This window comes from Schistocerca americana, chromosome 1 (assembly GCF_021461395.2).
Source record: "Schistocerca americana isolate TAMUIC-IGC-003095 chromosome 1, iqSchAmer2.1, whole genome shotgun sequence".
In the NCBI taxonomy this organism is placed as follows: domain Eukaryota; kingdom Metazoa; phylum Arthropoda; class Insecta; order Orthoptera; family Acrididae; genus Schistocerca; species Schistocerca americana.
This window is the reverse complement of record NC_060119.1, coordinates 421,149,055-421,392,847: the sequence shown is the minus strand read 5'-3', so window position 1 is coordinate 421,392,847 and position 243,793 is coordinate 421,149,055. Positions and strand designations below refer to the sequence as shown.

Below are 243,793 nucleotides of genomic sequence, written 5' to 3'. Positions count from 1 at the left end.
TGCGGCAACCACCACATTTGTCACACATGGTTTGATAGACAAACTTAACAGAAAAGCAGAGAATAAGTTGGCACCAACACCACAGTAGTTTGGTAACTTGTTTCCTACTAGTCCATAAATAAACACTAATGTAAACAAACTTTTAAACTTACTTCCAAAAGTTTTAACTACCTAAACATTGTATGACTGATACGAATTAATTTGACTTTGAAGTGATAACTTGTAACATTACGAGTCAAGATAGCTGTAATGGAACTTGAATAGCGTAAAGTTATCGTTAAAAACGCACGCTGTGTGATTTGTTCGGTCATAATAATAGTAACATGCTTTTGAATACCATTAAAATATAACAGCGATACCTGTTTAGTGTTATTGGAAATAATATGTAGTAAATTAATGAGTAAGATAGCCGATCCTATAAGAAGAGGTAAAATTGGGCATATTAAGGTGTTTTGCTTTATATCGACTAAGCCAATGATACGGCGTCTTTTTTTTTCGTTTACTCTTAGAAAAAAAAAAAAAAAAGTAAAGAAGTGCTAATTGTGCATTGTGAAAAATATAGGGGCGAATTTTAAATAGCTACAGTGTATAATCAGACTAAAAAATGGACATTCAGTTACGCGAAATAGCAGATAGCGAAGTGTGGTCATTAAACTGAGTACACCTACAGGGCGGTCAATTCCGGGATAAGTCTGTTCACATCTCACGAGGGACGCGGTATTGAGACCGTTTTCTTTTTATTTATTTATTTTTTTTTTTTTAATTATATCACGGAGAGCGGGCTTCAATTTATAAAAAGGAGAAAAGCTGTATCATCATTGACTGTTTGTGTCAAGCAACCAAAACTGTTCATCTAAGGGTTTCGGTAAATGAGTGGTGAATGCGAAATGAAACTGTGAACGAAGTTATGTTAAATAAAACAGAAGAGACAAGACAGTTTGGTCGTATCTGTTATTATTCCATAAACTGTAACATTTCTTCTCGTTGAATGAAGCCTTTATAGACGATCGTTATGACAATTTGCTTTGAAGGGATCTCGTTACGAGTTAAGTTTTGGGGACCTGGTCAAGAGGGGATAGTCCTTAGATCCTAACTACTGCAGCTATTCAGGAATCAGGTGCTACCGTGAGCATTGTGTGTTGTCAATGGCTTAAGGTCATCATATCTCATGCTCTAAGATTGACGCGCCTTTCCTCTTGGTATAACGGTGTCTCACGGTAACAACGACAACGCCGACGGCAAAGGACGATACGGTAGAAACTCTAGTCAAAAACTAAAATCTACACACTCAAGAAATTTACGCCTAAAAAAAAGTAAACAAAACTAGTGACTACCGGCCTTTTACGAAATACTTCCTTTTCGATCTAAACACGGTCAGAAAATTACCAAAACCTTCAATAGATAGCCTAGAGAAGAAGTATATACACTAGTCTAAAATGTAATACTAACTAAATTATCTCTTATTTCAATATTAATTACTTAACTTAGTGAGAGCTTCGTATACACATCTTTACCTAGCTCCAGAGCTAATCCTTACTACTTGTGTGAAATTTGTTGGTATTTGTACAGGATGTAAGCACTGATGTGTTATTTAACCCTCAGAGTACATTAGTTGGATGAAGGCTCTATATTATTGTGTTTTGCCTTCTTTTTTTGAACGAATGGCTCATCAGAGCGGGGAAAAAATGCTCTTCCTCACAGTCAACATAAAACATTGGTTTTCCACATGGAGTATTTTCTTGTAATAGTCAACAACAGTCTCCACATACAGAGTCAGTTGTATAGTATGATGCAAGCGTGTTCAAAGAGTATGCATTTAAAATGTCACATAGGAAGTGGTGGTGTTTGTGGTGGTGGTGCATATGGTTTAAAATCAGATTGACAAACCATCATTTTCATTTTTTGCCTACAAAACCCCAAATGAATGTTCCAAAGTCTGTTCTGTTATACTTCAGGCTTCACTGGACATGACAATCTAACTGGACTCCACATCTTTCAAAGTTAATATGTAAGCTTCATCCATTACTACATATTTGCTGTTCATGCAGGAAAACTGCAGCAGTGGGCATGATGATTTAATTTATTACTGCTTTACTATCAACTCTATTTGCAACGCATTTTGTAGACACTATCCATATACACAACTAAACGTACCTGCAAACTTATATCATTGTACGATATGATATCATGAACACTGTGACATGTCAAAATAGATTTTGTTTAGAACTGAGTGCATATTACTCAGACTGTACATATCTAGTGTTTGATAACAAGAGCACTTAGCCACTACCAACGGACCTTAAACATAGTTTCAAACCTTCCACCTTTCAGCCCTCTTACCATGAACGTAGTCGATTCAACTTAAAGTAGAGGTTTTGTTTCGCCAAATGAGTCTAGTACTTTTTAATTGTCCACTACAGTATCAGTGAGTCTTATCTCAGCCATCTAACGTCTGCAGAGTTTGTGAGCCTATGGCATTTACTGCAAATATTTCCTTTTGAGAGCATTTTCAGGTCCCAGTGTTGTTTTGTTGTCTCATCTTTCCCCAACAGTAGCTCCACTGAGGACTCTGTGTTCAATACATTCTTTGACATGCTACAAATGATGAGTAAAATATTATTATTAAATCATTTAGATTGTACCAGAACTCTTTATCATCATACTGACATTTAAAGTGTGTGTTTTGTAACAATCACTTGTACCCTATAGTTTCAGTATAAGGTATTTACATAATGAAAGATTTCTGGATTTTTTTCCCTTTCCATGAAAGCTAATCACTCACAATTCAGAAATAAATTATTTAGTTCACCATGACAGACAATTGACAATAGAATAAATACACTGATTAGTTAGGTTTAGCTAATAAAAAGAAAAACTGAATGTAACAGTTGTAAGTAATAACTTACGAGAAGTAATTGGACGAGATTTAGAAACCCAAGTTGTAGATGAGAACTCCAGTTCACAAGATATAATAAATACTGCAGCAGTTTTTCCTAGCCTCCCCAACAACAGATGAACTGAAAATGCTATGAGGAAAAAATAACACCATATGGAATTAAATTGTCTTGTCCCTGTTAGAGAAATGTTTACCTAATTTAGAAACTAGGCTGAAGTCAAGAGATGAAACTACATTCTCAATGGTACAGTAATATGCTCCCAACTATTAACAAAACTGCAGTCACTATACACAAAATAGAACTATTCAGCAAAATAAGAATGATCTGGCAATATTACTATGCAAGTAGTAAGGCTTGTAAGAACCACGTTATTCCTATAGTTGAATTCTTTTATCTTGGCGGCTCGCGCATGCCCGCCCAGACGCGGGAGAGTGCTGCGTTGCCAGTTGCACACGACGCACGCGCCAATAGAAGCAGCGCCATAGTATAGTTAGTTTGCAAGCTTACGTTTAGGGGGGAGTGCGCAGTTCATGAAGTAAAGCCACCACGGCCGCATTAACCCTTTCGCTGTTACAAAGACGTGCTCCCTGCATTCCGCGCTGTGAGCGATTTTGTCACTGCACTGCTCGCCTGTGCAGACACATGGTGTTCCCACTGCTTTGACACACCTATCATTCGATTCCACAAAAACTATTTGGCCCAAAAATTAGATTTTTACATGTCTTCTTGACTGATACCTTCCCCCCATAAATGACTTAATTTTGTTTCGATGTTCAACGCAGTTATTATGCAGCATTAAATGTAGTAAACCATTGCACGAAATTTTGAAGAGTTTGCAGAGGTAGAAGTCCATAGCGTATATTTCCGTATGGTCGATTTTAGTTGCCACAATGTTGAGAATGAAATGTGGACAAGATACCTAAATTTCATATAAAATTTACTGTGTAACAATATCTCATTTAAGTACCACATAGGTGTCGTACGTAATATTGAGAAATGTTCCGTCTTTCGCGACTGTAACAAAAGTTTTATTTACACTGAGCACGTTTGGCTTTATTTTAAAGCACTTCAATGAATCAAAAGGAAGTAGACAAAATACATTAAACAAAACTGTGGACTTACAAAAACATTAGGACTTGAATATACCGTCTATCAGTGAAGTGCTCTGAGCTATGTCAAATATAATTTTTGTGTGTGGCACACACAAACATCATTTATTCGCTAAAACACTGATCAGCCAACACAAACGTTGAATATTGTGTTACCACAGCACAAAACTACGAAAGGTGACTTGGCAATGGAGGAGACAAAATACTGTCCACTGAAGATGCTTCAAAAGAGAGAAACGCGTCTGGTCTAAATAAGTCGCTTATTACAGTTGCAGAAGAGGAATATATTTCAGTACCATAGGTGAAACTGCGACTGTGGAACAAAAACAAGAAAGAGAACATGAGTACCATTGTGTATGTGCCATACCTTTCATTGATTGAAGTGCTTTAAAATAAAGCCAAACACGTTCGGTGTAAATAAAACTTATTTCAGTCGCGAAAGACGGAATATTTCTCAATATTACATACGACACCTATAAGTATACGCTACGGACTTCTACCTCTGCAAACTCTTCAAAATTTCGTGCAATGGTTTACTACAGTTAATGCTGCATAATAACTGCAGTGAACATCGAAACAAAATTAAGTCATTTATGGGGGGAAGGTATCAGTCAAGAAGACGTGTAAAAATCAAATTTTTGGGCCAAATAGTTTTTGTGAAATCGAATGATAAGTGTGTCAAAGCAGTGGGGACACCATGTGTCTGCACAGGCGACCAGTGCAGTGATGACAAAATTGCGCACAGCGCGGAATGCGGGGAGCACGTGTCTGTAGCAGCGAAAGGGTTAATGAAGAGACAAAGCACTAAAAATTTCAAAAAATTCAAACGAATATAATTCATGAAGTAAGGCACTTCAATATTGTTTTTAAATAATTAAAATATTAAGTTCCGCACAAGGTTTGAACTCGTAACCTTTCACGTAGAAGTCCAACACCTTAACCATTACGCTAACGCAGATCGTCTACCTACAGAATACAGTGAGGAGTCTAACACGTTACGCAAAATACTGGCAAACACTTTTGGTATGACTGTGAATTACTCACACTTCGTTGAAGTACAATAGGAAATAAACAATTACCGCTCTTTAGTGCGAAAAAGCGGTTCGTGAGATTGATACAAACACCTTTCCTTCCTATCGCCTGAATTAGGAGTCTTATTGCTTGTTTGGTTTAATTAATTAATAGAATATGAAGCAATTGGTATAAAGAACGCTTTTTCCAAACTTTCTATAAAAGAAAGTCTGCTATCAAGACATTGCTTTTGTTCTATTACTTTATTTATGACTGAACGTTTCTAATAATGAAGACACTCGGCCATGCTATGCACTGCAGTCGAGATCTGGCAACGTCGTTCTCTGTTCATTGGCTGACTGTGTTTCGTGACGTCAGATGCGCAGAACGAACCTAAACTCGGCCGCCAACATAAATGACGTGCACTTTAAATTTATTCCATCTTACATTGCATACACCATCAACAGAAATTCATTTTCAGCATACAACCATGAAAAGTATTACAGCAATAATTAGATCACTGGAAATAAGTAATTAATCTGGATAAGAGAGTACTAGTTGAGTGAGCATTGACCTATTAAAATGTTACCCGACATGGTAAGTCCTGCCCCCCCCCCCCCCCCCTCCCCACACACACTGCCTGCCATGCTCCCTCTACACTAACTGAAATCAAGTAATAATTTGAGGCATCTATCTTGACCTACTGTATATTTAAATCTATCTATCTATGAAACCATACGTAAGCCAATCACCCCAAATGACAGACTCGTTTTGTTCCTTTTAAATCATTTCAAACCATATGAAGAAAGTAGCTTACAACCAAATACAACATGTTCTGAATAAATATTGTGAACATAGCATTCTATGCAGGGAAAGTCATTTATGACTTCATGAACGTAACCCTGGAAGACAGACCTAAACAATATCAAATTCAGCTTCGGTAACTACCTGCATACCTTTAGCAGATGCATAGCTAGAAGGAGAGGGCCATAATAAAAAGCAGCACTAAAAGAATAAAAAGTGTATCAGAATGGGAAGAATATTAATACAGTGTGCCCGACCGAGACTCGAACTCGGGACCGAGTTCAAGTCTCGGTCGGGCACACTGTATTAATCTGCCATAAAGTTTCATATCAGCGCACACTCCGCTGCAGAGTGAAAATCTCATTCTGGAAACGTCCCCCAGGCTGTGGCTAAGCCATGTCTCCGCAGTATCCTTTCTTTCAGGAGTGCTAGTTCTGCAAGGTTCGCAGGAGAGCTTCTGTAAAGTTTGGAAGGTAGGAGACGTGATACTGGCAGAAGTAAAGCTGTGAGTACTGGGCGTGAGTTGTGCTTCGGTAGCTCAGATGGTATAGCACTTGCCCACGAAAGGCAAAGGTCCCGAGTTAGAGTCTTGGTCGGGCTCACAGTTTTAATCTGCCAGGAAGTTTCATATTAGTGCACACTCCGCTGCAGAGTGAAAATCTCATTCTGCAATATTAATACACATTGTCCTGTGTGGTTGGGTGCTGTGCCCACTGCTGTTCTTGGCCTACATAACTTACCTTCCAACTGTTCAAAAATTTATTTTTATGACAACAAACACATTAATCGAAGTCTGGAACTAACTACCACCCCCATTGCTAAAATAAAGCAGAAATGGCATTGCAATAGTTGTTTCTAGAAATGTGAACAACTATGTTCTCAATTATGGACCCATTAATGACAGGATAATCTCCATCAAATTGAATGGCTCTTCATATAAATTCAACGTCATTCAGATCTAAGTCACTACTGCTGTAGCCTCGGGTGAGGGGATACAGGAATTCTATGACCAATTGGAACAAGTCCTTAGTAAGATCCCTAATAAATATCAAGCAATCATTCTAGGAGACTTCAATGCTAAAATTGGAAATACAACTGCAGACACAAACTGTGATTGGACCTTATGGTCTAGGTGAGAGAAATGACCGAGACAAGCACTTTCTAGATTTCTGTGAAGGTCTTGACTTGACTGTTCATAACACTATGTTCCATCACCCAAGATGACTGTACACTTGGTTATCACTTGGTAACAGATTTAGAAACTAGAGTGATGTCATCCTAGTGCAAAGCCACTGAAAGACTTTGGTCTTGTGTTGGAAGACCTTCCCAGGAGCTGACTACTGATTAAGCTCTAATCCACCAATAAGATTGGTGAAATATAACTAAGACTCTCAAACATGGAAGCCCTTTGGGAATTTGGTTAATTTTTAAGACCTAAACTCCACATCAGTCTTGATAAGGATGCTCCAGCATCACAAACATGCAAACAAGTGTAGAAGGTGGTTTCTTCATCACTTCTGCCATCAGAAAGACCACAAAGTGCAAAACATCCTTGGATACCACAGTCCACACTACAACTAATTTAACAGAGAAGGAAGCTGAAGAAAACTGGTATCCAAACCAATCAGGATCAAGACAGATATAAGAACCTGCACAGAGAAATACAATGTAATTGGGGAAAGGGCAGATCACACTTCATTAATGGGATCTGTGATGAGGTAGATATCATCATAATTATAATGATGCACATGATCTCTTCAAGAAACTCAACAGCAGCACCGGTGAATTTAATCCTCATACATTGGTGGGAGAAGATGAGAATGGCAGCCCATTTGTAGACCAGGAAGACACTGTTGAGAGGTGAAACAGTGCTGTGAAAAATTGTGTTCTGGGATTAAAAACAGTATGGACTGTCCAGCAGACGAGCAGTTTACACTGGAACCTACAATATTATGCAGTGAAACACAGAACAAACTCCAACATCTGAAAAACTATAAATCCCCTGGTCTACACAGTATATCTGATGATACGATTATAGAAATGGGGGCAGGAAGATTGTGATGTGCTTCATTCAATGAGTACAACAATATGGGAAACTGGGGAGTGGCCAGAACACTAGTCTAAGTTTCTCTTCATCCCCCAACACAAGAAAGGGTCTATCAGGAAAGTGCTCCAACTACCAAACTATTGCTCTCTTATCCCACACAAGCAAAATTTTGCTCTGCAGTCTCACATACCCACAGAACAAGGAACTCGTGAACTTATTCTCAACATGTGACAAATAACTGAGTAATTACAGGAGTTCTGTGTTGTTCTCTTAATCTACTTCCTTGATTTCAGGAAAGCCTCTGACTGTGTTGTCAGGGAAAAGGTGTGACAGGTGCTTGCAGAGCTTGGTGTCTCACCACACTTGACAGTACTTATCCGAAGTCTATACAATACAGCTGTGAAGACGTGCTGGCATGTTTAGTTTCTTCAGTGAACCAAAAAGTGTAAGACAGGGTTGTTGGGCTGCTTGTATAAAGCTGGGTCTCCACATGCAATAAAAGTGATGCCACTTGGCCACCACACCAGTGGAGTCACCAAAGTTGCATGAGGAAACACCCAAATTCCTATGGCACCACATAAGTGACACTACCTTTAGCCATGCCACAAAAGATAAAGTTGCTTTTAATAATGTGGCGCCACTCTTTCCCCAACCACCAATTACTGTCTTTCTCAGGGTTTAATTCTAATGCGCCATCAAAATGTTTTGGGTTTCATGGCAATAATTTTGCTGTATTTATTTTGCTGTACCTAAAAATTTCAAAAATGTGATTGCTTGTAACAACTGTACAGTTTACTGAACTGAACAGTGAGCGATTGTTTATAAAAGCACAAAACCAGGCGCTACAAATACAAAAGTTTGAGCATTTTTTTGGAATTGTGGATGATATTTGGGAACACACATCCAGTTGTGATTTTTTTTATTGCAAAAGCTAAAAATAAGCATTTGCAAAACCTACATCAGTTGACATGACAAAATGTTAAAATCTTATGAGTGGTGTGGCTGCAGGTCAATGTGGCACAAAAAAAGATTGATTTCTGAAAATCATGTAGCAAATGTGTAGTCATAAACAAAATAAATTACACTAAATCTTTTCTTTATACAAGTTTAGAAAAAGATTCCCGCACTTAATTTAACATATAAGTGAAAGTTAGCTGAAAATACTTTCACTGCTGTACCTTGCAAAAAAAAAATTATGCTTGCACGACTATAATGGCAATAAAATGATGTGGCCTCAGATTTCATTCCATACGCTGAGAATAAAACAACTCTGATAATATGTCTGTTTTGTTCTAAATTACACACACACACACACACACACACACACACACACACACACACACACATCAAAAAAGTTTTGCATCACCCCAGTTCCCAGAACTCTGGAAGATAGGTGTCGACTGTGGATACTGTATCACACAGTCCCTTTGACTGTTCAGAGATGTCACTAAGCCCGCCCAAAGATGTCAACAACCATGCGTGAGCAGCACCTGTTAGACAGAGGGGGTCCGACAGCCGATTGGTTCCAGTCATTCCACCAGGGAGGGGGTACACGGCACATGTCGTTTGTAGTTCAACCATACCTAGACGGTCAATAACACCATGGTTCAATCGCGTCCACATTGTTAATTTGTGCCAAGTAGGGCTCTCAACAAGGGAAGCGTACAAGCATTTCGGAGTGAAACAAAGCGATTTTGTTTGGACATGGAGGAGAAACAGAGATACAGCAACTGTCAATAACATGGCTTGCTCAGGCCGCCCAAGGGCTACTACTGCAGTGGATGCCCACTACCTATGGATTATGGCTCAGAGGAACCCTGACAGCTATGCGACCATGTTGGATAATGCTTTTCGTGCAGCCACAGGACGTCATGTTATGACTCAAACTGTGCACAATAGGCTGCATGATGCGAAATTTCACTTCCAATGTCCATGGCAAGGTCCATCTTTGCCACCATGACACCATGCAGCGCGGTACGGTACAGGTGGGCCCAACAACATACCGAATGGACTGCTCAGGATTGGCATCACGTTCTTTTCACCGATGAGTGTCGCATATGACTTCAACCAGACAATCATCAGAGACATGTTTGGAGACAACATGGTCAGGCTGAATGCCTTACACACACTTTCCAGTGACTGCAAAGTGGAGGTTCCCTGCTGTTCTGGGGTGACATTGTGTGTGGCTGACATACGTTGCTGGTGGACATGGAAGATGCCATATTTGCTGTACAATGTGTGAAGGCCATCCTCCGACCAATCATGCAACCATTCCAGCAGCAAGCATATTGACGAGGCATTCATTTTCATGGACAATAATTTGTGCCCCCCATTGTGCACATCTTGTGAATGACTTCCTTCGGGATAACGACATAGCTTCACTAGAGTGACAAGAGTGGCCAGCATGTTCTCCAGACGTGAACTCTATTGAACATGTCTGCGATAGATTGAAAAGGGCTGTTTATGGATGACATGACCCACCAACTACTCTGAGGGATGTACTCCGAATCGCCATTGAGGAGTGGGACGATGTGGACCACCAGTGCCTTGATGAACTTGTGGATAGTATGCCATGTCGAATACAAGCATGCATCAATGCAAGAGGATGTGCTACTGGGTATTAGAGGTACTAATGTGTAAAGCAATCTGGACCACCATCTCTGAAGGTCTCGCTGTATGGTGGTACAACATGCAATGTGTGGTTTTCATGAGAAAAAGAAGGGCAGAAATGATGTTTACATTGATCTCTCTTCCAATTTTCTGTACAAGTTCCAGAACTCTCAGAATGGAGGTGACGCAAAACTTTTTTGGATGTGCCCAGATCAATGACAACATGGTGTGTATTTTAACAGGAATGTAATACCTATCTACATTCAAGGTTGCTGGTAGCTAGGGATTTTTGCCATTTCAATTGATGGTACAAAATGATACATTTATGTAGTGAAAGTATACAATACTTTATTATCTGATGCATGCATCAGATCTGTGTGTGAATAAGCAGGAATCTTTGAGTTATTAGTGAAAGGTGATTTGTAGTTCCACAGCAGCTCACTTAATTATACAAATGAAGAAAATTAATGCAATAATGAGAGTATATTCTGATTCTGGTACTGCCAATACAAATGCACTTAACACCTTTTAAGTGAATTTGAGAAAGAAAGTAACAAGGTTTCTGGTGGCAGCAGAATTTCAACTTTACTGTATCTTTTAGTAAAGGAACATGAGTATCCAATCACCAACTAAATTACAGTGTCTTTTAGTGCACTTGCAGATAGCACAATTTCACAGTTAGGTATAGAAAAGCTTTAATATTTGTTTTCTCTAACTATTGTGGGGTGCAGGTGTGAAAATATTAGCTCTTAATTGAGCCTTCAAGAGCCAGCATCACACAAGGAACCTGAAATTGTACTTTTGAGAGGTTGGCATAATTATTGGAAAGATGACAGGTAACTGTTCGATGTCAAATATAAAAGTATCATTTCTAGTTTCACTCAAGTCAGGACTGTATCTTGATAAGAGCATCTGATTTTTAATAGAGTTTGAGTCACAGCTCTGCAAGCACTCAAATTTGAAATTAATTCACTTATAAATTTATTTGATTGCCATATCAGCCATCATGCCACTTACTCTGGGGTCACTGTTCCTGCACATGGGAGCCTGGTTTAACTTGAGAGCAAATTAGTAAGCAGATGATGCCTCTTTCATACCAGAAATATATCAAAAAAATATTTCAGATGACACAGAAAGTAGCAGGTGTAATAATATTTACAAGTGGAAGGGGTGCTAAATTTAAATGACTGTCCTACACTTTACCACAGGATAGAGAGGTTATGTATTTGACAGGAAATATAAAAAAAATACCTTCTATAATTAAAATTCTTCACAATAAGCAATTGATCAAACCATGTAACATACTACAATTTAACAAACATCTCAAATCATCACAGAAACACAAGAAAAATCAATATGAGCCAGTAAACAATTATTAAAAATAAATCCACAATAATAGTTTCGTATCTGAAACAACTTTTTAGTCATCAACATGACAGCTTCTCTTTCTTCCTATCCTGTTCAGACTTCTCAGATTTATTTAGCATATTCAATAATTTAATTACATTTCCCAGACAAATATTATATTTAAGTTCCATAATATACAGCCAATGTTAAGATGCAGAGTCCATAAAATGAAACTGGCCATTTCTCTCACGGCGTTGTGTTAATACCTCGCAACCATTTTCGGTAACAAGTAACGTATGCTCAAATTGTGCAGACAACATTCCATCAACAGTGACTGCAGTCCACTTATCGGGCCACATTTCATCCCTCCAACTTCCTGCAAAACAAAAAGATTTTTATAAACACATTTGTTTTTATGGTGGACTCACTGTAGTATATGAAACCACCCCCCCCCCCCCCCCCCCCCCCCGCCCCCATGAGAGAGAGAGAGAGAGAGAGAGAGGAGAGAGAGAGAGAGGAGAGAGAGAGAGAGAGAGAGAGAGAGAGAGAGAGAGAGAGGGGGGGGGGGGGTTAAGAATACAACAGTGTCTCCTCACCTTGAGAAATCATGGGCTCTATAGTGAAACAGTGGCCTGGTTTCATGACTCCTACTGCCTTGTTCTCTGCAACAAACAAAATCACAGGTCAGTTAAGTATATAGAACCTTACACGAAGCTACTTATACTACTTGACATTTGCTAAGGAACAAGATATCCATATTCTTTACTGTGCTACAAAATTTGTCAGCACTAAGTTATTTGTGGACACCATTGAAATGTACTCTTGTTAAGTAGTACTTGTAAAAGTACTACTGGAGATCATTTATTACAGAGGATTTTTAGCAGCCAGTCCGTAAGTTCCAACCTCGAGAAGCAGTCTAAGGAAGATGTAAGGGGTTTTAATGCTGTATCAATGCATACTGCGAATAATCATCTAGGAGGGTAGTTACAATGTATCATGAAGGAATACAGCCATCAAAGGATAAATCTTTGATTGTAACAGATTGAAGTGTCACCATTATTACATATGCAACTGGCGTTGCAAAAAGTGAGATATCACAGCTGTAAAAATATGTTTTCTAGTTATATGTAAATTGCTTTAAACTTTGATAGTGCTTCAGATATCCACAGTTCCTTGAGGACCATTTTGTGACTATGGCATAATGTTTAACCACATATAGAGAAGCCTGTGTGGTGGATTCCAGTAACACACATAGAACACCATACAAGATTGGAGTGGTGCCCTGAACATCTTGTCCAAGACCAATTACAGGGGAGTGTAGTCAACTTCAGACAAATCTTAGATTTGATTGATTAACAGTTCAGAACCGCATTTGGTATGTAGAAAATTAGGAGTACATTATCATGAACAAAACAAGAAATCTTCGTAACACTGCCATCATCAGGAAATAAGGATTTACTAAATTAGTGGATTGCTGGAAGGATATACTAGACTTTTACATGGTGCAGAGGGCCCAGGTTTCAATGCACCGAATGAAAATGCTTGCCTCCAACAGCCCTTTGGCACCTGCAACTGCAAGGAGGAATAAACTAAATCACACACACACACACACACACACACACACACACACACACACACACACACACCTTCTGAGGGGGGACCAAGGCTTGACTTTAATGTAGTTTGTAGTGATTCTGTGAAGATGAGGAGACTTGCACAGGATGTATCTATGTGGAGAGCTACTAGTCTCTAGACTTAACTCTGAGAAACAACCACCACCACCACCACCACCACCACCACCAGCAACAACAACAAAACAATTGATTTACATCATTACTATCAATATAGCTTTTAATTTCCTCCAATTATATATGAATTAGAAGCAAATGGCGCCATGTTCTCTACAAGATAAATATGGTACAGGCAACACTTACACCTTCTTTGTTTCAATTTAGGTCTAAAACCCTTTCTCTACTGTTGCTGAAAATAACTTTGATCATACAGAATCTCCTCCCATGGCTTATTTCAAATCTGAATTTTCCACGATCTTAGTGAAGTCCTATTGAAGCTGTAGGATCAACACCTGTATGTTTCACTTTATTAATATAGCTAAATCAATACTTTGATTCTCAAAGAATGTTAGCACAGATTTTGTTGAAACTTAGAAAAAAAGCCTTTCACAAAATCTACAGATCCCAGATAAGAGCGGCATAAATCATATACATTGCATTGTTCTACAATTCAGTGTACAGGTAACAAATGGTTCACTGCACTATATTTACTTTTAAGATCAGCAGGTTCCTTTGCTTGATTAAAATCTAATGCATTTTCTACGAGGTTGCAACTAGTTTAGATGAACTCTCGCACATTACGAAGAGAAGGCTAATAAGCTTATATTTTATTTTTGTCTCCTTTTGTGTTAAGTAGAACAATAACAGCATTGTTCCAGTTTTTGAGACTTTTGGTCTTCCACTGCATTCTTGACACAACTTTGAAAGCAGGTTTTCGATTACTTTGCCTCCAGCTTTAATCATCCTGGCATCTTTACTTTCTTCATGTCTTTGGTGATTTCATACAGCTCATATAGCATTATTTCTAGTATGTTTCGGGTAAATTTCTTTGAGTATACAAACATTTACAGAAATCTCTTAAACATTTGAAAAATTTATCTTTGTTGCTAGTTACTGTACCATCTGTAGTCTACCCAGCATACATTTCTGCTCTATTTTCTTAATAAAATATTTTCAGTCACTTGTTATAAAATTCTCATAGTGTCTTTTCACATCTTTTGAGACACTTCCATAGATTTTGACTATTTCAGCATATTATCTCATGTTACTGTTATCATTTGCTTGAGAAACTGTTTTTCTCTTTAATAGTTACCTTGTATCACTTTAGATGCCTTCTTCTGCCTTCTTCATAGTAACATCCTCTTTTAAATGATATGGTGATAATAGAGGGAAACATTCCACGTAGGAAAAATATATCTAAAAACAAAGATGATGTGACTTACCAAATGAAAGTGCTGGCAGGTCGACAGACACACAAACAAACACAAACATACACACAAAATTCAAGCTTTCGCAACAAACTGTTGCCTCATCAGGAAAGAGGGAAGGAGAGGGAAAGACGAAAGGGTGTGGGTTTTAAGGGAGAGGGTAAGGAGTCATTCCAATCCCGGGACCGGAAAGACTTACCTTAGGGGGAAAAAAGGACGGGTACACACACACACACACACACACACACACACACATACCCATCCACACATATACAGACACAAGCAGACATGTCTGCTTGTGTCTGTATATGTGTGTGTGTGTGTGTGTGTGTGTGTGTGTGTGTGTGTGTGTGTACCCGTCCTTTTTTCCCCCTAAGGTAAGTCTTTCCGGTCCCGGGATTGGAATGACTCCTTACCCTCTCCCTTAAGAGCCACATCCTTTCGTCTTTCCCTCTCCTTCCCTCTTTCCTGATGAGGCAACAGCTTGTTGCGAAAGCTTGAATTTTGTGTGTATGTTTGTGTGTCTGTCGACCTGCCAGCACTTTCATTTGGTAAGTCACATCATCTTTGTTTTTAGATATAACATCCTCTTTTGTTATTTTTGTAAGTCCTTTTGTTAAATAAGTGTCCCTTTGTCTATGTGTAGTCTTCATTTTATAAGATACTGAACTGGTTGTTTTATTTCATCCAATATATCTACCTAACCTTAAAGAATAGAGAAGCTCAGCATGAATTAAATGTCACATGGCAGGAAAAATGACAGACATTGTCCAACACCTATATAACTGTGTGTGACTCTTTATCATACAGTATCCTTCAAGAAACACTGCCAGAACAACAGGTTGAAGGTAAGTGTAAGGAAAAGCATTTTGAGGAAGCTCACAGCCATCCCAGGGAAGCTAGTCTTCACATCTTGAGAACTTCTACTAATGCTTTGTGTGTCAGCTGCAGAGTATCCCTCACCTGTGTGGAGTGCATACACTCACACCAAGCACGTTAATACTGCAGTCAATTAGACTGTCTGAATAGCTCCACCCACTGTCAGAAGGGCTGCTGGTGCAGAGAGGGTGAAGCAGGTCAATTATCTCTCTCATCCACTGCATGACAATTAAGCTGTAGCCTGTTGACTGAAATCAAGAAACAGCTTCACCACTAGGACTCAGCCACTGGAAGGAATGCCTGAGTCTAACCACATCACCAAATGGAAGAGCAAGCTGCTGCTAGATATCCCTGAAAAAGGAAGGACAACTCCAGGGAACAATCTTCCCTACCCTCTCTGGAGATCACTCAATCGTCTTACGATGGGCATCCCAAATTGCAAGACAAACATGCAAAATGGGGTATCCTTCCAGCTGATGAAGCTGTATCTCGTGAATGTAGAACAACGCAAAATCCAGGCCACTTGCTCACATACCTTCAACTGAGACGCCCTTGCACAACACAGAACTGATTGAAGCAAATAACAAGGCCATCGGAATGGCTGCATTCTGTAAATGTTCACCAGACACAGGAATGAAATGAATAATCTTCAATAAATTCTAATGATCTACCTTCTGATTTTTTTCTTTATGCTTACTATGACAATTTAAAACTACACTAAGTTATAGATGCAGAACTTACTTGCATAATGAGGAATACTGGGAGCAGTATGGAAGAGCTTATGTATTCCATGGCCACAGTAGCTGCGAACTACTGAGAAGCCATGGGCTTGGGCATGTTTCTGGATCACATTTCCTACTTCGCGATATTTCTCACCTGGCTGAACTGTCAACAAGAGAAAAGTAAGCACATATAATTCTTTTAATTCTAGCTAGCAACAGATATTGCACCATTCAAGAGACCGATTTCATTAGTATTAAAGGAAAAAAAAATCTTATAACTGTGTGTCAGGAGTGATGTACACAAGAACAGGTAAAAGAGAACAGTGTAATTGCAACAACATCCATAATCAGTAGAATACACGACTGGCAAACGGTATATTGAAAAAATGAGAATCCTATGACTCAAAACTATAATCAGGCACATGGAAAAGTTTTCTTATGACAAATGTGAATATAAATGCAATTTTCACCTCAAAACATGAAGCTGAATAATGAATACTATTTTGAAGTAAACTGTCCATCCAAACTACTTCACTAGTAAAAATGCCCAACAGTACCATGTTCTGCATATATTTACGAATATGCTAATCATTTCCCAGTTTCTGGTAATGTAAAATATCCAATAATGACCAATTTCGAAAGATTGTTGGCAATTAAGAGTACTTACGCATGAATACAACTGCCTACTAGAGTTATCTTAAGTAATTCTCTGCTGTAGCATCTATTTTGACCTGGAAAATTGCTTTTTACATGAATCATGACAGTTTAATACACGGCCATGGACCTGCCATTTGTACAAGGCATACAGTTTGGTCCTATTCCCAGCGGTGTCCAGCAACGATCTTGTTTGAGTATGCACAAGCAGCTCAGCAACAGCTAGTTAGAGCTTGTGCAGACAAATTCTTAAAGAAGGAAGTGTAAGAGGTCTTTGTGAGACATATCTGTCAGATAATTTAACTGTATTTGAATGGAAAGGAAGAAAAATCAGGATTTAATGTCCCATCAAAATTGAGGTCATTAGCGACAGTGCACAAGTGGAGACTGCTTCAAGGAGGGGTAAGAAATTGGCTGTGCCCTTTCAAATAATCTCAGATTTGCCTGTAAGGATTGATGGAAATTGTGAAAAATCTAAATCCGGTATGACAGATGCAGATTTGAACTGTTGTCCTCCCAAACACAAGTCTATTGCGCTAACCACTGCGTCACCTCACTTGGAAACTGTATTTGAAATGATGTTAGAATGAAAATAAAAAATAAAATTTCTGAAATGCAAAGGAAGCTCATCTATTTCCTTTAGTTGATCATTCTTACACATCACATCACACAAGAGAAATTATTGGCAATGTTGTTCTGTTTGATGCTCATTGACTCTGGGATTATGTCAATGTGAAACTCAACAAATGCATATAATGTAGGCTTTCACGGCCGGTATTGTCTTCACTTAAAACTTCCGGGCTGATAGGCAATGGTTGATGTATAAAACTCTCCCCTAATGTTTCATCTCCGAGGTGTGAGACATCCTCTGAGGTAAAGCGGCGAACTGCGAAGAGAACTCGAGGAAGCTCCGATTATATAGACAGTACAGAGGGCACCACTTTCCATCTCGTGGTGTCAGCTATGAGACTGTCTATGGTAATGCCAACATTCTCGATTGAAAGTAATCAATCATCACACTTGCGGTGCAATGCTGACATCCAAATTTTATCCAGTATAACACCTTCATCTTTCCTGTTAAAATTATTACAGTGTTTATCAATCTTGAAAGCCTCTCTGTATGTGTGTGCATAATAATTCAAGATTTTAGATATGACGCTCAACTCGCTGAATTTTATTTCATGATCACCTTCCTGGTAAACATGTTCCGCTGCGACCGATTTATCAGTATGACCCAGGCGGCAATTCCTCTTATGTTCAACAAGACGGGTGTTCACACTTCTCTTTGTGGTACTGATGTAAATCTGTCCACAACTACAAGGAATTTTATATACCCCCAGTGTACCTAAAGGGTGTCGTGCATCTTTTGCCGATCTTAAATATTCTTTTATTTTCGTGGTGGGTCTGAAAATAGTTTCTACCTCATACTTGCTTAAAACTTCCCCAATGCAATCTGTGACCTCACTAATGAATGGAAGAAAAACCTTGCCCTTTGGCAACTGTTGTTCATCATTGCTCAATGTATATCTTTGCTAGAATAGCCACTCTTCACGAAAGTTGACCGTAGATGTTCAACGTCATCTTTTAAATAAACAGGTTCACAAATTTTGTACGCCCTGTCTACCAAGGTTTTCATTACACCTCTTTTTAATCTAGGGTGGTGGTTTGAATCTCTCTGCAGACACAATCAGTATGTGTGGCCTTTCTATACACCTTATGGCCCAACATTCCATCCCGTCGTTTAATCACAGACACATCCAGGAAATTCAATTGCCCATTACTCTTCGTCTCCAAAGTAAATTGGATTTTCAGATTAATGCTGTTTAAATGTGTCAGGAAGGCATCCAACTCCTCTGCTCCGTGTGTCCATATTATGAATGTCTCACCGACACAGCGATACCATCTGGTTGGTCTCTTACTGGAGTTTTTTGTAATTAGAGAGAACCAAAATATCACTGATCTTTCCATGATAGTCCTCACTGTTCAATACGACAGTGGCATGACCCTTATCTGCATTTAGAACAATAATGTTTTTACCTGCATTTATGTCCCTCAGTGCCTTCCTTTGGGCCTGCGACAAATTACTGTTACATGGCTTATATGTATATAAAATCCAAGTCATTTCCATCCTAGTTTTGTCAGCAGACTGCTGTGGAAGCTGACGGATACCTGTCTCAATATTTGCTACAATATCCTCTGTGGGTACGTTTTGGGGCATCACAGCAAAATTGCCTCCTTTCTCTAGTACAGAAATTTCAACTTTTGACAAATCTTTATCAGACAGGTTAATAACAGTTTGAGAATTGTCCTCAACTGAACCTCCAGAAGGATTAGACCGACTATTTTAAGAATGACCAATCTACTGGTGAAAGCATTTTAATTCGCCTCCGATGATAAGAAGCTGCTTTGCAAAACAGAAGCATACCCACCTAGACTTTATGGATTACACAAAGGGCATAAACCTGAGGCTCCATTGAGGCCAATTGTCAGTGCTACTGGTGGACCAATACACGAGTTAGCTAGACACCTTGCCTCATTGCTGCAACCTTATGTTGGTAGGACGGATAGTCATATTAAAAATTCAGTTCATTTCATTGACAAGTTAAATGAAATGAGTGTGTGGCCAGATGATATCCTCGTCAGTTTTGATATTGTGTCATTATGTACCATGGTTCCAGTAAAAGAAGCTATCTTATGCATAGAGGATATTTTCCCTACCAATATTGTGGCATTATTCCAACACTGCCTCACCACAACCTACTTTCAATACAACAGTGACTTTTATGAACAGATTGACGGGGTGACTATGAGCATTCTTCTTAGTCCTACTGTGGATAACTTGTTTATGGAGACTTCTGAACAACAGGCATTGCAGACTGCCAGTAAGAGACCAGCCAGATTGTATCGTTATGTCAATGAGACGTTTGTAGTATGGACACACGGAGCAGAGGAGTTGGATGCCTTCCTGACACATTTAAACAGCATTAATCTGAAAATCCAATTTACTTGGATACAAAGAGTAATGGGCAATTGAGTTTCCTGGATGTGTCCGTGTTTAAATGATGGGACGGAACACTGGGCCATAAGGTGTATAAAAAGGCCACACATACTGATCGTTATCTGCATCAGGATTCAAACCACCACCCTAGACAAGAAAGAGGTGTAATGATAACCTTGGTAGACAGGGCGGACAAAATTTGTGAACCTGTTTATTTAAAAGAAGAGATTGAACATCTACTATCAACCTTCATGAAGAATGGCTATTCTAGCAAGGATATAAATCGAGCACTTCACTCTAGGCAGAAAATCAGGAGCAATGATGAACAACAGTTGCCCAGGGGCAAGGTTTTTCTTCCATTCATTAGTGAGGTCACAGATTGCATTGGGAAAGTTTTACGCAAGTATGAGGTGGAAACTATTTTCAGACCCACCACGAAAATAAAATTTTCAGACCCCACCAGGAAAATAAACGAATATTTAAGATTGGCAAAAGATGCACGACACCCTTTGGCTACACCGGGGGTATATAAAATTCCTTGTAGTTGTGGACAGGTTTATATCGATACCACAAAGAGAAGAGTGAACACCCGTCTTGTTGAACATAAGAGGAATTGCCGCCTGGGTCACACTGATAAATCGGTCGCAGCGGAACATGTTTACCAGGAAGGTGATCATGAAATAAAATTCAGTGAGATGAGCGTCATATCTAACACCTCGCATTATTATACATGCACGTACAGCGAGGCTATCAAGATTGATAAACACCGTAATAATTTTAACAGGAAAGCCGAAGGTGTTAAACTGGATAAAATTTGGATGTCAGTGTTGCACCACAAGCATGACGATTGATTACTTTCAATCGAGAATGTTGACATTAGCAGATACAGTCTCATAGCTGACACCACGTGATGGAGAGTGGCACACACTGTACTGCCTATATAATCAGCGCTTCGAGTTCTCCTTGCAGTTCGCCGCTTTACCTCTGAGGATGTCTCCCACTGTCCGAGATGCAACATCAAGGGAGACTTTTATACATCAACCATGGTCAATCAGCCCACAAGTTTTAAGTGAAGTTAACAAATGCAGTTTATATTTTCTTATTTCAATACAAAATGCCAACATACACACTCAAAATAATCAGTACAAGCATCACCTGTGACAATTTGTATGTGCTTACATCTACAACACAGACATTTAGTTCACAATTTGAACACCAAACATATTTCGCACACATTTTGCCTGTTCATATTCCTTAATGAACTGAATTAGGACTTTAATTCTCATATTTTTTCACTCTTTTCACCATCAGTTAAATTAGCAAGCAAGTAAACTTTTACTACTATAAAAATGTAATGCTGAGGTATATACAGCCACAACATATACTCTGTAAGCCAAATATGGTATGGATGGAGTATACAATGTATACAAAGATTTTATGATCATGGTCAGGATCATTTTTCAAGATAGCTGCAGCAGCAATGTATACTCAAACATTAGTAAGAAACCTCTCTGTGACATATATCCATCCTATTAGTATCTGTATTCAGAAAACCTTCACCATGATGATCTCACATTTAATAGACAAACTTAAGACAAAACTCACAAAATTCTGCAGTTCCAATGCATGACAAACAATTTTTATAGTACTACAATGTCCTGGTGAAAACCATTTCCTATGTTCATCACTTTTGTCCTTCATGTTCTGAGGGAAAAAGTCAACATGGAAATCAATGAAATGTAAGTTTGGTGAAATATAACACTTCGTAAATTCGAAACATCTTATCATGCTATTCTCCATTTCTTTAGTAAGCAGATTTTTCATTTCCAAGAATTGCATTCACACTGACTTCAAGGCATTACATGCATAATCTTCCGTCTCACTTAACAAGTTGATGAACACTGTATCTTGCAAATAAATACTCCCTCCTTAATCTTTGCACTGCTAATGTTCGTAAACTGTCTTCAGGCATGCGAAAGCTTTCACTTTCCTGTCCAGCAATTTTACAAACATCTTCATTAACCTCAATTTAATATGCATGGAGGGAGATATACATCTTCAGGGTTTCCTTGCGACCCATATGACAACCATTTTATGTGGAATGTAGACATTTCGCCAAGGCCACTCTTTACGTGTGTAATGTTTCATGTAATGACTGTCCAACTTACACAGAAAGCAGTAGTACTTCGTGTAAATTGGTTGTGTACCAGTCAATAGCTCTGCACACAATTTCCAGTATACATATTGTAGTGTAACTGAGCAAATCTTGTACCATTTCGTATGGCTCTTTCTTATTAACCAAGAACCCAACTGGAACTGAGGGATATGTATCAACATTATGGAGGAGAACTGCCTTTAAACTTGATTTCGAGGAATCAGTAAAGAGTCTATATGCCTCAGGATTGTGAACATGACACAGTGCTCCGAACAAGCCATTTATGTCACTACAGTACAAACACTCTTCGGAGGAAGAGAAACTGCTTACAAATTCTCTCCCACATGGAAGTCACTTTAACGCCCAGAACGAGAAAATTCCATCCTTGCAATCGTCCTGTCAGGTCAAAAGGTTTCTGAACCTAACTTGCTAAATTAAGGCACGATTGTACTGCACAAAGATCAATGTCCACATCTGGTTAAGAAGACAACACATTTATTAAAATGACTAAATTACTACAAACACCACCTGAAATGGTCACAAAATTAACAGTTTGGAGACAGTCCCTTGTAGATGTGATGCACTAGATAAGATCACAGTGCAAGTGAGAACAGGGGACACCAAATAAAGTCTCTACATTGTCTCAAGAGTATCCACCAGCACAGTGCTGAATTTTATCGACACGAGGTGCACAGTTAATAGTCTATCATAGGAGAGAATGCCTTGGCAAGATCCCAATGAAAGGCATGTGGTTCACACACGAGTGTGTCAGCTGTGATGGACGGAGTTCACAATTCTGAAAGTACTCACATGGGCACTAACACTTCCGGCTGGAATTTCCTATGGCACAAGACACCAATTTTACACTGGGTAGTGGAGAGGGTGTAAAACCGGTGCGGGGCGAGTGAGTCCTGGAACTTCTCAATGAGTGACTTGGTATGGAGTGCACTGCTGTGTGGCATGTTTGTTGCTGCTTGGTCATGGGACAGAAGTCAATGCTGATACCACAAGAAGACCAAGACTGAGGGCGAGGCTAGGTCAGCAGAAGCCTCGCTAGGAACTGAGCTATTATCCTGTACTAGTAGCCAGTGACTGTGGGATGCTGGTATTCCACAGCACAGCAGAATCGACATGTGGGTGGCAGAAAGTGCGTGAAGGAAGAAACTTTCTGCCTTAGCAGGTGGCCACAGTGAACTAGGAACGTAACTTCGTGTAGGCACAAAACACAAATACAACAGTAACTGCCATTACAGTGTAGCAACAATACTCTCTCTTCCAAATTTGCAAGGAAACTCACCATGTGGCAGCACAAGGCATAATTGTGAGTTCTGTTTATGATAGCTAACACTAGTTAGGCAAACACAGAGATCAAAATACACGCAGAGAAGAAAGTTTCCCTGTTGCATGTGAATTGAAACTTACTTCAATTAAATTAAAGCATATTTCTGTAACAGAGAAGAAACTGATATCCAGAAGAAACTGTAGGTAATGGAGAAAAACTAAAAACAAATCAAATCTGAAGTCAGCATAAGAAAATTGGTCATAATCACCTATTTCCATGCAGAGGACAAAAGTGGATTGTGCTGTATTTAGGATTATTTTGACAAATCTCAGTTTAGCATCTGACTTTCCAATTAATTTTATGCAATAATTCCACTTCAAACTACTTTTATCTATTTCACGGTTTTGACAATTCCCAGAGAAGGACCGCCAATTGTGTAAACCCAACTATAATGCGTCTTTCTGCCAACTTATGAATAAACACTACATCTGTTTCTGTTGGGAGAAGATGGTGGTGACAACTATCAGTCTCTGAACTAAGAACAGATCCTCTGCATGTCTTCCTGCATTTAATTATACACCTACTGCAGCATGCCTCCCAGAAGTCAACACAGCATCTCCACAGGCACCACTACCTACTGCTTTCTGAATCACATGGACAAAAAGAATGAAGCATGTTTCACAATTTTGCTGCTTATGGATGCCTGTTCAAGTCTTACAGAAGGCAATTATGGCCTCCAAAATGGAGTCACAATGCCACAAGCATAAAACATGTCCCATAATTCTGTAACAGACTGATGTCTGTGATACAACCCCAATTATGCAAACACTGTCCAATAGCAATTATTGAAAGTATGAATGCCCTGCACCTTATTCTAATCACAAAGAACAGTGCAGAGCATTCTTGGTTATTTTGTTTCATGAACACTTCTCAATATCTGCCATTTATAACTTTCCACAGTAAAACAATTTCAGATGATCAAATTTTTTATCACACCCTTCACAATGGCATTCCATTTCAGTGGCAGTACAACATCTGAGTAATTGTATAAAAGGTTTTCAACTGTTTACTAACTTCGTGTAAGACTAACCATTCTTAGGATATTTTATCACAGTGATGCACCAAATTCTAATTACCAATCCACTGAAAGTTTATTGGTAATTTTCTCTTTACACTAAACTGTCATCACTCAGGTTTTATTTGTTAAGGCTTTCACTTCATTCAAAGGTATGATGAAGTCTCCTCTGTTTTTGTAGCAACTTTCTAATATCTATTCAACCACGATGGGCATTTCATGTTCTTCACTACATTTCTCACAACGGAAACACCCCATCAACCCCCCCCCCCCCCCCCCCAATCACTCCGGATTTAGTGGTAAGTTAGCCCATTGGATAGCCCATCAAAAACTGAACACAGATAAAGCATGAAAACAGGAAGAATGTGTACTGAACTGTGGGCGGGAAAAAAAAAAAAAAAAAAGTTACAAACAGTGAATGGTCCACATTTAACATGTGCAATATCGAGCAACATTAGTACGTCGTGGTTGTGTAGTGATGGTGTTTGCTACCTGGAAGGTCCGGTTCCACATGTCACCTGGTTTAATTTTTTCTTCACAAAATTAAGAACCTTCCGTCTGGTGACTGACATGTCTGTTTACTATATTCAAGTTTGTGTATTTGTTGTGGCGTAATGTCAGTTTGCAACAGCGACATTTAACAAAGGGGGCTCCAGATGTACATAACTCCTATTTGTTCCACACAGGCCGCACGTTATGCCTCTTACATTCCATTTTGGAAGTTTTGACTCTTGAATTCCTTCTCTGTAACGTAGTTCACACCCGTTTATTTGTTGTTTCCATTTCTGTGAGAGGTCTATGTTGCATCTTGCCTGCTCTCACAATTCATCACAGAATAAGAGTCATGTGATAAAAATATATTACCGCCGCAAGTTAAATTGATGAATAGTGAAAGCAGGTGAGATGCCGTATAGACCTCTCACAGAAATGAAAACAACAAAAACAGGTGTGAACTATGAAGCTTCCTGGCAGATTAAAACTGTGTGCTGGACCAAGACTCAAACTCGGGACCTTCGCCTTTTGCGGCCAAGTGCTCTACCATATCAGCACACACTCCGCTGCAGAGTGAAAATCTCATTCTGAAAACATCCCCCAGGCTGTGGCTAAGCCATGTCTCTGCAACATCCTTTCTTCCAGGAGGGCTAGTTCTGTTAGGTTCGCAGAAGAGCTTCTGTGAGATCACTTGACCGTGAAAAGCAAAGGTCCTGAGTTTGAGTCTCGGTCCGGCACACAGTTTTAATCTTCCAGAAAGTTTCATATCAGCGCACACTCCGCTCCAGAGTGAAACTCTCATTCTGGGTGTGAACTATGCTAGAACGAAGGAATTCAAGAGTTAAATCTTCCAAAATGGAATGCAAGACACACAAAATGTAGTACCTGGGTAGAACAAATAGGAGGTAAGTACATCTTGAGGTCCCTCAAGCACAGCCTCAGGGCAACCAGCCTCAAACCAGAGCAGACAGACTTGTTATGATGGTCAATGAAATTCATGTCAATTTGTTTTCTTCAGTCGAACCTACCAACAACATTCTTACATGCAAGACTTACACTGTAAGGAGCTTATAAGTTTAATAAAAGAAAGGAGCAGTTTCTGGCATCCCAAGAATGAGAAATATCGTATCGGGGATATGTGTTGGAATCTATGGTCCGAAATAGCTACTTTATCATAAAGCACACTTTTGGAACAACTTAAAAATTTAATAATAATTCATTGAATGTTACCTTTTATTACATTATGCATGTTCTGTGGCTGTCTAGCCATTTCAGCTTCATGTCTATACTTAATGGAGCATGTCATCTGCAATACAATCAAAATCTGTATTCGAAATTTTAGGCCTAGATTATAACCTCAAGAAATTATATGTTCAAGTGAGAGAGGTAAAGTGTGTCAAATTTTGACACTTAAGCTTATTGTCTTTAAAAAAATAAAAAATCTGTGACTGATTGGCTTTAGCTGTCTACAAATTGTTATTCCTGTTTACTGATGTTTCTAACTCAGTAAGGCAGTGATTCTGTTACATGAGGTGGTTTGCAAATGTGGAGTATGTGCTTCCACTTTGCAGGGTTTTAGATGTCCAGAGCATCTTATTCTAAAATTTATGTTTCTTTCACATATGAGGGTGGTTTGAGAAAGTTCTCGTAATCACCACAAGAGGTAAGCACTAGTACAATGAGTTGTTTACATGACACTCATTGGACTGTTGCCTGCAAACACGTATTCTTGGTAGAGAGCTGTGACGGTTATGTGGCTCTGTTGTTCCTGCGTAGTGATTTGCGAAGATGGAAAAAAGTACATCACATTTTAACTGAATAATTAGAAATGGGGAAAAAAAAAAAAAAAAAAAAAAAAAAAAAAAAAAATTATCTGCAAGATGGGTGCCACAACTCTTCACACTGGATCACACACATGTGCCATCGTGATGGCAAAATTACACAAACTAAGGTATGAATTGTTGCCACACCCACCTTATTCGCCTGATATGGCTTCGCCAGATTTCCATCTCTTGCCAAAACTGAAGATTTTTCTTGGTGGGCAAAGATTCACTTCAAACGAAGAATTGATAACCGGAGTTGACAACTATTTTGCAGGCCTGGAGGTAACTGCTTTTCGAGATGGGATCAAGGCACTGGAACATCACTGGACGGAGTGCAGGAATCTACAAGGAGACTACATTGAAAAATAAAAAAAGTTTCGGTGATTTATGTACTTTTTTCTATTCTGTTCTGAGAACTTTTCAAACCACCCTTGTACATGCTGAATGTAGCTCCTTTTGCAGGTTAGCTGGCATATGCCTATTTTGCTGAATTTATTTGAATTTGTGAAGAGAATTTCTAATTTTGCTTCTCAAGGTCATCATAAATCATCTCATGTTATGTAATAGAAAATCTCTCTTTTTATCTCATTCATTAGTAAAATTTTTCTAATTATTCCAATAATTGCCATATTTTTTTCAAAACAGATGTGACTTATATACATACATTCAAGATTGATTTAATAGCAAAATCAACAGTGCAGCCATGGTGTTCATTCTGCCAAAATCTGGTGAAAACCGTTTGCACTGTGAACAAGTTGTCAGCTGATTCTTTAAAGATGACCTCGAGCAACTATTTAGGGTGCCACTGTGACCACAGCTTAAGATGTAATCTTTAGTGAGCCAGTTCTCTCATTATAAGCCAGTTTTCTACATTCAAGGTATCTTTCTGATAATAGATTTAGTATAACATCATATGAATCACTGTTTCTGCCACCTGTTCTAGTAAGGCTAGTCTCCCAGACCATTGCCGGTACACTGAAACTATAGCTGTTACTGGAGTATGATCAGGAAATTTATAAGCGACATTCTCCTATTCTTCCCTGAAATAGGTTTTCTATAAAAGCACCCAATTACAATGTTCCACCAACTCTTGATTCTTTTCTTCTATAAAATTATTTGGCATCTGAAATGTGTGTTAACATCACTAAATATGATCAAGTTCTTAACAGCAACAGATATGGTACCACTGTTGGCATCTTGCCTTCAGTACAGTGGGTTTCAACCAGCTTTCTTTTCGTAGTGCTACGTAAGTAATTTTACTGTTAATAGGTGACACTATTACTTTGGCCTTACTACGGACATTCCTGCAGTTAACTGATACAATATTAACAATCTCTCTCTCCAACACGGAGAGACAAATGTGTGTGTATATGGCACGTAATTGCTCATTGGTTTATGGGCAGGTTTCTCAAGCTTTACCTTCATTTTATTGATAGCTACAGACTGAAAAATTCGCATTTTCAAGATGCAAATTCTGCCTCAAAATGTGAACTTCCCCAATAAACCCTATTTCAATGAAATTCTTTGATAAAGTAATAATTCTCAAACAGTTTTTATTTTATGCATATAAATATTGGAAGTGTGACCAATTTTCTGTTACTGGTCTTTTACGTCAGCTGGAAAAGCCAAATTTGGAAAGACAGGGTTTACATGTGGACAAAGAAAAAAAAAATTCTGGATTTTTCCTGGGTTTCCCAGTTAAAAATACACATTTCCCGGGTTAACATACGCTTTTACCATATTAAGTGACAGTATACTTTCCCTTAGAACTGCAAAACTTATCAATCCTTTCAATGGTTAATGTTTTATACAAGGGCGCAGACATGCGCTTGAAATTGAGCGAACAGTTGAAACTAGCCAATAGTGTGGAATGAAACACTCCATTTCAAATAAATTGACTGCCACTGCAGAAAAGGTTAATAAAGGCCAAATTTCTTTAGCAAAGCGACAAAAATAACATTTTTTGGCATGACGATTTTTGCTTGACTGCCAAAAACATGGAAACAAAATCAGAAAACTGCAAACCATAACATAGTTCAGCCTTCTGTAATTATGACAATGTATTTTAATTCACTTTATAACTCCCAGGCACAGAAATCCATTTTATTTTCGTTTGAGGTGAGAGCTTTAAACAAAGAAGAAACAGCAAAATCACGAACATAAACATGGGTCACGTGGAGAAGCTTGGGTGCATAAGAAAAATTTTTCAGGGTAGCATCTGCAGTTTGCTGCTTCTTTTGATACAGCTAACAGCCCCACTTCAAGTAGCAACAAGCAGGAGAAGGTACAGCTCACATGTGAATCAACTGCGCATAGGCATGAGCCAACTGGCAACTGCTAAAACAAACCTAATGTAAATAGTTGTGATGTTGCACTCATAGGAAGCAGTTTGTTGTTATGAAGTATTGCATAGTCTTCATCCTAAAGCCTTTGACGCATTTTGCTGTCCAAAGACACTTGTGTATGCACCATGTTTTGTTGTTGTAAATGGCACATTTCTTTTGCAACTGCAATTTTTTTTTCTCTTGTTTATGTTTCACTGCTACAGTATTATTCTGCTGTAATGGGATACAGTAAAACTCTTTGTTAGAGTATCACTTCTTACCATCAAAACTACAAAAATTTAACTGAAAACTAAAACAACAAAAAAATAATAGAATATACACCCTGAAAGCCCGTGTTCAAGAACATGTATGCAAAATAAAAAGTACACAAATGCAATGATGTATCAGTGAGTTTGATTCTCTGGTGCTATGCCAACTGTGCACAGTTGTATGGTCTGTACAAGAGACATGAAGCATAATGAAGTAAGAATCAACTGTGGGACCTAACACCTTTGGGGGGGGGGGGGGGGGGGGATATGCTTACATTAGTCTTATAACTAAAGTTCAAAACTTGGTATAATGTGACCACTTTTTTAATGTCAAAGTTTTATGCAGCAGGTGGTTCGAACTGTAGTTGCATCAAAAACCACTAGAGGTCAGGCCTGGTCTTCCTCATTTATGACACTACCGACTTCAGTGAGTAATTGCACAGTAGCTGTTACCAAAGGCTTTGTGTTGTGCTTTACTTGTTTTCTGTTCTTATTTTGTATGGGATGAAGAGATTAAACTTTGTCCATTATAAAATTCGATTATGATCCTCACAATACCAGAAGGCATCAATTATCCCCATGATCATAAGTTATTTCAGCTTTCGCAGAAAAACGGAACACAGAAGTAGAGTGGCTGACCAGCAAGGAGGAGACACTGTTTCTCTGCATCGCTCCTCTCACCTTGCGCAGTCAAAATTCTAATTTGCTGACACTCATGGCTAACTGCCAGTTTATTACGTCTGCACTTCATGCTATAGCAACCGGAATCAAAACCTGTGAACATATTTTGATCATGCCAAAAATGTTCCCTTAATGTGCAAATTGAGTTATTTTCAGTTCTACTTCTACACTGAATATCTTGTCAGTTCTATCCACAGCGTTGTCAAGTATGAGTCAAATGATTATGAATGCCCAAGAAAGACTGAAATCAATATACAGCATATTTTGTAAGTATCAAGTTGGGTTGGAAAATAAAAATAATGTCGAGAAACACCTTAAATCATAGAAGCACTCTGTTTACAGGTGGGAAAATGCTGTTGCTTCTCAACAGAAACAATCATTTGTTGAAAGCTTAAATAGATCCCAAAGATGAAAAAAGATATTTTTACAAAAGCTAACATTCCAGCTGAAAAGCTTCCCCACCAAGCAAATTTTGCTTGCAATTGTTGCTACATTTTCAGGTCCCTAGTAATAAAAATTTACATTAAAATGATTGCAGATATGATATGTCAGTTCTTATTCTTCACAGAAATTTATGAAACAGCAGCAGCTTATGACGTAATTGCTAACAACAATGCTTAAAGCAAATTATGTACATAATCTTTTCCCCAAAAAGTGCTAGAATTTGTATAAGAATAGATGTCAATATTATCAACACTGGTGCTTCATTTTCACATTCATTCTAATTGTTCCCATTTATTTATTAAAAGTGGCTGTAAACTCACTACATGATAAATTAATATTTTGCAGAAAACAACCCCAATAACATTCTGTTCACATTTGTTAGACTAGATAATACTAAGATATTGTAATGTCTAAAACTCCAGTACTTTTAAGTGTCAAAAGTGTTATTTGTACTCATTTTAAACTCACCTATGTTTATTGCACGCAAAAGGCACTCTGATGTGACTTTCACCAGTTTCTTGGCCTCAGGGCTTACATTTCCCACAAGGAAAGTTTCATTGAGATCTCCATGGAAACCCCGGTGATAGACAGTGACATCAACTAAAGGACACATTGTAATAATGGTTATTTTAAGAATTTCTGAATCAATATTTCAATTTTTCATCTATGTAACTACGAATACTAGTGAGGAACTGGTAAAACATCCAGCAACAGAAAATAAGTATTATTTGTATCAGTATCATTAAAAAGCGATCACAGTAAAATCACTTTTCAGTTCATCCTCTGGACTCAATTTCCTACCCTTACCATAAAGGTTTATTTATAAATGTTTGTCTTCATCATACGTGTTATACAACTTAAACTGCTGGTTTTGGCTTAAGTGCCATCATCAAATATGTTCTAAATAAAAAATAGATAAAACAGTAATTTGATAAGGCTAAATGCAGAGAAAACCTAGGAATATATAAATAGGTAACACGGCTAGCAGCCGAATGTACCAGCCATAAGTACGATTAAAAGTATGCAGATACAAATATCATTGTTCGATCATCTGTACACATGGGAACATAAAATGTTCTGGTATTGGTCTGGGGGTGTCCTGTACTTATACAAACATAACTTAGTCAATACAGGGCACTAGGGCTGCAGTACACAAGCAATTAGTATAATAAATCCAATGGTATAAAAAAGAAAATGCATGATCTGACTGCACCTCCATGCCTCCTCTATGTGGTGAGTAGCAATCTACCCTTTTCATAATATACTTGTTATTCCATTCAGGGCTATCCAGTGTATACTGAAATACAAAATGCAAAAATAAAATCCATACTTAAAATCTGAATAAAACATGTAAAAGGTAATAACTTATTAATAGAAACCTATTATCAAGACAACATAAATAACACCACTGTATGAAAGTTAGAATAAAAATTGTAGAAAGTAATATATTGTGGAATCTATTAACAGAAAATGTTACAGGATGACAAGGCGAATGAAACACAGCTTTATGTGAAAATGATAAATGAAACAATAGTTATTTAATAAAAGTCCTGACAATAGAGTGTGTGAACTGTTTCGTTTTCCTCTGAAATTGCTAGCAGAATTAGGTGGTGCTGTTCATTTTAGTAAATTCATGAATACATCAAAATAGGCATTTAAGTTAAGCACTTGCTATTCATTGAGCAATAACCCCCATCTGTTTTCTAAGGACTCAGATCTCCATTTCCTCCAACAGATTCAATAATACTGTTGTTTCAAAGCCCTATTTAACACTTCCATATTTTCATGCATAATTCCTGCTGCATGCTTTTCCTTATGCAAATAGTAGCAAATCCACTCTTATTTTGGCCTTACATTTGTAACTTTAAGCAAGTCTTTAAATTCCTCCCAGTCCAACCAATATAAAACCTTGCACAATTTTGGCAACTGATCTTTTAGTCTCTGGATTCCAAATATTTGTTCTTGTCACTGCCAACTTGGTGGTGAACCAATCATGCCTTTTGTCTGAAATCCAATTTTAACTTTAATTTTTCCAAAAGCTTCTGCAATTAGATCAGAAAATGCACCATTTTACGACAAGCAACAAACTTTTTGTCTGGACTTAGTGTCTTCTTCCTCTCATATATCTGAGTTGTATAACATGTGTGATCGAGACTGATTTTCATAAATGAAATATCACACATGATTGTCGACTCATTTACAGACTTCATGTCTTCAATGGATAAATAAGGTTTAACTCATTTACTACAACGTTTACAGGTCACTTACATAATCTTTAACAAGTTCATTATGAGCTGGATAATGAAATAGTGCTTCCTAGTGTTAACCAAATAACTTAACTTTCATGTAACTTGTATATTATCAACCACTGTTACGTTTTAAAGGAAGCATCCTGGAGAGAGACCACTTTTATTGAAATAATAATATTGTGAAAAGGATAGTTGCTACTCATCACTCATGGACACACACACACACACACACACACACACACACACACACACACGACCAAGTCTCTAGCAGCTGAAACCAGACTGTGCGCAGCAGTGCACGACAGAAGAGGCAACTGGGTGGTGATGGTAATGAGTCTTGGCCAGTGAGGGGGAGGGGTAGCAGCTTTCTAACGGCCTCACCTTTGCCCCACTCCTAAATTCAATCATGCTGGTCTTGTTAAAGACCTTCTCTCCTCCTCCCGGTCTCTATAGTGAACACACTTTTCGCAACCAATCCTACCAATCAGACTCAACCAAAGACCAATGTTGAGCCCTGTCTGGCTCAGTTCAGTCCTCCATCCAACAATGATCAAACCCCACTGCCCGCTAAATCACCCCCTGTTAACTATCCAGAATTTCTGAACATCAAACCCTGCATTGGCATCACTTAACAAGCAAACCCACCTTACATCTGCAGAAAAAACTGCAATCTACCACCTAAAAACTGATCCTGACCTTTTAATCCTATCAGCTGACAAAGGCTACACCACTGTTGCTTTGAGCTGCAAGGATTATCTGACTGAAGGACTCCACCAGCTGTCAGATTCATCCACCTACAGACCCTGCCACAGTGACCCCATTCCAGAAATCCAGCACGATCGCTAGTCTTTCCTCAAATCCTTAGGTGCATCCCAGAACCTCTCCCTGGAGACCATCTCTCTCCTCATCCTTACCACTCCCTGCACTCCTATCTTCTTACATGCTTCCTAAAATCCACAATCACCTAAGACACCCCATTGTGGCTGGTTACTGTGCCCTCACTGAGAGAACCTCTGCTCTCATAGATCAACACCTTCAGCCTATTACCTGCAACCTATCCTCTTATATTAAAGATACGAACCATTTCCCCAACTAACTCTCCACAGTTCCTGTTCCTTTACCACATGGTTCCCTGCTCGTCACTACTGATGCCATCTCCCTTTACACTACCATCCTTAACGCCATGGCCAACTGCTATTGTTTTGCCACAATTCTGGTAGTTTTCCTCAAATTGCTTCTCACAAATAGCACGTAACATCCAGATAGAACTCCTTATTGACCGTTCGACCATACAGCAGGAACTCATGATGCACTAGCCCAGGGTAAGTGGGAAGAACCTTCATATGTAATCTAACTTCAATTATATATAAACAAAGATGATGTAAATCACCAAACTAAAGCGTTGGCATGTTGATAGACACACAAACAAACACACAAAATTCAAGCTTTCGCAACCAATCATTGCTTCATCAGGAAAGAGGGAAGGAGAGGGAAAGACGAAAGGATGTGGGTTTTAAGGGAGACGGTAAGGAGTCATTCCAATTCCGGGAGCGGAAAGACTTACCTTAGGGGGGAAAAAGGACAGGTATACACTCGCACGCGCGCCCTTCAGTATATCCTCTCTTCCCGTTACCAACCAGGCCCCAACCTCCGCTAATTTCAAGTTGCCGCCACTTATACCTCACCTGTCTTTCAACAACATCTTTGCCTCTGTACTTCCGCCTTGACTGACATCTCTGCCCAAACTCTTTGTCTTTGCAAATGTCTGCTTGTGTCTGTATATGTGCAGATGGGTGTGTGTGTGTGCGCACACACACACACACACACACACACACACACACACACATATATATATATATATATATATATATATATATATATATATATATATATATATATATATATATATATATACACAAGCAGACATTTGTAAAGACAAAGAGTTTGGGCAGAGATGTCAGTCAAGGCGGAAGTACAGAGGCAAAGATGTTGAAAGACAGGTGAGGTATAAGTGGCGGCAACTTGAAATTAGTGGAGGTTGAGACCTGGTGGGTAACGAGAAGAGAGGATATACTGAAGGGCAAGTTCCCATCTCCGGAGTTCTGACAGGTTGATGTTAGTGGGAAGTATCTATATAACCCGGACGGTGTAACACTGTGCAAAAATGTGCTGGCCGTGCACCAAGGCATGTTTAGCCACAGGGTGCCAGAGGGTAGGAAATGAAATGAAATGAGATCCATCTTTCATGAAATCCTCCCCACTCCACCAAGAGTGTCTTTCCGCCATCCACCTAACCTTCGTAACCTCTTGGTTCATCCCTATGAAATCCCCAAACCACTTTCCTACCCTCTGGCTCCTATCCTTGTAACCGCCCCCAGTGTAAAACCTGTCCCATGCACCCTCCCACCACCACCTACTCCAGTCCTGTAACCCGGAAGGTGTACACAATCAAAGGCAGAGCCACGTGTGGAAGCACCCACGTGATTTACCAACTGACCTGCCTACACTGTGAAGCTTTCTATGTGGGAATGACCAGCTACAAACTGTCCATTCGCATGAATGGACACAGGCAGACAGTGTTTGTTGGCAATGAGGATCACCCTGTGGCTAAACAGGCCTTGGTGCACGGCCAGCACATCTTGGCACAGTGTTACACTGTCCGGGTTATCTGGATACTTCCCACTAACACCAACCTGTCAGAACTCCAGAGATGGGAACTTGCCCTTCAGTATATCTTCTCTTCCCGTTACCCACAAGGCCTCAACCTCCGCTAATTTCAAGTTGCCGCCGCTTATACCTCACCTGTCATTCAACAACATCTTTGCCTCTGCACTTCCGCCTCGACTGACATCTCTGCCCAAACTCTTTGCCTCTGTATATGTCTGCTTGTGTCTTTATATGTGTGGATGGATATGTGTGTGTGTGCGCGCGCGAGTGTATACCCGTCCTTTTTTCCCCCTAAGGTAAGTCTTTCCGCTCCCGGGATTGGAATGACTCCTTACCATCTCCCTTAAAACCCACATCCCTTATACATATAAGTAAATAAACTAATATATCTAAAAACAAAGATGATGTGACTTAAGATATATTTTTCCCACGTGGAATGTTTCCCTCTATTATATAAATAAATTAATAAATATTCTATGGATCTTGCACCAAATGACATTTCCTGTTCCCAGAAATAAAGGATCTGTTGCGTGGTCGCCAATTTGACAATACAGACATCGTCATTAATGAAGTGGATGAGTGGTTCAATGAAAAATGGACAGACATCTAGAATCAAGGCAGAAGTTCAAGAAACATACGGAAAAATGCATAAATCTGGAGGGTGACTTCATAAAGAAGAATTAACAACAACAAATCAACACAAACTATCACATTTTTAAGTGTGATAATTAAAACTTTATGATACCCCTCATACAATTACAAAAGGAGTTACTTGCCACCAATACAAGTTGGTCTGAACTGTGCAAGTGGGAACCTTTGCTAGTTGCCACATGCTTCTATCTCTTTCCCTGTTCCCCCTCCAGCCTCACATACGGCTGCTATCTCCCCAATGCACCAACATAATCCTTCCCCTTATCTGCGTCTCTCCTTTCTCCTCTCCCCCTCCACCTTCCAGGCACAGCCTCTCAGAGCTGTCCATGAACCTGTTCCTGCCATTCCCACACCTCCCCTGTAACACCACAACCTACTCCAGCCAAGACTGCTGCTCATTGCAGTTGAGTATCAGCAGCCAGAGATAACAGTTGCCGTGTGTGCGCGCGCGTGTGTGTTTGGAGGGGAGGGGGGGGGGGGGGGGGAAATCTGTGATTCAGCATTTCCGCTATATGGTGAGTAACAACTATCCCTTTCATAATAATGTTACATTCTGTCCTGGATTATCCACTGTTTGATTTTATCGTTAAACATGTGTGCCTGCCAGTCTATGCTTCCTCTATGTGATGAGCAGCTGTTCTATTCCACTGTTAGAATATGAGGATTGTTTCATTAAGGTTCTATACCACAACATGCATAAATGAAACCCTTACAGTATCACTGTGTCATCTGTCTGTCCGACTGTTCAAAACCCCTTTTCTCAGGAATGGGTGAACATATCAAGTTGAAACTTACATCACACATTAACATCTACTGTTCCTTCATGATGTAAAAAAAGTGAAGCTTCTAAATCAATGCACTCAAAAGATACAGTCATTTATGTCACATATTTTGATACTAGCAAACTCACTCAACGAAACCCACTGGTTACTTCTGTTGACCTAGAGTAAAAAAATTTGCATAGAAGCAAGGTTTCAAATACAACTAAAGGAAGAAATACAAAAATAGTTAATTTGTAATTATACCACGCGAAAAAAGTTTTTTGTTATTTGTTACCAGACTGCGTCTGTTCGTCCAATCTGTTACGACCCCTTTTTCTCTGGAACTTGCAGATGTATCAAGTTGAAATTCATGTCATATACAAAGGTCTATAGTCCCTTGGTGGTGTATTAAATATTAGCTTCTAAGCTTGTGTAAACACAAAATATGGTCATTTATGTCACGTATTTTGATACTTGCAAACTTGCTCATCAAAACCTATACGGTACTTCCTGTTTTGTCTGAACCTTTTTGTTGTGGCTGTTGCAATTCAGCATCTCCACTATATGGTGAGTAGCAACTTTCCTTCTCTAATATTATTACATTCCATCCTGGATTTTCCAGAGTTTAACTTACAACTAAGACATTTTCGAAAGCCTTAGAATTTCTGGGACCGGCATCTTGCCATATTCAATATCGATAATAGGCTAAAAATTGTTGAGACTCAATTCTTGTAATGGATGAACTGTCAATACACACAAATTTGTACTGGACCTCCAAAGCTCGAGTACTATGCGCATACGGACAAATAATTTTAACACAACAACGTTTGCTACTGCCAGCTATGATCATTGTTTAATTTATCTTGTGCACATCACATTCTGGATAATCATTTCCATTTTCAAGTCCCTGGCTACCAAGAGGATAGTGTTCCTTTCCTGTGTACAGCTACTTATCAGTAATACAATCAAACATCACCTAATAAAATTGAAACAAGGATGCCAGCACAAACTATTTAAACATTAACCATTATTGTTCACTTGCACCCACAGAATGAAATGATAAATAAGTGACATCTGCCATTACTAAGTACACTATATTCCACTTTAAAGAATTTACTTCAGTGAATAATTACTCAAAATCCTGCAATAACTAACTAATAATGTAAAGTGGAATGCAAACGATGTTCTCATGGGCCAGTATATATTAAGTTTCTTGAAAACAATGTACAGGAGAGGAGCACATACACAAATCTACTTAACCCTCGAGCGGGTGCGCTTTTTTTCACAACATGAGCAAGCGTGCGATGCACTTTGTACACATGTATAGAATAGCTGGCTTTGTCGTTATGTTACCAAACTAAACATGTACGATCAAACTCACAGTTTAATATAAGGTTATTTAAACAACAAGAAAATAAACTTACATAATATGAGCTAAACCACTGTTTTATTAAACAATAATGAAATACATTTTCACTATAAAACACTGTCCTCTAAGCATTAAGCAATTCAGCTGCCAGATCCCAGCCAGCCACTTATTTGATCATTAGTTATCTTTTAGAAAACTGCCTCAATGTAGAATTATGTTGCTAGTTCATAATTGGGGTCATTTCTTTTTTTTGCACGGATCGTAAATTTTTTCTCGCCTAACTCACTTTGTATTTTATATTACTGCTGCTCACTCGGAGGTATGACAACACAATTTATAGCTGTTTTACCTAAAGCAATAATGAAGGAATAGATATGAGTTTGCAGTTGTGAAACAAGGGAAATGCGCAAAATCATTTTATTTTTGGTTGGCGCACATTATACACAGGCGTGCCCGCTCTAGGGTTAATGAGCATTATAATGTGCAAATTAACTGTTCCTTTGTGATTTTTGTACACAGATTGGGACTTTTAGGATTATTCAATAACTTTTCATCCAACGTTAGTTATATAGACATAAATAAAAATATACCATTGCAGATATCACCATCATGTAGGGGCCGTAAGTCAGGAATTCCATGACAAATAACTTCGTTGATTGATGTACAGCATGAACGAGGGAAGTTGTAGTAATTAAGTGGAGAAGGGTAACAATCCCTTTCCACGCATGCTTCATGTACCACTCGATCAATTTCATCTGTAGTAACACCAATACCAATAGCAGCTGCTGCTTCATCTAAGACCTCACGACCTAACTGGAAAAATAGCAAAAGAGATGACTGTAAAAATTGTACCACCATCTTAGGAAATATCTGCAAATAGATGGATTTTCTGCTGATTACTGTACTAGAATTTTTAAACTGAAACATCTGCGACCTGTAGCAGCTAATAATTTTCCTACACATCATATCAAATTAATGGATACAACCAGATTTCCAATCTCTTTACCTTCCATACCACAGAAATATTAAACCTACAAATAGATTTCAGAAACAAATACTGCCTAACATTTCTACACATGCAACAATATTTTGTTATGGCTGTCAACTACTTAATTTTAATCATGTCAAGCACAGTATAGTTCATGATATTTTTGTGATACTAAAAGACCAGATATTCAGTACTAGAATGCACCAATAAGGATGACCGTTTAAGCTTGTGATTATTAACCTTTTCATTCTTAATAAAAAAAAGTGTCATCTGAAATTATCCTTAACTTTGTGCAACTGGTAAAAATCACATACTGTAACAGTTTTCAATATAGCAAATTATTTTAACATGAGAATGCTTAGGCATAAAATCCCATCTTCAAACTACAGCATATGCCCTCATACATACTTTAATTTTAATACACAGTTTAAATGACTTAGCATGGAAGAATATATAGATGAAGTGTTTCCTTCAGCAGTAACTTATATTGTACGAGTAATGTGTTATGTATTACACTTACTGCTGCTGTCTGCAATAACAAAGAAGGTCAATATGGTATGCACATCAGCACTTACCTATGATAACTGGATTTTGGAAATTTCATTAAAATAATTTTAAATGCCTTAAATTGATAACTGGAAGAGTGCAAATGTATGGGGGATGGGACAGTGTGCAGAGGTAATAGGAAGCTCGACGGGAGGAAGAGTGGAGCAGGATGCTCTCAGTAACAGCAGGAAAACAACAACAACAACAACAACAACAATAATAATAATAATGACCCTTTGAGTTTATGGGTGCTCAATGGGAAGATCATCAACATCCTTATACTTGTTAAAACAAACTAATGTGGCTAAAACCTCTAAGACTGATCCACATTCGTGCACTCAAACTGAGCATACAATCACTATCTTACATGCTCTAAAAAAACAGAGAAAGAGTAAAAGTAGCTACAAATAAGATGAAAACAAAAGTGAAACAACAAAGAAGCTAAAAGAACGGCACAGGAAAATGTTACTGAAAAAAAAACCACAGTCTAATAAAATTTAGTGGACAGTGATCTGTATGCCACAAGCACCAGACGTTTGAGGGTCCTCCCGCCAGAGCAAGAATCCATGCATCAAAGGACTGTGGCCTGTGCAAACACGAGTGAGGAGAACCTCATCCAGTTGACCTGCTGGAAGAAGGTATGCCATGGCAGTGTTGTGGGCTTTATTAGATGGAGCTTATCGTCTGTCACTTCCAGCCACTCATCCACCCACTGAAGCGAGACTCTTGAGCTTAACAGCGAGGTTATAACATTCAGGGGGATGCCACACCGAAATACTTTAGGATCACATCACACCTCCTTGGCTGAGAGATTTGCCCTTTCACTCCCCGCAAGTGCCATGTGCCCTGGTACCCAGAAAAAAGGCATATTCTTCCCCAGTTGTTGCAACTGGAGAATGGCATCCTGGATATTCTGGACTACTTTATCTGCTGGGCAGACAGTTAAGCGCACTTAGAGAATCTGAATAGACAAGAAAGTTATCACTGGAAGAATTTCTCATCTGCTCCTGGGCCTGCAAGACCGCATTTAATTCTGCATCGAAGACGGCAAATGCTTGAGGCAGTCAGACATTGAGGACATGTTCCGGGAAAATGACAGAGTAACCAACTGAGGCCCCCTGTTTGGACTCATCTGTCAAGATAGTTACATAGTAGTTGTGTTCACATAAACTGTCAGAAAATATCTTATTAAAAACAGCAGCAGGACAGCAATGTCTCCTGTACTGCACCGCAACTAAAATTATCCTGGGCTTCTGCTGTAAGCAAGCTGCTAAAACCCTGGAGTTGCGGTCTTACTTCCTCAACACCGATTGACTCCAGCATTTGCCGCACACAAATCCCAAACAGCATTGTGACTTGTGGTCGGATAGAGAAAAGGCATTCCAGATGCGGACGAGCAGTGTGGTATGCAGGTGATGTCCGAGTTGCAAGGAACTTACATGCCTGACGCATCATGAGGAGCTGCCACAAGATGGTGAGTGACGGTTCACCAGTGTCAGCACAGACACTGGATATGGGACTGGTCCTATAAGCACCGAGGCCAGCCGAGCACCTCAAGGTGGACATCATCAATTATTTCCAAATAAGGCGGCCTCGTCGATCCATACATCGTGCACCCACAATCCAGCTGCAGATGTGTGAAACCCTATAAAACTGGAGCAGAAGTGCCCTGTCTGCTCCCCACAGTAGGATTTGAAGTCCAAGTTGTCTCTCTACAGTCGCATGGTAGTGGTAGAAGGCTGTAACTTGGCTGGCATTCATAGCACATTTCGCAAAACGCTCCGCCAGCATCTGAGCAATGTCTCTGGGTGTTTGCAGACATACGCTTCAGCAATGCTACTATCGCTCGTGTTATGTGATCCACCACTTCCAGGATGTTGCTGCGATGTTTAAATATAGTCAGCTGGCTAAACAGTGTCCAGTTAGCCTTGCTGACCATCCACTTTGGTGGCTTCTCTTCAGGAAATACTCCAGCCAATAGATGAACGCGATGGGAATTGGTCACTAGAAAAAGGTCATCAGTGACCTACCACTGAACAAAGTCTGTGAGGGGTGAACAGCAGAAAGAGTGGTCGATGGCTGAGAATCACCTGGTAGCAGTACAGAAATGAGATTGCGAAGTGTCGTGAGGCTCTCCAAAATCCAGAGATCGAGTCCCACAAGACGTGATGGGCATTGAAGTCTCCCAGTAGGAAAAACAATCATGAGAGGTGTTCGACATGTAGGAGAACCTCAGAGTCGATTGCATCCTACGGAGGGAGATACAGCGAGCACACAGTAATCCTCTGATGCACATGAACATCAACAGCAACTGCTTGCAGGTCAGTAGTCAAGAGGAGAGCAGAAAAGCGATGCACATTAGTGACAAACACACCAACTCCATCCCTTGGCTCTGTTCTCAGTCAGGTCATCCTTTCGGCACAGCATACAGCCCTGTAGCACAGGGACAACAGTTTCTTTAAAATGCGTTTCTTGTAAACACAGGCACGAGGTTGGCTCTGTGCTAGCAGTTTCAGTTCTTCCAAATGTGTGCTGAACCCATTAATGTTCTTCTGGAGAATGGGAACCATATATCATGGGGGCAGCACTTTCATTCTGACTTACTTCTGTGCAGGGGAGCTCACACTGGGTGGAGGCTCAGTCTTGGGGTGAGTTGACTGCCCCAGTTCAACATCAAGCTCCAAAGCCTCCAAAGAAGATTCGAGATCAGATAGAAAGATGTCAACATCAGACGACTGTACTTCCGGTCTCCATCAGTAAGTGATTCTTTGCCTTCAATTTTTTTTGTCTGAGGCAGCTTTGGAGCCACAACCCAACCTTTGAAGTGGTAGTGGCAGTGGCAGTGCTGAGCAGTGGGCAAGACTTTATGTTTGGAGGTGCAGGAAGTTCCACAATATCGGCAGCCACAGACTTTTCTGAAGTTATGAGGGGAGGGACAAGCTTAAAAGGAAATGCAGCAGCGCAAGTGCACTGACCAACACAGGTGCTTGTTCTGACACTAGCAACCTTTATTTGTGTAGTGGCATCGGCTTTCTAGACTGGCTGCTTGAGAATGGAAGAAAAGGATGCAGTGAACATGGGAGGCTACATGGACTTTGATAACTTCTTGGTTTCACTGTACGGGATGTACTTCATCATTTTATCTACTGGATCCTCCATTCTTCAAGGAAAACTCTTCAGGCTCTACTCCAAACATGGTGATCCCCAGAGCACTTTATACACTTTGGAGAAGAGGAACAACCAACTCCATAGTGGGCAGCTTTACCACATTTGTCCCAAGTGGCTTCTCCTTTACAACCAAGAGTAGTGTGCCCATAATGCTGGCATTTAAAACACTGCTTTGGGTTTGGGAAAAAGCCGTACCATTAGGAGTAGGTAACCTCTGGTAGTCTCACTTTTCAGTTCCTCACAGGAAATGTCAACAAGATCCCTGCAAGTCACAACACCTGTGCTGTAGTTCAAGGTTTTGTGTAATTCTCTCCAAGGCAGTGAGCTTTCTGAAGGTTCTTGATTGTTGGGAGCTAGACGTTTCAACTAAGAATCCCACTGCACAGGCACTTACAGAGATTTTAAGGTGCCAGCAACGCTTTCTAAGCCTTTCTGTATGTAAAATGGAGAAACTTACACGAAACTATGCTCTTTTCTTTTAACTATATGAAACACATTCTGTGAAACAGTATGCATTCTGCTACCACTGACTGAATCAAGAGGACTGGTTACTAGAGCCCTCTTATTCGACTGGTTGTCAGTACCTTCCAGCGACCCACCCTTTCCGCTGCGAGGAGGAAAAGAAAATTTCGGAGGATCCATTTCGGTCCCATGTGCAGCTAGGGAAATAAGGGTCCACTCAGACAGAGCCCCATATGCCTGAGTAAGCCTTCTACAACTGAGTTCAGGCAGGTTTCCCCGAGGTTGACCGTGAACAACTGTTCCACCCCAACAGCCATGCATTCCATCAGCACACGGAACACTTTTTAGAGAGGTTTATTCCTTCCTCGTGATCTGGGCAGTCAAGCAAAGATCCCTGTTCCCTGAGGCACACAACTTTCCACTGCCATACCACATAGTTATCAGTGAAGCATGCCCAGAACTAACAGTGACAAGACGACTGATGGCACTTAGCCCGGGGTCACCAAGCCCATTCCCAGCAAATGGATGCTGAGCCCCTGAAGGCACCAAGAAACTTAGTACTGTAAAAAAAATGACATTCACAAAACAAGCAAGCAAGCAAACAAAAACGTTTGACAGGGGAGATAAAGCAACCCAGCTGACCAATCAAATGTAAGAAAATGCCCAGAGTGAAGTCTGTAGAATGGTGATGGTGACAGTAGTCTGAGATACTACTATACAACACCTTACTGCTATGCCTGTAATGCCTGATGAGAGGCATGTCTGCTGCAAGGTCACTCAAGACTGGTTCTGACCACTAGGGATGGCAATCAAGTTACTATCATTAGAAACCTTGCCTAGTTCAACTCTGTCACTGCCAATATGGCTGCTGCCATCATGCATGCACCCGAGCCTCACAGTGTCAACATATTGCCATGCACCCCCTGATAATAATTATTACTAAAGTACTCCAGTACAAATCTGCCTGCCAACATTCCTTTGGTCTTAAAGCAATAACTAACCCTGAAAAATGACCCTGACAATCATTAACATAATGGCCAAAATATCTTAGTGTGCAATTTTAAGACAGTAACTGTTTCAGGAAAAGTTTTGTGAAAAAAGTAATAATACATTCAAATTTCATTTTAGCAACTGACATACCTAATCCTTTTCTTTGATATTGATCACAAATGTTGAACTCAAGTGCAGTTTATATATCTTCTCAACCTAGGTAGTGCGGTAAAGCAATCACAAAGCTAAATAGCATCCTAGTGTGGGGGCCAGCAAATTATTTCTCATTACAGGGTGCAAATGTGTTTCATCCTTGCCGGAGACACTTGCACTTAAGTAAACCCCTTTTCAACTGACATTCAACCCTCATGCCTATGTTTGCTATGAAATGCTCTCCTTCCATTTAAAGAGCTGCAGCAAGTTGGTGGTAACTGTTGTCCTTGCCTTTTTATTCTGTAGTAACAAATGGTACACCTACATGCCCTGGTACTCACTTTGCCATGCTCAAATTATTCAGTTTATCATTAACCTACGTTTCATCTTTAGCAATTCTACCATCACTCCCGCACATTTTGTCTGTAATTTTCACTCAACACTGCTGTTATGTCATCTGTTGACAGATCCTGCTGATATTTCCGAGGAGTGTACAAAAAGGATAGAATATTAGCACCAAAATAAAGATTGTTACAATACAACTGTGCTTTCTAATGCATTATATTCTCATGGTCTTTCATAGAAGACCTGTTCTTACACATGAAAAAAATGTACATGGCCACAGAGAGTATCCTTACCAAAGAAGTACTACAGGACACAATTAAAAAAAAGAGGTATAACAAATATTTCTCAGTTGTAGCAAGGAGACAGTAATGTTGTTGCTGTTGCTACTTTTGCTATTGCTGCTACTGCCTTCAGTCCAAAGACTGGTTTGATGCAGCTCTCCATGCTACTCTATACTGTGCAAGCTTCTTCATCTCCCAGTACCTACTGCAACCTACATCCTTTTGAATCTGCTTAGTGTATTCATCTCTTTGTCTCCCTCTACGATTTTTTCCCTCCACGCTGCCCTCCAACACTAAATTGGTGATCCCTTGATGCCTCAGAACATGTCCTACCAACCGATTCCTCCTTCTAGTCAAGTTGTGCCACAAACTACTCTTCTCCCCAATTCTGTTCAATACCTCCTCATTAGTTATGTGATCTACCCATCTAATCTTCACTTCCATACATGGCTACTCTCCATATAAATACTCTCAGAAACGACTTCCTGACACAAATCTATACTCAATGTTAACAAATTTCTCTTCTTCAGAAACGCTTTCCTTGCCATTGCCAGTCTACATTTTATATCCTCTCTACTTCGACCATCATCAGTTATTTTGCTGCCCAAATAGCAAAACTCCTTTACTACTTCAAGTGTCTCATTCCCTAATCTAATTAACTTGACTACATTCCATTATCCTCATTTTGCTTTTGTTGATGTTCATCTTATATCCTCCTTTCAAGACACTGTCCATTCCGTTCAACTGCTGTTCCAAGTCCTTTGCTGTCTCTGACAGAATTACAATGTCATCAGCGAACCTCGAAGTTTTTATTTCTTCTCCGTGGATTTTAATACCTACTCTGAATTTTTCTTTTGTTTCCTTTCCTGCTTGCTCAATATACAGATTCATCTGGGATAGCCTACAACCCTGTCTAACTCCATTCCCAACCATTGTTTCCCTTTTCTGCCCCTCGACCCTTATAACTGCCATCTGGTTTCTGTACAAATTGTAGATAGCCTTTCGCTCCCTGTATTTTACCCCAGCCACCTTAAGGATTTGAAAGAGAATATTCCAGTCAACATTGTCAAATGCTATCTCTAAGTCTACAAATGCTAGAAACGTAGGTTTGCCTTTCCTTAATCTATTTTCTAAGATAAGTCGTAGGGTCAGTATTGCCTCACGTGTTCCAACATTTCTACAGAATCCAAACTGATCTTCCCTGAGGTCGCTTCTACCAGTTTTTCCATTCGTCTGTAAAGAATTCATGTTAGTATTTTGCAGCCGAGACTTATTAAACTGATAGTTCGGTAATTCTCACATCTGTCAACACCTGCTTTCTTTGGGATTGGAATAATTATATTCTTCTTTAAGACTGAGGGTATTTTGCCTGTCTTATACATTTTGCTCACCACATGGTAGAGTTTTGTCAGGACTAGCTCTCCCAAGGCTATCAGTAGTTCTAATGGAATGCTGTCCACTCCCGGAGCCTTGTATCGACTTAGGTCTTTCAGTGCTCTGTCAAACTCTTCACGCAGTATCATATCTCCCATTTCATCTTCATCTACATCCTCTTCCATTTCCATAATATTGTCCTCAAGTACATCGCCCTTGTATAGACCCTCTATATACTCCTTCCACCTTTCTGCTTTCCCTTCTTTGCTTAGAACTGGGTTTCCATCCGAGTTCTTGATATTCAAGCAAGTGGTTCTCTTTTCTCCAAAGGTCTCTCTAATTTTCCTGTAGGCAGTATCTATCTTACTGCTAGTGAGATAAGCATCTACATCCTTACTTTTGTCCTCTAGCCATCCCTGCTTAGCCATTTTGCACTTCCTGTCGATCTCATTTTTGAGATGTTTGTATTCCTTTTTGCCTACTTCATTTACTACATTTTTATATTTTCTCCTTTCATCAATTAAATTCAATATTTCTTCTGTCACCCAAGGATTTCTACTAGGCCTCGTCTTTTTACTTACTTGATCCTCTGCTGCCTTCACTACTTCATCCCTCAAAGCTACCCATTCTTCTTCTACAGTATTTCTTTCCTCGATTCTTGTCAATTGTTCCCTTATGCTCTCCCTGAAACACTGTAGAACCTCTGGTTTAGTCAGTTTATCCAGGTCCCATCTCCTTAAATTCCCAACTTTTTGCAGTTTCTTTAGTTTTAATCTGCAGTTCATAACCAATAGATTGTGGTCAGAGTCCACATCTGCCCCTGGAAATGTCTTACAATTTAAAACCTGGTTCCTAAATCTCTGTCTTACCATTATATAATCTATTTGAAACCTGTCAGTATCTCCAGGCTTCTTCCGTGTATACAACCTTCTTTTATGAGTCTTGAACCAAGTGTTAGCTATGATTAAGTTATGCTCTGTGCAAAATTCTACCAGGCGGCTTCCTCGTTCATTTCTTACCCCCAATCCATATTCACCTACTACGTTTCCTTCTCTTCGTTTTCCTATTATCGAATTCAAGTCACCCATGGCTATTAAATTTTCATCTCCCTTCACTATCTGAATAATTTCTTTTATCTCATCATCATACATTTCTTCAATTTCTTAATCATCTGCAGAGCTAGTTGGCATATGTACTACTGTAGTAGGTCTGGGCTTCATGTCTATCTTGGCCACAATAAGGTGTTCACTGCACTGTTTGTAGTAGCTTACCCGCACTCCTATTTTTTTATTCATTATTAAACCTACTCCCGTATTACCTCTATTTGATTTTGTATTTACAACCCTGTATTCAACCTGACCAAAAGTCAGGTTCCTCTCGCCACTAAACTTCACTAATTCCCACTATATCTAACTTTAACCTATCCATTTCCCTTTTTAAATTTTCTAATCTACCTGCCCTATTAAAGGATCTGACATTCCACGCTCCGTTCCATAGAACGCCAGTTTTCTTTCTCCTGATAACGACGTCCTCTTGAGTAGTCCCCGCCTGGAGATCCGAATGGGGGACTATTTTACCTCCGGAATATTTTACCCAACAGGACGCCATCATCATTTAACCTTACAGTAAAGCTGCATGCCCTCGGGAAAAATTACGGCTGTAGTTTCCCCTTGCTTTCAGCCGTTCGCAGTACCAGCACAGCATGGCCGTTTTGGTTAGTATTACAAGGCCAGATCAGTCAATCATCCAGACTGTTGCTCCTGCAACTACTGAAAAGGCTGCTGCCCCTCTTCAGGAACCACACGTTTGTCTGGCCTCTCAACAGAAACCCCTCTGTTGTGGTTGCACCTATGGCACGGCTATCTGTATCGCTGAGGCATGCAAGCCTCCCCACCAACAGCAAGGTGTATGGTTCATGCGGAGGAGGGGGGGGGGGGGGGGGGGCATTTTTCCATTATCAAACTGATAATTTCTTGAGGTCTTAGGATGTGATTTATGAACTGGCCTCCTCTTACAATCAAACTGTGCCACAAATTTCTTTTCTCCCTAATCCAATTCACATTTAACTGTGGTCCTCCTATAACTGGCTACATAAGTCAGCTCAAAGATCAGTGAAAGGCAATGGCATACCACCTCCAACAGGACAGTACCTAGCAAAGCACAGTGGTGTTCAAAACTATCTTCTGATGGATCACAGCTTTACTTTACCACCTCATTAGTTATTTGGCCTACATATCTAATCTTCGGTATTCTTCTGTAGTGGCACAAAATATACCTTTTGTCTGAATTTTTTATCATCCATGTTTGACTTCCATACAAGACTGAACCACACACAAATATCTCCAGATAAAACTAACTAAAATTCAGGTTTCTTTTTGATGGGAACAACTCTGCCTCTCACTCTTTCCTTTAACTACTGCTTTCCTTTCAAATCCTCTGAATCTTAACTGCAGGCTGGTTTCTGTACAGTTTGTGTACCACGGAGACCCACACCAATTTTGTGATTTTAACATCGAAGTTTTCACACAAGCACATGCACACAAAACCACTTTATATAATGTACACAATATAGTTCACTGAGGGCAGGCTACACTTGCATGCCTCAATACTGGTCTGGCAGTTACGTATTTTTACATGCAGCTTATGGTGTAAAGCAGGTGTATTTACATGCCTCTTGTTTGGACTTAGTGATTTGAGACAGTAATAACACGCATAAATAATTAAATGAATACATGGTTCGGAAAGAAAGAGGGGGGGGGGGGGGGGGGGAGGGAGATAGAAAATGATCCATGACCCATGTGCACTCCAACAACACAATAAATGTGTGTCTTTCAGTGTTTCATTCCTTCACACTAAATCAGTCTGATGAAGTTCCCAGGTGGTCACACGTGGCAAAAGCTAGAACATTTTATTTCACTTTTGACTTGAGCATAGCTGCTCCAAATTCTGACTATCGCTGTTTAGCAATGTAATTTTACGATTTAGCAACATTTCATTCTGATTGAGGCACCCCCAGTAGGTGTCGCGTAGGTCAGTGTATCTATCATCAATGTGCAACCGGTTTGAAATTCACAAATGTTTTATTTTGTTAAACTCAGGAGTACAAATGTTCCAGAGCATATGCATCACAACTTAGATGATTCACAAGCTGAAAGTTCATTAGAAGAAATAAAAAACTTGCTCTAAATGTTATATTTCTTCTCTGTTCTATAATTTTCTATAATTTGTGTAACTGCTAGCTATTACAAACAGTGGAAAATCCAGGATGGAATAATGACAATATTGTGGAAAGGATAGTTGCTAGTCATCATAGCCTTGGCAGCCAGAGACTGTGGCCGTGTGTGTGTGTGTGTGTGTGTGTGTGTGTGTGTGTGTGTGTGTGTGGGGGGGGTCAAAAGCTTTATCTGACTGCCTTTTCATTGTGCCTGTCTGCGAATCACCATCTCCACTATATGGTGAGTAGCAATTATCCTTTTCATAATATTGTCATTGCTACCTGTTATAAGTACAGAGCTATTCAAAAAGAAGGAACAGATGTCAAACATTTATTGCTTCCAAACTGCAAAAGATAGTAACACAATCCCAACATTCCTGGAAAGAGAATGTGATCACCAGTGTTACATGGCAAGTATCAAAACGGTGGCTCCATTTCCTGCTATACATGAAGCAACTGGTCTCTCATTATCGAATTCATAGCTTCAACAACGCGATGTCGCATACTTTGAAGACTGTCAGGCATAGGAGGGGATAAAAACACGTCTTTTACGTAACCCCACAGATATAAGTCATTGTGAGGTCTGGAGAACTGGGAGGCCACCAGCGAGGAAGTTCACCTTCTGCTCCTCTTCTTTCAATCGAACATACTGCAATGTTGTCACACAGGTAACATCGGGCGTGCTTAGAGAAATTAAGTGGGGCACCATCTTGCATGAGGATGAAGTCCTCTGAATCATCTTCCAAGTTGAGGAAATAACTAGTTTTGAAGCATGTCTACAAAGAATAGTCCGGTCACGGTCTTCTCCAAGACGAAGGAAGCATCAGCGCTAATTCAGCCGTGATTGTAACATCTACCTGGACTGTTCCAATTTCAAAGTTTTTTTTGTCCAGGAACTTTGGAATTATGGTGCTACCTTTTGTGATTTGGAAGATACAAACGTTTGAAATCTGTTCCTTCTTTTTGAATAGCAAAAACAAACAATAATAAACAATAAAAAACATACAATGGATTTAAAATAAGGGCACAAGTAATTTACTTCATAATAGATTCTTACTTTACATGCTAGGCGCATTCCTTCTACTTCATCATCTGTCAGACAGCGTATCTGTGCACTACTGCGAACAGCTTGTTCAGACAGTGGGACTCCTTCAGGATGATCTGCGTAATCAGGTCGTGGTATATGAGGTGGCACAATGCGCTTTGGACCTTGGGGATAAGGCCTCAGACGACCTGAAAAAATTGCACATTTTCACTTTCTAATTGCATTTTCCTTTCCACTGAATAGCATACACAAGTTTCTAAACCTCAGCTTTATAACATTTGGGAAAATTTTGTGATAAACAAAATGCAAAGGTAACAAAGTTTTTCTTCAGACAGACAACAGGGGGAGGGGGAACATTTAACAGAAATGCAATATAAAGTTATATAAATAGCTGAAACAGCTAGCTGGAGGAAACAGGCATATTTATGGTCTGGTCACTCATTAGTAATGCAACATATAAGATTTAAATATATTTTGTAAATCTGATCATCTTACGGAATAATGCATATGCCTCTCAATTTTTAGAAACTGCCACATAGTTGTCACTGATATTTAAAATGCTAGAGTCCCAACCAACAAGAGGGCTGCCCTTCTGTTTTAGAATGTAATTTGCACTGAGATAAAAACGGTATTTCCTGTAATTAGTATGAAACAAGTACTGAACATGGGTTGACCCAGCTGCCAATGTAGAGAACAGTGCACCTACAAACAAGTTGTTTGTTTTGGGAAAGGGACTTACTTTTAATTTTAATTATATGGTACGTGAGTTAAAGGAGGAGGAGGAGGACACAATCAACTTGTCACTTAAAAAGCTTTCTGTTTACTGTTCCTGTATCTAGCTGCTCAATTTCTGACTGATCCTTGCCCACCATCTCCTCTATGCCAAAGTACGAACATGAAGAGGGCAAACATAACACTACAGTTTTCTTCTCCAGCCAGTTCAGCAGGGCACTTGAGAAACCACAGAAATAAGTTCAATGTCTTTCAGTTAACATGTGCTGCACTCTAAAGCTCTGGTTGCACCAGAATGAACAAAAGCAACTGAGCATTCTCTCTAGTATAAACAGTAAACATATGTGAGCAAAAAACATTTGGTCATGTTCAGATCACGTTTGCAGTGCTAACTTGCGTTATGCTGGCCATTGGTCTTTCTGTAAGTCAGTAAATGAAGTTTGCATGTTCTTTGTTTGGTGCTTGCAGCACAGAGAGCATTTGTTAGCTTTGTGCAAAAACCAATTTTGTTCTTTAATGTGAGTTGCATGAGAAATGGAGTGATATGAAGAACATAATGTTGCAGATTAAAGAGAGAGATCACAGGTGCTGGTGGGCTCCAACAGATCCACAGTACGAAAGTCCAAATAAAAGGAAAAATGCTTGGTAGAAATTCCTGATGCATTATGTACAACTGGGAGCATCAGATAGATAGTAAATTCATTAGCAGATTCCATTAGGCTACTATTGCGTGAAGAGCCAAGCATTTGTATTCCATTTTTATTGAAATGGAACAGCACAGTAAATTTCCTTGACAGCAAACAATTATGAATATGTAAACATTAATCTTGTTACATTTTGATAACATAAAATTAAAAATATAAATAAAGACCTGATCGTTCTCATAGCTTACATTTAAGGTAACTATAACAACACCACATATCACTGCTTTTTTAGGAGTTTTTGATGAAATAAGCAAAGAAATAAATAAAAATTTCCTGCAATCACACTATCTACCTCCAATAAATTATACATGACATATTATTATATAGCAATTGTGAGTTTGTACGTATATTTCACAGTACGTTAATCTGGCTTTATTGGCATTCAATTCTTATATGTACTTCAGTAACATACTTTACTGCTTCACAAATGTCACTACAGCCATCAGGAACTAGCTGAGGTATAGCAGCTACTGAAATGCGAAACAGTTACTAATGTAACTGTCTCCAGACAGTAAGAACCAGAGTTTAAATGCTAGCCTTTCTTAAGGTTATGTTGCTCATCAGTGATTAGTGCCCTGCTTTATAATTTACCCCTTGATTGTAAGCCTGCAAAAAGTGTCAACTGACATACATGCAAGATTTTCGAATAATGTTAAGAAGGGCTGGAGCTACAATTCAGTGACTCTACACCCATCACTCACGTAAAAATTCAGATAGCTACATACGTTCTTCTTCCCCTACTCTGTTTTGCTTATGTCAAATGCGAGTTTATTATGAATGACTGAAGCAATTACATACATTCACTGTAGCTTCATTAATTGACTTATTTCACAAAACTCAACACTCATTCAGAAGAACTCAAAAAGTCTTATTGTTGCATCCACACTTCAGATTTCTGCCTTGAGAGCGCACCACTGAGCAGTAAGGCAAGATGGCAACAGGCGCCAAGAAAGCTTATGTTGCTTGAAACGCATTCACATCAGTCTGCTGCAACAGTGCAACAACACTTCTGAATGAAATTCAACAAAAATTCACCGACTGCCAATTCCACTCTGCGGTTGTATGCACAGTTCATAGCTTGACAATGCCTCTGCAAGGTTCTGTGCAGTCTCACGGTATAAAGTTTATGGTCTCTCTTCTATGGTAACACAGTTATGGGACACACATATCTGGACATACTAGAAAATTGGCTCAGGCCACAACCGGGGACCTACAGTGTGGATTTCATCTTCAACAGGGTGGTGCTTCACTACAATGATGTTCGTGAATTCTTAAACAGGAAATTGAGAAACCGATGGATCAGTCGTGGTGGGGCTGATGATCAGCAGTTCATATCACGATCTCCATGTCCCACCGCGCCCCAGCCCCACCCCTCCCCCTCTTACTTAACCCCCTGTAACTTTGTATGGAGGTATGTTGAAGTTTCAGTTTTTATGCTGCTTCTACCAACAACCCTATCAAAACTGTGACGTCACATCAACAGTGCTTTTGAACAGATTGATAGGGTCATGCTGGGCAGGGAGAACTTTTATTATTGACTTGATATCTTCTGGATCGGCAGGAGGGAGGAGGGCGGGTTACATATGGAGCACTTACTGTATGTATGTAAATAAATAAATAGAGTTTTTCTATCCGAGTGCACAGCCCTGTGACAATATGTCATACAGCTACAGTGAATCTGAGAAATCAATTCAATCATTTATAATAACCGTGTACAGTGCACTCGCTGTGCAAAATAAACCTACCTGAATACCAGAATTCTGCATCACACTTAACTATTGTGGCATCAAGTGAAACTTTTGTGATGATTATTACTGTCAAAAAAACAATAACACAGTGAATGTAGGGTTGGCACAGTATGCTTATTCTCTTGTGTTTTCTTCCATTGCCTCCAGTGTACCATTTGTTAACAGGTAGACAAACGGCAGTGAACACTGATGAAAGTCATCAATTGCTCATTCACTTCTGCCCACTTCCATTCATTCTGGTGTAAATGAAGTTTACCAGGTGTTTCACGAACTGAAAGCAACCATTCACAGATATTCATCCAATGGACTCACACTATCATTCATTTCCTAAATTAGCCCATTCCTGTGAATATTCAGTTCAAAGACAACTTTTTTTTTAAAGAGTGAAAAGCATAAAAACTGTTTTGTTCCACTAATATTTCTTTATTACAAACTGGTTAACAGGTTATGAGCCTTCATCAAATAATTACCTAGTGCCCACAAAGGACACTAGTGTGCAGAGAACCAAACACTCAAAACTGAAACTATTAACAACACACAGCATTACAAGAAATACCAAAAAGGTAAGTCATTAAGTCAACACTTGTGTTATGTTTTTAATACAATTAATACAATAGTAAATGGATTTACTTACTATTATGTAATGCAATTGAACAGAATAAAAAATTGAGACGTGATAAAGTACGGTGTAAATAGGTAATAATGAATTCACAGGTTACTGGATATTATGTAAGATTGTAAAGCATACAGCCTGTATGAATTTAGTGTGAATGTAAGAGAGGAGAGAACAAGCAGAATAAATTATGTATCCCAGGATATTTCTCCCCGTACAACTGTTACTGACCACAAATTGCAGTATGATTATAAGGAACATATAAAAACCAAATTCCAGCAAAGTATCTACATTATGTCACCACTGTTCAAGTACAACACGAATTCCATCAATATTCCAACAAAACTGCCGCCTTATAATTTTGTAAGTGAAACATAAAAACTGCTGAAGTAGGGTGCTTACATAAAGGCTCTTAACGGGCATAAAATTAGACAGTAAATGGATAAGGGAAGTATGTGCTTTCAACTCTAACGGATCCTACCTTTAATTAGTATGGACTAATTTTCTAAACACTGTGTGTTATTCAGCAATGATTACATGAAGACTTACAAGTTACTATTGTTGCAAGGATTACCCCTTTGAAATAATATAAACAAAATGAAGTATTTCAAAGTTCGATGAAAACTGTAAGAATTTGAAGAGGATGACAACATTGTGCCACTTTTAAACCCTTAAGCGGTCATATGGGGTGTTCAGAACACCCCAGTCATCCTTATTGATGGATTATTACATAACAGATATGAGTATAACATCTTGTTCTTTGGTACCTTTCTAGGACATAATATGAAAGCTTTGAGTAACAATAGAATCTACAATGGAAGCGCCAAGTTCCAAGAAAACAGGCAACAATGTGCCTTGGGGTGTTGTCGGCACCCGGCGCGACTCTGTATGTTGCAGTGCTGCGAGAAAGCGCACAGTTGTGTTCTGTAGCAGCTACTTTTATTTTGTCGCTCTGTGCAGTTAAAACAGCTATGGATAATTACGAAAGAGTGTGGAAGCTTCTGGAAGGAGAAGAGGACGAGGAGGACACAGACAGTTGTGAAGTTCTCTCTCATCACTGTGACACAGAAACCGTGGATGAAGACAACCTGGAACTGGAACCGCAAGTAAGTGCAGCAGATAATGAAGCAAGCATGATTTTTGTATTGGTAAGGATAAGATTACAAAATGGATGAAAAGCTGTCGTAGTCGCAATGTAATAACTAGAAGCATAGACCTCATAATTCATCTCCCTGGTGAAATTCTGCGTGACCACATAAGAGGTTACGGGTACAAACGAGGGAGGGAGGGGGGGGGGGGGGGAGGGGGGGGGGGGAATGCAGTGAAGATACAGTCATATTATTATTATTATTATTATTATTATTATTTCTTTCCTTTCTCAGATGTTATGTCTGTTGTTATTATTATTATTATTATTATTATTATTTCTCTACCCTCTCAGACGCCACGTCTGGTCAAAAATGGAAAGTGACACGGACCTTGATCAAGCGCGACTTCCTTTTAACTGTACAGTATATGTTACATTGCATTTAGGAACTTTCGGGTAATTGAACATGTATCAATAATTACAGATTTCTGTAGTTGTATGTATACGTTTGGATGTAGCTGTATTGCGTTGATGTACTGGTGGATACCGTGTGGTATGACTCCTGTAGTTGATAGTATAATTGGTATAATGTCAACTTTATCCTGATGCCACATGTCCTTGACTTCCTCAGCCAGTTGGATGTATTTTTCAATTTTTTCTCCTGTTTTCTTCTGTATATTTGTTGTATTGGGTATGGATATTTCGATTAGTCGTGTTAATTTCTTCTTTTTATTGGTGAGTATGATGTCAGGTTTGTTATGTGGTGTTGTTTTATCTGTTATAGTGGTTCTGTCCCAGTATAATTTGTATTCATCATTCTCCAGTACATTTTGTGGTGCATACTTGTATGTGGGAACGTGTTGTTTTATAAGTTTATGTTGTAAGGCAAGCTGTTGATGCATTATTTTTGCTACATTGTCATGTCTTCTGGGGTATTCTGTATTTGCTAGTATTGTACATCCGCTTGTGATGTGATCTACTGTTTCTATTTGTTGTTTGCAATTCTGCATTTATCTGTTGTGGTATTGGGATCTTTAATAATATGCTTGCTGTAATATCTGGTGTTTATTGTTTGATCCTGTATTGCAATCATGAATCTTTCTGTTGCTGAATGTATGTGATGTATTCTATATTTGTGGCATTGTGAACGTGTAAGTGTATTGAGTGCTTCTAGGTCTGTGTTACTCCATTTCACTACTACAAATGAGTAGGTCAATATTGGTAGAACGTAAGTATTTATAGCTTTTGTCTTGTTTCTTGGTGTCCATTCTGTTTTCAGTATTTTTGTTAGTCTTTGTCTATATTTTTCTTTTAGTTCTTCTCTAATATTTGTATTATCTATTCCTATTTTTTGTCTGTATCCTAGATATTTATAGGCATCTATTTTTTCCATCGCTTCTATGCAGTCGTTGTGGTTATCCAATATGTAATCTTCTTGTTTAGTGTGTTTTCCCTTGACTATGCTATTTTTCTTACATTTGTCTGTTCCAAAAGCCATATTTATATCATTCTGTTATCTTTAGTAATTGGTTGAGTTGTTGATTGGTTGCTGCCAGCAGTTTTAGATCATCCATGTATAGCAAATGTGTGATTTTGTGTGGGTATGTTCCAGTAATATTATATCCATAATTTGTACTATGTAGCAAGTTGGATAGTGGGTTCAGGGCAAGGCAGAACCAGAAAGGACTTAATGAGTCTCCTTGGTATATTCCACGCTTAATCTGTATTGGCTGTGATGTGATATTATTTGAATTTGATTGGATATTAAGTGTGGTTTTCCAATTTTTCATTACTATGTTTAGGAACTGTATCAATTTAGGAACTACTTGGTATATTTCCAATGTTTGTAGTAACCATGAGTGGGGTACACTATGGAAAGCTTTTCGGTAATCAATGTATGCGTAGTGTAGCGACCTTTGTTTAGTTTTAGCTAGATATGTCACCTCTGCATCTTTTATCAGTTGCTCTTTACATCCTCATGCTCATTTGCAACAGCCATTTTGTTCTTCATTTATAATTTTGTTCTGTGTTGTATGTGTCACTAATTTCTGTGTAATGACTGTAGTTAATATATTGTGTATTGTTGGTAGGCATGTTATGGGGCGATATTTAGCTGGGTTTGCTGTGTCTGCTTGATCTTTAGGTTTCAGATAAGTTATTCCATGCGTAAGTGTATCAGGGAATGTGTATGGGTCTGCAATGTAACTGTTAAATAATTTAGTTAGATGTGAATGTGTTGAGGTGAACTTCTTTACCCAGAAGTTTGCTATTTTATCTTTTCCAGGGGCTTTCCAATTGTGAGTAGAATTAATTGCTTGGGTGACTTCATGTTGCAAAATTATCACTTCAGGCATTTGTGGTATCATCTTTTATGTGTGTGTTTCTGCTTGTATCCATCGTGCATGTTCGTTATGTTGTACCGGGTTTGACCATATGTTGCTCCAGAAGTGTTCCATGTCTGTTAAATTTGGTGAATTGTCTATTTTAATGTGTGTGTTATCTATTGTCTGGTAAAATTTCTTTTGGTTTGTGTTGAATCTTTGGTTTTGTTTCCTTCTATTTTCACTTTTATGGTATCTTCCAAGTCGTTTGGCCAATGCTTGTAATTTCTGCTTTGTTTCATCTAATTGCTCTATCGCTTCTTGTTGTGAGATTTTACCTAACCTTTTTCGTTTTTTTCTGACATTTCGTTTCTTATAAATTGTGTTAGCTGTCCGATGTCTTTTCTCAGTTTTTCTATTCTGATCTGCAGCCTGTGTTGCCATGCTGGTTTTGTGGGTTTCTTCTGCGTGTTGGTTGGTTCTGATCTCTGCCTAGTGTGTATATTTAGTGTAGTGAGTGCTCCTATATAAACCAGTAGTTGTAACTCTCCCATAATTGTATATCTTTTATTTTGTTGTGTATGATTGTGTTGATAGTTTTTATTGTTGTTTCGACTTGTGGGTTATTTGGCGGTCTATGCAAGAATGGTCTAATGCCTGTATTTGTGTCTTTGTATTCTATATATGTCAGCTGAAATTTTTCTTCTATATCTAACATGTGTGTCACTTCGTGTTCTATTTGTGCCTGTTCTGGTGGCTGTCTTAAGATTTCGTTTTCCTCTGATTGTTTATTTGATGTGTGTTGTTCTTTGTTTGTTTGCTCTGGGATGTTTGAGTCCATTACTGTATTTTCTTCTTCTTCTTCTTCTTCTTCTTCTTCTTCTTCTTCTTCTTCTTCTGATTGCATATTATTTTCTTCCAGTATTTGTTGTATTTGTTTTTTGATGTCTTCTAATTCTGACTGGGGTATCCTGTTATTTTTGATTATTACTCGTATCTGATCAGCTAGTCGTCGTTCTGTTAAAATTTTAATTCTGGGTATCTGGTAATAAATGTTGTGTACACTTGTGATCTGTATCCAGTTGTGTTGGCTCCTAGGTCTGTTGCTTGGTAGTAAGAGTACATTAGGTGTCGATTAACTTCAGCTGACCATCTCATCCTCTGTCTTTGTTTTCCTTCTAGGGTGGTTGCAGGAAGCATATCCTGCAAAACACCTCTATTTGGATTTAAATCATTTTCCAGTTGGCTAGCAGTGTCGTTACCATTGTGGACGGGCATAGTGTTCAAGCGCCGTCCCCGACCATGACGGCGCTTGTCCGAGGCTTCTTTAGTTCTGTCCTGAACCAACTAATCACACTAATAGGGGGGTTAGCCCTATTGGTGGTTTGTTCTTTTCGTCGCCTTTTACGACTGGCAGAACATACCGGAGGCCTATTCTTTTCCCGGGCCTCCATGGGGTTTACTACTACTACTACTACTATTACTATTATCTCCTTCACTTTCTCAGACGTTAAGTCCGGTTAAAAATGGAGTGACGCGGACCTTGATCAAGCGTGACTTCCTTTTAACTGTACGGTATGTGTTATATTGCATTTAGGAACTTTTGGGTAATTGAACATGTATCAATAATTACAGATTTCTGTAGTTGTATATATACGTTTGGATGTAGCTGTATTGCGTTGATGTACTGGTAGATATTGTGTGGTATGACTCCTGTAGTTGATAGTATAATCGGTATGATGTCAACTTTATCCTGATGCCACATGTCTTTAACTTCCTCAGCCAGTAGAATGTACTTTTGAATTTTTTCTCCTGTTTTCTTCTGTATATTTTTTTGTATTGGGTATGGATATTTCGATTAATTGTGTTAATTTCTTCTTTTTATTGGTGAGTATGATGTCAGGTTTGTTATGTGGTGGTGTTTTATCTGTTATAATGGTTCTGTTCCAGTATAATTTGTATTCATCATTCTCCAGTACATTTTGTGGTGCATACTTGTATGTGGGAACGTGTTGTTTTATTAGTTTATGTTGTATGGCAAGCTGTTGATGTATTATTTTTGCTACATTGTCATGTCTTCTGAGGTATTCTGTATTTGCTAGTATTGTACATCCGCTTGTGATGTGATCTACTGTTTCTATTTGTTGTTTGCAAAGTCTGCATTTATCTGTTGTGGTATTGGGATCTTTAATAATATGCTTGTTGTAATATCTGGTGTTTATTGTTTGATCCTGTATTGCAATCATGAATCCTTCCATCTCACTGTATATATTGCCTTTTCTGAGCCATGTGTTGGATGCGTCTTGATCGATGTGTGGCTGTGTTAGATGATACAGGTGCTTGCCATGTAGTGTTTTCTTTTTCCAATTTTCTTTCTTTGTATCTGTTGATGTTATGTGATCTAAAGGGTTGTAGAAGTGGTTATGAAATTGCAGTGGTGTAGCCGATGTATTTATATGAGTGATTGCTTTGTGTATTTTGCTAGTTTCTGCTCGTTCTAGAAAGAATTTTCTTAAATTGTCTACCTGTCCGTAATGTAGGTTTTTTATGTCGATAAATCCCCTTCCTCCTTCCTTTCTGCTTAATGTGAATCTTTCTGTTGCTGAATGTATGTGATGTATTCTACATTTGTGGCATTGTGATCGTGTAAGTGTATGGAGTGCTTCTAGGTCTGTGTTACTCCACTTCACTACTCCAAATGAGTAGGTCAATATTGGTATGGCATAAGTATTTATAGCTTTTGTCTTGTTTCTTGCTGTCAATTCTGTTTTCAGTATTTTTGTTAGTCTTTGTCTATATTTTTCTTTTAGTTCTTCTCTAATATTTGTATTATCTATTCCTATTTTTTGTCTGTATCCTAGATATTTATAGGCATCTGTTTTTTCAATCGCTTCTATGCAGTTGCTGTGGTTATCCAATATGTAATCTTCTTGTGTAGTGTGTTTTCCCTTGACTATGCTATTTTTCTTACATTTGTCTGTTCCAAAAGCCATATTTATATCATTGCTGAATCCTTCTGTTATCTTTAGTAATTGGTTGAGTTGTTGATTTGTTGCTGGCAGTAGTTTTAGATCATCTATGTATAGCAAATGTGTGATTTTGTGTGGGTATGTTCAAGTAATATTGTATCCATAATTTGTATTATTTAGCATGTTGGATAGTGGGTTCAGAGCAAGGCAGAACCAGAAAGGACTTATTGAGTCTCCTTGGTATATTCCACACTTAATCTGTATTGGCTGTGATGTGATATTATTTGAATTTGTTTGGATATTAAGTGTGGTTTTCCAATTTTTCATGGCCTACTATTATTATTATTATTATTATTATTATTATTATTATTAGTGATAAGGAGTGAAAGTTGTCATAAGTGAAGAAAACTTGTCAAGAAAATTAGTTACCCCAGGAGACATCACATACTGTAGAAGGCCATTCTCAGCGTTAATAATGATCTCAGTTCAATGACTTACAGTCCACAGGTTTCTTCAGGTACACCACATCCGCCTAAAGGGTAAGACTTACCAAATTGCAAGAACCTTAATTCACGTGTTTCACCCATTGTTTCAAATAGTTCCAGACATTTTCTAGGGGGATCATCTTTGATTATTTACTGGGCTTATCAAGATACGGTAGGGTGCCCAAATGTTTTTCTATGTGTAGTCCTGGGGAGATGGCTGTTGTCATCCTGGAAAATGGGAGTGTCCACATCATACCCATGAAGATGTGGTAACCTGAATGTGTTGGCCCAAGGCATGGTACAAAAAACAAGTACTAAGCAAGTAAGAGAAAGCTCGAAAGGTGGAAGGAATTTACTAAAGGGCAATGCAAAGAAAATGAAACTTAACACAGTATTAACACAAGAGGAAGTAAATTAATATGAAATGAGAAATCCAATACCGCAAGAAAAACTTGACGGAGCTCTGAAAGCCTCTGGAGTAAATGGCATTCCCTCAGTATTATTGAGATCATTGGGAGAGCCCACCACAACACACCTCATCCATGTTTGCAAGATATATAAGACAGGCAAAATACCATTAGACTTCAAGAAGAATGTGACAATCCCTGTTCCAAAGAAAGCTGGTGCTGACTTGTTAACATCGCCAAATCATAAGTTTATAGAAGACATTTGTGCAAAATAGTGACGTATTTATAAAACAATGGAAAATCGGTAAAGGTTGACCCTGAGGATGAACAGTTTGGATTCTAGACAAATGTATCACTTGAGGGAATAATGGCCCTATCTCTCATCTTAGAAGACAGGCTGAAGAAAGGTAAACCTAGATTCATAGCATTCACAGACTTAAGCTCTGAATGTAACACAGGTAAATGCAGAGAGGAAGAAGTTATCTGCAACTTGTACTCAAGCCAGATTGCAGTTACAATGGTTGAAGGACAGGAAAGGAAAACAACAATTAAGAAGGGAGTGAGATAGGGTTGTAGCCTTCCTCCAATGTTATTCAATCCGTACTTTCAGCAAGCAGTAAAGACGAGCAACAAGAAATCTGAATAAGGAAGTAAAGTTCGAGGAGAAAAATTACAAACTTTGCAGTTTGGTGAAGACATTTTAATTCTGTTCATGACATCAAATGGCAGTTGAGTGGAAAGAGCAGTGTCTCAAAAAGATGCCAGGTGAATATCACTGAAAGGGAAACAAGGTTACTGGAATTTAGTCGAATTAAATCAAGTGATGCTGGCAGACTGCAAAATGATACGCTAAAAACTGTCGATGAATTCTGCTATTTGGGCAGAAAATTAACTGAATATGGCTGTAGTAGAGAATAAAAAATGCAGACTGGCTATAGCAACAAAAATGTTGCTGAAAAAGAGCAATTTGTTTAAGTTGAATATAAAGTTAGTTGTTAGAAACTCTTTCCCAAGATGGTGTGTAGTATTGTACAGGAGTGAAATGCAAACGATAAGCAGTTCAGGCAAGAAGAGAATACAAGGTTCAGGAATGTGGAGCTACAAGGGAATGATAAAAATTATATGGGTAGATCGAGTAACTGATGGTGAAGTACTGAATCGAATTGAGGGAGCAACAAAATTTGTTGCACAACGTGACTAAAAGAAGGGATAAGTTGATAGGACACACCCCGAAACCTTATGCAACAGACAATTCGGTAATGGAAGGAAGTGTGGGTCTGGGCAAAATTCTTTTAGTAGTTTCCACACAAACTTTGTCTTGAAATCTGATAGAAAATTCAAAGAAATTCTGGTCATACGTAAAGCACACCAAGATACAATCAATACCTTCACAATGTGTGGTGGCAATGGTACTGTTATCATTAAAGCAGAGTTCTATCACCAAAGATGAAGTAAATGTTCCAGAATCCAAATCAAGAACAGCTGTTAACATGAGTAACTTAGAAGCAGATACCCTTGGTGTAGTGAAGTAGCTTAAATCACTTAATAAAGGCATGTCCTCCGCTCTAAGTTTTATACTAGTTAGATTCCTTTCAGAGTATGATGATACAATAGCTCCACACTTAACCATATAAAACTGCTCGACTCATGAAAGATTTATACCTAAGACTGCAAAGTTGGACAGGTCAAACCAATACTCGAGGAAAGAAATACAAGTAGTCCACTGAATTACAGACCTGTATCACTGACATAAATTTGCATTTAGATTTTGGAACATATACTATATTTGAAAATCAGGAGATGCTTAAAAAATGATCAACTGATAAATAATCATCACAGATTCAGCTAATATCATTCTTGTGAAACACCATGTAATTTTCACTCTGCAGCAAAGTGTGCACTGATACAAAACTTCCTGGTAGATTAAAACTGTATGCTGGATGGAGACAAACTTAGGACCTTCGCATTCTGTGGAAAAGTGCTCTACCAACTGAGCTACCCAAGCAAGACTCACGACCCATCCTCACAGCTTTACCTCTACCAGCACCTCACCTCCTACCTTACAAGGTTGCTTGTTGGTTTGGGGTATAAAGGGACCAAACTACAGGGTCATCAGTCCCTTTTTCCTGACGCAAGCAAGGCTCAAGGTACAAAAACACCCAAAGTACATTTGAGAAAGTAAAATGGGGAAAACAAATGGAATTAACAAAAATGGGGAAAACATAAACGACAAGGAAAAGTAGAAGAAGATATTAAAAATGTAGAGTAGTTAGTCTGAGATGGCTGATCACAATAATAAAAGATGATGAGCCAGCCACTCTGCAACATATTAAAATGTCCACCCGAAAAAGACAAGGCGAGATGCAACACATGTAGGCCAGAGACGACCACCACCAAGACAGACAAATGCAATGAAAATGGAAGGGAGGGTGGCAGCCTCGCAGAGAAGGCTAAATGACCACAACAGATGGTACGATAACCCTCCACCCTGAATAAAACGTAAAACTAAATAAATCTGTTGTTGAGGCATTATCGCCCAACAGCGAAGATAGTGCGCAGTGAAAGTTAAAAGTCTGCCACTGAGGTGCTAAACGTGGACAGTCCAGCAAGATGTGAATGCCAGTCATGTGTGAGCCACAGTGACACTGAGGGGGGTTCTCGCGACAGAGGAGGTAGCCATGTACTGCCAATGTGGAGCCGGCAGAGAACCACAGAGTCCCTGTGAGAGGCCCACATGGAGGTCTTCCACACATTCGTAGACTCCTTAATGGCAAGCAGTTTGTTGTGCATACTGATATTATGCCATTCTGTTACCCAAAGCTGAAAAACCTTGCAGTGTAATAATGAACGCAGGTCAGTTACGGGGGTGCCAATCTCCAGAAGCTGTTTCCGTGTAGCCTGTTTGGCTAGCCTGTTAGCAAGTTCATTTCCTGGGATTCCAACATGGCCTGCGGTCCACACAATCATGTAACGACTGGAATGCTCCAGGGCATAGAAGGAGTCCTGGGTGGTCACTACCAAAGGATGGTGGGGGTAGTACTGGTCCATAGCTTGTAGGCTGTTCAAGGAGTCAGTACACAGAAGGAACGAATTGCCAGGGCATGAGTGGATGTGCTCAGGAACACGAGAAATGGCCACCAGCTCCGTAGTGAAAGCACTGCAGCCATCTGGCAAGGAGTGCTGTTCAATATGTCCTCCATGAACATACTAGAAGCCAACTTGACCGTCAGCCATCAAGCTGTCAGTGTAAACAACCTCAACGTCCCGGAACATGTCAAGAATTGAAAGGAAGTGACAGCAGAGAGCTGTGGGGTTAACCGAGACCTCAGGACCATGTGAAAGGTCCAGGCAGAGGTTCAACATAGGTGTACACCACAGAGGTGTACATGAATAGAACTCGATTATAGGTGGTAAAGGCAAGGACTCCACTTCAGACAAAAGAGATCGGACATGAATCGCAATCGTAAGCCGTGACCTGGGCCACCGATGCGGGAGATGTACCACCATGGGTGGGAAAAGGAGACAGTAATTCGGATGCTCAGGAGAACTACAAATGTGTGCAAAGTAACTACCAAGCAGTTGTGCATGCCTAACCTTCAATGGAGGGACTCTGGCCTCCAGCAGGACACTGGTCACCAGACTCAACCTAAAAGCTCCTGTTGTTACGTGAACACCACAGTGGTGCACTGGGTCGAATAAATGCAATGCTGAGGGCGCCATCGAACCATAAACAAGAGTCCCATAGTCAAGACGGGACTGAACAAGGGCTGTGGAGAGCTGCAGCAGCGTAGAGCGATCTGCACCCCACTTGGTGTTGCTCAGGCAGCGGAGGGCATTGACCTGCTGCCAGCACTTCCGCTTCAGCTGACGAAGATGAGGAAGCCACATAATCGGGCGTCAAAAACCAGTCCTAAGAATCGATGTCTCCATTACAATGAGCAGATAGTCATTAAGGTAAAGTTCTGGTTCCAGATGAACAGTACGACGCCATGGGCTAGACCTAATGACTACGCCTTGTTGATGGCTCCCTGAAGGTGCTGTTCAGCAGCACCAGTACTGGAGGAGCAGTACGAAATGCAGAAATCGTCCACATGCAGAGAAGGTGAAACGGACAGCCCGACAGCTGTTGCTGCACCCCATTCTCCTGGATATGGTGGGGGGGGGGGGGCTATGAAAGCCATCAACTTGGACATGGAAAGTACAGAGCAAAAGGAAATTTTGGATAAAAATCGGGAGCGAGCCCCAGAGGTCCTGTTCATATAACGTGGCAAGGATATGATGTTGCCAGGTCACGTCGTAAGCTTCTCATAAATCAAAAAGACTGCAACCAGGTGTTGGCATCTGGAAAAGGCAGTTCAGATGGCAGATTCTATGGAAACAAGATTATCTGTGGTAGAATGACCCTGGCAGTAGCCACCCTGGCATGGAACCAGTAGGCCAGGGGACTACAGAGCTCAACACAACTGCCGACTTACCATACGGTCCAGCAGCTTACAAAGAATGGTGGCGAGTCTGATGGGCCGATAGCTATCCACATCAAGCGGGTATGAGCACTGGAATGATGGCGTTCTCTTGCCATTGCGATGGAAAGACACCAAACAGATCTGGTCGAAGATGATGAGGAGATGTCACTTGTAGTCACATGAGATGTTTGATCATCTGACTGTGGATCCCATCTGGCCCAGGAGCTGTGTTGGGTCAATGCGCAAGGACACTGAGGACCTCCCATTCTGTAAATGGAGCATTATAGGGTTCACTGTGACGTTCAGTGAACGAGAGGGCTTTCCTTTCCACCTGCCATTTGAGGGTGCGAAATGCTGGGGAACAATTCTCCGATGTGGAAGCTCGAGCATAGTGCTCAGCCAAGTGCTCGGCAACTGCATTTGTGCCGGTAGATAACATGCCACTGATGTTAATGTCAGTAACACCTGTCGGGATCTGGTACCAACAAACACATCTGATTTTTGTCCAGACTTGGGAATGTGACACATGGCACCCAGTGGTTGAGACATACCTCTCCCAACATTCCTGTTTCCCTGCGGAGCCATTTGAAAGCTATTAGGCACTCCAGGTAAGGGCCACACGTCACTGTAGAGCTTGCTGATGCTCTTTAATGGCCTCACCAATTTCCGGCGACCACCAAGGTACTGCCTTTCACTGGGGGCACCCCAAAGAACAGGGGATTGTGTTTTCTACTGCATAAATGATCATTCTAGTGTCCCACTCAACTAACACATCGATGGTACCATGTGGGGGCAATTAAATGGTGACAGCACAGGTGCTTCCCCATCTTCCTTGTTTAAAGTCCGTACATGTAGACGTGCAGGAGAATGGCGCAAGGAGAGTGACAGGAAGATGGGAAAGTGGTCACTACCACACAAGTCATCGTGGGCTTTCCAGTGGACAGATGGGAGAAGTCCTGGGCTGCAGAAGGATAAATTAATGGCCAAGTAAGTGCCATGAGTCACACTGAAATGAGTGGGGCCCCAGTATTTAAGAGGCAGAGGTAGAGTTGAAACAGCAAAGTTTCGACATTTCTATCTTGGCCAGTAAGCATGGTGCCACCCTACAAGGGGTTATGGGTGTTAAAATCTAGCAAAACTAGGAAAGGTTTATGGAGTAGTTGAATCAGTGCAGCCAATGTGTTCAGGGATACTGCACCATCTGGAGGAAGATATATGTTGCAGACAGTTATTTCCTGTGTCGTCCTTATCCTGACAGCCACAGCCTCAAGAGGGGTTTGAAGGGACACAGGTTCACAGCATACCGAGTTCAGGACAAACACGCACTCCATCTAACACACTATTACAGTCGCTATGGTTCTTGTAATATCCCCTATAGCCATGGAGGGCAGTGGACCACATAGCCGGAAACCAGGTTCCCTGTAGGGCAATGCGGAAAGCAGGTTTAAAGCTTAACAGTTCCCGTAGCTCAGCCACGTGGTGGAGAATACCACAGCAATTCCACTGGAGGATGATGATATCATGAGCCTGGGATGGCATGAAGCATGCGAGGAAGCAGGTTATGCCTCAGGGTCACCTGCTGTCACCGATTGAGTATTTGTACCCATTCCTATTGTGGATAAAGCATCAGTGACATCCACATCCTCAGGGAATGCTGAGATCTCCATTTCATATGAAGGTGCAGAACTAGTTGGGAGTGGTGGTGTTGGGGCCACCGGAGGGTCCTTTTTGTTAGCAGAATTCTTTTTTTGCTTGCCCTCTCACTTCTCTTTTCCACTGAAAACCATTCATGGCATGGATTGACAAAGTGAGGAGATGGTCAACTACAGAATGGCACACTCAAAATTCACACTGTGTAGTGTTTTGTAAATGGCACGACTAGCCACCATACCAGCCGGGCAGGAATAATACACTATGTGATCAAAAGTATTCGGACACCCTCAAAAACATACATCTTTCATATTAGGTGCACGGTGCTGCCACCTACTGCCAGGTATTCCATATCAGCGACCTCTGTAGGCATTAGACATGATGAGAGAGAAGAATGGGGCACTCCATGGAACTCGAGGACTTCGAACATGGTCAGGTGATTGGGTGTCACTTGTGTCGTGTGTGTACTTGAGATTTCCACACTCGTGGGTAAACATCCCTAGGTCCACTGTTTCCGATGTGATTGTGAAGTGGCAATGTGAAGTGGCATGTACAGCACAAAAGCGTACAGGCCGAACTCGTCCGTTGACTGATAGACCACCAACAGTTGAAGAGGGTCATAATGAGTAACAGGCGGACATCTATCCAGACCATCACACAGGAATTAGAAACTGCATCAGGGTCCACTGCAAGTACTATAATAGTTAGGTGGGAGGGAAGAAAACTTTGATTTCATGGTCGAGCAGCTGCTCATAAGCCACACATCACACCAGTTAATGCCAAAAGACACCTCAACTCAGTGTAAGGAGCGTAAACATTGGACAATTGAACAGTGGTAAAATGTTGTGTGGAGTGACGAATCACAGTACATAATGTGGCGATCCGATGGCAGGGTGTGGGTACGGCAAATGCCTGGTGAATGTCATCTGCCAGCATGTGTAGTGCCAACAGTAAAATTCGGAGGCAGTGGTGTTATGGTGTGGTCGTGTTTTTCATGGAGGGGGCTTGCATCCCTTGTTGTTTTGTGTGGCACTATCACTGCACAGGCCTACATTTATGTTATAAGCACCTTCTTGCTTCCCACTGGGGATGGCGAGTGCATCTTTCAACAGAATCGAGCGCCTGTTCATAATTCATGGCCAGTGGCAGAGGGTTTTTTTTTTTTTGGCGCACAACTACAATGGTCATTAGCGCCCAGACTAAGGTTAGGAATGCACCGCGAGGCACAAGGTTAAAACAGCAACTAAAAGGGACAATACTATAAAAGACAGACAGGCAGAGGATTTTAAAAACAGCATAATCAAATGTCCTAAGACAGGTTTGTCATGTTGATAAAACGAAGAACGCGAGCAGCTGCTCCTGGGTCATCCGCTAAAATGGCATCCAGAGTACATGGCAGGCCAAGATCAAGACGCAGTGTATTAAAATCCGGACAGGACGTTAAAATGTGGCGGACCATCAGCAATTGCCCTCATGGGCAGAACGCCGCCGGCACAGCCGTCAGCAGATGGCGATGGCTGAACCGGCAGTGTCCAATTCGTAACTGGGCCAAAATGACCTCCTCCTGCCGAGAAGGGCATGAGGAGGACGTCCAAGCTGCGGGAAGAGGTTTCAAGGCCCGAAGTTTGTTGTCCGTAAGTGCAGCCCAATCGGCATGCCACAGCGATAAAATGCGCCGACAAATGACCCTGCTACAATCCGATGAAGGGACACAACAAGAAGCTGTCCGAGGCTGGAGGACCGCAGCCTTGGCTGCGGCATCTGCAGCTTCGTTCTCACGGATACCGACATGGCCAGGAATCCACATAAAGCTAACCGGAGAACCGTCGTCCACCAGCTGCTAAAGAGAGCGTTGGATCCGGTGCATGAAAGGGTGAACCGGATACAGATCACTGAGGCTCTGGATGGCGCTCAGGGAATCGGAGCAGATGACATAAGCAGAATGTCGGTGGCAGCAGATGTAAAGAACAGCCTGGTAGAGGGCAAAGAGCTCGGATGTGAAGACCGAACAATGGCCATGGAGCCAGTATTTGAAACTTTGTGCCCCAACAATAAAAGAACACCCGACCCCGTCATTGGTCTTAGAGCCCTCTGTATAAATGAAGGTCATATTAATGAACTTCGAACAAAGTTCAACAAAACGGGAGTGGTATACCGAACAGGGGGTAACCTCCTTTGAGAGTGAGCTGAGGTCAAGGTGAATGCGAACCTGAGCCTGGAGCCAAGGTGGCGTGTGGCTCTCGCCCACTCTAAAGGTTGCAGGGAGTGAAAAATCAAGGTGTTGAAGGAGGCGACAAAAGCGAACTCCAGGGGGTAGCAGGGCAGAGACATACAACCCGTATTGATGGTCGAGAGAGTCGTCAAAAAAGGAACGATAAGACGGGTGGTCGGGCATTGACAGTAGCCGACAGGCATACCGACAAAGCAGTATATCGCGCTGGTAGGTGAGTGGCAATTCGCCGGCTTCAGCATGAAGACTCTCGATGGGACTAGTATAAAACGCTCCGATCGCAAGACGTAAACCCCGATGTTGTATGGAGTTGAGGCGGCGTAAGATGGACGGCCGTGCAGAGGAGTATACGAAGCTCCCATAATCCAGCTTGGAATGGACGATCGACCGATATAGGCGAAGTAGGACGGTTCGATCCGCTCCCCGCGACATACCACTGAACACTGAGGACATTTAGAGAATGGGTACAACGGGCAGCCAAATATGACATGTGGAGACCAGCTAAGTTTCCTGTCAAATGTAAGACCTAAAAATTTCATTGTCTCCACGAATGGGAGAGCAACGGGACCGAGTCGTAAGGACGGTGCGAGAAACTCTTTGTAGTGCCAGAAGTTAATACAGACCGTCTTCTCGGCAGAAAAACTGAAGCCATTGGCAACACTCCAGGAGTAAAGACGGTCAAGAGAACGCTGAAGACAGCGCTCCAGGAAACATGTACGCTGCGCGCTGCAATAGATGGTAAAATCGTCCACGAAAAGGGAGCCTGATACATCAGCTGGGAGGCAATCCATTATTGGATTGATCGCTATGGCGAAGAGAGCGATGCTCAAAACTGAGCCCTGTGGCACCCCATTCTCCTGGCGAAAGGTGTCTGACAGCACAGAACCCACACGTACCCTGAACTGTCGATCCATTAAAAAGGAACGAATAAAAAGAGGGAGGCGACCTCGAAGGCCCCATGTATGCATGGTGCGGAGAATGCCCGCCCTCCAACAGATGTGGCAGAGTGGTTACATGACAATAACATCCCTGTAATGGACTGGCTTGCACAGAGTGCTGACCTGAATCCTACAGAACACCTTTGGGATGTTTTGGAATGCCGACTTCATGACAGACCTCACCAACCGACATTGATAGTTCTCCTCAGTGCAGCACTCCGTGAAGAATGAGCTGCCATTCGCCAAGAAACCTTCCAGCAACTGATTGAACATATGCCTCTGAGAGTGGAAGCTGTCATCAAAGCTCAGAGTGGGCCAACACCATATTGAATTCCAGCATTACCAATGGGGGGCACTAAGAACTTTTAAGTCATATTCAGCCACATGTACGGATACTTTTGATTATATAGTGTATGATCCACCACCTTGCAAACACAGCTGGTGAGAGAAATGGAAAGGAAGGTGTTTGTCCTTGCCATTCTTAGGTATGGGTGTGACAGTGGCTTCACGCCAGCATCTGGGGAACGTGCCCTCTGCCCAGATGTGATTGTACGTAAGAAGGAGAAAGTGCGTGCCCACAAGAGAAATGTTCTGCAACATCTGAATGTTAATATCGTCCGGCCCAGGGGGCGCAGGATCTGCGTGAACTGGGAGCATGATCTAGATCACTCTTAGTAAAGGTAGCATTGTAGCACTCTTGATTCTGATAAGAGAAAGGTATTGCCCGAGTCTCTTCCACTTGTTTCCAATGAAGGAAGGAAGGGCGATATAAGATGGAGCTCGAAGTCTCTGCAAAATAGCAGCCCAATGTGTTAGTAGGGTCCACTATGACATCATCTGCTACTATCAGTTCGGAAATTGGAGAATGAACCTTGGTCCTAGACAGCTGTCTGAGGTTGGCCTACAAGATGGAAGACAATGTGGAACTGTTAAAAGAACTAGTAAAGGAAATCCAGTTAGCTTTTTTGCTATCCTGAAGAACGCGACGACACTGTGCACACAACTGTGTGTAATGAATGTAATTGGCCATCTTAGGATGACTTTTAAAAATGCAGAAAGCATGTCTCTGCGCATGACTTGTGTCGCAGCATGCTTCAGACCACCACAGGATCAGGACACAGTGCGGCAAAGAGGAAGTTCAAACATTAGAAAGTTGTGCGCCGGTAAGGATAAAATTTGTAAGATATTGTACCTGGTCATCGCAAGTCGGTTAATGTTGTTCCACGAAGCCTGCCATTTGGGTGTGCTCATAGGTGGGGTACGAGTCAACAATTGGACAGCATACGGGAAATGGTCGCCGAGTACGTTTCAGAGACAATGAACCACACAAGATGATGGGCAAGCTGAGCAGTGCAAAAGGAGAGGTCCAAATGGGAATAGGTGTGAGTGAAGTCTGAAAGGGTGCTTCTGCATTAAGGCAGACGAGGTTAAGGTCAGCCAAGAGAGCACCTCTCTGACAGGTTCTGGGCGACCCGCAAAGGGGACGGTGCACATTAAAGTAACCGAGCAGCAAAATGGGATGAGGGAGTTACCCAATCAGCTGGAGGAAGTCTGCCTTGGTGAGACTTAATTACTGAGGGATGTAAACAGTACAAAGGGAAAAAAGGTCAAAGTGGGCCAGGAAGAAATGTGAGAGCTCAAAGCGGTCATGAGGACGCAGTTTTGTTTCCTGGAGGCAGAGAGCAAGTGGACGCTGAGATTCTAAGATCAGCTGTAAGTCCTTTTTGTGGGATTGACGGCTGTGAATATTTCATGGGAGGAGAGTCATAAAGAGGAAAGAGGAGGAGAGAAAAAATGAATGTGTGTCACCTTGGCATCTGCCGAGTGACAGCCTTTGAAGACTCACTGTTACAGTGTGCAAAGACTGGAGGATCCTGCTCTGTCGGCATTCCCCCCCTGTCGCTCTGCAGAATCCAGGTCACAACAACAGTTGGTGGTGCGCACTGGTGACACAGAGGTCAGCCACGCTAAGGCATCATGTGGCGACACTGTTGAAGAGGATATCCAATCAGTGAAAAAGAAGACCATTTGTCTGACTTCTCTGAGCCTTTCCGGTTGGCAGAGGAAGACTCAGATGTTTGTTGGCTGGAGGGACGTAGGAAGTCTACGCAGGAGTATTCCTTCTGTCCTTTCTGGCCCACCGGTTGCGTAGCAGGTGACTTCATTCTGTGAGGTGAAAATCTGGTGGCTTGTGGCACAGCTGTAGGAGGAGACTGGGATGCTACAAGGTGCATTCAAGTTCTAAGGCCTCCGATTTTTTTCTCCGGACTGGAAAGAGATAGAAACATGTGCATTGTTTTAAAATGAGGCCGCGTTCATTGTCAATACGTCCCAGAGATGGCAGCACCGTACGGCAGATGGTATTTTACTGCCAGCGGCGAGAATGAGAACTGTTTTAAATATTTAAAATGGCAACGTTTTCCTTACTTGAACAGCATGCAATCATTCGTTATCTGAATTTGCGTGGTGTGAAACCAATTGAAATCCATCGACAGTTGAAGGAGACACGTGGTGATGGAGTTATGGATGTGTCGAAAGTGCGTTCGTGGGTGCGACAGTTTAATGAAGCAGAACATCGTGTGACAACAAATCTAAACAACCTCGGGCTCGCACAAGCCGGTCTGACGACATGATCGAGAAAGTGGAGAGAATTGTTTTGGGGGATCGCCGAATGACTGTTGAACAGATCGCCTCCAGAGTTGGCATTCCTGTGTGTTCTGTGCACACAATCCTGCATGACGACCCGAAAACGCGAAAAGTGTCATCCAGGTGGGTGCCACAAATGCTGATGGACGACCACATGGCTGCCCGTGTGGCATGTTGCCAAGCAATGTTGACGCGCAACGACAGGATGAATGGGACTTTCTTTTCGTTGGTTGTGACGATGGATGAGACGTGGATGCCATTTTTCAATCCAGAAACAAAGCGACAGTCAGCTCAATGGAAGCACACAGATTCACTGCCACCAAAAAAATTTTGGGTAACCGCCAGTGCTGAAAAAATGATGGTGTCCATGTTCTGGGACAGCGAGGGCATAATCCTTACCCATTGCGTTCCAAAGGGCACTACGGTAACAGGTGCATCCTACGAAAATGTTTTGAAGAACAAATTCCTTCCTGCATTGCAACAAAATTGTCTGGGAAGGGCTGCGCGTGTGCTGTTTCACCACGACATACGCAACAGTTTCTTCGTGATAACAACTTTGAAATGATTCCTCATGCTCCCTACTCACCTGACCTGGCTCCTAGTGACTTTTGGCTTTTTCCAACAATGAAAGACACTCTCCGTGGCCGCAAATTCACCAGCTGTGCTGCTATTGCCTCAGCGATTTTCCAGTGGTCAAAACAGATTCCTAAAGAAGCCTTCACCGCTGCCATGGAATCATGGCGTCAGCGTTGTGAAAAATGTGTACGTCTGCAGGGTGATTACGTCGAGAAGTAACGCCAGTTTCATCGATTTCGGGTGAGTAGTTAATTAGAAAAAAAATCTGAGGCCTTAGAACTTGAATGCACCTCGTATCATGACACACTATCGAAAGTGAGCAAAAGATTGCGTGTGGGCGCTAAGGATGCATCTACCTTTTTCATCACCCACTGGAGTGCAATGACACCCTGATCAGAAAGGTACATTTGGATTTCTGCCTCCATCAGACTGTTGAGCAGCCTAGTGTAAATAACACCATGGGAACAATTCAGCGTTCGATGGGGCTCGACACAAACAGGACAGACGTGCTGGAGTGAAGCTGCAAGCAGTAGTTGTGTTTGAGGACCAGAAAAGCAAAGTGCCATTTCATAAATGAGAGCAGGATTTCACAGGGACAGCAATTGCATCAAAACCTTTCTGAGTAATAAACGTATTTACCGCAGCAAAGGACTGACCTTCCTCAGTACATGAAACCACGAGGAACTGTGGTGCAGCTGGGGAGGTTCTTTGAGTCATTAATCTCATTCCTTTTACGATTTGTAGACACTGACTGGGAAGATGACGATTGGCTCATTGTGAGATAATCCCCCATGACTGCCAGCGTCTCTGATGTTGCGCTCCTTTCAACTGCCCCCCCCCCCTTCCCATCATAAGGGGGCACACCCTCCTTAGGTGATTTTTCATACCTCAGGTCCCACCTCCCGAACACCTAACACAGGGCCAAATCAGCAATTTGGCAAGATAGCAGCTCAGGCAATCACAGCTCCCTGGGCCTGGCCTGTACAAGAGGGTACTTGCGAACTCTGCCTGTCAACCCAGGGCTGGGAATTACGCGTTACCCAGTTGCCCGTTACGCATCAGATGCATGGGTTGGCATTTAGGTGTGCACAGGGAGGAAGAAGAAAAAGAGGAACCTCAAACGCCAAAGTGGAGGAAGGATACGAGAAGGGGAACAAAGAAAGAAAAAAGGAAAGGAAAAAACAGTGGAGAGACTGTTCTGATATCAACTACTGAATACACAGAACACATTTCCAAAACATCCCAGGAATGTCCCTCAAGGGAGGGGAAAAAGAACAGCGAGAGGATAGACATGAAGCATGAAAGTGAAACAATGCTGCAAATGCTGGGGCCCTGTGACAGCCAAGCACGAACTCACCAAAGAGCAGCGAGCCCCCTGGAGTGTGTGTGTGTGTGTGTGTGTGTGTGTGTGTGTGTGTGTGTGTGTGTGTGTGTGTGGGGGGGGGGGGGGGGGGGAGGCAGGCTGTGGGAAGTGTCCAAGCAGAGGCTCTTCAGGTGGCATGTCCGGAGCCGGTGTTCAGCCAAGGCTACAGATTGAGAGCTACACAAAATGTAAAAGTAGTAAACATACAGGATTGCAGTGACCAGTAGCGCAACAGAGGTCATTAGCCCATTGCTGGCAATAACAGAGTTTAACATTCAGTGTTCAGCCCTGGGGGATGCCATTCTCTTGAACCCTTGGGAGACGAGTGAGATACCAACACTAATATGAAAAAGCTGGTGGGATAAAAACTGACAAACAAAAATCAGGAGCAGGCCACAAAAGCACCAGTCCTGGACATGAAAAAATGTGATGGCACCAAGGGGTGTCAAATGCCTTATATCGGTCAAAAACTACAAAGAGGTGTCGGCATTTAGGAACAGCTTATTTGATTACTGTTTCCAATGTAATCACATGGTCAGTTGTGGATCATCCCTCCTAATGGGGACAAATTGCTCCTCGATTTGTGAACATTCACTGGGATTCAAAGTCTGTGGCTCCTTCAACCACTGGCTAGTGCTGGTTCTCCTTTCTGTGGATTTGTGGGAGAGGGTTCCTGAAAATGAGCCCTGTCAGTAGTAGATGTTGGAGGAGGAAGCTGCATCTTCGGCCGGGAGCATGGTGTGGTACCCAAAGAGAGTGTCACAGGAACAACGAGAAGGGGTCAAGTTTGTTTATTCAACATTGAGGGAATAAGTAGACCAGGTACTTCTGACGATGTGACCACAGTAAGGGCACAGGTCACTATCACTAAGACTGGATACAAACTATCATAATTTTTCTGAGCTTCAAAATATGAGATGACATGTGTTTTTCAGTTCCTCGATTTTGTGTTCCTTGATTTGTTTAGTACACTTTGGAGATCAGGGTGGATGGTTGTTTCTGCAATTTATACAGACAGGTGGTAGTGGACATTGTGAATTTTCATAAAGTGGTCACCAGCAAGCTCCAAAAAATATGATTGTATGTACATCAGGAAGATGTACACACGAAGTGCTGGCATTTAAAACGCTGCTTGAGGGCAGGAAATTTGGTTTCGTATTACAGGGTCAACACATGATTTTGATCTTTTCTGAAAGAAAATCCTGCTCAAATGTGAGGATTATGTGGCAGTGGCCACCTTGTTGTCTGATGGGCCTCTATGTATATAATGCATCCCTTGTCTCCCCAAGTGTTCGCTTAGTTCATCTATCTGTAGCATTAGGTACCAGTGAAAAATTAATCCCTGTACAATGTTGAGGTTCTTATGAGGTGTAATAGTAACAGGCACATCACCAAGTTGTTTACAAGATAGGAACACAGAGGAGTGGGTAGGAATTGAATCAAAGATGGAACCATTTCACAATTTGCTACGGGAAGAGAATTCGCCAAATACATTTTCAATGTTCTCTGCAAAAAAAAAACATTGGTTCAGTAAGGAGAAAGGAGCTTCAATCTGTTTGAGTGTAAATCATGAACTGAGGGGAATAACTGTCATCTACAAGTCACTTGGTTTTGCCATCCTCTCAAGTCATAGTGAAAGAGGGAAAGTTCCTTCGGTCTTCATGATCGGCATTAAATTGCAGTCTGTCTCCAGAGACTACTGGGGCCTCATGGCCACCAGCTGACAAATTTTGTTGCTCATGACACTAAACACCCGTCATGACACTGCCTCCTCCTAATGAGGGTTCTCCCCACAGGGCCACCCAGCCATAGCAAAGATCTGGTGTATCCTGATGGACAGGCACCTATTCACTGAAAACACAGCTCAGCATCAACAATATGATCCCTGGGTGATTAGGGATTTGCTACTGTATGGATACCTGATGGCCCTCAGGTGGATTAGCTATCATGGTGAGAAGTTGTCAACCTCCTCCGATAGGCTTGAACTATCTGTAACAAATTTAAAAAAGGCGGAGGTGAAACCTACACGAGGCTGAACACAAGTTAACCGAAATATGTGGTATACAATAAGGGAACAAAGTAGGAGAAGCCAAAATCTATATCCTATGAGCAAGCTAGGTTGCCAGCAGGTAATCTCCCCTAGAGAATAAATCAGAGAAAATATATAGCCAGAGGAAAGGAAAAAATCCTGCCATGGCTTGGGACCTCCCACTTACGAGAGTTGTGAGTGGGGGATGTTGAACACCTCATGAAGTTTGGGGGTCCCTCACACTGAGGTCAGTGATTGCCATTCCTTTCCATTCTGAGGAAGAAATGAATGTGTCAGCGTTTCACTCAGATTGTAAGAAGTAAATCAGAGAATAATTGGTTGTAGCAACTAATGAGGTTTTTTTTTTGTCAGCCAGTACTGGTGATGGTCATATGGAATGGTTTATGTCTAGATTTGTATAATTTGCCACAGTAAAATACCTGACTGAGATTGAAGGAAAAAGTACAGCATCTATTAACAATTTGTTTTTATACACAAGAACGTTCAGTGATTTAGAAAGCTAGAGTCAGCATTTTATCTCACTATAACGGTTAATTGTTAACCCTTTCACAGCTACAGGCATGCTTGACATAAGGCCGTGTCGAGTTAGGTGCCATTATGGCCAAAGCAGACTACCTGCGCCGGGACCCTTCTGTCTGAACACTTCCTGCTCGCTGTATTACCTATGTCAGACTGCTTGTGCTGTGCTGAATATTTTGAACAGAGCTTGGGAGCTAAACACTAGAATCTGTATGTCCACTCTCTCCAGTTGTCTGTTCTCATGGTGTGTGCTAGCCCAACAGTTCATTAACAAAAAATTCATAAGGAGAATAAACTGCTTGCTGGAACACATTTCTGACGCATACAAATATATTCCACGTGCATAAAAACTTCACAGCTAGACACCAATGTACTCAAATACAAAATATTTCCTTTGCATCAGAATAATTTGATTGCAGCGTAGACATAAATCTGCAAAGTGTTTATTATCTGACACAGGGGATGTATGCTGTGTATTTGCTTTATGCTGCTGTGAAGAATCAGGTTCATCTGTTGCCTGCACATTAATTTATCTGGAGAGATGCTTTGAACGTGGATTCTTTACACTTTTGAACCATTTTTACAACCTGCAGTACGTATTTTCAATATTTCTGTACATTCCTACACAATTTTCATGACAACCGAATATGACTGTCTACATTACGTGGTTACAATTTTAGTGTATCACAAGCAAATTAATATGTACAATTTTTGTTTCATTGGTGCAACATATGTTGTGTAACAGCAAGTCTTTCTTGCCAACATACTGTTTCATTTGGAGAGATGCTAAAAACTAAGTAAACTTAATTGTTTGAATATTTTTCACAATACTCAGTATGTATTTTTAAACTTCCCTTACGTCCTTTGCTATGTTTCATGATTTTAAAAAAAAATCTGTGCCCGAATATAGTTGTATCCATTGCGTTGGAATAATTTCATTGATGAACATGTGTAGTTTTTGTTTAATAACTGGTGGAATGAATCTGGTGTAGTTCTGTCACATACAGAATTGGTATTATAGCATCCAAAATACCATGCCTGTCTGTTGCCAGTGTATTTGATCATCTGAAGAGTCACTTCAAACTCAAGAACTTTAAGTATTTGAAGACTTGTTTCAAAGCACAATATGTACTTCCAATCCTGCTTTACGTACCTAAATAAATTTCACTGTCACAGACCATAATAGCCAAATATAATTGTCTATGTTACATGGTAACAATTTTAGTGTATTGTAACTAGATGTATACGTTTGAGTTCTATTTCGCTGGCACAATGTATTCTGTGAAATTGCATTATAAACAGAATATACATTGTAGCATCTGAAACATCATGTCTGTTCATTTTTAGCAAACTACTTCAACCGAAGGAACTGTCTGAGTACCTTTTTCACTTATGTCAATTCCCCCCCCCCCCCCCTCCCACCACCCCACTCTCTCTCTCTCTCTCTCTCTCTCTCTCTCTCTCTCTCTCTCTCTCTCTCAATCCAAGCTATGGACTGGCACCAATGAAGTTAAAAATAGCTTTTCAGATTGTCTTTTTCAGAGTCATGTAGAAGAAGGTGTCATTAGATGAATGACAAACACTAACTTCACTTAACGAAGGTTTATTCAGCACTTGCACATACAAGTGCACGGAGCGAACTGCCTCTGGCCAGAACACATACAGTTACAGAACATTACAGTACAATGATTCTTGACATTTGTGGATACTTCTAGAATGTACTCAAACCAAATAAAGAAATTCAAATTTTACAGTTCAGGTGAGTTTTGAACTTGTGACCCTCCATGCAACAGTCTAGTATCCTAACCACTACACCACAGTTTCTGCGACATTGCTCCCTCCTTAAGAGAACAGCATCTCAGTGTTACGTCGTCCTAGGCCAGGAACAAGTCATCGGTCCTGCATACTCCGACTCCCGATGACTGATGTTCGTCCTGGCAATGATCTTAGATCTTCCTTTGCCGCTACGCTCTTCGTCACCTTTTCGCTTGCTGCCTGTTGCTGGAGCTCCAAATTTACCCTGCATTGCAGGATCCTTATAGGGCTTCATTTGAAGGACGTGAGCCATATCTCTGACCTTTTGTTGTCTTGTGTCGGGGCAAAATCTTCAACTTCATAAGTAACATCATCAGACAACTGTTTTACAACCTTATAAGGTCCAAAGTAGTGCCTGAGGAGTGTCTCAGAGAGACCAACCTCCTGAACAGGAGTGAATATCTAGACGAGGTTACAACGCTGATGGCTCATGTCATACCTTCGGCGATCGTTTTCTTGAGCCTGTGGTGTGTAGAGTCGAGCTAACTGCCGAGCTTCCTCAGCTCTGGTTAACACCTGGCCAATGTAGTTGTCATCCACGTCATCAGGATGTAACAGAAACACAGTATCCATTGTCAGTCACCTCACACCCACGCACCAGGAAAAATGGCATAAATCCTGTGCTGTCTTGTTTGGCGGTGTTGTAGACAAACGTCACATAAGGTAGCACCTCGTCCCAGTTACTCTGCTCAACACTGACGAACATTGACAGCATGTCGGCCAAGGTCTTATTAAGGCGTTCAGAAATACCGTTAGTTTGCGGATGGTAGGCAGTCATCTTGTCATGAGTAATGTTGCACTGACGGATTATCTCTGTCACAAGGTTTGATTGAAAAACTTTCCCTAATTATCCGTAATTAATGACCGTGGGGCATCGTGTATTAATAAAATATCTTCCACAATGAATTTGGCTACCTCGAATGCTTCAGCTGTTTTCAAGGTTTTTGTAATGTCACAGCGTGTCAGATAATCAGTTCAAACAATAATCCATCTATTTCCACTAGGAAACGTTGGAAATCATCCGAGGTGGTCAATTCCAACACACTGGAAAGGCATTTTGGCTGGTGAAATTGGTATGAGTCAGCCAGGTGGCTTCTGAGGAACTGCCTTTGTCCTATGGCAGACAGTGGGACACAGTGACAGACACTCCTAAATAAACCTGGTCAGAAATACCTCTTGTGGATCCTACCACAGGTCTTAATAAATCCTAAATGTTCGGTCACAGGTGTGTCGTGGAATTTCTGTAGAACATCTAAGTGCATGTGTTTAGGAATTACTGATAGCCACCTCTTTCCAAACGAATCAAAGTTTTTCTTGAAAAGTAATCCATTAACTACCTTAAATTGTCCTTTCACATCCTATGATCGATTTAAGGCAAGCATAATTTGAGATATCTTGGCGTCGTCCTGCTCAGCACGTGGATCCTGGAGCGCAGCTAGACAGTCACTATCTTCATCAAAGTCTTGATGGTCTTGCACAGGGTTTCTTGAGAGACAGTTGGCATCTTGGTGTTTTCTCCCACTTTCGTACACTATGGTAAGATGTAGTGCCCACCTGGCAAGTTGTCCTGTTGGATGCTTAAGACCTGTCAACCAGCAAAGTGAATGATGGTCTGTAACAACTGTGAATGGCCTTCCACGGAGATACTGTCTAAATTTGCACATGGCTCAGAGCACAAGAAGACATTCTCTTTCTGTAGTTGAGTAGTTTCTCTTGGCTTTTGTAAGTGTCCTAGAAGCGTAGGCTATAACCCTCTCTTTTCCATCTGAAATTTGCACCAGAACAGTACCAATCCCACACCCACTGGCATCTGTGTGTAGTTCTGTAGATGCTCTCATCCTACAGACCAAGTACAGGGTCAGTCGTCGGAGCTTTTCGCAGCACATCGAAAGAATCTTGTTGAGCACCACACCAGATAAATTTAGCATTGGCTTTTAACAATTCTTGGATGGCCTGGGTTTGATACAAAAGTCTTTGATAAAATGATGGTAATAAGAACATAATCCGAGGAAGTTTCTCACATCTCTACTACTTTTAGGAATAGGAAATTCCGTTATAGATCTCACCTTTTCAGGGTCTGGCCACATGCCTTCGTTTGACACAAGATTTCCAAGTATTTTGATTTCTTTTGCTGCAAAGAGACACTTCCTTGGATTAAGTTTCAGTCCGCCTTGTTGGAGACACTTAAGAACGCTCCTCAGTCTTTTTGTGTGTTCATCAAATGTCTGAGAACACTATAATGTCGAATCTAAATAACAAGATTATCCATCATCCATTCAAAAGTTGCTGGTGCATTACACAAACCAAATGGCATTACCTTTAACTCAAACAGACCCTCAGGGGTGATGAATGCAATTTTCTCACAATCAGCCTCATCTACTTCCATTTGCCAGTATCCTGAGTACATGTCCATGGTTGAGAAAAACTTAGCCCCCTTCAGACAATCTAGTTTATCATTAATTTGTGGAAGGGGGTAAACATCCTTTTAGTTATCTTATTAAGTTTCCTGTAATCAACAAAAAAGTGCCAACTGCCATCCTTCTTTCTGATGAGAACCACTGGTGACGACTATGGACTCTGCGAAGGCTGAATGATGTCATTCTTCATCATTTTCTCTACCTCATTGTGAATTATTCGACGTTCCATTCCTGACACACGGTATGCTCTCTGGTTTATTGGCTGATGATCTCCAGTGCTAATCTGGTGCTTCACCATCGATTTGTCTATTTTGCTCTTCGCCTGTAGATTGAAGCATTCAGAGAACTCTTGAAGAATGGCAAGTAGCGTCTTCTGCTGTTCCTTAGTGAGATCTGATGATAGTTGAGCTAGAAGATCTTGTCTCTTAGTGGTAGCACTAATTTTGCCCACAGACTTGGCATGGGAGGTTTCTATGATGGTCAGCTGTTTGGCAATTAATGGCTCAGCGTTTGCTACGCACATGCATCTTTGGAGGATCTGCGGTTCTCAGCGACAGTTAACTATCCACAATTCACCGAATCCGTACTTAAATGAGACAACAGAGGCTAGGATGACCAAGTTATTCTTCAGAAGTATGCATCTCATATTCCAGATGAATGACGAACACTAACTTCATTTAACAAAGGTTTATTCAGCACTTGCACATACAAGAGCGCAGAGCGAACCGCCTCCGGTCAGAACACATTCAGTGTTTGTACAGTTATAGAATATTCCAGTACAATGATTCTTGACATTTGTGGATACTTCCAGAATGTACTCAAACCAAATATAGAAATTAAAATTTTACAGTTCAGGTGAGTTTTGGACTCGCGACCCTCCATGCAACAGTGCAGTATCATAACCACTACACCACAGTAACTGTGCTACTCAGCTTCTTCTGTGACAATATTTTTGCACTTTTTATTTTAAAATAATTTATTCAGAATTGTCATATAATTTTAACTATCTGTTTTAGTTTATGATGATCAGTAATGCTTTGTGCAGTAAGTGTTTAAATAGGGTACCACATATAATGGTATGTTGCAAGTTTTCTTTGGTATCTTGTTTCCTGGTGCACTTTTTGTTTTCTGGAAACCACATGTCTGCACATCAGCAAATTTTTCTTTGAATGTTCAGTCACAATAACATCAGGAATATGCCTCCCTGTAAATTGTGGAAGATCCTCATCAATGGAATGCCTTTCTCAGCCAGCTTTTCTCTGTTCTGTCACACATTTTTCTACACTTTCCCTAACAAGAGAGACGAGAAACTGTAAGAGCCATTTTTCACCCTGTAATCAACTTGTGGAGAGCATGTGCATTTAAAATGTACTTATACTGAATGTGAAAAAATCTTTCTTGTACAATTTCTCAGTCTTATGCACTAATATTACAGAACTCACTATGGTACACTGTACTCATACTCTACTTTTAATCTACAGTAAACTGGGGTTTCCTCTTTGCTTTTTAATTATTTATTTATTGTTGCAGTATTTCCATCAGTCTCCTCTGTTTCAACGCTTTGTGTTGGGTTACATGTGGGCAACATCCACACTTGCTAGAATCACTTTCTTCGCTTCTCTGTTTCAGTTACCTAATGTTTCACCCATTGTTACCGCTACATGCAGTTGTTCTGTGTTTGTGAACTCAGAGGAATGGATCTGGACTGGAATGCCATGTCGACATACAGAATATGTCCCTGTTGGAAATATGCTCTCATGAGTGTTGCACTAGATTGCTACTTTTCTCTAAACTGTGAATCACAATTTCTATTGTTGCATTGGTATATACAATTAATTCCAAAATGTATCCAGTCTGACAGTCACACAGTACAAATCCATATTTCAAATGTATTTCTCTTGGATGGAATAAATTGTTTAAAAGATGATCTACCTTTGAACAACAACTGGCTTTTGTGAATACATGGTTTATGATGTGGACTAAATGGCTGTGAATCATCATATGAATTTCAAAGAGATTCCTCATTTTAAAGAAACTGTCACCTGCTTACTTCTCCTTAAAGTGCAGCATTTTCAAATGTAAAATAAAAGTCTATGGACATAATTTTGCTGAAAACTAATGTTGAAAGTATATTAATGGATCAATAATCAATAATTTTCAACTTTTTAACTTTGCCCAATAGAAGACAAATAGCAAGACAACAAGGTTCCTCAGCTCCAGTATCATTCCAGCTTGACAGTTGGGAAACATTTGCGAGTATTTGCCTTGGTATACATGTAAAATCTATTCATTTCATTTGCTGTAAAATGAAACAGGTCTTCTGACAGAACTACAACAAAAAATGACAATGTTTTGAGACTTTAACCAGTTGAAATTGGTGCCCTGAAACAGACTCACCAAACACGTACTTTAATGGCTGGAAATCTGTTTCCAATATAAAGGATCACTAAGGTGTGCACTTTTTCCATAGCTTTTTGCCATCACTTTCCGATTCTTCATATTCTGAATGTCTGCCAATCACTCCTCTTGTAGAAACATTATACTAGTGGGCTGTAACAGCCATTGTACAGACTGAGGACTATTCCTTTGAGAGTCCATTGAAGACTCATCACCGTTACTAACATCGGGTAGTCACACTCACTACCAAGTATCTTCAGGATCTCTATCTGTGCAACCATGGTGATGTGATATTTCTCTTGCAGAGCAGAGGAACCTCAAGTTAATAGTGACCAATCCTTCAATTGGCCAGCCTATGGCTACGTGATTTTTGGAGTCTGCAGGAAAGCCTCCTCAGTACCAAATACATGTGGCAAATACATATGTCATTACGGGTTTACTGCTGAATGTTGCAACATAGTTTGAGATCTTTATAGTTTTGGAAGGAATTGATCATTGAGGCCATCCCACAAAGTCTGAAATGTCCTACAGATTATGTCAAAGATTGTTGGTTGGTTTAGAAGGGGTGGAAATGGGGTGGGGGTGGGGGTGGGGGGGGGGGGGGGAGGAGGTCGGAAAGATGGGACCAAAATACTGATGGTACAATACCCATCCCGCTGCAGCAGCGTAGAGCAATCTGCACCCCAGTTGGTGTTGCTCAGGCAGCAGAGGGCATTGAGGTACTGCCAGCACTTCTGCATCAGCTGACGAAGATGAGAAAGCCACATCAATCGGGCATCGAAAACCAGACCTAAGAATCGATATGTCTCCACTACCGTAAGTGTATCATCATCAAGGTAACATTCTGGTTCCGGATGAACGGCATGGAAGTAAATGACACATGACTTCAGAGCTGAAAACCGTGGGATAGGAGTCCATGACTGCGCCTTGTGGATGTCTCCCTGAAGAGCAACTCAGGAACACCAGTACTGGAGGAGCAGTACGAAATGCAGAAGTTGTCTGCATACAGAGAAGGTGAGACGGACGGCCTGACAGCTGCTGCTAGACCACTAAAAATAGATACACTCAATACAAAGCCCTGCGGGACCCCATTCTCCTGGATATGGGGGAAGTATGAGAGACACCAACTGGGATACAGAAAGTATGGAGCAATAGGAAGTTTTGGATGAAAATTGGGAGTGGGCCCCAGATACCCCACTCACACAATCTTGCAAGGATATGATGTTGCCAGGTCATGTCGTGCTCGGCATGGAGCGGGTATTTGCTGGGTTTGAGCATTGGAATGATGGTGCTCTCCCGCCATTGTGATGGAAAGATAGCACATCACACCAGATCTGGTTAAAGATGACGAGGAGATGTCACTTGCAGTGTCGGACGAGAGATGTTTGATCATCTGACTGTGGATCTGATCTGGCCCAGGAGCTGTGTCGGAACAATGTGCAAGGGTGCTGAGGAGCTCCCACACTGTAAATGGAGCATTATAGGGTTCACTGTGATGTCCAGTGAACGAGAGGGCTTTCCTTGCCATCCACCGTTTGAGGGTGCGAAAGGCTGGGAGATAATTCTCCGACACGGAGGCTCAAGCACAGTGCTCAGCAAAGTGCTCGACAATTGCATTTGCGTCGATAGATAACACACGATCGATGTTAATGCCAGTGACACCTGTCTGGGTCTGGTACCCACAAACACATCTGGTCTTCATCCAGACTTGGGAAGGTGACTTATGGCACCCAATGGTAGAGATTTACCTCTTACAGCATTCCTGTTTCTGTCTCTGTTTATAAGCTGGTTAACGCGGGCATGGAGCTGTTTAAAAGTTATTAGTTGCTCACGGGAAGGGTGTTGCTTGCGTTTCTGTAGAGCTCACCGACACTCTTTAATGGCCTCAGTGATTTACAGTGACCACCAAGGTACTGACTTTTGCCGGAGGCACCCTAAAGAACAAGGTATCATGTTTTCCACAGCAGAAACGAATGTTCTAGTGACCTGCTCAACCACCACATCGATGGTACCATGTGGGGGATATTCAACGGTGAGAGGCAGACGTTAAAGCTTCCCAGTCTGCCTTGTTTAAAAGCCCATCTTTGGAGATATTCGAGGGAATCGTACAGAGATTGTAGAGTAATCAACACAGTAATTCTACACTCTCATTTGCTGATAGTCAACACCAGTGATCTGCAATTAAGTCAAATGCATCACAACTTAACATGAGCATGTTTTAGATGCTCACCTTAATCATAACACACTAAAACCCAAGGAAAAAGTAATGTAATGGTGGGCTGGGTCAAGTGAAGAAGTAATTAGCAAATCACATCTACAATAACAAAGCTCACAACAACATCATTTACATCGTCATTAAAAGCACAATTAGTTTGTGTTACAGTCATGTCTGAAGCTGCTGGCACGGTACCTGATGTGCGGTTTTTGTCTGTAAAGTTTATCACAGTGTAAGATTGAATGCAGTGAGTTACAGGGATATTTACAACATATACATCACTAGTGAAGTGAGGTTGAGCCTGTATTATGCAAATATTTTACCATGAAATATGCTAACCACCTAACTAATGAATAGTTTTTCTTTTACTTGATGTAGAACTACATCCATGGTACAGGCAGGTGGCCATTCAAATCATACAATTCTTTATTAAATGTTACGTTTGGGCACTGGTTACCTTCAAATAGACAAAGCACGTTCAAATAGGCCTATATGAGAGGAGTTCAACTTCACGGGCCTGTTACTAAAGTTTGACCTAAATATTCTGTCTGATGATGAAAATTTGGAATGTGTAACACTTAATAAAGAATTGTGCGATCAAGGCATTTCCATACTTTTAAGTTGTGCCAATAGTATTTCTATTTCGCGAGAGAGCTAATGTGAAGTTTGGAAAGTAGGAGACGAAGTACTGACAGAAGTAAAGTTGTGAGAATGGGTTGTGAGTCACACTTGGATAACTCAGTTGGTTGAACACTTCTACTAGTCATTACTGGAATCCTGTGACTTGAGTTCCCATTGTAGATGATAGAATGTGAATAAATTGCTTTGAACAAATAAAAATTAACATACATTTTGCTGACAATTTGAGAACAATACCCAAAGGAGAGCCAGGGTATGATCCTATATACAAAATCAAAAGCCTTATTGGCCATACTGTTTCTAAAGGTAAAGTGCTACCGAAGCTGCAAAAATTTGGTCTCGATGAGCAGATTATATCCTTCAGAGGGCGTCATTCAGGGGGGGAGGGGGGGGGGGGGGGGGGAGGAGGAGGAGAAGAAGAAGAAGAAGCTACAAAATGTTTGTGCTATCTAATGTGAATGGTTTAGTACACAACTTTGAACTGTATACTGACATAACTAATCAAAATGAACATCTTCCTGATATAGGAGCCAGTGGAAATGATATGCTAAGGCTAGCTAGTGTAACACCTGAGAACAAAAATTTTAAAATATTTTTTTGACAACTGGTTCTGTAGTTATAGGTCTGCAAATGAAACTGGAAGAAAGAGGAATCTACAGCCTAGGCACTGTTTGTTCCAATCACTTAAAAGGATGTGTTTTCGACTGACAAGAAAATGAACAGATCTGGAAGAGGTGCAACAGATGAAAGTGTTCCATGGGAAATATGCAGTATTCTGCTGTAAATCTGCTGTAAAGTGGCATGACAACAGATTTGTGACATTACTCAGCAATTTTGTGGGAGCAAATCCAATGACTGAAGTAGAAAGATTTGACAAGTACCTGAAATCAGTCAAGGTGCCTTGCCCCAGGGCAGTAGTAGAGTATGATCAGTTCATGGGAGATGTAGATCTTGTGGATTCTGTTCTAGCATTGTATAGGACCCAGATATGTTCCAAAAAAATTGTATCACAGAATATTTTTTTCATTTTCTAGACCTGATGGTAGAGAACTTGGTTTCTTTACAGAAGAGATGAACTATCAAGTGGAATGCATTGGAAAAGCATGCTTGCTTTAGCAGAGTTCAAGAAGGCCATAGATAGAGGTTTGTTCCAGGGAAAAAGTGAGGCAAGAAAGCAAGGAAGGAAGACCTAGAAGTAATTCCATCGAGAGAGCCTACATGGCAAAAATAAGAAAGGGCCAACAGCTGCACTGCCTGAAAAAGATAGGCGGCTAGATGGCACAGGACATGTGCCTATTATGGATCTCAAAGGAAGGTGCAAAGTTCCATCATGCAATGGAATGGGAAAGTGATGTGTTTTAAATGCAAAGTGCATTTATGTTTCACTGCAAATAAAAACTATTTTTTAAAATTTCACAATGAGCGATGAAAATGAGGTATCTAATTATTGAATAATATGACAAAATATTTTATGAAAACAGAAAAGTAACAGTTTTTCACCTAAAACTATTCATAAATGTATGTACAAGCACATCTGTGTATCTTTCCTAAATCATTTTATACATGTATGTAAATAAAAGTGTTGCGAGTCTTCTGGGAAGTGTGTTGACAATCACATGGTGTTGCCATACGGCAACAAACCTAAAATATTGAATAAATCAAAATTACATCAAAATTTATATGTTCAACCTATCACACAGTGTTTTGTGTGTCAGACCCTACCCCCAAATGTTCTTTATTGACAGTGTTTCCTAAAAAAAAAGAAAAGTCATACAATAGAGGGTTAACGTGATGTAATTCTTCAAATCTATTACCAGTAATACAAGAAAACATTAGTAATGAAATATGAGAAAGAATGTGTAGTAAAGAAAATAACTTTATGAAAGTGGTATGTCTTCACACAACATCTTTTTTCGTATAGTTCCATTGTATGGTTAATCATATGCACTGAGGAACTTGTCAATATGCAATTTTGAGACAGTGTGGATGCATTTAACACTACCGCAACTAAATACTCCATGCTGTCATTCCAAACCATATTAGCAAGTCAACCTGTGTCCAGTTGCCAGTTGCTAAAAATGTAACATTGGTTCTCCACCTATAAAGGGGTTGCAATCCATCATTGGTTACAGCTTTGGATGTGAATGCCAACTCCACAAGACGCCTTGATGTGACGAAAAATGTCTGTTGCTGCCACTGATGCATGCTGTGCTCTAATGGAATTTGCAACATGAATGAAACCAACTCAGCTTGGGGGAACACAAAATGTGAAGCCACACAAGGAGTGATATGGGTTCACTCTTGTTCTTGATCTACATAATTACCTTCCAATAACTAAACATACTTATCAAGAGCTAAAACAAAACCTTACGTACTGTAGCTCAGATGCACAGAACTAGAATCTAATCACAGTAAGCAGTCACAATCTAATAAAGACTCATTGTACAATTCCAAAAAAGGGAAACATCTGCTAGCATCACAGGTAGGCATTAATGGTGATACACTAAACGAAACAATGTGTGTACACATCCTTACAGTCCAGTTGGATACCAAGTTAAAATGGAGTAGACACAAACTAAGCAAGATTTTCAGTTTAGCACAATTCATCCTTAAATTTCCCTTATTGTGTTGATTTAAAGACAAAAAAGATAAGCTTATTTTGCATATTTCCACGCACAGTTGTCTTATGGAATTATCATCTGTCGAAGTGCATATAAAGTAAACTTAGTATTTACTCAGCAGAAGGGAACTGTAATACTGTTGTATAAAGTAGGTAACCACCTATCTTATAGAGGTCTTTTTATGGACCTTTGAATTCTCACACTGTGCCTATACATTTACTTCTTAATGACTTTTGCTAAACTGTGATTGGCACAAGGGAAATACAAGATAAAAAAATAATTTTTATGTATGTTTGCCACCACATCTCGTGTTTAGAGCGGATTTAACAAGCTCCCAGGATGCAAAGCAAGAAACAGAGACTCCCTACCAATCCATATGAAAGATTCAAAGATTGAAACCATGTGTTAGCTACATGGCAAATAGCTGTTTTCACAGTGGAACTAGCCGACAGGCAGTGTTGCACTGTTAACAGGCGTTTCTTACACATGTCATTAACTATTTTCTCTGAAAAATACCACTGTATGGAGCAAATATTAAGTTCCCAACATGAGACGTACCTGAGGAAGTAGTGACTCCCCTCCCCAATCTCTCTCCCCGACACCCCTCCCCCCCCCCCCACCTCCCCTTCTTCTTCTTCTTCTTCTTCTTCGTAACAGCTTTATTTCATAATTTTTACCAACATGGTAAGGGGGTAGCAGCGATCTGTTCTTGATCATTTAGAAAAAAAAAACAAAAAAAAACAGCCAAGCTCACAGATTACCTCATCTATTAAAATGACTGGTTTTACCACATTTAAAAGACCATCATCAGATTATGAGCACCATTTGCTTGGATCTGGCAGCACTGTGAACAGCTGTGTATGGTCACAGCCGTGGCTGCAGTTATTGTGACCATATCCAGCTGTTCACTATGTCACTAACTCTAGGAAAATGGTGTTCTTAGTCTGAAGATGGCCATTTAAATGTGCCAATTTGATAAATGAGATATTCTGCAATCCTGACTTTTTTTCTAATTGAGCATTCTTTAACTTTACTATTTTAAATTCCTGGCAAAAATAAGTAACAGTCAGTGGAACAGCCAAGTTTTATGACTTTTCATGATTAGCTCATTTAGTTTTGTTAAATTATACTTTAACTTACTCCACATCCCTGAAAGTTCTCCTTGATGTGATCTATATGTCACAATGGGTGGAGGAATCAAGTCGGATATCTCCTTTCTTTGTAAATTAGGTTTTGGTAGTGATGGTTCTGAGCCAGCAGTTTGGCCTCAAAACTACTACAAGAAAATAATAATAATAATAATTATTATTATTAATTAATAATTAAAATTTTTAACAGAACAACAACTAGCTGATCAGATCTGTGTAATAATAAAAAATAACAGGACACCCCAGTCAGAATTAGAAAACATCAAACAACAAGTACAACAAATACTGGAACAAAATAATGTGCAATCAGAAGAAGAAGAAGAAGAAGAAGAAAATACAGTAATGGACTTAAACATCCCAGAGCAAACAAACAAAGACCAACACGCATCAATTAAACAATCAGAGGAAAACGAAATCTCAAGACATCCACCAGAACAAGCACAAATAGAACACGAAGAGATGCACGTGTTAGATATATAAGAGAAATTTCAGCTGACATATATAGAATACAAAGACACAAATACAGACATCAGACCATTCTTGCATAGACCTCCAAATAACCCACAAGTCGAAACAACAATAAAAACTATCAACACAATCATACACAACAAAATAAATGAAAACACAACTATGGAAGAATTACAACTACTGGTTTATATAGGAGCACTCACTACACTAAAAATACACACTAGGCAGAGATCAGAACAAACCAACACACAGAAGAAACCCACAAAACCAGCATGGCAACACAGGCTACAGATAAGAATAGAAAAACTGAGAAAAGACATCGGACAGCTAACACAATTTATAAGAAACGAAATGTCAGAAAAAAACGAAAAAGGTTAGGTAAAATCTCACAACAAGAAGCAATAGAGCAACTAGATGAAAAGAAGCAGAAATTACAAGCATTGGCCAAACGACTTGGAAGATACCATAAAAGTGAAAATAGAAGGAAACAAAACCAAAGATTCAACACAAACCAAAAGAGATTTTTACCAAACAATAGATAACACACATTAAAATAGACAATCCACCAAACATAACAGACATGGAACACTTCTGGAGCAACATATGGTCAAACCCGGTACAACATAACGAACATGCACGATGGATACAAGCAGAAACACACACATACAAGATGATACCACAAATGCCTGAAGTGATAATTTTGCAACATGAAGTCACCCAAGCAATTAATTCTACACACAATTGGAAAGCCCCCGGAAATGATAAAATAGCAAATTACTGGCTAAAGAAGTTCACCTCAACACATTCACATCTAACTAAATTATTTAACAGTTACATTGCAGACCCATACACATTCCCTGATACACTTACGCATGGAATAACTTATCTGAAACCTAAAGATCAAGCAGACACAGCAAACCCAGCTAAATATCGCCCCATAACATGCCTACCAACAATATACAAAATATTAACTACAGTCATTACACAGAAATTAATGACACATACAACACAGAACAAAATTATAAATGAACAACAAAAAGGCTGTTGCAAAGGAGCACGAGGATGTAAAGCGCAACTGATAATAGATACAGAGGTGACATATCAAGCTAAAACTAAACAAAGGTCGCTACACTACGCATACATTGATTACCAAAAAGCCTTTGATAGTGTACCCCACTCATGGTTACTACAGATATTGGAAATATACAAAGTAGATCCTAAATTGATACAGTTTCTAAACATAGTAATGAAAAACTGGAAAACCACACTTAATATCCAAACAAATTCAGATAACATCACATCACAGCCAATACAGATTAAGCGTGGAATATACCAAGGAGACTCATTAAGTCCTTTCTGGTTCTGCCTTGCCCTGAACCCACTATCCAACTTGCTACATAGTACAAATTATGGATATAATATTACTGGAACATACCCACACAAAATCACACATTTGCTATACATGGATGATCTAAAACTGCTGGCAGCAACCAATCAACAACTCAACCAATTACTAAAGATAACAGAATGATATAAATATGGCTTTTGGAACAGACAAATGTAAGAAAAATAGCATAGTCAAGGGAAAACACACTACACAAGAAGATTACATATTGGATAACCACAGCGACTGCATAGAAGCGATGGAAAAAATAGATGCCTATAAATATCTAGGATACAGACAAAAAATAGGAATAGATAATACAAATATTAGAGAAGAACTAAAAGAAAAATATAGACAAAGACTAACAAAAATACTGAAAACAGAATTGACAGCAAGAAACAAGACAAAAGCTATAAATACTTATGCCATACCAATATTGACCTACTCATTTGGAGTAGTGAAGTGGAGTAACACAGACCTAGAAGCACTCCATACACTTACACGATCACAATGCCACAAATGTAGAATACATCACATACATTCAGCAACAGAAAGATTCACATTAAGCAGAAAGGAAGGAGGAAGGGGATTTATCGACATAAAAAACCTACATTACGGACAGGTAGACAATTTAAGAAAATTCTTTCTAGAACGAGCAGAAACTAGCAAAATACACAAAGCAATCACTCATATAAATACATCGGCTACACCACTGCAATTTCATAACCACTTCTACAACCCTTTAGATCACATAACATCAACAGATACGAAGAAAGTAAATTGGGAAAAGAAAACACTACATGGCAAACACCCATATCATCTAACACAGCCACACATCGATCAAGATGCATCCAACACATGGCTAAGAAAAGGCAATATATACAGTGAGACAGAAGGATTCATGATTGCAATACAGGATCAAACAATAAACACCAGGCATTACAGCAAGCATATTATTAAAGATCCCAATACCACAACAGATAAATGCAGACTTTGCAAACAACAAATAGAAACAGTAGATCACATCACAAGCGGATGTACAATACTAGCAAATACAGAATACCCCAGAAGACATGACAATGTAGCAAAAATAATACATCAACAGCTTGCCTTACAACATAAACTTTTAAAACAACACGTTCCCACATACAAGTATGCACCACAAAATGTACTGGAGAATGATGAATACAAATTATACTGGAACAGAACCATTATAACAGATAAAACAACACCACATAACAAACCTGACATCATACTCACCAATAAAAAGAAGAAATTAACACAACTAATCGAAATATCCATACCCAATACAACAAATATACGGAAGAAAACAGGAGAAAAAATTTAAAAATACATCCAACTGGCTGAGGAAGTCAAGGACATGTTGACATTATACCATCAACTACAGGAGTCATACCACACAATATCCACCACTACATCAACGCAATACAGCTACATCCAAACGTATATATACAACTACAGAAATCTGTTATTATTGATTCATGTTCAATTACCCGAAGTTCCTAAACGCAATATAACATATACTATACAGTTAAAGGGAAGTCACGCTTGATCAATGTCCGCGTCCCTTTCCATTTTTAACCAGACATAACGACTGAGAAAGGAAATAAATAATAATAGTAGTAATAAACCTGATTTGGTCACAGAAAAATCAAACTTTAACCTCCGTGCCTAATGCTGTCTGCTAAATTGTTGAGGCTGTCAGCATGGGTAGGGTAGTAAAGGACTGTGCACGTCAATTTTTCCATCTTTCTTTTTTTGATATACAGGATGAGCACAAAGTCTTGCCCTGATTATAACCATTTATAACAGAATTTGTCATAATAAGTTACATTTGACACCATTACATAGGTTAGTATTACTTTGTTTGTTTGTTTGTTTGTTTGTTTTTGTTTTCAAGACCACTTACGTTAGTCAACCTCAATGTGTGCTCCCTTGGTAGCTCGGAGAATGTCGAGGTGGTATTCCAGTTCCTACCAAGTGTTTCATAACATGTGTTCTGTCACAGTACCCACAGCATCTTGTATCCTAGCCATCAGTTTGTCAACGTCAGCAACTGGTGTCTGGAGAGCGGGGTGGCCAGGGTGCTGGACCGTTCCTTCCCACCCCCCGATCTGGACATTACTCCCTTTCCAGACATTACACCCCTTGATTTTTTTCTGGAGCTGTATCAAGGACAGAGTCTTCGTCACACCAGTTGCTGACGTTGACAAACTGAAGGCTAGGATACAAGCTGCTGTGGGTACTGAGACAGAACACATGTTACGAAACACCTAGCAGGAACTGGAATACCGCCTCGACATTCTCTGAGCTACCAAGGGAGCACATGTTGAGGTTTACTAACGTAAGTGGTGGGGTTTTTTTTAAGTAACGGCAACCTATGTAACGGCACCAAATGTAACTTATGTCAAACAGTTATTCTGTTATAAATTTTTATAATCAGGGTAAGACTGTGCTCATCCTGTACATTTCTATAATTTAAAAGTATGAACATTTTACAGCAGAGATGATTAATTATAAATCAAATAAAAACTTCACAAAAAAAGGCACTCTGGTATTATCGTAACTTACCAGTAAATCTGTAATTTGGCCAGGGCTCATAGTCTTCCTTGTCATTTGGAGACAATCCCTCTGAAAAATAAATTGTAGTTTGATTATCTCACTTTCAGAATTGTCTTACACAGCTTTTCACATAACAGAAATACCAACTCAAGCTAACTAGGCGCCATGTAAAATACTAACGAACTAACAATGTTTGTACCAACCAGTCTTTATAAACTCAGAACATTCTTACAAAAAACAGAGGATCACCAATGGTACATAAGTTTGTATTTTCATTTACAGTTACAATACATGGGAAGATCAAATAAGCTGCAAAATGAAGCTAGCTCTAATTATTAGGAGGCCAATTACGTATGCATTTTCATATTGTTTAAGACAATTACTTAACACCAATGAAACACATTTTTCATGTATAAAACACCATACCACATGTAAAATTCACATTATGTTTGTATGAGGTACTGGAAAAAGGTGGGGGAGGGGGGATTGGATAGGGGTGAGGTTTGGAGGACTGGGGTAGAGAAGATGGACAGTGGGCAGAATCCAAGAAAAAGCATAATATTAATTCCATAGCTTTGGTATAGCCTGATAATTAGAAGAGCCACACTCTTTTATAAATTTAAAGGCCAAATCAGCTGTGGTTTAAAAGTATTCAAAGCAGTACCTCACTGCATCTTAGTAGCAAAAACATTTATATGAGGCATCGAGGCAAAGAGCCAGAGCTATGAAAATAGTAAAGTCATAACTAACTTTAACCCTAGCATTACCAACGTATTTTTTGTTACATTTAATACCAACGGGGGGGGCCTCAAAGGCCCATAAAGAATACCACAATTTATTTTATCATAAATCAAGTTTATTTACTTCTGATACCTCTAATAACAATTCAAAATGCTTAGACATTGTTTTTGTATACTGGATAATAAAAGATGTTATTATAATAGGAATAAAATGAACAAATCACGAGATTCAGTTTATATATTTTTTGGAATAATGTTTCAAAATAGTGTTTTCTTATAAAAACGACTTTTTTTAATTCGATACACTACATGAAGCAAACAAAATTTACTGTCTCATTCTGCAACGCATTTTTCACACAACACTGTCTACCTGCAGTGTTTCCCACAGACGTGTTTGTGGCACTGAGAGCAGGTAACAGTTGACTTTCCCAGCTTGTTGTACTTGATCTTTTTAGATGCAGCTTCTTGGCAGCATAGGTGGCACCGTCCACGTGTTCCTGGTTCTGCTGTTGAGGATGATGGTTCTACAGAGCAGCTGAGCTTCCGTTGTGTGATGCTTTCCATTGCCATTATTACTGGCTTCTGAAGTCCATACAAATTTTGTGCCCGTTTATCTACTTGAGATCTTATTAGTTCGAGACCTAAGTTAGTGATAAAAACTCTTCTGCGGTTTAGCAAATTCTTTTTCCAATTCGGAAAGTTGAGGAGGAAGAGTGAATATGCATTTATTGCTGCTATGTCAATGAGTGTGTAGAAGAGGGACAAAGGCCATCTTCTTGTTCCTCTCTTTGTGCTGTAGTGTCTTGCCATCTGGTCTATGGTGTCCACGCCTCCCTTTGTAGAATTATAAAAAAGATTTATGTTAGTCTTTTTTGAGTCTTCATTCAACACCCCTTCTGAGTGATAAGTTGAAAGCATCAACAGCAGTCGTTTTGGCTTCTCGCGGACTAGCATTGATGCAAGAGTAACTGGTGGCCTCTGTGTCTGAGGGTCAGTATAAGCAAAGATGGAAGAGTGTAAACTGCGGCCAGTTGTAGTCTTCAGCTCTTCAGGTATGTGTCGTCTGTTAGACTGTAGGGTGCCAACAAGTGTGAGGTGAAAATCATTCCATAGAGTCTCAGCAAGCTCCACTGAAGTATAGTACCGATCTGTGGTAACATTACGGCCAGATTTTTCAATAGGTTTTATTAGTCTCTTTACAATTTCCATCGGTCCATTTGAATGCTGTGTATTTCCTGACTTGCCTGTATAGATGTCCATGCTGATCACATATCTAGTCTCAGAATCAGACAGCATTCGAATTAGAATGCCGTATTTTCCAGGTTTTTCTTTTAGAAACACCTTGAATGGACAGCGACCACGGAACAAAGACAACATCTCATCCACTGTTGTATGTAGACCAGGAATGAAATACAATGGAAGTGAAGAATTGAAGCTTTCAAAAATTTCCCTCATTGGAGCAAACTTGTCAGTCTGGCGATGAATTTCTCTTGTGTTCTTATCATCAAACCTCAATATTTTAGTCAATTCGAAAAATCGGGTCCGACTCATTGATCCATAGTACACTTGTCGGCCCTGAAGCAAAGACCATAAATCTTGGACAGGTATCTTATTGTCATGATTTGAACCCATGATTAGCAAGAGTCCTATATAACAAAATAACTCATCTTCATCTGTGTGCTGAATACCTAGTCGAGAAGCCTCTTCATTTGAGTGTAGTTTTATTAGATTCATAATTTGAGGTGTAAAAAAGAGCTCTATAGCCTCTTTCGGAGACGCAATTCTTCCTTGTTGTCCTAGCCCCATTCTTTCTCGCACTATATTTTGTACAGAACGCCGATATTGTCGAGATGGCTTCGTAATATACTCTCGTCCACTTTTTGCAATGAATTTATCACATTCCGTATCATTATCATCTGGTGGATTGGCTTCAACCTCATCTTCATTCTCAGACGATGAATCAGTTCTAATTTCTTCCACATCATCATCCACTTCACTTTCCTCTAAATCTGATTCGTACAAAACTTCTTCTAGCACTCTTTCAATGGAACTATCACGTAAACGATGTCTACTCATGTTGCTGGTTCAACAGCAGCAGAAACACTGAAAATAACAATGGTCCGCTTCATAATAATATGTCTGAAGGCAACAATGCCAAAATTCGTTTCATGGTAAGAATTTGAAACGAGAGACTCAACCTCATAAATCTTTCCTTGCTATTACCAACGGGTGGGCTTCTAAGGCCCACAGAGAATTAAATCAAGTAAATGAATTTTAATTACATTTTTATTCCGAAATTCTGTAATGACTCAATAGTACATTCAATAACGAACAATTACCTTTGCTTTCAAGTTCATATATCAAAGGGTGTGGATACAACGAAAAACTGAGTCAGTGGGCCTACGAGGCCCCCCCCGTTGGTAATGCTAGGGTTAAGGTTGGTTTGAACACCAATATACTTTATTGAACCTTTAGGAAGGGATGGAGAAGGAAATCTGCTGTGCCCTGTCAAATGAAACACCCTGGCATTTTCCTGAAGTGATTTAGGGAAATCACGAAAAACCTAAATCAGGATGGCCGGACGCGGGTTTGAACTGTCATCATCCTGAATGTGAGTCCAGTGTGCTTACCACTGTGCAACCTCACTTGGTCTTTATTGAATCTACATCTATAACCATACTCTGCAAACCACTGTGAAGTGCATGGCAGGAGTTAAGTCCTATTGTACCAGTTATTAGGGCTTCTTTCCATTCCATTCATGTATGGAGTGTGAGAATACTTTAAATGCCTCTGTGTGTGCTGTAATTAAATTAACATTATTCTAATGATCCCTAAGGGAGCAATACATAGGGGGTTGTGGTATATTCCTCGAGTCGTCATTCTGAACCAGTTCTTGATACTTTGAAAGTAGGCTTTTTAGGAACCGTTGCATCTATTTTAAGGTGTCCACCACTTCAATTTCTTCAGTATCTCTGACATTTTCTCATGTGTCAGACTAACCTGAGACCATTCACATTGCCTTTCTTTATATATTTGCAATATTACCTGTTAGTCCTATTTGTTATGGCTCCCACATACTTGAGCAATGTTGTAAGCTTGGTCACATGAGTAATTTGTAAGCACTTTCCTTTACAGACTGAATGAATTTCTCTAGTATTCTACCAATGAAAAGCAGAAGTCTGCATCTACTTGAGCTGTGACTGAACCCCCAGAAAGTATTACATCTAGGTATTTGTATGAGTTGACTGATTCCAACTGTGACTCACTGCTCCTGTAGTTGTAGGATACTACATGAAGTTTGTCTATTAACAAAGTTTCAAGAATTGGGTTTCAATGATTACTCTAGGGATATACCATAACCCCCGCCTACTGCTCACACAGGGATCATGAGAATAAGATTACAATAAGTGTTGCATGCGAAGAGACATTTAAACAATAATTCTTCCCACACTTCATACGTGAGTGGAACAGGAAGAGACCCTAATAACCGGTACAATGGGACATACCCTCTGCCATGCACCTCACGGCGGTTTGCATAGTATAGACATAGATTACGGTCAAAATAAGGGCTAAATCATCAACAAATTTTGTACAGAACCTAATAGGGATGCAATCGCACCCTAGGGCTTTGTTCTGTTTTAGTGATTTCAGCTGTTTCTTAACACCACTGAAACACAACTACATCACTCATCTTTGCAGTGGTGCACAAATCAAATTGGGGTAATACCCCTCAGTTTTCATTTATAAATAAATGTTAAAAAACTGATTTTTCTTTTTTTTTTTGTTTAAAAGAGGAGGGCAGGGACCAAACTGCTAAGTCACCAGTCCCTCATTCCGATTAAAATAATTCCACTAAGGTGGGAGTAATAGAAAACACAGGTGGAAGAAAGGAGAAACTACAAGAATGACAGAGGGGCAACAAACACTAAAATGGACAAAATCGGACAAGAAAACGAGAGAGAGAGAGAGAGAGAGAGAGAGAGAGAGAGAGAGAGAGACAGACAGACACAAGAAACATGTACAAGAGATCAAAACAAAAGAGCAGATTATCATGATGGGCTGACCATGAGAATAAAAAGGAGAAGCCAGCCACTCTGCAACACATTAAAACCTCCACCCTAAAAGCACCAGAATGAAGGACACAGAGGGACAAAGGACATGTGCTAAAACTTAGATCAAATGATAAAACCCACACTCATGAATAAAATGTAAAACTATATCTGCTGTTGAGGCATTGTTGCCCAACACCAAAGGTAGAGTGCTGGGAAGGTTACAAGTCCATTGCAGAACAGCTAAAAGTGGGCAGTCCAGCAAGACGTGGACAACAGTCTCTTGTGAGCCACAGTGACACCGAGATGGGTCCTCGCGACAGAGGAGGTAGCCATGTGATAGCCACATACAGCCTATGGGGAGCTGGCAGAGAACCACAGACTCCCTCCCTGTGAGAGGCCCGAATGAAGGTCTTCCACACATTTGTAGTCTCCTTAAGGGCACGCAGTTTGTTGTGCATACAGAGATTATACCATTCAGTCTCCCAAAGCTGAAAAACCTAGCAGCGTAATAATGATTGCAGGTCAGTTACGGGGATGCCAATCTCCAGAAGCGGTTCCTGTGTAGCCTGTTTGGCCAGTCTTTTTTTTTTGTGGTTTTAGGGCGCACAACTACAGTGGTCATTAGCGCCCATTTTGTTTGGCCAGCCTGTCGGCAAGTTCATTTCCTGTGATTCCAATGTGGCCTGGGGTCCACACAAACACCAAGAAACGACTGGACTGTTCCAGGGCACAGAGGGACTCTTGGGTAGTCGCAACCAATGGCTGGCAGGGGTAGTACTGGTCGATAGCTTGTAGGCCGCTCAAGGAGTCAGTACTGACAAGAAATTGCTAGGGCATGAGTGGATGTGCTCAAGAGCACAAGAAATGGTCACCAATCTGCAGTGAAAGCACTGCATCCATTGGCAAGGAGTGCTGTTCAATATGTGCTCCATGAAAATACACAAAGCCAACGTGACCATCAGCCACTTATAGGTTGGTGTCAACCACTTCATGGCCCTGGTACATGTCAAGAATCAAGAGAAAGTGACAGCGGAGAGCCGCAGGGTTAACTGAGCCCTTAGGGCCATGCGAAAGGTCCAGGCGAAGTTGCGGCCTAGGTGTACACCATGGAGGTGTACATGAATGGACCTCGAGTAAGTGTGGTAAAGGCAAGGACTCCACTCTAGACAAAAGAGATTGGATGTGAACCGCAATCGTAAGACCTGAGTTGGGCCACCAATACAGGAGATGAACTGCCGTGGATGGGAAAAGGAGACAATAATTCGGATGCTCAGGAGAACTACAAATGTGCATAACGTAACCAGCGAGCAGTTGTGCATGCCTAACCTCCAATGGAGGGACTCTGGCCTCCACCAAGAAGTTGGTCACTGGACTGGTCCTAAAAGCTACTGTCGCCAGTCTAACGCCAGATGGGTGCACTGGGTCACGTAAACACAACGCTGAGGGCACAGCCGAACCATGAAACAAACTCCCATATCCAAGGCTGGAAACTCCCATATCCAAGGCTGGATTGAACAAAGTCTGTGTAGAGCTGCAGCAGTGTAGATCAATCTGCACCCCAGATGGTGTTGCTCAGGCAGCGGAGGGCATTGGGGTGCTGCCAGCACTTCTGCTTACACTAACAAAGATAAGGAAGCCAGTCCTAATAATCGGTATGCCTCCACTACAGTGAGCGGTACGTCATTAAGGTAAAGTTCTGATTTCGGATGAATGGTACGATCCCAACAGAAGTGCATGACACACGACTTCACGGCTGAAAACTGGAAGCCGTGGGCTTGAGTCCATGACTGCGTCCTGTGGATGTCTCCCTGAAGGTGCCACTCAGGAACACTAGTGCTGGAGGAGCAGTACAAAATGCAGAAGTCGTCTGCATACAGAGAAGGTGAGACAGATGGCCTGACAGCTGCTGCTAGACCACTAAAAATAGATACACTCAATACAGAGCCCTGCGGGACCCCATTCTCCTGGATATGGGAAAGTATGGGAGACACCAACTGGGATATGGAAAGTACAGAACAATAGGAAATTTTGGATAAAAATTGGGAGTAGGCCCCAGATACCCCACTCACATAATGTTGCAAGGATATGATGTTGCCAGGTCATGTAGTGCCTGGCATGGAGCCAGTAGGCAATGTGACTCCAGGACCCAACACAACCACCGACTTACCATGCACTCTAAGAGCTTACACAGAACACTGGTGAGGCTTATGGGCCGATAGCTGTACACATCAAGTGGGTATTTGCTGGGTTTGAGCATTGGAATGATGGTGCTCTCCTGCCATTGGGATGGAAAGACACCACCACACCAGATCCGGTTAAAGATGACAAGGAGATGTCACTTGCAGTCGGACGAGAGATGTTTGATCATCTGACTGTGGATCTGATCTGGCCCAGGAGCTGTGTCGGAGCAATGTGCAAGGGTGCTGAGGAGCTCCCATTCTGTAAATGGAGCATTATAGGGTTCACTGTGATGTCCAGTGAACGAGAGGGCTTTCCTTGCCATCTACCGTTTGAGGGTGCGAAAGGCTGGGAGATAATTCTCCGACACGGAGGCTCAAGCAAAGTGCTCGACAATTGCGTTTGTGTCGATAGATAACACACCATTGATATTAATGCCAGTAACACACGTTGGGGTCTGGTACCTACAAACACGTCTGATCTTCGTCCAGACTTGGGAAGGTGACGTATGGCAACCAATGATCGAGACATACCTCTCCTGACATTCCCATTTCCATTTGTTTATAAGCCGGTGAACGCGGGCACAGAGCAGTTTAAAAGCTATTAGGTGCTCTAGGGAAGGGTGCAGCTTATGTCGCTGTAGAGTTCACTGACACTCTTTAATGGCCTCAGCTATATCTGGTGACCACCAAGGTACTGACTTTTGCTGGGGGCACCCTAAAGAACAAGGGATCGTGCTTTCCGCCACAGAAATGGTCGTTCTAGTGACCTGCTCAACTACCACAATGGTGGTACCGTGTGGGGGAGATTCAAAGGTGACAGTAGGGGTGAAAGCTTCACAGTCTGCCTTGCTTAAAGCCCGTCTTGGGAGAATGGTGCGGGTGGATTGACAGGACGATGGGAAAGTGTTCACTACCACAAAAGTCATCGGGGCTCTCCAGTGGACAAATGGGAGAAGTCCTAGGCTACAGAGGGATAAACCAATGGCCGAATAAGTGCCATGAGCCACACTGAAATGAGTGGGGCCTCAGTATTTAAGAGGCAGAGGTCGAGTTGAAACAGGAAAGTTTCGACATCGACCTCAGCCAGTAAGCACAATGCCATCCCACAAGGGGTTACGGGCATTAAAATTTCTCAAAGTACAAAAGGTTTAAGGAGTTGATCAACCACTGCAGCCAACGCGTTCAGGGGTACTGCACCATCTGGACGAAGATATACGTTGCAGACAGCTATTTCCGGCAGCGTCCTTATCCTGACAGCCACAGCTTCAAGCAAGGTTTGAAGGGGGCACATGTTCACTGCATACCTTGATCAGGACAGACACAAACTCCACTTGACACTTTATTATAGTCACAATGGTTCTTTTAATAGCCACAAAAGGCAGGGGTTCGCATTGCTAGGAACCAGGTTTCCTGGAGGGCAATGCAGAAATCAGGTGTAAAGGGTAACTGTTGCCATAGCTCAGCCAGGTGGTGGAAAAAACCGCAACAATTCCACTGGAGGATGATGATGATGATATCGTGAGGCTAGGAAGGCAGGAAGCATGCAAGGAGGCAGGTTATGCCTCAGGGTCACCTGCTGTCACCGATTGAGTATTTGTATTCTTTCCTATTGTGGATGAGGCATCAGTGAGATCCGTGTCCTGAGGGGACACTGAGGTCTCCATTTCATCCGAAGGTGCAGAATTGGTAGGGAGTGTTGGAGCCACCGGAGGGTCCTTTTTCTTAGCAGACTTCTTTGTTTGCTTGCCCTCTTGCTTCTCTTTAGGTGCTTGCTGGGAGGACTTCTCCGAAGTAGCTTCAGGAAGAGGAAGACCGTGAAGCTCTTCGTCCAGCAGCTTTTGGCTCCTTTAGCGACTGGCAAGTGTCTGCTGTGGCATTAGTGGAGACCTTGGAAGAGAGGGTCACAATGGACACCTTCCGCATGAGAGGAGCCAGAGGAGGCTTCTCTGACTGGGGGATGGGACCAATGTCCTCTGCATTTGGGGGGGGGGGGGGGGGGCTTTGCTCCCGAAGTATGTACATTGGGAGCAACGGAAGGAGCTTTACCCCTTACCACCAAGGGGGCAGAAGTATTCTGGAGGCCCAGTGGGCCCACTGTTTGTGGCACCGAGTGTGGTATGATTGGTACTTGTGATGGCAATGGTAACGTAGCTGCAGCACACGTAGATGTCAACCAAATGGGGTGTAATCATTCAAACTTATGTTTAGCCTCTTGGTAAGTCAACAGGTCCAGGGTCTTGTACCCCACAATTTTCCCCTCCTTCTGTTGTACTGTGCAGTCTGGCAAGCAGAGGGAGTGCTGCTCTCTGCAATTGGTACAAGCGGGTGGAGGCACACAGGAATTTTATGGATGTAGTGGACGTCCACAGTCTCGACATGGGGCATCGGAAGTGCAGCAGGAAGGTATGTGCCCAAATTTCCAGCACTTAAAGCATCGCATAGGGAGAGGGTGGTATTGTGTAACGTCACAGTGGTAAACCATCACCTTGACCTTTTCAGGCAATGAATCTCCCTCAAACGCCAAGATGAAGGCGCCGGTAGCAACCCTGTTGTCTTTGGGTCCCCTGTAAATGGTCGCAGAGCTCGTCGTCTGACTGAAAGAGGAGGTTGCGATGGAAAATAATCCCCTGGACCATGTTTAGGCTTTTATGGGGAGTGACAGAAACAGGAATATTACCCAGATGGTCACAAGCGATAAACTTCCGGGATTGGGCTGGGGATGCTGTCTGAATCAAGACTGCACTGCTTCTAATTATGGACAGCACTATCACTTCCTCAAACTTATCCTCAAACTGTTCAACAACAAATTGAGGCTTTGTAGGTAGAAAGGAGTCCCCGTCCATTCTGCTACAGACTGAATACCGATGCAAATATGGCTCTCTTCTTTCTGTAGCCCTACATTCCTCCCACGGCATAGAGAAGGAGGGAAATGATTTAGGGTCATATCTGTTAGCATTGTACTCGATCTTGCCCTTCTTGGAGACTGCTGGCGTCGTACGGTCACCAGCAAGAGATGACTTAGTCCACTTCATTGCAGGTCATCCGCCCTGATGCCACCCAGCCACAGCAAAGATCACCTGGCATGATGGCCGTTACCAGACGTACTGATGCCCCAGGAAGACAGGCATCTACTCCTTGGCAAATGTGGAGAGTTTACAGCTCAAGCATCAGCAGTGCGATCCCTGTGTTGTCAGGGGGCTACCACCAAATGGATACAGGATGGCCCCACCACAACGGACTGGCTACTATGCTGAATATTGGGTGCAGAGAAATCCAATATTGTCATGTGGGGCGAAAGAGGACAGGAGACAATGCACGAAGATGACATACCCTGGAAAGTGTCCTCGCCCAAATAGTTGAATTGCAGGTGGGGATGCAAAGCCATGACAAAAGGTTCAGGAGATTGAATCTAAGGGCACTACAGATAACTCGTGCGTCACATAAGGCGTCCTTCCCCATACAGCCCGCACTCCTGTAGAATTTGGAAAGTGGCAGGTCACACTATAAAATGGGACCTGAACTTTTAGGGCCAATAAGTATGAGACTCCTTTTAGTCACCTCTTACGACAAGCAGGGATGCCTCGGGCCTATTCGAACCCCCAGACCAGCAGGGGGAGATTGTTTTGTTTTGTTTTGTTTTCGGGTGCAAAAACAACTGAGGTCATACACACCCAAGTCAAAACTACAGAACACGAAGACAGAGAGGAGTTAAAAAATGACACAAAAGAAGACAGCTAAAAGCAGGGACGTGGAGAAAGGGGTACGAAAGACATCATACAGAAACGGAGGTCCAAAACTAAAAATTAAATGACCATCATACTGCTTTGACGGATAAACAGTACAATGCGATCGACAGCCCGCACGCCAGTTGCTAAAAATGCTGACAATTCGTGTGGCAAACCCAAGCGGGAAAGTAAATGATTAAAAAATGGGCATTCCGCCAGTTAAAACTTGTACACAGTGTGTACTAAGTGGTGGAGGAGTGCCATTTATCAAAAGACCATGCCTAAAAAGGCAGTGCCCAATACGCAACCTAGGTAAAATGACCTCCTCCTGGCAGGAGGGGCGAGAGGAAGTCGTCCAAGGCTTAATAATCCAGAGGTTATTCCCATGAAGAAAGGACCAATGGCAATGCCAAAGGGACTCCACCTCCTGACAGACGCCAACACAGACATCATTGGAGGGAACATGGGAACTAGTGGGCTGAAGTACGAGGATTGCAGCCTTGGCAGCAGTGTCAGCAGCCTCGTTTCCTGGCAGACCGACATGACCAGGAACCAACATAATCACACAGTGGGTTGACCACAGAGTGAGCAAGTGACAGTTTACCTAGACCCGTTACACTAAGGGATGGACAGTGTACAGCGCACAGACTTTGAAGGGTGCTGACAGAGTGAGCAGAGGACAATTGAAAAGTCTGTTGCCAGACGTACTCTGTGGCTTGATAAAGGTGAAGAGCTCAGCTGTAAATACTGAGCAGTGTGCCAGAAGCCAATACGAAAGACACGAGTGCCAATGACGAAGGCACACCCGACACCATGGTCAATCTGAGAGCCATCAGTGTACACAAAAGTACTATCACAAAGTTCCATGTGAAGGTCATGAAACTGAAGGCAATAGAGCGATGGTTGGTTGGTTGGTTGTTTGAGGTTAAAGGGACCAAACAGCAAGGTCATCAGTCCCTTGTTTCAAATAGACTCCATTCTGCTAACAGGACATCTCAGTATAGTCAGAAAAATAAAACGGAAAAAGGGGAAACGTAAAAGGGCAGTCACGTTGTCATTAGTAAAAAACAAATGAGGGAAGTTGGCAAGAGAACGAACCCAACACTATGCTGAAGCAGCATAGGCAAGACCACCTGTGACTTAAAAGGTACAACTGCTATAATGCAGAAAGTACGCATGGGAATAGAAAAACTAACCAAGCCTTAAAAAGAAGGGGTAAAACAGAGTAAAAGGGAAAGAAAAGAGGATTCCGGTCAGGGAGGTGAATCGGGAATCTCTGAACACTGCCTACAGTGGGAGACACCCAAACACTCACCGCCCTGCCCCAACACCAGAGGGAGATTAAAAACTTTAAAACTGAGAATAAAAACCACTCTCCTGGAGGAAACCTAGAACCAGAGAGACCATCCGGGAATCGTCAGCCAACATCAAAGGTAAAGTGTGGGGGAGTCTGTACTTAGCACGCAGAGCCAAAAGAAGGGGGCATTCAACCAAAATGTGGGCCACTGACTGGAAGGCTCCACAACCACATAGCGGGGGTGGCTCATCACGCAAAAGGAAACCATGGGTCAGCCTGGTATGGCCAATGCGGAGACGACACAGTGTGGTCGAGTCCTTGCGGGAGAGGCTAAAGGAAGAACGCCATGGGCCTGGATTCACCTTAATGGCACGAAGTTTATTAGACAGTGGAGTAGCCTCCCAAGAATTGGCCCATGACTGTGCAAAGTGGGATTTGATGTGAAGCCGTAAATCCGCTGCAGGAGGGGTTACAGAAAACGGGGGGTAAGTAACTGCTCCCCCAGCCAAACGATCAGCGAGCTCGTTACCCGGGATACCCACATGGCCCGGGACCCATAGGAAGTCAATGGAACAAGCAGCACGGTGAAGATCAGCGAGATGGTCATGGATGGCAGAGACCAAGGGATGGCGCGAAAAACACCGGTCAATAGCAAGAAGGCCACTCATCGAGTCCGTACATAACAAAACGCGGTTGTGTTGGGATTGTTTAATAAAGGTAAGGGCCCGGGAAATTGCCATCAATTCCGCAGTAAACACCCCACATGAGGGTGGCAGTAGATGATTTTCCGTTCCAACAAAGGACGTGAAGGCATACCCAACATGATCAGCAGATTTAGAGCCATCAGTGTAAAAAACAACAGCATCCCGAAACTCCCACAAAATTTGGCGGAAAAAGGAACGGAACACCACCGGGGGGATGGAATCTTTCGGACCGCGGCGGAGATCCATCCGAATTCGAGGCCGAGGAACTAACCAAGGAGGGGTGGAGGGGAGGGAGCGAGGAAGACAGGACAAAGAAGGAAGCCGAAAATCACGGTTAAGAGACGCAAGGCGCAGCCCAACCGGTAAACCCGCCCGAGGGCGGGAGCCAGGCGGGCGACGTCCATGGTCTGGGAATAGGATAGAATAGGAAGGATGAGCGGGAGAAGAACGGATAGTAAGGGCATAAGACACCAGAAGCTGGGACCGCCGAACAGAAAGGGGGGGGATCCCAGCTTCAACCAGGAGACTATCAACAGGGCTAGTAGGGAAGGCACCGGTGGCCAAACGGATACCACGACGGTGGACTGGATCCAGCACGTGCAGCGTGGAAGGAGCAGCTGAACCATAAACTTGACAACCATAGTCCAAACGTGACAGAACTAGATCACGATAAAGACGGAGGAGGAGGGAACGGTCCGCACCCCAAGAGGAGTGGGCAAGGAAGCGAAGGACATTGAGTTTACGGAAACATCCTACCTTCAGGAGTCTGATATGGGGCAGCCAAGTGAGCTTGTTGTCGAAAAGAAGACCTAGGAAACGAAACTGTGGAACCACAGGCAATCTGTGTGCAGCGAGATAGAGCTCTGGATCAGGGTGGACCGTAGTACGGCGACAGAAGTGGACCACCCGCGATTTTAAAGGAGAGAATTGAAACCCGTGTGAGAGGGTCCATGCAGAGGCACGCCGTATAGCCACCTGGAGCTGCCGCTCTGCAGATGGCATCGAGGAGTAACTAACCCAAATGCAGAAATCATCCACATACAGGGCAGGGGCGACCAAGGGACCGACAGAGGCCACAAGTCCATCGATAGCAATGAGGAAAAGAAGGACACTCAAGACAGAACCCTGTGGGATGCCCGTCTCCTGGGTCCGTGGAGAACTAAAAGCAGTACCAACTCGAACTCTGAATGACCGATGGATCAGGAACTGGCGGATAAAAATCGGGAGTGGGCCCCGAAGACCCCACTGATGAAGGGTTAGTAAGATGTGATGGCGCCAGGCCGTGTCATAGGCCTTGCGAAGGTCAAAAAACACTGCAACCAAATGGCGGCGCTGGGAAAAAGCCTGCCGAACTGCAGATTCCAAGCGAAGTAAATGATCGATTGGAGATCGTCCCTCTTGAAAGCCACACTGGTAAGGGGACAATAGATCCCGAGATTCGAGGACCCAAGTGAGCCGACGGGCAACCAGCCGTTCAAGTAACTTACAACCAACATTGGTCAAACTAATTGGCCGATAGCTGTCAAGAGATAGGGGGTTCTGACCAGGCTTAAGGACAGGAACCACAATGCTATCCCTCCACTGAGAAGGGAAGTCACCCTGGAGCCAGGTACGGTTAAACACCCGAAGAAGATGGTGCCGTTGTGGAGCACTGAGATGTTGAAGCAGCTGGTTATGAATGGAATCTGGGCCAGGGGCCGTATCATGAGAAGAAGATAGAGCAGAAAGAAATTCCCATTCAGTGAAAGGTTCGTTGTAAGATTCTGACTCACAAGTGGTGAAACATAAGGTGACAGCTTCAGCCTGCTGTTTTTGATGAAGGAAAGCAGCTGGGTAGGAGGCCGACGCTGATGCCACTGCAAAATGGGTCGCAAGCTGTTCTGCGAGAACTAATGGGTCCGTACAAATGCCATCTGGGAGGTGAAGGCCTGGGAGGGTGGACTGCCGATGGCAACCTTGGAGAGAGCGAAGTGTAGCCCATACCCGTGACAGAGGGACAGTGGAACCAAGGGAAGAAACGAATCGTTCCCAACATATCCGCTTGCTCTGTTTGATTAAATAACGGGCTTTAGCGCGAAGGCGCTTAAAGGTAGAAAGGCTGGCTACAGATGGGTGCCTCTTAAAGTGTTGCAAAGCTCGACGGCGATCACGGATGGCAATGGCAATGGCCGTACTCCACCACGGGACTTGCCGACGACGAAATTGTCCAGATGAGCGCGGGACAGCAAGGTTAGCAGCGCGAACAATCGCGTCAGACACGTCACGTAGGACGTCATCAATACAACCCGACAAAGAGGGAGAAAACTCGACCTGTGCAGTATATAGAGGCCAATCGGCGCGGTGGAAAGACCAACGAGGTAACCTGTCCATCGGGGAGTGGGAAGGGAGCGTGATAATCAACGGGAAATGGTCACTATCACAAAGGTCGTCGTGTGGCGACCAGTGTAATGAAGGGAGGAGAGAGGGAGAAGAAAGAGAAAGATCAATGGCAGAAAAGGTACCATGACCAGCACTGAAATGAGTAGGGGAGCCATCATTAAGAAGGCACAGGTCGTGGTCTGCAATAAATTGGTCTATAAGAAGACCTCGTCTAGATGGAAAGGCACTGCCCCACAAAGGATGATGAGCATTAAAATCCCCAAGGAGGAGGAAGGGAGGAGGAAGTTGCTGAAGAAGGGTGGTTAAGGCAGCAGGTGTAAGAGTCCTGTCAGGAGGGAGATAAAGATTGCATACTGTGACTGCAGAGTCTAAGTGGACCCTAACAGCAACCGCTTCCAATGTAGTATGGAGAGGAATCCACGTGCTAGCAATGTCTGTACGGACCAACGTACAAACGCCACCAGAAGCCCGCAAGGGTCCGACCCGATTTCGACAGAAAACACGGAACCCACGGAGGGTCGGTGAGTGAGCATCAGTAAAATGAGATTCCTGGAGAACCACACAAGCTGCTGAGTAGGACGAAAGAAGGGATTTCAATTCCGGAAGGTGACGATAGTAGCCATTACAATTCCATTGGAGAACCACAGAACGATGGTTTAAATGAGGGCTGAACACGCTAAATCCAGTCATACCGCCGGGTCCCCACCCGTCACCGACAAGGAGGGGGCGACATCCATAAACGACAGGTCAGAATCCAGTTGTGAAGCCGGGGAAGGGGCCTCCGGTGACACCAGAGGCTCTTTGTCCCGGGACTTATGTTTCTTCTTCTTTTCAGGCTGAGATCGAGGAGGGCTGTGTGGCATAATGGAGCCAGCTGCAGCAAGATCAGGAACAGAAAGAGACCGGGCGACCTGGGGGCCGATAGACCGCGGCTCTCGCGGTCGCCGCGCTGCAGCAGACCTTTGACCTGGAAGATGCCGGGAAGGGGCATCCCGGGAGAGGCGCCCGTGACCGGCAGACGCCGAAGGAGTGGGACACTTCTCCGGCTGGGGAGGGGGAGCAGCGCCCAGAGGAGAAGGTGTGGGAGCCGCAGGGGAGGGGGGAAGGAGAGGGGTCCGGGATGGGGGTAAGGAAGGGGGAGGAAGGGATGAAGATGTAACCAAGGCGTAACTAGATGTCATGGACACAGGGTGCAATCGTGCATATTTCTTACGGGCCTCTGTGTAGCTTAAACGATCAAGAGACTTATACTCCTGTATCTTTTTTTCTTTCTTATAGACTGGGCAATCTGCTGAACGTGGAGAATGACTACCATGACAATTTACACATACAGGAGGGGGAACACAGGGACTCCCCTCATGGAGTGGACGTCCACAGTCACCACAGAGAGGGTCCTGGGTACAGCGAGAAGACATGTGGCCAAAACGCAAGCACTTAAAACACCGCATAGGAGGTGGGATGTACGGCTTCACATCACAGCGATAGACCATAATCTTAACTTTCTCAGGAAGGGTATCCCCTTCAAAGGCCAGGATAAAGGCACCAGTATCAATACGATTATCTTTAGGACCCTTCTGAACACGCCGAACAAAGTGAACACCCCGCCGTCGGAGATTGTCCCGAAGTTCCTCATCAGTTTGAAAGATGAGGTCTCTGTGAAAAATCACACCTTGTACCATATTTAGAGACTGGTGAGGGGTAATGGACACGGGAATTGTGCCAAGATGGGTACAGGCACGAAGGGCCGCAGATTGGGCAGCCGAAGCAGTTTTTATCAGTAACGAACCCGACCGCATCTTGCTCAGGGAGTCCACTTCGCCGAACTTGTCTTCAATGTGTTCCACAAAGAATAAAGGTTTGACACTGGTGAAAGTATCTCCATCAGTCCTGGTGCAAACTAGGTAACGGGGGAAAGGTTTTGCCCCTAGACGACGGGCCTGACCCTCCTCCCAGGGGGTAGCCACGGAAGGGAAGGCCAAAGGGGCAAGAGAAGCAGCACTTGAGGAATCAGTACCACGCAGAGAGACGGCCGCAGAAGAGCGGCCAGAGTTTTGGACCCGTATGCGTTTCATCTGCATAGCGTCCGCCCTGATACCACCCACTCCGATCAGGGGCTCTCCTCACGGGCGCCACCCAGCCACAGCAAGGGCCGTCTGGCACGGCGGCCATTGCCGGGAGTTCCGATGCTCCAGGAGGACGAGCAACCACTCCAAGGCATGCATGAGGAGGTCACAGCTCAGGTATCAGAAGTGTGATTCCTGTGTGTTCAGGGGGCTCAACCAAAAGGGTACATAGCGACCCCACCACACGGGCTGGCTACCGTGCTGGCTATGCACCCTAGCATCAGACAACGACGTAAAAGAAAAGGTGGAATGTACTAGGAGGGCACACGTCGGAGACACTAGGTAAGGTGCTCTTCCCCAAATGGCTCACACTACGGAAGAGAAATTTTGGAATGGAGGTCAAACCCCAGAGGGGGACCAAGGAATGCCAAAAGGAGGAGATGATTATGCAACAAAGCCGGAGTGTAAAACCAACAGAACCAGGAGGATAGCGGGGGCCAACATAAGCAATGACACCAATAGAGGGAGAGGAGAGGGCGAGGGGAAAGGGGTATGGAGGGGAAAGGAGGGGAAGGGAAAGGAAATGCAGCCCGGGAGAGAAAGAAGGCTGCAATGGCTCGGGGCCCCGTGCTCGCCACGCACGTATCCACGAAAGAGTTGTGGACCCCCTGGGGGGGCAATAGAGCGAGGCTGGAGTAGTGTCCTTATGGAGCAAATGAAGGCCAAGGTTAACACAGGCTGCTTCACGAAGCCAAGGTAGTGAAGTGTTCACATCCACCGAGAAAGACGCAAGGAGTGTGTAGTTAAGCCACTGGAGCGCATGCAGAAAGCGGACTCCGGGAGGTATCAGAGAAAAGGGATGCGCCCCATACTGGCAATCATAGGAATCATCGAAGAAGGAGGCATGGGATGGGTGGCCACACATGGCAGACAAACGGCATATATACCTATTGAGGAGAAAATCATGGCGGTAGGGCAGTGGTAGTTCTGCAGCTTCAACATACAGACTCAACCATGCTAGTGTAGAAGGTGCCAGTGGCCAAATGGATGCCTCGATGGTGGACAGTGTTGAGATGGAATTAGAGGGACAGATGTGCAGACGCATAAACACAGCACCCATAGTATAGTCTCAAATGGACAAGGGACCAGTACAAACAGCAGACGGTGGTTTGACCTGCACCCCAGGAAGTACCATTGAGGACACACGGGACAGTGAGGGGCTGAGTGCAGTGGGCTGCCAGGTAATATGTATGGAGGACCAAGAGTGTGTCATATCGACCATGCACCCCAATAATTTCGGAGTTTCAACGAATGAAAGAGCAACAGGCCCAAGATGTGAAGATAGTGAGAAAAACCGACTGCACCACCAGGTAGTCATACACATGGTTTTGTCAATGGAAAATGCTCTGCCTCAGTCCGCAAATGCACTGGGACATAGCGTGATAAAGAGGAAGTGCGAGGAATGGAATGTTCTGCAACAGCAAGGATAATGTTTGTGACATATTCCACCTGATCATCACAACTGAGGAAATCTTCATAACTTTGAAGATTGGCAGGAAGGAGTTAAGCCACCAGTCAGCCTCAGTAAGATGCCAGTTGGGTGGGCATGCAGGTGGGGTAGGATTCAGCAAACGGATAGCGCATGGGAAATGGTCGCTTTAGTAAGTGTCAGAAAGAACAGACCACTCAAGACAATGGGCAAGCTGGGCAGTGCAGAAGGATAGTTCGAAATGAGAATAGGTGCACAAGGAGTCTGAAAGAAAAGTGGGTGCTCCAGGAGGAGGAGACTGTTTGCCTTTGTTGGACTTCTTTGAGCCTTTCTGGTTAGTAGAGGAAGACTCAAGTGTTGTTTGGCTGGAGGGACGTAGGAAGTCTTCACGGGAGTATTCCAGTCGTTTCTGGCCTACCAGTTGTGTAGCTGGTGGCTTCGCCTCGACGCAAGAGTTTGATGGCTTGTTGCACAGCTGGACGGGGGAATGGCAATGCTACCTTGACACTGGGTGATTTCACATCAGAGTTGAATCTGGGGTCGCACATCTGCGTGGCCATGTCCTTCAGGGAGCGAGAGGTAACAAAAACAAAACTATAAGTGCCAGACAGGAGATCGCAGGGTTTTTGACTAAACAATAGCTTGCAAGCAACTGGGTAAGGCACTTTTTCCTTTACCAGGATCTCCTCCTGGACAGCCCTCTCATTAAGATACATGGGACAATTCAGAGAGGTGGCGGCTTGGCCGCCATTGCAGTTGACACAGCGGGGAGGAGGCGCCGGACAATCGCCCTCATGCACATCCCTACCACAGATTACACATTTGGCTGGGTGTCGAGAAGACTTTCTAGTGCGGCTGAAATGATGGCACTGGCAGCAGCGCATCAAGTTCAGAATGTATGGTCAGACTGTGATAATTTCATAGCCTGCTTTGGTCTTGGACGGAAGCACTACACTCTATCAAAGGTGAGAATAAGAATGCAGGTGGGCACTAAAGATGTATCTACCCGATGGACGGCAGTGGCACCCTGGTCAGAGAGGTAGGATTGGATTTCGGCCTCGGTCAGACCATCAAGCAGCCTAGTGTAAATAACACCGCAGGAAGAATTCAGAGTTCTATGGGCCTTGACAAGAACAGGAGAGCAGTGGAGAAGCGAGGCGGCAAGCATTTTTTGTACTCTAGAATCAGAGGTAGTCTTCAAAAGCAAAATACCATTCCATAAGCGAGAGCTGCATTTCACAGAACCGGCAATGGCATAAACACCTTTCTGAATAATAAACGGATCTACCATTGCGAAAGACTAACCATCTTCAGTGACGAAACCACGAGGAACCATGGTGCAGCTAGGGGATTGCGGGGTTCTTTGAATCATTAGTCTCATTCCTTTTACATTTGGTAGACATTTACTGGGAAGATGATGATTGGTTCATTGTGAGAAAGTCCCCATGATTGCCAGCGTCTGATGGTGTGCTCCTTTCAACTGCGGGGGCATGTTTGGCCAATGCGAAGCCGGCAGAGGACAACTGATTCCCTGCGAGAGGCCTGCATGTAAGACTTCCACACATTCATAGTCTCCTTAATGACACTGAGTTTGTTATGCATGCTGTTATGCCATTCCATCTCCCAAAGCCGGAAAACCCTGCGGTGTAAGACAGAACGCAGGTCAACTTTGGAGATGCCTATCTCCAGAAGCAGTTTCCGCGCCGCCTGTTTGGCCAGTCTGTCGGCAAGTTCATTTCCTGGGATTCCAACATGGCCTGGGGTCCACACAATCATGTAACAACTGGAATGTTCCAGGGCATAGAAGGAGTCCTGGGTGGTCACTACCAAAGGATGGTGGGGGTAGTACTGGTCGATAGCTTGTAGGCTGCTCAATGAGTCAGTACACAGGAGAAATGACTCGCCAGGGCATGAGCATATGTACTCAAGAGCACGAGATATGGCCGCCAGCTCTGCAGTGAAAACACTGCAGCCAACCGGCAAGGAGTGCCGCTCAATATGTCCTCCATGAACATATGTGAAGCCTACATGACCATCAGCCATTGAGCTGTCGGTGTAAACCACTTCAGAGCCCTGGAACACGTCAAGAATCAAGAGAAAGTGACAGTGGAGATCGGCGGGGTTAACAGAGTCCTTAGGGCCATGCAAAAAGTCCAGACGAAGCTGCGGCCGAAGCGTACACCATGGAGGAGTACGTGAACGGACTGCAAGTAGAGGTGGTAAAGGGAAGGGCTCCAGTTCGGAGAGAAGGGACCGCACGCAAACCGCAATCATTAGCCCCGATCTGAGCCGCCGATGCGGGAGATGGACTGCTGCAGGCGAGAAAAAGAGATGGTAATTCAGATGCTCAGGGGAATTATGAATGTGTGCTGCGCAACTGGAGAGCAGTTGCCCAAGTCTGATCTGCAGTGCAGGGACACCAGCCTCCACCAGTACACTGGTCACCGGACTCGTCCTGAAAGCTCCTGTCGTTAATCGAACCCCACAGTGGTGCACAGGGTCGAGTGAATGCAATGCTGAAGGCGCTGCCAAACCATAAACCACACTCCCATAGTCATTTCAGGACTGGACAAGGGCTCTGTAGAGCTGCAGCAGCGTACAGCCATCTGCACCCCAATTGGTGTTGCTCAGGCAACAGAGGGCACTGAGGTGCTGCCAGCACTCCTGCTTAAGCTGACAAAGCTGAGGGATCCAAGTCAATCGAGCATCGAAAACCAGTCCTAGGAATTGATATCTCTCCACTACAGTGAGTGGATCGTCATTTAGGTAAACTGTGGGTTCCGGATGAACGGTACGACACCGACACAACTGCATGAGACACAACTTTGCGGCTGAAAGCTGGAAAGCGTGGGCTAGAGCCCATGACTGCGCCTTGTAGATGGCTCCCTGGAGGCGACGCTCAGCAACAACAGTACTGGAGCAGCAGTACGAAATGCAGAAGTCATCTGCATACAGAGAAGGTGGGATGGAGGGCCCAACAGCTGCTGCTAGACCGTTAATGGCCACTAAAAATAGAGACACACTCAACACAGAGTCCTGCGGGACTCCATTCTCCTGGATATGGATGGAACTATGGGAGTCACCAATTTGGACACAGAAAGTATGGAGCGACAAGAAGTTTTGGATAAAAATTAGGAGTGGTCCCCAGAGACTCCACTCATACAATGTGGCAAGGATATGATGTCGACAAGTTGTGTCGTATGCTTTACCTAAGTCAAAAAAGACGGCAATCAGGTGTTGCCGTCTGGAAAAGTCTGTTCAGATGGCAGACTCGATGGACACAAGATTATCAGTGGTAGAGCGACCCTGGGGGAAGCCACCCTGACATGGAGCCAGTAAACCACATGACTCCAGGACTCAACCCAACTGCCGACATACCATACATTCCAGCAGTTTACAAACGTCGGTGAGTGGGTTTTTACCAGGTTTGAGCACTGGAATGATGGTGCTCTTCCGCTGTTGCGATCGAAAGATGCCGTTGCACCAGATCCGGTTGAAAATGACAAGATGATGTTGCTTGTAGTCAGATGAGAGATGTTTAATCACCTGGCTGTGGATGCAATCAGTCCCAGGTGCTGTGTCAGGTCAACATGCAAGGGAAATGAGGAGCTCCCTCTCTGTAAATAGGGCATTAAAGGATTCACTGCAGCGTGTAGTGAATGAGAGGACATTCCCTTCCAGCCGCTGTTTGAGTGTACGAAAGGCTGGGGGATACTTCTCCAATGCAGAGGCTCGAGCAAAGTGCTTAGCAATCGCATTTGCGTCGGTAAATAACTTGCCATTTATGGTAACACCGGGATCAGCTGTTGGGGCCTAGTACCCGAAAAGACGTTTGATCTTTGCCCAGACTTGGGAAGGTGACGTGTGGCACCCAATGATGGAGACTTATCTCTCCCAACACCACTTCTTCCATTGTTTGATAAGGTAGTGAACACGTGCACAGAGCCATTTAAAGACTATGAGGTGCTCCAGGGAAGGGTGCCACTTATGCTGCTGTAGAGCTTGCTGACGCTCCTTAATTGCTTCAGCAACTTGCGGCGACCACCAAGGTACTGCCTTACGCCTCAGGCACCCTAAAGTGCGAGGGATCGCGTTTTCTGCCGCAGAAACAATTGCGCTAGTCACCTGCTCAACAATCACATCGATGTTGCCTTGTGGGGGAGATTCAGCGATGACAGCAGAGGCAAAAGTTTCCCATTTCCCAATCTGCCTTGTTCAAAGCCCATTTGGGCAAGCGTATGTGTGCCTGACGCTGGGGCAGTGACAGGAAGATGGGGAAGGGGTCACTACCATACAGGTCACCATGTGCTCTCCAGTTGATAGAATCCTGGGCTGCAAATTGATAAATCAATGGTCGTGTAACTACCATGAGCCACACTGAAATGTGTAGCAGCCCCAGTATTTAAGAGGCAGAGGTCAGATGCAACAGTAAAGTTTCGACATCTCTGCCTCGGCCAGTATGCATGGTACCACCCCACAGGGGGTTATGGGCATTAAAATCTCCCAGAAGTAGGAAAGGTTTAGGGAGTTTATCAATCAGTGGAGCTAATACATTCACGGGTACTGCACCATCTGGAGGAAGATATACATTGCAGACAGTTATTTCCTGTGTCATCCTTATTCTAACAGCCACAGCTTCAAGAGGGGTTTGAAGGGGCACATGTTCACTACAGATCAAGTTTAGGACATAAACGTAAACTCCACCCGACACTCGATTATAGTCGCTACGGTTCCTGTAATATCCCTTACAGCTGCAGAGGGCAGGGGTCCACATTGCTGAGAACCAGGTTTCCTGGAGGGCAATGCAGATAGCAGGTGTAAAGCTTAACAGTTGCCATTACTCAGCCAGGCGGTGGAAACAAACGCCACAGTTCCACTGGAGGATGACAGTGAGACTGGGAAGGCATGGAACATTCAATGAGGCAGTTTAAGCCTCAGAGTAACCTTCTGCCACCAATTTATTGCCTGAGCAGTCTATATACATTGTGTCTGAGGGTCTGGCGATATCTAGGTCCTAAGCGGATGCCAAAATCTTCACCCCATCCTCAGCCACAGAGCTTTTAGGTGGCGATGGTGTGGGTGCCACCGCAATTTCCTTGGTCTTAGGGGTTTTCTTTTTGGATTTCTCTCGCTGCTGCTTGGGTTTCCCTGGCTGGGAGGACTTCACTGGCTCAGTCTCCAGGACTGAGGATGAGCGTGAAGCCCTACGACCAGCTGCTTTTGGGCTCTTCAGCCACTGGCGGGTGTTGTCTTTCCCACTAGAAGAAACCTGGAAAGGGAGTGACCCAGGGACCCCTTCCTAGGGAGAGAAGCCGAAGACGACTTACACTTCTCCAACTTAGAAGTGGGGACGGATGTCCCCGATGGTTGTTGCTCCCGAAGTAGGTGGTGCAGGAGCAACAGGTAGGGAAATGCCCCCGACCATCAAAGGGGCAGGTATAGTCTTCTGGCTCTGACAGGTGACCTGGGTTGGCGGAGCTGATGGTGCCAGAACTGCTGTAGCGGCAGCGTAAGATGATGTCATACGCACAGGGTACAGGCGTTCAAATTTTCTCTTAGCCTCAGTGTAGGTCAGTCTGTCCAGGGTCTTTTACTCCATCATTTTCCTTTCTTTCTGGAGAATCCTGCAGTCAGGTGAGCAAGGCTAATGGTGCTCTCCACAGTTGACACAGAGGGGAGGCGGAGCACATGGAGTATTGGGATGTGATGGTCGTCTGCAAGAAGTATAGCGGGAAGACATATGGCCGAACTTCCAGCACTTAAAGCACTGCATCGGGGGAGGGCTTTACATCACACCGGTAGACCATCACCTTGACCTTCTCGGGCAATGTATCACCCTCAAAGGCGAAGATGAAGGCACCGGTGGTAGCTTGATTATCCCTCGGACCCCAGTGGTCGCACCAGACGAAATGGACACCTCGCTGCTCTAAATAGGCGCGCAGCTCATCGTCAGGCTGCAAAAGAAAGCCTCTGTGAAATATGATACCCTGGACCTTATTTAAGCTCTTATGGGGCATGATGGATACAGAAATATCCCCCAGCTTGTCACAGGCAAGTAGTGCCCGTGACTGGGCAGAGGATGCTGTTTTGATGAAGACCGATCCTGACCACATTTTGGATGGTTGATTGGTTGGTTTGTGGGATTGAAGGGACCAGACTACTAGGGCCATCGGTCCCTTTTTCCATGAACTTTAAACACCCACAAAGAATAAGAACAAACAATGGAGATGACAAGATACGACACATGACAAGAAAGACACAGAAAGAGACCAGAAAAAAGGAATTAAAATCACAGCGAGTGTGACAGTGGTTGGCTGACCATAGAAACAAAAAAGGAAAAGCCAACCACCAAGAAATGCACTAAAAACCCCAGTCTAAAATCGTAGGCCAAAGGCCAGACTCAACACAAAAAAAAGGACAAACACTTAGATCAAGCAATAAAAACCCCCTGCATGAATAGAACTCAAAACTAAATCTGCCATCACAAAGTCATCTGATAAAAGTGCAGGAAGCGTATCAGGCAGTGCAAACGTCTGCCTGAGCGAAGTTAAAAGTGGGCAGTCTAACAAGATGTGGACCACAGTCAAAGCTGACCCGCAGCAACATAAAGGGGGGTCCTAGCGGCGCAGTAAATAGCTGTGTGTTATCCAGGTGTAGCCAATGCACAGCCGGCAGAGTGCAACAGAGTCCTTGCGAGAGACCCACAAGGAGGAGTGCCATGCACCGGTAGCCTCCTTGATGGCCCGAAGTTTGATGGGTGAAGGAAGGGTGCACCATTTTTCAACCCAGGTGCGAAGTACCTTCTGCTGCAAAACTGACCCAAGGTCACTTTCCGAAAGGCCAATCTCCAAGGCTGGTACACCAACAGCCTGTTTGGTCAGCATGTCAACATGTTCATTTCCCGGGATGCTGACATGACCCTGGATCCACATAAAGACTACAGAGCGGCCACAATTGGCAAGAGTATGGAGGGACTCTTGGATAGCCATCACCAGACGAGAGTGAGGGAAACACTGGTCGATAGCTCGTAAACCGCTCAGGGAGTCACTACAGATAAAGGACTCACTTGAGCAGGAGTGGATATACTCTAGGGCGCGAGAAATGGCGACCAGCTTGGCAGTGAATTGTTCATAATGATCCCCTAGAGTAAGAGCATAAGCGACATGACCAGCAATCATCGAGCCATCAGTATAGACAAAGTCAGAGCCTTGAAACGCGGCAAGGATTGAAAGAAAGTGGCGGTGGAGGGCCTCAGGAGGGACTGAGTCCTTCGGGCCCTGTGCCAAATCGAGCCGAAGGCATGGGCGGGGCACACACCACAAGGGTATACGCAGAGAGGCCCGGAAAAGAGGTGGGAGAGGGAAAACCTCAAGCCTAAAGAGAAGAGCTCTGACGCGAACTGCGATCTTACACCCTGGCCGGGGCCACCGTTCCGGACAACTGACTGAGGGAACAGGAGACGACAATTGGGATGCCCGGCCAGCCTACAAACATGTGTAGCATAAGCGGCCAGTAATCATTAGCGTCGGAACTGCACTGGAGGGACACCTGCCTCCACAAGTATGCTGTTGGCAGGGCTTGTCCGGAAAGTTCCAGTGGCGAGTCAGACCCCGCTGTGAAGGATGGGGTCAAGCAACTGCAATGCAGAAGGTGATGCTGAACTGTAAGCCAGGCTCCCATAATCTAGATGGGACTGAATTACCACGTGGTACAGCTGTAGAAGGGTAGACCGATCGGCACCCCAGTTGGTGTGACTCAAGCAACGAAGAGTGTTAAAATGCCGCCAGCACGTCTCTTAAAGCTGCCGAATATGAGGGAGCCAAGTCAACCGGGTATAAAAAAAAAAAAAAAAAAAAAAAACCATCCCAAAAACCGATGTGTCTCCACCACAGCAAGAGGTTCGCCATCAAGATGAAACCGTGGCTCAGGGTGAACAGTGCGTCGCCGTCAGAAATGGGTAACACACGTCTTGGCTGCCGAAAACAGGAAGCCATGCGCTACAGCCCAAGACTGCGCCTTTCGGATGGTGCCCTGCAGCAGCCGTTCAATAGCTGCAATGCCAGTGGAGCTGTAGTATAGGCAGAAGTCATCAGCATACAAGGGAGCTGAGACAGACGATCCCACCGCCGCAGCGAGCCCATTAATTGCAATCAAAAAGAGGCAGACACTTAAGACAGATCCTTGCAGTACCCCTTTCTCCTGAACTTTGGAGGAACTGTGGGAGGCCACAACTTGCACACCGAAGGAATGAAGCAACAGAAAATTTTGTATGAAAATCGGAAGCAGACTCCAACCATGATGCGTGGAGAGGATGTGATGTCGCCATGTTGTATCGTACGCCTTCCGCATGTCAAAAAAGACGGCGACCAGATGCTGATGGCGGGCAAAGGCTGTACAGGTGGCAGACTCCAGGCACACCAGATTATTGGCGGCAGAACGGCCCTTACAGAACCCACCCTGAGACGGAGCCAGAAGGCCCCGAGACTGAAGTAGCCAACTCAACCTCCGGCTCACCATGCATTCGAGCAACTTGCAAAGAACATTGGTGAGGGTAATGCGGCAGTAGCTGTCCACCTCCAGTGGGTTCTTGCCAGGTTTCAACAAGGGGATTACAATGCTTTCCTGCCAATGCGACGGAAACTCACCCTCAACCCAGATACGGTTGGAAACGTCTAGGAGGCGTCGCTGGCAGTCCGCTGAGAGGTGTTTGAGCATCTGATAGTGGATGTGATCTGGCTCGGGAGCCATATGAGGGCAAGCGGCTGGGACACTTTGGAATTCCTACTCATCGAACAGAGCATTTTACAATTCAGGGTGGCGCATGTGAAATGAAAGGCCCCGACGTTCCAACCGCTCTTTCAGGTAGCGGAAGGCTAGTGGGTAATTCGCAGAAGCAGAACTCTGGGCAAAATGCTCCGTTAAGCACTTTGCAATTGTATCGGAGTCAGTACAGACTGCTCCATTCAGTGGAAGTGCAGGTACGCTGACGGGGTCCGATAGCCATAGAGTCACCTAATCTTGGCCCAAACCTGCGATGGAGAGGTACGGACGGCAATAGTGGAGACATACCTTTCCCAGCACTCCTGTTTACATTGGTGAATGAGGCGGCAGGCTCGCACACAGAGCTGTTTAAAGGCAATGAGGTGTTCCAATGAGGGATGCCGCTTGTGATGTAGTGCCCACCTGCGATCTTTAATCGCCTCAGTGATCTCAGGCGACCACCAAGGCATAGTCCTCCGCTGAGGAGACCCAGAAGAACAGGGAATGGCAGATTCGGCGGCAGTAATGATGCCGGTGGTGACCGAATGAACCACTGCATCAATGGCGTCATTGGAAAGAGGCTCAGTGGTGTCAACGGAGGTGAACAAATCCCAGGCAGCCTTATTCATAGCCCACCTGCAGGTGCACCCAGAAGAGCGACGCTGTGGCAGTGACAGAAAGATTGGAAAGTGGTCACTACCGCACAAGTCGTCATGCACACTCCTTTGGACAGTTGGTAACAGGCTAGGGCTGCAGATCGAATGGTCGACAGCTGAGTACGTGCCATGCGCCACACTGAAATGTGTGAAGGCACCATTATTTAAAAGAGAAAGGTCGAGCTGTGCCAATAGTTGCTCAACAATTCTGCCTCGGCCTGTTGCCACTGATCCACCCCACAGAGGGTTATGGGCATTGAAGTCACCCAGTAACAGAAAAGGTGGCCGCAATTGGGCTATCAGCGCAGCCAGGATATGCTGCGGGACATCACCATCCGCTGGAAGAGAGAGACTGCAGACAGTAACAGCCTGTAGCATCCACACCCGAACAGCGTCAGCCTCTAAAGGTGTTTGTAGAGGGACACTCGCTGTAAAGACAGTGATGGACGTAGATGGAGACACCACCAGATACCCTCTCATAAGCTGCCCAGTTCTCATAATAACCCCGATAGCCACGCAGGGCGAGGCTTCACATCGCCAGAAACCAAGTTTCTGGAAGAGCAATGCAGAGGAGAGGGTGAAGGCTGAGAAGTTGTGGAAGCTCAGCAAGATGGTGGAAAAGACCGCTGCAGTTCCACTGGAGGATGGGATTGTCCATGGCCGAGAAAGGAGTGAATGGACCGAGGACTCAGATTATGCCACTGGGTCACCTGCTGCCACCAATTGAGTACCTGTGCGAGTGACATCCATTGTGTCTGAGAGTCTGGCGAGATCTAGGTCCTCAGCAAACGCCAGAATCTCTACCTCGCCCTCATACGCAGAGCTTGTAGGTTGTGGTGGGGTGGGTGCCACCTCAAGTTCCTTCGTCTTGGTGGTGATCTTCTTGGACTTTTCTCACTGCTCCTTGGGTTTCACTGGCTGGGAGGTCTTCACTGATTCAGTCTCCGGGACGGAGGAGGATCACGAAGCTCTACGACCTGCTGCACTTATGCCACTACCGGGCGTCATTCATCCCACTAGTGGAAACCTGGGAAGGGAGGGACCCAAGGGACCCCTTGCATGTGAGAGGAGCCAAAGAAGTTGAATGCTTCTCCGGCTTAGAAGCGGGGACGGACGTCCCTGATGGGTGGGGTGTGTTGCTCCCGAGGTAGGTGGCACAGGAGCAACAGGGTGGGTAGTGCTCTGTTTGTACAGCTCCTGTTAGGCCAGCTTGTTTGATAGGAGTAATTTCATGACCTTTGAATCGATTCAGTTAAGAATGAGTATTTCTAAAAGCTTGTGGCAGCAGCTCAGAAGGGCAAATAGGCGATAGCTAACAGTTTTAATTGCTGGTCCACCATGCTTCATTATAGCTATGATTTTTGTTCTTTTGGCGATTTTTCAGCAGCAGAACACATACTGAAAACAATTACAAGCTTGTATATGACATCTCTGGAAACTACCACTGAAATGTTCACCTATTCATTCGTGTCTGGACTACTCACAGCACTCATCACAGTATCACAAAACAAGTTGAATCCATTCAGTAATACTCACGTGCAAGCTTGTGAAGTACTTTATGTGATTTCCAACTCCCTTTGAAACAGTCCTGCAATGCAATAATAGTAATTCCACATTAAACCGGGTTTGTTACAAAATCCGAATTATCCAAAGCTATTCACTGTGCATATATGTTCAGTAATTATCAGTGTTATAGCTTTGTTCTGTATAAAACTAAAATAAAACACTAACTTTTTAACAAAAAATTGTGTTTGTTCAAAGTCTTTCGCTACAGGTTTCAGTCCAAACGGCAGCTATTAAACGAATGTGAAAGATAAATATCGAAACGTAAATTACATGAACCAGTTTCCCAGTCACTGTTACAGTGACGTAAGAGTAGCTCTGCTCGATATGAGTACTCTATCAATGGCATCTGACATTCCAACACATTGAACTACTAGCTATGCCCACGCTACAAGAGTAATGTCTAGCGTATTAAATTAAACATTACGTTACAGCTTTTCATTTCCTTTAATTCCCTACTTTACACTGAAATACAAACTATGTCCTATTAAAAACTTTCGTTTCAATATCACCATCAAAACTTACCTGAGAACAGAAGTATGAACCCTGTATTCCTAACTTGATACATGTTGGGCATTGGAGCTTTGCGGCGGCTCCACATCCTGGCGTTTCACAAACTTTAGATTCAGTCAAGACAGTTGTCATTCTCCTTAAGCGAATTTTACCCGTATTATTTCATGTGCCACCCTCCACTCAACAAAAACTTTCCAAAGCAAATGCAAGAAAGAGATAACGAAAATAACAAGCTAGCCAACGTAAAAGATGTGTACATGAATCAGCAGCGTTTTATTTTCCTTTACGAAGTCTATATGATGTTTATGGTTTCACAAACGAATGGTTATCTTTTAAATGATTAGAATTAACTGATCAACAAAATTTACATTTTTTTTCTCATAACTGTCAAATAGTTGTCTGAAATGCTATGTTGAGTTTTGTACTGTTGGTACTCTGATGTGCAACTGTGAATTATGTTCTCTGTACAATAACAAACTGGATGTGTTCGTTGGTGTCGGTGATTTGAGTGGGGTAGCTGTGGATTGTGAAGGGATGCAAGTAAGAGTCGTCGATGAAGATTTATGAACTGACAGTGTCTAAAAAGCTACGAGCGTAATAAATGGCATGACAGAGTATGTGGTGGGTACTCTGAAAGTTTAGTGGAGTCTTCAGTTAAACATTATGATGAACGTGGTCAGAAACTTTGCCACAGCGTCATTCAATGCGTTTTTTCGCCCGAGGAGCCTATATACGTCATCGGTATTGAGATTAAAAGAAAGTAAGTATATATTAGTAACGGAGGAATCGCACAGTTGAACCAGCGAAGGAAGACTTAAATCATTAATATGAACGATATGATCATTGTGAAGTAAAACTTCCAGTGACATAAATCATATATCCATCAAGCATTGAAGGTCTGCTGTAGCGAAATGTGCAGAGTTTTGACTAGGGACGTTAAATTCTAATCTTATTTCTTTCAAAGTTTCAACAGCAAAGAGCAGTCCCAGAAATGAAGTGGGCATATGCGCTTGTTAGATCAGTTTATAAAATTGGATATGCTGCATATGTATCATATTATCGACTCAATTCGCTGTTAACGTTTTCTAATGTTCTCGAGAAAGTTAAATATATAACTGGATATTTGAAAACCTAAACATAATTAACATCTGACAGTTTGGTTTTTTAAAAAAGGGATTCTGCACACTAAGCAGTTATTTCATTCACGAGTGATGTGATGGAATATCCATACAATAAAAAATTGCCAATTGGTGTCCTGTGTGAGCTCTCAAAGATGTTTTTTCGCGTAAATCATGTTATACACGGAGAGAAGCCCAGCTATTATGGAATCGCAGGTCTGGTAGGAAACTTATTTATTCATCAGCGATCAAGTCACATTATTAGGATTCGCCAAGGTAATAAAATGTCAATTAATGGGTTAGAATATATCATACAGTATACACAATATGCGTAAAATGTTATGACATGTGCTACAGAGGTAGGACGGGTGGTCGGCCATGGCTATGATTAAGGAAACATCCCTGCAGTTTCTTTAACGATCCATGAAAACCAAACTAAGGATGGGCGGACAGAGCATCTCCATCCTCCAGAGTATGAAGTTAGTGTCCTAACAGCTGCATGGCTGCATTCCGTAATTCTCTTATGAATGAGGTTTCTTCATTTACACAAAAATTGGTTCATGTAACTTGGAACATAAAACACTTTTGTTTTTCTTCACTGCTCACACACTCAGGAGAGCCACTGATAGCTCCTAGGCTGTGTACAATTACTTGCTACGTAAAACTGTTCCACACTTTGAAAACAGAAAGATAGTTGTAGATGCCTCGAATGGCATATCCCAAGATCTTGTGATCTCTGAATGAGGCATAATAAAAAATGTAATGCCTCATGAATCAGTACTTAGCCCCCCTCATGAATCCATACTTAGGCCCCTGCTGTATCTAATCTATGTGATGATCTACTTCTTTCTATCAGCAGAAAAGTAATTTTATAATGTCTGCTAATGACACAAGCATTGTGATAGATAACACATCAGTTACTAAAGTGTAGTTTGATTTTTCGGGCATATTTGTCTGTAAGTTTTAATAGTAGGACCCCTTTCAATTCATGTAGGAGGGATCAATTTCTTTCACTTCTGTGCAAATCACTAGGACCCAGAAGAAATAGCTATTGAGCTTAATGGTCAGGTAATAATGCAGGTGGACTCTTCTAGGTTTAATAGCGTTCATGTGTATATCAAGGCGAAGTAGGAATGTCATGTTCTCCAGACATTAAAACAGTTGTCGTCAGCATCATTGTTCTAAGAGTTATCTCCCATTTTGGTGTCTGAAGTATCTGTCAGCATATTTGGGCTATTTTCGTTCAATAATGTGTTGCAGCATATTATTCTGGGGCAACATGCCAGCATAAAAAATAATCTTCACAGCACAGAAAAGAGCATGCCATAATTTTTTCAATCAATTTAGTGCAATGAGTACAATATCTCATTGCATATACTCTCTAATGTGTTTTGACACAAATAACTCCGCTCAGTATAAAAAATTGCCAACAGTATGGACATAAAACGATAAGTGAAAATGGTCTCCACTCTGAGGTGAAGCATTTGGTACATACTTGTACAAAAGAGTATAAAGTAGAGTGTTACTGAAATTTTCAGTTCATTGTCAAATAATGTAGGCTTAGGCCTATTTGAAAGTAATTAAAAGAAGCCCTACCTGCTTGACACTACATTTTAGACTATGGAAGCTTCTTTTCAATAAATATTTTATGTCATGCTCTCATATTCTTCACAGAATTGGAAATTCTGTTAATTTTCTGTGACAATGTGTGTTTTACTCTAAGTTGGCAAAGAACAACTACTGTGTAACACTTCACTATATGTAAACTTCATAGTTGTTGCTGTTTTACTCATTAGTATTTATATTCTGTGAATTAATATTTATATTCCATCTATGTGGAATTTGCATTTGATTATCAGGTGCTTGGAGGAATGGTCTTAAACTGTAGGTTTTATATTATCTTTTGAGAATACGGTCTGTGTTGATTGTAATCAGTCCTGCTCTCTAGGTAATTTTCCCATTTTAAAACAGATAGATACGTTTCTCACTTTAAAGGAAAAGATGAAATATGTGGGCATCTCTCTTAATGAGAAGCTAACATGGCTGCCACACCTTAAACAACAGAAACTGAAAGGTCTCAATGCCTTAAACATCCATAATTGTCAGTCATAGATCTGGGGGAATCTGACATGGCACATCTGTTCTAACTTTACAGGGCCATTGTGTGACCCCCAGCTTGAATAAGGATGCCAGGTTTACAGATCAGCAAGGCCTTTGTATCTCAAAATGCAGAATGCGGTTCACCACAAGGGTGTTAGACTGTCAATGCTTATGCTTACTGCAAGAGTCCAGTTGCTAGCTGGCCTGCAGAGGCCGATGAGCATACTCTTATTTGACACCCTCTCCTTGTATGCCAAGCATCCAGGCCATCATCTGTCTCGAACTCACTAGCATCCATCTCTGTCGCACAGTTGCCACTGGAACACCTGTTCCGTCACTGCCCATGGGTAATGAGACCATTTGGCATCTGTGCGAGAGAGAGCTTTGAATTATTGCAGTTGGGGTGCATTAAGCTCCAAAGCTGGGGTGGAATAGAGCAACCACCTGGCTACTAAAGAATTTTGTCTCACACTATATTTTTAAAATTAAATGTAACAATATTGTGCATTGTCATCCAGATTTTATTACTGTTTACACAGATGGGTCTAAGCAGGGAGATTTTATTGACTGCTCTCTCATGTTCCCCAACATTTTCCTCCGGATGGGACTCCCAGAGCAGTTTTCAGTTTATTATGTGGAATTGTCTGCTATCCTGAAGGCAGTGGAACTGATGAGGCAGCATCGTGACAAGATATTTCTCATCTGCTTAGATACTCAAAGCACCCTTATCGCTATTGATTATGTGTACCCAGCAGATCAAGTGGTACAGGGAGTGCAGGCTTGCAAAGACACGACAAAGAAATAATTTTCTGCTAGGTTCCAGGGCACATAGGGATCTGGGAACACAAACTTGCGTCTACTAGGGAGGCTTGCTCCCTTCCACCTCATGCTCACTGTTCAGTCTGTCTCCAGGCTGTCACCTCATTTGTGACCAAGACCACCATGTGTTGGTGGGAGGCTCAGTGGCTGGAAGTGAGGAATAATAAAATATATTCTGCAAAACCTTCATTGCAGCTGTGAGTTACCTCCTTCCAAAGGTGACAAGCTGAAGAAGTGTATATCACACAATGATAAGACTCCATGGACATCATAGCAACAGACTTGCAAGTTTCTGTCCATCACCAGTAGTGGTCGTGCATGATCTGGTGGACCCAATAGTACTTGCTTGCTGAGCCATCCCTCCAGCAATTTTGTATTCTGAGTGCCCCTGCCGCTGCAAGATGGGATGGCCAGAGGCAGTGACTTGTACCCATTCGCTCTCGGAGCCACTTCACAATGTGCTGCTAAGCATATGCTGTGGCTCTGTCTTCTTCATTTGTGCTCACATACAGATAGATTCTTCCTTGTGAACATTATAAGCCAACCCTGATTTTTGCCACACTATTTGTATTGAGCTGTCATACATTTGGAGAAATAGAAGTAAATCAAATCTTCTGTTTGTTGTATTAACTTGTTCACTAATCATTTCTGCTCCTGTCCAGCTCTCCTATGATGACAGTTGCCACACTGCTCTGTAGCCCACCTCTCCTTAATAATGTGTACGCAGTCCTACACAAGAAGTAGTAACCCTTATATGGATTAAAGTGGGGCATTGATTATTGATACACGGCTTTCTCCTACGTTGCAAGGAGTCCCCAGTGTATCACAGATTAGGGACACAGCTGTCAGTATGACACATTTTGTGTGTGTTTTATATGACAGCCTGGGGATTAGTGTGGGTCTCACACAGGACCTGCCTTCTTTTTTTAACTAATAATTAGGCAAGTGTGGTTCATGTTTCAAGCTTTTGTGTGATGTCCAGAATTCTACCCCCATATATTGAGTGCGAGATTTTGTGTGTCACAGAGTGGCTTGGTAACCCGTTGTTTATAAATGGTCATCCAGTCATAGTAATCTGTCCCCTTTTTAACTGTGTCTGTGTTGGTATTTTATCCTCGATTTTATGTAGTTATTCCGCTGTGTTTCATCAGAAATGTATTGAGGGCTGTCATGAGGCTCAGCTTATTAGGGTTGCCTTTTACAGTAGTTGTTGTGGGAGTATGCAACTTGGTATTCTGATTTGGTATCATTTTTTAATAGATTTTCACGACACTCATCTGTACGCCATGCATTGAGGGCAGTGATGATCTTGCTCTTTAAAGCCCTCGCCCACAAATAATCATATTTATTTTTATATTCCATGTATTTCATTCAATATGTTGATATTTATATGTAATGAGATGTACCACATCCATGTGATTTTCTTGCACATACCAATCTAGATAGGATAGTTCTGTCAGTGGTTAGTCAGTAGTTGTTTGTGTGTTCACCAGCTTTACTACTGTGAACATGTGAAATCAACCAATTCTTCAAATTGCAAATTTTGATTATTTTGTGTACGTGTTGTTTGAGGCCTTCCTAATGGACATGTTGTATATATGGTTCTCAGGCGAGACGTCGGATGTCAAAGTGAAAACTCCACAATATTTCATCAGCGAACTGGCCTACATCTTCAGGTGCGACGAACACACTGCTAAGGCATGACTAGAGCCCCCTATTTATACCAGTCTTAGGCAGGAAGTGCACATGTGTGGAAGGCGCCAAATTCGATTGCCAATAGCGACGATATCAACCGATAGCTGGAAGGACAGCAACGACACATACAAGATGAAGAACCAAACACTTTGGCGCACACGTGGAGGCTGCCGCTGATGCTCTGTGCTGCCATCAGCCACTCCAGCGACCTCTGTCGGAAGCTGCAAGCAAAAATGCGCGTCCACGTAAGTCGCATGACTATCCTCCTGTTGTCAACAAATATTTATGTTGCTGGCGAATCGTCATCTGTCATATGACCAATCGTACTCCTCTCTGCTCGATACGACTTCAATAAGGCCACTGCTGGATCCCAAGCTGTACTGAGCTGAAAGCCATTGTGTCTCTGTTTACAAGATTCGTCGAGCTATGTATTTCCACTGCTTCCTTAATAACACTGTCCCAGTATGAACTCGTTGACGTGACAATTTTGGTGTGTTGATAATTCATAGAATGTTCTGTACTGAGACAATGCTCGGCCACTGCAGACCTCTCTGGTTGCTTCAGACGAGTGTAGCGTCGGTGTTCAGTACATCTCTCTTCTACAGTGCGACAAGTTTGTCCGATGTACGATATGCTGCAGCTACAAGAAATCTCGTACACACTGGGTCTTCGTGGGCCAAGGCTATCCTTACATGAGCCCAAGAGAGCTCAGAGTTTTGCCGGCGGCCGAAAGACACATTTAACTTTATGCCTCTTCAATAATCTTCCTATTTGTTGTGTATGGCAAGATGACCATTCCCCTTTGTTCTTTGCCTTCTTCCAGTTCCTCACGTTGGCTAACCCACTTCGGGTGTAAGGCACTGCGAATCTCCTGTTCGGAATATCCATTTTGTTGGAAAGTGGTACGCAGGTGGACTAGCTCATTTGATAAGCTGTCTGAGTCTGATATGGCTCGTGCTCTGTGAACCAGTCCTAAGTACACCACTTCATTGCGAAGGATGGTGACAACTGGTGGCCTGGAAGTATAAGTCTGTGTGTGTTGGTTTACGGTACACTGCATGACCTAATGTGCCATCTTTTCTCCGTACCAACACGCCCAGGAATGGAAGTTCGCTGTTTTTCTCAATCTCCATTGTGAACTTGATGCATTGCTGAATGTATTTCTTGAGCATCTTAACTCACTTCATCCCAACATCAAGTTCCAACAAAATGGATATTCCGAATGGGAGATTCACCATGCCTTACACCCGAAGCGCCTTACCCAACGTGAGGAACTGGAAGAAGGCGAAGATTATTGAAGAGGCATAAAGTTAAATGTGTCTTTCGTCCGCCGGCAAAACTCTGAACTCTCTTGGGCTCATGTAAGGACAGCCTTGGCCTGCGAAGACCCAGTGTGTAAGAGATTCCTTGTAGCTGCGGCATGTCATACATCGGACCAACTTGTCGCACTGTAGAAAAGAGATGTACTGAACACCGACACTACACTCATCTGAAGCAACCAGAGAAGTCCGCAGTGGCCGAGTATTGTCTCAGTACAGAACATTCTTTGAATTATCAACACACCAAAATTCTCACGTCGATGAGTTCGTACTGGGACAGTATTATTAAGGAAGCAGTGGAAATACATAGCTCGACGAATCTTGTAAACAGAGACACAATGGCTTTCAGCTCAGTACAGCTTGGGATCCAGCAGTGGCCTTATTGAAGTCGCATTGAGCAGAGAGGAGTACTGTTGGTCATACGACGGATGACGATTCACCAGCAACATAAATATTTGTTGACAATGGGAGGGTAGTCACGCGCCTTACGCGGGCGCGCATTTTTGCTTGCGGCTTCCGACAGAGGTCGCTAGGGTGGCCGATGGGAGCGCAGAGCAGAAGCGGCAGCCTCCGCGTGTGCGCCGAAGTCTTTGGTTCTTCATCTTGTGTGTGGCGTTGCTGTCCTTCCAGCTCTCGGTTGATATCGTCGCTATTGGCAATAGAATTTGGCGCCTTCCACACATGCGCACTTCCTGCCTAAGACTGGTATAAATGGGGGGCTCTAGTCATGCCTTAGCAGTGTGTTCGTTGCACCTGAAGATGTCGGCCAGTTCCGCTGATGAAATATTGTGGAGTTTTCACTATGACATGCGCCATCTCACCCGAGAACCATATATATTTTGTGTATATTTGTAGCAATAGTTGTTTGCTTGAAAAATCACGAATTAAATTTTTTTGGATTTTTGAGTTATTACTTTCTAAAACCTCTGAAATTATGTAATTTTTGTTAGGTTCTGATACCTTAAAATCACCATATCTCAAACTACTTGATGCACAGGTCTAAGATTTGTGCTATTTCATTCAGTTTCTTATAAGCTATAAAAGTATGTGCTAATTGACATTATTCTTAACAATGATATTTTTTTAACTTCCTGGCAGATTAAAACTGTGTGCCAGACCGAGACTCGAACTCAGGACCTTTGCCTTTTGTGGGCAAGTGCTCTACAAACTGAGCTACCCAAGCACGACTCAAGCCCCGTCCTCACAGCGGGCGAGAGTCGTGCTTGGGTAGCTCAGTTGGTAGAGCACTTGCCCGCGAAAGGCAAAGGTCCCGAGTTCAGAATAGAAAAACTGAGAAAAGACGTCGGACAGCTAACACAATTTATAAGAAATGAAATGTCAGAAAAAAAAAACCAGAAAGGTTAGGTAAAATCTCACAACAAGAAGCGATAGAGCTATTAGATGAAAAGATGCAGAAATTACAAGCATTGGCCAAATGACTTACAAGATACCATAAAAGTGAAAATAGAAGTAAACAGAACCAAAGATTCAACACAAACCAAAAGAAATTTTACCAAACAGTACATAACACACACATTAAAATAGACAATCCACCAAATTTAACAGACATGGAACACTTCTGGATCAACATATGGTCAAACCCGGTACAACATAACGAACATGCACGATGGATACAAGCAGAAACACACACTTACAAGATTATACCACAAATGCCTGAAGTGATAATTTTGCAACATGAAGTCACCCAAGCAATTAATTCTACTCACAATTGGAAAGCCCCTGGAAAAGATAAAATAGCAAACTTCTGGCTAAAGTAGTTCACCTCAACACATTCACATCTAACTAAATTATTTAACATTATATATAAAAACAAAGATGAGGTGACTTACCGAACGAAAGCGCTGGCAGGTCGATAGACACACAAACAAACACAAACATACACACAAAATTCAAGCTTTCGCAACAAACTGTTGCCTCATCAGGAAAGAGGGAAGGAGAGGGGAAGACGAAAGGAAGTGGGTTTTAAGGGAGAGGGTAAGGAGTCATTCCAATCCCGGGAGTGGAAAGACTTACCTTAGGGGGAAAAAAGGACAGGTATACACTCGCACTCACGCACATATCCATCCACACATACAGACACAAGCAGTCTCTTTCCTGATGAGGCAACAGTTTGTTGCGAAAGCTTGAATTTTTGTTTGTATGTTTGTGTTTATTTGTGTGTCTATCGACCTGCCAGCGCTTTCGTTCGGTAAGTCATCTCATCTTTGTTTTTATATATAATTTTTCCCACGTGGAATGTTTCCCTCTATTATATTGATATCATAAATTATTTAACAGTTACATTGCAGACCCATACACATTCCCTGATACACTTACGCATGGAATAACTTATCTGAAACCTAAAGATCAAGCAGACACAGCAAACCCAGCCAAATATCACCCCATAACATGCCTACCAACAATATACAAAATATTAACTACAGTCATTACACAGAAATTAATGACACATACAACACAGAACAAAATTATAAATGAAGAACAAAAAGGCTGTTGCAAAGGAGCACGAGGATGTAAAGAGCAACTGATAATAGATGCAGAGGTGACATATCAAGCTAAAGCTAAACAAAGGTCGCTACACTACGCATACATTGATTACCAAAAAGCTTTTGATAGTGTACCCCACTCATGGTTACTACAAATATTGGAAATATACAAAGTAGATCCCAAATTGATACAGTTCCTAAACATAGTAATGAAAGATTGGAAAACCACACTTAATATCCAATCAAATTCAAATAATATCACATCACAGCCAATACAGATTAAGCGTGGAATATACCAAGGAGACTCATTAAGTCCTTTCTGGTTCTGCCTTGCTCTGAACCCACTATCCAACATGCTAAATAATACAAATTATGGATACAATATTACTGGAACGTACCCACACAAAATCACACATTTACTATACATGGATGATCTAAAAGTACTGGCAGCAACAAATCAACTACTCAACCAATTACTAAAGGTAACAGAAGTATTCAGCAGTGATATAAATATGGTCTTTGGAACAGACAAATGTAAGAAAAATAGCATAGTCAAGGGAAAACACACTAAACAAGAAGATTACATATTGGATAACCACAGCAACTGCATAGAAGCGATGGAAAAAACAGATGCCTATAAATATCTAGGATACAGACAAAAAATAGGAATAGATAATAGAAATATCAAAGAAGAACTAAAAGAAAAATATAGACAAAGACTAACAAAAATACTGAAAACAGAATTGACGGCAAGAAACAAGACAAAAGCTATAAATACCTATGCTATACCAATATTGACCTACTCATTTGGAGTAGTGAAATGGAGTAACACAGACCTAGAAGCACTCCATACACTTACACGATCACAATGCCACAAATATAGAATACATCACATACATTCAGCAACGGAAAGATTCACATTAAGCAGAAAGGAAGGAGGAAGGGGATTTATCGACATAAAAAACCTACATTATGGACAGGTAGACAATTTAAGAAAATTCTTTCTAGAACGAGCAGAAACTAGCAAAATACACAAAGCAATCACTCATATAAATACATCGGCTACACCACTGCAATTTCATAACCACTTCTACAACCCTTTAGATCACATAACATCAACAGATACGAAGAAAGTAAATTGGGAAAAGAAAACACTACATGGCAAACACCCATATCATCTAACACAGCCACACATCGATCAAGACGCATCCAACACATGGCTAAGAAAAGGGAATATATACAGTGAGACGGAAGGATTCATGATTGCAATACAGGATCAAACAATAAACACCAGATATTACAGCAAGCATATTATTAAAGATCCCAATACCACAACAGATAAATGCAGACTTTGCAAACAACAAATAGAAACAGTAGATCACATCACAAGCGGATGTACAATACTAGCAAATACAGAATACCTCAGAAGACATGACAATGGAGGAAAAGTAATAAATCAACAGCTTGCCTTACAACACAAACTTATAAAACAACACGTTCTCACATACAAGTATGCACCACAAAATGTACTGGAGAATGATGAATACAAATTATACTGGAACAGAACCATTATAACAGATAAAACAACACCACATAACAAACCTGACATCATACTCACCAATAAAAAGAAGAAATTAACACAACTAATCGAAATATCCATACCCAATACAACAAATATACAGAAGAAAACAGGAGAAAAAAATTGAAAAATGCATCCAACTGGCTGAGGAAGTCAGACATGTGGCATCAGGTTAAAGTTGACATCATACCTATTATACTATCAATACAGGAGTCATACCACACAATATCCACCAGTAGATCAACGCAATACAGCTACATCCAAACGTATATATACAACTACAGAAATCTGTAATTATTGATACATGTTCAATTACCCGAAAGTTCCTAAATGCAATGTAACATATACCGTACAGTTAAAAGGAAGTCACGCTTGATCAAGGTCCACATCAGTTTCCATTTTTAACCGGACATAATGTCTGAGAAAGGAAAGAAATAATAATAATAATAATAATAATATCATAACTTATCTGACAAAAGAAATTGTTGTTTTTGTGGAATTTTGTTGTTTTGTACATAATTATGTACAGTTTAGGTCAATAATTAAATAATGTGTAAGCTTTTGCAACTCTGTTTCATTTTATTGTGTAAGTAGGAGTTTTCATGCTTATCCATTTTTTTCGGACAAATGTACAAGATACCTTTGAAACTTTCTGGCAGTTAAAGCTGTGTGCTGGACCGAAACATGAACTCGGTACCGTTGCCTTTAGCGTCAAAGTACTCTACCAGCTGAGTTACCCAAGCATGACTCACGGCTGTTCTCACAGCTTTACTTTTCTGTTAGCATTTGAAACAGATTCAAAGTAGTTCATGTTTATACTTCAGACGAAAGCCGATTCTTGCACTGTATAAACAAACAACTCCAAACACTAAGTGCCATTTGTGGAAATGTTTAAGCTCAAGTAGTAATGTCTAACAGCATGGTTATTTGACTGGAATACAGATGATGTGCTGAACTCCAAAAGGGCCTAAAGCACACCACTGTTGATCCCACACTTAACTGAATTTCAGAGACCAGTGATACAGCTTTTTGCGAAGTTTCATATATACGATGCAGGCCTATAGCACAGTTAAACCTGCCTCACCATAAGATCAACAGATTTTAGAAGCACGAATGAATGCTACAATCTCACAATTGACTGTGATGTGTTTTAGGCCCTTGTGATTCTCACAAGGGAAACTCCCCATTGCACACCCACCCACCACCCCTCCTCGCCCCCCCCCCTCCCCCCCCCCCCCCCCCAGTTTTGTGGCAGGAGGGCCCAGTGGACAGCCCGTCAAAACTTAACAACTCAGTTCAAGCATAAAAACACAAAGAAGGTGTACTGAACTGTAAAAAAAAAAAAAGAAACTGTGAACTATCCAAGCTATAAAGTACATCGAGCAAAGACAAAGAGGTATGGTGTCACGGTTAAGTGGCAACAGCGGTTGAGCCAGTGTTCAAAACTCCATTGTGCCCCCTTTTTTTTCTCACGGAATTTTGGGTTGTCTGTCATGAGGGAGTTTTGAACACTGCTCAACTGCTTGGCAGGCCAACACTGTGACCACTTAACCACAATGCCTTGGCTATGTTAATACCCTCAATGTGTTGTACTTGTTAAGCTTGGACCATTTGCTGTTTTTTTTCTTCACAGTTCAGTACATCTTCTTCCTATTTTCATGCTTGATCTGTGTTCAGTTTTTGATCGGATCATTACTTAACATATTATAACTTAATCAGAAACCCACAAAATAGGTTTACCGTCATTACAGCTTTAACATATACTGATGTCCAATCTAATTTTATGACAGTGTGCAGTGATTGAATTAGCATATCTGCGGAATGGACTGTCATCTAGCAAGATTTATGCCGAGTAAATGGGGGTAAAAGTGTACTGCAGTATGCTACCACCTGGCGGCACTGATGTAAACTTCAATTTGAGTGGCAAGAGCTAGCTGTGCACATCGGGAACTGTGCACATTGTTTATCCATTGCGTATGTATTTGGCCCATAAGGCAATAACGTAATGCGAGCTATCCATGCACAATAGCTCCTTAAGACGTACATGAGTGTGTGTGTACTTACGGCCCAGATGCCAAGTTTCACGCATTCTAGAGGACCAGTAGCATGGTAGATTTAAGTGCCATACCTTTCAGACGGCAGCATCTACATTAAGATTAGTAGCATTGAAAGAAAAATAACCAAGAAATCCACAAGGTGTTGCATGTTAGTGTTGAAGCACTCTTGTGCTCTTACACAGCAACCGCCACTGTTCGTTTCACATGGAAGGTACTGTTAAAGGGCTTCTTGTGGGAACCAAGCAACATTACATCCCTTTGTGTTTTACTTTGGTAGTAAACAACTACAGAATATAAATGTCTGTTAGTGAGTGCCTTCTTCATGATACCAGGGCAGTTCAGGCATTCATAACAGGGCTGATTAAATATTTGAAGTTAATGATAGGAGAAATTGGACATTCACTACCTTAGTGTTGGATCTGCTGCCCAGGATAGGAGTTTTATTAAGTTGTGTCTTCATGAAAAGGACTTTGGTACATATGTTGAGTGGAATTTCTTTGAGACCAGCCATGGAAAATATCCTTGCAATGGATCAGCTGATGCTCTGGCAGTTAATGGTCATTCACAGAAGCCTTTAGATAACCAAATATTGATGCCTCTTGATCTGTTAAAGTTCTGCAGTGACGTATCATGAAAGAAGGTTAGCCACAGGCCACACAATTTCTGAGACAAGATATAATGGGACATCCTCCTCTAGCATTATTTTTCTCAACCGTAGTCATCAATACCAATATTATTTTTCAAATTTTGGACAGGTCAGTATTATCTCAGCTGCTTTTCTGAAAACTTCATATAATTTTATACACAATGTTATATTTCAAGCTAAAATTTATGAAGAGGAGTTACTTTATTTTTGATGTTACAATCGATAAGTACTAGCCCTCAGTGTTCAGTTAAAATTAATTTTTTTACAGAAACATTTGAAACTGAAATTAATTTTGAAGCCTAGTACTGTTCACTATGTTTATTTCTGGATTCATTTATGAAATAATAATCAAAATTAACATTCATTTGTCAAGAAAAATTGTAAACCCTTTGGAATATGGTTATTACCGCAGAATGAAGTAGCAGTAAGCATGCCTGTGATGTGATTGGACGTATTTTTGTATTTTGGGCGAACAATGAAATTTCGGCTTTGTTAATGTGAAAATTCAAAAGACTGTATGATGTACTAAAATGTGACAAAATATATTAGCATAACAACAAAAACTCTGCAACAGCAATCTTCAAATTTATTGAGATCAATTCAACCATGAGAATCTAAAATGTGAGAATTTCAGATGAAAAAATCGGACCTGTAAACAAGACTGAAGCCAACTCTACACAAAAAGCTAAGTAAACTAAAACGTTTTTTGTAATCTTCGCTCCTCTCAAATTTTTCATAAGACTTTGCTTATTGTGGAAAATAGCTGGAATTAGGAAGGAGGGGGGATATTAAAAGGAGAAAATAATCAGTTCAAGCCCACTGATTAAAACAAGATCAGAGTAAGCGGAGTTTCCATGCTGCAGCCTTCTCAGTTAAAGCAGATGAAGAAAATCTGGCTGTTTCAACTGCAATGCTATAACTTGAGTAGTATGCATGGTGAGTGGTAATTGTACATAGTTTCATTCAAACAAAAATATGCCATGGTGATCTTTATCCATCCCTTGGCCCTGCCCATTCCTTCCATTGGTCATGCTAGATTGCGTAGCAACACTTATTTAAAATCATAAAGGTGCCACCAACAGCATCAAGAAGAAATGTATTTCCTCAGTCTGAACAAGACAGTATTGGCAAAATATTCAGTCTGAAGTGAAAAAGAACTATTCCAGTCTTACAGTGTGTTTAAAGTTCTAACTTTCTGGATTTTCATTTGTTTTCTTGTTTGAAGTTAATGTGTACTTAACTACACTTGTATTTTATTAATGTAAAAGCAGTTTCTGCTGATTTTACTTTCTTTTTACTCATCGTCATATTTGAGGATATATGCTGGGTATGGAAAGTAATAACTTTGAGTGATGTTTTTCAGCCGTAAAGAGGCATGGGTCAAAAATCAAACTGTATAGCTTGTGAAGCTAAAAGAAAACTCTTCCAGGATACAGCAAGATAAATAAGTTGAACATATAGCTAAGATACCGACCCCCAGGACTACCCAAAATTTAGCACCCAAAACATTTTCATCAAAGTTGCAGGTGTATATATTTTGATAGTGAAGGACAGAGGCCATTGTACAAAAAGCCCTATAAGATAGCTTGACTGTGTGTCGTATGACCAATTCTTGGCTAAATTTGTTCTTAAAAATGATTTGTGGCTGATTGAAGATGGACTCTCCAACTCTCACAGTATATTTTCCTATTTGTGAAGAAGCACAAAGTACGGCTGTCCTCAGATATATTTAATTCTGATCAGTATTATGTTCTTATTCAGCACAAAATATTGTTTAATTATACAAAAGCGGTGCTTGTAAATTAAGACCATGTTTATAAAGTTGTCCAAAATTGGCACTTTCACATGTGTGTAGGTGGGTGTAAACTTAGGACTCCTGTCGAAAAGAGCCTGTAGAAATGGAACCAAAGGCAATATCAAGTTGAAACTTATGTACATATCAATCCTAGACATTGTGGAATCATCCCATAACACTCCATTAAGTTTGGATATGGCTGAATGAATACCACCTCAAACACTGGACCACATGATGAGGAATGTTCCAATGATGTGTATGTAAGGAATACAATGAGTTTCAGGCATTAATTTTATTTTAGTTTAATCTCGAAAAATATCATCCATGTTTTAAAAATTAATTAGCTTTGGGCCGTGATTACTTCTTTGTAGTGCTGTATTGTTCCAGATTCAGGTGAATAATTTAGTTAGATCAAGTAGAAATAAAAAATAATATAGCTCTGTATTTGTGATCAACCTGAAGTTTGGTTGTAACCAGTGTTTTACTGGGTTTGTTTCTATTAGGAGGCTACAGTGTGATTTTGTCACTCTTGCCCCCTTTCTCCTGAAATCTTGAAATCTTGGTTGTGGTATAGGTTAGGTTGGAAGATTGTTTGCTTGTGAATTGCCAAAACCAACAAACGAGAATGCAAAATAAAGATTGTGCTAAAAGATAAGATACTTCTACAGTGCAGTCTTATGTCTCTTTGCTCCATATTTAACATATTTTTGTTTTATCATAAAAACGAAAACTTGCAGGCAGTGTGGTTTCAGTAACCTGAGACTGCAATTGTGTGCGTGAGTTGCGTTTGTGTTTGAGACTGCAATTGTGTGGTGGACTCTGCATCACAATGCCTCTTGGCATTTTTCACATTAACTTATCATTTCTGGTGACAAAAGAAATGGCAAGTGACATAAAATACCCTTGGATGTAACTGGGGATTGAACACCAGTCACAAGTATTTGTAATCTGACACTTACCCATTGATCTGCACAAGATGATTGCACCAGTACCAATCAGGAATGAGAAACATAGAAAAGTAGATTGTATTTACTATTTTATTTCAAAAATAAGGTGTTCCAATTCAAAGTAACTATATTAATTGTTGTTGTGCATTAGAGATTTGTACACTACTTTAATTAATTTATAGACACTATATGGTGTTAAGAATATAATGCTGCCTTTTCCATAGTTCAGGAGAAGAAAGAAGGCAAGACTCTTATCATTGAAGCTGTCACTGTGCCATCTCCACGACAGCCACTCTTAGTTAGGACACCATCAGATGGTCCATGCCGTTTGTGTGCCTTGGACCTGGACATAAAACATACGGTAAACTTTTTTACTTGAAGTGATTATCCTGTCAGCAGTTCTTTTTAAGATTAAATGTACACTGGTGATAGAATGTTGCCTCTTTTTTATTATTATTATTATTATTATTATTATTATTATTATTATTGGTAGTTCGCACTTGATGCTAACAGCTCTAGTAGAAATAATATGAATAACTAATCTCTACATTGCTTACTTTGTATTGTTCTCACACTAAGTTTCTCACTGTCAAAGCTCGATACTAGATTTACAAACTGAATAGAAGCAATTCTTTTCTGATATATTGAGAGCTTAGTTTTGAAAACTGAATTTACTTTATCAAAAGAACTCCAGTCCATTTTTACTCTTTTGTTTATTTTCTTTTTTCTGACTATGCAGGTAGTCTTCAGCCGTAAACAAAATGTAACGTGGTTCTATGACTTTGTTGTTAATGTCAATTTTTTTTTCTCTGTGTCCATTGTGCTCTATTTAATAATATCATAATTATTTTTAAGCCACCTTTCTAACTTAAATGATTTTTTCCATTTGTCATTGAAGTTTATCCATGATTAAGACAAACTGGGCATTGCCACCATCAGAACATTGGTGCCTCAGATGTGTTCCATCTGCATGTATTCTGTTCTAACTAGGAACGCAAGGAAACACATGATCATAAAAAAAGTTAGGATTTATTAGGGCATGGAGTCGCAACAACAAGGGCACACTGGATGTAATTAAAAGTAATGAATACATTTGACTACTGAGAGACCCATGTATGGCCTTATAAAGCTGTTGTCACTATCTATTGTTACTGGAATCATGCTTAGTGCACACAGTGGAACAGGTGACTGCAGTCAGTGACTAGGCTGCCCTGGCAGCCATCTCGAGTACCTGTGGCTGCAACTTTTGATTGTCAGCATACACTACGCTTGGCATAATCGCCTGACTCATGTCCACTGTGGGAGGTTATTACAAATTCCTTTTTTGTTTTTCTAGGTAAGGGTCTATAAATTTTCTCTAGGACTGATGATGATAATTTTGGTGATGTGGAATCTCTTCGCTAGACTGATCGTTTCTGAATATGTTTCTGCTGCAGACTGAGAGGTTTCAGAATTTTAGAATGTGTACACAAATGCTCTTCTGTTAGTTCTTCTTTGGGCACTGCATCTTTTGATGGGTCTGGGCTTCCTTAATGGTCTGTTCCACATATCTATGTTCTCTGTTTTTCTCCTCCATTCTCAGATCGCAATCTCGGTAAGGTCATCCAACACATTGTGTATCTATCTTACCTTTGTTTGGTCCTTCTTTTGTGTGGAATATGGTCTTACTTACATTTTTCTCATGGGTGTCTTGTCATATGATATCATCTCCTTATGTCTAACAAGTGATTTGATAAGTGTAACTACGTCTTCACCTTGTATAAGTTGCTGTAGTTCATTGGCCGTATCTTATACCCCAACATTCTGCCCCACCACAAGTTCATATATTTGTTCAGATGATCTTGTGTTGTTCATATCTGCTTCTCTCTTTGTCCACATTTCCAAACCATAAGTAAAAACTGGTTGTACAGGGGAATAGTATTCTTTTGTTTTTCTTGTAATTAAAGAAATTTTAAACACTCCTGAGATTGCAAAAAAGGCTGTTTCATAGTTGTGTCCATTCTCTAATTATCTTGTATTATCACTGTAGAAAAGAACTTAGATTACTGAAACAGTTGACACCTTTAAAACATTTTAATAAGGGCATCAGGTTGTATTGTCTTCTGCTGACCTTAAAATTGGACTTATTCTACATTCTGTCATAGTTTAATTTACAGTTTTGGCTCCTTCTGGTCCCATTACTTTTTGTATTTCTTCAAGTATGTGTAGTGATTTTCTGTGTATATTGATGTGTAGATTCATTGTTGTGTCAGTGTGGTGTATTTGTGTGTGTGAATGTGTATTGTGTGTTTGTATGAGTTGCTGAACAATAGGCGTGAATACACTTGTGCTGTTCATAACACATTGTAGGATCACATGAGGCTGTTTACAACATACTCGGTACAACCTCATTCCGTTAGCAAGAAATTCTATCTTTTATACTGTTAAGGCTTTCTATATTCAAGTGCCCGATAAATAAACCGTTTTGGAATGTCTGTATAAACCTAAATTAAATTGGGAGTGGATAATTGTGAAGCACCTTAACTATTTTGCTTTTAGAAATACCTCAGGGTTGTAACAGAATGTCTTTTAACTTTAATAATAATTTACACTTTCATAGACTCACCTGGAGAAACACCCTTTATGTGGTACACCTTCTATTAATTCAAAGTTGAGCACTTCATGTAAAATCTTGTCACTTGAACAAAATATAGCTGTGAAGCAGAAGATGCAAGAATGTTTTGATATTGATACTACTCTTTGCAAAGTGAATGAAACTAACTTGAGTTAAGTCTGTTTATTCAAGAAATTAATTGTAACTCATTTCCTTTTGCTTTACACCATGTAATATTGGATTAATTTAAAAAAAGAATCTGTCATCTTGCAAATGGCAGCCAACAGTAGTAATTACAACTCATACTGTATCACCATTATTAATCTCTGAAAAAATGTACAATTAGTTTTTTGTACACACGGGTGTGTTAATGCTACTGAAATAACTGGTTCAGTTATCAGTAACAGCATGTACACTGGTGTCCAAAATTAAAGCAACAAACTGCTATTTTCCTGTCCTGTGTCTAATTCATGATATAATCATACAAACTGTCAATCAGATGACTGTGCAATCATGTTCTGCAAGGAAGGTGGCATTTCAGTCAATGGACAACAATTCCAATGGTGATATCAGGGCACCTATGAATTGAGATAGTGTTTGTTCGGTAGCCCCACATCCACAATCGCTTTGCACACAGTCACGGACAGTGCAGTATGGCACAGAGAAGATGCCTACCAGACTCTCTGCAGTGGTGGGCCATAGAAAGAATGGAAGCAGGACAGTCATAAACTGATTTGGCCTGATGGCTTAATGTGAATCATTCTTGGATGTGGTGACAGTTTATAGAGACCACTCCTTCAGCAAGGTCCGAGCAGGCACATGGGGGGAGGGGTTTATTAGTTATTGAGAGCTCCAACGTTAGGCGGGTGATGGAGCCCCTTAGGGAAATAGCGTTAAGGTCGGGGAAGAAGGCCAGTGTTCACTGTGTCTGCTTGCCGGGGGTTCTCATCTGAGATATGGAGGAGGCCCTGCCAGCGGCGATAGAGAGCAATGGGTGCACCCGACTGCAAATTGTTGCTCATGTCGGCACCAATAACTCCTGCCGTCTGTGTTCAGAGGTCATCCTCAGTTCGTACAGGCAGTCGGCGGAATTGGTGAAGGCGGAAAGCCTCGCTCGCGGGGTGGAATCTGAGCTAACTATTTGTAGTATCGTTCCCAGAACCGATCGCGGTCCTCTGGTTTGGAGCCGAGTGGAAGGCTTAAACCAGAGGCTCAGACGATTCTGTGGAGATCTGGGGTGCAAATTTCTCAACCTCCGCTATCGAGTGGAGAAACATAGGGTCCCCCTGAATAGGTCAGGCGTGCACTACACGCTGGAAGTGGCTACAAGGGTAGCGGAGTACGTGTGGAGTGCACATGTGGGTTTTTTAGGTTAGAGAATTCCCTCCCTAGGCCCGACAAGACGCCTCCTGAGACGCGGCAAGGTAGGAGTAGGCAAAATGCAACAGGGAATAACAATATTAATGTGCTAATAGTAAACTGCAGGAGCATCTATAGAAAGTTCCGGGAACTGCTCTCATTAATAAACGGTCACAATGCCCATATAGTACTACGGACAGAAAGTTGGCCGAAACCAGACGTAAACAGTAATGAAATCCTAACTCAGATTGGAATGTATACCGCAGAGACGGGCTGGCCAGTGAAGGGGGAAGCGTGTTTATAGTGATAAGAAGTGCAATATTATCGAAGGAAATTGATGGAGATTCGAAATGTGAAATAATTTAGGTGAAGGTCACGGTTAAAGCAGGCTCAGACATGGTAATTGGAGGTCTCTATAGGCCCCCTCGCTCAGCAGCTGTTGTGGCTGAGCACCTGAAGGATAATTTGGAAAATATTTCGAGTAATTTCCCCACTGTGTTGTAGTTCTGGGTGGAGATTTTAATTTGCCGGATATAGACTGGGAGACTCAAATGTTCATAACAGGTGGCAGGGACAAAGAATCCAGTGAAATTTTTTAAAGTGCTTTATCTGAAAACTACCTTGAGCAGTTAAACAGAGAACCGACTCTTGGCGATAACATATTAGACCTTTTGGTGACAGACCGGAACTATTTGAAACAGTTAATGCAGAACAGGGAATCAGCGATCATAAAGCGGTTACTGCGTCGATGATTTCAGCCGTAAATAGAAATATTAAAAAAGGTAGGAAGATTTTTCTGTTTAGCAAAAGTGACAAAAAGCAGATTACAGAGTATCTGATGGGTCAACACAAAAGTTTTGTCTCAAGTACAGATAGTGTTGAGGATTGGTGGACAGTTCAAAACCATCGTACAATATGCGTTAGATGAGTATGTGCCAAGCAAGATCGTAAGAGATGGAAAAGAGCCACCGTGGTAAAACAACGGAGTTAGAAAACTGCTGCGGAAGCAAAGGGAACTTCACAGCAACCATAAACATAGCCAAAGCCTTGCAGACAAACAAAAATTACGCGAAGCGAAATGTAGTGTGAGGAGGGCTATGCGAGAGGCGTTCAATGAATTGGAAAGTAAAGTTCTGTGTACTGACTTGGCAGAAAATCCTAAGAAATTTTGGTCTTATGTCAAAGTGGTAGGTGGCTCAAATCAAAATGTCCCGACACTCTGTGACCAAACTGGCACTGAAACAGAGGATGACAGACTAAAGGCCGAAATACTAAATGTCTTTTTTCCAAAGCTGTTTCACAGAAGAAGACTGCACTGTAGTTCCTTCTCTAGATTGTCGCACAGATGACAAAATGGTAGATATCGAAATAGATGACAGAGGGATAGAAAAACAATTAAAATTCCTCAAAAGAGGAAAGGGCGCTGGACCTGATGGGATACCAGTTCAATTTTACACAGAGTACGCAAAGGAACTTGCCCCCCTTCTTGCAGCGGCGTACCGTAGGTCTCTAGAAGAGCGTAGCATTCCAAAGGATTGGAAAAGGGCACAGGTCATCCCCGTTTTCAAGAAGGGACATCGAACAGATGTGCAGAACTATAGACTTATATCTTTAATGTCGATCAGTTGTAGAATTTTGTAACACGTATTATGTTCGAGTATAATGACTTTTCTGGAGACTAGAAATCTACTCTGTAGGAATCGGCATGGGTTTCGAAAAAGACGGGTCGTGAGAAACCCAACTCGCGCTATTCGTCCACGAGACTCAGAGGGCCATAGACACGGGTTCATGGGTAGATGCCGTGTTTCTTGACTTCCGCAAGGCGTTCGATACAGTTCCCCACAGTCGTTTCATGAACAAAGTAAGAGCGTATGGACTATCAGACCAATTGTGTGATTGGATTGAAGAGTTCCTAGATAAAAGAACGCAGCATGTCATTCTCAATGGAGAGAAGTCTTCCGAAGTAAGAGTGATTTCAGGTGTGCCGCAGGGGAGTGACATAGGACCGTTGCTATTCACAATATACATAAATGACCTTGTAGATGACACCGAAAGTTCACTGAGGCTTTTTGCAGATGATGCTGTGGTGTATCGAGAGGTTATAACAATGGAAAATTGTTCTGAAATGCAGGATGATATGCAGCGAATTGACGCATGGTGCAGGGAATGGCAATTGAATCTCAATGTAAAAAAGTGTAATGTGCTGCGAATACATAGAAAGAAAGATCCCTTATCATTTAGCTACAAAATAGCAGGTCAGCAACTGGAAGCAGTCAATTCCATAAATTATCTGGGAGTACGCATTAGGAGTGATTTAAAATGGAATGATCATATAAAGTTGATCGTCAGTAAAGCAGATGCCAGACTGAGATTCATTGGAAGAATGCTAAGGAAATGCAATCCGAAAACAAAGGAAGTAGGTTACAGTATGCTTGTTCGCCCACTGCTTGAATACTGCTCAGCAGTGTGGGATCCGTACCAGATAGGGATGATAGAAGAGATAGAGAAGATCCAACAGAGAGCAGCGCGCTTCGTTACAGGCTCGTTTAGTAATCGCGAAAGCGTTACAGAGATGATAGATAAACTCCGGCGGAAGACTCTGCAGGAGAGACACTCAGTAGCTCGGTACGGGCTTTTGTTAAAGTTTCGAGAACATACCTTCACCGAGGAGTCAAGCAGTATATTTCTCCCTCCTACGTATATCTCGCGAAGAGACCATGAGGATAAAATCAGAGAGATTAGAGCCCACACAGAAGCATACCGACAATCCTTCTTTCCCCGAACAATACGAGACTGGAATAGAAGGGAGAACCGATACAGGTACTCAAGTTACCCTCCGTCACACACCGTCAGGTGGCTTGCAGAGTATGGATGTAGATGTAGACCGAAACTGTATCCCAAAGACCAGGGCAGGGCCAACCACATGTGACTTCAGAAGAGAGGACCAGTATTTGGCTGTAAGTGGCACAATGGTACCGGATTAGTGTTGCATGGCAACTGGCATGTGAGCTCACAGCATCCACTGGACGTGTTGTATTGGGGCAAATGGTGTGCAGGAGGCTTTGGCAGTGTGGCCTTTATTGTTGGAGACCTCCTGTATGTGTACCTCTGACACATCTTCACAGAAGGGAATGTCTATAGTAGTCATCAACAGGCCACCTGGACAGTCAAACAGTGGGCCAACGTTGTTTTCACAGATGGGCCCTGATTTAGCCTAGAGTGATTCTCAATGGATTTGTGTCTTGAGAGAACATGGAACACGATTTCATGACCCAAACATTGTGGAAAAATAGGGATATTGAGGAGGATCCCTAATGGTGTGAGCAGAAATTATGTTTACCACTCGAATCCCTCTTCACGAAATTGTACGGGTGAATCGGCAAGATTTAACTGCTCTCTTTGGAATTTGTGGTTGCGAGATTCTTTGGGCCCAGACTTTGTAATTACAGACCCTAATGCTCGACCTCATAGAGCACGGGTGTTTGATATTTTCTTGGAAATGGAAGTTATTGCACGTGTGATGTGGCCTGCTCGATTTGAATGCCATAGAGCAAGCCTGGGATGCACTAGGGAGATGGCTTGCGTCACATCAGCATCCAGCAACCGCTCTCCAAGACCGTGAACAGCTCTGCAGGAAGAATGGGTGTTACTGCCTCAACATGAGCCTGATGACATCATTCACAGCATGTCCCATTGTTGTCATGCCTGTATTGGTTCCAAAGGTGGTCACACCCCATTCTGAGCACATTAACCAGTTCTCAAAACGTGCGTGCAAATCTGTCAAGTTGGAAAAAAATGAAGAACATTTTTGTCTACCATTATGTATGTTGCAGTTGTTTATGTTCTGTATTCTTTACATTGTTTGTACTGTATGATCACCTGTTTATATTATCTTGTGGCAAAATCAATGCAACATTGCAAAATTTCCATCTTCTGCTTTAATTTTGGACACCAGTGTATTTACCAGAAATGTGTTACAAGACACACATGTTTACATCCACATCTTTCTTGTTGGAAGATTCAAACAAAGAAAAAAAAACTTTTGAAAATAAATTTGTGTTGTTTCCATTATTCTCAGTAGCTTTACTACAAAATGTACATTATTGTGAAATATCGATAGTGCTTTTTATATAAATTCCAGTGAGAATTAATATTTTCAATTTCTCATTTGTGCACAGAATAACAGTTCATTTTATTATGTAACGTTTCATGTCAGCCATAAACAAATGTTTCTCTGGAATGACTGGACCACAATTGTATGAAGTTTTGTGGACAGGAATTCCACATGTACTATTTGTTAATTAGTCACATCACAGTTTCTCACAATGCACTTGTAAAAACAGTAAGTCAAGTTCATAACATTTAGTTATGTGAACACTGCTACATCAGTTGTGGGTTTGTAATTGTATTTGTCTTAACCAGTTATTAATTGATCAGTTCATGTATCATTTTCAGATACACAGTTCCACATTTACAGTGGGTTGCAGTTGCATCTGCTTCAAGTAGTTATCAACTTATCAGGTCACCAAACATTGTTAACGGCACATGATTACATTGGTTGTGAGTTCAAAATTGGGTTAAAGTCATCCATTTGTATTTAATGATATGTTACACAAAGTTTTTTGTATTGTTATTTGTTATTAGTTCGGTGCTAAATTAATGACTTTTGACCCATTTCTCACTACACTACTGCAACCAATGAAAGCAGTCTGGTAAGTTTGAACATTCCCTTGAAAGATACATGTTAACATCCCCATGCAGGCTACAGGCAGTGAAAAAGAGAGATAGAGGGAGGATGACAAAAAACCAGCCCGGAATCGTCAGATTGTTCCCGTCTGAGCATTCTTCCAATGATTACCAATTTAGTTACCAACTAGGCTATTAAAGTTATTGATAATGTTTTCAAAATTTGCACTATGAAGTTTTTTAAAATACATGTTTAATACATGTTTGCTAAAAGAAGTTGTTGCAACTGTTTTCATTATATTGTTCTTTGTATATTAAATGTGCAAATGTGTGCAATTGTCTTAGAGAATGTAATGGATAAATTGTTCATGTGTAACAAAACATATTGGAGATGGTTTTTTACAATCATGCAGCGAAATACATAAGGAGTTTTTTTCTTCAGATATCTGCTTTGGCAATGTTGACTCAAAGTACAGGAAAAGATTGTCATAGATTGATCTGGGTTGGCCAGTAAGTGTAAGATCATATGTGATGATCTACAACATATTCACTACAGCTTCATTCCAAGGGCAAGAAATTCTGTCTTTGATATTGCCAAGGCTTTCTATATTCAAGTGCCTGATAAAAAAATCACTTTGAAATGTCTGTATAGCTGAAAAATAAATCAGGAACAGATCAGTATGAAGCACCTTAATCATTTACTTTTAGAAATATATTAGGAGTGTAATAGAATGCCTTTTATCATGAATAATAAGTTATACTTTCATAGGTTCAAGTGGAGAAACACCCTTTGCATGGTGCACCTATTATTAATTCAAAGCTGAATACTTTCTTAGCTGTGGAAAATGTCATCACTTCAACAAAATATAGCCGTGAAGTGACAATCACAAGAATCTGTTTTGATATTGATACTACTCTTTGCAAAATGAATGAAATTAACTTAAGTCTGCTTACTCGAGAAAGTAATTGTAACCCATCTCCTTTTCCTTTACGTCATGTAATGTTGGAATAATGTAAAAGAAGAATCCCTTCGTTACTATTTTCTTTTGCATCACTATACTCAATGTCCGTTCTACTTTTTCTTCTTTCCTGTGATTCTCTTGTCGCCTTACAGCATTACATACAAAAAATCTGGGGTATGGGTATGGGCACCCATCCTATGCCAACCTGTTCATGGACCATCTAGAGGAATCTTCTAAAAACCCAGAATCCTAAGCCCCTCACAAGGTTCAGATTCATTGATGACATTATCGAAGGTGAAGACACCCTATCCACATTCCTCCAGAACCTCAACAACTTCTCCCCCATTTGCTTCACCTGGTCCCACTCGACCCAACAAGCCACCTTCCTAGATGTTGACCTCCACCTCAAACATGGCTACATCAGTATCTCCATCTGTATCAAACCTACTAACCACCAGCAATGCCTCCAATTTGACAGCTGCCACTCGTTCCATACCAAGTAGTCCCTTCCCTACAGTCTAGCTACCCGTGGTCATCGTATCTGCAGTGACTAGCAGTCCCTCTCGAAGTATACTGAGGGTCTCACTGAAGCCTTCACTGACAGTAATTATCCTCCAAACCTTGTACAAAAACAGGTCTCCCATGCCTTATCTTTCCAGTCTCCCACCACATCCCAAAGTTCCACCGTCTGGCCACAGAGGAGCATTGCCCTCGTAACTCAGTACCACCCAGGACTGCAGCAACTGAATTACATTCTCTGCTGGGGTTTCGATTACCTCTCGCCGTGCTCTGAAATGAGAAATGTCCTGCCCATTATCCTTCTCACCCCTCCCATGGTGGTATTCCACCGTCCACCAAACCTACACAATATACTCGTTCATCCTTACACAACCCCTGCACCCAATCCCTTACCTCATGGCTCATAACCCTGTAACAGATCTCTATGCAAGACTTATCCCATACATCCTCCCACCACCACCTACTCCAGTCTGGTCACAAACATCACCTATCCCATCAAAGGCAGGGCTACCTGGGAAACCAGTCATGTGGTCTACAAGCTAAGCTGCAACCACTGTGCTGCATTCTATGTAGGCATGACAACGAACAAGCTGTCTGTCTACATGAATGGCCATGGACAAACTGTGGCCAAGAAATAAGTGGACCACCCTGTCGCTGAACATGCTGCCAAACATGATATCCTTCATTTTAATGACTGCTTCACAGCCATATGGATCCTTCCCACCTGCACGAGCTTTTCTGAATTGCGCAGATGGGAAATTTCCCTGCGACACATCCTATATACCTGTAACCCGCCTGGCATCAACCTTTGTTAATCACTGTCCTCACCCATGCAGCCCCTTCCAGGTTCCCATTCCAGCACTACCCAACCATCATTCCGCCATCACACTCAATCTTTTTATTTGTCTCCTTTTTTGCTACTCCCCCTCCCCCCTCACCTCTCCCCTGCCCTCAGTCTAACCTGCAACACTTCACTGTCTGCCACCCCCACTATATTATCCCTCCCCTTCCCCACTCCAGCCTTCTCCTTACCCCCACCCAGTCATCACTCCCATCATGCACTGGTGCTGCTCCACGCAGTGTGGTTTCAGTTGCCTGAGACTGCAGTCATGTGCGCGAGTTTCTCGCGCGCGTGTGTGTGTGTGTGTGTGTGTGTGTGTGTGTGTGTGTGTGTGTGCGTGTATTGTTGACAAAGGCCTTAACGGCTGAAAGCTTTAATGTGAGTCTTTTTGCTGTGCGTATCTGTGACTCAGCATCCCCGCTATATGTAACAACTTTTCTTCTTGTAATATTGTTACATTCGATCCTGAATGCTCCATTTTTTAAAAGAAGAATCTGTCATTTTGCAAATGGCAGCCAACGATAGTAATTATATCTTGCACTGTACCACATGTTATTAATCTCTAAAAAAAATGTACCATTAATTTTTCGCAAATCTAGAGATGTTAACACTACTGAAATAAATTCTTCAGTTAGCAGTAACAGCAAATATTTACCAGAAATATGTTGCAAGATAAATAAGTCTTTCTCATAGGAAGATTCGAACCAGAGTAAAAAAATTATGAAAACCAGTTTCTGTTGTTTTCATTGTTTGCAATAGCTTTACTACAAAACAGATTATTGTGAAATATTGATACTGCTGTTCATATACATCACAATGAGATACTTAATATTTTTATATACTCTTTTGTACACAGAATAACAGTTCATTTTATTATGTATACATTTCATGTCAACCATAAACAAATGTTTCTCATACCCAGAGAACCAGTACAGATGCTTGTATCTCATGCCACAATTGCCATACGACTGCATATGATTTTTGTCTTTTGTCTTCTTTAGTACCTGACTGTTGCACTAAGTTAAATCAGATTTTATGGAGAACATCACCCTGTTTCACCCCTGCTGTGAATATAAAGATCTTGGCTTTTGTCATTGACCTGGATTTTTGACTTTGAGCTTCATTGTAATTCAACTAATGTTTTTAATAACTTTTAAAATCATTACTGGAAAACAACAGCAATCAAATACGTAATTAAGTACCAAGTAGTTTTGATTGCAAGGCTGTATTAATAATTAATAATCCAACATCAGACTGGCAATCAGTTTAGATTTTTATCAAAAATCATCTTCAGACCATGTCCCATTAGGTGACGAGCAGAGAGACCAGCTGGAGCTTACCAATTTTGATGTTGGATTATTAATTTTTTAAAAAGCCGTGCAATCAAGAGTGATTAGTATTGTAATTAACATTTTTAATTTTTCATATGCTCAGTTCTTTTAGTGTCTTTTACCATGCCTGCTTGTAGCCCCTGATGGCTGAAACCAGTTATCTACCTTATTAAATCCTACATAACTGTGATAGAAGTAATCAGTTACTTCCTTATTTGTCCTCTGACCATTTAACGCATCTTTGTAGGGTATGCCAGATACATTACAGATGTAAAATATACATTATATAAAAAACACACTAATTTGGGTTGGATTGCACAAGGATGGGGCAGGAAGTTAACATGGCCTTCTCAGTGATTCCATTCCTGCATTCACATGAGCAACTTTGGGAAATTATGCAAGATCAAAGTCAGGATGACCAGTTGGGGGGTTTGATCCCTACTCCACCTGAATGGGAGTTCAGTGCCTTAACACTGCGTCAACTCACTCATTATTTTATTTGGAAACAAAACAGTCAATAAGACCACACACATCTAGAGCATACAGTTACCCTACAACATAAGAACAATAAACAATGACATGAAGCTATTCTATTACACTTCTGAAAAATATAATCACACCTTCCAACACTACTTCCTTTGCAACTGTAATTGATTCCCTTCACTGTGGTGGTGTGTTGCAACAGCATCTGAAATGGAGAAAACAGGAAACCAGTAACAGAAACATTCTTGGGCAAAGCCTCTCACAGTAAAGATAGTGCACATGTTATCACATCGAAAATGTATTCAACAATTAACAAGGACATACTATTTTTGTAAGCTAACATTCCCTTTATTGTAGAAAGACTCCTCAGAGATCTTTTTAACTCTGCCATAAAGGCCATATCCTTCTCAAACCCATGTATGACCGTTGGCAGTGCATTATAAAGTATGTGGCCTCTTCAAAAAGTTGAGATTGGTTTTATTACTGGCATATAAATGAGGCTGGCTGAGTTACTAAGGTGAAAGTTTGCATAAACATCTGTAAACAACAGATCCGTGTTTGACAAGTCAGTTGTGAGCAGGCAATGTTAAGGGGGGTAGGACGTCAAACGGGCCGACTTGGAGCAGGAGAGGCACCACAGGACATTTTAATTTCCACTGTCTATACTTTCATAAGTAAATTCATAAAACTGTGTCAGCATGACCAGGAAGGATTCAGGATTCACGCTCGTAGCAGTGGAAGTTCAAAAACAAAACAAAAAAATTGTTTTTACATGTGAAATTTCATCATTTTTTCACTTACTATTGGCTGCATTTGTTGCTATAGGTACACTTTTCTTAATAAGTAAGAGAGACTGTTCAATAAATTTTGCACAGCATACAAACCATACTTACAGGTGTCTGAAACTCTAGAATCTATTTAATTTATGAAAAAATGAATGAGCTGTTACATTTTAAGCTTTGTTTAGAAAAAAATCAAATTTTGTAGTTAATTATCTCAATTTTTACCACAGTTTTTAATAGATTTGGAAAATTCTAGAGTTTCAGACACCTGTAAGTATGGTTTGTATGCTGTGCAAAATTCATTGAACAGTCTCTCTTAGTTATTAAGAAAAGTGTACCTATAGCAACAAATGCAGCCAATAGTAAGTGAAAAAATGATGAAATTTCACATGTAAAAAAAGTATTTTGTTATGTTTTTGAACTTCCACTGCTATGGGTGTGAATCCCGAATGCTTCCTGGTCATGCTGACAAAGTTTTATGAATTTATTTGTAAAAGTATAGACAGTAGAAAATAAAATGTCCTGTGGTGCCTCTCCTGCTCCAAGTCGGCCCGTTTGATGTCCTACCCCTCTTAAGACCATCATTAAAGATCAAATTTGTTTGTCAAATTCACTTTTGTCTAACCATGTCTTGTTACTTCCAGGAATCTTCATTTTCAGATAGTATTAGGTGTCAGAGTACTGTTCTATGGGATACAGCTGTAATGATATTTTATTATGCCTGTCGTTAGCCAAAGACAACTATAATGGTTTTTAACTCAGTGTTATCTTGTACTTAATCCAATGTAGATGATTGTGCACTGTCCTTATTTTCCAAGAATGTAGTCATTGGTTATTTTACTTCACCAATTCTCAGTTAAGAACCTGTCAACTAAAGGTGTATATGAAATATCTTCCATCTATCAGAAGTTACTTTCAAGGCTGCAGGTTCTCTTTTATGTGAACAGGTGGCACAAGCTCTTCCTTTAGTATTGAAGGACAAATTCTGTCACAGAGATCAGTAATTCATCATCATTTGTGAGCAGTGTATTTTTGTTTCCTGTAGTAGTCATTCATAATGCTCTGTATATCTGTATGTTAAAGAGTGTAAACTTCTGTAGTTATAGCTTTGACTCAGATTGAGACTGATTTGTAATCACACAATCTCTCAAAAATATTTATGAGTGAGTATAATGTTCACTGTTTCTGTATTGGACTAAGCTCTCACTAATCCAGCACTCAGCAGTCTGAAGCAGGACGTTAAATACTAATCTCCTCCTCCTCCTTTGGCCTCTCAGTAATTCGGCTCATATATCTGGCCTCCAGTCACTCTGGCAGAAATTGCTTCTAAAAGGAAACTGGTTACACCAGACCCCGAGCAGAAACTCTAAATTTTAGATTAACTGAACACAGATTCTTCTCAAACTGCCATTGCTGCTGAATACAGTATAGGACAAGCAACTGTTTGACATCAAAAAGAAAGATGATGATATTTGACAGTACACAACCCACATGGAGAGAGAGTTGTGAGAATGGAAGGCTATGTGAAAGAGTGAGAGTGATGAACTGGATGTGGCTGTTTATAGAAGGTTATAAAGGAATTGCAGTCAGTAGCCCGACAATAGAGCAGAAGAAAAAGAAGTTGCATCATTTAACAAACAACCCCCCCCCCCCCCCTCCCTCCAGGGAGCTCACAGTTCTTTCAAGAGTTTATGCATGGTGCACATCTGGTCCCAAGCTATTGCAGCCCATTCTTCGTTCCCAGGCTGCATTTCCTTCCCGGTGCTTCTCCCTCCCTGTCCTTGCTCCTCCCCTTCTGCCACCTCCTACCCCTCTTGGTGCTCTTACTTGTGTCAACCTGGCTATCTACCTGGTTTCCTGTATTTCTTACAGTTTTGTTCCGCTTGCCATTTCTTTTTCATCCTTCCTTGAAGTTTTCCTCTTGAATGTGAGTCCATCAGTTAGCGTAAGTGTTGTCCTTCACCATGCCTCCACACTATCCAGGTTCTCCCCACCTTTCCCCTATATTTTGTGTGGCCTGTTGTGCTGTTTTGGTTTGTCCTTTTCTTGTGTCTTCTTTCCCTGGTATTGTCCCCATTGTATTGTGGTGATGGTATGGTGTGGGTGTCGGGACGGGTCTGTGCTGGTGCTGTTGCCCTGCCATGTGTAGTGTTTCTGGGGCACTCCTGATCTCTCCATTTCCACCCACCCCTCACCTGTTCTTTCCTCTTCCTGCTGCCCTGACATCTCTTTTCCCCATGACTGGACTGTGCTATTTGTGTCATTCCTCCCTTGATTTCTCCTGTCCTAGATCATTGGATCGACAACCCACTGTTTGTTCCCCTACCCAAAACCAACCGACAACTTGGCAGCAGTAACTTTTTGCAGCACGTGAGGGTTGGCTATTAAACTGGAAAAAGTGATGACACATGGCCGCTGACAGTCACCCGGAAAAGTCACTCATCTAACTATAAAGATGCAGAAGAGTTGATAAAGAAAATCAAAATATAATGTACAATGGTGATGAAACTGGCCTTTTTGAAAAATGCTTGCATCAGAAGCATTAGCTGCCAAGAATAAGAAGGAAGCTCTTTGGTACAAACAACAGAAACAGCTTGTAACATTAACAGTATATTGTAGTGCAGATGGGAGTCATAAACTATCACTCAAAGTGATTGGGAAATCCCAAACAACCTCGGTGATTTCAACACAGTAATGGAAATACGTTACCAGTGCAGTATTGTGCTCGGAAGAAAGCGTGGACTGATAGAGAAATAGCATCTCAGTGGTTCCACGAAACTTTTTGTACCAACTGTGAGAAAAAAGTTGAAGAAGAAGAAGAAGAAGAAGAAGAAGAAGAAGAAGCAGCTTCCACTGCATGCTATCCTTATAATTGACCGTGCTCCCAGTCATCCTCCTGATGTGATGCTAAAAGATGCTAAAAGTCAAATGGTACAGTAGCACTCTTTCTTCCACCCAGTGTTACAGTCGTGATTCAGCCCATGAACTAGGAAGTTTTGGAATGACTAAGCATCATTATTGACATACACTTGTCTCCTCGCTGAAAAAAATGTGAAAACAGAATCTATTGAGGCTCTGTTGAAAATGTGGAAAACAATCGGCTTACGTAATATTGTTTCCAAAACAGCAGAAGTATGGGATAAAGTGGACTACGCTAAAATAATGAAGACCTACGGAAAAGTGTGGCCATCCATTGAGGCAGAGTTGGAGCCAGTACTGAGTGACAACAATGAGCGACTCAATTCAGAATCATCAATTGCTGACACCTTTTACGTTCGTATTTTCCACGAATTTCCAGGAGGAGGAGGAGGAGAAATTGAAGATGATGATATTGCTACATGGTGAAATGAGAAAAACTGAGAGAAACACAAAACTTTGACAGACAAAGAAATAATCAAAAGTGTCCATGAAAATAATGATTAAAGTGATGAAAAAGGACATAAGAAGAGAGAGCATGAAGATTTCTTACACTGCTGGTGCTAAAACTGCATAGTCTACCTCTTCCTGGTGTACAATATGCAACAACCAGATACATGCAATATTGATGTAATGCTATGGAAACGGTGTCATAGTAATGCATGCCACCACTGTGTTTCACCAGTGTGACAACTAAAAATTTGGGACATGTTTCATAGTGAATGGCCGATGGCCTTGCTGCAGTGGTAACTCCAGTTCCTGTCAGATCACTGAAGTTGAGTGCTGTCAGGCTTGACTAGCACTTGGATGGGTCACCATCAGGATCTGCCAAGTTGTGTTGACAAGCAGGCTATGCTAAGGCCTTATGAGGTCAGTTGAGGAGCTACTGGATTGAAAAGTAGTGACACTGTTCATGAAAACTGACAATGACCAAGAGAGCGATATATGAACCTCATGCCCCTCTGTATCCATATCCAGTGATGCCTAAGGGCTGAGGATGACCTGGCAACCAGTCGGTACTGTTGGTCCTTCAAGGCCTGTTCAGGTTTTGTTTGTCTGTTTCTTTGTTCGTAGTGAATGATACCAATGTATATGTGCATACTCAAGTACTAAGTTTTCTATGAAAATAAATATTATCTTTAGTTGTAATAACATATAATACCTAAGTGTTTAATCTAAATTTCAGACACACACTTTGGTACTTCTGCTAATCTGGAACCATATGTGCAAGGAATGGCCAGATTAGAGTCTGGTGTGTTTCACTGTATACTATCTTCCTTTCAAAATAAGGTTAACTTGTGCAATAAATTTCAGTTATTACAGTTCATAGTGGTCAGAGATGTGATGATATAACATTCATACTTTTCCATCATGTATAATTTCAGAGAAGCCTTTTATATTCTTGATAGCACTAAAATAAAGTAACTTTCTCTCTAAACAAGTAAGTAAATACTCGCAACACAAGTATCTCCATGTACATCAAAAGTCTCTTGACACAGATTTGTTATCTTCAATGAATACAAATAACAGTCCAATACATCTTTCGAATATACAACATTTGAAAATATATTGTAATTGAGTAGATAAAAAATCTACTCACCAAGTGGCAGCAGGAGAACAAACACAGAAATGTATTACGTGTGCAAACTTTTGGAGCCAGTGGCTCCTTATTCTGGCAGAAGAATTGAAGGAACAGGAAGAGGGGTGAAGGAAAAGGGCTGATGAGGTTTAGAAAAAGGGGTTGTTTGTTATGGTGGTCTTCAGTCTGAAGACCGGTTTGATGCAGCTCTTCATGCTACCCTATCTTATGCAAGCCTCTTCATCTTGGAATAACTACTGCAACCTACATCTTTCTGAATCTGCTTACTGTATCCATCTCTTGGTCTTCCTGTATGATTTTTACCACCCACACTTCCCTCCAGTATGAAACAGGTGATCTCATGAGCTGTCAGAATGTGTCCTATCAACTGATCCCTTCTTTTAGTCGTTCTTGTCTCCCAATTCTGTTCAGTGTCTCCTCATTAGTTAGACGACCAACCCATCTAACCTTCAGCATCCTTCTGAAGCACAACATTTTGAAAGCTTCTGTTCTCTTTCTATCTGGACTATTTATCATCCTTGTTTCACTTCTATACATGGCTACACTCAAGACATACCTTCGGTAGAGTTTGGAAAAATCACCATGAACCTCCTGTCAGAGGAGAATCACTGGATGGGAGGAGAAGGGAAGAGCGATTGCTGGGGACTGCTTTGGATGAGACTTGAAGAGCTGAGAGTTTAATGGTGGAACATTGAGTAATCTGCAAGTGTGAGTTTACTGCGAAAACATTGTGCACACATTAATAAGAGCGAAAAGCTAAGTGCATTGTATGTGATAGAGGTGTGTGTTCTCTGCTGCTGCTTGGTGAGTAGATTTTTTATCTAATCAATTACATCATATTTTCAAAAATTTATTTTCATGAATACACAACATTATAAGTATTCAAGATATTGTGACTGAGGATAACTGAACTAAATCTTATGACAAGACATTGTTTTTTCCTTTCAACAAGTTGACGTAATCAGGTAATGAGTACAGGAGACATTTGCAATGGTGGTGTGACTGTTAGTTGTGTGGTAATGTTTTCTGATCACTTGAATTCAGCACACTGTCAAAAGTTCTTGTCGTCCTTGTGGTTGTTCCATTCATACACGAAATAATCAAATAAAAACAAAACAAATTAGTGTATCTGATATTTGACATATACTAAAAATTGAATATCATTAGCATTTATGGAAGGAATATCACTTAACATATATCATAATCGTGCCTCTGAGTTAAGACCACAGGGTAATTCCAAGATATCAGTACATTTCCCCTTCCCAACATTTTGATATACAGGTGGAACCCTAAACTTATCTGTATGCAGTATTACTTTGAGACTTGTTCCAAACTAATAGTAATAATAGTAATTCTTTTCTTGTATGTAAAACCTGAGTATAATGTGTAATTTGAATAACATGAACTAATTCACTATGGTAAACATTTCATTTAGCTGACATTTTAGGTTAAATCCCATATATTATGTGGTGTTATAAATTCTTTGTGTCTTTATACTTTTAACTTACAAGCAACAAAACATTGTTACATTTTATTATTATTAATTGACATGAAGGTCAGTGTCTCTTTATGAAATTTACATTAATTTACCTGTGTGTTTTTTTCTTCTGTATGCACGTGAAATACAATTCTTATGCTTCTACTATAATATTCAAGCAATCACATCAACAAAAGTGTTGCATTATCGTGATATGTCGTGCAGATGTGTTGCTGTTGTGACTGTTCCTGTACCGATTGGAAGGTCATCCCTTACCTTTTATACACACAGTTACCATAGCACTTCCTACAGGTAGAATGCCACACTCAAACAGGTTGCAGCATTTCAGTTGTAATTAAAACACCAGTGATGCATTAGAGACATCTGTGGAACAGAAGAGTGAACATCCATCATGCTGCAAAGGACAGTAGTGACCAATGATCAGGTTGGATCATCACATTATGCCCAGAAAGGCTTGTCAACCAGGAAATTTGATCGATGTGGAGCAGACAGAATCAGTTCCAATTGACAGGTAGTGTTGAAGAAATAAGTTACATAGGTCATCCATGTTAGACAGTTCAACAGGTTGATAGATATCTACAACTTCTGAGTCAAAGGACTAGCAGGCTGAGTGCTCCAGAATGGAATTCGGCCTTCGAACATGCTACAGGATGTCATGTATTGCATCGAACTGTTGGTAGATGATTGCTTGATGTGAATATCCATTACTAATGAACCTGGCAAGCACCCTATCTTACGCCACACCCCCATGGGCTCTGTTACAGATGTTCAAGGAATGATGCAGACTGGACACCCCAAGATTGATGTGTTGGACATTTACTGACAAAGCTCTGATCTGTTTATACACTGTTAACCACAGACAATGTGTTTGGAGACAACCTGTAATATCAGATGCTTCAGACACTGTGTCTGAGGTGTGCAACATGGTGATGGTGGAGTGATGGTCTGTACACATCTTGGGGTTGTTGAGGGAAATCTGACTGGTCTTCAGTACAGGAACAAGATTTTGCAGCGAATAGTGGAACTGTACTGCCACTATGTTGGTGACAATTTCATATTGGTGGCTGATTAGTCACATGCTCATCGTGCTGTTCTTATGAACATTTCAGTCAGCATGTTAGCATCACCAGAGTCGAGTGGCTAGACATGTTCCCAAACATGAACCTAATTGAATGTTCATGGGAATGACTGAAATGAACTGTTTTTTGGATGTTGACAGTGACGAAACGTACAAACAAGGGGATTTCCCACCATGTACTGATGTTGATTAGAAGTGCTGTGAAAAATTCCTCACATGAAACATGATTTTTGTCATTATAAGAGAGTTTTTTGATTTGCCAACTTTTCTTTACTTTAACATGTATCTCTTCTGAGTAAATGTTTTTCTTACTAGCTCCTTCTTTATCTTTATTTTATCCTATAATCTCATCATATATTTTGGAGACAATCTATCGTATTAGTATACCTGTTAAATTATTTACTATTCACTTTAGTATTAGGCTCTGTTGCATGATAATCTTTTTTGAATAAATTGCGATTCCTCATACGCATAGTGCTTTGGGACTTGATTGCAGACCACTATAGCTTTACCTTTCAATCCTTAGAACAACTGAAACTCCAGATTGGAATATCAACAATATAAGGAAAAGGACAGATTGCTATGCACCATAAAGATGACACGTTGAGTTGCAGACAGGCACAGATTACCCATAAAAGGCATAAAATCCTATTCTTGGCTTCCCCAGTGGTAACGGATCTTATAACGCAACATTGAAACAATTAACGGGTACACTGTCTGAGCAGCTGCATTATATTTCTGTCTGTGTTCAGCACTCACTATTAATTTTTGTTTGACAAGTTTATTCAGTGTTTTATTGTCCGTGGGTTGACCTGGAGGCCACTTCAATGTAGACAATAACAGTGCAGCAATTACTTTTCTTCAGAGGATTTCTGTTGGTGTTAGGTCCCCAAATCCTGCCCTATTCCTTCATTACCCTTTCGGCACTGTTACTCTGGAGACCGTACTTTTATATCTTGACATGTTTAGTATGAAATTCACCCATAAAGTTCTTAAACATGCTCCTATTAAATTGTCATTATTTGATAACTGACTCCATGGAATATGATATTTAGAAAGTAATCAGATTTGAGGCACCGAATAATACTCTTAGCTGTGGTTGACCAAAGAATGAACATTTGGATGTGCTTATACAGCATTCTAAAACTAGAAAACTAAAAATTGGTGCCCCTCTTCTTAGGGGACCATAAAATTCTGTGGCAGTCCCATAACCCTCTAGACATTATTAGATACAGTTTAAATTTACATAATAGAACTATGTCTTTCACTTTCTGACATGTTGCATTGCCTAATATTAGCTTTAACCAAGTTACCCACATGTGTATAATAGTAGTATTTATTAATATGTATCAGACATTTTGTTATCCCAAAATAATCATATCCCTCATAAATATATTTTATTAATTTGTCAGTAGTGTGATTGGTTGCACATACACTACCAGTCAAAAGTTTTGTCACCCATGGTAAAAACTATATGCTTTATTTCAATGTACAAACACACCATACAAACTAAATAGACCAACAAAATAAACATTTTCTCTCTCTATCATTGAGTGCAGAAGAATATGGTTTAGATTTTACACTCTGTAGAGTATCCACCCTTTGCCCCTAAGAACAGCTGCGTGGACTCCTGGCATTCTGGAGATAAGACTTTGTAGCATTTTTGTAGATATTGCAGTCCAACATGCCTATAAATTATTCCGTACATCTTCACTATTAGATGACTTCTGTTTTCTGACCTCCTGTCAAGTTCATCCAATAAAAGTTCTGCGGGATTTGTCAGGTAACTTGACCAAATCATATTCTTCAGTTCCCCACATATTTCTTTTCCTTTGACATACTCTCTGCACAGTTTAGAAGCATGTTTGGGATCATTGTCCTGCTGTAGAGCAAACCCATGACCAATATGTCTCTTGGCAGATGGAACTGCATTATTGATCAGTATCTGTGATACAATTCATTCTTTAATGTTCCAGTAATTACTACCAGATCACCAACTTTATCAAGTGCAAAACGTCCTGACACCATGACTGGTCCTCCACTATTCTTCACTGGTAGTGTCACTCACGGACTCTTCATATGCTCTCCGCAAAGTCAATGAACAAACTTTTGGCAATGGCTTCCAGATACTTTAGACTTAAATTTGGACGTGAATAAGACCTTGGACCATTGCTGCATGCTCCAGGTTTTATGTTGCTGTGCCAATTGCAATATGTTACTTTATTTTTTTATGTAATAAAGGTTTTTGGCTACTATGCAACCCTTTAAACCTTGTTCACGAATACGAGCTGCTTGTGTACTGTTGATGTCTTCCAGACCACAAAATCCTTACATTGGCACCAGTGTATACACCACTGTTGATTGAGCTATGTCAACTTTTGTTTCAATTTTCATACTAAAATAGCCTTCCTGATGCAGAGCTACAGTTGCAGCATGTTTTTCTATTCCAACCTCATGCTTCCATTAGGTATACAAAAGGAGACCTAGAGGCTCACAAGGTACTGTAAACTAACGTGAACTGATTGCTATACGGACAGCTGAAGGAATGAGGCCTATCAGAATGGAACCAACTTAAATACATGCATGTTGGTGTTGTGGATACTCGTCAGAGTCCCTCTGTGCAAACAAGAAGTCAGTTAAACTACATATGTGTTTAGTCTTTACGGTTTCTATTTGTTTTGTCATCAGAACAGGGGGATAGAATATTTAATACAAAATCCCTGTTTTAACCACATATCTGTAGTTCTGATAAGTGATCGAAAACTTTTGACATACAATGTATTCCCCATCTCTTATCACTTTATTTACTTCTCCAGTAAAGAATTCTTTTACACTATAATCAATGGTTTTGCTTCACTTGTGTTCAGCTCCCCTTTTTCTTGTGTCCTTGGAGCCTTTCGCGACAGCATACATGAATAAAACATTCTCGGTTTTCCAGCCGCGTCAGTTCGAATAAAATCCTCGAGCTTTCGATGGCCATCTCCGCCATCGTCGTCAGGAGTTCACTGACTGCCAGGACTGCTACGGTTCCTTGCTTGTATAGGCATGATGACATCATCAGCAGCCAGTCAGATCGATCCAATGTGGTGTGCGCGCGTAAGTCGACCCGGGCAGCTACCAGAGCTATTGCCCATGGCAGTACGCGCCACGTTTGAAACTGCTGCTCCTGCGGCGTGCATCTGTCTTTGCTTTCTTTCAATGTCCAACACCCGTCCTCATGCCCTGCTGAGTGTGCATCCCTGGTCTCTGTTGAAATTATTGTTTAAATGAATCTTGGCCTCTTGTCTGTCGTCAGACAAGATACGAGCTTGGTCATAATGCCAGGAACCTACTTGAGTGTCATCGGTCTTTGTCATCAACATAGTCACCATTCGATTGGGAATTGATGGATGTAGCCACGGCAGCACAACAACATGCAAGTTTATCCAAGGCAGCGTCGAAGCAATGTGCCAAGTTCGACCGACTGGATCACGGAAGAACTGTTGTGAAATCCTATAAGGTCCATAGTACGATTGTTAATCTTTCCAACCAAGAACTGGATGACGGCTCTATATCAGCGCTGAGTAAAGGCCTCAACTTTTCTCCAGCTCCACGACGTCTGCCAATATTGGATATAATTAGTGGAATACAGCAGTGCATTAGGAATCTTTCGCACGATGCAGCTGAGGATGTCTGGCTAACTACCAGCCATATCTTGGCGAAAGCTAAGCCACCAAAATCTGATATTAGCCAGGAGGAACGACGCTGCTTATGGTTGTCTTGCCAGCTGACAAAGGGAATGCGACCGTGGTTCTGAACTCTGCAGACTACCACCTGAATGTGCTACATTTATTAGAAGACGCCACGTATTGCAAGCTTAGTCGTGATCCCACACAGGTCATTGTCAGAAAGACAGGGAAGTTATTGAAGGATTCTGGCTTACCAGATGAAGTGGTGAAGAAATTAATGCCTCGTGCCGCCAGACCTCCCAGGCTTTGTGGATTACCAAAGATACACAAGGAAAGTGTTCCTCTGAGGCCCATTGTTAGTGCAATCAGTTCACCCACCCACAGACTTGCTAAACATCTGGCAGGATTATTAGCATTGCGAACACCATGTTGTCAAATCACAGAAATTTGTTGAGACACTCAAGAGAATGAAGATAGACCCAAACGACCTAATGGTTAGCCTGGACATTGTGTTACTTTTTACGACGGTGCCAATACAGGATACGCTCAACCTTTTGGCCCAACATTTTCCATCTGGAATCATTAAGTTGTTCCATCACGTCCTAACGACAATGTACTTTTTGTACTGTGATGAATATTGCGGGGTGATGGACGGCACAGCCATGGGATCACCACTGTCTCCAGCAGTCGCAAATTTCTTCATGGAGCACTTTCAGGTGCAGGCTCTGCAAACTGCAACATTACAGCCATCTTGCTTTCTGCGATACGTTGATGACACTTTCCTGATATGGCGTCATGGTGAAGATACACTACAGCAGTTCATCGATCATATGAATGGTATCCATCCCAACATTAAATTTACTGTCGAGATGGAGATGCACGGCAAGCTACCATTCTTGGATGTTTTGGTTGAGCGGAAAGCAGGAGGCCAGCTTGGTCATTCAGTGTACCGGAAACCAACACAGACTGATCGGTACTTGAAAGCAAATAGTTTCCACCACCCTGTACACAAGAAAGCTGTCCTGAACACATTGGTTCATAGAGCCAAGTTTATCTCTGACGATGACCACCTACAGTCTGAATTGCAGAACTTAAAATGTGTTTTCAGGGAAAATGGATACAGCTAAAGAGAAATCGCAAACGCTTTTTAAGGGCCGCCAACGAAAGACACCTGGTGAATCAGTAGAAGAGGCCAAACACGACTGTATTCCTGCCATACTGTGGAGCAACTAGCAGTAAGTTAGGATGTCTGGTGCAGAAACATGGGCTAGGACCAGTGTTTCGGCCCGCCCCCAAAATACAAGGTATGTTGCGCCCTGTCAAAGATGACATTGCTCTTAAAATGTTCGGTGTGTATGGTGTACCCTGTGAATGTGGCAGCATCTATATTGGACAAACAATTCGCACGATTGCTGAGTGTTGTACTGAGCACAAGCGCCATATAAAACAAAGGGAGCTTCACAAGTCGGCCATAGCGGAGCATTCCCTAGAAAAAATGGACATAAAGCACAGTTTGAAAATACAAAAGTGTTGGCTCATGCGTCTACATATTGGGACTATGTTATAAAGGAAGCGGCAGAGATTCATTTAAACAACAACAATTTCAACAGAGACCAATGATACACACTCAGCATGGCATGGGGACGGGCATTGGACATCGAAAGAAAGCAAAGACAGATGCACGACACAGGAGCAACAGTTTCAAACGTGGCACCTGCCCCTGGCGTCGCCGGTGCTGCCACAGGTAATAGCTCTGCTAGCTGCTTGGGTCGACGTACGTGTGCACGCCACATTGGATCAATCTGATTGGCTGCTGATGATGTCATCACGCCTGTATAAGCAAGAAACCGTAGCAGCCCCGGCAGTCGGTGAACTCCTGACAACGATGGCGGAGATGGCCATCGAAAGCTCGAGGATTTTATTCGAATTGATGCGGCTGGGAACCTGAGAACATTTTATTCCCCTTTTTTTTTTGGCCTTTAGTATACCTTCCAAATATTGGTCCATAGCTTGTTCCTCCATAATGGTCTCAGATAGTTTTTGTGTAAGATTGTTCACTGTGATTTTATAAAATATAAGTGGAACTCCTTTCCTCCTACACCTATAGTGGTTGCTCTTGTAAAAAGAGTGTGGCAGCGTTGATAAAACATCAGGTATTATATTTTTACTACCTTCCACATAGCACGTTTTGAAATCAGATTACTGAAGAAACCCCATTAACCTTCGTGTAATGATTCAGTATTGATTTGGAATGTTAATGCTCTATTATCCATATAAATTGTGGTTTTCCTTCCTGTCAGTAAGCAATAAAACCTTTTAAAACCTCATATCAATTTAATTCGTGTTGATCTAACACTCTGCTAGCAAAGCAGTACTTCAGTGTTCACATGTGTCATTTTCAAACTCATTTGGAAAATTTCACACGTAATACCATAAGATGACTATCACAAAATTTATTTAATGTCATGTGTGCGTCTCTACTTACCATATAAATCTGAAAGATAAAGTTTATTACTGGCTTAGTGTGACTTATTCAGTTTGTCACTTATTCTGTACTTGGGTCTTTACCTGCAGCAAGACGTCTCTGGTCCATGAAGTACAATTAGTGCGTGCACTTTCTATACTTCAATTTTTAAATATTGTACATACATATATACAATGTATATAGTAGCGTAGCATAGCTTAACTTAAGTAAATATGTCATAGTTTAGTGTCCCTTTCCTGTGTATATAATCCCTTAGCTTATCTTTGTACGTGTATTGTGTAGATAGTCATTGTCGTAGTTGTAGTATAGACTCTCCCTTAACTTTCTATGTCTCTGTTTATTCAATAGGCCTTACAAATGCTAATGCAGGCTGTAGCTCATCAGGTTTGTTTGTTTTGGGCACTCCAACACTTCCAGCTGTGCCTGTGTGCCCGCATGAGCAGGTCCTTGCGGTTTGTTGACTAGCTTGCTCCCAAGTGTGCATGTGCTGCCTCGCTCTGCTACCACTTTACATCGTGGCGAGTTATGTATTGCATTGCGCACTACTGTATGTTTCACAAGTTCATTTATTTGTTTACAACTGGGCTAAACGCAAGGCGGAGCATTGTATTTAGAGTATCGTTGTCACTAGACACAGAAAAGTAAAATTCTTCCTTGTTAAAACAACTTACCGTATCGCTTACACATTTGACATATAAGAAAAATAAAAACAAAAATTTTTCTTATCAACTAACAGCATAAATTCTGGAATGTGACTTTCCTGCATCCTAGATCTTATATTATTATACATATATACAACTTAGGGGGTATACAGCCATTCTTCAGTATGTAAACGTTCTCAAGTCTTTGTGCGGGTACAGGCCATTGTCTTTACATGTGTTCATGTGTGCCAATTTGTTTGCTCCCGGGTGGGGGATTTCAGTAATTATGTATGGGCCAGTGTATAGTAATTGCCTCTTATGGTTCAGTTTTCCAGTTTTTGTGGATTTGAGATGTGTTCTAAGCAACACCTCACATCCTATGTAAAATTGTGTTGTACGTTTCAGCTTTGTCATAAATTCCTTTCCTGTTTTTAGCTCAGGTTTCAAGATTGATTACTGCTTGTCATATTTTATCCTCCAGTGATAATTCCAGTATCGGTATCTTGGGCAAAGGTTTTTCCCACTTGTCTACTTATTTGCAATTGAACATCAGCTCATTTGGTGTAAACCCAGTTGATGTATGGGGAATGCCGTTAACAGCTTGTAAGAAAGGAGTAACATATTCAATCCAAACGGTAATATTTGTAATTCGAAGTTCCTGCCTCCACATATGAAGGCGATACACGTCCATTCTGTACACAAAATCTTAATGATACCTGGCCTTTCTTCAAATACATGTATATAAGCAATGAGACAAGCACTTTGATTCACGTACCTTTGTGTTTATTGTGCTGATGTTTACCTCTTCTGCTGCAAACTGTTGTTTATTGTATGTGTTGACAAACATAATGATGGGATTTACCAATTGAACCTCAAAGTCATAAATAACTTCAGTTTTACATCCCCTAATTAGGCCTGTTAAAAATAGTTATTTACAGTGAAATGACATTGGCCCTTTCCTATATCAATTTGTACTGGTATGTCCTAAATGTATCCATACCGATTAAACAATCAACTATTAATTTCACTGCTATCAAAAAATTGCATCATACAGAAAACTGTCCTAATTGGATGGTAATTAAGGCTTGTATTTTGACTCCTTTTGATTTCTAACCAGTGGCAGTTTGTACCTAGCAATTTTACACTGGCAGTGTGGGTATATGTCCACATTTCGTCAGGTCTTGAAAGAATCCCTGCAACATCAAATTAGTCGTAGCACCTCCATCAAGCACAATGGGTACATCAAGGTCAAACATTTTGGCTTCGATAGTAGCTTGTACCTTACCCTTGTTGTTTTTCTGTGTATCCTCTTTACTTTGATATAAATCTTTTTTCACATCACTACTTGATTGTATCTGATAAAGCAAGTGTCGGTCAAGCTCGTGCCCCCACTATCCTCCCAGGTCACAGAATGGGGGGCCTACCGTGACCAGTTAGTTTTCCGGCATCGCGGTGGCATTGATCTGTGGGTTAGGCGTAACTTCAACTATATGGACTGTTGGTGTTTGATTACGCCAATTAGTACCCTGTGAGGCTCTCACCTGAAATTCTCTTTGATTTGCGTGTTATTTGGCATATGTGTGTTACTTTGCTGGCCATATTCCACTGTCTGTGGATTATTCGGCTGTCTGGTATTGTTTTGTGTTTGCCATGTGATTGGCTGATTATTGCCGGTAGCTTGTGTCTGTACATATTGTACAGGCTGACCATATGCTACTTGCCTGTTATAGTTGTTAAATTTTTGTCCATTCCTTTTATACCCGACATTGAATTTACAGCTTTATCCATTGCTGTTGTGATTACCGTTACCGTTCCTATAGGTCTGTGTGGGGCAAGGTTGCCATCTGTGTTATACTAAGAATTTGTTGTTCCTTTGTTGATCTGTAAATCTCTGTGGCACTGTCTCCATATTAACAGGCTTGGGTTGTACTGGTCTCTCTTTGTATATCAGTTGTATTGAGTCCAGTACAGATAAAAAATATTCAGTGTCATGTTCCGGAATGGTAATGAGTTTTTCCCTAACGTTGGCAGGAAGACAGCTCTTTAAAATTTTCAGCGCATCTATTGGAGATACCAGGTTCGTCCAGTATCTGGTTTTATTCAAAAAATTTTGAAAATAGCTCCTTTGGCTTCCATGTTTGCTATTGAGTGGAGCTGGTTTGAATATTTCATGTCTGAGCCTCTCTTGTAGGGCCTTAGACCAATATTTATACAGAAAGGCTCCCTCAAACTGTTCATGTTAGTGACAACTTTCTGCCATGGCCGTGGCCAATAGCAGAACGTCACCTTGTATGTAGGGAATGATAAATCTAATTTTCTGGGCTTAGGTCCAGGTACAAGGTAAAACATTATGAAATGCTCTGATGAAGACCATGGGGTGTGTTCTTTTTCCTTCGGATATAAATACCAGAAATTGTCAATGCCTAAGCAATGCTTCGTCTGTAAGTAATGTTGACAAACACACTGCGCCGTCAGTGACAGCCGTGTTTGTGTTCGCTTCTCATGTAGCACATGGCAACTGCGCTTACTCGACAGGTACAACTGCCGGCAAGTGTTGTTGCATTCTGCAACATTGGCTGTTTTCCTTCGACTGGCTAGCCACATACCGTGGATAACCAGTGAAAGTATCTAACTTCTCTAAAAGCATGGGTTTGTTTTCTGTCAAGTGTTGTTTTGGAATGTCAGTAGTTTTAGCAATACTGCCTGGTAACCTTTCCTCTGCTTCCTTTAAACCTGAATCTATTTTAGCTAGAATTTGACTTTCTTTCTCTTTTAGAGCTTCTTCTATAGTATCTACATAAAGTTTGAACTCTGACACTGCCGTTTCAGCAAGGGTGCTGCCATTATCCAGCACCCCAGCTTCAGCTTTTTCAGTTATTTCATTTACATATCTTATCCGTCTGTCTTCGGGCAAATTTTGACTCTAAAACTTAACTGGTCTACTCTTAGACTTAACTTTTGTACTTCTGTAAGTAAGTTTCTGCACAAGTCTTGCAGCTCACTAACTGCATACGTCACAATTTTCACGGATGCTTCCACTAGGGGTTGCATCTCTTGAATTTGAGAATATGCTTCACTAAGGTTTTGTAACTGCAAGTTGTTCCTGTTTATCATCTATGGATGACACTTTTTCCATTAATGTATTTATATTGCGGAACATGTCGATAATTATTTCTTGTTTTAGTTGTTTTCCTAGCTCTGTCAACTCTCCGGATAGTTCGGCCGATAATTCAGTGTGTGTATTTTGCTCACCTCACTGAACTGTTGACTAATGCTATTCTTGAAATTGTTAAATGCCTGATTTTGGTGTGTAAACTGTTGTCCTATACCCTTAAGCTAGTGTTACACTTTCCTGAAATTCCTGTTGTTTTGTAGACTGTTGTGTTATTTGTTGCATGAGTTGTATCAAAATGTGTTTCTCCTTAGTATTTACATTGCTTTTACGAACTGTTTCCTGTTCGCGACGTGGTGAGCAAATAATCAAAGGAATTTTCGCTGTCATGCGCTTCAGTTTCACTATTTGAAAAAATATTTCTTGGTGAAAACTGAGAAATTGTATCATCAAGCGTCAAAAGTGACATCATGATTAGTTATATTACCAGTGTCATGATTTTTTTGATAGTAGGACATCAACCTCATTGTTTTGGTTGCCCTCGGCCAGGTCATGAGTTGGCACATTACCTTCAACAGTTGCCAAGCTTGGATTTCCGACACCTTGGCATGTTGCATTTTGTAATGAATTGTCAACAATGGCCATTTCCTTTGACTCAATTGTGAACATTTTATATTGCGAGACATGTCTGTAATTATTTCTTGTTTTAGTTGTTTTCCTAGCTCTGTCAACTTCCCGGATAGTTCGTCCGATAATTCATTGTGTATATTTTGCTCACCTCACTGAACTGTTGGCTAATGCTATTCTTGAAATTGTTAAATGCTTGATTTTGGTGTGTAAACTGTTGTCCTGTACCCTTAAGCTATTGTTACATTTTCTTGAAATTCCCTTTTTATTTTTTTATTTTTTTTTCCTCCAAAAAATGAAACTGTCTTTATCGGTAGTTTCCAATTAAGATAGATTTAGCTGTGTATTCACTAATGAACCTGATTATTATTTGACACAGTCTTACAGAATTTGGTGACTTATCTTGCAATTTAACGATGACTTTACACAAATTTTTGTCTCTTCTGTAGAAATGCACTTTCCGTAAAGGATATCAATTGGAAGGAAAAGAGATTATCTGCTGCCAGAGAGACGGCGCCAAGTTCGGTCACATAAGCATACAGCGTAGCAGCTTCCTACCTTTACTGCTGAAATAGGCATTCCTGGCATGTCTCGTTTGTAGGCAGAATTTAATTTTAATTAGCTCCTTCAATATTTTTGTGATTCCAAATCTCACAGACATGTAACAAATACAACGAAAATTCCATTAGTTTCTCCTAACAATAATATGAACCTTTTATCTCAACAATTGAAAGGTCTGTTCGTATTTCACTCGGCGCAGTCCTGTCACGGTCGCCATTGAACTGTGGCAGTTATGTGGGTGGGCGTATAATGGAAACTGATTAAAAATTGTTGTTTGAATAATTGAAAAAAAATTGATTCGAAAGAATAGTTGAAAGAAATTGGAAGGTAATTTATAAACCTGTACACATATCCTGGATGAACTTTAACTGGTACTAATATCAGCAAACTTTCATTGTCAATACATTAAGTTCAATATTCATATTTTGAGTTACCTACTGCTTCACATTAATTCCATTGCACATAGTCCTGATTATAACAGTGTCAATGCAGGATTGCTCCTCCTTTACTCGTGCATATTCCTCTTGTGTGCTCCGAACCTCCTGATGCAGGATTCTCGGCACGGGCGAAATTATGAACAGACAGGTGTGGTCAATGTGAATATACCAATAAAAGTTTACTTTCCTAATAATTTTTTCTAACACTTTTAATGTGCACTTGAAATACACATTTTTTAAACAATACTGGTATGACGTATATAATCATACATCCACCCGCTATCTCTGTTACAAAACAACTCGTTACTTTACCTTTGTGTGTATATATAGCTTACATGGATTGACAGGAATGGGGGAAAGAAATACAGTAGAAGAAGAATGGGTAGCTCTGAGGGATGTAGTAGTGAAGGCAGCAGAGGATCAAGTAGGTAAAAAGACGAGGGCTAATAGAAATCCTTGGGTAACAGAAGAAGTATTGAATTTAATTGATGAAAGGAGAAAATATAAAAATGCAGTAAATGAAGCAGGCAAAAAGGAATACAAACGTCTCAAAAATAAGATCGACAGGAAGTGCAAAATGGCTAAGCCGGGATGGCTAAAGGACAAATGTAAGGATGTAGAGGCTTGTCTCACTAGGGGTAAGATAGATACTGCCTACAGGAAAATTAGACACCTTTGGAGAGAAGAGAACCACTTGTATGAATATCAAGAGCTCAGATGGCAACCCAGTTCTAAGCAAAGAAGGAAAGGCAGAAAGGTGGAAGGAGTATATAGAGGGTTTATACAAGGGCGATGTACTTGAGGACAATATTATGGAAATGGAAGAGGATGTAGATGAAGATGAAATGGAAGATACGATACTGCGTGAAGAGTTTGACAGAGCACTGAAAGACCTGAGTCGAAACAAGGCCCCGGGAGTAGACAACATTCCATTAGAACTACTGATGGCCTTGGGAGAGCCAGTCATGACAAAACTCTACCATCTGGTGAGCAAGATGTATGAGACAGGCGAAATACCCACAGACTTCAAGAAGAATATAATAATTCCAGTCCCAAAGAAAGCAGGTGTTGACAGATGTGAAAATTACCGAACTATCAGTTTAATAAGTCACAGCTGCAAAATACTAACGCGAATTCTTTACAGATGAATGGAAAAACTGGTAGAATCCGTTCTCGGGGAAGATCAGTTTGGATTCCGTAGAAATGTTGGAACACGTGAGGCAATACTGACCTTACGACTTACCTTAGAAGAAAGATTAAGGAAAGGCAAACCTACATTTCTAGCATTTGCAGACTTAGAGAAAGCTTTTGACAATGTTGACTGGAATATTCTCCTTCAAATTCTAAAGGTAGCAGGGGTTGGATATAGGGAGCGAAAGGCTATTTACAACTTGTTTCAACTCAGATCTTTCATTGCTCTGTCAAACTCTTCACGCAGTATCGTATCTCCCATTTCATCATCATCTACCTCCTCTTCCATTTCCATAATATTGTCCTCAAGTACATCGCCCTTGTATAAACCCTCTATATACTCCTTCCACCTTTCTGCTTTCCCTTCTTTGCTTAGAACTGGGTTTCCGTCTGAGCTCTTGATATTCATACAAGTGGCTCCCTTTTCTCCAAAGGTTTCTTTAATTTTCCTGTAGGCAGTATTTATCTTGTCCCTAGTGAGATAAGCCTCTACATCCTTACATCTGTCCGTTAGCGATCCCTGCTTAGCCATTTTGCACTTTCTGTCGATCTCATTTTTGAGACATTTGTATTCCTTTTTGCCTGCTTCATTTACTGCGTTTTTATATTTTCTCCTTTCATCAATTAAATTCAATATTTCTTCTGTTACCCAAGGATTTCTACCAGCCCTCGTCTTTTTACCTACTTGATTCTCTGCTGCCTTCACTACTTCGTCCCTCAGAGCTACCCATTCTTCTTCTACTGTATTTCTTTTCCCCATTCCTGTGAATTGCTCCCTTATGCTCTCCCTGAAACTCTGTACAACCTCTGGTTTAGTCAGTTTATCCAGGTCCCATCTCCATAAATTCGCACCTTTTTGCAGTTTCTTCAGTTTTAATCTACAGTTCATAACCAATAGATTGTGGTCAGAGTCCACATCTGCCCCTGGAAATGCCTTACAAATCTCTCTTGCCGTTATATAATCTACCTGATATCTTCTAGTATCTCCAGGATTTTTCCATGTGTACAACCTTCTATCATGGAAATTAAATAGTAATGGATAGAAACTCTTCAATACTCAAAGTGCTGTCCAGTGGAAAGTGAGAATGCTGGAGAGGGGGGAGAGTGAGGGAAGAGGAAGAAATTGTCAACAGTGGGTCAACAATTGAAATGAAATAAGATGTATTTTTAAACTGTATTTTGCTGACATATAAGTAAATATAAAAGCATTGAAATTTTTTTCTCAGAAGTACTTAATTCCCAGAAATCAAATGAATCTAATGAAGTACATGTATAAAGTGCATAAATTAGAGCCTAAAGATGATGCTACTTTCAGGAATACTATTTTTGGCTGAGGGTGGTATTTTCAGTTTAGAGTCCACTTTCACTGTTAATTCAACATTTCTCAGCGTGAATAGCGAGTAATTACAAATATTTTGTTTTACTCTTGAAGGAAATTAAATCTTGTACAACATTGGTTGTTCTGCAGCATGCACGAAACTGCATTAAAAATAAATAAATAAATAAAGAAGTTACTAATGCAAAACTACTGACTTATCTAATTGTTTGTGATTTCTTGACTTTTTCCAGATTTTCACAACCTCACATCTCAGTAGCTGTTCAGAATTTTCCAACATGTTGTGTATGAAACTCGCAGTAGATTTCCACTCTTGAAAATTATATTTTGTCTAAAATGCACTGGAAGTGAGTTACTAAGGTAAAACGGAAAAAGTGCCATTTCTTGGCAATTTTTTCAAGATAGTAAATAACACGTGGGCAGTAGAACGTCTAAAAAATTGAATTTTTCACGAGAGTGGTAATACATAAAACATGCTTGAAAATAAAATTACTCCACCTTTTGCAACCCAACCCCTTTTTCAAAGATACCTCTACTGGGCTCAAAATGTTGCTTAGAAACACATTCATAAGAACAACTTTGTTTACCTGGAAGTGGAAAAAAAGTTACTTGCACTTGAAGAAAAGAATTCTGTGAATGGGAAGGGTGTTACTGAAGTAAAAACAAAAGTATAATAATGTCAAAGGATCCTGTTTGGGACTGAAAGGAAAGGAAAGGGGGAGGGGGCAAAGGACAAATGTAGTTAAAGGATGTTGAGGGCTCTCATCCTCACATATAGTCCACTCCATACCTGCATCAACATATAGCCTGTGCACTTATTCTTGTCACCTTGATTATCCCAAATAAACAAAATTCTGAGGAGATGAGGTGGTATCTGGGTGAAGCATTGCTTTAGAGCATCGGTGCCCTCAGTACCATTGTAAAATTGTTCTAATTGTGATATACTCCAGATGATTTTTATCTCATTCTGGAAGAAGACATATTGATCCAATTTTGAAATTTATTTGATTAGCTCAAGTTATCTTCCCCTGAAAATTGCACAGGGGTCACAATTATTATACCAAAGTGTGCCATAATTGAGGCTCTGACTGTGATAACCAACTAGTGCAGAGAAAAAATCTGCTTCACTAATATAAAACTTCAGTGAGGTGTATGGAACAAGTAATGTGTTTGGTGCAGCCATCATTGAATTTGTGAGTTAAAGTACCATGAATACTGTTTGAATACAGGAGAGATGCAATTTTGTGGAAATTTTAGTTGCAGTAAGAATGTCATTCATACTCCTGGATGATGTTGCTTTTAAAACATCCATTCGGGAAAATATAATGCGTAGACAAGGATCAAAGGAGTGCTCAAACTTGTTACTGACAAATCTATTTGCTGATTTAAGTTGCAGTCCTTGACATTAATTAAAATCACTACTTCAGATTTTGGAATTTATTCTGTGTGTTATAAATCGTGCTCTGTAACAGTAGTTTATAAATGCAAAAATCGATGTTCTTTGACACTCACTTTCATTTTTTGTTTGCAGTGTGTGAATAAGTAATTCATTGTAACTGAAGATATTACTGTAGAAACTAGATGGTTGATGCAAATAATTTTATCATTTGTATTTTTGTATATTTTGTTTTGATGTGAGCTAATACAGTTGTTGGTGGAGTTTGTGTAGTTTGGTATCATATAGTACTACACAGAATAATTCATGATGCTGTACTTTCTGTCTTAAGACATTATTTTAATAATGAAAGTAAAGCTACGAACCAGTGTAGTAGTCGCCATGATGATGATGATGATGATGATGATGATGATGATGATGATGATGATGATTATGTTTTTTAAAATGATTTTGATGCTAATCTTTTATTTCATCAAATGTAGGATGTACTGATTCTGAATCAGTTTCTAAGATCTGATGGCTGCATGCTGCCAAGGAGGATTACAGGCCTTTGTAAAAAGCAACAGCGGAAAGTCAGCATTTTGGTTGCAATGGCACAAAAAGCAGGTAAAGTAACTTTGTGTGTAGTTAAATGTCCACTGGTACAAAATAAAATCTATATCATATTAGTTCTATGGTTTAATTTAGTTTCATATGTTTATTTATTTCACCTAGTGAATTATGTGCTTCAGACCCTGTCTTACATCTAAGCAGACATCCTTAGTACAGAGACACTACAATGTATAAAGTGAAAAAGCTGTACATAGTAATAGTTACAATTGTTAGTCTCCATTGTGTTCTGTAATTTTCTTATAAAGGAATGTTCCCACAAGGCCAAAGACCCTTGGGGTGTGCGTAGCAAGTGTGGGGCCCTGAGCCATTGCAACAGTTTTCCCTCCCTTCCCTGTGCTGCCCCCCCTCCTCTCTCTCTCTCTCTCTCTCTCTCTCTTTCTCTTTTCAGACTCTGAGTGTCATGTGAAGTCTTGATGCTGACTTGGCTGCTTCTTAGATTTTGACACGAATGGATCCCTATGCTTTCTTCCATCGCCTTTTCAGCAAAATAAAGTCAAACCCACTTTCAGGTTTGATTCAGCTTTTTTTTTCTCCATCATATTTTTGCCAGTTGTTTGGAAAGGACATCACCTACCCATTCCCTCCATGTACTCTACTACTCCTGCCAAAGAACCAATAGTGTAGTCAATCTGATGGGATGAGATCAATTTTAACACACTCACCTATAGCCCCTGACAACGTGTGTCTCACATGGTCAATTCCTGAGTAGTTGCTGATCTATATGAGCAAAAGAGCAGACACCTTCCCTTTTGGGGCATCAGGACTCTGAACAGTGACAGTTGAGCCAGTTTGACATTACTGTAACTGGTTGACATCTGTATAGATAGTGTTATACCTTGCAAATGAAGATAATTACTTGTTCCAGATGATGGCCATGTAAAACTGATACCTCAGTAACTGGAAAAAGAAAATTTAGTGTTGAATCCTACAAAATCAAAGCATTTTCTTCCACAGTTGTGTCCTGTGACAAGGGCAGGCTAGGAAATTAGGATCAGTACAGTTTATTCAGTATTTAGTCTGTATTAGAACAGATAGATTCCTTCATAACAAACCTGCTGATTTTTTGGAGAATATCTGATATCAATTAGGCAAAGTAGCCACCAACAAAAAAATGCAGAATAAATCCTTATTGACAGAACTACAACTGAAACACAATCTCAAGCATTTTGAGACTGCACAGAGTTATGAGATATCAATGTCACAATTACTCCATACAAAAGCCTTAATATGACCATCTTTCACAGAGACCTAATGTTACAATCTAATGAACTCGGTACAAACCTGTAGTGCTGTGGCATTAATTTTGTATGGTGCACACAGAGCCCAAAGGAAAACTGGACTGACACAATACAATGGCATTTAAAGGACACTTTTTAATGGAAAGAGTAAGATGTGTGACATGAAGTCCTTGTGAACAAAGTGCCTGGACCACCACCTTACGTAGTTCAAAGTTTGTCAAATTTTTAAACAGAAAAAGAAAATACTGGAGTATACCATACCTTTGCCTGTCACACTTTGGAGACCCAAATAAAATATGGTTTTACCCAAGTGATGTAATCACATATTTTGATAAGGTTACAGCTGGGATCTCTGATGTTCCAAGCTGTAAACTGCCTACTTGATGAGTAAACTATTTGAGAGAGAAATTATCATCCCATTTGGACACCACTCATATCTTGTCCATGACTGCCCTGCTACTTATGGAGCCAGAAACCCTCCATTCTTCTTCGGCATTGCTGGAGAGGAGGTCACACCACTGTAATGCCACACTCATGTATTTTAACCAACCTAAGTAAATAAGTCAGCAGAAGAAAGGGGTAAAAGCATCAGTTGAGCAGCTACGCCAGGATTTTATCCTTTGGTGATTATAGGGACCCCAAAACATTTTAGTGCCACTCAGGGTACCTTTCCTGCCATCCACGTAACACTCTGCAGCCCTAGACTTGCACCTATGGCACAGTGGTATGTCCGTGCAGAAATGTCATGGAGCGGACGTATGACTTGCTTGAATTTCTGTTTGTGGCCTGTTCATTGCTTTTATTTATGCCTATGATAGCCTGACTGTGACATACGATGACTGTGATCCAGAGGCATAATACTAATAGTAAATCAGTCCCCTTAAATTCTCAGCAAAGTAAGATTTTAGCTGCATACCTGTATTTGTATCACTCATAATAAGAACTATCTTGTAATGTGACATGAGGCTAATTAGGATGATTATATTGACCAATTTTAAGTAGATTATGAATTACTCCAGGTATAAATTTTTGATTCAACACTTTTGAGAAACACTAACTCTCTTCTCATTCACTATTAACATACTGTGTACATAATATCTTTGGTTTTAATCATTGTGGACATATGCACCCACACCACTCCCAGAAAGAGCAGTACAATCCACATTTATAAGTGTGGAACCTAAGAGATGATTTGAGTTGGAGATGATGATCAGTTTCAGCCACATCTCCAACAGCAGAATTTTTGGGAAGTTCTGCTAGTAGTGTAGGTCATATAACTTAACAAAGTAAAGTGTTATATTGTGAATTGCTTGTTGACATGGGTGACAAGCAGCTCACAGGTATGGTAGTCCCAAGCAGGCTGACCTAAATCACCTAGAAGGGCGTCAATGTCCTGCATTTGCTACACAAGGCATTCCTTCTGGGTGAACAAAGTTGCAGTCATCCAGATGTTTGCTATCATCTATATGCTTTGAGGAATGACAGGCTGACTAAAAGAAAATGTCAAAAAGGAGTTGAATGTGCAATGTCTAGAAGTAGCATTCAACAAAACGGAATGATAGCTGCTGCTTTGAATGCTTCTATCTTTCGTGAGCAGTGGTTGCCTGAACTGCATTCATGTTAATTGTTCACCTTTTTCTTAAGGGTTAGAATATTCAAAATCTGTTACCCTAATAGCTCAGACAAATTATTTGAATCCAAACAGTGTAATATCTACTCTGTCATTTAAGACCTCAAAGAATATGTGCAATGCAGTGTATTATGACAGTGAATTGTCTTATACATTTGTTTCTGAATTCTACTGAAAAGAAGGAAACAAACAAGGCTGGCTGTAAAATACCTGTGCCCACAAATATTGTCATGGAATGTAGTGCCTATGTACCATTGTATAAATGTGAATAACATGTCATTTGGCAACTACCAATAGTTCACTCTTGTATATTCTGCCGTTGCTTGCAGTCTGTACTGTCAAACTAAGAGTTGTGAAAATGACTTTTTATCTGTCTTCGGCAACCAGTGAGGTTACTGAATCTGAGAAAGGTGACATAGTGGTTAGAGCAGAAACTGAAGTCATTGTGAGAGATTGAGTGCTTTGTTTCTGAAAGAAGTCCAAACTTGTTTTGGCTCTATTAATCTTCAAGGAAGTCTGTGGTTCAGTATATTCTTTTAATTGAACACTTGCGTTACCTTACACTTTTATTGAGCTCTAACATTTCTGTCATCCAAGCTGGTGGGTATAAACAGGACGCTCATACCAGTTTCTAAATTATGCAACTAGTACCTGATAATTAGCAACCATAAAGAACAAAAATGTAGCAACCACTAGAGATCAGAAATGCACTCCATGAATTCATTTTGGACTCGTCAGTGGGTCCTCTAACGTAAACTCCATGTGATCAGAGATTAGACTTGCAAATCTCCGCTGCTGGCTCTGTAACTGACAACATGCCACTTGAGACTGTAGTCAGATGCAATTTATTGTGCCAGTGCAGAAAGGGAATCGAGTACATGAGAAATTTCAGCAGTGCTGCTAAACACACATTATTACAATGACGACTATCTATACATAGCATAACTTAAGTCCCCCTGCCACACTTTTCTGTCTGTATCTGAAGAATAATCTCAGAAACTACTGTAGGGATTTTGAGACAGTTTCACTAACTGGTAGACTGTTTTTACAAGGATGATTTATGCATATAATGTATTACCACTACACCAAACAAGTTGTCTGAACATAGATAATTAGTGCCACCCATGCGAATCTGGGAAGTGTCGCCCAGTAACCAAGTCCAAGGCAATAAAAGTATTAGATGGTTTCTCTGAAAAGTGGTTAAGTATTAAAATAAATGTAGAGCAGTCATCAAAAAATTACAGAATGATTTAGGCTTTTCTAGGAAATGATTATAAAGGATCATTAGATTTAAGTAACATAATATCATAATATTACTTTTAATATCTGAGTAGTAGCAGCATCAGTTAATCTAAGTTAGAAGTATTTAACAGATCATTGTTACTGTGAACCAATAAAATGTTGTCCACAAAATTAGGGCCCAAACGAGTGCTACATTTGGTAACAACCAAACTTGCAGCACTGAAGTTCCTCTCATTAGACTCACTCGATGCTGGAATACAGAGTTTGCTCCTAGCTACATGTGCCAGAGACATTACTGTCATTTCATGTTGTTTTCACCGTCCATGAACATCAGTTTCCGCCTTTGCACACTTTCTGTAAGCAGCAATTGAGAGGCACAATAATAATTCACGATGTGTGTACATGCTGTTTAAACTTCTTGCATACTTCTGGAACTTAAATGGCTCAGCAGTTTCGATGGGCCTGGTGTACTTTCATGTGAACCATGAGTAACTAGAAAGAACTGATGTTGCACTTTGTAGCAACATTCACTTGTAATCATGTTCCACGAACAAAGAATATTAGGAATATATAGTTGTTCACTCACCTGAAATGTCTGCACACAGAGCACCAGTCTCTTTGAAGACATTGGCTCTGTCTTCAGTGCTCATTATCAAAAAATCATGATGTGGGGGCCACAAAAATGCTACAATCTTGTGGTACAAGTGCAGTTTGATCCTACCATTGCTTCCATCCATGTAACTTCTGCATGTTAATTGAAGTATTGCCATGGCAGTCCGCAGCTCATGGTCTCGTGGTAGCGTTCTTGCTTCCTGAGCATGAGGTCCCAGGTTCAATTCCCGGCAGCATCAGGGATTTTTCCTGCCTCAAGATGACTGGGTGTTGTTGTGTCGTCTTCATCATCATTCATCCCCATTACGGTCGGAGGAAGGCAATGGCAAACCACCTCCACTAGGACCTTGCCTAGTAAGGCGGCGGGGGTCTCCCGCATCGCTCCCCTACGCTCTGTAAAGAAGTATGGGACTCATCATCATCATCATTATCATCATCATCATCAAATCATCATCATCATCATCATCACCACCATCACCACCACCAGTAACTAATCCGTTGGGGCCCAAATGATCATCCAGAAGTTTACATTGCCAAATAAGTACTAAATGGAGAGTTGGATAGTTGTCACATTCTACACTGAAGAGCCAAAGTAACTCGTACTTCTGCCTAATATAATGCAGCCCCCACTCCCCCTCCTGAACACGCACGCAGAAGTGTCCCAACATGATGTGGCATGGACTTGACTAACAGCTGAAGTAGTGCTGGAGGGAATCGACACCATGAATCCTACAGGGATGTTCATAAATCCGTAAGAGAATGAGGGGGTGGCGATCTCTTGTGAGCAGCATGTTGCAAACTATCCCAGATATACTCATTAATGTTCATGTCTGGGGAGTTTGGTGGCTATCGGAAGGGTTTAAACTCGGAAGAGTGTTCCTGGAGCCACTCCGTACCAATTCTGGATATTGGTGGAGGGGGAAGGGGTTTGCATTGTCCTGCTGGAATTGCCATAGCCCATTGGAATGCACAATGGACATGAATGGATGCAGGTGATCAAACAGGACACGTTCGTATGTGTCACCTGTCAGTCACATCTAGACATATCAGGGGTCCCATATCACTCCAACTGTATGCGCCCCTCCCCATTATAGAGCCTCCACCACTTGAACAGCCCCTGCTGACAGGTAGGGTCCATGAATTCATGAGGTTGTCTCCATACCTGTACATGTCCATCCATCTGCTCGATACAATTTGAAACGAGACTTGTCCGACCAGGCAACATATTTCCAGCCATCAACAGTCCAATGTCAGTGTTGATGGGCCCAGGTGAGGCGTAAAGCTCTGTGTTGTGCTGTCATCAATGGTACACGAGTGGGTCTTTGGCTCTGAAAGCCCTAGCAATAATGTTTCATTGACTGGTTCACACCCTGACACTTGTTGATGGCCCAGCATTGAAATCTGCAGCAGTTTGCAGATGGGTTGCACTTCTATCATGTTGAATCATCTCTTCAGTGTCCATTGGCCCCATTCTTCCAGGATCTTTTTCTGGTCACAGTGATATGGGAGATCTGATGTTTTACTGGTTTTCCTGATCTTCACAGTACACTCGTGAAGTAGTTGTACAGAAAAATCCCCACTTTATCGGTACTTCAGAGAAGCTGTGTCCTATTGCTTGTGTGGAGACTATAACACAATGTTCAAACTCACTTAAATGCTGATAACCTGCAATTGTAGCAGCTGTAACCGATCTGACAACTGTGCCATACACTTGTCTTCTTGTATAGGTGTTGCCGACCGCAGTGCTGTATTCTGCCTGTTTACATATATCTGTATTTTAATATGCATGCCTACACCAGTTTCTTTGACACTTCAGCGTATGTCACTACTAGCTTCTTTGAATGGCATGAGGAACATGGCAGCTTATTTAGGATATGTCCATTTATATTCGTAACTCTGCTTAACTCTTTTGTGGGAGTAATTCTGTAACCTCAGTCAAAGTATCAGAAACTGAAACTACCATGTCGTTAAACTGTTCCATCGGACTTCAATGTCTTGTCTGGGATTTTGTGTGTCACTTTGAAAAATCAACTCTCTTACAATGTGCCACTACTGCTTTATGCGAGTTAATTGTCTCTCCTACGTAAGTTACTTGTGGCTGCAATGTTAGAAACTGTGACTTAAAACTGTGTTTGACATAATGTTAAGACCATCACAAGTGCAAGGAAGTCATGTGATGTATTTCAGAGCTGCCATTGTATTAAAACGTTGATCTGTTATGAAAGGTACTGAATTCATTAAGACCTCAGAAATTATCAAGGACTTGAAACAGCAAACAAGCTCTGATAAAATGTTAACGCCTGTCGTTTCCTTATCAGGAAATAGGTTGGTAAACAGTAATCTGTTGTCTGTGTGCCATGTTTCAATAATACGAGGGGAGGACCCAAAAGCAACGGGAATTGGACTGCGTTGGGGAGGGAGAAGGGGGAACACATTGTTCAAGCAGGTGTCCATTAGTCACGCCCCCAGAGCTAGTATGCAAAGTTGTGTCACTGTGAATGTATCGGTTCACCCACGAGTTTTTTTTACTAAAACAACTTCTTCCATTTCGGTGAAAACATGATGGCAGGTTGTCCAGAGCAACGCGTGGCTGTGAAATTTTGTTTCCTGTTGGTGAAATTGGCCACTGAAGCTATTGTACTGCTTAAGGCTGCTTATGGGGATGCTGCTCTAAGTAAAACCAGAGTCTGAGTAGTTTTCACGTTTTAAAAATGGAGAAATGTCAGTTGAAGATGATCTCATTCAGGTCAAGAAGTGACAAAAATGTCAACAAAATCAGTGCTCTTGTTTGTGGAGACCGTACCTGTACCATTGATTGATCAACTCTGTGAGATGTCTGGGATATCTTGTAGTTCAATTCAGAGGATTTTACCTGAAGATTTGCACATGAGAAGGGTTACAGCCAAATTTATCCCTCGCCTTCTCACAGATGATCAAAGGGAGCATCAACTTCAGGCTTGTTTTGAGCTTAAAAATTAGCTCAAAGAGGACCCTGATTTTTTTTTTTCCATGGTGATTACTGGTGATGAATCGTGGTGCAATTGATACAACCCCAAAACAAAGCATCAGTCAAGCCAGTGGAAGACAAGTGACTCTGCTGGTCCTAAAAAAAGCTTGCCAAGTGACGTCAGCCATCAAGATAATGCTCATTTGTTTCTGGGTTGCAGAGATGTGTGTGTGGAGTTCATTCCCACAGGTCAAACTGTCAACCAGAATGTTTTTAAAGGATTGAGGGAGAGTATCCAGAAGAAAAGGGCAGATCTTTTGACCACTGGTGACTAGTTCTTCCTTCATGACAACTTGCCGGCCCACACCACCCTCTATGTAAAGCAGTTTTTGACAAAAAAATGGCATGATACTGATTTTCTGCCCTCCATACTCAACAGATCTTGCCCCCCCCCCCACCCCGCCACGTGATTTCTTTTTGCCACTGTGGAGGTGTTAAAACAAAAATCGTGGAAGGCATAAAGAACATCCTGATAAGTGAAGTTAAAAAAAGTTTTGAATAGTGGAAGGATCATTTGAAGAAGTGTGTTGTGGTCAGTGGAGAAGTGGTGTAAAAATTTGGTGTAAAATATTAAGAAATAAAGATGTTATGAGGAATGTTCTGCCCCCCCCCCCCCCCCCCCCACACACACAAACACACACACACACACACACACACACACCATTGTAGTGGATACAGTCACTGTAGTGTATGTTATTTTGTGTGTATCCTCCATCCACATATCAGTTTGGAAAGAGGCTCTTTTGTCAGTAATAGCAGCAATAACACATGGAACCTACCAGCACTTTTTAATAGTGACTAACCGTAGTCTGGTGAGGTAGTACAGCCACCACATCATTACAGCCCACTTTCACTCCTACAGATATGAGTGGTTGCACTACCTTCCTGAAATTAGAGCCATGAACTACACTGAATGGTCTAATATCTTTGGATCACAGATCCTTTCCGGTTGCAGGGATGCAAGAGTGAGGTTGATGTGTATCCTGTTTTCTTTTGATGGAACCATGTATGTTTCCTCGTGGAGGAAGTGGAATAAACAAGAATACAACCATTTTGTTTGTGTTGTACAAACATTGTATGTTTTCCATCTTCAGCATACAAAACAGCTTCACACTTTTTCGGGAGGTCACACTTTCTCTTCTGGAGCACATTTGAAATTATCTACACTCTATCAAGTAATTTTTATTCTACATTCTGTACAGTCCCAGAAATTGCTGCTTCATCAGAGTCTGTCATTTCCTTCCTATCAGTGCTACACAGCACAGCAAGAACATGCACTCAGCTTCAGAGTTAAGTCACAGCTAAACTTACACACCTGTACACTTCAGAAAGAAGGAACAAGTCAATGAGTATGAAGCAACTGCAATCCCACCTTCTCAGACTTGTCCTACTCACAGAACTACAGCAGGAACAAAGGTATTGGGTGCAACACTGAAGTAACAGCAGCGCCTTGATTGCTAGTGTATACAACCCGCAACATTGGACCTTTACTAGCTTTGTTACTGATCTCTAGCAGCCACTAGATGGCACTCACCATGATGTAAAGACATATGCCCATATGGTTCTTTGGAAGTCTCCAGGTGGAAATAATTTTAACCAAATTAATAAGTTCCTAATAGATGTAAGACATCTGTTCAGCCTAATCTATGTTAAAGGCTATAAAATGCTAGTGTCTACACTGACCATTACCATGTAATAACAATATTCAGAAGTTGAATATCTAATGCAAGGAAGGTACATGGCCTACTGCAAGAAAATTTTGCATTGACAAGCTCAAGGAAACCTGGCAAACTTTCCTGACAGTGAGAGTATTGAGGAAATATGGAAGAACCTAAAAGACACCCTGACGAAAGCTCCTGACAAAGCTTTAGGAAAAGTAGATCGGGCCATATCTGATGGCTGGTTTGATGAAGTGTGTACACAGGAGGATGCACAGGTGTACCATACCCAAAGATCTGTAGAAGATTATAGTAGAGTAAGAAGAGAAGGAAAGAAGTTGCACAAAAGAGTATAAAAGCATAGAACTGGAAGAAATGGAACAGCTCATAAGGGATGAAAGAGGCGATAGCTTTAAATAAGAGCTGAAAGGGGTTTAAGCCTAGGATGAATTTATGTAGACAGGCAGGTGGCTCTGTCTTTTGTAGTGATGAAGCCATATGTAAAAGATGGGCTGGGCTCAACACTGAAAAATTGCTGAATGGAGGTTAGCTGAGAACCAAGGAATGTGGAAAAAGGTAGCAGCACCAATTGCTGAGGAAGTGGAGGTGGCCTTCAAAAGTTGAAGAAAAACAAGGCCCCAGGAATGGACGTAATATTAATGTAACTGATTAAAAATGCAAGAAAGGAGTTTGTCAAACAAAAGGCTTGTAATTAAGATTTGAGTAGATGGAAATATTCCTGATGAATGGAATTTAGGTATCATATTCCTAGAAAGCAAGAAAGATGATACAGTGGTGTGCTCTCACTATAGGGACTTTGCCTATTACCTACAGTATTTAAAATATTCTCCAACATCCTCTTTAGTAGGCTTTCGCACCTTATGTTGAAAAGGTTGCTGACTATCAGTGTGGATTTCGTTAAGGGAGATGTACCTTTGATCAGATCTTAATGATATGCTTAATATTAGAAATATGTGAAGGAGTTGGCATTATTATACATCACGTTTTTACTGACTTCAAATCAGCATTCAGAATTATTGACAGGGGGGAGGTGTCTATTGCATTGGGGAAGAGAGAGAGAGAGAGAGAGAGAGAGAGAGAGAGAGAGAGAGAGAGAGGGGTGGGGGTCGGGGAGGGGGGGTTCCTACTAAATGGATTGTCATAGTTAAAGTAACTATGGAAAACACAAGGAGTCTAGATAAAATACAGAAAATGGTGGGTGCCAATATAAAGGAGACTATCCTGTACAAATCAGGACAGATACTGACACATACAGAAGATATTGATACAACTGAAATAACACTAAGAGGCATGAAAGAGCTCCTAAAAGATGAACCTACAAATAAGTGAATGGAGAAATAAGTACATGTCTGTAACTAATAAAGATTGTCATAAAGAGCCCTGTTCATAGTAATGGATTCCTGTAAGTTTTAAGTTGTGTATAGTTGCACTTACCTTGGATCAGAAGTAAACTGTAAGAACAATCTTAGCTCTGAAATACGAAACTGAATACTGTCCACCTCAGCAAACATCTGCCATCTGATCTTCTGTTCGTGAAAAACAAAATTCCATTGTATAAAATTTTAGTGAGGCTGGTTCTAACATAAGAAGCTGAAACATGGACACCAACAAAATTTGGTGAAAAGCAGCTTGATATGTTTTAAAGGAAGGTCTTGAGACAAATTAATGGGCCAGTGAAAGAAAATGGTGTCTGGAGAGAGAGGTTCAGCTATGAATTACATAATCTATATAATGAGTGAGACATTGTCAGCTACATTAAGATTAAAATGTTGGAGTCATCGAGCAATGTACTGGGAGGAATGTGTCAGAGAGGACATAACGAAAATTGGAATTCAGCTGTTGTGCCATTGATGGGTGGTGATATGGTTTGTTGGTGTCACCATCAGTACACTTACAGTTAATATTCAGTAACAGACAAATGTGATGAAAGACAGATTCCACAGAAGTAAGATAGCTTTAATAATAATTGCCTCAACTTGCAGTACATAAAACTTTCTCATCATAACAGTCACTACATTTGTTAGACAAAATTATTCAATTGGATAGATATAAAATCTAATCACCAAATGGCAGCAGAACACACATACAAAAGGAGATTGCAACTGGGCAAGCTTTCGGAGCCAGTGGCTTTTCCTTCAGGCAGAAGAGTTGAAGGGGGAGGAAGAGGGATGTAGGAGAGGGCTGGAGAGATCAAGGAATAGGGGTAGATTTAGGGGAAGTCACCTAGAACCATGGGTCAGGGGAGACTTGCCACACTGGATGAGAAGTAAAGACTGATTGTTGGGGACTACATCAGAAGAGATTTGAAAACATTTGTTAGTGTTAAATAGGTGTCCGTGAAGATAGGATATATCAAGACTATTGTTAGGGCTGGCAGTAATACATAATTAAGACTACCACATAAAGAGAGTTGATTTGGAAGGAGATTGGCCACATTCGTTGTAGGAACTGTACTGTAGTCATGAGAATTCCCTCACAGTTGGTTGTGTGGCATCACGTATCCTTACAGGCATGTCAGTGTTTCCTTTAGTTAATGCAGAGTACATACTGAGGACTATACTAACATTTTTTCATCAGAATGCCAGATTTCTTGCAGGAGAAATTGGCATCCTGTAAGTTCGGTATAATAATTTCGTAGCAGGCGCATGGAAGTCAAATCTGAAATCTTTTACCACAAGAAAATTGATAAAACTGTTGCAACATTTGTTCACAGCAAGTGATGGAGATACACACATACATTAAATCTCTCTCTGTTTATAAATTGAAGTCACCTTTTCATGTCCGTGTGTATGTGCAGGCTAATTTCAGAAACTGCTGTAGGGATGTAGTTAAAGTTTTCACTAATAGATACACTGATTGAGATAGATTTCTGTATATAATTTATAAATACATAATAATTTATAAATATTTTGTACAGACTGTCTGACTTATGATGAATGAAAGTTGCATTGTGAAAACGGTGGCATTGCCATCTACCATACAGCTGCCCTAACATGAGAGAGCAGCAGTGCATTGGGAAGACAGCAAACAAAATCTGATTTGAATGTGGTTTGTAGGTCTAGCGGCGAGGCATGCGGTTCGAAACTGAAAGGTTGTGGGATGAACCTCAGCTGGGTCACTTTTTTTTTTTTCACTCTGCCTTTTAACTGAACATTCACATCTTAATGATATGGAGATACACATTTTGAAATATGCTACATTTTCATAATACCAACTACTGCATACCTCAGATTAGCAATCACAGTTTGCACTCTTAATTCAGTGCAAATTCTTCGAACAACAGGCAGTGGGTTACTCAGATTTGAAGTGTCTTAATAAATATGACCAACAACGTAAAGGTAACCAACTCATCATTAGGCTGTTATGTGTGACTTGCAGTATGAAATAATCAAATATTTAACCAATAGTTCCCTAGCAGTCATTTGAAAACAACTGCAAAGTGAAAGAACGTGCAAATCCAAAAATGTGGTTTTAATTTTTGTGCTAAAAAGGAAATGTTTTCCGATAAACTAGTTCAGCAATTTTGTTTGGTTTACATACAGTACATTGTTTGTGCAGCAGATTACTGAACTTTAAACTTGCTGCTTTCCTTGAATCAAACGAAGACTAAGAGTCAATTCTTTGCGCCAGCACATTTAAGTAGTTTGCCATAAAGAGACCAAATGCAGCAATGAATCTCAACAATGCATCACTGTGATACTCAACTTTATAAGAAGAGTGCTGGACACGAGCAGAACATGTACAGCACGTGTGTTTTTGGTTATTTTTTCTTTTGTGTCACCTCAGCCAGCCTCAAATACATATTGTATCACTCCCACACATGTACACCCATGATACACAAAGAATATTTGTTTGTTATCAGCATATTATTTACATCATGATGTTCTCCCATTTTGCCATAATGTATCACTCCATATGTCAATTGAATGAGGAACACACAACCCTCGTGCCTTCTGACAACTATCCTGGTGCGTTTTGCATACATTGTGTAATTTATATGAAAGTGATGATATTCACTGACTTAATGATGTTCTATGAATTTCATTCATAACTGTAAGGAGTCACCCATAAACAAATCATCTGGCCATAGATACCTGAAGGTACCTGTTTGGAGCCAGGCCAGGTTGCTAGTAAACAATAATTAGGACTTTTTTAAAATTTTTACATCTACAATACTGAATCATTTATAGGTTATGTGATTCGCAACTGTTCCATGTTAGTACATTCAAAAATTTGTTAGAAAAACATCCGCACAGTTAGGTTAAAGCATAATGATGATGTCAATATATCTTCTGTATTCATCTGCATCATAAACAAAAATAGTTTGTTGGATGTAAAGATATGCAATTAGCATGTATATAATGTTTTCATTTCATTATATTACTTTTATTATTTTTGTGTGCATTTGACCCGCCGCCCCTCTCTCTCTCTCTCTCTCTCTCTCTCTCTCTCTCTCTCTCTCTCTCTCTCTCTCTCTCGTTATCTACCTTTTGAGAGGACTGCTGCAGTTGTTATTTTGTATGCTTGAAAATTTATAATAGAGTAATCAAATGCTTGTACTGATCTATTTATGTCGTCACAGGTCTTATGCCAAACCTGGCACCATCGAATAGCAAACATGACCCCAAACGGCGGTCGAAGTGGAAGAAATTTAATACATACTTTGATGAGTCTACTATAAAGTTCAAGTACTAAGCAACAGAAAACAGTAACATCTGTATAGTTTTATTGTACATAAAATAAATCAATGATACATGTGTAAGTGTTGCTGTTGTGTTGTCGTATGTTATTGAACCCATGAGACCTAAAATTATGAACCTGACACAGTACTGTAACAACTCAGTTTTTATTTTGAGATTATATGAAAAAAATTATTTTCTTTTTAATCTAAGAAAAGTGCGTAATGCTGATAAAGTTTTTTTATCGTCACATATAAAATAAATTAACTGGAACACCAAATGTCTTAGCAGTGTCACAGTAAATGCCAATATGGTCTCTCTCCCCCCCCCCCCCCCCCCCAGACAAGTTTCTGTTGGCTAAGTTGACTTTTATTCTATCATAGGCTACTTCCATATAGACCTCTGAAAAAACTGGTGCTTGATAGGTCTATAGAGGTTTCAAAAAAAAAAAAAAAATAATAATAATAATAATAGATTCAACGTGAAGAGATCCTAGTTAAAAACTAATTCAACTTGCAGTTGTGATAAGGTGAACTGACAGCTGTAACACTACAATAACCCAAAGGCAGCAACAAGGCAAAGATGGAATTTCTATGAATTGAAGGTATTTAGGTCCAGTATGTGAAGTGAAGAGGGCTTGGAGTTTGGGAAATCAAACAAATCTTTACATTTAAGGACCTACCTCAGATTGTAAAAAGGTTCCCACAGAACAAGGCGAGATGTCTTTTACAGGAAGTTCATAGAGAATCTTGAGAGAATAGTTCATCATTGTAGGCAAAGAACTGGATGACCCAGTCAAATGGGATGTATGTACATACGTTTTTTAATTAGGAAGCAAGTTTTATTCAGCAGACATATCTACATTTCCTCATACCTTAAGGAAATATTTTTGTAATTTTACATCAATTACTTAACATTTCTTCACTGTTTCATTACATAGTTCTTAGAATAATTTTCACTATTTCAAGTCTTTGGAACAGTTGAAAAATATATATTTCAATTGACGGATAGTTTTGAACAATGAGAGAAAATTAAGTGAAATTACTTTATGTAGCTGTCTGCTGTCGTTTTACACCACCCTGGTTCGTGAAAATGCAGAAAATTTCCTGTAAAAACTATCCTGTTCTTGAGTCCCAAGTTTTTTATTGTTATTTATTACCGAACTATCAGCCAGTCAAGATTTAAAAATAGTCCTCAGATCAATAACAGGCTCTTTCTCAAGCATAATTACAGAGTACATTTCAAGCTTTAGTTACCCTTACTGCTAACTCTGCACTGGCATACATTGGTCTGTGGTATATTTACCATTTGTTTACTAGAATGCTTGATAGATCGACACACAAGTTATCAAAGTACTGCTTCTTTTTCTCTACACCCTGCCCATTCAGATGCAACAGAACATATAGATGCATTACTTTTATCAGACTGCTTACAGGGCTATTACAAATGATTGAAGCGATTTCATAAATTCACTGTAGCTCCACTCATTGACATATGGTCACGACACTACAGATACGTAGAAAAACTCATAAAGTTTTGTTCGGCTGAAGCCGCACTTCAGGTTTCCTGAAGCGATTTCATAAATTCACTGTAGCTCCATTCATTGACATATGGTCACGACACTACAGATACGTAGAAAAACTCGTAAAGTTTTATTCGGCTGAAGTCGCACTTCAGGTTTCTGCCGCCAGAGCGCTCGAGAGCGCAGTGAGACAAAATGGCGACAGGAGCCGAGAAAGCGTATGTCATGCTTGAAATGCACTCACATCAGTCAGTCATAACAGTGCAACGACACTTCAGGACGAAGTTCAACAAAGATCCACCAACTGCTAACTCCATTCGGCAATGGTATGCGCAGTTTAAAGCTTCTGGATGCCTCTGTAAGGGGAAATCAACGGGTCGGCCTGCAGTGAGCGAGGAAACGGTTGAATGCGTGCGGGCAAGTTTCACGCGTAGCCTGCGGAAGTCGACGAATAAAGCAAGCAGAGAGCTGTTTTCATCTTTCAACAGGATGGTGCTCCACTGCACTTCCATCATGATGTTCGGCATTTCTTAAACAGGAAATTGGAAAACCGATGGATCGGTCGTGGTGGAGATCATGATCAGCAATTCATGTCATGGCCTCCATGCTCTCCCGACTTAACCCCATGCGATTTCTTTCTGTGGGGTTATGTGAAAGATTCAGTGTTTAAACCTCCTCTACCAAGAAACGTGCCAGAACTGCGAACTCGCATCAACGATGCTTTCGAGCTCATTGATGGGGACATGCTGCGCCGAGTGTGGGAGGCACTTGATTATCGGCTTGATGTCTGCCGAATCACTAAAGGGGCACATATCGAACATTTGTGAATGCCTAAAAAAACTTTTTGAGTTTTTGTATGTGTGTGCAAAGCATTGTGAATATATCTCAAATAATAAAAGTTATTGTAGAGCTGTGAAATCGCTTCAATCATTTGTAATAACCCTGTATATGCTGTGCCTCCAACAATGTAGTGTTGTGCTGGAGAGCAATTATTTGTAGATACTGGTTTCTTTTCTGGAAATTCACAATAAATTATTGCAAAGTTTTTGAGAAAATGTTGACCCCGCATAAACAGGGGGTTGCCAAATACTTATCTAGAAGAATTTATAACCAACAACACAAACTGCAGTTAACACAACTGAGAAAATAATACTGATAATTGTAGTCATAATACAATCCATTGTCACACGGTTTTATTGGATCCAAATCTGCCATGACGTAAAGTGATTTCAACCATTTCTCTTTGGTCGATGGTGATAGAAACTGTCAGGCCTAGAGCGAAGAAGTCAGATACAGCTAAGTTTGTAAACTGTTTGTATGCTGCCATGGTTAAAGTATAAGGCACATGGCTAAATAGCACTACTCAAAAGTAGCGCCAAGATAGCTGGAGCTTCATTGTAATGTGTTATATTTTCAGTTTTTAACAGTATTGTTCAATACTATCTGTCAATTGAAATATATATTTTTCAACTGTTCCAAAGACTTGAAATAGTGAAAATTATTCTAAGAACTATGTAATAAAACAGTGAAGAAATGTTAACTAATTCATGCCCCTTTGGGTGTCAGATAAATCATTCCATTTCTGCATTATGGCACATGCTGTCCATGAACAATTGTTGTATGGTGACAATGAACATGGTTGGTGGACACATGAAAGTGATTGGACTGTGTCATTTAGGATTAAATGAGACCAGGAGCATTGATTCATTGACAGGCAAGCATTAAAAAGAAATAAAATGTCTTCTTTCGGAATAAATTCTTTGCCCAGTTAGAACACACACACTCACATACACGACCATGCAGGCTCAAGCTGTGCGGTTGACATTGGTACTTTCACAGGTGGCGTTGCCTCTGATGTGGTCCTGTGACAGGACTGGAGAAGGAAGTACTGGCTGAGTGGATTGGGTAGGTCTTGCACCCAGGAGTCCCACAGGGATATGACACCTGTGGCAAGCAGTTGGGGTAGGAGCTGCGTAGGAATAGACAGGGATGTCGTATAGGCTGGGTTTGGGTGGGCTGTGGAATACCAATTTTAGAGGCATGAGAGGAATCTTGGGTAGGATGTTCCTCATTTCTAGGCATTATCATAGATAATCAAAGCTCTCAAGTTTTCCAGTCCAGGGCAATATTAGGTGATGAGGGGGACGCCCCTATGTAGCTGATTCTTGAGGTGATGGGAGGATTATGGGTGTGTCAGAATATGGCACGGGAAATATGTTTGCGGACTAGGTTTAATGGGAGTGGCTGTCTGTGAAGGCTCTCGTAAGACCTTCAGCACACTGCAGACATGCCGTCCCTGAGCTGTCAGGCTATATGAAAGGGACTTTTTGATGTGGGAGGGGTAACAGCTGGTGAAATGCAGGTGCTATCAGTTGTTAGTGGGTTTAATATGAACGGAAGTGTGGATGCAGACATAGGAGAGGTGGAAGTCCACATCCAGGAAGGTGGCACATTGTGTTGGGGAGCACCACGCGAAGCAGATGGGAGAGGTGGTGTTCAGCCTGCAGAGGAGTGAGAATAAGATGTTTTCACCCAGAGTCCAGATCATGAAGATTTCATCACTGAACCTGAACCAGACAAGGTGTTTGGGGTTTTGGGAAACTAGGATGGTTTCATCTAGTTTCTCCATAAAAAGGGTGGCATAGCAGAGTGCCATGCAGGCGCTCATAGCTGTGCCGAAGATCTGTTCACATATCTCCCCTCGAAGAAGTAGTGCATATTAGGATGTAGTTGGTAAGTTGTATGAGAAATGTGGTAGTTGTCTTGGAGTCTCAAGGATATGGTGTTAAATACTGGCAAGGCCATGGGCACAAAGGGAGGTGGCATCAACAGTGACATAAAGGGATCCAGAAGGTAAAGGAGGGGGGATGGTGTAGTGTCTGTGAAGAGAGTGGTTAGTATCTTCCTAGACTTCGGCAGTCGGTTGGATGTGTTGGTCAGCACGAGTGTGAAATATTTCAGTAGGAACACAATAACCAGCTACAATAGGGTGTCCAGGATTTTAGGTTTGTGGATTTTGGGGAGCATGTAGGAGGTGGGCATGCAGTGTGTCAGGGTGAGGAGGGAATCTTGAACTTTCAAGATGGAATGACTATGTGAAAGATTGAAGGTGGAAGACTCAGGCAGTTGGTGGAACCCTTCCAACAGGTAGTCACCACAGTTCATCATGACAGAGGTGGGGCTTTTGTGTGCAGGGATCTGTTTTGAGGTTGTGAATGGCTGTCCTATCTTCTGGTGAGAAGTTAGTGTTCTTGGGAAGGTGTGTGTGTGTGTGTGTGTGTGTGTGTGTGTGTGTGTGTGTGTGTGTGTGTGTGTGTACATACACTGGTGTATAAACATAATGTATCTAACATGACCTATACTGTTGTGCTGAATGGCCAAAGGACCAGTAAGTAAATTAGATTCTATCTTTATATATGTTCCATATGAAGAAGCAAACTTCTCTTATTGTTTGGCTTGTATTTTGACAGCAGGTTACATGAACTGCGTATGGCATTTTAAGTGCAACCACTTGCTGAGTACTTGCAATGTAACTAATTAAATTAACCAATTAGTGGAGAATCTCTCTTCTCCCAGTGATATAAGACATCGTATCCTGGACCTTGCTGATGAGTAGAAAATAGTTGGACCGTCAACTGAGGGATTACCATGGTTATTTCACCTTGTGCTGAGAAAATCATGAACATTAAACAAACATTAGCTCACTTCAGAATCAAAAACACTAGCTGGACGTCGCTTCTGTTGACTTAAGGACAGCTTACACTTCTTCAATCTCTACCATAGCTTTCATTTCGTTTTATGTATAAGATCAAGTGAGTCAAGAGGGCACAGAGGACTTTCATTCAGAGGAATTTTCATAAATAAATTCTTGATTCCTATGACAGAGCCACTACCTAATCTGTGCTCAGTGCTGTGAAACATTGAATTACATATGAAATTCTTACAAATGAGCAATAAAAAAGAAAACACTCCTTCTGAATGGAAGAAAGGAAGCAGCAACACTGTGATAAAATATGACAACATTGGGCAAAGCCCAGACTGAATTCTAGACACATGTATAGTATTCGGTAAACTACACATCCTCCTTTAGCCATTTTCAGCATCTCGTCGTCATCTCCCATGGTCATATTGAACCAATTGTATAAGTGGTGGTTAATGATAAAATCAGAATTAAACCTCAGCAAAGTTGACCAATTATGGATTTGGCACGTAGGCCCTATGTACCAACTGGTTGTAATTATAAAGTGCAGCTATTCAAAGAGGTCCAGTATAGGCTGTAACTTGGTATGTATTTATGTATGTTAATGCGTTAAATGCAGAACTGATTTATGCTGGAAAAAATTAGTTCCATTCTTGGCCACCAGCTACAAATCTGGTGCCGTACAGCATCTCGTCGACATCTCCCATGGTCATATTGAACCAACTGTATAAGTGGTGGTTAATGATAAAATCAAAATTAAACCTTGTCACTTGTTTGACCTTTTTAGCCCATGTCCTGTGCCTAATCCATGACATATGGGAACTTTTCTATACTTCTTTCACGAATTCACAACCTCAGATTTGCTCCTGATGGCCAAAATTGGAATGAACATTTTTTCCCCCATCTTGAGTTAGTTCCTCATTAACACATTAGAATGTCTACCAAGTTTCACCACTGTACAGTAATTACAGCCTGCACTGGACAACTGTGAGTAGCTGCACTCTAACCTCCCAGTGTGCTTCAGAGACTGATGATGTGTCACAGGAAAGGTGAGAATAACATTGGCACAGAACTACTTGCATGTTGTTTATAGCACACTTTATGGACAATACCACTAGCAACAAACAACAGATAAAAAGATGGGCTCAGATCACTATACACAATGCTGTGTTTATCACTGAATACATCATCTACCCTTACAATGAGCCACCGTTGTCTTCTTTGGTTAGTATTCATTCTACTGATATTCCAACATTTGCTATGGACTCGGACTTCGTTGGAATGCTGTTATACTGAATTGTGATGTGACCTATGATAATCATGCTGTGTAGGTTTCATGATATATGTAACTGTACACTGATCAGCCAGAACATAATGACCACAGACCTACAGACGATATGAACCCATCCAGGCAATAGCAGTGTCACCTGACGAGGAATGACTGCTGCTCAGTCACATGTACGGTGGATGCAGTATCAGTAAGCATGCTGTACGTGTGTAGAATGGAGAAGGAGCATAATATGTTTGACCGAGAGCAGATTGTGTTGGCCCAACGCAACAACTGAAATGGGCATGTGACCATTGGCACTGGACTTCGGCGCAGTTGCATAGTTTGATGAATGTTGATACCCTTTCATGGTCCCAATGGGAGGGTGCAAATCCACCCTCTTTCAGGGGAACAGCTCCTTGACACCTGTACTACGGGACGAAGACAAGCTGGCGGCAGCTCCATTAGGCTCTGGAGAACATACATGTGGGCATCTATGGGACCAGTGGAGCTCCTGCAAGGCACGACGACAACCAAGGAGTATCATACATTGGTTGAAGGGCCACGTACACCCCTACATGACGATCAGGTTTCCTGATGACAGTGGCATTTTTCATCAAGATAATGCATCATGTCACAAGGCCAAGAATGTGATGGAGTGGTTTGAGGAGCACAGTTGATGTACTGGCTCCCCACCTGCCAGATCTGAATCCGATCGAACACATCTGGGATGTGATTGAACATGGCATCAGAGCTCATCACCTCCCTATACAGAATTGAGGGGAATTAGGTGACTTGCGTGTGCAGATGTGGCACCATCTCCTTACGACAAGTTAACAAGGCCTCATTGTTTCCATGTCACGACATGTCGCCGCTGTTATCAGTCCCAGTGTTGGACATACCGCCTATTAGATAGGTAGTCATAATGTTCTGGCTCATCAGTTTATGTACTCATTCTGACTTTCCAACAAAGAGCTTCAGTAAAGCTGTGTAGTGCAAACACAAAAATGGCGACATTATTTAAGTGACATTTGCAACAGTTGTGCATCTATTTTAGTATTGAACATGAAGTCCAGAATGGATTTGGAATTTTAGAAGTTACGGTGGTAACAGCTACAATAGTAAAATAAATATATGAGCAGCAGGAAATAAAACCTCAAGCATTTAATAGTGCAACATGAACATTTCGTTGTGAAGAAAGAGAGAGAGAGAAAAAAATTTAAGAATAACGGAAATTCCTGGATGGAACACCACACACACACACACACACACACACACACACACACACACACACACACACACACACACACAGATATATATATATATGAACCTCTGAAGGAAGAAGGGGTAAGCTGCAGGAATCGAAACATTATATACCACTTGTTCACGAACTAGATGGCAGTTAAGAGTCTAGGGACACAAATGAAAAACAGTGGGTGAGAAAGGAGTGAGACAGGGTTGAAGCCTATCCCCAACATTCTTCAATCTAATGCTGAAGATTAGAGGGGTAGTTTGTGTAACCAATGAGAAGGTCCTGAATAAAATGGGAGGGGGGGGGGGCGTGACAAGAAATTTATGGCATAACTTAACTAAAAGAATGGATCGGTTAATAGTACACATTCTGAGATGTCAATGTGTAATCAGTTTGATACTGGAGGGGAGGGGGGGGGGGGGGGGGGGGGTGAGAGTGAGAGTGAGAGTGAGAGTGAGAGAGAGAGAGAGACAGAGAGAGAGAGAGAGAGAGAGAGAGTGTGTTGGAGGGGGTGGGGTTAAAAATCGTAGGGGGAGGCAAAGAGATGAATATAGTAAGCAGATTCAGATGGATTTAGATCTCAGAAGTTATTCAGAGATAAGGAGGCTTACGCAGGATTGAATAATGTTCGGAGAGGTGCACTGAACCAGTCTTTGGTCTCAAGATGTCAACAAACAACAGAATCGTCTTTTCTTGTCTCTGCTCCTATGTAAGACCTCAACCTTTCTAAGCTTTTTTCTGAAACTTGATCTTATATTTTATAGCCAAGTTTTTATTACACTTTGCTCCACAGTTGCAATATTGTCTAGAAATGTTTCAACCATCACTTCATACACCCTGTTCCTTATATTCTTCTTCATGTAATGTTCCTGTGTCATTTTCCACAGAAAGAAGAGTTTTGCAGTATAATTTAGTAAGTTTTTTGATGGGATCAAGGTCACGTCTACACTAATGCAAAGAGGGAAACTGCGAGTGTTCCATAATTCTTTGGAAATATCTGTGATCCCTCCCTAACATCCTCTCGATTGTGGCCAGCTGACACTGACAGTTCAGTGCAAGACATAGAAGTGATCAGACTGTAATCAAGACACAGCTGTTTCGGTTTTATTGATAGTGCTTTTATGTTGTTGTACATTATTATTACTATTATTATTGTATTATTATTTCCTTCACTTTCTCAGACATTAAGTCCGGTTAAAAATGGAGTGACGCGGACCTTGATCAAGCGTCACTTCCTTTTAACTGTACGGTATGTGTTATATTGCATTTAGGAACTTTCGGGTAATTGAACATGTATCAATAATTACGGATTTCTGTAGTTGTATATATATGTTTGGATGTAGCTGTATTGCATTGATGTACTGGTGGATATTGTGTGGTATGACTCCTGTAGTTGATAGTATAATTGGTATGAAGTCAACTTTATCCTGATGCCACATGTCTTTGACTTCCTCAGCCAGTTGGATGTATTTTTCAATTTTTTCTCCTGGTTTCTTTTGTATATTTGTTGTATTTGGTATGGATATTTCGATTAGTTGTGTTAATTTCTTCTTTTTATTGGTGAGTATGATGTCAGGTTTGTTATGTGGCATTGTTTTATCTGTTATAATGGTTCTGTTCCAATATAATTTGTATTCATCATTCTCCAGTACATTTTGTGGTGTATACTTGTATGTAGGAACGTGTTGTTTTAAAAGTTTATGTTGTAAGGCAAGCTGTTGATGTATTATTTTTGCGACATTGTCATGTCTTCTGGGGTATTCTGTATTTGCTAGTATTGTACATCCGCTTGTGATGTGATCTACTGTTTCTATTTGTTGTTTACAAAGTCTGCATTTATCCGTTGTGGTATTGGGATCTTTAATAATATGCTTGCTGTAATACCTGGTGTTTATTGTTTGATCCTGTATTGCAATCATGAATCCTTCTGTCTCACTGTATATATTGCCTTTTCTTAGCCATGTGTTGGATGCGTCTTGATCGATGTGTGGCTGTGTTAGATGATACTGGTGCTTGCCATGAAGTGTTTTCTTTTTCCAATTTACGTTCTTCGTATCTGTTGATGTTATGTGATCTAAAAGGTTGTAGAAGTGGTTATGAAATTGCAGTGGTGTAGCCGATGTATTTATATGAGTGATTGCCTTGTGTATTTTGCTAGTTTCTGCTCATTCTAGAAAGAATTTTCTTAAATTGTCTACCTGTCCATAATGTAGATTTTTTATGTCGATAAATCCCCTTCCTCCTTCCTTTCTGCTTAATGTGAATCTTTCTGTTGCTGAATGTATGTGATGTATTCTTTTTATTATTATTTTTATTATTATTATTATTATTATGCCAGAATTACACATCAAACAGCCAAGTCCTCTTAACATCCAAGGATTAGAATATGTGTGGAAGAGAAAGAAATTTCCCTGAAACTGAAGAAGGGAACCTACACCCAGCTGAAGAAATTTTAGTTTTCAGTTATGTTGTTTATTGTTATTGTCTTCAGTCTGAAGACTGGTATGATGTAACTGGTGACCACTGCTGTGTAAGAGCACAAGAGCATGTGAACACCCTAACTTTCGACACCTTGCAGATTTATTGCTTATTTTTCTTTGAATACTGTTAAACGTAACAATGATGCTGTAACCTGAAAGATACGGCATTTCAATCTACCGCGTTACTGCTCCACTATAGCCCGTACCACGTAGGATGGCGCTTACGGGCATAGAGGCGGAACAGAAAGAAGAAAGTGCGCGCGGGGGGGGGGGGGGGGGGGGATGAGAACTACGCATGCGCGGCAGCAGAGAGCGGGCAAATGAAGTCCATGTTGCGGAACTGTATTGCTGCAGACAACAGTCTCCTTGGCTATGGTACATTGTATGACACATTTAAATATATGAGGGGAATGCTAAATATTAAAACCAATTTCGATCAGTTATGATGAGAAAAATATTAATTCACGTATTGACGACGTTGCGTTCACTGCTCCACAAATTTACTCTGTGTGATGTCGGGAGGCGAGAACAGCTGACACACGACACAGCTTTGTGAAGACGTGAAGTACAATTTTTCTCAAGATAACAACTGTCTAACGACAAGGTCATCGAAACTAGTTGCAATAATTATCATTGACTGCGATTTGAACTGTATTATAAGTAAAAATTTATTACACAACAAAATTAACTTGAAGCACAAACCGAAATCTTTATACTTGCATGTCAATTGCTTCTACTCAGTAGAATTTTCAAAAATGTGTTAGGATGTGTTCGACTATAGTTCAGAGTAATCAAGTGCAATCACTGCACGTAAAAAAGAATTGGTGGTAGAAAAGAGTAATATAAAACTATCGTAAAATGGTCAGTAAGTTCTCATATTTTCCGCTATTAACGGCCATTATGACTGTAAACTAACGCGTTCGTCATTACAGTGAGAGACTGCATTTATGATCCATTGAACAAGCAAACAATTAACCATAATCTGTGAATAACTCCAGGGAATGCTGACCGATAAGATCAAAAATCACCGATATCTCGACCAATAACAGTTGGGGGAGAGCGGGGCAATGCCGTACAACGGGGTAATACCGTGCACCGGTTTATCCAGTTTCCCAGAGAGCACAAAGAGCGCTGCATGGTGCTGCCACATAACTGAAGTAACTATAATCAGACACAAAGGGGTCTATATCGTTCAACGGCGCAGACGTCTTCGTCAATCGATTTCAACTGATTTCGACTGTTTTCTTATAAAATCTGAAGATAATAAGTCTAGAGGTGAGCGAAATATGTAATAGCAACAATATTTAAAGTAGCTCTATTTAATTACGCATTTCTTGATCTTTTAAACATGAAATGTTAGACGTTAAATTTCGTGATTGTTGGGTTAGAATTTAAAATGGCGAGTCATGTTGTCTCGGAGCAATACCATGCTTCGGTATTGCCCCATATGGTAATTTCTTTTGGAATTTTCGTGAACTATATACTCGTATTTGGAAGTGTGTGTGTGTGTATGTGTGTCATCTTACAAGTTTTCCTTGTGTAGTGCATGTGACACAGCTGAAAACTATATTTGCGACTACTGCCATTAAAACAGGGGATAAATGTGTTCAGAGGCAAGTTGACACCAAAATCCAATAATTTTGTTTTACCAGTAAAAGGATTTTCTGTCTTTAGAACCTCGTTCAATGCAACACTTTTGTAAAACAGCTGTAGGAACGTAAATCGATGAAATATAGCAAATATGAAGCCATAAACGTGTGGGGCATTGATTTCTTGCCCAAAAAAAGGTGTTCAGCATTTCAATTGAGTTCGAAAAATGCGAAATATTTGAAAAATGGCTTACGTGCATGGTATTTCCCTGCTCTCCCCTACTGTCATTTTAGAGCTTTATCCACATCGTGGCTTGAAAATGGCAGAGGTTTACATGTGGAAACATTGGATTTCTGACGAAATTATCCAGCCGCACTCTGGTGTGTTATTAGAGCATACAACATGGTGGGAGAAGCTTAACTTCTCCTTGGGAAATATGTTTAACATTATAGTCTGCATAATTCAAAGGACACCAAGTCCTAATCAAAAAGGCTAGGAAGTTCTCATTATTATGTATGCAGCTGATTTGTTGACAAACATATTTTTTAACCATGACTCTTTAAAGCCAAGAAAAATTATTACTTTTTTCCAAAGTCTACACCATAATACCATTGTCACTTCTATTTGAATCTGTTTACGAACAATCTGATTGTAAATTTATGATGACAGGTTCATCACTTCCCTATGAAATTCTTCTTTCTGAAGCTTTTCATCATGCTGCACACACTGTGCCCACGCCACAAGTGGGATGTTGTCTATTGCCTCACGCACAAACAATTCAGTGTATGTTATGTTGAACATTTTGTGTTTTTCTCCCATGTAGCCTTACCCCTTTGCCCAAATTAATTCCGTGGGGCTACACTAACATTGACACGTGGGTAAATGCAAAACTGCGTGATCCCATTCACGTGGAAGGAAGTCAAGTTTGTATGTTCTGACATGTGACATATAAATTAAGAAGATGCAGAAGATCGGCACAAGTCTGGTTAGTACTGTGCTCAATATTTTTATTTTTAAGCTAGGATAAAATATACGCTTTTCTCACAAGCTGCGACATCATCGTGAAAAAACACAGTGACCCGTATATGTAATAAGTTTCCTTTGATTTACGTCTATGGTCATAATCTTTTCTGTTTAACAGATTACCGGTTTCGGTCTTTAATGACCATCATCAGATCTGTAGCAAAAATGGGAGAAATATAAATACACTCGCAAACTGTATACAGCTTAAGAACAATACATAGAGCATATTGAAAAGTAGTACTGACAAAATTTACATTTGTGCGCTTTAAATGTGAAGAGGCATACCTGTCTCATAAGAACAAAGTCCTAATGCACTGCAACCATAGTGGCATAGTCAACTGTTAAATGCAGAATCAGCACCAGAATCGTCAAATACATATAAATCACATCACATGCACGAGTCATGTTGTCAGTAAAACTACTGTTTAAAACAAGCTGCCATACAGTAGCCACAAGATGTTTGTGTAGTAAGTTGACCAGATGTCGCTAATGTCAGCATACACTAGTTTGAATAATTAATTGAAACAGCGAAAATAAAAGGGGGATACAATAGTTAAAGTCTGTAATAAGCTTATAAAGTATAAAAAGTGTTACAGTAGTAAAAAGCAACAGAAAGAAGAACACGACAAAAGTAATATTGTTAAAAAGACGAAGAGTTAAAAAAACAGTGGTTGACATGTGCTCTAGTGCCAATATTCTAGGCAATAACATGAATATTAAACACCGTTGATATTGCACCGGGTAATATAAACAACATAAAACAAATCGCTAAAGGAGCCACAAATGAAAGGAAACATAGTTCTGCGCATAATCAGCGCCCTCTGTTAGCGCTAACTCTAGAATTCCGCACAGGCGGGAAGTAGTTGGAGGAACGCGACCGGCAGAGGACCCCTCGTGCCCTGCGGTACTTCGTTGCAAGCAAAGAATGATAAAATTCCATAACAGTGACTCTAGTAGGTTCTTGTTCCTTCTTTATTCATTTCATAGACTGCATTAATCAGAAAATGTAGATCATCCACTGTTATGGAATTTTATCATTCTTTGCTTGCAATGAAGTACCGCAACAGTGCAGCATGTAGGAGCGAAATTCTCGCTCTCTAGCTGTAACTCTCTGGTTTGTTGTTGTTGTGGTCTTCAGTCCTGAGACTGGTTTGATGCAGCTCTCCATGCTACTCTATCCTGTGCAAGCTTTTTCATCTCCCAGTACCTACTGCAACCTACATCCTTCTGAATCTGCTTAGTGTATTCATCTCTTGGTCTCCCTCTACGATTTTTACCCTCCACGCTGCCCTCCAGTACTAAATTGGTGATCCCTTGATGCCTCAGAACATGTCCTACCAACCGATCCCTTCTTCTGGTCAAGTTGTGCCACAAACTTCTCTTCTCCCCAATCCTATTCAATACTTCCTCATTAGTTATGTGATCTACCCATCTAATCTTCAGCATTCTTCTGTAGCACCACATTTCGAAAGCTTCTATTCTCTTCTTGTCCAAACTATTTATCGTCCATGTTTCACTTCCATACATGGCTACACTCCATACGAATACTTTCAGAAATGACTTCCTGACACTTAAATCAATACTGGATGTTAACAAATTTCTCTTCTTCAGAAACGCTTTCCTTGCCATTGCCAGCCTACATTTTATATCCTCTCTACTTCGACCATCATCAGTTATTTTGCTCCCCAAATAGCAAAACTCCTTTACTACTTTAAGTGCCTCATTTCCTAATCTAATCCTCTCAGCATCACCCGATTTAATTTGACTACATTCCATTATCCTCGTTTTGCTTTTGTTGATGTTTATCTTATATCCTCCTTTCAAGACACTGTCCATTCCGTTCAACTGCTCTTCCAAGTCCTTTGCTGTCTCTGACAGAATTACAATGTCATCGGCGAACCTCAAAGTTTTTATTTCTTCTCCATGATTTTTAATACCTACTCTGAATTTTTCTTTTGTTTCCTTTACTGCTTGCTCAATATACAGATTGAACAACATCGGGGAGAGGCTACAACCCTGTCTTACTCCCTTCCCAACCACTGCTTCCCGTTCATGTCCCTCGACTCTTATAACTGCCATCTGGTTTCTGTACAAATTGTAAATAGCCTTTCGCTCCCTGTATTTTACCCCTGCCACCTTTAGAATTTGAAAGAGAGTATTCCTGTCAACATTGTCAAAAGCTTTCTCTAAGTCTACAAATGCTAGAAACGTAGGTTTGCCTTTCCTTTTGTAATTTTCACATCTGTCAACACCTGCTTTCTTTGGGATTGGAATTATTATATTCTTCTTGAAGTCTGAGGGTATTTCGCCTGTTTCATACATCTTGCTCACCAGATGGTAGAGTTTTGTCAGGACTGGTTCTCCCACGGCCGTCAGTAGTTCCAATGGAATATTGTCTACTCCGGGGGTCTTGTTTCGACTCAGGTCTTTCAGTGCTCTGTCAAACTCTTCACGTACCATATCTCCCATTTCATCTTCATCTACATCGTCTTCCATTTCCATAATATTGTCCTCAAGTACATCGCCCTTGTATAGACCCTCTATATACTCCTTCCACCTTTCTGCTTTCCCTTCTTTGCTTAGAACTGGGTTTCCATCTGAGCTCTTGATATTCATACAAGTCGTTCTCTTTTCTTCAAAGGTCTCTTTAATTTTCCTGTAGGCGGTATCTATCTTACCCCTAGTGAGATAGGCCTCTACATCCTTACATTTGTCCTCTAGCCATCCCTGCTTAGCCATTTTGCACTTCCTGTCTATCTCATTTTTGAGACGTTTGTATTCCTTTTTGCCTGCTTCACTTACTGCATTTTTATATTTTCTCCTTTCATCAATTAAATTCAATATTTCTCCTGTTACCCAAGGATTTCTACTAGCCCTCGTCTTTTTGCCTACTTGATCCTCTGCTGCCTTCACTACTTCATCCCTCAAAGCTACCCATTCTTCTTCTACTGTATTTATTTCCCCCATTCCTGTCAATTGCTCCCTTATGCTCTCCCTGAATCTCTGTACAACCTCTGGTTCTTTTAGTTTATCCAGGTCCCATCTCCTTAAATTCCCACCTTTTTGCAGTTTCTTCAGTTTTAATCTACAGGTCATAACCAATAGATTGTGGTAAGACATCTGCCCCTGGAAATGTCTTACAATTTAAAACCTGGTTCCTAAATCTCTGTCTTACCATTATATAATCTATCTGATACGTTTTAGTATCTCCAGGGTTCTTCCATGTATACAACCTTCTTTCATGATTCTTAAACCAAGTGTTAGTTATGATTATGTTGTGCTCTGTGCAAAATTCTACCAGGCGGCTTCCTCTTTCATTTCTTAGCCCCAATCCATATTCACCTACTATGTTTCCTTCTCTCCCTTTTCCTACACTCGAATTCCAGTCACCCATGACTATTAAATTTTCGTCTCCCTTCACAATCTGAATAATTTCTTTTATTTCATCATACATTTCTTCAATTTCTTCGTCATCTGCAGAGCTAGTTGGCATATAAACTTGTACTACTGTAGTAGGTGTGGGCTTCGTATCTATCTTGGCCACAATAATGCGTTCACTATGCTGTTTGTAGTAGCTTACCTGCATTCCTATTTTCCTATTCATTATTAAACCTACTCCTGCATTACCCCTATTTGATTTTGTGTTTATAACCCTGTAGTCACCTGACCAGAAGTCTTGTTCCTCCTGCCACCGAACTTCACTAATTCCCACTATATCTAACTTCAACCTATCCATTTCCCTTTTTAAATTTTCTAACCTACCTGCCCGATTAAGGGATCTGACATTCCACGCTCCGATCCGTAGAACGCCAGTTTTCTTTCTCCTGATAACGACATCCTCTTGAGTAGTCCCCGCCCGGAGATCCGAATGGGGGACTATTTTAGCTCCGGAATATTTTACACAAGAGGATGCCATCATCATGTAATCATACAGTAAAGCTGCATACCCTCGTGAAAAATTACGGCTGTAGTTTCCCCTTACTTTCAGCCGTTCGCAGTACCAGCACTCTCTGGTAGCCGCTCGGAAAGAGAATGAATATGATTGGCTCCCAGTGGCTAGTGGAGGGGGATGCGCAGAACAGCAGAAAATTGGGACACCTTCCTATATGACGCGGACTTTAGACTCCTTGAAAATTGACATCAGGGTCACAAGCACATCTTCAATTGTGCACGTCTTAAGGAGTTTTTGGAGATGCACAGCTCGCTTGACGTAATTGTCTTATGGGGAAAATACATATGGATTTGACAAACAATGTACACGGTTCATGATGTGCACAGCTAGCCCTTGCCTCTCAACTAGACATTTACGTCTGTGCCACCAGGTGTTAGCACACTGTGGCAGACTTTTATCCCTGTTGCTTGGCATAAATCCTGCTAGACGACAGCACACTCCTCAGATATGCTAATTCACTCACTTTATACAGTAGTAAAATTAGATTGGGCGTCAGCATATGTTTAAATTGTACTGACAGTAAACTTATTTTGTGGGTTTCTGAATGAGTTATAGTATATTAAGTTACGAATTTTAACATACAGTACTCCATTTGAGGTGCTGACAAGGGAAACTTCCCATCACACACCCCCTCGGATTTAGTGGTAAGATGGTCCAGTGGATAGCCTGTCAAAAACTGAACACAGATAAAGCATGAAAACAGGAAGAAGGTGTACTGTGAAAAAACAGATGAATATAAACAGCAAACGGTCCAAGCTTAAGAAGTAGAACATCAATCGTGCCTGAACAGAAACGGCATCGTGATTAAATGGTCACAGTGTTGAATTGCAAAGTGGGTGTGCAGTATTCACAACTCTCGTTTACAATTTTTTTAAATTTAAGTTTTTCAAAAGATTATCAACCGTCCGTCCTCATTGAACCATTTGTTCTCTTTCTGTAGTCTTCGCAACTGTCATACTGTACACTGGCTGTAGACTGTGAGTCACGTGGTAAGAATACACTGCTTTACAAATAAATGTGATGAATAGTGACAGCAGACGAGTACCACATAGACATCTCACAGAAAGAAAACAACAAGTAAACGGGAAATAAACAATGGTACAACAAAGGAATTCAAGAGCCAAAACCTCCAGAATGGAACACAGCTTCAAAAACCTTAAAAGCACGTACGTTTTGATAGAGCACATGGAAAACTGAGTAATTGCGAAACTGTTGCGCTTATTTGTTGCAGCTTATGTGACAAATTATTGTGTTTCCATCATTTCTATGGGAGTGGTCATACCCACACTCATAAGGTACGTTTACACTGGGATACATGTATCGTGACATGTATGAGCGACATGTCAATTTGACATGTAACGACACATCATCCCATACGAAAATTCACGGAACTTGTATGTGGACCCTCGAGCTCATACATGTCACGTATACATTTTGTATATCGCTTCTTGGCCATATACGCGACATGTATGAGCGACATTTGAAGAACTCGCGCATGCAAAGTACCATCATTTCCTGTCGTCTTGTCACCTGCCGATTAGCGCATGCGTAGTACCAGGCTCTTTGGCGGGTGTTTGAGTTTTGGAGGTGCCGACTGTCGTTTGTTGTGTAGGTATTTGTGTATTGTGTCGTGTGTTGTGCCCACGTGTAATACTTTAAAATTTGCCATGACTTCTTGGTCAAAACAAAATACACTGCATTTTGTAGAGGCAGTGTGCAGGCATCCCTGTATATGGGATGTGAAACTAGGAGACTATAAGAACATTCAGAAAAGGTACAACGAGTGGAAGGAAATTGCTAAGGCATTTAACGTGTCAAAGAAGGAATGTGAGGACAAGTGGCATAATTTAAAAAGCCAATATAGTCGCGAGTTAGCGAAAAGGAAGAGCAGCAAAGGAACTGGAAGTGCTATAAGCAATGTGTATCACTCTACATGGTATGCTTTTGAAAGTATGCAGTTCATAAGAGACAATTACAAACCACTCTCTCATAGGAGCACACATGAAGTAGTACCAGTAAGTAAATTTGTTATATTATTTTATTAATCATATATTTGGCAACATTATTTCGCGCTAATGCTTTACATAATGTGCATATTTACAATTATTTACGATTTCACTGAAAAACACGATTCGCCATACTGCTGTGGTTTGAAGTCCTGAATACTGCAGAAGAATAGAGCATATTCCTTTATGTAATCATTTAACAATAATGTGGAACTTATTTTCCATACTGCCATGGGATGGAGCCCTGAATACTGCAGAAGTATTCAGAATATTCTCTTCTGTTGTCATTCAGCAATGAAGTTCTTTGGCCAGTTCTGGGCAGTGGCTCCAGCACAGTAGGGGAGTCCCTCCAGGACCCAGGTATTACGTTGCCATCATCTCCCTCTCTGTCGTATGTTCCTGCTGGACAATACCTTTGAGATTTTCTGTTTTGAAGAAAATTATGTAAACAAACACAGGCTAGTGCCACCACTGTAGCCTTTTCCGGACTGACAAGCATTTGCTTCCTCAGCGCTCTGTAAACAGCACTTATAATCCCAAACACATTTTCTATTACTCTTCTTGCTCTGCATGCTCTACAGTTAAAAATACGTTGCCAACTATTTTTTTCATGCATACCTGGAAATGGTTTCACAATATTTTCCTCTAGGCCAAAGGCTTCGTCAGCGACGAAAACATATGGAACAGGCTTGCTCCTACCAAGAAGAGGAGTTGCTGGTGGTATATTTAGAGTTTTGGTTTCTAACATTTTGTAAAATGTGGTGTCTTTAAGGACATCACCATCTGAAATCCTCCCCTGTATGCCAACATCAGCGTAAATTATTCTATAATTAGCATCAGAAATTGATAGCAAAACAATGCTGAAGCGCTCTTTATAATTAAAATAAACTGTTCCATAGTTGGGTGGTGCCACAATGTCAATGTGCCTCCCATCTATAGCTCCCAAACACCTGAGGAAATTCCATTTTTCTTCATATTCTTTGGCAATTTTCAGCCATTCCTCTTCAGTAGCAGGAAGCTGGAAAGAAAACTGTTACTTTTTTAATTTAATTTACGCATGGACACTCAAAAAATTCTCAATACATTAAGATACTTTGATTATAATGTATGTATAACATATAGCTCACTTTGCCTTAGAAATGTGTTATGTATTTTAAAGGTCATGGAAGCCCCAGCCACAGAAGGAGATGGTGAAGGAGAAGGAAGCATTAGTTTACCTTTCGATGTAACAGAAATGGAGGAGGTGACATTTGCCACGCCCCCACAAGACATTGTGGAAGTGGAAACCACTCCAGTCATCTCTGTGCCTCCACATGAAAGTGGATCTGCAACCGTGTCACCCTGTACCTCTCCAAGTCCGAATGGAAGTGGTAGATCAAGTGCACTGAAGAGAGCCCTGGATGAAGGCCGAGAAGGTCTTTTACAGACGTTAAGAAAAGTTGTCGACAATTTAGCAGGCAGAAAAAGGGACCAGTGGATCTGCAACCGTGTCACCCTGTACCTCTCCAAGTCCGAATGGAAGTGGTAGATCAAGTGCACTGAAGAGAGCCCTGGATGAAGGCCGAGAAGGTCTTTTACAGACGTTAAGAAAAGTTGTCGACAATTTAGCAGGCAGAAAAAGGGACCAGTGGATCTGCAACCGTGTCACCCTGTACCTCTCCAAGTCCGAATGGAAGTGGTAGATCAAGTGCACTGAAGAGAGCCCTGGATGAAGGCCGAGAAGGTCTTTTACAGACGTTAAGAAAAGTTGTCGACAATTTAGCAGGCAGAAAAAGGGACCAGTTTACCCACTTAGGTGACTTTGTCGCCAATTAGCTCAGATTTCTTTATGAAAATGGCCATACTAGAATTGTGGCAAGACTTGAGAATGCAATATACAGATGTTTGCAGGAGGCAAACGATGAACTAATGGATGAAAATGCAACATAATTTATAGATTCCTTAAAAATATGTATAAATGTTGAAATATGCATGTCATGTGCTGTCAAGTACTACTTAATAAAACTAAATACAAATTAATGTTGTTGGATATCTTTATTGTGCAGAAAGTGTCCTCAGAAATTGTGATATTATATTACTGAGTGAAGCATGTCAGTCGTTCCAAAGAACTAAAAGCTAACCCATTTCAGGAAAATTTGAGAAATTAATGGTGCAAAATGTATCAGTCGTTAAAATTTTTGTTCCTATTCTGGCAGCCTCACGTGGTTATGTTGGCATCATCAGCGACGCAGCAGAAAATTTGTGCTGCTGTTCCTGGTTGACAGTTACTTGTATGAATCCTCGTCCTCTTGTTAAAAGTAATTGCCCTCGTGAAACGAAGATTTCATGACAAAACATTTGCATTGTCGCGCGATTGCTAATGCCAACGTCTCACAGACGATTGTCGGCATTAGCATCCGTTGTCAACATTATCACGTGAGGCTGCCGGAATAATAGCAAAAAATTGATATACGTACCAGATGCACGAAAAAATTATACAGGGTGATTCAAAAAGAATACCACAACTTTAGGAATTTAAAACTCTGCAACGACAAAAGGCAGAGCTAAGCACTATCTGTCGGCGAATTAAAGGAGCTATAAAGTTTCATTTAGTTGTACATTTGTTCGCTTGAGGCGCTGTTGACTAGGCGTCAGCGTCAGTTGATGCTAAGATGGCGACCACTCAACAGAAAGCTTTTTGTGTTATTGAGTACGGCAGAAGTGAATCGACGACAGTTGTTCAGTGTGCATTATGAACGACGTTTGGTGTTAAACCTCCTGATAGGTGGTGCATTAAACGTTGGTATAAACAGTTTACAGAGAATGTGTGTTTGTGCAAAGGGAAAAGTTCTGGACGGCCAAGAACGAGTGATGAAAATGTAGCACGCATCCAGCAAGCATTTGTTCGCAGCCCAGGAAAATCGACTCGCAGAGCTAGCAGAGAGCTGCAAATTCCACAATCAACTGTATGGAGAGTCCTACGAAAAAGGTTAGTTATGAAACCTTATCGTCTGAAATTGGTTCAAGCACTGTCTGCAGCTGATAAGATTAAAAGAATCGATTTCTGTGATTTTATCCTTGCTCAAATGGAAACATATGAATCTCTCGTTTCAAAGATTGAGTTTAGTGATGAAACAACTTTCCACACTAACGGGAAAGTCAACCGTCACAATGTCTGTATATGGGGCACTGAGACTCCGCGGGAAACAACTCAGTACGAACGTGACTCGCCTAAGGTGAACGTTTTCTGTGCCATTTCAGCCAATAAAGTTTTTGGTCCCTTTTTCTTCGAAGGTGCTACTGTAACTGGACTACAGTATCTGGAGATGTTAGAGAATTGGCTGTTCCCTCAGCTCGAACAAGTAGCACAACAATTCATATTTCAGCAGGATGGAGCGCCACCACATTGGCATTTATCTGTCCGTAACTACCTGAACGTCAACTACCCGAGGCGATGGATCGGCCGCCAGGCAGCCCGTGACGGAGCACTTCATCACTGGCCTCCAAGAAGCCCTGATTTTACCCCCTGCGATTTTTTCTTATGGGGGTATGTTAAGGATATGGTGTTTCGGCCACCTCTCCCAGCCACCATTGATGATTTGAAACGAGAAATAACAGCAGCTATCCAAACTGTTACGCCTGATATGCTACAGAGAGTGTGGAACGAGTTGGAGTATCGGGTTGATATTGCTCGAGTGTCTGGAGGGGGCCATATTGAACATCTCTGAACTTGTTTTTGAGTGAAAAAAACCTTTTTAAATACTCTTTGTAATGATGTATAACAGAAGGTTATTTTATGTTTCTTTCATTAAATACACATTTTTAAAGTTGTGGTATTCTTTTTGAATCACCCTGTATAATGGATTGCATACTCGGATATATATATATAAAACTTTTACTTCACTTATTGGGATAAAACTTGCACAATGGCCTCGTAAACACTAAGAATAATGTTGCATATGGCACTTTTTGATATTCTATGCAGATACGAGGGCTATCCACAAAGTACATTACGTTTTCGTTTGTGTCCGTTAGGGGCGGGGCTAGCGTGGCCATCTTTGTGTCATGGCATTCCGCCGCTCAGTCGGCATGCTACTGTGTTAGTGAGAGGTTCGTGCTGTACTCCGTTGAGTTACTGTGACAGTTTGAAATGTCAGCGTTAATTGAAAATGCCGCGAAGTGTGAAGTGTGTGCTGTAATAAGGTTTCTGACTGCAAAAAACTGTACACCGATATAAATCTATCGGCAGCTTTGTGAAGTGTGTGGGGACAACACAATCACTGAAGGTGGAGTGCGTCAATGGGTCATAAAATTTAAAAATAGCCGAACTAACGTTCACGACGAAGAACGCAGTGGAAGACCCAGCATAGTGACTGCCGAACTTGTCGAAAAAGTCGATGCCGCGGTCCGTGAAAACCTTAAATTCACAATAACGGAACTCTCTATGAGTTTTCCACAGACTTCACGAAGTTTGTTGCACGAAATCATTACCGAAAAGCTTGGTTACCACAAGTTTTGTGCAAGATGGATACCAAAAATCTTGACAGAGATTCACAAAAATCAGCGAATGACTGCAGTGTTAACGTTTTTGGACGCTTACGAGAAAGATGGCGACTCATTACTCGATCGCATCGTTACTGGTGACAAAACATGGGTTAAGCACATGAACTGCGAGACAAAATTGCAGTCAATGTAATGGGGGCACACAAATTCCCCCCAAAAACCCGAGAAATGCATGCACACAATGTCGGCAAGGAAGGTGATTACGACTGTCTTTTGGGACAGAAAAGGTGTGATTTTTGTGGATTTCCTGGGAAGAGGCACTACAATAAACTCTAAAAGGTATTGCCAAGCTCTGCACAACCTCAGAAGAGCAATACAAAACAAGCGCAGGGGAAAGTTGGGCTCAAAGATCTTGCTGATTCACGACAACGCCCGGGCCCACACGGCAAATGCCACTCGTGAAGTTCTCGAATCTTTTAAGTGGGAGTTGTTTCTGGCCTGGCACCGAGCGACTTCCACTTATTCCGAGCAATGAAGAAGTGGTTGGCTATGCAGCGTTTTGATGACGACGCACAGCTTCAAGAAGAGGTAACCACGTGGTTGAAGGCGCAGGCGGCCGAATTTTACGACGAAGGAATTTCCAAGCTCGTCGATCGCTACGATAAGTGCCTTAATTTAAATGGCAACTATGTAGAAAAGTAGTATTTAAGTGTGGCTTTCATCTGTTTATAATAAAAAAATTCCAATACTTTATTTATTTTTATTTCCAAAACGTAATGTACTTTGTGGATAGCCCTCGTACATTAACGTCGAAAAGGAATCCCCAGTGGCCAAAAAACGGAGTGTTACTGCCAACTGATCCTCTGGTGGAATCGCTTCCCGAAAGTTTGTATTGGTTTTGGACACAAGAGGAGCCACAAGAGATAACAAACCGCGGAAATCCTCCATACTCAACCTGACATAATTCTAAAATATGCGCCATCCTCTAGCGTTAATTCCTGAACGAGCATTGCGTAAGCTCCGTGAGTAGCGCGCTCGCGAAGAAACTCTCTCTGCCACCATCTACGCTTCCTCCGCCTTTTCTTCCTATCATCTTCCAAAAGAGCAAGTGTACCAGCACACAAAAATGTGAAATCTTCCAAATCGTCGTCGGAAGCCATTGCACAGTGATACAAATCAACCAGTGTAAACGCACGCTCATACTTGTATGAGGTTGATACTTGTCAACTCACACAAGTCGCGATATGTCGCAAAGTCGCATATACATGTATCTCATACATGTGCCGATACAAATCGCAGTGTAAACGCACCTATACGAACACCCAAATCAGGCAAGGAGGCATGTCTCACTCACTCATCTGGCTGTGTACAAGTTGGGTGCGTCGATAAGAGATTCCTGTTGTGTGACACACGTTTTGCTACTACCGCAGTGTCTGATACGCCAGACGTGTTTTCCTGTGGAGGATTTGGTTGACTTGTCGCCTTGTCATCAAACGTTTGCAGTTCCTTCGATAGCTACTTCCTTGCAGCTGCTAATAGAGTAATTGTGCAGAATCAGCTTTCATTATAGATCTCTTCATTACATCTCGCTGTTTCAAACTGACATTACACCACGACATAAACAAAAATTTGAATATAACGAACAGGCACCTCTATGACCGGACGGTGGTGGCAAGGCGGTGGCGACGTGGGCGCGGCGGCAGTGACGACAATCCGCAAAGTGAAAATCTCATTCTGGGAACACAACAGTAAATTAACAGGAAAAGTTAGTCGCAAAGGAACTATGGCCTGCGAGAAAAGCTCCTTTGGTTGAGAGAGTGACGAAATCAAATAAGCGTAGCTACAAGCGAAGATTTAACTGAGAATTGTGCAGTAAATTAGTGAACTAATACATCTGTTGGGGATCTTGTAAATTTGTCCAGAGAAATGGGAAAGCACAGAAACTCGCACTTACACAAAAATGAGAAATGGAGAATTGCGAAAGCTTACACATTATTTCATTTTTGACCTAAACTGTATTAATTATGTACAAAGCAACAAAATTACACAAAAATAATTCTTTCTTCTTCTTCTTATTATTATTATTGCTATTACTATTGTTGTTATTATTGGTAGAGGCTGTAGTTGTATAAACTTGATGATAATCATAACTCTTATACAACACAAGCTATTAATTTCATACTCTCATATTTTTCTGAATCTAAAAATTTGCGGACACCCAGAATGTATACTCGCGAGTCGCCACTAGTAGTTGCTCTTCATGCTACTCTATCCTGTGCAAGCCTCTTCATCTCCAAATAACTACTGCAACCTACATCTTTCTAATTTGCTTAATGTATTCATCACTTGGTCTCCCTCTACGATTTTAAACCCTCACACTTTCCTCCAGTGCCAAACTGGTGACACCTTACTGTCTCAAAATGTGTCCTATTAATCGATCCCTTCTTTTAGTCAAGTTATCCCATAAATTTTTTGTCTGCCTAATTCTGATCACGACCTTCTCACGATCTACCCCCCTAATCTTCAGCAGTCTTCTGTAGCTCCACATTTTAAAAGCTCCGTTTTCTTCTTGTATGTACTGTTTATTATGTGCGTTTCACTTCCATACAAGGCTACACTGCAGACGAATACCTTCAGAAAAGATTTCCTAACACATAGGGTACGGCAAAATTTTATACAGGTTGTAGACAACATAAATCTGTAGGTTTTGCAGAGTTCAGTGGCAGTCGTAAGTCATTAGCTTTCCGTGATGGCAATTCCAGTATCCTGTTGGAAAGCTTGTCCTAATACATTGATGGTAAAAAATCATAACACCAATAAGAAGTTATGCGACATGAAAGACAGTTGGTAGGAGTGTTTCTACATCTGAAAGATGATATCTATTCAGAGATAGCGCCAGTCGCATGGGAGTGTCGCTAGTAATGCTACTAGATGATGCAAATCAGGTTTGTTTTAAATACACTCTTTAACAGTCGACATTAGTTACCTATGAGACTGGACGTGATGTGTTGATGTTAGTCAAGAATCCCTTTAAGGGGACAAACACGCCATTAACAACACCCCAATGAGTTTGAACGAGGTCATGTGATAGTGGTACATGAAGCCACAATCCCATTTTTAAGTAGATTAAAAAATTGCTGAAGTTTTACCTGAAGTCAGGAAAATACACTTGTTTGGAAAACTGAAATTACGAAGTAGCTGATAAATTAATTCAGTTTATCAAAGTATTTCAAGAGGATACCAGTGCTATGGAAACTGACAGTGGTCCGACGCTGTAGTTGCTTGTGCCGTGGGTGTACCAGCTGCAGTGTGCTGAGAAACTGGCGGACAATGAGGTAAGCACTGTCCTATTCCTAAAACGAGGCATTGATAGACAAATAAAATTCAACTTTTAAACGCCTAGGACTTTATAAGAGACGGTATTTAAAGAAGATTGTGTGCCTCAATATTGTCAGTCAGTTGCAGGGAATAGCACTTCTTAAAGCCCCATACTCGGAAACTCTTAAACGAGAAAATGGAAATAAAGCCAGTGCATTTGGTTGCATTATTTCTAGTACCTCAAGTGCGTCATCTAAAGCAGCCCTCCGTAACTGAGAGGGAGGAAGTTCATGCTGCAGCACATTCCAGATGTGCTGCACTTCTAGGCAAATGGGATTGTTATGTGGGCTACGTAAGTAAAGATTTTTCAGCACTGACATCCTCAATGGTTGATCGTATAGGAGGGAGACACATGTGAACACTGCACCAAATTTATTAGCAGCTACGTGATATAACACATGTATCCTCCATTCAGAAAGTCATACAGAGAACGAAGCCTTAGCATCGACACCTTCAAAACAAGCGAAGTGTGTCTTTGCATCGTGGGCAGGGGAGGAGGAAACTGTCAATGAAGTTTCCAGGTAATTGTTGATGGAAAACCAGATGAGGAACAGTCACTTCTGGAGTGATGGAAAGAGTAACAACTTATCTCAGACTGGCGCAAGTGGCATGCTGAATTCTACGCACAGCTGCCTTTAGTGCCGCCAGTGAGTGGGTGTTTAGTAGAGCTGGGCTTGTCATTACCGATAAACGTAACGAAATATCTACGGAAAATGTGAATTACCTACTAATGGTGCCCTGTAGTATTGTTGTGATTTTGAGATACATTTGCGTAGGTTTTTTATAATAAAGCAGGACATGCTATTTCACACACTGATATGATCTAGTTTCATTTAATTACTGTGACTAAAGTCTGTACCACCTACCTTCGTAACAGGGTGAAGGTAGCAAAAACTCTCCTAATGCAAGTTCTGGTTCCTCTTCCATTCTTTCAGCGCGAGCAGTAACAACTACTGATGTGATCCAGGATCTGTTGTAAGTGTCACAATGTATGATAAGCATTGGATGGTGACGTTTTATCTTCATCTCCTTAATAATTCGCGATGGTAATGGACATTTTGTTCGGTATCCTAGTCGCAAGAAAGCAGTCCAGTCACGTATCATTGAGCCATCAACTTCAACAACCTGAAAAGGAGTGGGTTTTGTACAGGTACCTTTAATTATGTCTTTCCAGTCCTTTGGGAGCTCAGATGTTGTTTTACGTCTGATGAGGCCCATGTGTTTGTCACTTTTCAGATATGAATGTCCTCTTACTGGGAATGTCACACAAAGAAAGATTCAAATCGCTTTGCATGATGGACGAGATAATAGATTAACATGAAAAGAGTGTAGTTTTTCTTTTGATCACCACATGAGTCACAGAAGATTTCCAAATTTTTAATGTCAGTATCCAGAAACGAAGTAACTTGATAATGCAGGAAAGAAACTACTTCATGTGAACATGTGAACCTTTCTTCCCTATAGTTTCAGGATAAAGAGAAAGCACTGCATTACTGTCCGAGAGTCGATGTTTGTTAAATAGATATAGAGAAAGCTGTAGCTTATAACAGAAAATGTTGGTGCTGATGTTTGGACATGGAAGATTTCGATGGAAATCCATACATATCGAGTCTGTGTTTGTAATCTTTCTGCTTCTCTGTCTAGATTGTCTTTAACGCTTATAGAATGCATCTGCTTTATGGCGGTGAAGTTCATATTCAATCTTCTCTTTCTTAATATTACTTTGAACGTCTGGTCTTTCCTTTCCATCTGTTGCATGTATGAGTAGTGCCTCTAGAGCTTTGAAAGTTACAGAAAACTGATGGCAAGTACTGCATGTATGACTTCGAGGGAACCCGAATGAGATATTGAATTTTGTGATAAATATTTTACGATAAGTTTCATATGATATGGAACAGGTAAAATGTGTCTCTTGAAACATCTTGAACATCGCCTTGATTGTGAGTTCTTCAGGCAAATACAGTTTCCGTGTTTTATTTATGCTGTAATGACTGGACTGTCCTTTAAATGGCTTGATGCTACGGCAGTTATTTTGCTCTGTTTCTGTTGAAAGTTTATGAACTTGGATTCCGTGTTTGCTTTGTTTATCAACTGACGCCATGCCTTCATTTCTTGAGTAATTCCTGATAGTTTCTAATCTTTTCTTTGAAATACCATGCAGTGATATAAAGACCTTTTGACAGACAGACCATTCTGTCATAGTATTGTCTCTCGTTATTCGGACATTATTAAGAAATATATAATCACACAAAGTAGCTACTGTCTCAAATCTGCAAGGCCTTCGGTCTTGTACGTTGTGAATCAGTCCTTTCAGGTGACAACTTTGCTCATTCTAGCCCTTCAGCAATTTAAATTAGATATTAATGTAGACTTCTCTACATCAGTTAGAAAATCAGTAAAATTCTACTTGCAGTTACAATGCTCTTCTATTTCATGTGACATTTTTCTTAGTTTTTTAGATACTTCAGATTGTCTACCATAGCCCTGTCTTTTTATAGACTTACCACTGTAGCTTGACTCTGGATATTCCATTACCAGTTGAAACACGGACCTCAGTTGGATTTTAGACGAAATTCAATTCTATCTACCACAATACAAAGCGCTGAAGCGATTGTCAATGCTGTTCTCTGTTGCCACAAATTACAGCACGAAATTCAGTTCCACCACAGCACAAAGCAAAGAAGTTAATGTCAAATCTGCTCTGTGCTAGCTTCGACAACACAAAAGAAAGATCAACAATGACGCATTTAATAATGTCAACAATGAGACTTCCATAAAAGCAGACAAAAAATTCAATACAGCTCAGGAATACGCACATGCTGGACTACACCCTTTCTGTCCGTGTATTGGACGGACTTGACCCGTTTTCTCAGTGTATACCATATTTTAATCTGGCTACAACTCCGTTACTATACCCATCACGTTCATTTAAGTTCACCCAATTGAAAGTATGTCTGATGAATTTCATAATGATACCAGTAACTCATTTTCGTGAGATTTGGACTTAACCCCTTCTTTTCGTGTAGCCTTCAAATATATTTGCACCTAACAGTTAATTTAGTGACTATATTGAACAACTGTGATGTCATGTGGATATTTTTGCACATACCTAAGAGCGATTGTTTCTAAACTTGTTTGACCTGTGACCTCCTTTCACAAAAATCTGATATGTGTGAATATCCATCCCTTAAAGACAAGGGTATGTACCGTAACATACAAGTGTCTGAATTCAAAGCAAATGGTTTAATAGCCCTTTGCTTTTGTAATGCTTTACATTTCAGCCTTATCACATCAAAAGGACTGATCAAGGTGCGGGCTGTAGTGGAGCAGTAGCACAGTAGATTTAAATGCCATATCTTCACAGGAACATTACATGATGAAGAATATAAAAAACATGGTGTCTGAAGTGATGGTTGAAACATTTCTAGACAATATTCCAACTGTGGAGCAAAGTGTAATAAAAGCTTGGCTATAAAATTTAAGATCAAGTTTCAGAAAAAAGTTCAGATAGGTGGAGGTCTTAGATAGGAGCAGAGACAAGAAAAGACGAATCTGTTGTTGTTGTTGACATTTTGAGTCCAAAGACTGGTTTAGTGCACCTCTGAACATTATTCAATCCAGCATAAGCCTCCTCATCTCTGAATAACTTCTGAGATCTAAATCCTTCTGAATCTGCTTACTACGAGGAGCGTTCAGAAAGTAAGCTCCGATCGGTCGCGAAATGGAAACGACTATGAAAATCCGATAAAGCTTTGCACAGATGTGTTGGGTAGTGTCTCTAGTATAACCCCAGTTAGCATCACGTCGCTCTTCTGATTTCTGAGCTCGCAGTGAGTGCGTAAAGATGTCTAGAAAATAGTGTCTGCCGCCAAGTACGAGGGCCTGGTGAGAAATTTCGCCTGAAGCTATGCAGCTAACATTACATAACTGTCGTGCTGTTTCTTCTTCAAGACAATTCTCAGCCGCATTCTGCAGGGGCAATGAAGATGCTCCTGCATCGTTTTCAAATGGAAATGTGAGATTACCCACAATACAGTCCGCAATTGTCACCCCCTTAGTTTCATCTCTGGTCACATGAACCGCTGTCTTTGAAGACAACATTTTGACACAGACAACGAGCTGTAGGCCACCGTGGAGAATTGGCGGAAAGCACTGGCGGCTGCCTTCTATGATGAGGCTATTGAAAAGTTGGTACAACGCTATGACAAAAGTCTAAGTCAGAACGGCGACTACGTAGAGAAGTAGCTGAAAGGTGTAGCTAATTGTTACAAGTAAAACATTTCTGATGTTCACTGTGGTTTCAATTTGGCAATCAATCGGAGCTTACTTTCTGAACAGGCCTCGTATATTCATCTCTTTGCCTCCCCCTACGATTTTTAAACCCTCCAACACACACGCACACACACGCACACACACACACACACACACACACACACACACACACACTTCCCTCCAGTATCAAACTGGTGACACATTGACATCTCAGAATATGTGCTATAACCGATCCATTCTTTTAGTTAAGTTATGCCACAAATTTCTTGCCCCTCCCCCCCTCCTAATTTTATTCAGGACCTTGTTATTGGTTACACGAACTACCCCTCCAATCTTCATCATTTAGATTGAAGAATGTTGGGGATAGGATACAACCCTGTCTGACTCCCTTGTCACCCACTGTTTTTCATTTGTGTCCCTAGACTCTTAACCGCCATCTAGTTTGTGCACAAGTGGTATATAATGTTTCGATTCCTGCACCTTACCCCTGCTACCTTTAGAGTTTCAAAGTCTGTATTCCAGACAACATTGTCAAGGGCTTTCTACAAATAAAAAAAACTTTAAACATTGGTTTGCCTGTCCTTAACCTATCTTCTAACGTAAGTTGTCAATATTGCCTCATTGTATAAACCAATAAAAACTTGCTTGTATAATGTTCACTATTGTATTACGCACTACTGTGTTACATCCATTATTTAACATCACGAATTTTTCTGTACATAGAATCAAGAATGATCTCTTCATAGGAGATCAGACCTTCATGATTCTCTAAGGAGTGCCAAAAATTCAGAATACAAATACGCTCGTTTGCGGAAAACCATTCCCACCTACCCAGCGCAGTCCATTTTCCTGTTGCACCGAGCCCTGTTGTCCCTCGGGCTTGGCCACGTACGCAAACATGCTGCGAGCTTCAATGGTGCATCACAGCTTGCACACTCTGTATCCAGGACAGTTGAGCTCGACTACCCGTGGGGGCAACAGAATCGGGTCTCTATTGGTCCATTATGGCCAGGGGACATCGGCTGATACGTACTTCTCATATCAATAAACTTTACCAACGGCCGTCCACTTTAGGTTATTTTATTTCATTTCGAACGCAACCAATTTCGGCAATTCTTTTAGCCATCTTCAGGCCCAATACGCTTGTTTTCGAATCAACGAGCTTATCGCATAGCGCCATAAAACTGGATACCGTGAATCCAAATTGTTGCGCTACTGATTGTCACCCTTCCGTATGAATCAGTTGCACAACGATTGGGATTCACGGTGTACAGTTTTATGGCGCTATACGAAACGTCGTTGATTCGAGAAAAGTGTATGGTGCTTGAAGATGGCAAAAAGAATTGCCGAAACTGGTTGCATTCGAACTAAAATGAATCGGTAATTGTAAAAACAGCACATGGCCACTTTTTGGCAAAAATTAGATATATGCAGAGAAGCCTTCAGGATACTTAGATGCAGCATCTATGCAAAAATCACACAAATCCTACACATACTAATGCTTTTACAGGCATATAGTTTTTCGTGTTCTTTGCAGTAACAACATGAGTCCAGGACTTATATTATTATTGCAAGAAATGGCAGATGGCAGCACCAGACGAACATACCCGGATCTTGTTTCATGTCGTGAATAGAATGCATGCCAGATGGCAGCACATCTGACACCCGTTATCTTGTTACCTGTGTGCATTGTTGTAGCAGCTGCGTATACATTGTCGTTTAGTTTTGTTTATAGAACACGTTTCTTTGGATTATCTATGCACAATGTCAAAGAACAGAGGTGCGCAACCGGAACTATATAAATGAAATGTCATAAAAGCTGCCAGAACGAAGGGAATTGGTTACGTGAATCACAGTGGAAGAGAAATTAATGCTGTAAAAATAGGACCTGACTGCGGGTAAGTTCAAAGGCTATGTGAATTAATCTCTTGTCTGTGTATTTTTTACTTCTTAGAGGTTCCCATCTGTTCTAAGTTTTATGGTACGTAAATATCATATGGATAATTTACTCTATCAATAAAAAATAATTTATTTTATGTAAATAATTTCTTTGCAACTCTTTTACATTTCCTGGTATTGGTATTCGTGTAGTAATATCTTTCAGTCGTAAGAAACTGTGTTTCAAGAGGATCTCTGAACATGAACAGATAGATATATTCACTAAATTTCACGATTTTGAGAGTAAGAACACACAAGATGGTTACATTGCATGGCTGATCGAAAAAGAAGACGTGGTACGCAGAAGACCCCGGAAAAGTGATGGCCAGTCTAAGCCAAGAGCATTAAATTATCGATATCACGTGCTAACTGGAGATGCTGGGCGGATCGAAGTGTGCAAAAAGGCATTTTGTAGCCTTTTTGGCATTACAAATGAACGTGTGCGACGAATTTGTAACTGTGTGAAAAATAATGTTCGCCCATGTGACAGTAGAGGATGCACTGCTTCGACCAATGTAGCACGACAGGAAGTCCTATCGATAATAGAGGATCATATTAAAAGATTCCCTAGGAAAATCTCACATTATTGAAGCAAAGAAATGTATTACTTAAATCCTGAATTATCTGTAAAAAGTATGTATGAACTGTTCATGAAGTTATATCCTCATACCAGAGTGTCATATGAAATTTATTTAAGGGTTTTCAATGAGCGTCTTAACTTACGCTTTGGGCGGCCGTAAATCGATACTTGCTGCTCTTGTGAGTCACTTTCAGTCAAGATTACGGGTTCATCATTGAACGATACTGCAAAGCGATGACGATGACGATGCACACGTCGACGAGGCATAGTGCTTCAATGCTGTTGCAGATTGAGCTCACAGCGGAATGATTCCGCTGGCGTGCACTGCCGGCTTATATAGAAAACGCGTGACTTTGGTTATGTAAGGCATTGATAATGGACTTAGACTCTGCAGACACCAGCAGGCGGAGGTTATCCCGTACGCGCGCTCTAGTCATACTAGGAGCGCGTAGCGGAACTCATGGTACATAAAAATTCTATTTAAAAATGGATGCTGTTAAGGAGAAGTGTGCAGAAAATGAGCATGTGGTAGCATTGTGTTTCGATTATATGCAAAATCTGCAGTTGCCTAAGCTCCCAGTACAGGAAGCTTTTTATTTACAGCAAATTAACGTTGATGCATTCTGTATTACAGACCTAAAGAGCAACAAATCCAAGGTATATCTGTACCACGAAGGTACTGCCCACAAAGGACCTAACGAAGTATGCTCGTTTTTGGTTGATTACATCAACACAGAGATACCTGATAGTGTTACTGAATTACACCTGTTCTCGGATGGGTGCCCTGCGCAAAATAGCAACAACACAGTGGTTAGGGTAACGAACTGCCTTGTAAGTTCTGGCAGATTCAAACATGTATTCCAGCATTTTCATGTACGTGGCCATTCATTTTTACCATGTGATCATACATTTGCTTCCATAAAGCGGGTGATAAGAAGAAAAGACAGAATATATTCTTTGTATGAGTATGTTCAATGTATGGTGACATTATCCAAAAAACAAAATACACTCCTGGAAATGGAAAAAAGAACACATTGACACCGGTGTGTCAGACCCACCATACTTGCTCCGGACACTGTGAGAGGGCTGTACAAGCAATGATCACACGCACGGCACAGCGGACACACCAGGAACCGCGGTATTGGCCGTCGAATGGCGCTAGCTGCGCAGCATTTGTGCACCGCCGCCGTCAGTGTCAGCCAGTTTGCCGTGGCATATGGAGCTCCATCGCAGTCTTTAACACTGGTAGCATGCCGCGACAGCGTGGACGTGAACCGTATGTGCAGTTGACGGACTTTGAGCGAGGGCATATAGTGGGCATGCGGGAGGCCGGGTGGAAGTACCGCCGAATTGCTGAACACGTGGGGCGTGAGGTCTCCATAGTACATCGATGTTGTCGCCAGTGGTCGGCGGAAGGTGCACGTGCCCGTCGACCTGGGACCGGACCGCAGCGACGCACGGATGCACGCCAAGACCGTAGGATCCTACGCAGTGCCGTAGGGGACCGCACCGCCACTTCCCAGCAAATTAGGGACACTGTTGCTCCTGGGGTATCGGCGAGGACCATTCGCAACCGTCTCCATGAAGCTGGGCTACGGTCTCGCACACCGTTAGGCCGTCTTCCGCTCACGCCCTAACATCGTGCAGCCCGCCTCCAGTGGTGTCGCGATAGGCGTGAATGGAGGGACGAATGGAGACGTGTCGTCTTCAGCGATGAGAGTCGCTTCTGCCTTGGTGCCAATGATGGTCGTATGCGTGTTTGGCGCCGTGCAGGTGAGCGCCACAATCAGGACTGCATACGACCGAGGCACACCGGGCCAACACCCGGCATCATGGTGTGGGGAGCGATCTCCTACACTGGCCGTACACCACTGGTGATCGTCGAGGGGACACTGAATAGTGCACGGTACATCCAAACCGTCATCGAACCCATCGTTCTACCATTCCTAGACCGGCAAGGGAACTTGCTGTTCCAACAGGACAATGCACGTCCGCATGTATCCCGTGCCACCCAACGTGCTCTAGAAGGTGTAAGTCAACTACCCTGGCCAGCAAGATCTCCGGATCTGTCCCCCATTGAGCATGTTTGGGACTGGATGAAGCGTCGTCTCACGCGGTCTGCACGTCCAGCACGAACGCTGGTCCAACTGAGGCGCCAGGTGGAAATGGCATGGCAAGCCGTTCCACAGGACTACATCCAGCATCTCTACGATCGTCTCCATGGGAGAATAGCAGCCTGCATTGCTGCGAAAGGTGGATATACACTGTACTAGTGCTGACATTGTGCATGCTCTGTTGCCTGTGTCTATGTGCCTGTGGTTCTGTCAGTGTGATCATGTGATGTATCTGACCCCAGTAATGTGTCAATAAAGTTTCCCCTTCCTGGGACAATGAATTCATGGTGTTCTTATTTCAATTTCCAGGAGTGTATTAATGTAAAGCTTGTTACCATGGAAGAGATTTTGGGTTACAAAAAATGGTGGCCCACATTTTATAAGCAATCCTGTTTGTCTTAGGACAGTTATTGGACGAATGTGGACAAAAGCAGTAAAGTGAAATTCACAGTGTCCTCATTTATGAGCTTCCATCACAGTGAAATGTTTCCAGGTAAAGTTAACTGTTACTATCATATTGCTGGTCTCATAAAGCACCGCTTTTCATTGCGACATTCATTACAGACAGAACAAAAGTTGCCTGCAGAAATTGCATATAATAATGAAGTTGCAATCAATGTCAAAAAATTGACAGATGTGGGACAATTAATGCAATATATTCCTGATGAGCACAAAGCCTTTTATCTGGAATTGACTGAGTGGCCTTCTGTGGACACTCCTGAAGATGATTCATACTAAATTTTTGTTGTAAAATAACCTGTATAGTGTAGTGTTAATCCTTCATTGTCCTGTTAGGTGAAATAAGAAATTTAATTCCTAATGTCACGATTTACATCGTCATATCTTTAGTCTTTCCATACAGTGTGTGCATACATTAACAATATTTTTCAATTTCTCTGTAAAACAATATTAGACAATGTACAAGTAATATTGTGTATTGAATTTATACAATAAGGTAATTTTTGATAACATAAACAAATGTTGATGTTAAAATGTCAGACCAAAATGTTCGTCCTGCAATAACAACAGAAGTCCGTACCATTAAAAAAATCGTTCATGGAAAGTTATTACATGTAAAGTACTTTATTTTATTGTTAAAGCTTACCTAACATACACAGTCAATATTAGAATTAATGGCTTTATCCTACTGTCCATTATTTAGCCTGTATACAATTTTTTGCTTCTCCTGAAAAATTTACTGTTTTGGACTAATGTTGTTTTCACAATTACTGATTCAAATAAAATAACCGAAAGTATGCAGCCGCGCGGGATTAGCCGATCGGTGTGAGGCGCTGCAGTCATGGACTGTGCGGCTGGTCCCGGCGGAAGTTCGAGTCCTCCCTCGGGCATGGGTGTGTGTGTTTGTCCTTAGGATAATTTAGGTTAAGTAGTGTGCACGCTTAGGGACTGATGACCTTAGCAGTTAAGTTTCATAAGATATAATGAAAATTTGAAAGTTTACTGAATTGAGAAAAACGGAATCGAGTAGTCAGCCGCATTTCGTGTGCCTACCTCTCACTGTCACGTTCACATTGTCAAACATGATTGTTTTGGTGGCCCACTTGTTATGGAGTGGAGAGGTATAATGTTGCATGGGTATACTGACCTCATAATACTATACACTCACCAGTCAGCATTACTGTGATGCTGTATTCCTCTCCCATGTTCATCTTTTCAGAGGCGTATTTGGCTCTGACTTCGTTTTTATGAACGTCAGTGGACGACCGCATGGAACAACATAGGTGGAGAAGCTATTGGAATCAAAGGATATTTTGCAAATGAACTGGCCAGCCCCTTCCCCCACTTAAATCCCAATGAGCGTGTCTGGGTTGCATTGGGGAGACGTACTGCAACATGTCCCCATGAACCACTGACCATCCAGCAGTTGTCAGTCACAATGGTGGAGGAACAGAACGCCATCCCAACAGATGTCCTTACCATCCTTGTGGACAGCATGGGAGCTTGCACTGTCATCCAGCATTACTAATTTCCAGGGAAATATAATGAACCGTGGTGACTTCAGTGTCATTACAGTGTTTGAATAAAGGTGTCATGTATGTTCATCTCATTGCGTATGTCTTTCAGTTACTTTCTGTACTATAATGTAGCAGTTCTTTCTGTCCATGGTCCATGTATCATGAAGTTACGTTACTTCATAGTTATATCATAAACAAGTTATCTTCGGTCTTACGTTTTGCACACCAGTGTAATTTACCATGAGCAGAAATTTACGAGAAATATTCTCCAAGTTTTCCTTCAAATTTTCCGCCTCTACTGCTCTTGAGGCAGGGTGTGCATTAAAGCAACTGATGACCATGTTTGATCCAACTTTTTCATTCCAAATTTTGCATTCATAAGCGGTATTAACCTCATTTGCGTATTTTTGTCACTACGAGGGGATCAACAAATTAGAAGAGCATTGGACAAAGTGTATAAGTCTGAAAGAAGACTATGTCGAAAATAAAAAAGGTTTACCCCAAACACGTAAGTATATATATATACATATATATATATATATATATATATATATATATATATATATATATATATATATAAATTCTCAATAATGAAGGTTAATCCTCGGACCTCTTGTGACCAAGATTTAAACAGTACATATGTACATAAAACTAGGAAAATGTAATCAACCAAGCAACAAGCCCAGAAAGCTACAGCTGATGGCAATAAGCTACCAGGTAAACCAGCTGCGGGTAAGAGTATTAAATTACCAGAATTATTTTACCTTTTAAATATTAACATACATAGATAAAGTACTACAACAAGATAATCATTGAAGCAACAAGTAACAGGTGTTACTGACAACAGTAATACTCTGTCGCCAGGCCTGCTGTGACACAGCACATACATACCTTAAAAATTTAAAAGTTTAAACAGCAACATATATATATATACTTACTTACTTATCGCGAATGGACCCAGAAGGATCACGCAAAGCTTTCTGACGTCGTTTCTTCCATACTTCTTTCATTCGTTCTCCGTGTTTTCTTTTTCTTTCTTCTGTCCATTTTGTTCCTGGTCTCTTTAGTGCTTCCTTCTCCGACAATACAATCCACTTTTCCACCTTATTTCTAAAAGTTTTTCTATCTTTGACATCTTTAAGTTCAATATTTGCTTTTTGTAAATCTAATTTTACTTGGCTAATCCATGGTGTTGTTGATTTGACTTTTCCTATGTAAGTGAGAATTCTGTTGGTGATCGTGTGGGGGGAAGTCTAGTGACATGTCTGCACCTACAACTTTTGCATGGGGGGTGTCCAACACTATCATTTAGGAAGGTAAACCTGTCTTTGCCCACCACATAAAAAGGTTGTACTGTTAATGCCAATGGAGTCAATCAAGCAGAAATTTAAAAAAAATCACAAATACGTTAGCATCCATATTACATGTAGGTAAAACTGCAGAGAAACACTAATTGATCCAAGCATCTTTAAATAAAACATATGTATTGTAGCTGTTGAGGTATTTATTTTTGAAAAAGCAACTAATTGTAAGGGCATTTTGCTGTAACTTCAGGTCGTGAGTTAATTTAAAAATAAACATTAATTACTTTAATTTAAATTATTATATTTAGCCTTTTACGTCTTGCTGCTAACTTACTAATAATTTCTTCACGATCTTGTTGCACCACCAGGGGTGCAAAATTTTTTTATCCACCACTGACTGTCACATTTACTTTTCAGCCAATGAACAGTCACCATTTTTGCTGAAAAAAAAAAGCTACTTCAACATGGACAAAGTTGCAACCATTACTTAATATTAAACTTCATAAAATTATATCACACTGTAAGTCTCAGTGATCGTAGTTTCAAGATTAGGTACCACAAAAAGAGAGCTCCAAAATAATCACACGCTTTCTACATTTATATTGGCCAAGGAAAACTTATTTTAGAAAAATTATAAGAAACTTTCAATAAGTGATTGAATAATTCTGTAAGTTGAGATTTACACTGCCAATGCATGTGCCTGTAACCACATGAAATTTCATTAAAAACAGACTAACACGTTTCAAGAGTTTTGAAGTGAGTAGTTCCTAGGGAAAACGCCCATAATCCAGGCAATTGTTACTCTAAATATAAATGGAAAATAGTTATTAAACATTATAAACAAATTGTCTCATATAGTAGCCAAATGCAGCATTAAACTAGAAAAAAATGGTATAAAGTATTTTGCGATAGTCCCATTTGTTCACTTGTAATTAAATGTTAAACTAAAAGGTTCTTCTTTATTTTTTACGAATCTGCAGCTCAAAATCATATAACCCTTTTTATAATGGTAAATAGGAGAGACACCCTTCTTTGCTTCACCCTCAGTTTTCCTGGATGGTCCCGCTTCTTCATGCTGGGATTCCGCATCACGTGGTGACATGCCACTCTCTTTCGAAACAAGTGCATCAGAATTCTGTGCCTCTTTTTTAGAAAAAAAATACCATAAGGGATTTCTGTCTTGTCCGTTTCATAGTTAGTTGTTTTTTTCTTTTGTTTTTTTTCAAACACGACTCTTTTAACAACTAAACACACGCATGCACAGTTTAAGCTGGCTTAATGCTCGGTTTATACTAGCAAGTTATTGCAGCAATTTACTTGCGCGGAGGAACTTGCCGCGCGATTTGCGAGTGTAAACATATCGCCAAGTCGATTTGCGACCGTAGCAATTTATTGCGGAAGTGACTTGCTGCACGTTTTCTGCTTCCAGTGTGAACACCACACAAGAAGTATCTGCAAGTAACTTGCAGCTTTCAGGATTTATTTCTATTTCCTGCAAGTAGGAAGCGAAAGTTATGGTAACTATGTCATCTGCATAACACTCATATTTAACATTTTACTTAATGTGGTGACTTAATTTTATGCAACCATCTTACGTGTTATATGCAAACAAATTTCAAAAATTGAGTAGAAATGGGAATGGATGACGCAGGATACAGAACATTTTATTGAAGCCCTGGAGAGCTACCCCGAAATACGGAACGTGCATAACCGAGACTTTAATGCTCGGTTTACACTAGCAAGTTATTGCAGCAATTTACTTGCGCGGAGGAACTCGCCACGCGATTTGCGAGTGTAAACATATCGCCAAGTCGACTTGCGACCGTAGCAATTTATTGCAGAAGTGACTTGCTGTACGTTTTCTGCTTCCAGTGTGAACGCCACGCAAGAAGTATCTGCAAGTAACTTGCAGCTTTTAGGATTTATTTCTATTTCCTGCAAGTAGGAAGCGAAAGTTAGAGTATGTATGTCGTCTGCATAACACTCATATTTAACATTTTACTTACTGTGGTGACTTAATTTTATGCAACCATCTTACGTATTATATGCAAACAAATTTCAGAAATGGAGGAGAAATGGGAATGGATGAAGCAGGATGCAGAACATTTTACTGACGCCGTGGAGAGCTACCCCAAAATACAGAACGTGCATAACCGAGACTTTAAGGATAGAGTGAAGAAGATGAGCGCATGAAATGAAATCTCGTCGATATTCGACACATCTATAAAAGAAGTACATAGAAAGTAGCATAACTTGAAGACACAACCCCTTTGCCACCTGCATCCACTCGCTTGTTGTTTTAGGAGTCTAGAAAAGGATGATGTGTAATCATTATATGTTCTATTTACTTAGCTTGTCACTTTCCATTTTATGAGCATTAGAAAAAAAAACAATTTTATAAGCATATCATTCTGTAAAATTCAGTTTATTTCAATAAAAATTTAATTTCATTGTTGTGTTTTCACATACCTTCAAATAATTTTCCCTTTTCAAAACGTTAAAAATGGCTCTACATACATCGGGTACGATCAGAAAAATCGTGCTGACGGGTATATGAAACAAGTACATTAGGGACTTGTATGAGTCTCCTACAAAGAAAAGATTTCAAAATTCAAACTTTTTTTGGTTGTGCGTTTCACATAAATAAATGAAATGCCTATTTTATTCGTAGCTCACCGGTGGCTATAAATCATAGAGTGAGTAGCAACCGTTCCTTTGCTGAAATAGAATTACCCAAGTTTGATATGACGGGCACTATTAACACCAACAAATACTCCAGATCATTTGAGGACATTCTGCAAAAGTTTTCAAAAGTATCCATGTTCTCGATACTCAGTTCTTGCAAAAGGTTATTACAGGCACCATTTTACGATCTTCTCATTATCTACTCTCTAACCCAAATACTTCTCTTTTTCTTTTTCACGTTTTGCATTACAATTACAAGAGCTGCAGCATATCTCACCCGCCTACTTGTCATTTTACACTTTGGCTGACACTCGTAGTGGTACTGAAAGCATATGTAAACAGTATCAGCAAGTTATTGACGCACGTTTCTTGCCAAAGAACTTGCCGAAGAATCTTGCTTAATTCTTGAGCTGCTGTGTAAACACAGCTGCAAGCGGCTAGCAATAACTTGCAGCAATAACTTCTGCAAGCGACTTGCTAGTCTAAACCCACCTTAAGGATAGAGTGAAGAAGATGAGCGCATTAAATGAAATCTCGTTGATATTCGACACATCTATAAAAGAAGTACATAGAAAGTAGCATAACTTGAAGACACAACCCCTTTGCCACCTGCATCCACTCGCTTGTTGTTTTAGGAGCCTAGATAAAAACGATGTGTAATTATTACATGTTCTATTTACTTAGCTTGTCACTCTCCATTTTATGAGCATTAGAAAAAAAAATTATAAGCAAATCATTCTGTAAAATTCAGTTTATTTCAATAAAAATTTAATTTCATTATCGTGTTTTCACACACCTTCAAATAATTTTCCCTTTTCAAGACGTTAAAAATGGGTCTACATACTTCATGTACGATCAGAGAAATTGTGCTGACGGGAATATGAAACAAGTACATTAGGGACTTGTATGAGTCTCCTACAAAGAAAAGATTTCAAAATTCAAACTTTTTTGGTTGTATGTTTCACATAAATAAATGAAATGCCTATTTTATTCGTAGCTCACCAGTAGCTATAAATGATAGAGTGACTAGCAAACGTTTCTTTGCTGAAATAGCAGTACCGAAGTTCGTGTCTCGTTTTGATATGACGGGCGCTATTAACATCAACAAATACTCCAGATCATTTGAGGACATTCTGCAAAAGTTTTCAAAAGTATCCATGCTCTCAATACTAAGTTCTTGCAAAAGGTTATTACAGGCATCATTTTGCGATCTTCTCATTATCTACTCTCTAACCCAAATACTTCTCTTTTTCACGTTTTGCATTACAATTACAAGAGCTGCAGCATATCTCACCCGCCTACTTGTCATTTTACACTTCGGTTGACACTCGTAGTGGTACTGAAAGCATATGTAATCAGTATCAGCAAGTTGTTGACGCAAGTTTCTTGCCAAAGAACGTGCGGAAGAATCTTGTTTAATTCTTGCGCAGCTGTGTAAACACAGCTGCAAGCGGCTAGCAATAACTTGCAGCAATAACTTCTGCAAGCGACTTGCTAGTGTAAACCCAGCTTAACACACGACGCCTGAAACTTGGTCACTCCAATTGTGACTGCCCAAGAGGAAGCAACAGAACACACTGGATTGGTTCCGTTCAGTGTTGCCAGCCAAAAATAAGTTAATTCCGCTACCAGCACATCCAAATTCCACTACAGTTTCAAATGTAATTTATGATATAGTCTACATAATTCCTGACGATATACAGGCTAAATAAATAATTTAAGCTCTAAACAAATATATTCCATATCTTTCCAGCTGGGGCATTTAACGATCAGCGACAGCTAGGACGACAGCGTCCAGTGATGGACCTGAATATCGTGCTTCATTCAAATAACTGCTGTTAATATACTAATTGAAGTTTGATGCGGCAGGTAATTTTCCTCTTTATATGGAACCTAAACTGGCTAAGGTGTAAGGAGTTAATTTACAAGGTTTTTTTAGCATTGTGTATGCAAAACGTTTCAATGTTTATTAAAAATCACAGTGAAATGTATGAATTTGTTGATGCAGCAATATTTTGATCACCTTCAGTTCTCAGATAATAACTGATACGTTTTTCAAGCTTAGGAAATGTTCCACTGTAGTTGTGTACGAAATATAATAATGATCAATAACGGTTCTTGTTTTGGATGTCTATTCATACTTTCAGCAAGTCACTTAACGTTTCTGCGAGTAGCTTAATAAGTCTATTAGTTTTAATGGCTGTCATCATGGAGAGAGACTGTTCGGTATCTGCATTCCCGTGCATATATTACATGTTTTGTACTTGGCAGTGAAAATTTACATTTCGCCAAAGAAAGTTGAATTCCGCTACATTTTTAACAATTTCAGAATTTCGCCGCTACGCCACGAAGACCAAAAAACTCCAATACGTGTAGCGAAATTTCGCTACCGTTGGGAAGATTGCACTCACTTCCGTTGCACACATAGCGAGGGTGGGGGTAGACAACCCGCCGCAGGGCATAGATATTTTTTGCAGCCTCATTCCTCCATGGCTTGTCACTACGTCAACCAAGCGCAGTGCGTGACTATTTTGTGGCACGGGGTTTCAAAAGCGGGTATTCTTCTAATATTGGCATTTTTCGTGTAGAGTGAGGAAGGGGGGGGGGGGGGTCCGGACCCCTGGACCCGCCCCTTATATACGTCCGTGACTAGAACTATGTTACCTTGCGAATAGTTAGTCTCCAGACCTTCTGCGGTCCAACATACACATACATAAAAGGGGCTTAAACAGTCACAAGCCCAGAGTACAACTGCTAGTGGCCGTAAAACATTTGGTAATAACAGTATTTTCAACTGTACGCTGATTGAGCACCCAACGGCGAACGGCGCTCTGTCGAAAGGCTCTTTTTGTAGCTTCCCGTAAAAGAAATTGTTGTATTTCAACGGCCCACGTTAATAAGAACAGGAATATCAACGGCGCTCTGTGGAAAAGTAGAAATCTTGCCAACCGTATTTAATAAACACAGAGTAACAATGTATTTGATTATAACAGTAATTTCAACTGTATGCTCTTTGAACACTCAGTGTCGCTCTGTTGAAAGGCTCCTCTTGTTGCTTGCCGTTAAACAAAGTGCCGTTCAAGGGTGCACGTTAACAACAACAGTAATATCAACGGCGCTCTTTCAGAAGGTAGCAATCTTGCCAATAGTATTTAATAATCACAGAGCGACGACGTATTTGGTTATAACAGTAAGTTCAACTGTATGCTCATTGAACACTCAACGTCGCTCTGTTGAAAGGCTCCTCTTGTTGCTTGCCGTTAAACAAATTGTCATTCCACGGTGCACAACAACAACAGGAAAATTCGGGGAACACTACATGAAAGCCACGACACGAATCCGCAAGATGCAAACTTGCAGATCAAGTTGACAATATGCCATTTAATGGTGAACACACCCACGAGACCCCATGCAGATTCAAACTGTCAAACAGTGAACGTCGCTCTACTGGGAGGCAATGTCGCCCGTGCAACCTTGCAGGCAGCAAATAAATAGCAAACAACCGGCACATACTAGCGGCCAAGAGTGCCACTACCAGAGGACGTCCCAACCCCCTTGCTCTCGCCCCTCCCTCCTCACCTCTCAGAAAATATTGGTAGGGAAAATACTCACTGTATACTGGAGTAGTAGAATCTCACGATACGAAATTCAAATCAAAGTCTATAATATATTGACATATATACTTTGTTTGATCAGTTTTCGGGAGATGGGGTACCTCCAGTTAGATAGACATCATAATTGCACCGCCCACCCTTGCTCTCCATGACATAATAACTAAAATCACATAGGGAATGGAATTAAGTGTGATATACGTAGTAGTAACCACCATCTGGGGACTCCTGCGTGTGTATCTATCGTCAGGGCGCCGCCACGAAGGTCAAAACTGCTCAGTGTCCTTGTTTTAATTACAGATCACGTTACTAAATACCACCGACCATGGACCGGATATCGACCTCCTTTGCTCTGGCGACCCTCAAACAAAGCGTCAAGTGGCGGCATTCTGTTGATCGGCAAATTCTAGACTCGCTTCCTGGCTTTGTTGGTCTCAAGAAGCCACTCCCTGCCTGTCTGTGTGAACCAACGCCTCCAAACAACAAGATGGAGGTTTTCATGTGTCCTCAGAATACTGTATTGCTATTGGGTAATACCGGAGACAAAGGAAAAGCTGACACAATTTCGATGTCAAAAATAGAATGAAATAATCAGTTTGCACTACCCAGTCAAATTAATTGTTTAGCAATTTACAGGAGTCAAATAGATCGCTTAAAACACCCACTTCCACCTTACAACGATCCTTCTTCATAATAAAAACATAATTTCAACGTTGCGCAAACGCTATTGACTCAAATAATGAAATTTCCGTCACAAATAGATCGTAACTCTAAATACACACACCAAAAAAAGTTTTGCATCACCTCGGTTCCGAGAGTTCCGGAACCTGTACAGAAAATTGTATTAGATATCAACATAAACATCATTTCCGCCCTTTTTTTTGCTCATAAAAACCACACATTGCATGTTGTACCACCATACAGCGAGACATTCAGAGGTGGTGGTCCAGATTGCTGCACACACCGGTACCTCTAATACCTAGTAGCACATCCTCTTGCACTGATGCATGCCTGTATTCATTGTGGAATACTATTCACAAGTTCATCAAGGCATTGTTGGTCCAGATTGTCCCACTCCTCAACGGCGATTCACCGTAGATCCCTTAGAGTGGTTGGTGGGTCACGTCGTCCAGAAACAGCCTTTTTCAGTCTGTCCCAAGCATGTTCGATAGGGTTCATGTCTGAAGAACACGCTGGCCACTCTAGTCAAGCGATTTCGTTATCCTGAAGGAAGTCATTCACAAGATGAACACGATGGGGCGCGAATTTTCGTTCATGAAGACGAATGCCTTGCCAATATGCTGCCAATATGGTTGCACTATCGTTTGGAGGATGGCATTCGTGGTGTATCATACAGCCGTTACGGCGCCTTTCATGATCACCAGCGGTGCACATCGACCCCACGTAACGCCATCTCAAAACAGCAGGGAACCTCCGCCTCGCTGCACTCGCTGAACAGTGTGTCTAAGGCATTCAGCCTGACCGAGTTGCCTCCAAACACGACTCCGACGATTTCCTGGTTGAAGGTATATGCGACACTCATCGGTGAAGAGAACGTGATGCCAATTCTGAGCGCCATTCGGCATGTTGTTGGGCCCGTCTGTACCACGCTGCATGGTGTCGTAGTTGCAAAGATGGACCTCGCCATGGACGTCGGGAGTGAAGTTGCGCATCATGCAGACTGTTGCGCATAGTTTGAGTCGTAACACGACGTCCTGTGGCTGCACGAAAAGCATCATTCAACATGGTGGCGTTGCTGTCACTGTTCCTCTGAGCCATAACCCGTAGGTAGCGATCATCCACTGCAGTAGTAGCCCTTGGGCGGCCTGAACGAGGCATGTCATCGACGGTTCCTATCTCTCTGTATCTCCTCCATGTGCGAAGAACATCGCTTTGGTTCACTCCGAGACGCCTGGACAATTCCCTTGTTGAGAGCCCTTCCTGGTGCAAAATAACAATGCGGACACGATCGAACCACGGTATTGACCGTCTGGGCATGGCTGAACTACCGAGAACACGAGCCGTGTACCTCCTTCCTGGTGGAATGACTGGAACTGATCGGCAGTCGGACCCCCTTCTTCTAATAGGCGCTACTCATGCGTGGTTGGGTGCATCTTTGGGCGGGTTTAGTGACATCTCTGAATAGCCAAAGGGACTGTGTCTGTGATACAATATCCACAGTCAACGTCTATCTCCAGGAGTTCTGGGGACCAGGATGAGATCAAACTTTTTTTTCGAGTGTGTGTATATCGGGGGTCTTGTACACGCCCTCTTCCACTACAACGTTTCCATTAAACATATCTGGTGAAAAAAAAGATCCTGATGATCACACAAACTGGCGATCACCAGCGCCAGGACTGGGTCATGGGAGCCATGCACGACCCATGCACGGACACAGACATACAGAAAACAGAGCAAATGCACTGCAACTGTAGAATATGTGGTTGGAGATGACTGGATGCATTCGAGTACAGTGCTATACTATGCCGCCCACCAGAAAAATAGTCTATTTGCGCTAGGTATTGGCAACTGGCACTACATTTACAAGCAATTTTAGATTCTTGAACAGGAAAGGATGTCATGATCGCATGGGTAGGAGTGACATAAAATCGACAAAATTACAGAAAATGACTGAAAATACGTATAATTTGAGGGAAAATACGACGAAATGGAGAGAAATTGAGGGAGTACTTGCATGTCTCCTGCTTGGTGCAGAACAATTCTTGTACATGGGAACGAGTATGCGACAGCAAGAGGAATACGAATAAACATTGACATGAAAGCACTGGGAACCAGGGAAACAGTCAGTTTTTTCGTCGAAGCAACAATCTACTGTGTGTCTATTGATGTAATAGTGATGCACGCGAGTTGACTGCAGTCTTTGACGTTTTCCTGGAAAGAAGAGAAACGTCTGCCTCTAAACCTACACTACTGGCCATTAAAATTGCTACAGCACGAAGATGACTTGCTACAGACGCGAAATTTAACCGACAAGAAGAAGATGCTGTGATATGCAAATGATTAGCTTTTCAGAGCATTCACACAAGGTTGGCGCCGGTGGCGACACCCACAACGTGCTGACATGAGGAAAGTTTCCAACCGATTTCTCATACACAAACAGCAGTTGACCGGCTTTGCCTGGTGAAACGTTGTTGTGATGCCTCGTGTAAGGAGGAGAAATGCGTACCATCACGTTTCCGACTTTGATAAAGGTCGGATTGTAGCCTATCTCGATTGCGGTTTATCGTATCGCGACATTGCAGCTCGCGTTGGTCGAGATCCAATGACCGTTAGTAGAATATGGAATCGGTGGGTTCAGGAGTGTAATACGGAACGCCGTGCTGGATCCCAACAGCCTCGTATCACTAGCAGTCGAGATGACAGGCATCTTATCCGCATGGCTGTGACGGATCGTGCAGCCACGTCTCGATCCCTGAGTCAACAAATGGGGACGTTTGCAAGACAACAACCATCTGCACGAACAGTTCGACAACGTTTGCATCAGCATGGACTATCAGCTCGGAGACAATGGCTGGGATTACACTTGACACTGCATCACAGACAGGAGCGCCTGCAATGGTGTACTCAACGACGAACCTGGGTGCACGAATGGCAAAACGTCATTTTTTCGGATGAATGCATGTTCTGTTTACAGCATCATGATGGTCGCATCCTTGGTTGGCGACATCGCGGTGAACGCACATTGGAAGCGTGTATTCGTCATTGCCATACTGGCGTATCACCCGGCGTGAAGGTAAGGGGTGCCATTGGTTACACGTCTCGGTCACCTCTTATTCGCATTGACGGCACTTTGAACAGTGGACGTTACATTTCAGATGTGTTACGACCCGTGGCTCTACCCTTCATTCGATCCCTGCGAAACCCAACATTTCAGCAGGATAATGCACGACCGCATGTTGCAGGTCCTGCATACAGAAAATTTTCGATTGCTGCCCTGGCCAGCACATTCTCCAGATCTCTCACCAATTGAAAACGTCTGGTCAATGGTGGTCGAGCAACTGGCTCGTCACAATACGCCAGTCACTACTCTTGATGAACTGTGGTATCGTGTAGAAGCTGCATGGGCAGCTGTACCTGTACACGCCACCCAAGCTCTGTTTGACTCAACGCCCAGGTGTATCAAGGCCGTTATTACGGCTAGAGGTGGTTGTTCTGGGTGCTGATTTCTCAGGATCTATGCACACAAATTGCGTGAAAATGTAATCACATGTCAGTTCTAGTATAATATATTTGTCCAATGAATACCCGTTCATCATCTGCATTCCTTCATGGTGTAGCAATTTCAATGGCCAGTAGTGTACTTGCATCTGCGCTAGAGGATGACTGAGAGTGAATGGAGTGATCGGTTGAGATGGACTTGTAACGAGATATGATTTTATGGTAGACTGGTGATGCATTCTAGAGAGACAGGGAAATGTTGCTGCAGGACCATTTTTTTCCGTTGTTCTGTCAGGATGCGTCAGTTGTGTGACATAAAATGTGTTTGACTCGTATACAACTACGTGTTCAGTTTGAGACTTAGAGCACTGTCTACTTGCGATCGTTAACAGCAAACATCTCAGTTCAAAATGGCTCTTAGCACTATGGGGCTTAACATCTGAGGTCAGCAGCCCCCTAGACTTAGAACTACTTAAACCTAACTAACCTAAGGACATAGCACACATTCATGTCCGAGACAGGATTCGAACCTACGACCATAGCAACAGCGCGGTTCTGGACTGAAGAGCCTAGAACCGCTCGGCCACAGCAGCCGTCAAACATCTCAGTCATCAGAGGACTTCCATCTCATGTGTGATGAAACATGTCCACCCTGTTCCGACACTTTCCTCTAGACGAAAGAAGTTTTATGCGACGTACCCCCTTCCCCTGCCGCTTCTTGGGCATAAAATCGAGTCTTCAGTATCATAACTACAGTGATTTTAAGTTAGCGACAGCTGTTTGTTAGGGAGTTAGTGGCCGGAATGACGTCTAATTTCACATGTCAAACACCTCTGCTATGCATTTGTCTCTTTTAGTGTAAGAAGCATTCTCCGTTCCTAACGATCATTATATATAGGACTGATGCGA

At 41.1% G+C, this 243,793-nt stretch overlaps 2 protein-coding genes across 2 annotated transcripts; one reads left to right on the top strand and one right to left on the bottom strand.

Moving 5' to 3' along the window:
- Positions 1-11,676: 11,676 nt before the first annotated feature.
- On the bottom strand, positions 11,677-126,386 carry LOC124602474 (methionine aminopeptidase 1). The gene is made up of 9 exons (XM_047136323.1): positions 126,206-126,386; positions 125,654-125,705; positions 96,082-96,141; positions 50,897-51,072; positions 38,909-39,131; positions 31,090-31,221; positions 16,444-16,587; positions 12,422-12,487; positions 11,677-12,201 (listed from the first exon to the last, which is right to left on the bottom strand). Exons 1-9 carry the CDS (start codon positions 126,323-126,325, stop codon positions 12,032-12,034), a joined length of 1,143 nt encoding a protein of 380 aa, XP_046992279.1. The 5' UTR covers positions 126,326-126,386; the 3' UTR covers positions 11,677-12,031.
- A 265-nt stretch (positions 126,387-126,651) lies between these two features.
- On the top strand, positions 126,652-193,656 carry LOC124602458 (28S ribosomal protein S18a, mitochondrial). The gene is made up of 4 exons (XM_047136322.1): positions 126,652-126,953; positions 142,997-143,133; positions 179,357-179,480; positions 193,477-193,656. Exons 1-4 carry the CDS (start codon positions 126,857-126,859, stop codon positions 193,587-193,589), a joined length of 471 nt encoding a protein of 156 aa, XP_046992278.1. The 5' UTR covers positions 126,652-126,856; the 3' UTR covers positions 193,590-193,656.
- The last annotated feature ends 50,137 nt before the right edge of the window (positions 193,657-243,793 follow it).

Excerpts from the sequence above, each read along its gene's own strand:
- LOC124602474 (XM_047136323.1), bottom strand. The coding sequence starts at position 126,325 with ATGACAACTGTCTTGACTGAATCTAAAGTTTGTGAAACGCCAGGATGT. Across the intron at positions 125,706-126,205 it reads GTTCATACTTCTGTTCTCAG|GACTGTTTCAAAGGGAGTTG; the intron begins GTAAGTTTTGAT and ends ATTGCATTGCAG. Across the intron at positions 96,142-125,653 it reads AGTACTTCACAAGCTTGCAC|AGGGATTGTCTCCAAATGAC; the intron begins GTGAGTATTACT and ends TTTATTTTTCAG.
- LOC124602458 (XM_047136322.1), top strand. The coding sequence starts at position 126,857 with ATGATGAACGTGGTCAGAAACTTTGCCACAGCGTCATTCAATGCGTTT. Across the intron at positions 126,954-142,996 it reads GGTATTGAGATTAAAAGAAA|TTCAGGAGAAGAAAGAAGGC; the intron begins GTAAGTATATAT and ends CCTTTTCCATAG. Across the intron at positions 179,481-193,476 it reads TGCAATGGCACAAAAAGCAG|GTCTTATGCCAAACCTGGCA; the intron begins GTAAAGTAACTT and ends ATGTCGTCACAG.